The sequence below is a fragment of the Nesoenas mayeri genome (assembly GCF_963082525.1).
Source record: "Nesoenas mayeri genome assembly, chromosome: 2".
Lineage (NCBI taxonomy): Eukaryota > Metazoa > Chordata > Aves > Columbiformes > Columbidae > Nesoenas > Nesoenas mayeri.
Window position 1 is genome coordinate 52675868 of NC_137543.1, and position 288358 is coordinate 52964225.

A 288358-nucleotide genomic window follows, 5' to 3' on the forward strand; every position below is an offset into this window, starting at 1 on the left:
GTCTTATAATTGTAGGTGTAGTTGCAATATCAGGCAGTGAAACGGAGGATGATGACACTATGGATGTCCCACTGGATCTTTCCTCATCTGCTGGTTCAGGCAAACGGAGGAGACGTGGCAACCTGCCCAAGGAATCCGTGCAGATTCTTCGTGACTGGCTATATGAGCACCGATACAATGCTTATCCTTCAGAGCAAGAAAAGGCGCTGTTATCCCGACAGACACACCTTTCCACACTACAGGTATTCAAAAAAGTAGTTTTCCTTCAAAATAAACTGGTTTCTATTTTCTTCTTTATTTACCTGGGGTTTAGTCACTGACACAAATGTTTATTCTGCATGTGAGTTTTCCTTTTTTATTGTTACTCTCCTTCTGATGACACTTGTAAGGAGAAATACAAATGAATTGTGTGTTATGTTGATCTTTTTTTTTATTGGGAATAAAATTACTTCTCTGGGAGAACAGACAGTCATGAATTTGAGCATGCATACTAATTTTTGTGGCATAGAGGCCCAAAAGACATAAAGTGTCTGTATAAGGTAATTTATTGTGAGAAGAAGGTATTTATTTGTCAATGGAGATTTTATGGTGATAGATACGCAGGTTAACATATAACTCTTTACTTCTAAAACTGCAACTTGAGGCTCGTTCTTGTAGAACATGCATGTATATAATTATATGTATCATCACTTCCATCAAGATCAGTGAAGAATCTGTATGGGATAGAGCTACTCAAGTGTGTTGGTATAGTTACGATCAGGCTTTTGTGTAGGTAGTTTGGATTCCTATCCCAGGATAGCACTGGCAGCTTTGAGGTCCCTTGGACGCATCATTCTCATCTTCTGTGCATATCTTTGCTGGAATAGTTGTTGACAGTTGTTCTTTTCCACCTCATGGGAAGGTGGCTGCATGAGAACTGGGGTAAACCCTGGTTTGATTTTGAGAGATGCTGAATATAGAGCGTTCCTGTTGACTTCTGGGCTTAATTTTTCCAGGTGAATTTGTTAGTACAAGTTTTGTAATTCACTATAAAGTAAAATTTCCTTAATGTTACATCAGACAGAAAACCTCCTTGATGTAGTAAACAGAAAAACAAACAAACAAACAAACAAACAACAAAAACGTTAAGCTATAAACTATCCTGTATCACCCAGGAAACTGGTTTGATATTTAAACAAGGACAACCTTAAATGAGGTAATTCATGTTATGTCTGTCGACACAGTCAGTTGAACAAGGAAAATCAGTAACTATTTGTGGGAGGAGTGGCTCTCTTCAGAGAGAAAAGGTTTTCCTGTTGTTAATTAACCTAAATGTAGGGAACAATAGCTAATAGGTTAATGTGTGTGCACAGAGTTAAAAGCTAAACCCCTCTGCTGGGGCTAGCAGTCTTCAGATGTCCCGGGGCTTTCTGTAACAGGAGTGGGGAGCTGGGGGTAGAGCCAGGAGAAGGGAAGGGCCTTTGCCAGGCATGTCAGAACTTGCCAGTAGGTCTCTCTTTTGTTCTGCAGTTAAGGAAACTGCTTGGAGGGATTAATTAATCTAACCCAACGACTGTAATGGCACATAGTTGGAAATGAATGAAGGTAGAAATTAAGTTGTCATTATATTTGCAGGTCTGCAACTGGTTTATCAATGCACGCCGCAGGCTTTTACCTGACATGCTGAGGAAGGATGGCAAAGACCCAAACCAATTCACTATCTCGCGGCGAGGGACCAAGCTTCCCGAGAGCAGCCTGATGGAGTCTTCCCTCAACACAAAGAACTACATTCCTCTGCTGGAGGAGACTGCCTTCCTTCCCGCGGCCGCACCGATTGGCAAGACTCTGTCCTCTTCCAAGCCGGCTTCCCCGGGATCGGTCCTGGCTCGGCCATCGGTGATTTGCCACACGACTGTGACTGCGTTGAAAGATGCCCCTTTCCACTTTTGCCAGCCAGCTGATGTAGGTCAGACCACAGACGTGCAGCAGTCCCCAGCCAGCGGCTTCACAGACAACTCCCTCTCCTACCATGAGGATGCATCTAAACTGGGACCTGGTGCAAACACACAGAGCGGGCTCTTCAACACTCCTCCTCCAACCCCACCAGACCTTAACCAGGATTTTAGTGGATTTCAGCTACTGGTGGATGTTGCACTCAAAAGGGCGGCAGAGATGGAGTTGCAGGCAAAACTTATGGCCTAAAATCCCTTTCCTTCTCGTTCCCCATTTTGTTTTTCCAGGCAGGGATCTAACAGCTGTGTGGTTATTGCCACCCACACGATATCAAAAGACTTCACTGCATTATTATTATTTTTTTTATTAATCTTATTTGCACAAGGGATTGCTGAAATGAAGCTTCCTGTCACTGAGATGGTCTTCAGTGGAATATGGTCATTCCAAGAATTATAAACTTAAAGCTACTGTAGAAAGAAAGGATTGTGTTTTTGGTTTTGTTGTGTTTTTTTTTTCTTTTCTTTTTTTTTTTTTTAATGTTTTCATTGTAGGTTTTTTCATAATGTGAGATGGTTCCCAAGATCATGTGATTTGTTTTTGTTTCTTTCAGACTGTGCAATATCTAGTAATGATACAGAGTCTTCTTATCATTCCCATGTGGAACAGAATATACCGACACGCTGTCTAAAATAAGTTTTCAATTTTTTTAGCAATACAAACTTTGGATGATTATGCTTTTTTTCCCATAATGTAATAAAATATTTTCTTTAAAAATGGATGCATACAGAGTATTTTGTTGAATACAAGCTTTTCAGCAAACACAGCTTTACTCTTAAAATAAATGGAAGTGAGAAATGTTTTTGAGCTCATACTGGCTTTGTTTGGTTTAGAGAGCTATGCTAGTAGTTGTTAACCAGATGTTTGAAGGAATGCTGAAAAGTGGGCCAGAAGTACCTGTGTTCTGCTGTGTTGACATTTTGTAAGAGGGCCAAAGGGAGCTATGTGGGCAACTCTCATTAAATTTCAAGGGGATATCTTGGGGCCCCTCTAAGAGTTCCAGCTTTTGTCTCTTAGATATACTGCAGGGCTGGGTAATGTGACAGCGCCTGGGTAAGTTCTCCTGAGGATGAAATGAGAAGGCCAGAGCAGGAGTTGGGACAAGTGTTCTTTGCAGGTCTTTGTGATACAGCCTGTAGACATCACTGGTGACAAAGTTCAAGGGAGGAGGACAAGGGCTCCCACTCTTGGCCTAGCACTGACATGATTTTGACTCAGTAATTCTAGCAGACTGAAATAGAAGAGACTGTATTGGCTTGAAATCTGAGTTCTGGGAGCCAGGTCTTGGTGAGATACTTAAACAGGTGGTTGACAAAGATGTCCAAGAGATCCCTGTTGTATTGGGGTGTATTCTGGCCAACAGCATCTAAGTTACCTTTCAGAAAAGGACTTTGCTATCAATATGACTTGTTACTGAAAAAGGTGAAGACTTGCAGCTTGGATGTTGGTCACACACCCTCATCCTTCCAACAACAGTGAAGTAAGAGACCTCTTGGGGCAAAAATCAGTTCCAGCTAATCCTTATGAACAAACCAATTGTCTGTTTGGAAGGCTGGGGGTGGGATTTGAAGAGCAGGAGAGCTGGTGAATTTGAGGATAATATTATGAGCAGAAGACTGCAATATTCAGACTGCAGTGTGTATGTATTTTGTTCTGCTGTGGCCTTTTTTTTAGTGGCAAAAATACTCATTATTCTCTAGAGTATTCTTTGGAATTCTAGCAAACTTAGGCTTTTCTTCGACCTTCAAGTTTCAAATCAATGATTATGTATATATTTTTAAAAGGCAAATAGTAAATACGGTTTCTTATGTCTGCATCAGCTTCAGTAACACAAAGTTATCCTATTATACTGTATAAATATAGGATTGTTTTTCAAAATACTTTCTATTGAAATGAAGCTAGAAAAAATAATTTTGAACATAGGCAGAGATGGCTGTATACTTGTTCTTCAAGGAACACTATGCAGGTCCAGAAAGAGCCTTGTGTCTTGTCTCTTTGGACACACTGTGCTTTATACTTATAAGCTATTTTTTGAGGGAGTTTTTTTTGTTCATGTTTGGTTTTTTTTAAATGGCTAATTATAAAATGGAAGTACAGTTTTGTGGAACTGTGAGGTTAATGTCGAGGGAAAAGTTGGTCAATAGCCATCCTTTTGTGCTATGGATGATTGTTCTGAAAGGGTGCTAGACACCCAAAAAGGAGTGTCATCTTTGGTAAAGGTTTTGAAGATGCTTCTTTGTCCACAAGCATGAGGGAGCTTTATTACAACACTGTTTGCACCTACACCTTAAGCACTGATGAAGGAAAAAACTCTAATGCAAATTTGTTTGCATTGTTTGATTTGTGTTGACTATTTCCTCCTTTTTTTTCTTTTCAAAGCACGTTGCTAGTGTGCTGGGGGGGTAGAGAAAAGGTGGGGGACTCAGATCATTAAAGGGCATTCTCAGATATCTTCACTCTTGATTATTCTGCCCTTTTAAAATAAAAAATGAAGTCAGCAAGTTTAGAAAAAAAGCCCTGAGCTTTGCTTGCTGAGCTGACCAGTTCTGTAATTCTGCTAGAACAGCTGCAGTAATGAAAATGAAAATAGAGTGAGGAAGAAAGCTGTTGCCATTCAGGTTAACAGTTTTCATTGAAAGTAAAAGCCTGTGGTCTCTGCGCTGTTTTCATTTACCATTATGCCACACAAAATGGCATTAGTGTAACTGAGCACCAAAGTCCTGCTTGTGTGATGAGCACTGCATTTCCATTTTGCTGACTGACCCCGGGGACTTCACTGGTGACCAGTTCTGCTTGAGGCCTTTTTCTTTTTTTCTTTTTTTCTTTTTTTCTTTTTTTCTTTTTTTCTTTTTTAAGTAATTACTTGTGTCAAGGTTGCACCTAGAAGTAGAAGCTCAGCTGTAGTCATCAGCCAAACCCCTTTGACTGAGTAGCGCCTGGCACACTGTGTAAAAACTTTTCCTTACCCGGAGGTGTTATTTAACTTGGAGGAAGAAAATAACTTGTATTGAGTACCCAATAAAATAATGTCAAAAGGGACTTTCTGCTTCCTTGTAATCTAGCACTGATAGTTTTGGTGCAGGCTATTGGAAGTTTGCCTGAACTTACTCCTTCAGAGCAGAAACTTGAAGTAATTCCAGATAGAATTATCCAGGGTAGGCAGATGAGGATCCACAACTGAGCAGGGGTCCTAGAAGCAATCTAAAGACTTCATGCGCTGGCTTGATGTAGAGCAAAGGAAAAGTTTATTTCTGGAAAATTGTTTTACTATGGAAAACAAAAAAAAATTAGAAACAATGAGACAACATGGGCAATTTTGCTGTTTGTGCTGCAGCGATAAACCTAATTACAGGGCAGCTGTGTCAAAACCCGACCTCTGCCTGAAAACACACACTTTGGCTGGCTCTGAAGATGAAGGGAAGGCATGGCTGAGCATTTCTGGAGACTGCGCGGCCAGCCAGGGTGTAAGCGAGCGACGAGGTATGACAAATCCACCCCAGAGAAAACAGCTCACACGCAGACTTTGTCAACCTTGTTTTCATGGCTTTTGTGTCTTGTAAACAACTTGTGGCAGCTGCATGTGATAAATCTCTGCGCGGAGCAAAAATAATTACAATGGGGAGGGAATCTTGAGACTGCCGTCGACGCCTGTGTGTGCGGGGGGGTGGTGTCTCGCGGCCTGCTTGAAGGGGGGGCTTGTGGTATCCCACACGTCTCCTGGCTTCTGCCATGAGGTCAATGTACACGTTTATGAAACCGTTGAAGCTGTAACAGCTGGCCTCGTGTGCTATGGGGGAGGGAAGGGGTGCAAGGAGAGCACAAAACTGGGATAACTTGCTATGGGAGGGCAGCGCAGCTGGTTTGCAGCACTGGCGTGGCAGCCAGGGGGATGCTGCTGCCTGCGGTGCAGGCGATCAACCCCCTGGAAAAGGGGTGGCAGGAGAAAGTAAGCAGAAAATGGGGAGAGAGAGCGCAGGGGGGTGGTGAGGGATGCTCATGGTTTCCCCCTTGGAGAGCAAGGAAGCCCAGCCAGCAGAAGGTGCGGTGCAGCTGGAAGCTCAGGTGCACCGTGACCCTGTTAAGTGTCACTCTTGTACCTGTGCTGTTTAAGCCATTTGCAGTTAACTGTGTGCTGCCTGTCAAATCCTGTTTTCATTTGTCATTTCTCTCACAGTTCTTCATGCAATTTTCTTCTTAATGCTTTAAATCTTTTTCCTGGAGTACTTCGTAGTTCTTTTAAAGTTCATTTGGGTTTTCTTTTTTTTTTTTTTTTTTCCTTCCTCTTCTTGGCATCTTGCAGTTGTCAACTTCCCTCCTGGCTTTTGCCAAAGAGGTATTACTGGCACGAATACAGCACATGTTCACTTTTAAGGACATTACTTGTTTTAAGTCTCTTGTTCACCAATTGCCGGAGTTGTTACGTCTCTATCCTGTTTCACTGGTTCAGCGGGCTCTTCTCCCATGAGCTCCAGTGTTCAGACTGAAGGAAAAGAGATTAGATTAGCCACTCTCTCTAGTAAAACGTCACTTAAAGCTGTTCCAGACATAATAATTGCATCCACGTGTTCTGTATGTGATTCAGTGTCTATTCCAGTCCCTATCATGACAATGAGTGCCTGCAGTTGTGCACACACAGAAAAAACCCCCACACACAGAAAGTGCTGCTAGCTGTACTGCAAGGAAAAAACTCAGATTACCTTCTCTGTCTAAATTGTGTATGCATTCTTGCTCTCAGCTCGAAGCCATGGCATTTAGCCATTTTGCTCACCTTTCCCTTTGAAACTGGCTTGCCCTATAACTCCCTTTTCTTTCTGAAGCTTTCTAACACCTTCAGCTTTGAGAAATTTGGTCTGGGACTAGAACTGGAAAGTATCGCAAGTCTTGCTGCACAGGCTTCCAGACGATGGTAGCTTCCAACAGCACAGCCCTTTGTAGTGCTGCAATGCTGCCTTGCTGTGTAACGTGAATCACAGTTCCTGAAGCTGATGCAGACATGAATAAGTCACATCTGCCTCCCAGCTAATCCCTGTTCCACTGGGTAGAAGGGTTTCTGTCAAACATCATGTGCTTCCACTGACAAAGTGTTGATCTTTCAGCTGCTTTCTCTAATTGCAGCCTGGGCAGTGCCTGCCCGGGGCAATGAGCCCTGTCTGCAGGTGTGTAACAACGTGACCCTCTAGCAGCAAAGAACCCTTGTCTGGGCATATAGAAACCCTGCATGTGTTTTTTGTTGTCATTGAATCATTCAGCTGACAATGAAGAGGCTCAGCCTGACTGCGGCAAGAGCAGGTCGGTCGCGGCGCTGTGAGTTTTTCAGTAGGTATATACGTTTGTGTGGGTTTTCTGAATCTCTCTCTGCATCACTGCCACGCTGCTGAGGAAATACTGTCCTGGCAGTGTTCCTGGAACTCCTGTGTCAGTCACATTTCACAGGTTGGCAGGGCTCAGCTTCTTGTTGAGAATATTCATTTTTATCAATAGTAAGGAAATTATTCCCCATTTTGAGGCTTCTAAGTGTTACCAGTACAGTATTTAATGAATATACAGAAAATGTCTGGTCCTGCCTCTGAAGTCCCTGCAGTCTGATAGCGCTTTGGGAAATGATGTATCATGCACTTCAAGTTTCCTGTTGCTTCTGCTGCAAACAAACGCTTTGGGCCAGAGTGGCTTATGTTAGGGACAAACCCTTCAGTTTCATTAACTGATGTGTCGTATCTAGTTTCAGCACAAAATTGAGTGTTCTTTCCTATCTCAACTTTGCCTCTAGTGTCCTAGGTCTTTCGCAGGAATCAAATTGTTTTCTGTTGATTGCTGAATAGATTTTAGCACTTGGCTGGGGGCTTTCGGCCTTTTGACCTCTCCTTTAGAAGCTGTTGATGGAAAAGACAATTTTGATCATAATTTCCCACCAGCTTGTAGATTTTACCAGGACACTATGTATATCTCCTAGTAAAGACGCCATGTATACATATAGCTCCTGGTATTTATATTGAAGGGAAAAAAAATCACTTGACTGTGAGAAGAGTGTGATGTCCTCTAGCTTACTTTTACGAATTTACGTAGTTTGTCTTGGAAGTTGTTCTGGATAGCAGACACAGAACTGATGGTAAGGATCACAACAGTTTTGTAATTTTCCTGAGTAAGTGTTCAGCTGTTTTGCCTGAGCCTGTAATTTCACTTCCTTTTCCAGCCTGCAATGTTCTGAATGCCTGACCTTGTGCTGTCTTACTTTGTTTTCTTTTGTACTCCTAGTCTCATTCCTTGTTTGAACTCTCCCTCTATCATCTCTCTCCCCGTTTGACTCGAGAGTGCTTACATAATATCACGCATAGTCCGTTTAACTAGGTTAGAGATTATTTTGACTAGTTTAGTACTGTTTTGAAAATCAGCTGATCCTTGCTAGCCCACTAAACTAACCACAACAGCAAATCTTGCTCTGATGCAAACAAATCAACTTCTGTTCAGGAGAGAAAGCACATCTTCCCTATGTAGATAGCTTGGCTTTTTTTTTAACTTCTGCTTTCTGTGCTGTGACAGCGGTGAGCCAAAGAGAGAAGTAATTAGTAATAGACTCCATCAGGCATTTTTAAAAACTGGAGACATTGTTTTGGGGTTTGAGTTCGTGGTGTTTCTGGTTTCAGCATGCAGACCTGGATCTGCTGCTATGAGCCTTCCCCAGGTGGCCATCCAACCTGGTGAGGTGTGAAGCAGACATTCCTCTGCCAACCTTGACTGAAAGGTTAGTTCAGGTTATTGTATTAAATGCTACTTAGGCAGTTGCTGCTGTAACTCATTCTTCATGTTAAAATCAGCTGGCTTGTGTTCAGCCGAGGTATTTCCAGTGATGTGCTGCCAACTTTCTGCAAGGGCTTCCTCAAAAGTCTTTCTTCCTTAGCTGGTGATACATGGAAGAAAACTCTTGTAAATATCTCTGTTTAATTCATAGGTTTACATCTCCAAAGCACATACTGTCTGTTGTAAGGATATACCTTCCTTCCTCTACCAAACCAGGCCTTCTTGACCCCCTGCTCCCTCTGACCTGCCACAAGCAACTTCAGCCAACTTCACCTTCTTGCCTGATGAGACTTGTCACCATATCAGCTGCCCTGGCAGCTGTCCCCAAATTTCTGGAGGCTGTGGATGGCTGCTCAGATGCAGAAGGCCCCCTTCATTGCCTAGTCAGTAAAATAATAGATGTGCTCAGTGTCTTTGAGAGACACCTGGTCTTATTTCTCACCTGCTGTGCCCATGACACTTGGGGACAGGGGTGAATGTCCCAGTCACCCTCTGAAGGGAGAGTGGCACACCCTACTATCTTTTTGGACCCTAGGAGGAGGTGGTGGGAACAGGTCTCTCCATGGGAGAGTTTCCACTCAGTCCTGCAACATCTTACTCCATCACCTGGATACGAGCATGGCCACAGTGGAAGCGGTGAAGGTCCCCAGGCCAGATAGGTGTTGGTGGTCTCATGGAGGGTGGCATGTGAAGCCAGGCTGGGGATGTGTCAGTAACCAGCACCACTCTCTGAGCCTCCTCTGACGTGACCAACTTGAATTCAAATAAGCAGCACACATGGGGGTTTGGGTGGGGGCTAATTTTCCCCTCTTGTTTACACTGATAAGCAATAGGTATTTCCACTGTGAGAAACTTCATTTTCTTTCCTTTCAAAAGCAGTGATACAGCAGCTCAAGTTTGTTGGAGGAGCGAGGAGGGGAGCATGGACCACCTGATGCCTGCATTAACCAGACTCTCACCATCTGGCAAAGCAACTCATCAGTGGCATGACCATGATGCTTGTTGAACTCAGAGGGAGCTTGATTTCAGATTTTCTACTTCCCTGAAGATTTGCCTTTAATCCTTACCTGACCACAGCTCTCTTATGTCCCATCTCAGAACATTCTATGATTCTATCTGAGGGAATGGCAGGAAGATGTGCCAGGGGAGGTTCAGGTTGGACATTAGGAAAAGGTTCTTCCCCCAGAGGGTGGTGGAGCACTGAAACAGGCTCCACAAGGAGGTGTCACGGCCCCAAGCCTGACTGTTCAAGAAGAGACTGGACAACATCCTCAGACACATGGTGTGAACTGTGGCGTTGTCATATGCAGGGACAGGAGATGGACTCGATGATCCTTGTGGGTTCCTTCCAACTCAGGGCATTCTATGATTCTATAATTCTGCGTTTTCTAGCCGGTCTGGTCTGAAATGGGCTGGCCGGGAGGCCTTCCCCGGCGCCCGTGAGCTCCCTTGGCAGGGAGCGTGGATGTGTCATTGCAGAGCTGGAGCTGCTCCCTCCACCTGGGGATAATTACGCGCTGCTTCCTCTCCAGCTGCCGGGGGCCTGGACGGAGAGCGGGGAAATCTCATGTGAGGAGCTTGTAAAAGCCACAGCCCGGCCCTCGCTGCCTTGGCCCTTTTTGCCATTGAGGGAAGAGCTGGCTGAGCCTCCCTCCCCGCAGGACGCACCCCCTGTCCTCTGAAATCCCCTGCTGCGAGGCAGCCCGGGAGACCCGCCGTGGGGATTTCAAACTGCGGACAGTCAGCACTGTCTGGGCACAGGACGAGAGCTATGAGTTTTGAGAAAACTCTATTAAAGCTTTCGATTATGTGTAAGAAAAAAAAAATAATCCTTTCCATTCCTCAGCTATGTGTTTGGCTAAACTTACTTCCCTGGGATACATCGGAGTTTGATCTTTAAGAAATTATATCTAAAAAGTCCACGTGTAAAAACTTAACTGTTCCGGCAACAGGATCGTGAGCTGCCTTTGATCCCTTGAACAGCTGAACCACAATGCTATCTGTTGCCCAAGGACTGCAGGAAATATTCACAGGCTTATGCAAATTTCTAGAAGAGGGAACATTTTTCAGGGCTGGAAGCTGGGGGGGAAGATGGTTCTTGGTGCAACTCTCAGTTTCTGGACTGCAGCTGAATAGCTGGGCAGTCCTGCCGCTCTCCTGTGTCTCCCCGCTGCCAGTTCCCACGGCTTCTACCCCTCGCTGCTCGCAGCCCAGTTGTGCAAGCCTGGAGCAGCAAGATTTTTCCGGAGCTCTTCTCGTGTACGCTGGTGGCATTTACAAGCAGAGTCTGTGAGCTGGGTCCTTTGGCTGAGTTTTTCTCCAAACACCCACAGCGACTGCAGTGTTCATGTTTTGCCTCTAAATCCCCATGACTTTTGATGGTTGAGGGATATTTGCATAGGGGTGGATGAATCTGACAGTAAGAGACAAAACAATTTCTTTGAGAACCTTGAGGGGAGCCAAGGCTGCGCCAGTGCCCAACCAAGGCAGGACACAGCAACAACACAGCAGAGTTACAGCCTGCAGCTGGGGAGCTGTCATACAGGACTTCAGTTTTGTATAAAATGTGAATTTTCCTCTTTCCCAGACTTGTAGAAGAATATTCAAACCCTTGTAAAGGGACAGGTTTGGTGTAGTGTGGGAGTACATCCATCACTGCATTTGAAACAACTCTGCTTTACATTCAAATGCTGGCTCAGGGTAGCAGATACTGCTAAAAAAATGAAAATAGAGAGCCTTTGATCCCCTCCCCATTCTTTTTTTTTTTCTGGTGTGCAAGCCGAGTGACATGACACTGGACTTTGGTATGTCACCTGATTTACTTTAATTTGCACGTTGAAGAAATCTGTCAAAAGGGCAGGATGAGCCCTCCACTACCCAGCCATCCTGGCCAGGCTCCCCTGGCAGCTGTGCCATGCCAAGGGAGACCGCGCTGCATCCAAACCACAGCCCGGCATCTTTCGTAAGCCACGTGTGTGGAGCTGTGCGCGCACCAGAACGTGGGGCAGCCCTGCCTCAGCTGGGAACGGGTTTGTTTTGCTGTTTCTGTTTGTTTTTTTCACCTCGGTGATAATTCTTAGCCAATGCGTGATCTCTGCTCTGTGTACTTTACTACTCCTTGTGATAATCCAAATCCGGCCCTGAACTTTTTCACTACAAAGGAAACAAGAACTTTGCCCTGTCGGCTGTTCACAGGGTGTCTGGCAGTGCCGCAGCCTTTTGTCACGTGCAAAAAAGCCTCAAAGCCTGTGGAAATCAATGTTATGCTGATGGCAGAGCGCTTATTAGTTTTTCACCAGTGTGGATGGAGATCGGGTACTTTGACCTGACAAGAGATTTCTGATGTCAACCTCCTCTTAAAAAAGAGAAGGTGCCCAACCAACGGAAACAAACCTATTCATGCCAGGATCTCCAATAACATGCTGTATACGGCTCAAAGTGCAACCTGTGATGGGCAAGTGCTGAAACATTAACCAGACCTTGGGACACCGTCTGTACTCGCCGCTCGGTGCCCATGCCATTGATCCCAGGAGCGGGAAACAAGGGCTGCACTGAGTGTTGTGTGCAGGGTGGTGGAGGAGCAATAAAAAGGTACGAGCTTCCTCATATGGGGCAGTGTGAGAGCTGGGAGAGGCTGAGAGCTTAAATCTTGGTGTCTAGCTCTTGTTGAATTGTTGTGGCAAACAACGCGGTCGTGGTGGTGTGAGGCCATCCTTCATGTGCTCTCCCGCATTAGCAGGTTTAACCTCGCCTGCAGGTGAAACTCCTAAGCCTCCCCCTGCCCCAAAATGAGGTGAGGCTTGTGGGAAGAACAGATATTATTTATGAAATTGAGGGCTGCAGTGGCAAGGCAAAAGAGGAATGCTAGAGATGCTTCTGGACTCACCCCTCAGATGGTTTGGATCTGGGTGGTGGTTTGGTTTGGTTTGTTTTTTAACACTGGTGAGCTGTCCTGGAGATCAGGCGAGGAGATATGAGGATCCACAAAGCATCTCTGAGCACATGAATGTTGTAACCACATCACTGCTCCCTGAGCTCAGCTGACACGGGAGACCAGTAAACATCTCCCGCTGCCTGGGTAGGTGACAGCACATAAATCTTCAGAGCACTCTGAGGAATAACAAGTCTTTTGCAACTTTTCCTTTGAACTCTGAAGGAGTTATGCTTGCATGATGGATAATGGCGGTGCCTGGCTGTACTCCGAGGGCAGCACAGCTCCTGAGTCCCTTGCAGAGGTTTTATCCTCACCTGAAGGAAGGGCAGAGCCAAGCTGCATTCCAGTGCTGATGCTCACAGCTCTACAAGCTGTCGTTTCCAAACACCAGCACGCTCAGCAAGGCGCTTGTATCCATCTTGCATGCTTGGCATCAGGTCAAAAGCCATTCCTATAGCGTCTGCTCGTACAATACACATGTATAATGTTAACTTGCCTGATTCCTGCTGGGGGTTTCTCCAAGCCACTACTGCATATTTGTGTCTTGTCAGTGGGTCAGCTTTGGGAGCTGCTTCTTCCATTAGTGCTCAGAGTGACTTTACCTGGCAATGTATCCTCATTCAAGGGCACCAAAGTGACACCTTGCCCTGCTCATCCTGAATCATTGCTACCTGGCAAGGGTTTGGGAACTGTGAGATCGTATTTTAGCTGCAGAAAAAGCATCAAATTTGGGGTTTATATGAAAAGACTAATTCTTGGTCAGGGTGATCAAGTCTTTAGGTATAGGACTTTACCTTCACAGCTCTTTGTAAAGTAATTGCTCTCCTAGTAGTGGTAAACAAAAGGACATGCTCATTTATGATGCTTTAAATCATACAATTCATTTTCAAAGACAAATGAAAACATAGCAGAGGGCTCTGGAGTGGGGCTCCTTCCTGGATTGTAAACACTGCAAGACAGAAACCATCAACATTTGCATAGCGTTCAGCCCAGTGCAGAGCAGCTTCCCTAGCTGGGGCTTTGGAAGCACACTAATAGGGATGTTTAGTCACGCTGAATACCTTCTTACGATATTTACAATATAACAATAACCATGCATGTGTGTGCCCAGGACTGTGTGCCCAGGACTGTGTGCCCAGGGTGAGGCCAAGCATTGCAATACAGCCCCCCTGCTCATCACGTGTGCACTGCGGTGGCTGGAACCTTTTCAGGTGCTGTCGATATTCATCAGAAGCAACTTCTCAGAAGGAGCGATGTGAGAGTGTGTTACTGTGTGAGCTGTCACTGGATGTGCCAAGGACTGTGTACTGAAACGGCAGGGGGAAAAAAAAGGCATTAAAAATACCGTTGCCATGTTGCCCTCTGGGCTTACACCAATGTGACACAAAGAACTAGACTTCTGCAGTTTCATGTTTCCTTGACCTTTTGAGAAAGGAAGAAAAAAATGTATCCAACTTCTGCTCCCAGTTTATAATACTGGAAGTCCAGAGCAAATATAAGACACTGGCTCCTGAGATGTGAGAGCAGAATTTCATGTTGTCTGTTGAAAAACTCAGAGAGAGAGAGAGCGCTGAGGTGTAAAGATAACTGAAAAAAAAGATGGATGAGTTAAAAGCTAAACTTCTGTCCCAGTTGAGTGTAATTATTGGTGTTTCAGGAGATTCATCCACCCTGCTCTGGTGGGATTTCTGACTTGGCATCAGTGCAAGGTAAGGCAGAAAACAAGTGGCTCCTACAAAACAAGGGCTCTCTTACCGCGTGAGTGGGGGATGCACCATGAGGAGAAGCTCTCAGACAGCGACGCTTCTGCTGTGACTTGGCTGACAGATCCTGGCAGTGGGGCTGTGGTAAATGCATGTGGCAGGGACGCTGTGACAGCACCTGCATCGCGCTTGCTTAACACTTGGGACGGCCTTGGACCATCGGTGTTAAGCTGACACATACTACTTGACATGAAAACATTTCCAGTTAAAATAATTTCAGAATATAGTTATATTGGCTCATGCAACTATTGACAAACAAAATCTGCTTGGATTACGTGTTAATGACAAACTCTGCATGCTCCGAATGGTTTCCTTTGTTTTGGCTGAGTTTCCTGATTTTATTCCCCACCTTCTACTAAGAAATACTTTACCTTGGAGAGGACAAACACGGAGGGTGGGCTGCTTCCACCTGAAATCTCAGCATTGCCTGGGAGAAGCTGAATGATGCAAATCATTGCAATGAATGTGGTACATCACATAAGTAGCTTTTTTTCATCTTTTGTATACAAGCACAAGGCTATTAAGCAAAGGATGAGAAACGCGTGGAGTGCAGCGTGGTTAGCTAACGTATGGCTGGGTTCCCAGGTCCATGTGCATTCTTGCAGGCAGGCTGCAGTTGTCGTGACGCTATTGCCAGGAGAGATGTAAACAAAAGGAAACTTCTCCTTGTCAGTTGAAGCACTAGGTTAGTAACACAAAAGAGTACTTCATGCTCTTTCAGATTGATACACGCTATCTGTTTATCAAAGATGCTATTTGCTATGTGTAGTCATACGGCTTCATTGACGTAAGTCACCAGTTTTTACATTTCTTTAAATCACATCAGTATTTACTGTAGTGAGTCAAAGCAGTGAGCAAGGTCATAAGATCCTCTCATATAGGATCATGACTGAAAATTCAGGTGTTTTAGGCATAGCTCTTCTGGGTTCACTCAGAGAATGACGAACAGGCATGTTTCCATTGAAGTTGCTAAAGGTTCACCTTTATGCCTCAACCAAATTTCACAGCTGGCAATTAGCCTGGAGTGAAGTCTTCTTTTTCTCCCAACACCACAAATTCAACTATATCACTTCTCTGAAACACTGATGTTTATGCTGAATTAAAACAGTTGCTAGCAAGATGAAAACAAGACTCACCCTTTCAAACTCTTCTTTCTCACCATGACGACTTACTTCATGGACGTAACAGCCATGAACTGACCTGGATTACTTTTGGGTCACGTTATTTGTGTTAAATCCCTGCCACGTTCCTCTAGAGTTGGCATCATCTCAGTAGCGTGCGACAAAGCCCTGCACTGTCCAAGCCACAGTGTCGCCCAGGGACTTGCATCTCCCCTGCCCTCAGCTGGGGACCCAGGGGCTCCTTGGGAGCATAATGCTGCCCCAGCACATCAGGTACATTGTGGTTATCCTGGCACTGATGCACTGAGAAGGGATGTCAGATATTTAGAAACTATTTAAGGAAATGTTGCTCCAAGATGGGAAGGAATCTCCTCCTTCAGCTGTTGCTACGGATTGCGACAGCAAACACTTTGGTCATGGATGAATTTGTTGCAGCTCTAATGGTGGTGTCCAGGCTCTTCTGCCAAGTTGCTTTCATTCTCCTTGCTTTCCTCCTTCCCTAGGGCCACCAGTGGTACTCCCTATTTTGGCTTCTGGTACCATGGCCCGTGTTCGCAGGGCTCATTTCACCCAGGTACCACAGCACGCAAAAAATTGACCTAAAGGTTTTGGTGCATCACCTGTGAGCTGCCTGACCGGCACAGTTTTTTTCCTTTTCACTGTGAATTATTGTGTGGCGAGATGAGGTATGACACAAGCTAAAGTGCATCAGTTATCTCCATTTCTTCCCCTTAGGCGTAGCATAGCCGTGATTTGCCAGAAACATCTACCAACTGAAGAAGTTTCAGTATTGGTTTATTTTCAGGTGGTAGAAAAGTTTTCTTCCTAAGAGTGGCAAAATGACCGGAGCACAGTGAGTTATTATTACAAACACTTATTTAAAAAAAAAAGAAAAACCAACTTGCTGTAAGATGACAAGCAAGAGCCCAGCTCATGCAATGCATTAACTTCTCAGTGCTATGTACTTTGTGGAGCACACAGCACAGTTGAAGAGCAGGGACGATCACAGTCCTGGTGCCATGGCTGCCACAATTCAGCGTTGAACACATACTCACCGAGTGATTCCAGGCGGCAGTTTTGAGTTCCGATAGCCAGTATAGTAGGAAAAAACAAGCCATACTATTTTAAGGACATGACTTTGATAATTCTCTAGTTAAAAACCTGGGAAAAGTGATAGGTTGGCCATTCCCACGGGGAAAGTAGGTTAGTTACATTGGAAGGGGTTACCTTTTGCTATTTAACGTCTCGGCTCCCTAGTTACCATCTCCAAACTAAGATGTTTGCCTCAGCACACGTGTGTTTACCCAAATGACTTATCTTACCTCCGTGAGACATTTGATACCCATAAAATATCCGTCACGCTCTGTTCTGCTTTTCTTTAACTCCAGGTGGGGCCTGTCCCTTTCCCCAAATTTTTGACAGCTCTGAAACGTGGTGGTGCAGGTTGGGGGCCAGGCACTGTTTGCCTTCTCTGTGGGCTCCGCAATACTCCTGTATTTCTCCTCTTAGAAAAGAAATAGCAAAATCCATAATTGCTTGTGTTCTCTTTGGCTAAAAGCGAGGAAAAGCCTGGCACCCCACCATGGGGATTGTTCAGCACAACATTGATATGAGGAAAGCCTCTACACCAGGAGTTGCCCATAATAGGTGACAGCAATGTCACAGCTCAGCTTGTTTTTTAATATATCTCCTTCTTTTTTTTTATTTTCTCCTTTCATGTTTTTTTGTCTTTTATTTTTCCCCCTGGGTGGAGCGCAACCAGGGAGGTGATGACTTACCTGCCACAGCTTGGTAGATCACAATCTGGAACTGTCAGAGTGTTAACACAATGCCCCAGCAGAGCTTTTCTGTCTCTAATTTCTATGATTATGTTGTTACCGGATCAGTGAAGAGAACCATGAAAAACACAATTACCAGGAAGCCGTGTTCCTTTCCTTGTCCCTTTGTCTCGCTGCGGATCGGCTGCGTGACTCACAGAGCAATAGAGGACCCGCTGTATTTGCCCGCGCTACCGAAAAGGGTGCTGCCCGCCAATGGGACCCGAGCGTGGGAAAGCCTGACCGTCAGTCACGTCATGTTTTGCAGCTGACATCCAAATGCATCCTGATGAATCGAGTGACAGCATCTACCTGCTCCTGCTCCAACAGCAACTGAGCAGCAGCGCAGAAGAGGGGCTGTAAAAACCTTCCCGCCACGTACAAAAACACGGGGAAGGGAAGATGAGTGAACGAGCTTGCCATGGCAGGACAGCAGTTTTTCTTTTTTAGGTCACTGGCATAGGATCAGACTAAAGCGAAAGAGAATGAGTATGTTTTGACTGCGGGCGCTGGTCCCAGGTTTGCCCAGTGCATCACAGGCTGGTGGGGCTGACCCGACCCCCTTATGTGACGCATGGCGGGAAAGGAGAACTTGGCTTCTTGACTGCATTCCAAATCATGTACAAACCTGAGACTCCAATGACAAATGCCAATAGCAGCAAAGCAGTCATTATTTTTATTATTACTTGGTATAAAAACATGTCAGCTGAAAGTCAACACCAACTCTCAACAGATCTGATAGGCGAGCAAGCTCCGAACTGATGGCTGAAATGCGTTATTTGCCTATTGCGTGCTGCAAAAATAAATGTCTAGCAGGAGAGAACAGACTTTGGCAAACAAACTGACAACAAACCATGATTGTGGGGAAGGCTCATGATTTCACCTGGAAGAGAACATTCAGTCTAAATAGGGATAAAGTTTACCTTAAGCATGCACGAAAGGCAGGGCCATGGTTTGGACTTCTTCATTCTTCTGCCGGAGAACAACTTGAAACGTATCTGTTATTTTACACCCTCTGATCTGTTTTCATTACAAAAAAGAAACCATCCACCTCAGAAAGGTTTTTAAATAATAAAACTTACTTTCTTTTTTTTCTTTTTTTTTCCATCCCTGATGTATCAGTTTATCAGTGGCCCACGAGAACGTAAATTCCAGCAGATGAAGAGTAATCCCTTCATCTTGGTGGTAATAAACCTTTAAGTAGAAGTTTCCCTCCCTATAGATCCCTGGCACAAATCTTTCCGATCTTCCTGCGCTAAGGGCCTAAATATGGGTAAAAGGTATGTGGTGCAGCACTGGCATGCTATTAGGCTCTATAGACTGAATCAGGATCTGATTAAATGCTGGTACAGCCATGAACCTCATCTTTTGGGACATATGGGATCTGGTCACCATCTTTATTTCATGCACTGGAAAAAACCCAGTCTGGAAGCAGGAGCCAGCTATCCCTGTCAGGGATCTCTTTCACCAACCATGTTTCAGCCATCACCAGAGATAAGTGCAAGATGAAGGGAATGAGCAAGGGGAAAAGAGAAAAAACAGGCTGGGGTTTCTCACTGCTGCTTTTTTGAAGCCACCAGCGGAACTCCAGACATCTTCAGCAAGGCCTGGCCAGGCTCTCTGCAGAAGCGCCTTTGAAGATGTTGCTAAGGCTCAAGGCCTTGATCATGGCAACATTTACGCCTGTGAGTAACTGACTCGGTGCAGATGAGCACTTGCAGGGCGCTCAGCGGGACCTTTCGTACGAGACCGCGCAGGATCGGTCCTAAGCAATGAGCGCTTGAAGAGAAACATTCTGCTTCTTGTGCTTTTATCCTTCACCACATCAAATGAAACGCCTTGGCAGCTCTGGGAGGACGAATTTGCATTGAAAACCCACAGCTCTTACAAGCAGTGCATTAATTATTTTATTAATTTGCTCTTTTTTACATTATGGGAAACATTCATCTATTTACATTTTCCTGTCCACACACAAACTAGATAGATAATCCTAAGGAAACTCGAATCGTTAAGCCATAAAAACACTATCCTCTGTCTAAAGGCTTTCAAATTTGTGTCTTCTGTTTCAAATCAAAAACATGTTTAAAATCACATTTGGGAATGCAGGTAGGCCAGTGATTTACATTCCACTTACTTAAAATATGCATTTGCCCATTTTCCTTAAAAAAAACACCCCAAACCAAAAAGACAATAAGTCCACAAAGATATAGGTTAAATTAAAGTTATAGTGCACATCAAAGCATTAAGGGAACACAAATAAATAAACTGAAATATATTACAAATAAATTATTTCTATTTACCTTTTCAAGTATTAAAAATCTTTAATCCATTTCTTCATCTTTCTTTACAAAAAGGTTATGATAATTTTACGGAAACATCTGCAAAAAATATAATAAATATTTTTTTTTTTTTTTTTTAAACTTTAAAGCAGGAGACAAAACCAACCTTTTCTAAAATTTCTCCCAAGGAAAAAAAGAAGCAATACTTTAGTACCAAAGTGAAACAGAATATAGGCATGTTTAATATACACTGGGCAGGTTAGACTAAAACCAAAGAGTTACAAATTATACTGAAACAGATGATAGAGCAAATATACTAGCATTAGTGTCAGTAAATGAGTCAAGTGGTTAACTAGTGGCATTCTAGGGGCAGAAATATTCTATTTTATATTTCCCAGTCTTTGCTGGTTTTTTTTAAATGTTGCTAAAAAACTAACGAAATGTTATAATACCCTCTCCAGTGCCAAATGAACTAGCAGGCATTCAGCTAGGAATATATTCATTTAAAACAGATATGAAAAATATTCTATGATATACAAATACAATACTTTGTGATGTACAAGACTAGATAATCTTCATTTTTCTGCTGTTTTAAGGGGGAACTTGCTGGATATAAATTTCTGTAGCCACTTGTCAACCAAAGTCTTAACTCATCTTTCATCAAACGTTCACAAAACTAAATAAGTCTGCAACACAGTAGTGAATGTGGACTCTCACCTGGCTACTGCTTTGAACATTTCAGTACAAATGAGTTCCAAATAATTAATACTCCTTATGACTATATATGCTCAAAAGTGGCAGTTGGCACTATTAAATACTGCAAACACGGTGATGTTTCGTTGCTGCTAAAAGTTAAACGCAGTGTTTCAAAACTAGCAAACACACTGGTATTCAAACGCTTAGAGGGTCAAACCTTTCGAAGCTCCTGTGACATAAAGCACTCTAGGGTTACACTGGATTTCTGATTACTCTAGTTAAAAGTCTTTTATATATTAAATTATTAGCCCTTATCTTGTAAACCACAGCAGTAAATATTTGTGCCCTGTTTATAAAGACATAGCTCAGATATCAATGGCTTTGAGAGGTAGCAAATTCTCTAGTGGTTTTAGTATGCTCTCATGAAAATACCTGGTGCCAGAACCTATTACCTCTCCTGTTTTCTTGAATAAAATTAAATTAGCACCTGGCTATGATGTCACAGGAAAAGAAGCTGTCTGGCATGACCTCTATGGAGAGTTTTAGCAAGAGTTTAACGTTTTGATGACGACTTTAAATGCTTTCTTTTTAAGCACAAGCTGCAGAACTGCTCCACCCGTGCGGCGGGGTGCTTCACAGGCCAGACCGTCCGCATGCTGGCGTGTGGCAATGGATGGACCCTGTGCCCCTCCGCGGGAGCAGAAAGCAGCCCGCCTTCCCCATCGCACACCCACGCAGCCGGGGTGAAGAGCGCTTGGGGACCAGCGGAAGGATCCATAAAGCATCACCATGGAGCTGGGCAGACCCTGGGGGGCCACGCAGTGCTACCCCTGTCCCGCACCAACCCCAGCATCCCAACCAGCCGATGCGAATTCTGTTTCCAGCAGCACACAGCAGCGCAGGACGCCTGGGCGCACGCAACACGCACACGCTCGGAAACAGCTCTTGGCAACATGCCTTGACGTAGCTTTCCTAACGTTGGCACAAAGGGTGTCCGCGGCGGTGTGGTCAGCGTCGTTCCCTGTCACGGAGGTTTGGGTACAAGCTCCTGCCTCAGCTGGGGGTGGACAGACAGGCAGGGGCTGACCTCTCATACTCCTCTCCAGCCCTGCTGCCTGACATTCCGCCCCCGGGTATTAATGAGCTACTTGGGATGCATATTTTTCATGACTGCAAAACAATGACAGAAGCCAGAGCTGGAAGGCTCATCATGAAAAAAAAAAAAAAAAAAATTAAGTTAATATTGATCCCATAACTTGTGAAAAATGCTTTATTGTTCTTCTTCAAATGGGTGTTTCACACTATTAAGAGGAGGCTGAATTAGAAACTTACTCCTAGATATGGCCCGTTTGGTGATAAGCGGTCTGAACTGTAGCATACAACTGGCTGTGGATCGAGCAAAGCAAGCCTGGCCTTGAAAAGCAGCAGAGGCTTCATGTACAGCAATTCGCCTACAGGTGTCCATGTGTGGCTGCGTGGACGTGTGAGATCAGATGGTCCCACCGAGATTAAGACATCAACAAAACCAAGCTTTTTTCTTTTTTTTTCTTTTTTTTTTTTTTTAACCAATATAATCCATACAATACAATACAAGAGGAATTGACAATACAGTACAATTTTAAAAATTCTTAATACTTGGACAAGAAAATCCTTCTTTTATATTATCTCTTCAACTTTCATTGCTTCTTATCTCCTTCCTTTTCACTCTTTTATTGCCTTTCAAAATAGATTATTTCCCTGGAAGATCAAATTTACAATCTTCTGCTGATTGAAATGTTTAAGTAGTGATTGATGAAATAAAAATGAGGCAGTTTGTGCAGCTGTGAGTGTGCAGGTATCTTTCCACAGGGTTTTTTCTATCCCTTGCCATCTCACCTGTGGCACACGCTTCCACTTTTTCACCCCTCAGAGCTGTGTTATTTCTCCCCCACCCCGCAACTCCCGCCCCCGCCCCCTCCCCTTGTGTGACTCCTTAAATTCAGGTGAAAATGTGTGATTCGGAGGTTTAGAATAAAGTGCGCCATCTGCTTTAAAAAAAACAGTAATAAAAAGAAGGGAATCTGAGTCATAGCTCCTTTCATCTTTTGTGAGGAAGACGGCAGAGTCCAAAAGGATCACCCTGCATGACTGAAATTTCCAAAGTCCCCTACAGTTTGATATTGCTGTACACCGGGTAACAGACTAGCTTTAGGTCAACTAAAGATGAGTAAGTTAAACGGAGCATCTACTGTACAGGTGCGCAGGTGTGTGGAAGTCTGAGCGCCGCGTTTTATTTGTTTAGAACAGAAAAAGAAATAAAAAGGATCGTACTCGTTTACATGAGGCAAAGTGGCAGCATCAGTACATGTGACAAAGCATCGTGATGACATGGGCGAACCTTCAGAAAGCAAGGGTGGTTAGAGGACATCTCTCGAAGGACCGACAACTACGCCACGGCAGTGGAGTTCACTGGGAACATCGGGGTGGCTGTGTACAGAGAGAGGGAAGGGGGAAGAGGGGGGGAGAGAGGAGGAGGAGGAGGTACAAATACTTTGTGGTGACCTTGAGCAGGAGCCTAGAGGGGCAGATTATACATGAGGCTTGTCTTGCCAGAGAGTCCTCCTGGTTGGATCCCTTCATAGCCTGGTCTGGGCTTCGGGGATGTATATCTCAATGCTTTCGGCGCTCTCGGTAGCTGAGTTCTGGCGGACCGATGCAGCGCGCTTGGCAGCCATCAGCCGTTTCCGGGCCTCTTGACGCTGCGAGCTTTCCAGAGAGCGTTCTCGTATGAGTGGCACCTGACCTTTCGATGGCTTCTTTGGCACTGGAGGAGGGACCCTTCTCTCCTGATCAAAGCAGAAGGTTAATGGCATTATACAGCTTCTCAGGGAAAGGGGGGAAAAACTAGGATACGTCAGTAGTTAGAACACACATTTTACCTATGGTTTGTTAGCTCTTATCTGCCTTTCTGTCTTCAGTCAACTGTGCTCAGGGGTTCATAAACATGGGGCAAGGGCAAAGGGGAGGGGAGGGCTGGCCGCAGTGCCACTTCTCCTCGGGGACACTGCCAGGGCCAAGGCCCCCCCACCGCTAACCCCAGAGTGCGGCTCCCTGGGGCCGGGGGGTGGATCCAGGCATCTCCTGCCGGTGACAGGGACTGGAAGGAGAACATCTCGGAGGCCGCCTCCCGCCGCCAGCCCCGTCTCCTGCGGCAGGGCAGCGAGCGCCGCTCTGGGCAGGGCCCCTCCGGACAGCCCCAGCTCCCGGGACACCCTCTTCTCTAGGTGCCCTCGCCACACGGACATACCGTGGCTTTGGCGTTCCCAAGTGCAGGTGGGAACTAGCTGCCTGCAGCTGGTGCAGCAGAATAAATGTTTTTCTTAAAAAAAAAATCTGTTTCGTAGCAGCTTAATGACTGCTGAAAAATCCCACACTTTGGGTCTCACTGTGCAAGCTCATAAACTTCAGCCTCCTGCTAAATAGGCATGACAAGAAACAATCAGCTAGAAATAGAAAAAAACTGGTAGGAAAAAAGTAAAAACCATTAAGAGAACATACATTAATCATCACAGTGGCAGCTAGCTCCAGATATGTGATCAACGAGGAGGACTTTTATGTATATCCTGGTGCACGTAGACACACACACACACACACACATATACACAAAAAAAACCCCAACGACAAAAAAACCCTCAGAGAGGCATCTCTCCCGAAAAAGAAAAGTGTATTCAGGTCTGAATTTCAGGCGGCTACAAAGACTTTGTCAAGTTAATTAGATTGTCTTTTAAGTTACATCCCCTTCCAACTGTGAACATGGTCTCTGAGTGAAGGGATTTTATCGCACTACAAAGGTCCCATTCTGGCCTTTCGTTTCCTCCCATGCTGCTCACAACAGCTTCCATGGCTCGAAATATAAAGGTGCTTAGTTACACTTATTCATACTTGGCTTTTTCTCTCCGTCCAAGGATTAATCTATGCTGCTTAAAAAGGGTCCGGTGGCAAAGGCCAAAGGCAACTGCAATTATCAATTCCACAGAAAGTTTTTTCTTCTTTTTTTTTTTTTAATACTTTTTAAGGAAGGAGATAATCTGTTTCATCTAGAATCATGGACAAATGCTGTTGAAACAGGAACGCAGTCAGTGTAACTCTTTAAAATCTTCACCTTCCTATTGTAGGTCCCTCTCCTCAGTACTACTTAACTTCTTTTAACCTGTTACAGTTTTCTTTTTATTGGAATCTCTCTGAAATGTTTTTCAGAAGCAAAGAAAAGGCACATTTTTTTAAGGAAAGGTCTTGTTTCTTACTGCTGCAATTGCAACCACTCAGCCTACCCACTTTACTGTAAAAGCTAATGAAAAACCATATAGCAGCCTTTCTGTGCATGCATGTTTGAGAGATTTAACTTCCTTTTCTGATAGATACTGAAAAAAAAAAAAAGAAGATAAGAAAATGACTTGCCTTCAGTACCTTGGGCTGGGAAAACACATTAATTCCCCTACAAAATACACTAGGTATGCATAAATAGTGTGAACATGGCACTCCCGAGTCAAGAATGAGTATTTAGTCTTGAATTGGAGGAGAAGGGAGAGTGCCACCAGCACAGCCTTTGCAAGCTTCCTGCTGCAAGATTAATGAGGTTTGATATTATTGTGGTTATTTGTCCAAAAGAAAACACAGCTTGGGTCATCAGCAGCCAGCTGACCATAAATAAGCAGCCTGAACTCCTGTCTGAGCCGCTGTACCTGTAAGTCACGTTCCCCCTCCTTCTGGTGACCCTACCTGTTGGATCTATTCACTGGTATCACACCAGCCACAGTGGAAATTCAGCCATCCAATTACATACCTATAGGAGCGCGATATTAGACCGTTGATTCCTCTAGGAATGGGTCTGTCTTTCTAGGGATTTTCTGAAACATTTGTGTATTTTGGTTCACCCAAGTGCTATTTGTCTCGATGCGAACAGTGAGGAGAAAAATAAAGCAATGGTCCCAAATGAGAATGGAAAGTGAATTGTGGCTCACACTTGGAGATGTGGTAGTTTTTCATGGTGACAGAAGAAGACTACATTTAAAAAAAAAAAAGACAAAAACTCCAGATGATTTTTATGCTACTTTGGGTAAACAACACTACCAGCAAAGTGAACCTGCTTATGAAATCGCTCATTTAAAAAAACCCAAAAGGAACAAAAAACCCAAACAAACAAATGCAAGAAAGAAAGAAAGAAAGAAAGAAAGAAAGAAAGAGAAAGAAAGAAAGAAAGAAGATGTAGAAGTTCTTTCATGTAACATTTTGGAAGGCATATTTTTGATATCGCTCTGTTTGTAATCTGTTACCAAAATCAGTGATGGTTACAGTGCTTCCCTAGTTTTTTAAGTAACACAACCTAGAACTCTTGCTATATGCAATAATATGAACCGCAAATGTGATTTATTTAATTTTAAGAATCAATATATAAGGCAGTTCCTTCCAACGACTGATCGTCTAATATGATTAAATGTAAAGCTTAACAAAGTACCACATTCCCATTATCCGATTCACAAAGACAGATTTGGTTTAAAAATATGCCTGAAACATATTACAGATAATATCTCAGATGATTATTATGTAAACATTGTTAATACAATGAAATTAGTTTGATATGAGCTTCATTTCACATTTTAACGTCAACGCTGTAACACAGAGGCCTATTTAATCTGTCCGGCATTTGTGCAGGGTTTTAAATGAAGCATACAAAATCTACAATGTTCTACCTTCTTGTCATGAGGATCCATCTGTTTCCAATTATTGGCCTTTAACTGATGAAGTTCATCAAATTTCATACTAATATTTTCTATGGACAACTGCAGCATATCCCAAAACCCTGCTAAATCCTGGGAGGTCGGCCGTGGATGTGCATTAGGATTCTGTACAACAGAAGGAAAAAAAAAAACACAACACATGTGGTTTAGTACATCTTAATGTGAAGCATTTGTGCAAGTGGTTACAAATCTCGCTAGCAAAGCAGTTTCAGCAGATCCAAGCGATGGGCGAGACATGGAGGGAGAAACAAAGCAGAGCGCTACTTACCGGGGGGCTTTGCGAGGTGTCTGGCTCGGTCTTGAGCCGCGGTGCCCCCGCAAGCCCCTGCTCACCGAAGGCAGCGGCTGCCCGCCACGGGTCACAGGGAAATGGCAGGTGGCAGGTCCCCTGGGGCGGGATCTGCCTAGGGATGCTCTTGGTCACAAGTGGTGCTGTCCTAACCACACTGAAATTAATCGCCGGCCTCATCTTCACTTTCATGAGGAAGGATTCCCCGCCATGTTCATGCTTGTTAAAAGACAGATACCTGTGCAAATGCACATTTGCTGCTTGTGCATATAGTGATATACCAGTATGTGAATGCTTTTTTCACACTCCGAGAGTCTAAAAGCTATAAAAATACATCATTTCAAGTAAAATTGCCTCTCATAAACCTCAGGCCAATTTCTTCATGTCTTTTTCTTTACAAGAATTACCACTGCAGGGTGAAAAGCTCAGAAGGGAACACGCAGAAGCACAGTAATACTATTTCTACAGGCGTATTTTTGGCAAGAGTGAGACTGGGACACAGGCGGGGAGCATTGCTTTGCATGTGCCTAACTCAGTCCCATTCATTGACTGAATGGGACAAACAGGACAGAGGTTGGTGACCCAAGAGCTCCTGTGCTGCCTTCTGTCCCCTCTGTGCAGCCCAGCTCTGAGCATTTTGTGTGTGCAGCGGACATACATGAACTTGTCCCTGGTCTGCTGGCAAAGTTTGTATGAGGGAAAGCTTTCTACAGCATGTATATCTGTAAGCTGGTTCCCAACTGAAATGCTGCAAATGAAATGAAGTGTTGCACAGACTCACTTGAAACATGCTTTTTCATAAATGCTGAGCAGTCCCTATAGCAATCTGAGTCAGAAAAGCTCCATGGATCCTGTGGCCTCATAAGATTATATTGATACGTTGTTATTAATAAATAAATAATTACTAGGCCCCTGCAAGTTGTTTTACATGGCTCAAGTTTTACTCTAGGTTTTCTCCCTCACCAGAAGCAATACACTCAAGAGAGTTCATTTATTGCCTTCAGAAATTTCTAAGCATTTGTGCTTTTTGCAGCAACACCGGCAAATGATTTTGATAGGATGATTATACCTGGATTCCTAGTTTTTCAGTGCTTGACACTAGCAGGTTGGCCGGTTGTAGGCCTTTATTTATAAAGATGTACAACCAGAATGCTTTTTCAATTTTTACATTAAGAATTGGAAGGCTTATTCAGACACAGGCAATTTCTGTTGCATTTGTCCACACAGGCAGATTTTAGTTTGGGGCTTGATTTTCAGAGCTGCATTAACTCAAGTGGACGATGGTCACACCACTCCAGTTTGCCTTCCACCCCCTATTCTATGCTGACAGACAATATTGCTCTATTTTTTCTGGGCTTCTACCAATTTATGCTAAAATGGGGCAAGAAATGTATTGTATCTACTATGCAAGGATGATTGTTAACTAAGAAGCTTGAAAATTTTTATAACTGCTGGCATTATAACTGCTTTTGATACACAGTGTGAAATTTATTTTTACTTATCAACAGGAACATCACTCTGATTCTACTGCTACTAAAAGCATAAAAATACCAAATAATAATAATAGTGGTAGCATATATAAATTACATACGGTAGTAACAGTGGTAAAATACTGGCTCTTTGCTTCTTTAGCCTTTTAGTGCTCTGGAAAATGACCTACACTGTTGGCGTTGTGGAACATGAGGCACCAACTTTCAGTGTCTTATTTCCTGGTATTTCTGTCTTGCTGAATGCAAGCAGCATTGGGATTATGTGGGAAAGCCCCAATCGTGAGACTTCTGATCCCCCATGAAAGAGCCCAAGGAAGCACCCACACATCTCTGTGCCCATGTGAACTGAACTCAGAGGTCAAGGGACAGATCCTTGCTGCTCTGAACTCAGTAGCAGTCTCAGTGATATTTCACCCAAAGCTTTCTGCCTGACTTTGTTTTAAGGATCTCAAGCTATTGTGAACCTCATGCTGACTCCACCAAGCTTGACAGTTACTCCCAAATTAATATCAAGGCCTTTACTGGAAAAATTACAGTGTTACTCAGGAAAGCTGTTCTAGATTAGGTATGATTATTCACAAGGTTAGTAAAAAGCACACAACAGTGTCTAGAAGAAAAGTTACATACCAGGTTTTCTTCGCACAGTTCTCTGAACTGGTAAAATTTCTGGGCCATGAGAAGCTGGGCACTGCCCACTGCAGTTCGAATTTTCCCTAGAACTGAGAGAAAAAGACACGTAAGTCACGATGCTTTATTTGCTGCCGGCAACTGGAAGCCTATAAAAAGAGAGGAGAAAGCTGTGCAGTAGTCAGCTCTGGCTTTCAAAAAGCACATTATCTTTCAGGCATGGATTAGAGAGAAACTGATATATCTGAGGCCAGATCTGCACCAGGCAAAGGTAAACTGCAAGGTCTCCCAGGGCAGCTTGCATCGGCAAAAATACTCATCTGTTGCTGCAGTGTACTCCCATCCCTCCAGTACGACCAGTTCCAACCAACAAAGAGCACTTCTGTGGTAGTATAAATACAGCTAATCAAAAGCTTTTCCAGCCTTTATAGAAAGGTCTCCAGAAATTACACCTCTTATCAACACTGTGACCCTGGCTCAGGCTTCGAATGCAAACCCAGCTCCCTGTACAAGGACATGTCAGGAAAGCAGCTACCAATTTGATCGAGACTTTCAATGCTCAGGATAAACCCCCCACAACTATGCTTTATGCACTGTCTTTAAATAAACAGGTTGGTGTCATTGATGTATCTGGCTCATCATTAATTTTCCTTCCCAGCTGAAGCAACTTGCTATCCCCCAATTCTATGGTTAAACATTGATTTTAAGTTTAATTTCATTTAAGAAAAGAAACAATTACCACTTCATTAATGAAAAACATGAATGGCAGCCACCGTGTCACAGTTTTCACTATCATTTCTACTTGTAGATATTTGCATTGTTGCACCCCTCATATAAACACAGCAACTATTCCATGCCAAATTTATGGTCTGGATAGATGAGGCAGGTGAGCGAGGAACAGGAAAAACAAAGAGATGAAGTGATCTGCTCAAGGTGAGCGGATTGTTGGCAGAGCCTAGAAGAGATGCTAGTTGCAAGCTGCCGTCCTCTGTACCATCCCTGGGGCACAGTCACTTTTTGCATAAAACCTAACACAATGTTAGCAGAGCTCCATTGGGAAAATACTGCTAAGTGTTTTGACTTACCACAATGAAAAAGAAATAAATAGATAAATAAATAAAGGCAACTTCGCTATAACCCCTTCTGACAACATTTTCAGGGTCTCACGGTCCTGTGACCGGCTGCAGGGCACGTCAGCAGCTTGCGACCAGAATGCCACCACGTGGTGTTTGGTAAGAGAAAGGCCCCTCCAAGGGATTCACTTGCGTAGCCACATGTTAAGCAGACACAAACACTCGTGGTGAACTGAAACCAGACACACAGTAGTATAAAATCTGCATTCTGCTGCTTCAAGGCTTTTCCTCCAGCAGCCTTAAAGCTCTCTCCTTAAGCCTGCTAAGGGAAAAGTGGGATGCGGAGTTCACTTATACTTTAGACATACACAAGGAAAAAAAAGGGAGAGGGAGAGGGAGAGAGTAGTTTCAGATTTTTTTCAGAAACTATAGGAAGGGGCTCTGTGAACACACACACAGAGCCCAGACTTTCATTTTGTTCCGAGAACTCGTCTCAGCACTGCCAGGAAATAGTCGTGAGCTGGAAGATTCACTAAGCAGAATATTTTCAGCATATTGCGCAGGGAGTTTTGCACACAACTCTCATTATTGTTAGCAAGGCTTGCGTGTCTAATTCTATGCGCACAGTGCTGAAAATGGACCCCTTGGTGTGTCTAGTCATTTATGCAACCCAATATGCAAACCACTCAACTGAAAGGACTCTTCAATAGTAGGAGGAGCTACTCCCGGAGCTTTCATGTGGTTCCCATTGTTATGAAAACTCTTCCCACTGAGTATATTTGGGAATAGCTGCCTCATCTGGAGCTTGGCCACTCTGACGCTTCCCAAGACTTGAGAAGGGAAGAAAAAATTATTTCTTGACTTCTTGGGACAAAAAAAAAAAGACAAGGTGGGCTCTTCCTGGAAACCTGCACCACCCCCGTTGGAAATCACATCCCAAGCAGGAAGAAATGTAAATACACCTTGTCGGTGATGGATGGGAAATGTGCCCCTTTCTTTGAGGGAAGAAGAGCTTAACATTCAGAGATCTCAGCAGAGGGAAAAGGAAGTCCTTGTCCCTGGCTGCCTAGCGACTGGCGATTTGCCTGAAAACCATCATCCCAGCTGACTGTGGGATGCATGCTGATGCTGGGCTCCATTGTTGCCACTTCTGCTGCAGCCCCGGCTGACTCGCCCCTCAAAAGCAAGCGGTCTGTTAATGAGCAACCAGTCAACAACCAACTCAGTCAGGGAAGTTAGAAAAAACAAAACAAAACAAAACAGACAAGCATGTAAAAGACTAGAAAAGAATCTCTCCAGAAGGCACAAAGTCTTATCAATAGTTTTGTTTTCAAACGCACACGTTGCTTTTAGTGTTTCAAGGCAGAGTGCTTGTTTCGCTTACTCAGTTAAAACCTCCCGTGCCAAAGAGAAAGGCCAAGATGTATTAAAAAACTTCAGAAAGCAAAAATAGACCAATACTTTCTGAGGAGAAAATCTTGTGAGGTTTGAAGCCCAAGACCAAGAAAATAAGTGGAACTGCACAGATAATGCTCAAAGAATTAGAGAAATCTTTAACAGCTAGGGAGATGGAGTACAGAAAGAAAACATAAACATTCAAATTGATGTGTTCAGCTAATACGATACGAACAAAATGTATAAAATCAAGCAACAACAAAAAATACCAACCCATCAAGATGCAATCATAGCAGACTTAAACACCTATATAATGTTATTCATGTCTGCTTTCTATTCCACACAGGGTTATACAGCACACTCAGCACTGTTGGATCTGAATGCCTTCCAGTAATGCATTAAGCAACGTTATTAACATCCATCATATGCTCTGCTGTCACCCTTTCCCCAGGGGGAGAGGTGTGTCTACTGCAGTGTTTTGACTTTATAGTTTGAATTTTTTCCTTCCCGCCCCCCCTTCCCCCGTTTTAACCTCTCTTCCTTGTAAATCCAGTTCACTCCTGTGATGACAGTTATGTCTGTTCTCCAAGAACTGCTTCAGTATAGCTATTTGATATAATTCATCTATTGTGGAGTGCCTCCTCATTATTATTGTTCATGACTAGGGGCTGCAGCATGTTATTCTAGGATAGACACATGCCAGTGAATTTCCTTGTGTCTCTAACCTTGCAACCTGTTCTCCCTTTAAAAAATTATTAAATAATAAACTTAGACTACATGTTGTTCAGGCAATGAGTTCTTGCTTCTCTTGGTTCTGAGAATCACACAGGACCTACTAAGGGATTGTTGAGCTCTATATATCTCCTTCCTCTCCCCCTATTTTTGTGAGAAAATAAATGAAACAACAACAACAACATTATTCAAACACAAGCAAAGGATTGGTAATATTGTTGTCTGCTCTACCTTGGAAGGAGACTGTGTGTGAAACACGGATAACAAAATATAAGAAAACAACAACAAAATCACCTGAAGTGCTGTGAAAAGTCATCACATAGAAGCCACGGGAATTTTGAGGCACAGGCAGCATTATTTGGCCTTAAAATCACTAACAGATCTCTTTGCATTTGAGCTTTGACAGGCGCCAGGGTCTAACAAGTGACAAAGGAGGCACTTCAGGACTGAGACTATCAAATGCCCTTAATGTGAAAACACCTGGCTGGGAGGCAGGGGCAAGCAAGGGAACAGAAAACCAGCGACTTGCTTATTGCCCGAGGAGCAAGTGGCAGGAACAATAGCCGAAATTACAGGGACACAGCCTGACATTTGCGTTGCAGATGTTGGCTGGGCACTGTGCATATGAAGCAATCCTGCCATAGAGCTGTCACAACCCATTTCCAAACCAGGATGGACCAGCGTTTTAGCCTATTCATGTTGACAGACCTACATTTAAATAACGCTAAGCATGACAAAAGCCAGGAAATTCAAAGTTAAAGCTACTGCTCATGTCTTAAGCTCGGCTATTAAGGAGAAAATAGCCAAATAGAGCAAGCTATGGCAGGGGCAGTCCTTGCTTTGAGTCATATTTACTTACAGGAGTGATCTCATTGAAATTAATAGGGCTGTCTGCTGAGTAAATGCTGTTCACCGGGAGCAAAGCAGTTTCCATGTGTTCTCTGACTTACTCGCCTTTTATTAGAACACTTCATGTTTTTTTCCCTAACGATATCGTTTTGTTGCATGCTGATTTCTCTTCTTGCCTTGCTAGCCTTTGGATGCTGACAGGGCTTCCAGCCTGGAGCTGGCTTTCCTTGGAGAAACCCTCACAGACAGAGAAAAGTCCCTTCTGGGGAGAAAAGAAAACCAGAACAAGAAGAGGACGAGTCGGGCATGCGGCCAGAGGCACCTCGCCAGGGGGATTCCAGCAGGACTCGGCCACACGTCAGGCTGGGGACGGTCCCTCTGCATGGCCTCCAAGTGGCAGGGACCAGAACAGGGACCAGGACAGCTTGAGGAAGCTCTGCCGAGGACTGGAAAAAGATTTCCTTGCTCATATCTGAGTGTGAACTCAAGAGTCTCCTTTTTCCATGCACAACTGTCTCAAAAAGCATATATTTTCCTTAGCTTTCTTCTCTTGTGCCTAGCCTTCGCCCTTTTAAGTTTTCCTTTGAAACAACCAAACCAAAACAAACCAGCAGAAAGTGTGCAAACATTGCATAATTCGCCAGAACTGGCTGAACTTGCAGAGACTCTGGTCCTAAGCAGCGAGGTTACTGCAGATTTGAGGTCAACCTTTGTTCGCAGACTGGCCCACAGGAGTATAATATACACAGCAAGACAGTTATAATGACAAGTCTTGTCAGAGCCTTGGTTTTCTATTTTAGTTTTTACTTGATTGGCCTGACTTGTCTCGCCACTAAACCCACACTACACCTGACTTGTGGTGAATCAGGCCCACTGTTTGCTTCCGGTGGTTACCTTCTTATCGAAGCCACATTACAACCCCAGGTGAAAGAGAAATCGTTCTGAAGGGAGGCAAAATGAAGCCTTCTAGTTCTTCCAGAAAGGTTAATGCCCCACATGAAGTAAAAACAACAGCAAAAAAAATCCAGCAAAAGCCAGGCCAAGGTGGTGGGTGTGTGCGCCTGTGCCCACCGCTGCCATGAAAGGGACAAGCCAGAGGCTGCTCACAAACAGCTCCCTGCAGGCAGCCGGACCTGTTGTTGCTGGTTCTGCATTGTAAATAGTCACTCCAAAGGCCTGAGCCAGAGGTCACCAATCTCAGCAGCGAAGCTCTGGATATATGAAATTTCATAGGGGAGAGGTGGCAGGAAAGAGCACACAGGAAGGAGAAAAAGAAAAAAAAAATAAAAATAGGTAAGCAATTGATTTCACTTGAGGCCTGATCCAAAGCGTCAATCAATTCTCACAAGGTGTTTAGCCTCATATCTCTAACTTTTTTCTTTATTTTTTTTATGAGAGCCCTAGAGTTTGTAGCCACTGTCAGTGTAACAGCAAAATACACAAAATCCATACCAAGTATCCTAGCTTAAAGTGTGAGTGGTTTTCATCTGCCTGTTACACACGGCACGGCTTTATCAGAAAATGATTTCAGAGAAAACCAGAATATACTATACAATAAATAATTCATGGCGGAAGAGGAGCCACATTTCTCTCTATATTGGCATTTCATTGTGCAGCCACTGAACCACAGCTTGTTTTTATACACAGCGGCAGACTCCATTTCCCAGCTAGAAACATTCAATCCCATCTGGTAGATTCATTCCCAGCTAGATAATACCCAACGTATCTATGTTCCATACAAGCTACTGTCAAACAGCAGCGAGCCGTCTCCCCCAGACAGCTGTTCCGCACAAGGGCCGCATTGTCTGAAGGAACCGTGGATCGTTTTACGCGGAGCGCCGGGGAGACCAGCCCTCTGTCAGCTGCCACGGCATCGAGAAAACCTCGCTCATCACACCTTCTCCTTATTTTGTTATCTGGCCCAACACGCGCTGGGGATGTCAGGTCGGAACAAAGGATGCGTTCCCTGCTCTGGTTATATTTCATTAGGGAAAACACAGCAAACACACCTCTTCTGCTCCTTTCCTCCCTCTCTTAAAAGTTTATAGACGTATGAAAAAGGCGTATTTTGGGGCAGGGTTTGTAACAGCCAGGCTTTTGTTTCTGGCGCTGCTGAGTGGGCACAGTGGCCCTGGCCATATGCTTTTCCTTGGCACCAGGCAGCGTGGGGCATGTGGAGCCGCAGCAGAAAGCGCTGTGGAGCCTCCGCGGGAGGCAGCTGCCACATGCCGGAGTGGACGACGGCGTCACACTGAAATCGGCACCATGTCAGTGACCACGAAACATGGCTGACCCCATCCCTCCTCCCCTTTCCTGCAATCACGAGAAGTGCCGGTCAGAAAAAGGAAGAGGAATAATCGGCAGGACATGTCACATGTGCTGTTTGGAACAGCCAGACTAACCACTCCTTTATCTCCCCCACAACTGACTTCTCCCCCTGATTGTTCAAAAAAGAGCCTTTTAGAACTACCATACATATGAAAGACACCAACACACTGAGAGAAAATTCTGTACAAAGCTATACATGTTCTGCATGTATCTGCCTTGTAAAATGATTCTTTTCCCAAGGTGAATAAGTACTTTGGTGCACAAAGAAAATACCTGTAGGTTTTCCCATTATTATCAGTTCATAGAATCATAGAGTCACAGAACAGTTTGGGTCAGAAGTAACCTCTGAAGATCATCCAGTCCAACCACCTGCCATGGGCAGGGACACCTTCCAGAAGATCAGGTTGCTCAAAGTCCTGCCCAGCCTGGCCTTGGACACTTCCAGGGATGGGGCATCCACAAGTCCTCTGGGCAACCTGTTCCAGTGCCTCACCACCCTCATTCTAGAAAATTTCTTCCTTATGTTCAATCTAAGTTTTTTGAGGCAAAGAGCAAGCAAGTGGGTTTTGTGGCTTGGATTTGCAAATGTTGTGTATTTCCTATTTGTTGTGTGCTCACACTTCTTTCTCAATCTAAAATCTCTTCATTATGCAGTTTATTTCTTGTATACGAACAAAAGAAAACCGTTGTATTCTGATACATGTTCAAAGAGATTTTTGAATGTACTGATGATACAAACTAAAAATGAGGTCTAAATACTCTCAAACTCTCAATGCTCTCAAACTTGGGGAATATGGATCTACTTTGAAGGCTAATCCTTACATATTTTTCCCTTAGAAGAACTTGTTAGCCTGTTAGATAACAGGAATTTTGTAGAAATAGAAAACCTTAACACACCTTCATGTTATCTTATACTTTCAATTAGAAGTCAATCTCCACTTGCTTACAATAGCATCTATCTAGATCAAACTTCTATCGTTATTTCTTTCATTGGGTTGAAGGTAAAGTTCCAGCAGAAACAGCTTATGCATTTCTAAGAATTGAAAATAATATATTTTTTGCCAGTGTTCACTCCTTTCTTTCTATAAATCAAAACCTTCATATCTCAAAAGACTGCTAGTGCCTCCCTCCTTGAGAGGAAGGTTTAGAAATTTGGAAGAGGCAATCCTGGAGCTGAAGTAGTAGTCCTTGCTCAGTAGGAGCTAATTTGCCAGTTGGAAAAGTGTTATTAGTATATCTAGGAAAATATGCCTAGGTGTGCCTAAATTATACAATATTGAACTCTCTATATGTAGCTGCTCCTTAGTGTTTTATAGAAGCTCTCTGCTACAATTTGAAAAAGCTTAATTGACAAGGAGCATGCTCCCAAGCTCACAGGTTTATCTATGTCTGAAAGGTGACAGGTATCAATAGTAGGGCTCCTTGTAATCAAAGTAAACGGAAAAAAACCCAGTTTTTACTGGAAGAAAAAATTCTGGACAGGAAGGCACATGTTCAGCTCTTCTTCCCTAATTAAAGTGAATTAATAAGATGTGAGCTACCCACCCCTTCTTATTAACAAAGCCTTACTAGGCATTCCCATTACAAGTGGGGTAATACTTCTGGCAGTGGTGACAACTGACATGTAGTTTGCATGTGTGTGTTTTTTATCACAGAATATGGAGAGCTTGTTTTACCAGGAAGATCAAAGAGGAATGAGAACTGCAAGGGAGATGAAGGAGGCTGGATAGTGGAAGACAGGGAGAACAACCTGGAAGCACAACTGAAATCTCTTTCAGTTGGGAGAAACATCTGAAGACTCTGATGCCAATCACCATCTAAAAAGGCATCTAAAATACATATTTAATGAAAAGGAACTCGAATCTGTCAAATTATATTCTAAGGTTAGGAGATTTTATTTCAAATGGAAGTTAAGAAACATTAATACTACAAGATCTCTAACCATCATCTCCTAATTATCCATTGAACTATGCAATCCCAGAAGCTAATACCTTTGGAGTTTCAGAAGTGCTGAGCATTTATGTTCCCTGTCAGCTTTAATAAGGATTATTAGATACATACATAAAGTCCTTTTGAGAATCACAACCAAAGCTTCATTAGCTAAATAAGAAAGGGCATGATACAGAATTCACTGGAGTAAATTTGACCTATATTAAATACTTTTCTGTAGTTGCAGTATTATCGTATGTAGTTACTTACTGTCCTCAGGTAAGTTGTTTTCCCGTTCTTCTCTCTCCATCTGTTGGCACCAGCCCTCCATTCGATCTCTCTCTGCCTGAAGTAGCTTCAGAAACCAGTGGCCATCTCGTGGGCACACTGACCTTTGAACAGCTTCCAGAGGATCTTCAGTGATAGAGTCAATCCAGGGGTCAGGAGGAGGTAAAATTGAAGGATCAAAATCTGTCTCAAAGTCATCATCCACTGCACATGCATGGTAATGGTTTCCTGACCCTTGTATGCTAACGGTAGAGGTACTTGCATCTCGGGAAAATTGTCTTGATATTTGTCCAGAACATGTATTGTCCTCTTGAGGGTCGATTATTTCAAAGTTCTCATGGAAATCCAGGTCTGCTTGCACGGCTGTTGTTACACTATTAGAGCGTGTAAACCTGCGAAAGCTTTGGAGAGCACAAACAGAAAATGTTTAGAAAGCTTCTTCTCGGTAACTTGGCAAGAAGGACTTATTAAGATTCTGCTACTTCTCCTAAGACTGGTAGTCATGGCTCTCAGTGCTACACTCAGGTGCTTATTCTTGAAATGATCAGCATAAACTTCATTTCTCATTGCAAGCCAACAAACATCTCTTTTTTTTCCATGCAAGATCACTGTTTATTGAGGCACATACCCATAATTGTTGTGTGGTTTACATAGCCAGAAGCTAGCCCAAGGGACAGCTAATAGCATCAGTAGCTCAAGATTTTAGGTTACCAAACAATGAAAAGCTAACGAGGCCCAATTTTAAGAAATGGTTTATCTTTCAACTTTTAACACTCACACCCCTCTGAAATTACACACCCAAACTCATAAGCCACATTTAAAAATCATACATGTAAGCCTGATAAGACAGTAATATCAGTAAGTCCACTTTCTACACAGCATTATACATTCCATTTATAAAGAAGTGTCTTTTTAACCCCAATAAGCATTTTGTATTGCTTCTTCATAATTACTATTCATAATTATGTACCTGCTAATACCACTGCCATCTCCCACACTTTTAGTGCCCATTCCCAGTGCTCAGACATTTTGTTTTTCACGTTCAAGGTTTATTTTCAGAATGGTCTCCTCTTTTTCAACACAGCTTGTGTTCTCAGTCTCTGCCTGTGTTACCCTCATCGTGACGGCTGCTACCCTATAGGTGTAGGCAGCTTCTTTTCACCCCCCGTAGTTTCCCTGCATTGGAGCCTCTGAGGGTAGAGAGCAAACCCTTAGGGAAAAGGCAAAAGCAGGGGAGAGAGGAGGTTTGGGGCTTTGGGTTGGTTTTCTTTACGTAAAGAGCACTCCAGATTTTGCAGTCCAAGTGACCTGAGGTGAACACTGATGCATGGAGGAACACAGGAGCAATACAAGAGGCAGACACATCTCTCACACCGTGATAAAAGGAGACAAAGAAGGTAGAATCATAAAGTTATAAATGTAGATGTTACTTAAATTAGTAGTTTTTAGGCTTCAGAATGGCCATAGTTTTGAACTGTATAGGGACAGATTCTCACTCCTTCTTACTAATCCAGGATGCTTGCATGCTCATGCAGCTGGTCCTTCACTTCTAATTTGTTTACAGTCTCACATTTAGTCTTGAAACCAGTGCTAGGACCTGTTTCCCTGTGATATTTTGGCTGTTTTGCCCTTACCAGTTCTATTCTCAGTTTGAGCTCAAGCAGCAATGAAAATGCTGAGGAGGCAGCGAAGCTGGATGCTGGTCACCAATTTACTCCCTTTCATTTGTATTCCACCTTCCACTGAAGAGCAATAGCTCATTAGATGAGGACAAATGCCAGCAAAACTTCATCAAGTATGTTTAGTCTGCAGCTGAGGAGGAAGCAGATGGAAGGATCCTGAGGGAGAATTTGGTGTCCTATAGACCTGATGCATCCAGGCACCTGAGGAGGAGTGCAGCAAACTTCAGGGAGGACAGTGTCAGGTCCTGCTGATAGAGGAAATTAGCGGCTGTTGATCTAAGGCTTTGAGAGGATGAGAGCAAAGCAAGACAGGAATTGAGAAAGGTTCTTCAATTAATAAAAGACACCAGTTCCTCTGCAGAAGAAAGCTACAGGTAGCTTCTCAGACATGCCAATCCCTGGGAAAATTTACTAATAGATTCTGTGTAGGGTTTGTTTGTTTGTTTGTTTTTTACAATGGCCTAGAATACAAACATTTTAATGTAGCCCCTGTTGCTTACAGTTCTTTTGAAACAGGTGTTGTTAAATGATCCAAAAGTCACGGTTATGCCACCCTAGTTTTGCACGATATGCACCAGCAAACTGAAAAATACGGAGTGAGCAGAACTACTTCAGCTCGGTAGTATTTTTCCTTTGATAAGCAGAGCAAAACATTTTGCTATGGACTCATACAGCAGAAAAAGTTCAAAAGGGGACAAGGAACATTGGAGATATGGTATGGCTTCTATGGGAGGAAAGAGATTTCTTGGTTTAGAAAACAAATGGCTGAGGAGGGATGTAAGAGCCCTATGAAACCCCGACTGGTTGATGTTTCACCATTTCTCAGAGTGCAAAAACTGTGGGGAGGAAGGCAGCCAGTTGCAAGGCTTAGAGGTCTAAAGATTTGAATCCAGCAAAAGGAAGCACTTCTTCACACAATGTGTAATTAAATTGCTGCAGGATCCTGGGAAGACCAAAGGTAAAAATAAGTTCAAAGAAAACCTGATCAAATTCACAGGAGATAGGTCCAGGAAGAGCTGTTACACAGATGTCATATCTGGTTTAGGAAGTTCCTGAACAACAGCTGCTAAATTGGGAAGGTCTACTGGGAGAAGTAGTGCTTTATATACACCCTTTATACTCTTCCTTTACACATGCCCCTTCCTTCTTTTCCTAACTATCTGCTACTGGCCCCTGGCAAAGAAAAGCTGTTAGACTGGTATTAGTGGTTAGAAAGACTTTAGCTTTAGGCTGACATTACAATGAAAATATTTTGGTCCAGCTTGTGCTAGTTTTTTAAAAATTGCTTTAATTTGCCCACCAACCTGACAAATCCCTTATCTGCACTGGAGTGCATGCATAGGCACACACACACGGACACATGCACACAAACACGTGCCCACGCAGGAACAGGCTCACACAGGGTTTCTTTTCAGCCATTTAGTCAGGGTTCACTGACAGCCAAGGCATTAGGACACAGTGTACTCTTCCACACCTTCCAGGGTACTGGAGAGAAAAGCAAATCCCTTAATCCAGCCTTGTTCTTCTCTGTGCCTCTACCTCTACATCACAGCCGTCTTTTACTCTCCCAACTCCCCTCAACTCTGCTATCCTTCTATCTTAGATGACCATTTGTATTTTCAGTTAACACCCTGGCTTTGTAGTGTACACCAAATCCCAAATGTGAAAACATAAAGGTTTGTTTGCCAAAAGGATGTATTGCTGGAGGCACTGCATTTCAAAGCTTTCAGGAGTGTGCTCTTACCGGGTTCCATATGAGTTAGTACCACCAAACCCAGACGGTGTTCAACAAATAGAATGACCTACTTTTTTTGGCCTTTATCTATATACTAGTATGCTACTGGCTTCCTTGACAGATCCTTGGCACTGGATTGTGTAACTTATCTGTCTTCAAAACAAAAACAATTTGGCAATAGAATATAGCATCAGTTCAGATTTTGAAAAAAACTTCCAAGGAAATGTATGTTGAATGAAATAGAAATGCAGGAAAGCACCCACTATCCCACTCACCCACCTCCAGCACATCTATATAAACTGACTAATAGATGGTAATTTTAGTCTCTGACATAGCTTCCTCACTTACTTCCAGGATGTTTTACTATTACAAAATACCATTTGTGTCCCACATGAACCTTTTTTTTTGTTTTGCTCTCACTTAAAACTCTGTACTACAGGAGAGGTGCTGAAGCTAATGTCTTGGTCTTCATTGTTTCTACACATACACAACATTCATAGGTTGACAAAAAAAAAATCATAAATTGCTGGTAATTGTTAAAAACAGAGATTAGCTTTTTCCTCTGCTTTCAGGCTTGGCTCTTTTGTACTTGGTTGTGCCCCGCAGGCACAAGGTGTAATAATTACAGCTTCAGAGAACTGCAAAAGATATCTGGCCTAAGGTGCAGAAAGGCATGAAACCTCAGACTGGATAAACCAGTATGGAGAACAACAGCAGGATGTGTTTTGAACAGCAACAACAGGGTCACTTGCTAGCATTTGACTCTCTGTTTCTAAGTCTTCTTTTGCTTTCTTTTGAAAAACATGTTTACATTTAAACTGCAAGAATTTCTTTATTTCATAAAAAAAATCCCAACCCCCCAAAAAAGATCTAGGTTTCAAACCAACTGAAGCATGGTGAGCCTCAGAGGCACTTACATTAAATTCAGCCTGCCTCACTTTACCCATTGGCTGTTTTCTTTCTTCTTTGGGCCTCCCTGCTAAGGTTGCAGCCACTGTCAGCAGAACAAAACAAACTGCAGAAGGAGTTAGCAGATATGGTACCATGTCTTCTAATGGCAGGATCTACAGCCATACATCTTCAAGCTACATAATCTGGTGTGCTTTGCTCTGTCCCTCCTTCTTCTCCCATTCATATAGTCCTTTTTCATCACTAAGAGTCTTAATCAGGGAAACTCTAATCCCTTATGGCAATGTTAGAATAGACTATTTCAGTTGGAAGTAACCTACAATGATCATCTAGTCCAACTGCCTGACCAATCCAGGGCTGACCAAAAGGTAAAGCATGTTATTAAGGGCATTGTCCAAATGCCTTTTAAACACTGACAGGCTTGGGGCACGGACCCCCTCTCTAGGAAGCCTGTTCCAGTGTTTGACCACGCTCCCAGTAAAGAAATGCTTCCTCATGTCCAGTCTAAACCTCCCTTGATGCAGGTTTGAACCATTCCCATGCATCCTGTCACTGGATAACAGGAAGAAGAGCTCAGCACCTCCCTCTCCATCTCCCCTCCTCAGGAAGATGTAGAGAGCAATGTGGTTGCCCCTCAGCCTCCTTTTCTCCAAACTAGACAAGCCCGAAGTCCCCAGCCACTCCTCAGAGGACATTCCTTCCAGGTCTTGCACCAGCTTTGTTGTCTTCCTCTGAATGCATTCAAGGACCTTCACATCCTTCTTAAATGGCAGGGCACAGAAGTGCACCCAGTACTGCAGGTGAGGCCGCACCAACATTGAATACAGCAGGATAATCACCTTTTCTGACCAGCTGGTGATGCCGTGTTTGATGCACCCCAGGATGGGGTTTGCCCTCCTGGCTGCCAGGACACACACTGGTGGCTCATGTTGAGCAGCACCCCCAGGTCCCTTTCTGCAGGGCAGATCTCCAGCCACTCCTCTCCCAGTTTATACCTGTGCTGGACATTACTCCATCCCAGGTGCAAGAATCCAGCATTTGGACTTGTTAAATTTCATGCTATTGATAACTGCCCGATGCTGCAATCTATCCAGATCGCTCTGCAAGGCCTCTTGGCCCTCAAGAGAGTCCACACCACCTCTCAGTTTGGTATAATCAGCAAACTTGCTCCTGGTGCATCCAGATTGCTGATAAATATGTTGAACAAAACTGTCCCAAGAACTGCACCCAGAGGAACACCGCTGGTGACTGGTCGCTAGCCATACGTAGCCCCAGTCACCACAGCCCTTTGAGCCCTGTTCAACCCGTTCTTCACCCTGCCCTTCAGGGTGCGAGGGGCAAAGAGGTGCAGGGACCAGGTCATGCTACAGAGACCATCCTCAGCAAATACACACCCTGTGCTGGGCACGTCCCTCACCAGCAGGGTTTGCAGAAGACACAGGATAAAAGCATTCCTGCAATCTTTTGTCCTCAAACAAACCTGTTCCAAACTTTGCCTTGCGACTCTTTCTGGGCAGCACTGGGGGAAATACCTGGAGCAAGAGGGGGCAACACTTTGTCAAGGCCTAGCCCACAAGACCAGGTCAGGGCCCTTAGCTTTAAACAGATAACATTATCAGGCCTTGCTTTTGAAACTGCCTCTCTCTTCTTCTGAGTATCAGCTCAGTCGCTCACACCCAGGTTAGAACCATGAAATCATATAATATTTTGGGTTGGAAAGGACCTTCAAAGGTCACCCAGTCCCACCCCTCTGCAATGAGCAGAGACATCTTCAACTAGGATCAGGTTGCTCAGAGCCCCGTCCAGCCTGGCCTGGAATGTTTCCAGGGATGGGGCATCTATCACTTTGAGAATTTAGTGTAATGGCTTCTACTGTGGAGAACACAGATAGCCAGACAATGCTGCTGAATAAAGCCAAGGAAATATCAGTCCCACATCATCTTAGTCAAAATGCAGATTTGAAGGTTCTGTCCTAAAGACTGGAGAGTTAAGAAGTTGGAGTGAGAGCGCAGGGGACTGGGCTGCTTTGCAGGAAAGACTCTAAACCATAAGTATTTTTTGTCAGGACAGTAAGTGACCCAACCCAAAAACCTAAATGAAAAAAAAAAAAGATAAATATATGGTTTTATATAGTAACAAAAGCAAAAGATTTTTTCTGTGTTTTATTTTTTTTCTTGAAGAGGCAGATTATTATTAATTTTAAAAAATGTTATCCCACCACCATTTCAAATAATTTCACTTTATACCATACTGAGATGAATGGTGTGGTAAACCACACTTTATACCACAGCAAGTAGTAGGGGCATGTTCCCTGGCCCCACAGAAGCCAGAAAAAATGGAGAAGGAGCATATGTCTACGGTCTTAGTCACCCATGGCAGTGCTTCTGCTTCAGAAACTACCATTGTTTCAGCATCCATAAATTCTTGTGATGGCAAACAAAGTACAATTACTAGGTGATGGCATGACTAGGAGCAATGAGCAAGAGAATTCTGGGGGTGAGGATGTAATAGGAGGAGTTCTGGGGGCAGACAAGGTAAAATGCAAGAGAGACTAAAAGCGATTACGGAGCTGTGGGACTGAGAGACCCTTGTTCAATAAGGATGTGTGCTAACTGGCCTGGCACAACATACAACTTCTTTTCTGGTTCAGTAGAACTGGTTGACTTCCAACAACTCAATTATGTTCTTCTGTAAGTGAGGAATGGAAGGTGGTCCCTTGAGGACAAAATGAAGCCACAGGTACAGAGAAAAGACAAACAGAAATGGACAGAAATGGCAGTGCCCCGAGATTCCACTGAGCAGCTTCATTAGAATCACATTTCAAATTGCCCTGGAAGGGGTGGGTAGTGTGAGGAAAAGGGGAGGAACATTTTGGTTCTGGTTTCGTTAGCATCATGGGGGAGATCAGATGAGAGATAAGAAAGGAACAGCAGGAAGATCTTGAGGTTATCACTGAAAGAAATGCATACCAGATTTTTTCCACAAGGAGGACTGGGCAGAGTTACCTTATAAACGCTAGAAATCATAGAGCTGCACTTAGAGAATGGGTATGAAAAAGATTATCAAGAGCAGGCAGCATTAAGGACTAAGGACAAAATGAATAGCGGTGTGGATCCAGATGTAATACAGTCAGGTAGTGGTAGGCACATTTATCCTTTGAGCAGTACAAGAGGAGAAGGACTCAGAGTCATTTGTCTTGGCAGGAAGCCCAGGTTACAGAGAGTGAAGGGTTAAAGAAAGGTCTGAGTGGAGATGGAAGATGGAAGAGATAGAGCTGTCCTCCTAAGATGCTCTGTTTCTAAGCTAATTAAATCAAGAAACGGAGGCAAAATCTTTTGCTTACTTGGTCCCAGCAAAGAAGCAGGAATATCTGAAAGGACATGAGGAGGTAAGACTCTTTAATGTGAGAATGACAGTCATATGAGGTGAGGGAAAGAGGGACAAAAGAGCAGGAAGCAAAGAAGAGGAGTGAAACAGATTTTGTATGGTAGGTTTCTGGTGCATTAAGCAAAGAGCTTTCTTGTTTTATAACGGTGCACTTAATAGCTTAGACTGGCACAGAAACATGATCAATTTACTGTATTTATCTGGTTTGCTGTGTCATTCTTCTCTTCTTATTTTATATTTATGTAATATTTTTGAAGCCTGGAAGATTTTTAAAAACATTAATTTGTCAAAGATTCAACTCAAAAGGGCTTTTCTGAGGCTCTGCAGATGTTACGGTGCAAGAGCAGGGAAGAATGCACTGTATTTACACTTCTATTCCTGTAACAGATAATCAATACATTGTACTGTGCTCCGTTAAAAAAAAAAAAAAAAAAGGAGGAATATGAGTGCCAAACTGTGATGATAAGCCCTTTGTGTCTTGAGTGCACTCATTTTCTAAGGATTAGGGGCTGTCCTTTATCAGCCAGTTCACTTCTGAAGTCCGTGATAGATTGCTGCTTGCCTGTCTGCTCCAAACAGCAGCAACCTGAACTTTATCAGCAAGGAAAACCCCAAACACAGCTGTCAGGAGGTAATGCAGAAATATTGCTTTCTCAGGGCAGACCCTCACGGGCAAATCTTACCTTTTTCTCTGGAGTAATAAAAACTGCAATAGAAAGAGGACTTTGGAAGTAAGGTATTTACAAACAACCTTTCTGGTTTGGTGTTTTTTTTTGAGGGAAGGGGGAGGGTTGGGCTTTTGGGGTAGTTATTTCCTTTGTGCTCAGGCTGAAGGGAAATAGTCCTTCAGGATCTATTCTAATGTGCTCATTTATCTAGTGCTGGAAGAGTTGTGGGTAAATGGGGCTAAGGTCTAACACATAAAGAAATGTCTGCCAGCAAGAGATGTTTTAGCAGGTTAATGAGGAACTCGGTAACAGCCTCGCAGGGTCATTGCAAAATCACATTTCTTTTTGCTGAAATCACTCTAGCCTTTTTAAAACCACAGGAAAATACTCTTGCTACTTCACGGGGAGATTTCGCTGAATCGAAAATTGCGTTGATAATGTTGGTTTTGAGTATTTTTAGCAGACGTAGGAAAACAAAAAAACAACCGTGTGAAGATGGACATCTCTACCCACTGCTGCAGTCGGTGGGCCAAAGGAGGGCAGAGGGCCCTAATTTTGCCAGCTCAGATTTGCTGCACGCAGGTTTTTCCTGGTGGGACCGCAAGGTGGACAAGCGGTACCGCCCCGTGGCTGCTCCTGTGCGACTCATCAACAAAATGGCTCCAGGCTCCCAAAGTTCGGCTGCGCCCCAGGGGCTTCCAAAAAGGAACAAAGGCTTGGGTGGGTGCTCGCAGCCGCAGCAGCGCTGGGCGGGTCTGCAGGCTCAGGGGAAAGGGGAGACTCCGGCTTTTCTTCAGCCACTGAGTCCAGTTTTGGGGCAGGAATCAGGATTTTCAGCTGTAGTCGAGCGCTCAGAACCTTTATGTGTCTGGGAAGCGCTACACACAGTTGTGCTGCCCTGCAGTGTAACTGCGATTTGTCATCAAAAATAACCATTACAGACAAAAACTACGCTATTCCACCCCCCCCCCCCCCCCTTTTATTGGAGCATGTTTGTTTACTAATTCAGGTTACACCGCAGATGGGAGAGAGAACTGAGTTTTACAGGCTTGCTTTTTTATCTCAATATTTTTTTTTCTTTTGCAAGGGAGCAGTTGTAATGCAGAGATGTCTGGGTGAGATACCTGAGCAAAAGGAACCAGTTTGGCTCTGCCACTGCGCTGCTCCACGTGCCTGAAATTATTCTGCTGGAAAACAAGGTGAAACTTCCCCATCAACTCTATGCTGCTGCAGCCACCCCTAGACTGCCACCCACCCCTCCAGCTGCATCACCTTTTACTGTTTAGGTAGACTTTCTGGGGAAAAAGAGCTTATTAAAAGCATATTGACTTTCAAAATACGTGGCACTTTTCTTCCAGTTCTCCCACTGGTCCTGAAAAATCCGCTCTGAGAAATAAGAGCTACAGCATTTATAATTCTCAGCTTTTCAGTTGGGTGATCTAACAATTAATCCAGGAAGCAGATTTATATGGTCCTGCGTGCAGGAACTAGGGCTCTTAAAAATCAGTTACGGCATAACTATTTACTTAGAAAAACAGTATTAACTTTTACTTACCACTTTTCCTCCTCTACTTGAACTCCTATGGACTGGAACTTACTGGTCGCTTTATTTTCACCTGATTTGGTGGATTCTTCAGCACCATCAACCTTAAAAGAATTAAGCAGCTAATTAGAATGTATTTTAGCAGAGCTATCACCCAGCTACTTGTAATTTCTGCATATGATAACTACAAAGTGTCTGCACATGTAGCTTGTACCATGAGCACCTTCATCTAGTCAGGTAGTTTGTCTATGGCGTGCCCATGTCTGATGTTATTAGTAAATATTCATCATTCCTGTTAAACTATAAAACATTTCTGGTAAGACAACATTCGACCCGCAGATTGCAGATGGAGTTTATCCAGTATTTTATGGAGGCTGGATGCTCACATTTGCCAGAGAAAAATCTCTGAGCAGCTGTAACTCCACCTACTGTGCTCCAACATTTGTTTGATTTTACCTGCTAGTTTGTATGTGCATATGTAAACATGTCAAAATTATGTGTTGTTTAAATGTTAGTGCCCTGAGTCTGAGCACTGTACAGATAAGATTTAAAGAAAGCCGACACATCTCTTGGATGCATTTTCTTTCCTGCTTCCTCATGCAAACAGGTGGACCCCAGGGGCACAGGCAGGAACTTTATACCACCTCTCCATCTCTGTGAGGAGATGTATACCAGTGGTATAAAGTTAAAATTTAATGACGGATGTGTCTTTGAGCAAAATTGCAAACTTCTGGGTCCAATCAGTGTAGTTGTTAATTCCCAATGCTATATATGACATTATTAGTCATCCAGGAAAAAATAATTCTGGACCTCAGCAGTGTTACGAAGTGATCTGTAGATCCATTCTGACCCTGGCTGTACAAAATCTCCAACTCCAGTTCGTGTATGTTCCACCAGTAAAGAAGCTTCTTGTTGGAAGCCAGCTCAACAGCCTGTGCAGGGAAAGTGCTCATGGAGGATGGGAGTTAGACCTGCTTAGTGACAGGAGGTACCTACCTGATACTGAGGCTTTTGGGGAGACAACCACGCCTTAAAAACCACAACAGACAGACAGAAGCAACCTTTTGATTGAGGGGTTTTTCTTTGTTTTACTTTGCTTTGTTTGCTAAACAGATTTACAGCAAAGGCTTGCGATGGCCTAAGAGTGACTGAGGAGTGCGGAGGACATGCGTGGAGGTTCATCACAAGTGCACATTAGGTTTACTTATGAGAGGAGGAAGCAAACCAAGAATATGCCTCTGGCTAAAGCAGCTTGCCCTGCTCTGCCGAGATGGGCGAGATTATAGATAAGGTGTATACCTGCTCCGAGTTCAGTCTAAGCCTAAACTCGGCTCCCTTTACAGTCAGTGGAGGGAGACTGATTCATATTGCCAGTCAGACGGCTGACAGGCTGCTTACCTATTTTAGGGCAGTTGTTTCTAAGAGAAGTTGTCATTTCTGGCAGCATCAACTATCTTACGGTATTTCCACTCCCACACTACCCCTTCAGCTGTACCAGCACAACTGCTTGTGCAGTGATGCTGCAAAATGGACCAGGCAGAGGACTGGCAAAGTAGTTTCCTTTTATTTTTGAAGCCTGTCTGACTCTAAAAATCTCATTGATGGCCACAAGTGGCAGGGTGGTATGGTGCATGGGCAGCGATCCTGTAAGGATGTATCACTGCTGAAGGTTTTGCTTCATGTAATCCCAGCTTTAGGCATCTCCATTGGTTTGTACACAAAAACTGTCCTGGCAGCCCCTGATGTACCATCCTCTGGCAGCTTTCACACATGATTATGCTGGTCATCTGTAAATTTCAAAGTTTTAAAGGGAGATTTTCAAAGGTCTGAGCAGCATTTGGGGCTCTGTTTTCCTCAGATCTCAGGAAACCAAGGCCCCTATACCTCTCAAAAGCAGCATTTGTTACTTGCAGCAACACTACCTTAAGAAGAGACAGTAGGGAGATGGTGTCTCAAGACCCATGATTCACATTACTGTTGTTCATGCTGGCTTCTCCAAATGTGGAAATTATTTCTTTCTACCCATTATTTCGTTAAGCATTTGCCTGCTAAGGAGTCTTTGCTGCTTTGCTCAGTGAAATGAGGGATTACAGGAATAAAATGGCACTTTAGGCTTGGCTGGGAATTGGAATAAGTAATAGAAGAGCTTTTCCCTAACCCTCTCCCACCTGGATCTTGCTCCTGTGTTTAACACTGAACATCAGCCCTTCTTTCAGAATATACTTGAAATAAACACCTGTGAAGCAGAAAAAGGCTACAACAAAGGCAGCGAACTGAACCCACAGGCAATAGTAATAACTGCCCTTCCAAGAAGAAGTAAGGGAAAAGTCACAGCTTCTCCAGGAGCTGCCCCTGGGATGGCATACATCTACACAGCACCTCTCCTCTCATCGGGCTGATGCGAAGATTTCATGGTAAATTCTTAGGCTTTGCTAATCAGATAAGCCTGTCCAGGCACATAGTGCTGTGCTTACAACCTCCACCTGCAACAGAAAAAAATGTCTTGTTTTGATGGCTGATAAGCTGTGGATTGCTATTCTGTTTGCTTGGGATTCATCTCCCATCAAAACCTGTGCTGATTCTCATTTGATTGTAAATTCAAGTACTTTGTTGCAAAAGCTAATCCTGCAAGAAGAGGGTTGGAGTCCTATGCATATTCTATTTTTTTTTTTTTTCGAGGGGGGGGCTGTGTGGTGGTATGGGAAAGATTAATTAAGAAAGCGGATTAAACTGGTCTAGTTTATTTGCTCCTCTCCTTTCTGTAAATAGGACTGATCTTTGGCAGGGTTAGTTTTCTTGTTTCATTCCACTAGAGGTAACAAAATGTAATTTTCTTTAACAAGGGCAAATCAGAAGGAACTTATCCTCTGCTCTTGAGGCTGAGGTAGGAACAATGCTGCCTCATTCAAGCGGCTACCAGTCATTATGAAATGCATGAATAAGCAGTGACAATTAATTCAGTGAAGCTGGACGAAAATATTTTTGGGTGATAGCGTAATGTAAATCGTTGTTTTACACATTCCCTTTGAATGATTTAATTCATGCCTTTCTGACCCCCACTGTGTTATGATTCATAGATTAGTGCTCATGTGTGTAATTTAACAGAGCTGAATAACAAGCAGCAAGGAGACTTAAACAAATCCTCCCATCTGATGTTTTTATGATAAATTAGGAAAACATCATTAGTACCATGCAGAATGATTATGCTGCCTCAATTTCTACATAAGTACCTGTCAGGAAAAGAAGAAAAATACAGACAACGTTGCATAACGAGCAGTACAATGAACATAGAAATCCAAAACAATGGTAGGCATATAATCCATAGCTACCTGTATTCCAATAGATAAGCATCTGTTTTTCTTGAAGTGGTCCTTCTTTCTGTCTTCTACTGCAACGGTGGCGATGGTTGTGGTGGTGGTGACAGTGGCAGTGTTGTTCCCTACATGTTGACTTGCAGGGCCGTGGATCTGCGCATTGGCAGCTTCGATAGCGGCTGTTAGCGCCTTCATGCTGTCCAAGCTCTCCGTGGAGTTGCTAAGTCCAGACTGACTGATGATATCTCCCCTCTGTCCATGCCCGTCCATATATGCATCTTGGGCAGACTCTGTGCTGCTCTGAGCCGTGATGGAAATAAACGGTTTGGTGGTAGTTCTTGGTGGGACTGGAGGTGGTGTCTTCTTATAGGTGGTAATGCAGGATGACACTAGAAAAAAAAAAAGAAAAAAAAAAAGAAAAAAGAGAGTTATTGGTTTATTGACGCTGCAGGGAAAAATGGATACAAACATGATCTCAAAGTGTCAGTGAACATGGAGAGAGCAGACGTAAGGAGGACGCTGTTAGCCACAGAGCTCCCAAAAACTCCAATGCATGTGCCATGGAAATACCTCGCTTATCAGTGCCCTCTGTTCCTACTGATGTAAATAGCAGAATTGGCAGTAGAGGAAAAACATCATCTATTTGTCAAGGTCCTCCTTACTCTTTTTAGGGTTGTTTTCTCCAGTATCTTTTCAACTCACTGTTCAGAGTCCTGTGGGAACAAGTCCTTCAACCAAAACATTTGTTCTGTTCATGACTTCCAAACAAGACTCACAAGGATGATGCGTCTCCAGCCGTTTATCCTAGCTAAACTGTATTTCATGTGGTTTTTTAGCAATTGTTTTCTGTCTCTCTACCCTGTCCTACTGTATTCACCAGGCTTATGTAGAATTTTAAACTACATTTTTCTGATCAGAAAGTGATCCCCAAACCATCCTAGGTCAAAGTCTGTTTATGCTCACCATACTGAGAGTTGTGTATTTTTAAAAATGTCTTACTTGGTTGCACAGACTTCCCAGATACTTTGAAATGCTTTGTAAGCTGCAGAAAACTTATTTAAAACATTTTGTCACCCAAACGTCTCATCATATATCTATCTGTTCTGGGAAAAAAATGCTTAATTTTACACACATGTAATGAAGTCAGTGGCTGAAGTCAGTCAGTCAGCAGGAGTACTTAAAGGAAAGTGTACGTATAAATGTTTGCAACAACAGAGACTAAAAAAAAGTTTTAAGGACTCCTCTTTTAATATTTTGAAGGCCGTGCTCTCTTTGTAAGTGCTACTATATGGATTTAGAAACTTCGCTTGAGCTTCCTGGGTTAAAAACTATTGTCCTGTGTATACAGAATTACATGGGGATAAAAAGCCTCTTCCTTTAAGGGATAGTTGGCAGCTCTGCATTACTGAAGTCCTGGAATGCTTTCAAATGAGGAAAGAAAGTCCATTAAGAACAAAAAACAATCACGATATGCTCTATTTTATAAGAAAATAAATGCAGGCATGAACCTGTGCAAAGTTCAGACACAACATGTTAACATAAATTCTTATTAACAGTAATCATATGGCAAGAAATTATTCATCGGATCATTTTAATTGGCAGACGTCTATGCCACCCACATAAAAGGTAACTCTACTACAGCTGTTCTGCTCTCTGTTTGCGCTGTACGTGCTTGTCGAGCCAGAAGCCATTATGGTATTAATTTGACTAGCTCAGATCCATATGCCTCACATCTCCCGATAGCTGTAGGAATAGTTATAGCGTAAAAGGTGTTTCCAGGGCATGAAATCACATGGGATTTTTTTTTTTTTAAGGACTCTAAGTTGCTGATAACATGTCTGAACCCATGTTAAACACGTTGAATGCTAAATGGAAAAAGTGTTTCAGTAAGGTAGTGAGCGTTTTGAAACTATGATTCACTTCTGAAGAAGCAGACTGAAAACAGAGCATCTTTGAGAGAAAAGATGGCTAATAATGAACTTGTCAAATTTTAACTCTGGGGAAGTGAATAGTTGATAGGGTTTAAGGGTGTTTTTTAAAGTCCTTATGACAAGTATCTGGAAAGAAAAGAAAGGATGAAAATTTTTCAAAGGGGGTTGTGAATGTTTTATTGTTCTTCCCTGTTTTTGATGCTGCCAAAATGCATTTGTTGCATGTCCACATTCAGGTGAATCAGCTGCCGTTGCTCCAGCGCAACTTTTTACTGCAGGAGTTTCAGAGAACTGTGCAGGCTGCTGCTTGGGTGATGACGTCCCAGAAACCACCCAGGTGGTTCGTGGTCTGGAGAATGTTCTCTGACTGTGGAAATGCAAGCTGGAATTCACCGCTGAAGGATTCAAAGCACATACACACGCGTATATCCAGGTAACACTTTGGGAAGCCTGTGCCAAAGTTGTCTAACAGAGATTTGTGTGCAATGCTACTTTGCAATTCAGCAAAGCATAAATTGCTCCATTTAAAATATGCTAGGCAAGGTCACTGTGGAGCTCCTGGGGAGATGCCAGCGCCTTCAGGACATCCCAGCAAGTATCATTTTTCCGACACAGCAGAAATAGGGAAACGATAATGAAACACACTGGAAAAGTGCTCTTAGGTAGGAGAAAGCACTTCAAAAATAAAAAGCAGGCCTTAACAAGACTGATCCCTGCATCACTGGCCATCCCTTACCAGAAAGAGAGTCAATAGCAACTGGTTGTGTGATTTTGTCTTATTGACAGCTACCGAGCACTCTGGACACAGCAGTACAAATACAGAACTGCCTGATTAAGATGTCTTTTATTCTGTTGGTAAATGTACTCAATGAGGAGTCTAATCCGCACTGCAATGAAAGATGTTTGCGTTCAGCTAATTAAATCTGAAGTTATTCTTAAGAGAGGGAGAGAATTGACAAGTCATACGGTGAAATTGTAAAGAGAAACAGCAAACGTTCTTTTAACAAGTCAAAACAAATCCTCAGTTTCCTGGAGTCACGCAGCACATACTGTACAGCTCCGGAGAAGCAGAGTGTGCAAGTCATAAAAGAACCCCAGGCACTTCATTACTGGCAATGATGTCAGCTCCCGCCGCTCCTCTGCAGAAACGACAACAAAACAATGCTCGGGCCGCCGCCGCTGTCGGAGGCAGCTGCTCTCTAAATGTCGTAGCTGGCTGAGCCTCCAAAAGGCTGAAGCACAACAAGGAAAGGGATTCGGTGCATTGGTTTTCCTCCAGGCGCTTTCAAGAACCTGGCAACTTGTGGCATGGCAACCTGAAGGACCTGCCGGCGTTTCAAGTGGCTACGGTATTTTACATGCTGAGCTGCTTGAAAACAAAAGCAGAGCTCCCCAAGGAAAATGACAAAACCTTGGCGCTTTCCTTGTGCAGTCAAGAGAGCCTGAGCGTTCAGTCAGTGCGGGAAGAGCACATCACATCTTCCCTTTCTGTCCCCGTGGGCAAAGGGGAAGCTCATCCATCCAGATGTCCCGCAGCACAGATGGACTGCCTGGCGGGAGGACTCAGAGGGAGAAGATTACAGGATCATGGGACGCGTGAAAAAGATGAAGAAGTCCTCACTTCACACACGAGGGACTTTCAAAGGCCTTTGCACATGAAAGTTAAATTCACATCAGGAAGTAAATTGAAAGGCCCGTATAAATTCTCTTATAAATATGTTCTTGGACGTGGATCAAGGAGCAAAGTTCTGTACAGAAACCGATCTGACTGGAGAGTCAAGTTGAAGTAGACTCGTTTTTCATTAAAATTGTTTAGACGTGGATTTAATCAGAAATAACTTTTTCTGAATAGCAAATGTGTATATAAACCCTCTGTTTGGCAGAAGCTTTTCATGGAGAAGTTTTTCATATTTTCCAGAGCACACATGCTACTGGAGCAGGTATACATTCCTCTCCTAGGGCATATGCAAGGTTTAATCCTGAAACTAGTTAAGTCGTGCAAAAATCCTCCGACTCTCAAAGCACCTTGAATCAGGCCCCCCATTTCCAGCTGTATCAACCCACTAGGAAGTGCTCTCCTTTTCGTTTTGATCTTTATTCTATTTCTGTGGCCTGCCTTTGGGTTACAGTTTAATCCCAAATACCTAGTAAAAAAGCACTTTCTCCAGATCAATTAAAAAAATAAAAAGAAGTCATGGTGTTTGTCCTCCTGGCCAGTATTTCCAAACAACTAGCTCATGGGACAGGAATTTGGAACAGGGAGTGTCAACCACCCAGTTCAGAAGGAAGTCTAATGATAAAAAAAATAATCCCAGATTGCATAATAATAAAGGCTTGAATTTGAATGTTTCATTGTAAGAGCACTTCAGTTGTTTAAACATGCTCACTAGGGAGATGAGCCCTCGGGAACAAACATCAGCACGCAAGCACAGATTTTTAGCTCAGTGAATGGGTGCTCAGGAGAACCCCAAGGCAGATTAATATTTGTGAAGAGATCAAATTCATGCAGTACTTTGAACAGTTCAAGTGATGAGATATGTAAGCAATATCTTTCTAATTTGGCAATCTCACATAAGCTTGGTTAGCAAACACGAGAATAAATGAAAGTGCAAATTTAAATTTAATTAAAATAACAGTGGTTCTTTTGAGAAAAAGGACTAACTCCACAGTTTGAAATGAGCAGCAAAGGGCACAACTGGTGCAGAACTAAGCATTAAGGTACAAGGCAGGAGTTCCTCCACCCTGTACAGATGGACCTCAGTCTTCTGATTTACTGCCAACAGGTGTGTTAACAGCAGTGCCCTTGCATCTCACACGGCTGCAACACAAAGCACAGATGTGGGCACGTCCAAGCAGACCTGAGCCTCACAACTGCAGCCCCTGAGCTCCCCACACAGAGGGGCAGTGCTTGATTTGGCTTGTTAGACTCGCAGAGCTATTATTCACTTTACTATGCACTTATATCCTTGCTTTGGTGAGGTTTGGGGAGGAATGCTTGGAAATGGAGTTTCGGATCCTGCATTGTTATTTTTTACATGAAAAAATATTGGTATGAAAATGGAGCGTGCATTCTCTTAAACTATTTTCGGATAGCAGATGGCTTCTGAGGATGCAGAGATTTACTATTAAAAGCAAATTGAAATAAAGATTTTCATAAGAAGTTCTAAAATACCCAAAGGAATAATACCAGAGTGAGTTATAGATGTAATTATCCCAAATGAGAACTACTGAAATCTCTGTACCACTCCATCAGGAGTTCTGCCAAGGCCATGCTTTTTCGGTATCCCCACCACTGCCAAAACAGTTATCCAACAAAAGCCTAAGGTAGACTGAATTTGGAAACGTGCATAACTGATAACTAAAATCCTGCAGAAATCTAAACAAAGTATCTAAACTACCTTTACTGCACACAATAGCACCACTCGGAAGTTTAAAAGCTGGTGCTGATGATCTTTTCATAAATCTGGACATACTGTTTGCAAGTAGGGTGCCTCCAGTTTCCCAGGGGGTATATAGTAAGGGACCTCCTGAATCCTAAGAAAAGGGTGAGACTAAATAGGGCTCATCCTCCCTCTCAAATGGATCAAGTTAGAAAATCTGCATGTGCATAGTCAGTGGATGACTGGTGACTATTTCTCTAGTAGATTTTTTTTCCTTTTAATATCTGCTGCTGGAAGCTGCTGATGCCAGTCAAAAGTTTAATTGCTATCCCAGGGAAGCTGAATTAGTGTACAGAGAACAAGTGAGACATCCAAAGGTGTCTGCTAAATGCAGTTTATCACTAGGCTATTGCCACAAATTATGGATGCACAGACAAAATTCAGTGTCTGTAGGCTTCCTATGAGACCCACTTCATTCCTTGTACTCTATAGCCACAGCTGAACTTCTCTATACATAAAAATTATCAGTATGTTAACAGGACACAACTTAAGCAATTCAACTCATTTGGCCTCAAAGCCAAGAAGTTTGTAAACAACTGAAGCTCTGGAAAAAAGATTTCACATAAGTTAAAAGTCATTACCCAAAGTGGATCATTGCTAGGATGGCTTATAATACTTTACTCCTCAAACTTGTGATCTTTGCTGCTGTCAAGCCATTAGAACTCAGCTAAAATCAAACATGGTAAGGAATTCATAAGCTCTGTGAATATCAGTACATTCATCTTATGAAAGGCATTTATGGAAAACAGAGGAAACCTTGTGAAATATGGTAGTTTATTCCACTTAGACCAAGAAAGTGCAACAGTAAATAAATGTAATAATATGCAGTTTGATGAAATCAGATCCTTTTCCCATCTATTTTCCAGGAAGCAACTTCACTGGCACTTTGATATAACACTTTGTTATGTGTTACTGCAGCACTCTCACATTCCAGAATTTGCATCTCTTTCCCTCTGGCAATACTGCTAACAAAACAAAATGGGCATTTTTTTTTTTAAATGTGGAGTTGTACTAACCCAATACAGACACGTATATTTAAGTAGCTGTTTAAGTAAAATTGCAGTGCAAGAACCAAAACCTGGATTTCCAGAAACACAGGGGATTTAACTTTCTGTAAGTATCTAGTCAACCTAGCTAGGAAGTTGTATTTTAAAAGTTTAAAATCCAAGCACACTCTGAAAAACTAATAATTTTTTTTGACCACTGAGAAGTGGTTGGATGTAAAGACTTGGGCTGCAAGTGCACATTGCAAGCTTTTAGAGCTAATAACTTGAAAACCTGCCTCTTGTTTACATTTCTGAACTGAATCTGGGTTCCTGAAAACCTGATGTGAACTGTGAATACACAACCTAATTTCCAGACTACACCAATAGCTCTTTCCACATACAGTTGCACAGCAAGCGTGCCATAGTGAAGCCACTTGGTTTAGGCATATTACCATAGGTGCTATTTCTTGAAATGATAATTCAATATTTGTAACTATTGGTGCTGGACATATTAATATATTCTTGTATATATGGTTTCTCTTCAGTTACAGACGGGATATTTAATATCTGAGCAGCCAATACATAGGAGACTTGAATCCTATCGAACCTGGAGATGTATCAGGGCAGATGTGTGGTCAGAACTGAGCCCACATGTTACTCATGAATCAAGTTCTGTGCGTTGTGCCCTCCATTGCTGTTCATTAGTAAGCCCTGCATTTTGTCCTTCCTGATCCTCTGCTGCCAGTCTCTCATCCTTCCTCCCACGCTGGCAATGGAGATGACTGACGAGTTTATCGGTCAATCATTTTAGGATGAGCTTGTGATGAATTTGATGGAGAAATTGCAGGCTGACATTGTACAGCTTTTGTCATGTAGGAGGTTGGACTAGAGAGTAATCAGGATTCTCCTCTTTTAAATCTGTGAATCCCAGAAACTAACCTGTGAACCTGGAGGAGACTTAAGCAAGCCAATTATCCCTGAGTAATCTGATCATGTAGCATTTAAGCTATCTAGATATTAACATGGTTGGACATAACTGTTTTCAGCATTACTGCAAGGATTTTCTTTTTAAACTCTTCACTGCAACTTTCAAAAAGCAGTATTTGGCTGGGGTATTGACACTTCAAAGTGTGATTCCTGTATAAGGAAGAAATGACTGTGAAAGTTGTTCCGTCTTCCTCAATCTGGAAATGTACATCTTTTGTTTGCTGTGGTTAGCAAACAAAGCAAGCTTCTACTGTTTTTTTATTCCCAGTGGTTTTATGAATACTTAATAAACTTACAGTGAGGCAAGCAGAATTCTGTATCATTGCACACATTGGCATCAAGCTGGTCTCACAGAATTTGATTACTGATGCATCTAAATTGGCTTAGAAATCAATTAGTTTAAATTGCTGCAAACCCACCCCTGATGTGGACACATTTAGAAGAGGATATGACTGATAAGGTTTGGGTTGTTTTTTTTTTTAAATTAATGAAAATGCAGTGGAAATAAGAGTGGCTCAAAGAGTTTATCCCAATTAACTGCATCAGTTCACTGCTTTTAAACCGATTTCCTTTCATGCCATGGTATGCAAACAAGCTGTACAATGTTATCAGTTACATCCAGTTGAATCCACTGAAAACTGTACAGGTATACTTTGACCTGATGACCATTTGTGAAGTTTAAGAGCCTTCTTCAGTTTTCTGAGTCAAAGTCAGTTCTCAGGGTTGCTCTATTTGAATTCATTTGTGCCTGCATGGTTTGGTTACTTTTATGGCTAGGATTTTTTAAAAGGTACAATAAAACACAGAACACAATGAACAGTTGTTACTAATGAACTTTTCAAAGTTGACCCACACTGGGGAAGTTCTGCACTATGAGACAGGTGTGTGTGTGTATATATATATACATATATATGTATATGTATATATATGTATGTATATATGTATATGTATATATATACACACACACACACATATGGGACAGTTATATTCTCCAGTTATTAGGGTACTGCTATAAACAGCAAGTACAGAAATGCAGGTACACCAGTTTTGCATGTTACTCAACCCTAAGGCTGTTCAGAATCTTTTAATCAATCAGGAGAGTCACTGCTCTGACATAGACTGTTCAAATGTATTTAATACAACCTGTATGAGATGGAATTTACTATTTTTGGTATAGTAGCTGCCTACTTCATTAAGCAAACTACTTTGTGATGCTGATGAGTATAGGTTGTGATTCCTCACAGTGGAAAGCACTTTGTCACCTGATCCAGCAAAGGACTCCAATATCTTTACACTCCCATCTTAAAAGGAAGTCTGTGCTTAAGCTTCTTTTTTTATTCAGTCCCCAATGGCATCAAGGCTTCACTGCTCTCACATTGTCTCAAAGGTCTACCTTTCAATTTGTTTTGAGAAACTTATGCTACTTGATATCTAAGATTGTATTAAATAGTTTGGCTAAGGGTTAAAAGTTATTCAAATGACAGCAATGATGAAGGGTTGCTGTGTTTTAATCAGATATACATTGGGAAGAAACTGTACAAATGCCAAAGACAAGAAAATAAAAGCCAATGCAAGCTGAAAGAAGAATGTGATTGATAAAAGCAACATGAACAACTTTTTAGCTACTGTAAATTGCAATGAAGCACCACAAGAATTGATTTATATAATTTCAGTATCGGTTTCAATGTGGTTCGCTATAACTCAAAAGATCTATGCAGGTATATCAACACACTATGTTATTCTCATAGGGAATTACAAATAAACATAAATGTAGAAAACCAGCATTCAGGAAGAAAAGCATCATGTGGGTATTGAGCAAGAACATCTGTTCAGCCAGGGAAGTACTGACGTATTTTTACCCAGCCGGTACTGCATTTTTCAGTGCACTTATTCAGTGCTTTTGGGGTGTTCCAGTCCAAGCAGGAATAGCTAAAACAAGCAAGTTATGCTTGTGTATTTCCTAAAAAAACACCCAAGCCAAAAGCAAGAGCTGCTTGTAGCAGGAGGAAGGAAGGGAAGAGGGAAAATGATGACTAAATTTGTCCTCCGGGCTGAACAGTAACTTGGTCACCTGAGAGAGAGAATTATGACCTAACTCAAAAGTCCTGCCTCCCTTGTGGTCCTGATAAGGTTATCAGATGACCTGCTGAAAGTCACCTGTCAGGGCAGATCTTCTAGCGCCATGGGGGAAAATACAATCCCTTCTCAAATGAAGGAAATGCAGACAAAGGGTTTACACAAGAAACTATACTTATCTTTGGCCAAATTTCAGGTAAAATAGCAAAACTGACTCAATTCCAAGGACATTAACATTTTTCATAACCTAGAAAATATCAAATTGTTTGATGAGCAAGGCATATAGAAAATGTGTATGAGACACATATTCTGTTTTGAGAGGAATTAAAATCTCCACCAAAACCTGATTTCTATCTTCCCATTTTACATTCAAATTAACAAATTATGCCCTTGCTCAGTGACAGGTTTAAGGTCACTGAGTGACCTCATCCTTTTATCTATTTGCTTGCTTTTATGACAAGAGTCTTAGTTAATAATGCAACAAATCAGCTGAAAATACTGACTTGGCTTGAGAATTCCTAATGATCAGCCTGCGTATCCTGAGCACAAAAAATCTTGACATGTCATTTACCTTCACCACAGTGTACAGATAAGAGCACTTCAATAAATCCAAGCCCCAAAATCAGTTCTTGTTGGGAGTCCTAAACTAGCAAGAGGACACCACCAATTCCCAGAATACCTTTAGACAAAGAAAGAGATGGGGGTCCTGGCACACATGAAAGAGGACAGACCAGCCTTGTGTTACTTTTAAACAAGATCTGAGTGAAAGACATTCTTGTTTATTTCCATATATTTATCCATTTATTGAAGAAATGCTTGTAAAACAGGCCTTGAAGAAATTCAGCTTCAGTTTGTAGATGTCAGACACAAACTTGCATAACTTCCTTGTAGACATCAGCTGTATGTCTCATGATAGTCCAAGTTTTGGTGGTTTTATTTTTTTTCCCCTGCTATTTCTTTGTTTCTTTTTTATTTTTTTAAAAAACAATCAGTTCAAGTAGAGGTAGAAATTTTAAAACTTGCCAACACAATTGTGAAACCCTGATGGCTGAATTCATGTCATATCATTCTACTGGCAAAAGTGCGGGGTTTATTTTGCACAATTTCCATAAGGATGAGAAGCATTGTCACATCAAAGTAGAAATGTGAGTAAACTTTTCTCTCCCCAAACCACATAGTATTTATTTTGTAGTTACAATTTCCTTTAACCAGAGATTTTTGAATTAGTACTTATGGTCTCAGCCTAGGGTAAACCTCCCTTTCCCTAACTCCCAGACGGCAAAATAATATTAGCATTGCTTACATTTACATAATTGTAAAAAATGAATAATGCATTTTGTACTGTCTTAGTTAAAAGGTAAACCCCGATGTTTTGAGGATAAGTTGAAAGGTAAACCAGGCCATCTATTTAATGTGTAAAAAGAGAAAGCAAACGCCCAAATGAATTTTGACACTTCAAAGTATTTAGACCTTTTGCATCTCTAGACTACAGAAGTGCTTTCTGAAGATCACAAGCCCAATACAAAATTTTTGTGAATACCAGCAAAGTGAATCCTACAAATCCATGCAATTTCACACACATGTAACAATCGTTCATCCCTGAGTGCATGAGATGCAGGACAGGGTCTAGATCATATGTTAACCAAAGTTTTTGACTTCTCTCTCTCTGATTTTCTGTCCCAGCCTGAAATGTCCTCTTCTTTAATAATTTCTCTAACATGACCTATTTATTGCATACAGCTATTCCTCCTACAAATTTGATGTTTCTTTTGGAATAAAAAAGTCTCAGTGGGTGGCATTCACCAGTTCGCTGTGAATCAGAGGGTAACCCAAATCTCTGAGTGAAGATGCACCCACAGGCTTATGGGACATGAAACAAAGAGGAACAATCAGGTCCGGATCCCCTTGTCCAAATCAGTCAGTTAAAAAGAAATCAATCAATAAACAAATACAAATATCTGTGAATGTTCAACAAAAACAGGGTGCTCAGCAGAGCAACCTGCAGCCTGGTTCAACTTGGGCTACTCAGTTTTGCTCTGTTTTGCCCGAAAACTTTTATATGACCTCAGTTTCTGTTTGCATGGATGTCTGAAGAATGTCTGTCAATACCAGCACCTTTATCTGCCTGGTTAACATTGCTGAGAACATGCGGTTATTCATTATTTGTTATTCTCATCAAATGAATGCACAGTCTGAGCAGTATCGTTGTCAAATGCCAATCACTCGGCACGAAAAGCAAATAATTAAAATGGACAGATGATAAATAACCCACAGTCCAGGGTCTGCTTTTAATAAATTGTCTGTTAATAAATGATAAAGAAATACGTGTGTAATAATGAGGACTGTTCTCAAACAACTTGGGAACTGTGAAAAATTACAAATTCAAGATTAAAATCAGTTCCAGTGAGTAAATCAGTCAGCTCTTGTTCTTGACAATATTAATATCATTTACTTTTTATCACAGGAGATCTAGGAGGATAATACAGAGTGCGTGTAGCTGTAGGTCACAGCAGCATCACCCATGGCTGCACTGCATCCAGCTGAGAGGAGGGTTTGAGGCTAGCTGGACATTTTCCAGAAGAGCTATTATTCTGGAGTAATTATGTGTTTTGGAAATGGTTTAAGCTAAATCACTACACCCCCACTCTTTATGTGGGATTAAGCATATCCAGAGAAAGAGTTACTCTGGAATAACCATGGTACTTCTGGAGAATTTCCAGAGTTAGGGAGACTTTGCTGCAGAGAGGAGCGCGGCACCCTGAGTCAGCAGCCTCCTCCCATGACCTTTGTTTTATTCAGAGTCTGTCAAAGCACTGGCAGGTCTGATTCCCTTCAGGCTTTAAAGACTAAAAAGGACAATATTCAAGGCATTTTGGCTGAATGACTTGGGTGAAGAAAACAGCAATAAAATGTGTGCACAAACTCGCCTCTTTCTAAAGTTTCTGAGAGCACAGATTTCGCTATCTTCAGAATGATTAGAAAAAGCATAAACAATGAGGTTTTGAGAACTTCAAAGGCAGCTTATTAAATCCACAATGTCAGTCTTTTGTGTATGAAATTGCTGTTTAATCCATGTGTACTGCGAGTGAAAGCTACTCATAAAATAAAAAGGAACTTTCTTACAATTTTCCTGAATTTAGTGCTTAGGACTGTGGATGAGTCATATTTTCCCCATTCAGTTGACTTTTCTATAGATGTCTTGAATGTGCTATGTATTAACGGCCAAGTAGGCCACCACAGCAGTTTTCTTTGAGATTGGGAACCTGCTGATTTGACCTGTTTATCAAGAGAAAAGTGTCATCTCAACAGGCCAAATTGTTTCATATTTTTCCTCCCTATTTTCCGCTTGTGAGCAATTTCTGTTTAACCTCCTAGAGCCAAGTAAAAAGTGACTGGTTTTTTTTTCTTCTTTTCTAATATTTGTACATAATTCAGGAAGAAGCGCAGAAACATTTTTCTTTCTATAAAAGTTTAAATTGTCAAGTTGGAAAAACATACTCTTTATGTTCTTTATATATGTCTGTGTAGAATCTCTTTGCTTTTAAGTACATGCAGTGGAATTTAGACTCTTAACAAGGAAAATAAATATCTTTCTATGAACAATGTTAAAATGATAAATGGAAAAGTGCAAAACCCATCATGACAGAAATGAGAAGACAATCATTGCCATGCTCACACGAGAGAATGGACTTGAGCTCTGTTGAGTGTGATAGAGTCCTTCAGGATGGAAGGCACTATTCACTGTAATTTAAGTTAGTATTACTGTTAAAGAGCTTTTGGGTTTAAAATTTGCCTAAGCTGCTCTGAAATGTTCGAGAGATTTGCTTTCCTCACTTCTACTGGGACAAGTTAAAAGTAAGACCTCCTAGACCATTGCAGTAGCCTCATTAAGGAGAACTGAGCCAGCAATACTTCCCCCTCTCCCATAAATTAGATGTTGTCAAAAGAAAAAAAAAAAGGGTTAAAAAGGCTACTTTTCACATTCTTCAGACTGCTGCATGCCACTTGGTCAAGAACTGAACTTCTCATGAGCTCCACAGCCTCCCACGTGTGAAATTCACCCTACGTGACAATTTTAACATCAGTTGCATCATTAACACATGTTCTGTCTGCACAATGTTTTTTTTTGCACTTTGCCAGATGAGGCGGAGGCTAAATTAATTGTTACTGTGCACAGGCAATTTTCTAATGAAAACAATATGGGCATTATTATTCTTGGAAATGCATTAGGAAAATCTTACTCCACATTGTATAATACACATTAGGGTGACAGGTAGGTGAGATGCTGGAAGAAGCAAGAAAGAAGAGTCCACAATGACAGTAAATACCTATGTGCATATACTTGTCTGAACACACAAATACAGCCACTCATGCATACACATACAAAACTCCGTTCATTTTGAACTCTTGCCTTTGAGTTTGGCTTTTGTTCTCATTTTATACACTGCGACAATTCTCAAGGCTTGCTTTTCTCCTGAGCTTTGTTGTATATCTTTGATTTCTTACAGGGTGCTCCTTTTAGGTAGCATTCTCATCTTCATCATCATATGACACTGGGAGGGATTATTTGGTCTATCCACAGCTTCCACACAAAAGTAAAGTCCTGAAGTTATCTTTTAACATTAATTTGTCTCAAACAAGAAAACACCCAAAACTAAATTAAAAAACATAGAACTCAAAAGTGAAATGCTATGGTAAGAGAGCAGAAGAGCTTCAAGAGCTCAGCCAGTATCATGGACCTTTGTAGACATGGGTGGAGCTGTCCAGGTGATCCTTTCTTACAGGAAAACTCGTTTATTTGACACCACAGATTGGAGTTAAGAGGCCAGTGTCCCCAGCATTAACTGATTTGGATCCAAATACAACTTAGTTCCCTGCCAGTTCTTCACTTCACGGAAGAACATATGAAGAGATACTAAGAAATCGTTTCACTGGAAACAGTTTTCTTCAGCTTTAAGGGAAGTGTGCAGGGGTGTGCATATATTTGTATAAAGGTATTACTGGGACATGGAGGGAATTCTAGTTAATAGCACCAGATGTCCTACGGCTTTGTGTCAAACACAAAAAACCTGCAGCTTGGGTGCCCACACAACCTGCTTGCTATGGGCTAAAAAAATTCTCTGCTTATAAGCAAAATAATACACATTATTTCACGGCTCATTCTAGCACCAGCACTATAATTATTGCATTCTCAACTATCTTCCACATTCCTCCTGAGCTGTGAATTACAAGCTTTCAGCATATTGGATACTAGTACTGTGGCATGATTAGATTACCATTTCCACAGGTTGCCAAAGCAGAAGAATAGCTCATCTAAGTATGAATAGATTCATTTACTTGAAGAGAATTTTCTTTACCTTTCAGACTAATCATCTGTGTCTAACACAGGCTAAAAAGAACAGACATTCTTTGCAGGTTAGCTTCTCTCAGAAAATAAAATGAACCCCCTTAGTTTTTATACGCAAGCAATTGAAGGAATGCAGATTTTGGGGTTTTGTCTGGCTGCTCAGAAGAGAGCTGTTGTTTGCAGAATACAGATACAGACCTGCTTTTTGTTGTAGACTGAACGCATTAGTCACTGAGGAGGCCAGAGCATAATGGGAAGTAGCCATTTTGTGTTCATTTTAGTGCACAGCCTTCGAGAGGAGAAACACACATAACTGTGTCATTTTTGATGTGCTGTTGAATTGAATATAAAGATTATAAATATTTTATTAGTCATTTATGGGTTAAAAAGGTAATTTGCACAGAGTAAATATTTCCCTTTGGAATTCACAAAAAATATAACAGGTTTGAATTTGAAATAAGAACCAGCATTTGAGGATATTTGTTATTTGCAAGCTACTTATAGTGTGAAAATTTAACTCTGTATGTTCAGAAATACTCAAATCACCAGTGTGCCAGTAACACCTGTTCCAGAACTACCAAGCAGCTGTAACCCCAGCCTAAGGTGCAGCACGTCTCAGATTCACAGCTCTCCCGTATTGCCCAAATGCATTCACATCCTTGCCCTACATAATGGCATACAGTAGACCGCCCCACATGTTCCCTCCCCAGCTGTTTACGTCTTACAGAAGGTTTTTGGTGTATGCGAAGGCTGACCCATGCCAAACACTAGAGAAGTCAGTGAAAGTCCGTAGGTCCTTCCATCTGTGAGCAACCTTTGTGGTGCATCCCTTACGTTTGTAAATTAAATTTCTGCCACACATTTGTGGCCTGCTCAGCACTCTTATCGCCCATGTTTTAACTCCGGCATATGATTTTAAGTACTGTGGCCTTTCAGTACTTAAAAGGGGCCTATTAGAAAGATGAGGACAGACATTTAAGCAGGGCCTGTTACGATAGGACATAGTAATGATATTAAACTAAATGAGGGGAGGTTCAGGCTAGATATTAGGAAGAAATATTTTACAATGAGGGTGGTGAAACACTGGCACATGTTGCCTAGAGAGGTGGTAGATGCCCCATCCCTGGAGATGTTCAAGGCCAGGCTGGACAGGGCTCTGAGCAACCTGATCTAGTTGAAGATGTCCCTGCTCATTGCAGGGGGGTAGGACTGGGTGACCTTTTAAGGTCCTTTCTAATCCAAACTATGCTATGATTCTATGATTATTTTAATACGGTCTCCAGACCATCTGCAAACCACCTACAGGGCCTGGCAGCTCACACAGTTTAGGAAACATTGCCTTATGATAATCTTCTGTAGTTATTACATTAAAAGCTTGTTAAAAAGGCAAATCTAAACAACTTTGGAGATGTTCAAGGAGAGCCACAGATTTCTTCTTGACATGCATCATTATGTAGTAAATGAACATTCAGTGAAACACAAGGATATTTATTATTCAACAGATTACACTCGTTACAGCTTAAGCTAGTCTGGAAAAAAAAAAAGGACAGCATTATTTAATTAATGATGGTTTGCAAATTACATCCGGAGAGGGAATTGCTGCCTTTTCCATTTTTGTTAGCCCACATGTGGCCATGTGAGCACTGCTCACAGAAATACTACTCCCTTCTCTGTTACTCACACACAGACACCCACACAGTTCTCCTGACTTTGTCCTGACCATTCCTGAATGGTTTTCCATTCAAACAAGCATCTAGGCAAACAAAAACATGCCTCCTGCAGGAAAAAGGAGCCCTTTACCTGAGAGTGTCCATGTCTCTCTGCAGGGCAAACACTCACTGTATTGTCTGCCTGACATTACGGCCTTTTGGATGTTCCTCTTGAGTCTCACTGCCTCTGAAAACCGGTTATGATTACAGCTGAATTCCTCCTTCCTTACAGACTCTCAGGACACCGTATTTCTGCTTGGCAGCTCAATGGATCACACTATCACGAGTCCCTTGTGCATCTGCTGTTTTGCTTTCTTTAACAACGTAGTAAATGTCACACTCTTTGCCCAAAAGGATAAAGCCCCCCTGTAAGTGCCTACTCACTGCATAGCATATACACAAATGATTGAAGTTTTCCAACAAACTGTTTATGCACTCCTGCAGTACCATCTTTCTGAGAATCCCAGTGATGACCTGACCCCTGTTTGCTGGGTAATTTCAGCCTAAGTTCAGTTCCTTGCTGTGAAAGGAAATCTGAAACAAATACAAAGCACACTCACAATCCACTTAGTAAATATTTCCAGAAAATAAAAAGAGGAAAAATCTGCAAGAACCTGTATAAATGGCTATAAATGCCTAGAAAACACAGGCACTTTGGACAAGTAGCTTATCCCACCCTCCTTACAACAGCTATATTTGGAGGGGATGAACTGTCCTTTGGTGGTGTCTGTTTCCCACCCTGTAGTAAATGGCAGTACCAGATGCCTAATTTTGGATGGCCAGTTGGGCATGAGGAATCCCAACTCCAGCATGTTGCTGCACAAAGTTGCCCCTGTTTTTATTTGATCCCTTTTCTCCATTTTTTACAAGCTCTGAGATGAAACTCTGGAGACAGAGAGATACTATTCTAGGTGCAGAGTTTATCTATCTCAGACACAGTGCTTGTAAATGTGCAGAAGGGCTCCGCTTTGCTGTTTGTGTAGTTCTGCACAATGGAGATCAGCAGTTTGTAGACAGCTCTTCCAAAGACCAGTGAGAACAAACATTCCCTTCTTTCCTCTCTGATTTCCTCCAAGTTAACAACAGATATTGACCTTATGGAATCACTGTAGCACATTGTAAATTATGTATGAAATCCAATTTTCCTCTCTGCTGTGGACAAGTTTAACTGTGCTATTTGCAGTACACATTGTCAGAGGGCTTGCAGAATTCTCAGAGACACAGCCAAGGCAACCCAACTCACAAAAACCCCCCCATTCATTTTCAGTTAAAAACCCCACCTTTTACATTTCTTAAAATACTCTCAGCTTGTCCTAGCTGCTGTCCTACCTCCTAACACACTTTAAGACCTTTAAAAAGCAAGTTTTATATTCTCCCAAGGGTTCAACATGTGCTTACAGGTGAAGTGTAATGTTAAGTAGAATAGAATAGAACAGAATAGAACAGAATAGAATTAGAATTAGAATTAGAATTAGAATTAGAATAGCATAGCATAGCATAGCATAGCATAGCATAGCATAGCATAGCATAGAATAGAATAGAATTAGAATAGAATAATATTTAAGTTGGAAGGGGCCTACAACTATAATTTCATCCAACTGCCTGACCAGTTCAGGACTGGCCAAAAGTTAAAACGTGGTCTTAAGCGCATTGTCCAAATGCCTCTTAAACACTGACAGGAATGGGGCATTGACCACCTCTGGAGGAAGCCTGTTCAAAAAAAATATGACACCAAAGGAGATTCAAATTATGGGCAAGAAATCTGGAGTCAAGACATCAATAATTTTAGCCTACCTCTTCTTTTTTTTCCAGCTGGCAAAACTCATTTCTGTAAAGATTTCACAGATTGCATCAAATGAGTGATTTCAGATAACAGGTCCCATACAGAGAAAACCTTTCACATGTAACCTGGCTTGTGCTTGTTCCCTGCTCAGCACATTTCTTGTGCCCTCCGACTGGATCATCAGAGACCTTCTGTGAGGTTTATCTGTGTGACCAGTCTCGGGAACTAAGGTGGAATTTGTGCTTTCTTAATATGGCTGTAGAAATTTTGCAGCCCACTAGCAAATCAGTGGGAAAACGTAATTTTTAAATTCTAATCAGAACATTTCTCCATAGTTGCATTTGGAACATGAGCACATTTTCATGGCATTATTCAATTTTCCTTCCTTTTGTAACATTTGGTTTTAAAGCTTCTAATCAGTATTTTCCCCTCATCCTCTTTTTATTCTCATCCTAGAAACAAAATGTCAACATAACAATGAAAAATAAATGGAAACACTTATCAGCACTTACTAAAACTATATAAAAGCCATAGAAGAGGGCTGCATTACTGAAGTTATAAGGAAATTTCAGTTAAATGTTTTTTTCTCTCTCCTCTTGTGCAAGCCCCATTAACAATGTATGCATGGTCCTGGATGTGTATTAGGATAGGAGACCAACAGAAGCTCCCCAACAACATGGGGACTGCATCCAGTCCCACTACTGTTTTTCTGAGACTAAGAGATTTTTTTGGAGGGCACAAACTACAGTCACACTTGAGCTAGTAACATAAGCAGAGGCAGAAAGTGTGCGCAATCTGCCTTTAGATGCTGACTGCATGAGCAAATCCGAAAGATAGTCCAGTACAGCAAGTAGTTTTGTATCAACAGTTCATTCTGCTGATGCAAGGGTTGTCCTGTAAGCTGCACCCAAAAGCAAGCAGAGCTGGCTTGGAAGGTTTGCTTCTGAAAATGAATCATAAAATGCGTTATTTAGAATGCACCGAATCTTCATTTCCTTATGGGCATATATAATTTTCAGTTGTGGAAACTGTAGAAGCCTTCTTTTCTTCTGCTCTCAAGCAATTGAAAGTCAAACTGTTCAGCTATTTCCATGCAATGAATTAGCTGTTCCCTCACTTATGTTGCTATGTCCTGTTACACATTACACACCCAGGGATTATATATTTTATACACGTAACTGCTTTTGATCCTGTGGTGGAAATAAGTTTTATAAGCCAGCCAAACTTCTCTTAACCACGTATACATCTGCTGTCTCCCTGAAGTTAATTCCCTTCACATCTCCCGTAGCTGCACAAGAGGTACTGTTCCCCATGCCCTTGCGAGGTTACAGCTTGCTCTCACCCCACATGACTAAATCAAAGCATTCCAAAAAACCAAAGGGACAGTCAAGACTCTGGAATTTCAAAGCAAACATTTTTCTGTATGTCTGGTGCTTCAACTCCTGCCAAGTCGTTTCTCCTGGTAATCATGTGTTTTGTTTAGCACACCAGTCCAGCTCCTGACTTCCATTTCACTGTCAGAGCAGAGACTTTGATTCTGGTCTGACATACACCTGGGTAAAACCACCAAGGACAACAGAACTACACAGGTATAAACTGAAAATAAATAGATCCATATCTGGCTTTGTGTGTATGGATATTGTGTAGTAAGAATGCGCCATAATTTTGTAGTAAAACTCTTCAGCCAGTTCAAGAGCACATGTCTGTAGGGACCAGCAGCCACAGCAAGCCACAGGTGTTCTGCTGGGGATGGGAGGTCACTGTGGCAGGACAAGACCCCTATCTGCACTGAGGACAACTCAAATGCAGAGTTTTCAATCCAACAGGCAGCCTGCCCAAAGGTTGCTAGAGCTCTAGGAGAATGACAGTCCCATATAACATCACTTGAATCAACACTGGATTTCCAAACAGCAGAAAGTGTTGCCCTGTATGTAGGGCAATCTAACACGGGACAGGGCTGCACTGTGAGGCAGAGCTGCTACCTTGTGCCGCTCCACTGACTCACAGCCCTGCTGGCAGGAGCAGAAGGTCAGACCTGAAGCTGCAAGGGTTAAACACTAAGGTTTGCCCAGCCATGCCTAAGGGTGAGCTGGGCTGGGCGGAGGTTGTTAGCAGTAAAGAAGAGTAAATGGACTGACAGTATTCAGTAGCAGGTGCTTGTGAATCACTTGCACACTCTCCTGGGCCACCCCTGGGATGGCACAGCCTGTGACGGGCATGGGATGGAGAAGCATCATCATGCAGTTCTCCTTTCAGGTGTGATAATATGGTCTCCTTCTGTGGACAACTGCCAGTACCTAGAGAGAACTAGCAAGAGCTGGCAGCTCTTGATCAGCCTGCTCTGGGTGGATTCTCAAGGCAATGGCTCTCTGGCACCTCCCTTGAGTTCCCAGGAGAAGGAGCCATCCACCACTCCCCTGGCTCAACCCAGATTAACAACAGTCTTATTATCAGCTGCCACTGCCCCAAACAGAGCCTTTCAGTTAAGAGTCCCTTTTTGTTAACGAATGTAAAGCTAACAAGCCTCCATAAGAAACAATGCAACTTTTTTGTCTAAATTTGGAGTCTCTGCACCACAGGAGAGAAAAGTAGAAGAAAAGAAGAAAGGAAAGGAGGGAAAGCAGACAGGTCCAGGCCTGACACTGGGATCCACTCACCACAAAACCTAAGGTCAGGTATAATTCTCCCAGCTTTACTCATATGAGAAACTGAAGTTTCCTCTCTCACACACTTCTCCCTCACACTCTTTATTTCTCTTTTCCTAATGCTCTCAGAGGCTTCTGTCTTTACTCAGTCATCCTTGCTCTAAGTTTCTTTAAACTGCAATTGGATAATCTCCCAGGATTTGGGGGAACCCCTTGTCTGAGGGATTCCTGGGGACATCACCTCTATCTGCAGAAATGGAGGGTAGCTAAATTGACAAAGGACTGACTAAAAATATGGTTCTTTCTTTGTAGTAGTTTTACCGGAAACTATTTTAAGGAGCCCTGTTATTCAACATGGATGTTTGGACACTCATGCTCTGGTATTTTATTTTCTGTCAAATAAGACCCTGAATTTCTGAATATTGTGATCCCTGTTTGTGTCTCATTGGGAATTTGGACTTCAGCCAAGTGCACTTGCACTTGCTACCCTCAACCTTACAGATCCCAAATGTATAGGTACCATTTGAACTAATTTCTCCAAACCTGTTTAATTTTTTCACTCTCTCTGTGCATATGACTCTTAGTCACTTGCAAAAGTCCTGCACACAACACACAGACAACCCTGCAGTAAATGTAAACAGAGGATTTGTCCCTTTAGGTTCATGGTGTCTTCTCTTTCTGCCCTGAGCCATGTCCCACACTTTACTTGCTTTAAAGAATAACTCTCAAAATACTCTTCAGGAACTTGGTTAATCTGTTATTACTTATGCTTCTAAAATTTCAAGGAAGACCTTGAATGACATTTAGCCAACAGGCAGTGTGTAGCTATGGACATAATTATTTCTGAGGTGAAGACCTTGAGCTGACTGTGTATTTGGTTTACATTTGTTTTTTAAGAGAATTCCCTAATGAAGCACATCCCCCATCCCACAAGGCATAATAGTCTGTAAAAATGGTGAAGTCTTCCCATTAATAATTAATTTTTTGTTGCTACCACAGTGGTGAGCATTAGGCAATTACCTTTTGTCTTTGGAGCTATTTGTTCAGATAGACTTACAAATAAATCCCTGCTTTCATGGGCCTGATACATTAAAAATAAAAAAGAAAAATATTAATAGCAAGCTATGTGCTGTGCCAGAAGATGCCAAGGACTTTTGCAAATATAGCGGGTTCTGCCTCAATCACCAGATGCATTTTGTCTGCATTTTGTTCATGATCTTTGATACATATATCAATAAGCAATGAGCAGAAAGCAATATCTGCTACTTTTTACCCATTTCAAAATTAATAAGAGAATATTTTGGAGGAAGTACAGAAACTCTGAGTCAATGCAAGGAGTGATTAAGGCCACTGCTGTCAAATACATGAAGCTCCTGTGCTTGACAAGTGTGGTTTGTGTCCCAGCCTGGGTGTACGCTGTACCTGTAACAACAGCCTTTCCAACAACCACCTGCACAGCTCAGCGTTGACACCCCACGCATGAGAGATCCAGACGGAAGAGGCAAGAGCTCAGGCACAGGTATTTTTGGGTTGTTCTTCCTATTGCCACCAAAGGCGAGACAATGGATGGGACTCGGTGACTGCTGCTGGCCAAGTGTCCTCAAAAAATGGGGCTATCTGCCTGCTGATGCTGCCTCTTCCTTCAGTGGCAGCATCCCCAGCAAGTCTTGCTCCCCAGGATTACAGGCAAGCTGGGGCTCACCAGCTTCCATACAGACACTTGGAGCACATTCAACTCAGACTCTCACCTTTCTCAAGGCCCTCCCTCCACCTCCATGTCAAAATCCAACTATGAGAACTTGCAGTTGGAAGGTGCGCTTTTTTTTTTTGCTGCAAGTTTTCAGACATCAGTAACAAGTTCAGAGTGCCGCCGCTTTTTCTTTCCTTTTTGCTTGCTCTTAAAAACACATTTTTGTGGTAAGGAAGAATGAGGATGGCTCTGTATTTTGAAATGCAGAAGGCTGTGATTGTGCCAGTGGAACTAAATTAAGAAGCAGCCTGGGCTAAAGTGTTTATAACCAATAACCAATGTAGATACCCCTTTTTCTATTTACAAAGCTTGCAAAAAGTTTTTTGACATTTTTTTGCTATGCAACATGATTCTATAACACCTCTTATGGAGCTAGGTCATGTTTTAGCACTTGTTTAGAAACAGCTCACTTCAACTATAGCTTGGTATATTTGGTGTTTATGTTGTGTGGCTGAGCAATTTTCATCACACCCGACTGTTCCTGTTCTCTGTTTGTTAATGGAAACTTTTGTAAAGGGCAGAGAGACCAGCAACTTCAAAATGCCTGCAAAAACAATCTGAGTAGCTGAGAAATGAAAAGTGCTCTTTGAACTTTCCGTGAGAAATACCTGGAAAGAGCAAAGAATACCATTCAAAGAGACTTTATGTTACTTTTCAGACAATAATTATGTAGGGGAGTGGGGCTAAAAGTCCCTATCACCCAGGCAGATTTAAAAAAATGGAGTGCTGTGGTAGTTATTCCCAACCCAAACATTATCCAAGGTGGAATTCAGTGGCAAAGTTAAGTATGAAATAAATCTCAGAAGATTACAGAAGGGCACCATAACCCTGTCCCTGCAGTGACCCATGTAACAGCCCTGTGCTGGTGCTTGTGATGACATGTCAGCAATCCCACGTTAAATGTACTTTCAAGGCACATTAGCATCTCCTTTGTGCTTCCAGAGGTTTCCTTCACTCCTTTATGAACAAATTCCACTGTCTTTTGCCTTCTACCCTTTACTCCCGTGTTATCTGCAAACAGTGCTACACTGTTCTCTCCTGACCTTCCTCCTCAGCTGATTCCTGCAGTGAGGAAAGTATTTTGAGATACCAGCTATTTTTTTTAAACTTCTTTTTTTCTGTTTCCAGCAGAAATTCCTTCACAGCAGCTTGTTCAAAATATCTGCCGTGTGCAAACGCTTTTGCAGCCACATTTGCTTTGACACTGGCAAACAGTTAACACTGTCTTCGTGAGATACGGAGGTAAAAGAGGCAGATGCAACCCTAGAGCAGCCGTGGGCAGGAGCAGAGATGAGTGAGGGAGCAAGGAACAGGTCTGTGTACCAGTTAAATACTATCTGGGGCAAGGGGAATAAAACTTTCTTGATGAACTGGGGGGCACATAGGTTTCCAATCAAAATGATTCTATGATTCTGTATGAGGGGATATTTATTATCACATTTTACACCTGTGAGGTTACAGGTTAGACAGCATTTAATATAGGTTATTGTCACTTGATTTCAATTAGCTGTTTGAGAAGGTTAGCCCTGAATTGTAAGTTTGAGAGAGCTTAAAACACTATAGCTGCTCCACAGATGTTGTGGGTAAGCAAGGGGAGATCATCTTGATGAAAAAACCACAAACTTCTTATTCTGAGGCCACAATTACGACCTCCAAGTTTGAAGGCTGGCAATGGCGAGAACATTTTTTCCATGAGAAAAAGCAGACAAAGTCTGTTATTCCCTGGATAACTTCTTTCTCACTTCAGCCCCTCCTCTCTCTGTATCTCCATCTCCCCTTTGCCAAGTGCCCTGTTGATTCACCCCTTTTTGGTATCTCTGGGACCCCAGTGCCACCAGCTCCCGGGGGTCTGGCAGAGCCAGCATCACCCACTCGCTCTCACGTTTTGGGGCTGCCAGGGTGGGAGCTGCTGGGCTTTTCAGTGGGGATGCAAAACCCAGCTGCACTTTCCTACACCCAGCACTGATTTTCATAAAACCCAGCAGAATGTAAGTACTCCTAAGAGCTTTTCCTCACTTAAATTGGGTTGAAATGGATCAACAGGTTAAAAAATTATTCAAGGGAACAGCCTGCAAGCAATGGGATAATACAGGTTTAGGAAACCAGGCTAAAATGCTAAAATCAGCTGCTTTTTTTTTTTTTTCTTTTTTTCAAAAAAAAAAAAAGAAAAAAGGAAGAACTTTATTCAGAAGTCGCTGGTGCATAATTTTGCTGTGAGATGACAATGATGGGAATCTTGAAACATCTGTAGCAGTCTGTCATTAATGCTGCTTGTCATAGAAATGCCAGACATGGAGAATTCTGGAAGTACTGGCTCCTAATGAACTGTCATCCCTGGACTCCTGTGCTGTCTTTGCTTCTGCTTTGGCAGAAACTCCTTCTTTATTCAAGCTGTAAGTTTTGTGATAGCAGTCAGGACACACACCTTTTAATTAATGAGAGAACGAGGATGTATTCCTCTTCACAGAATCACAGAATGTTTGGGGTTGGAAGGGACCTCTGGAGATCACGTAGTCCAACCCACCTGCTAAAGCAGGGTCACCTAGAGCAGATCACACAGGAAGGTGTCCAGGTGGGTTTTGAATGTCTCCAGAGAAGGAGACTCCACAACCTCTCTGGGCAGCCTGTTCCAGTGCTCTGGCACCCTCAAAGTAAAGAAGCTTTTTCTCATATTCAGATGGGACCTCCTATGCGCTATTTTGCACTATTCTTAGTGCAAAACTCAGTGTTAGGAGCTACTGTGAGGAACTGCATCTATCACCTGAGGCTTACATTTTAACAAATGACATCAAATGACACCATTTGCTTCTGCTTGGATCTTGCAGCAAAACTTGGCTGCTTATACACGTTGGATGTAGGAGCTTTGTTAAAATCCATCAGTTTGTACTATGTGCAAATAAAAAAAAAGGTATATTCCACTTGCATGTATAGCAAGTTTCTCTGTGCATATATTGTAATTTACACAAAACCCTTTCAACACTTGTTTTTTCTTTTTCTTGCTGAAAAACAGTACAAAGTTATTCCTTGTGCTTCTTACACTGTTCCCTTTCAGCACGTGCTGACACATATGATGAGACAATGGTCATGGCCTTGTAGAAAGTAATAATTGAAATTACCCAAGTTTCTAAGAAGCCCCATTTCTAGTAAGTATTGACAAATCTTTACATTTTATCAGAAGGTATTTTGTTAAAATACCTTTCTGAAGCTCTTGTCCTCAAATTAGGTTAATATTCCTGTAATGAAGCAAACGCATCTGAACGGTTTGAAAATCAGCATGTATATAAGTAGAAAGACATTCCTTTTTTCATCTCATTATTTTTAGGTACTCATTGTATTTCAGGATTTGGAGTTGCTGCTGCATACAAATTGCAGTAGACAGTTTTGTATATTTTAAATCAGGGAAAACCTCATAACTGATGAATATATTTTAAAATGTAACATTCCAGAAGTCATGTATGGTGATCCCAGATTTTCTGGGAGCCTCTTATGGGCATGGAGAATCGAACTCACACAATTCCCTCTTTCCTCTCTTCTTTTACCCTTAATGTTAATATTTTTAAATCTGAACTTTTCAAGCCACACATCTGCTCTAAACCAGCAAAGTCAACCAGAACAATTTACAGGAAAAAAAAAAAAGTCTTGTATTTTATTTTACTAATTCAAAAGATGAAAGATATGAGATTTATGATCTTGCACTCTGGTAGTACTTGAAATTGTTATGTTGGGTATCATAGAAATAAAATACATAAAAGCAAGGTTAAATAAGAAATAAACAGTCTTATACACCCAAACAATTCACAAAGTATTTTTTCAGAGAAAGGAAGATTTCAGGCCCCCAGATGATCAGCCAGGGGCCTGTACCACTCTGGTATTAAAACCTGTTACTTTTTTTAGGTCTGGAAAACATAAACAGAGACTAATATTACTTTTGGGAGACTCTGCCTCACATACTTTGTGTGGGAGTTTTCTGAAAGTTTGCCCCAGTAAATGATTTACCAGGACAGCAAAAAGATCATGAAAATGCTGAGCTTGTCTCTTAAGGCAAATTACTTTCTTCACCCACACTTTGAAATCCTTTAAAAACTTCTTGTAATGATTAATTTTCTAGAATTCTAAAATCTGTTCAAGATCAGGGCCTGTAACTACTGCATATCTCTCCTGGGATAAAGACATGGAGTGGTCTTGGATTGACTCCCATCTGGTCCATCCACACCTTTGCTTTGGGGATCCATTTGTTTTGCTTTTTACCTGCATTTTCCTACAGAGCCACCAGGGTTTTGATATTTTTTAATGTCTTGCATTTTTCTACTAAACAAAACACAGCAGAGTGTTTTGCCCTCCATTTTTTATATTTGTTTTGTCAAAATAATTTGTTTTAGGCGTAGTAAAGACAAAACCAGACTTGCAGGGAGGAAGGAAGAGGCAAATGGGAAGATGCCAATAAAGGCAGAGAATAGAGATAAGGGAGATAGAAAAAAATGACTGCACATACTCAGGGGGCTCCCCTGCCTTTCCTTGATACTGGTGCCTGCTGGGACCCCTGGAGAGTTTTGCAATACACATAACAAAGAAATGGTGGCAGGAGACACATAGAGAAGAGCAATTAAGAACAGCAATAAGAAAAAAAATTAGAGGCATAATTGTGCCTCGTTAGAGGTACTTTATGATAATAAACAATGATATGTATTTCTGGTGATAATGATCCTGCAGTTCACTCTCTCCACTTATTCTAACTCCCCCTACAGTGCCACTTCTGTCTAATATAGGATATTTATGCGAAAAATGAGTTAGAAAATTAGATTCCATTACAACAGCATCAGGTATAACAGGCAAAGCTGTGGAAAATAACCTCTGTCTTCCTTTACTGCTTCTGCACCTGTCATTTCCAGTGGTTTCCACCAACCACCTATAGACATTAAACATTTTACAAGCATCACTAACTCTCATATTCTCTTCATTTTGCTGAAGGAGAAACTGAGGCATAGAATAATGTGCCTGCAGATACGGACCTACCAAACAGCTGGGCTGGGCACCAGTCCAGTCCACAGGTGCATGCTTTAACTGTTTCTAGTGCTTCTGTATAGAATATTATTAATTACTGGCAATTTGTAGTAGGCAAACCATATGAAGGCCTTATTAGCAGTGTGCGAACACAGCGAGAAGAGCTTCTGCTCCCCAGAGAAGCTCCCAAAAGGCTCGCAGCTTTAATAGCCCATAGAAGCTCACATTGGGAACAAAGATCTTTTAAAACATTGCTCCCATAGTAATTTTAATTATGGCAGATCATTAGTCAGCAAACCCATGCTTGGGGACTGCTTATTGAGTGAGGAAAACCTTGCACCCACAGCAGCAGCTGCGATTGCGAGCTGGAGTGCCTCACAGTGCTAACAAAAGCAATTACAGAAATATTTTCCAGACCCTTAGCAGACCCAGGAAGGACAGTTTATTCACCTACCACTATGGGTCTGATCGACTCACAAAACCAGGGAGGAGAAAAGGTGCTGGTGAAGCAGACACTGCTTGTGGGGCAGCCAAGGGTCAGGTGTCCTCCCCCTTTTTGGCAGCAATTTGGTACCTAAGGGCTGCATGTTCCTTTGAAGCGCCATGCAGTTATTTTTAAAGGCTCTCATCAACTAGCCCATTGTGTAACTTAAGCAGAAACAGCACTGTAATAGCAAACATAATATTCTTCTTGCAGACTCTGCAGTTCCCTGGCACGTCTGCTTGACTTTCCTGTCACAGCAGACAAGACTTGTGGCAGGAACCAGTTAACTGAGATGGCAACAAGCAGCAGTGACAAGCAGCAGCTCTGGAGAATGGCAGCCATGTATTTAAAAAGGAAAAACCACCACCAAGAAGCCCACAAAAAAGCCACACTATTTTTTTTTCTTCTGGGAGGTGAGTGGGAAGGCTTTCAAAGCGTGGCTGTTACGCTGCTTTGGCACAAAAAGTACTTTTCCAAATTGAAATCATCCATCGGGCTGGCTTGGAAAATGGCATGTGGTTTATGACCACGGCTTGTTCTTTTCGGTTTTGCCTCATCTTCCAGGTTAAGGTCAACAGCTGGGAGCATTTCTGGGAGGAGGGAGGAGCGTGTAGCAGCATGCACAGCACAGTTCCACTGTCTGGCCCTGGGATCTGCAGGTAGTAAACACCAGTGTTCTCCCTAAAAGGACCTTGCTTGGCAGGATACCGAGGGAATAAAAATGAGACTCTTGCCACGGTGGGGAGAGAAAAGAAGTTGTTATTTGCTGGCATGGGGGAAAGGAATGAAGGATGCTGAAAGGGTACTGGGCAGCTGCTTTTCCGGCTGCTCTGGGAGCCAAGGGAAGAGCCTTTGATCTGCTGAGCAGGCCTGGGCTCGCCGCCAGGACCTATATCCTTTCTCCAGCAGTGACAGTAGCCTTCCTCGCTGGGTCCTCTCCGATTACCGAGTCAAAAAACAAGTGACGTAACTCATATAGGGACCCCAGCAAAATGTTTCTATTATCACCGGCTCTGCACAAAACATATGCTACAGATACCTCAATCTGAAAGTATCTTCTCGTCCAAGGCAGGGAAAAGGAAAAAAAACTGAAACAGAAACCCTGAGGTCCTCTGGATTACATATTGCAATTCCTCATAAAAACCGCTCTAGCATGCTGGTGAATGAAACAGACCCACTGATTACACAGTTGAATTACCATGTCTGGGTAGCACCTTGGCCAAGCAAGCCCCCCTCAAATTTTAATGTGCTCTTGCCTGTTGTGACTGGGAGATTAAAATAAGAATATGGCTTCCAGACCTACACCTCAAATGATGTAATCAAGATAGTACCTACTAAAGAATGAGCTGTTTCAAAATAATTGCCAACAATTTTTAGTATAGGGTGATGTGAAGAACAGCCTTCTTGATTTGTGGTGTTGCCCAAGAAAGGGAAATATGAAGGCACCTGTGTTCCTCAGCTCTCAGACCAGAACAACCAGAGTACACCGCATTTCCTCCAGCACCAGCATGCCTTTAGTACTTACCAGCATAACATACTACCACCATCACTGCAGGTAAATTCTGCTTGGATGTGACCCAGGCTTACATCTTACCCCAGAACTAGCCAGGATTTCAAAGTCTCTTCACTTGAAGCACAGAAACCTGCTACATTATATTTCTAATGAATCTGAATAATACATTTTTTGCATGACACAACCAAAAATGCATTTTACCTGATTTGCAGCACAGCAGCTTTTGAACCATTCCCTCCCCTTCCTTTCGATGCTCACCATCACTACTGAGAATGCAATCTTGCAAGATGCTGGGAGTACTGGCTCAGGAGTTTGGATGGGCCCACCAAGTTAACTCAACCAAGCACTTATATTCTTTCAATAACGCTTTCATCTTGCTATCAGCTACTTGCTGCTCTGTATTAAGGTTCCTTGCACAGCAGTGGCAGCTTCTCCTCAGGCAGGGTCCCCTGCAAGATGCACTGGCTGGTTCTCTTTCCCAGGTCACAGCTTAACACTGTGGGATGCAATAACCATTGCACCAAGTGTTTTCACCATGTTCAGCTTGCTGAACTCAGCTGGAGCCTTGGTATTTGGGTCAGGTTCTGTCTTCAGCCATTGTCATACTGCCTTCAACTTGCTCTTGATGAAAGCCCAAGTCCCTGGTGCCACTTGAGGCACCAGTTTCAATTTGTGATGCTGCCTGATGCTTTTCACATGGACAGAACAAGCAAAGATTTTGTGCTCTTTCCCCTCCGCCACCAGCTGCTACATTTTACTGAACCTATCAGACATTGCTACACATGAGAAGACATCTTAAACACAAACTCACTTATTGAAGTTAGTGTACTGAGAAAAGAACAAACCACAGAATACGAGCAATGAGTTTAGAAATCATTGGTTAAGTTTTGCCTTCTAGCACACACAATCAACTTTTGTAGAGTTCTTTTTGAACCTTTGCACCTGAAACCTGTTTTTATTTCACTTGAGACACTGTCTCAATTGTGTGCAATTACTTGAAAACAAGGCAACACACATTGGTGGAACTCTTAGCTAGAGTAAACCTGTGCTGGCAATTAGGATTTCTATCAATTTTAAGAAGCTGTTTTGCTCACTGCAACACTGCAAGAGCAGCCAAACCTCCACCTTGTTATAGCCATCACGGACAGTGGGCAAGAAAGGCTGCTCAAGACAAGAACAAGGCAAAGGGTTTTCTCTGTCCCAGCTGCTCTCCCAGCTCCAGTGACTTGCAGTTCAGCAATTTCCCTGGTTTGATGTAGTATCCTATGCAACTATAGCCCTTAGTGGATTTTATTTATTTGTATGGTTGCTTCCTGAACCCATATAGTAACAACAAAAGATCTAAATAGCTTGGCACATTTCATAAAAACAATGAGTTTTCTTCCCTACCTGTGTGCAATTCAATTTCAACTTTTTTTAGCACACTCATATAAATACACCATTTGTGCGACTGCTTCATTGCTTTTTTCTACCTGTAATTGTTCACCTTACTGCTGATGACATTGACTGGTGCAAAGACAGAGGTGGAAACAGAAAGGGGACATCTGCAGATACAAAACCACTTCAAAATAAAACATCTGTCAAATGGAAAAGAACAGCACTGATCAGGAAAAAAACTATTTTTTTCATCTTCCAACTGTATACGTTGCACAAGATGGAAAGTTTGTTAAAATACACAGCTTTGAAAAAGTAGTTGACACTTTAAGAAAACTGAACAATGGGATTTTCTGCTGCTTAAATGTTTGAAGCTTCCTTTTTTATTTGTCATCAGTAATAAACAAATAAGCTGTAGAAATGTCAGTCAGGTTTAGAGGAACTTAACACTAGTATAACTAGAGGTAACTTTGTAGAGCAATTGGAAGCATACAGCAGAAAAGCCCTCTCCACCCTCTGTCCACAGCTGTATAGAGGGTTAAGCTGTGACAAGTCAGCTGAAGGACTTGTCTGAATTATTATATGGCAACATATTAATAAGCTGGAATTTGGACCAGTGAGATGAGACAAAAACCATTTTGCTGTGACAGATTTTGCCTGCTATTGGCTTTTTGGAGCTGAAGGCCCATGATGACTTATTTTTTCCTATGGCTGGGAAGCAGGTGCCCATGGCCTCCAACAGCCCCACTCACTTACCATCTTCATCCAGCATCAGCAAGAACTATTAGGACCTTCCTTCTGGAATTCAACGCCAAAAAGACCAAATTTAGAGATCAGGAGGGAGAACTAATGCCAGTAGTTCTTCTGCTAGTAACTCTTCTTCCCATTGTCTTCCCATGCCCGTGACTTTGGCAAATTGCTCAGTCACTTAAAGGGCATCACATACTTAGAGAGCTTCCTAAATTGGTACCAGTCAGATCTTACTTAGCTTAGCAGGCTCCTGGGACGTAGAGCTGGGACTCAGCCTGCTGGAAAACCAGTTCAGGCTATATGCTTTTGCAATCTGGTGGTAATAAAAACCAGCAGTACATCTCCTAAGCTGCCTCTTCAGACTGCTGACAGTTCTATGTGTCTAGTACGCAACTGGCATCAGACAAAGGGAGGCAAGCCTATAGAGTCAGAAATAAAAAACACTCGCTAAACCAGAAGTATCACAGCTCTCATAGTTTCCACTTATTTTTGCACATCTTTAATAATTGCCAATCTGAAATGGGATCAGCTGATTGGCTGTAAGATATAACAAATATGTTCATGTTTATATGTCTCTAGTTTCCTTCCCCACATGTAGACGTTTGAAAAGCCCTGTGTTTTGCAGCTCTCACCCAAACATCTGCAGTCATTTACGGAATAAAACAGTCTGCCATCTCAGCCTAGGTTTTTTGGTGCACACTACAACTGATGTCATTTCGGTATTCGGTATTTTCAAAAGAAACAAATAGGTTTCCAGGCAAACCACATCACAGAACATGCCACGGTTATCAGTTCAAAGAGCCTCACTGGCTCAGCAGCTAGCGCTGTGTTTCATCACGTCTTCCTGAGGTCAGGCAGGGAAATGCTAGCCCAAGAATACACATCTGTGTGTATACAAATAGCTTCAGTCTTGGGTTGTTTTCTCCCTGGCTGCCCCCTGAGATAATCCTCTGCAGAGCAGAAGAACTGTCAAGTACAGGCTTGGCCAAGGACAGACTTTAATATGAATCACGCTATGCTTTGGAGCGTGGGTGTTTTCTATGTCATTTTAGGGATGAAGGAAAACAGACTGTCTGAAACTGAGATTGTTACTGCACTATCCCATCACTTTACTATGAAAAGGTCTCTCAAACTTATTTACAAAAGTGTACTCCGCTTACATTTTGTCTTTCCTCTAGTCCACACCAGAGTCAGGGTGAGAAATAAAATCCTTAACAATCCCAGATTGTGGAAGTAAGACTGGATTCAGGATAGACTGCTTAGGATGATCGCTTCTCCAATTTGGCCAAAGAGACTGGATGTATTTTCAGTTCCCCAAGAGGAAGCCCTGGAGAGGGCTTCAGCACGGATCCAGGCTCCAGTGAGTGACTGGTTAGACTGGACACAGCAGAGGCAAAGCAGAAGTTCCTCTGGGGCTGTTCCCAGCTAACCTGAACATGTTTTCAGCTAGCAGCCTCAGGCAGATCCTGGGCTGATGCCTATTGCAACTTTCTGAAGCAAATTCTGCTGCATAAATGAAATGAAGGTGTTGTAGGAAGGGGGATGAGTATATGCTAACAGCTCAGCATTGGCAGGTAATGGTTAAACACTTTGCTGACGAATCCTGACAGGCTACCATGGATAAAATAACATCAGAGTCTAAAACCATCAGGTAAACTTTCTAAACAAACATCCTTTATTAAAAGTAGAGGAATAAACTGGTTGAGGGACTCAAAGGAGTATTGAATATTTATTAATATAAAAACCTTTTTGAAAAAGACATTACACTAACTTGGTAAATGGGTGTGAACCTAGCTGAGCTGGGGAAAATATGGTGTAGGAGACACTGTATTTTAGGTGGATGAAGTATATTTCTGGAAGGGCTACAGTTTCAGAAGACCACAAACATCCAATTAAGTGTCCCAATACCTTGATGTAAAAACATAAGCTAGAAATTAAGGAAATGTGAAAGTTCACTGTAGAGAAAGACATGTGATTCAAGAGTTTCACCCTTGGAAATGATTTGCTGTGTTGTCACTGGGACTTCTGTCCAGCACTTCTCTTCCCTCTTTGCAGTCTGACATACGCAGGCACACACTGCTGTGACTAAGATTCATTTGTTGTGTGTTCTAAGTCCTCATGAAAGGGCTCCAAAGGGTGGGTGTTGTTCAAAGTAGGCATTCAAAAGCACCGGCTTCTAAAAAAGTATTATTAAAGAAGAAATATATGAGCTTTGCAAGCCACTTTTTCCCAAGGGCAAGCTGACCTTTTTTTCTTTGTTCTTATTCCTGAGGTGTGGGATTCTCTTCGCAGACACAGATCCTGAAAGATCCTAGTGAGAAATGATTCTTCATATTACAAATGCCTGCTTTGCTGTCTGTACATGCTATCTGGCAAAGCCTTCTGAGCTTTAAGGTAACATAACAGTGATTACTTTTGAATGTAAGTCATGCTTGGCATTGCAAATTTTAACTGTTAGTAGTGCCCTGGTTTTACACAAATGCTCCAACAGTTTAGAGGACTTGTCCTTTCCAGAGGCATTCTTATCTGATGAGTAAATTTAACATTCATAAGCATGTGACCTTGCTATTCCTTTTTTGAGTTGAGATGCTAGTCAGTTTTGGATTAGATGGTTGCTACTGCTGGGAAAGGACTGTGGTGATAGTGTAATCATTAATCTTTGAATCTTTGTTAACAAAGGATAAAGGGAGTCTGACTTCCTTCAACTCTGGAAGAATCAAAGAAGCAAAGGTTTCTGTCTTGCAAATCTAAGCGGCCATCAGCACATACTTTAACCAAAAATAGTCACACCATATTCCCACCCACTCTCAGCATCATGCCCTGAGGTTTTCTGTTCTATATCTAGCATTTTTGATGTATGCATATGAGTTTCTGTTGTTTCTGTCATGCACTGACAGGTATAGCTCAATGAATCAATGCCCCAGCTCCTGTGTTTGCCATTTCACTTGAGTCTTAAGAGATATTCACCATGCTTTTCTGTTTTGGGTGATGACAACATATTGCTTCAGGTCTATAAACCAGCTTGTTTTGGGTATCTTACTCAATGGATGACAGTTGCTAGACCCAGAAGCTCCGGTGCCAATTCTCCCCATTCCTCAGCAAGGCAGTGTTCTACAGACTAACCAGCAGAATTCATCATAAAAGTTACTTTACAAAAAGATTATTTCCGTTTACCACAGTGCTACAATACTGGTGCAGAAGAAACACCTGCACTACTCAGGAATTGTGGGCAAGTCGCATAGAAATGTTTTAGCCTCATGCAGAAATCTTGCATGGACATGTGTAAAAGTCCATAATGACAACATCCCCAGTGAACAGGCTGTTCACAAAGGATCATTTCAGCTCCTTTTGGAGCATGTATTAAGGACAAGGTTTGATGGCAGACACCTTTAGCGGTAGTAGTGATGCAGATACTTTAGCCGCTTCCTGACACTTCTGCATCACTACATCCCCACTTGGACAAAAACACATCAATTGGATGGTGCTGGCAACAAAGTCAGGTACATGATGCACATCACTGCTTTTACACTCATTTCTCCCTGCCTTTTTTTTTTTTTTTATTTTTTTTTTTATAGCCAGATTCACAGCACAGCTCCAGAAAATAGCCACATCAGCAGAGCTGGAGGGAGCAATAAACTGTGAAGTAGGGACAGAGATACTGTATGACAGTATCACTTCTGAAGACAGCACACTGTCACTACAGCCTAACTTTAAGTGCAAGAAGGAGCCCCTTTCTTTACACTGACCATAAGAGCAGGTCAGGGAGATTGATTTGCCTTGGCTGAAGTTGGTGTTTACATATATACTTTACTTCTCTCTGTGTTGTAGGAAGATTCAAATCTGTATGCTGATTTATACCTTCAAAAGCAGGAGCAATGTATTACCTTGCAACCAAGGAATCAGACCTGAAGTCACAGAGGTAATGATACTTAAACAAACTTACAAAACTAAACCTGCTTAAACATCTGGTCTGCAGAGGCGTTTCTGTGAATTCTACCAGGCACCTATCCACATAATTAAATACCTAAATAGATTTTTTCCTCTTCTACATTTATGTTGGTGTAATTAAGATGAGAGTTTGGTTCTAGTTCTCTCAGGGTTCTTTTTTACCTATCAGAAGAAAAAGATTTACTGTCTGGATAATTTGTGTATGGTTCTGATTTAATGAATCAACAATTAAACACCCACCTCTAGTAATGCCAAGATATTTTAAAAGGAAGATCTCTACAATGCAAGTCATCCACCTGAATGTATGAAGCATCTTCTGTACTCGTCATTATAAAAATGTCAAGATCCTCTTTTTATGATGGTGAGCTCTGTAAGGCTGACACACCTAGGAAGAGAATAGGCTCATCCCCATTAGATCTTACACACCTGCAACAAAACTATTAAAAAAAAAAATAAAAAAAGAAAGATCATTGCAGAATCCTTCACCTTGGCAGCATTGTGAAAGCCATGGGTATACAATTCAATATTGGGCTCGGCCTGGATTTACTTTGATATTCGTCTAATGAAAGGGTGATCTTTACAGAATACCCTTTTGAGAACAGAACTTTGAAGTCTTCTGCTAAAAAGACAGCTGCATTGTGTTATGAGTAAATCTTCTCTTCATATTCCACAGGTGAACCTCAGTGTAGTGGCTCTGGAAAGTTAAGCACCATGTAAATAATAGAAACTAAAAGCAGTCAGTACAGAAGCATTAATTATATGCGGTGAAAAAGCAGAGAGTGAGTCTCAGCTTTAGCCCTTTGTCTTGGAAGTTCAGCAGCGAACTGGAGAAGCTTCCCACCTGCCCCAGCTTTGTGTGAACTGTAATGGAGCTGGGTCAGCTTGTTCGTTGAAATGTTTTCCTAAAAGATACTGCCATAGATTTACCCTGGGGCTGTCCACGTGTTTTCTTTCAGTCACTGAAAATTGAGCAGTTGCAAGAGCCTCTGTATGGGGAGTGGATCTGTTGGATTCACTTTTCCTGGTACAGGCCAGCTGAGACTTCATGGGCAGAAGGACAGACTTTTAGCAGGAAGAAAATACGGGTATAAGCTGCTGAAAGGGCAGAGCTGAATTACAGGGCACTGACAATAGCCTGGAGGCTCAAAGAGCTGTATTTGTTGGCACTGTGCCTTTTGGGTCAAGAATATGTGGTGTGTGTAAGTAAGGATCCTTTTTACTTATGGGGCAAAGATACAGAAGCAGAACAGTCATTTTGAGATCTAATTGTGAAATCCAGACCTGTGATATATTATTGCAGGGAAGAGTTCTGCAGCTTTTTATCATCTGGGTTTCTCTGGGTAGAAATAGATAGGATCCTGGACAGAAATATAAAGGACCCTATGAAAGTTGCCAAAAGCTTAAATTTTCAGTGAGTAGATAACCCACTTACTTCTTTCCTATCTGTGTTACCAGATTTGCTCCGATGGAAAAGCAGGGCACCTGGGGACATAGTTGCATCCTGGTCCCTTTCCAGCATGCAGCATACCTGGGCACCAGGACTTTGGAGGTTGAAGGACTTAACCAGCTCAGATACAGATGCAGGACACTTGTGGATGGACCAGGAGGAAAGACTCGTGTAATAAAAAAATGAAAATGGCTATTTCTTATTTTCTGCTCATCTGGCTCTGGACACTGAACTATAAACTCCTAATAGTGCAAACAGATCTTCAAAAGTTATTGGACTGTATGTGGGTGTTATGTAGCCCCTCCTTGGTACAAAGAATCAGTACATTGGAGTCAGCACTGAAAAACGATGAAGAACGCACATTCTTTCAACTATCACTAGAATGAATGGTTTCAACATTTACATTTTTGTAGAGTCATGTCATCTGAACTTTTTTCTTTGTTTAGAAAACTCAGTCACGCTATTTACATGCAGCGTATCCCGAAGCTTCCCTTTCCTAGATCTCCAGTAGAACAATAACTCCCTCTGGTGTTTGCCTGCTATTGTTACTGCCTCCACCACAGCCCTGGGAAACCCTGCCAGATGATGAACGTACAATAAACCGTCTTCTCTTGGTCGATGGTATTTTACGCTTTGGGCAGGAGGGACAGTGTGTGTCTGTCAGGCTCAGAGACCTTCTGTCTGCAGGTGGACATCAGCACCACATGGCAAGTACATCCCTGAGCTCCACTGCTGCTGAGTGGCTCACGATGCCGAAGACTCGTTAACATGGTCCCTCCATTTATTTAATTTACACAAGTGGTAGGCTTATTGCAATGTGTCTGGATTCTTTATTTGATGAATACTGGAACTTACCACCCCAGTCCCGAGAGGGTCAGGATACATACAGGGATATGTCAAGTGGCTGGATGATAGTTCAGGGTTAATGAATTGCTGTGCTCTGCTCTTGGGACAAACCATGTGGAACATGCAGCTGCAAATTCATACACAGGAATGCTGTCACAGCTTCAAGGCTAAAATCTGACCTACAAGTGAGTTTCAAGCTATACCTGCAGGCAGAGAAAGCAAAACGGGATGCAAGAGAATTAAGCTCTTCTTCACCTTATCTCCCTATTGCCATAGTAGTGCTGATTGTCAATTGTTTTAATGAAAAATTTACAAGAATATATACACTTTTTTTTTTGTTAAAAATGTATCACATGATAATTTATAAGTAAACACCCATTATTATTTTCATTTTCCAGATTTTTGCTGTAATCAGTTGAGGAAAACAAACCTGCAAGACAAGATGAAGGAAACTAAATATTTGAGATATGCCTTTTGCCAAAGAGAAGAGGCTATTTTGCTGTGAATTTTAATAGACATTCCTTCCAAAGAATCATGTGATCATTCAGCTGGATGCTCTCTCCAACCAGCCCACAGGCTTTTTATATTTGACCTAAATGTCTGGAGTGGTGGTTTTTTTTCCTCTACAGCATATCACAGACCAGGAGTCTGTAAGCTGATTATCGTTGCTGTTAATTCACTTCTGAATGCAAACATCTTTGTGTATTTCAAACACTGGTGTATAGAGCTGAAAAAGGAAAAGTTAAAAGACCTCAAAAACTCATACTAAATCCTGGCTTTCTGGCTCCCTCATCCTTGTTACAAGTAGCTCTGTGGCAGAAGGCTCCCTGGCCAATGCCTTATGTTATGGAGTGTGTAACCATACCACACCTTTCATGTAAAACAACTCCCTTTAATGTGCTGTAATCTCTTATCCCCTTTGTCTCTCAGATAATCCTCTTGCACGCGGTAATCCTCAAAATCACATATGCTCTTGAAAGCTTTTCTTTTGGAAATTATTCGTATCCATTTTCCAGGCACTGGCAACCAAATATTACAGAAAACTTGATCATTCTGTCTTTGACAGTCTGATTTTTTCACATTTCAGATTCACCACTTGGCTGGAACTGGGTCAACAAAATGACTAAACAGTTTCTAGTTGTCCAGCAGAGTGGTAGCGTGCCTTCTTTTTGTTTGGTCAAGGCAGAGGCACAACATTTTGGGGAGAGTTAACAGGAAACAAGTGAAACAATATTTTCTATTTGGGTTGTAGAACAGAGAATTAGGAAAGAAAGATCTGCTTGTCTAGAATGATTTAAAAATATCTCCTCCTGGGCTACTAAAACAAGCCGGTAAAATTAAAGTTCCTGCCTCAGTAGTAATAACCAAGCCCCTAGCACTGGCACCTGGACATTTAGAAGCATGCTACTGGCTACTCAAAGTTTCATTATTGCAAGATTAAATGATTTTAGATATTGCCACCTTAAATTCAGAGGTAGAAATTCAGACTAGAAGGGATTAATCTGTTCATCATGTTTATTTAAATGATCTAATCATGACAATAGGTAATGACTATAATGTGAGTCTCATTAGGTCAAATGTAACATCCTAAATGACTTAAACTGCATTAACTGCAGGACACGGTGATTATTACCCTAAGAGTTCAAAAACATCTTTTTATTCACTGACAAATGTGCACATTGCCATAAGGAATCTGTAGGAAGCTTGCTTGATCCCCAAAACACCAAGCACAGAAGTTTCTCCATGTTTGCTTTTTACAGAGGTCAGGGTCTGCTACCAGCAGCACAGATCCTGGTTGTACTGCTGAGGTCTGGGGGCATTTTATTCCTTTTACCCTTGTTGCGAGATGGTCCCCACTATCTCTGGGCACGGGGATCACCTGTCCTTAACCTCTCTGCTTTGGTCTGTCCTCCACAGCCACGTTGTCCTCCCCTCTCCTGGGCCACCAGGCAGAATGGGGATCAGCTGTGGGTTCTGTACCAGCTGCCCTGGGGATGACGGATAAACTCGCCTGAGTTAAAACAGCACAGAGCTCTGGCACCCCCAGTTAAGGTCTCAAAGTATTCATCATTTAAGCCTCTTGTAGGCACAAGATTAAAGTTTCTCCTGAACTTCTGCGAAACCCTCATAGTACAAAATCAAAACTACCTTGCCCTTAACTTCATTCACATTCTAACCTATTCTTTGTGAATCACAAACCCCAATGCAAACTCCCCAGTTTCAAGAGTTTAAGGGACGTGGTCTTGGCTGTCTCTCAACTGAGGCATCTTTGAACTTCGTTGGAGGTTTAGGGATGTCCCACAGACCTGCAGGTCCCTCTTTGCAGTGAACTGTGTTAGCCCATATGTCGTAGCTCCTAGATTGCCACCCAGGCACAACAAGAACAATAAATAGTACTGATAAACACTCCAAGCTGGAGTGGGCTGCACGTGGGAATCAGGCAGTACTATTGCTAAAAGAAAGGCAGGAAATTAGGCTCTCTTATGCCATTTCAAATGTTTACAGTAAATCAGCAAAATTAATGGTTTTAGCAGAGAGGAACTCTACTCCAACTGAGAAATTCACTGTACTCCAAGCAAAATAGCCAAATATTAATTTCCTTACAGCTGTTTTTGCCATTTATTTCCTTGATTTGCCAAAATGAACTCAGCTGAATTTCCTCATGAGTGCAAACAGTTGTGTTGCAAAAAATAAGAAACTCAAGGATTTAATCCATTTTTAGGAAATGAAGTTAACTTATCAACTGTAAGTGCTAATCTTCCCATCTCATATGGAAGTCCAGAAACTCGAGATAGATATAAAACACTTGGGTAACTTGACTGTTTGCATGAAGTTTTAGATTCTAAACATCAAAAGCAAACACTTGTCAAAAGAAACTAGTTTTAATTTGGTGAGCAGGAAAAAAGTGAAGTAAACCACCAAGGTTACAATCAAGACTCCTAGGAGGAAGCTAAACAAATTTTTTCATGCAGATGCATCAATGTTTATAGAAAAGAAGTAACCTCATCTCCTCTATTCCTCTCTCTAAGAAGCATTAGAAGTTCAGCTGTCATGGAGAGCATGCTTGCTTTGTAGTCTTCATCTAGGTGATGACAAGTAACTCTAGTTTGCCAAAGCTTAATGAAGTAATCACTTTGCCTAACTTTGTTAGCAGTGTATTGATTGGAAAAGCACAACTTTTCAGTCATGAAATATCTTACCCTCTTCAGTTTCTGAACTTTTAAAACCAGCATAAACACTCCTAAAAGACTGCTTTAATGTTTGTTGATTGATCAAGGTAAGAGCTAATAGTTATAATTAATACTATTTTTTTTCATCTCAATTCTGAATTGAAATGAGATTAAATGAACAGGAATTAAATTAGAAGCCAGTGTAAACCCACTGCATATATGTTGTTACTATGAGGAGAAGAAAACTTCAGTATTCAGATGAGAAGCTTAATGTTATCAGCACTTACAAGACTGGAATCAGAATGTCCAGATTAAAATTCATGCTCTAATTCCCTTTTTATTTCAGCTTTCTCATCAGTGATACAGGGCTAATAAATCTTACTTTTCTCATTCATGGATTGTTTTCAGAATGAAAAATACAATGTCAGTGTTGAGTATTTTCATAATTAGTTTTAAAAATGTGAATGATATCATAGAGATATATCACAAAAATAAAGAAATACAGCATCTGAAACCACACATGCACAACACTGAATTCAGCAGGAAATAATAACGGTCTGATAAGGAAAAGAATTAAGCTTCTTTTCTTCAGCGGCAATGAAACAAAATTTCAGAAATCATCAGATGACTTTTTTACACATATTTCCCACTAAAGAGGTCCATTTTGAAAATGTTTATGGAGTACTTTTTGAGAGTTAAGCCTACTGTAGGTGCAACTGCCTTTTGATGTATGTATGGGTAGAGTCGAAAATTTTCACTTTATAGAAGAGCGCTTGTACAAAGAACAGGAGTAGGGAACTAGTAAAATGTTGTAGTTAAGTGGGTTCTGAAAGACCTAGTGATACATAAAAAAAGAAACTACAAAGCTCTATTTAATTACCTAAATGTATTAAAAAAAATTAACTCCTCTCACTTAGACAATTAAGAGGGAACATGAATGGCATAATGGCATGACTAACTACAGAAGGAAAAAAATCTCCTTAAAATATCAAAACTAATGCCAGCAAAAGTCATCCCTCACAGTGTAAGGTAACACATGACAAGCATAATCGGCTTATTATTTTTTCAGACAGTCACTAGAACAAGATAAATGACACACGTTACAAATTATAGCAATTTATCAGTTACTTGTAAACTAGTTTAGCTATATTGCATTAAAAAGTGCGTTGATGTACATCAGGTAATGGTCTGACTCCCTTTTTCACATCCTGGACATGATCTGGTCACCTCTTCTCTACAGCGGATTCGCAGGATTCACTCCGCTGATAAACATGGAAGTGAAATTATTTGGAAAACTTGGCCCTTGAACTTCTTTACTCCTAATCTCAGCAAAACCTCACATCAACAAGCACCTGCTCATCATTCAAAACAATGTTACTTAGTGGACATGGGCATGTTTCCTTTCAGAAGAGGCAGACAAAACCCAAGTCTTACATTTACATTTCTGACTGAAACACAGAAATTCCAACCCACTTCACACTTCCAGGCGTTTCTAAAACAATACAAAGGCTTAAGCTCCAATGTGATTTTTGGTATAAATTATTTTGTTTGTGTTGCAGGACCAGGAACTGATTTAGTTAATCTTTCAAAAACAAACTCAAAGTCATTTTATACACCTTTCTAAAAAAACTTCAGGAGCAATTAAGCGATACAACATGGTTAACTTATAGCAAGGCATATGCAAGGGTCTGTCTTTGCATATTGTTATTTGCTACAGAGAAGTGTCAATGCTTTTTATGACCTGAGGATCCATCTGTATACTATGCAACGTGAGGATGAGACCAAAAGGACAGAATTTTAAAAGCAACTGTAAAACTCTCAGATTTTGCCTGCTGACATATTCACCTGCATGGTGCTACACCAGCTACACCATTCTGTCCTGACTGATTAAAATCAGGAATAATTTTAAAGTTAACCAACATGACATAAAAAGTACAACACTATGATACCATAAGTTGCTTTGTTTTTCTGCAGAAAATGAATCCTTCACTAATGGCATTCATGGTTAATATGGCAGTTATCTGAAGAAAAATAGTTTAATGATAGGCATTGGTCTACTCAATTTCCACAGAAAAACAAGGAAGAACATATGATACTGTTTGTCTGTCATAAAATCCATGAAGATGTCATCCTTCGTTGTTTCAAAGAAGCTTTAAAACCTTCAGTTAAGACATGCGGGTCTATCATTATGTCAAACCCCAAGCTTTTAACACCAAACATATGATTAATGCTGTCAGATCTGTCAAAACTCTACAACTTCGGCAGATATCAAATGCAGTAGGACCGACTTGGTTGTCGGCAGCTGGGTGACTCTAGCAGGGCCCACTGCAGGACCCAGTTGGGATGCTCCTGGCAGCCCTATGGGGTGACCTTTTGGGCTCTCACCTTCTCTGAAAGACCCTGGGCAAGCCTGAGAACAGGGTGAGCTTTCTTCATGATGGAGGGACAGTGAAGGGGTTTAACAGGTGGTTGGTTGCTTGACTTTCTGTTTATTTGACCATCTTCACGCTGAGATCAGATTACATTGTTTACAGTGTGTTATGAAATGCTGCTTTGGACAGGGTATTTTTCATTATTATGAATGCAAAGGGCAGCTGTGCAAGAAACATATTTTGTAGCCAACATTGTATTGTATTTCATTACACTACACTACCAAAAGCTCACAATGAACGTCAGAGGGTGTAAGTTTCCACCAGCTCAAGTCTTCTGTAGCTGCATCTTGCCTGAATGAAGACATAATATGAGAACAACTAAAAAAATTTTAGAGTTTCAGTTTTCAAAGAATAATTTATTGTGTATTTGTTATGTGCCCAACTCTATATGGCTCAAGCTTTGAAAGCATACAACCAAATATATGTATAAAACTTTTCATGCCAGAAATTGATAATTTCAACTTTGATACATCAAGTCCTTACAGGATTTGAAAGAAGCAGCTGCACAGAACAATTAGGCAGCTGGAGATCAACCCTCTGCAGTGATATAAAGCTCCGGTTTCTGAGCCTGCGGGGATATGAGATATCAGATATTAAGTAGTGACGTCTTAACATGCAGAAGAGCTGTCACTGCTGTTTCCAGTTTCAAGAAGGGAAATTATTTCTGGGGGCAAAGCCAAATTTAAAGAGCAAACATTTTGGGGGTGTATTAAGGCTAAAGATGAAAACTCTTTGAAATGGAACACATGTTTGAAGCAGCACAGTGTTAAGTCTTCCTTTCAAACATTAATTATTGCTACACTTACCTTTTCTGAAATACTTGATTTTTAGCTTTGTTTACAATGTGTTCTAGTGCATTTGCGTGTGATAACTCTCACAACCCAGAGGCAAAATTGTAACAGCCTGTAGGATCACTTTGTTCCTGCATTTTTCAGTCTCTGCAAATTTATTTTTAATAACAGCTTTTTTATATTTGTTAATTTATTAAGATGATTAATTTGATCTGCAGACCCTTAAATACTGCACAGACAGCATAGAAAAGTGCTCAGCAACACTGAATTCTGCAAAACTGGAGGACCTCTTTCAAAGCTAGGCAGGTACTACAGGGTCCCCAGCTCCATTTACATATTCTGCCTATGAAATAACTCCATATGACAGCTGAAATGACTTAGAGTCTCCTTATGAAAACGAATGGTTAGAAAAACCACATATGGCAGACCACAGGACGAAACACTCACACAGCGTCATAAGCTACAGTTTAAACTAAATTCAAGTTGGGGAGAAATCAGGGAACGGAAGATAAGGTATGAAGTTTATATTATATATTTTTTGAAATAATCAATATAGCCATATATCTGCACATCACACATAAGCCTTCCTAGATGATGCTTGAAGAACAACAAATGCCTTGTACTCAAAATGTAAAAAATTACAGCCCTTATAAGCCTTAACTTAGCTCTCTTGTCTATTTCCTTGCAAAATAGCTACTAATTCAGTACACAGAAAAAGCAGTGCTCATCTGATCAGCAACTTAGACATACACAGGGTTTTCTTTCTTGTTGAATGTGCTGTCTCACCACAGATCTACTAAACACAGCTCACACTACACCCAGAAGACAAAATTACTATATTCCTTGGTGGCTAACCTTTTTCTTTCAGAGAAATTACTGTATTTTAAAATTACCCTTCTGAGGAAAAGGAAGGTTAATTGCTCCCTTTTCAGGGGTGGGGAAATGAGAAGCAGAACAGTCAAATTTAAGATCACCTATGGTTTTTAGTGCCCAGTCTGAGATGCTATCCAATTTTTCCAGATTACATCACCTCCCACATGCAAGGAAGAGCTCCCTGTGACTTCAGTTTTACCTCAGCCCTTCCACAAATCAAGTGTGCATCTCCAGCCAGGGACCACTAAAACAAGGAACTTAAAGCAGGCAGACATGTCCCTGCCCATAGCAGAAGGGCTGGGAACTACTAGCTGATCTTTAAAGGTCCCTTCCAACACAAACCATTCTGTGACATTGTGATTCTATGACATCTGCAGGCAATGACTTGTTTAACATCACACAGGAGCTTTGTGTTGGAAGTGGGGCAGAATCCAGCTCTCCAGTGCAGCTTTCCATGGATTTAACTTTTTATCCTTTCTATTGCTGCAGTTCACTGGTCTCATTTGGTACACACCTTGCTTCTGCAACAAATTAATCTTGGATTTAGAAGACAACAGATTCCTACTCCTATTTTCTTATTCCTAGACAACCCCAGATCATCTCCTGAGCAGAGTCCAGTCTGTTCCACCCTGAAGTCAGGCAGACACCTTCAGGAAAACATAGTAATCCTTGTAATTAAGGATTGTGACATACAATAGATGCCCAATGGAGCCAAAATAAGACTGTTCATGTAAGTTTAAGTCCAGAGTTTTCTACTTTATGAATGCTTCACTTGATGACTTTAAGCATGTTCTTTTAATGTAATATTATGTGTGTCATTTTCTGTGTTTAAAGAAAAGCAATGAGAAAACAGAGTAACAGAGAAATTTCCACTGTGAAGCATTATATTGAAAATCATGAGTATCATTAATTGAGATTTAAAATCATAACCATCATCAATTAAGACTGAAATCTTCTTCACTGCTGGGTGAAGCATGGGTGGTGACAGCAGGGGCTGCCATGCTCCAGGTGGACCTGGAGGGAAGACACACGTGCTTGTGGGCATTTACAGATGAAGAGGGGAAACCTCAGGAACCTGGGCTCTGTAGGGGAGTGTGGTGTGCAGGAATACACGTTTCCATCGCTTCTCACCCAGCCTGCACCTTTCTCTGCCCTTTCCTGCAGTTTGTCCCCATTTCTCTCTCTTCAGCCATCCCATGCAATCCTAGCTTGCTCTCCTCTTCCAGCACTCATTCCTCTGGCATCTTTCCTCACTTTGAACACTCTCTGGCCCTCCAAGGCAGAGTGTTCCCTCCAATGGTCCCAGCCATCACCTTTTGCCTCTGGTTTCAGGCTTCTTAGAAGTTCAATATTCCCAGCTTCTTCATCAAAATGTTCATCAGCCTTTTTTATTTCTACTCTGTCTTGTTGAGTCACATTGAGTTTCCTGTACTTTAAAACCCAACTACTCCAGGTTAAACTCCAGTAGAACTTATATTTTCAAGTTTAAAAGCTTTTCTGTGTCTTTTTGGGAAACTCATGTTAAGGAATAGGCTGAATGTTATCCACCTCAAAACATCAACAGACTTTATGTCCTGTCCCAGCTGAAACTCTCTCTGATCATGGTGTGTCCTCTTAGAGACCCAGTTTAACACTTTTCCTCCTGTGGCTTACCACCTAAGTCACCACCCTCCTGACTTTCAGTCCCAGGCTTACCACAGTGCCATTCTGGCTCTTCATCCATCTCAGAGTCATCAGTAGTTTATAGGTATCCTATGAGATGTCTGCTTTGTCTTCTTGACATTTGCTCTTGCAGCTCCCTAAGAGAGTTTGCTTAGACAAAAACTCCGCCCTGAGGTTGAACATCTGACTTCCAAGGTTTCATGCAAAAATATCAACACTTTTTTTTAAACAAAGGACATCACCATGGTGTGGTGCTTGAGGGTTTTTCCCTCCACTCAGCATGTGAGCAAGTTTTAGCTTTGGAAGGAAATTATCTTGTTGAACATGTTATGCATTATCTTTATGTTTTAAAGATGACCATGGAATACAATAAGTGTTTGCATTCTGCTTTAGTCTCTTTACTAAGAACCAATGCTTGCTACAAAATGACTTTAAGGGAACCAGCCATCCATGCACTAACTGATGATCTCTGAAAGAAATCATTAACTATTTGCTTTATGTGATTCCCTTTGTTCCAACATGAGCATATATGCATAGGTAAAACCAGTTGTTCTCAGGTCTTGGAAAACTGATCTCTGTCTCTGTCAATGCGGAAGGCCAGAGAGTTGCAGCACTGCTTAGTGTGGCTTACTGCTGATGCTAATGAAGAACAATCACATCGGAGGAAGAAGCAGCCTACATCTCATTTTTTTCATTGAGCTGTTGGAAAGCTATGACCCATATTTGAAGCTACCTCCAAGAAAGTCCTCATTTAGTAATTTTGAGATTATCCCTTGTCAAAAGCACAAGCAGGTATCCTTCAGGGGAATGTGTATTTGTATTGCGACTTTCTGCCTGGGACCAATTTGTACCCTAAATTAGGAGTAGAAACAATGTAACTTATTGATGCAAGTAATGTAAAAAGGAAAAGCCATTAAAAAAATCTTCTAGGATTGAAAAGAATTGACACCCTAAAAATTAATAAAACTGAGGCACAATAGTAGCTTTCAGGAAAACAAGCACTGTTTAGTAATAAATTTGCAAACTTCCACAATAAGATGGGCACAATTCAAGTAGAGCACCGGTTGAAGTATTTTATTAGCCTTTCGAATCAAAACCAGCATTTCTTGTTCCCAGGATCAGATGTCAGTCTCCTTGGAAGCAGGAGGTGCAGCAGATAATGACCTCTGTTACGCTTTGAACAGTGCTCGCTAACTGTTACTTTCCAAGCATGTCTTTCTGTTTCTCTCAGTGTTGCAGGAATGGTTTTCATATTTGCAAATGAGGGGAGTGATGGTATCATGGCAGGGGCACGACTTAGAGAAAAGTGGAAGACAAAGGAGACACTGACTGGGTTCCTGCTGTGCTGCGATTCACACTCAGGTGAACTTTACTCCTTGGAAACATCTGTCCTCGACACTTGCTGCAGCTGTGAAACTCGGAGCTGCACTCTGGCTGCTGCTGGTGACAGCACGGCACGGTCACACATCGCAGCCTGTCAGGCACTCGGGCTATCAAGGAACCTGTGCTAAGCACACCTGCACGATTTGGTTATGATTCCACAGATAGCTGCTCACTTCAAAAGACACAGAATAGTGGATTTACCTCTGGTAATGCAGGATGTATTTATTTCAGGGCAAAATTCCCTTTGGCTACTGCAACGGTGTTACCCTCTGTGTTCAAGAAGAATTTTTAACGTTTCAGTTAGGATACATAAATAGAAAAAAAGTGGTAACGCCTAACTTTTCAGATATCCATACTAGGCTTAAGTCATACTACTGCTGTTATTATCAACCTAATTTTCATAAGGTTAATTGTATTTAGTTTAAACCTAGTTAACAATTTTGTACCTTGTGCTGAAGTAGATTCTTATGGTCGGTTCTGACCCATTAATGAGATAAGGGCTCCCTGAAAGTATCAAATCAGTTAAATCAGTGCATGCATATGCAGTTATCAAAAAACTTGACCCCGTGACACAGTCTATGCTTCTGAATGAAATACAGGCCTTACTTTTGCCCATAAATGTTACATTTTTTAATCTATAAATTGAAAGAACACAATACTCTGTGATTGTACTGTATTTTTAACAACTTGTTCAAATAGAGACTTTGGAAAAGAACAATCATGAAGTGCAATTGAGCCAGTCACATTACTGGCAAAGCTTCCTGCTGAATATGATTAGATAAAGGGAAAACGGAGACTAGAGAAATTTGATCCTCTCAGCAGAATTGGCCATAATTATATGCAGGATGAGGAATTAGATATTATTCTGCTGTTAAATTCCTCAAGTGGCCAGAAGGAATACTCTTGCATAATCTGCTTTTACAATCTAATATATGTAAAAATGAAGATCCTGTTAAGAAAAATGGAGATGTGGCTACTCAGGTTCTATAAACCCAGTAATTTTTCTCACTAAAGGTTAGACAGACTAAAGAAGTATTGGGATTTCCTTGCCAGCACCTCTTCAATAGCTCGGTAGCTTCTATTTAACAGAAGTCTTATTTTCAAGAAGTAAAATCATTGAATTTCACACATGCTTTCATCCCTGGCAAGCTGCAAAACAAAGAGCCTCTAAATCTATTCCTGCCTCTAAATGCTATTCCTGCAAGGCAACCTCTTTGCAATGGTTCAGTGCTGGCGTGACCTGAGCTCTGCCCCATCACAAGAGCAATCACATTGTGAACAAAACAGGAGTTACCTGGTTGCGAGCTTCTGTTTATGCAAGGAACTCATGGCTTGGAGTACAGCGTTCTCATTGCTACCTAATTCAAGTGGAGAAAGTACTAATAAAATGAAATAATAATTCTGAGAGGGTATAAATGACTCATTAGCACAAACAGGGAATAGACTGTGTAGCCTAATAAGAACAAGGGCTTGCCCTTAATGTGACGGAGTGCAGTGAAATAGCAGCAATGAAGTTGTGGTAGGTTGGCATTGCTGGCCTGTGGGCCAACAGCTGAGGTGGGAGACAGAGGAACTCTGAGCACAGCTCTGTGAGTTTCTCAGTGGAAAACTTCTCAGGGCTTTTCCTTTCCAAAAATCAGAAACTGTTACATAATTATTCAAACTAGCAACATGAAACGGAATCAAAGGAAAAGGAAACAAAAGCAAGAAGCTATGAAAAGGGACAGCCTGTCTGAAAGATAATTATATACAGTTAAAAAGAGAAAGACAAAACCCACCGTGTTTAATATGCATCTAGATTAGTAATGCTCCTTCCTTAAGCGCAGTCTGCTCTGCTAATTCTCCCCATTTCCTTCATTATTGATGTTGCACACATGATGGTTTTATAGTTCATGACTGGGTGGGTGATCTTAGCTGCAGTTATTATTACAAGCCACCCACGTCCAGTCTGCTCAGATGGCCTCACTGTAATTCTAACTGCTCAAATAATCACTAATGAAAACATAAAAAGGAAAAGAAGGAAAAAAGAAAACCTAGTTCACTAGTGGGGGCCCAGGAAAATCTCTCAAGCTGTCAGAGCTGTAACACTGTCATCTCTGATTCCTTTCTTTAGCTGGGAGTGACACTTGTCTGCTGGAGCTGCCCAGTTTGTCCAACAGCAAATTTGACTGTGAATGCACAGAGTCCCCCTTCACACTGACCACAAGGGCGCAACTGGGAGAAACCAGAAAATTTGCATATAGGCAAAACTGAGAGGAAATGACTGTTACAGCCATGATTGATTAATATGTATGTGCACAGCAAGGAGAGTTGCAGACTAGACACATTATGATACAATAATGCATTTAGCAAATATAAAATATTACTTTGATGGATATGATTCCAGAGAAAGCAGCTGTATTTAAGAGGTGGCTGTAGAGGTGGAAATTCAATTAAAGGCATTCAGACAACAACAGCTCTAACTATCTGTATGCCATAATCGATGGGCAAAGGGCACCTGGGACACTGTCTGGGAGTTAGTCCCTCGAAAACCCTTTATTTATTCCGTACATACCACTGGCCCAGATGCAGCAGATACTTTTATGTCGTATAATTTTTAGATAATCTAATTTGCATCTTTAAGACAGAGGCAGATTATCAGCACATCTTCAGAGTTTGTCTCAGAACACATAGTTATGCACTCCTGGATGGTAGTGCCTCAATTTTTGTGAAAATGTCAATTGCATAGTGTTGGTTCAAGAAAAAGTCTGTTGTTTGAGTGTTTGCTGGAGGTGTTGCTGGCTGACAAACTAAGACATCTGCATTTTTCAGAGGCAGGAAAAGGTGAAAGATAAGAATTTGTGTGATAAAAATAAGTGTAGATACCTCATTAGCTTTCTCCAAAGCAATATTATAGAATGTTTGGAGAGCCATTATGAGAATAAATGGCCTAGGAAAAGTGGTGACTGACATGAATATCATGAGGTCATCAGATAAAGTTTACTAAATAGCAGTTTTTATTGAGTAAATGAACTATCCCACTAGCATCAGTTTGTCCCCAAACAAATCTTCATTAACTAGCCACTTCTGCCAAGCATGGCAAACAGCTCAGGCTTGATTATTGCGGTGAAATATCAGATTCTGATCCAGAGAAATCAGAGTGTAAATACAAGTCTAGGATAAGACATGCCAGTTGCCTTCAACATGAGCCAAGTATTAAAATATGGATTTAATTGAGATAGAATTGGAAACCTGCAATGGGAGTAAAGATGATTCAAAGTGCATGAAATTCAAAGCTCTTTACAAAAAAACCCCAAAAATCCCCCAAAACCAAACAACATTTTAAGCCATGAAATGGATAAGAATAGGCAAAGCAGCTAAAGTGAATAATGGAAATCTGATTGGCAGGTGACTTGTGCATCGACAGCTCATGAAGCATTGCAGGCCTCATCCTACAAAATTATTTAAGGATATTACCACTTTTGCAATGTGAGCTTCTTTTCACTTAAGTGAGTTTGAGAAATGCAACACTCTCCCCTATTTGATGAAAAACCATGAATTCGTAACTTACTGCACTTTTTTAATGTTAATTTGGATTTTGCAAAACCTCTGCAAACTACCCCAGTAGAAAGATACCCCGTTCATCCTGCTACATTATCAAAAAGCAAACATGCACCAGTTTTATTTTACAAGTGAAATGTTTTTCATAACAATATGAATGAGCTAGATATCACTGACAGCTTGAATTAATAATTTCCCTGGGTTTCTTTCTCTCTCCTAAGAAGCATAAAGTCATGCTCCAATAAAAGTAATAGATTTTTCAGGATAAAAAAGTTAGACGTAAAAGATGATGCCAGATGACGCCAATGCAGCCAGTGCACTTCAGTATCAGAAGCTGCTAATTCCTCAAGCCACAGAGAAGTTAATATCACATTGAAAGTGAGAAAAATAAAAGTGTTTTTTGAAATGGAAAGCCTAGACCAGGTGAGTATGCCTCATCCTGTACACATGATTAATGTCACATGTCCCAAATTACTACACTGCTGTTGTAGTACACTGTCCCAAATTACCACACTGTTTACTTTTGTCCAGTTCTGGGCCCCTCAGTTCAAGAAGGACAGGGAACTGCTGGAGAGGGTCCAGCGTAGGGCAACAAAGATGATTAAGGGAGTGGAGCATCTCCCTTATGAGGAAAGGCTGAGGGAGCTGGGTCTCTTTAGTTTGGAGGAGACTGAGGGGTGACCTTTTTAATATTTATAAATATATAAAGGGTCAGTGCCACGAGGATAGAGCCAGGCTCTTCTCGGTGGCAAACAATGATAGGACAAGGGGTAATGGGATCAAGCTGGAACACAAGAGGTTCCACTTAAATTTGAGAAGAAACTTCTTCTCAGTGAGGGTGACAGAACACTGGAACAGGCTGCCCAGGGAGGTTGTGGAGTCTCCTTCTCTGGAGACATTCAAAACCCACCTGGACATGTTCCTGTGAGACCTCATCTAGGTGTTCCTGCTCCAGCAGGGGGATTGGACTAGATGATCTTTTGAAATCCCTTCCAATCCCAAACATACTGTGATACTGCGATGAGTGACAGTAATTGACAACATTTTGCAATTACACAGGTTCTGGATTGGGATAAAAAGATCTTCTTCCATGTGCTTTTGCATAGGCTTTGGCCAGAATGCCAACCTAAAGGAGTCCCTGACTCTTCTCCATGTGTGCTGGAGAGGCAGCAGGCTAAAGATGGAGTAAGGCTTCCTCTCCTCATCATCATCAGCTCGCAAAATTAGTTTCTTGTCAGTTCTTCAAAGGTGACAGAAAGGACATGCATGTACCAAACGTAATGTGTTGAGGAGGAGAAAACACAGATGGTTTGCAGGAAGTGCACATAATTGCAGTGCAAATAGAAATAATGTCTTTAATGGAGACATGCTAGTTTTGGACTGGGTAGTCTTTTTGCATGGTTTAGAACTTGTTTATGAAATATGGTGGCAGCAGTCAGTTCACAATATGATGTTATGGACAATAGATGCAAGGCAGCCAGAATTGCTTCACCTCATTCTGCTGAGCATGATCTCCTTGCTAATTGTGGTGGTGGAAAGAAAGATACAGCCACCCTTTCTGTCTCTTCCATTTATGAATGGGATAGAAACAATCTTGACATTGGGTAAAAACCAGTTTTTCTTGTCCTGCAAATTTGTCTGCTATTATAGCACAGGGAAAGTGTAAATATTTACTTCACTGACATTTCCCAGGATCTCATATTTTCTAGCAGCATAATGGAAAAAGATCCCAGCATTTTAAAAAGATTCCACAGAAATTATGTTTTGCAAGCCATTTCTGTAGCCATTTCTGCATTATTCTCTAGGACCTGGTTGTACGATTTAAGCTTCTGACAGAAAAAAGACTAGAAACGCTTACATTTGCATCTTCTAAAAATATAATAAACTGGATTCCAACAGATTCATGCTCCTGACCCAGACTCTTCTGGTTGTAAAGGCACCTGCAGTGAAATAGAGGAGCCAGATGTTTCCGTGACACCAGGCATATGGAAATTATGAGCTGATTCTACAATGCTGGCAGCTGAGGACACTCAGCACCTTTTGCAATTAGACCCTCAATGAGCAAAGTTTGCAGGAAAAGGAAGATCTGTGTCACTTTTGCAGCTTAACAGGCTGCTTTGATCTGCAATATTGTACTTAAAATATTAAAAAAAGTATCTGCAAAACAGATGGGGGAAAGAGTTACCCTTCACTTGATGAAATTCCAACACTGCTGCTGCAGTTCCACAAATTCCCACAGCAATTTAAACTTTCTACCCAGTGCGTACTCTTATCTGTCATATTCATTATTTTCCATTCACTAGTTTTGCCAGCCTTTTGAATGCAATAAAGGGATTCTGGATGCCATTAATTTGATGATCATCTCATATTCCTCTATATCGCTTGCCTGCAGGGGAGCTGTAGACTCATCACAACCAGAAAATGTGTTCTAAAATACGTGTCAAAAAAACTGGCTACACAGGGGATTAAACAGTGTCAATAAAATGTGTTAGATAGCACACCATCTCCATTTAGTCTACACAACAAGTCACACGTGATGAAGGAATAAAGAGAAAACAAAGCATTTTGGAAAAACTCAGGTTAAAAGCTTTATGCATCTATTTCTCATAATCAACTATTCACACAGGTAAAAGTGCTACCGATTCTATGTGTTGTTGAAATGAATGATTTTTGAAGTGCAGGACACATTTCTGTTTTGCAAAACTATTCTGCACCTGCTTTGCTGCTCAAAATCAGTTTTTTCCTTGTCCTTTTGTCAACTTCTCACTTTTTTTTCTTTTTTTCTTTTTTTATCTTAACCATCAAACTTGTTGCCCTTCAATGAAAGGAGGTATGTTGAACTAGGAAAAAAAAGTGTAATATTCCAGTAAAAACTGCTTTGACTCCTACTTGTTTACAGATACATGTTTTTTCCATTGGTGCATGTCACCTGTAGGGTGGGCTATTATATTTTATTATATTAAAAAAACCCCACGCACATGCTTTCAGGCTCAGTACCCCTTCAGCCCACAGCTATTACTTAATCATCCCACCCAAGCTCACAGGACATAAAACCAATCTTGGTACTCAGCTCGAGTCTTCTCAACCAACTTAGTCATAAGCACATAAGGGGAATATACACTTACATTCTCAGTAACCATTGACAGAAACAGGAGGAGTCTTTCAGGACTGCCACACATATTTGAAGTCCAGAACAGTGGATGGTAGGGAAAGTAAATCAGATTATGGGAGGGTGTTCTCATTCATAATGCCGTGTGTAATCTGTGGAAGTATGTGACACCAGAACAGATGTTGATGTGTTGCAGGCTGCAGAGTCCATGTGGACAAGGACTGTTCAAGACTAGACAAGAACCACCTGTTCAAGCATTAGCCCCACAGGTAGCTGATGTGAGGTTAAGCACAACCGCCCATTTACACAAAATGGCGCTGTACACTTTTAGTCGAACTTAATGCAGTTTGATAAAGCCCTAGAGGAAGATTTGGAAAGGGTAAATGTTGGTATTGGGAATCTTGACTAGCAACTTCTTGCCTTTATTTATATCTCTTTATTTTCTGAAAAGAGAATAAGCATTTTGGCCTTAGCTAACATGATCTGACTTCCTCATAGCATCATCCCAAAGAGAGAAAGAGATGGTGTAAAGTGATGAATATAAGGACAGAGCCAGATCCCTTGGAAGTAAATAACATGAATAACTGAATTCGCCTAGATCAGAGCATGCAGCCTTGCAAAACACACCATCAGATCTTCCCGCACAAGTGCAAAACTACCCCTCACCTCACCTCTGAATACCTTCTTCCCCTGTTTCGATGCCCCCGCCCTGCTTTTGTTTGTTTTTAAGGAGGCAAATGGTAAAATGTCACATAAGAGTTCAGGGAACTGTGTGAGATACGACAGCATAAGGCCAAGGCACCAGGTGACAGCTAATTCTGTCACATGGGTGTAAATTAACCTTCAGGCAAAACAGAAAGCAGTAGATTTTCTCAGGACTTCCTGAAGCAGTTAAGATTGGGGCTAGTAGTTCATGGATAGATTTGGTTTTATTTATAGCTTGTTTATTTTTCGTCTGTTAAGATCCTGGCTTTTTTCCACCACAGATGTACATAATTTTATTTGACTCTTAGCAAAGTTCAGGAGAAGAGAGTTAAAAGACATTGAGAGTAAGGAATTTCAAAACAGAAACAGCCTGCTTCATTTAAACGAAGAGTTTGCCAGCATTTATCTTGTTATACTATTACAATGTTCTGACTTCCATCTAAACCTTCCCAGAGGGATACAGATCTACATTTCACTTCAGCTAAAGATAGAATTTACTTGAAAAGTCATTACAGCAAAAAGAATGGTTATCAAGCCACCATCGTCTTCCTTTTTCTATGTGCAGAGACTAAAAGTAGGTATCTTTCTCAACAGAACAAGCAAGAGATTTGTCACAGTAGAGGGTTCTGTGATATTATTTATTTAATGAATTTATTTTTTTTTTCCTACTCTGATAGCTTAGCTCAAATCCTTGATAAGAGCAACTAGGAATTGTTCTGCTCAGATGGCTTACTGCATTTTAAGTGGAATGCAATTTAGCACTCTCCCATCTGACCAAAGCCAAATTCAGTAAGGGAAAACAATTTCCAAAGACCAACACATCCATTTCCCCCTTGAGAGGCCAGACAGAGGTTGCGGCATTAGAACAGATTACCAGCATCTGCCTAGAGTGTGCCTTTGATAAAAGAGACTATTAGGCTGTAATGGCAGCTAGACTGTCCCTCTTTGCAAAATAACATCAGGCATTTTTCAGATCCCAGTATTTGAATTGCATTGTGCTTTGTTATTGGGCATTGTAAGAAGCAGTCCAGTAAGATCAGTGTAACAGCAAGAAATAAAAAGAGTAAATCACATCTCTTTGTATAGCTCAGAGCTTCTGTATTTTTTTTAATGTACAGATTTCTTTGCTGCCACGTATCCTTTGGGTTTATCTGTGGTATTACTAAAGAAACTGTTTCAAAAACTGATTAATAATATACGCACCCCATAGTCCACCATAGCTTCAAAGAGTCAATTACCGTTAGACTGTTGCATAAACACATAGTTAGGAAGCATGAAAATGTGTAATTATTTACTGGATTTACAGTACTTAATGCATCGTATCTGAGCTCTGAAATGGGAATTACTGACACGATGAAATATAACAGCTCCAAACAAAATGCTGTAGTACAAGAGGGGCCCTGCAGAGTTGTACTAATTAAACCCAGTTATTAAAAATCCTTATGTAGTTTTTTGAAAATCCAAAATCACTCTGTCACTTTAAAAAGCCCATCATCTTCAAATATCTCATCTGTAACTTCTTGGAATATGCTATGGCTCAAGAGAGCTTTTTAATTATTATATCTGAGGATATATTCAGGTTTGTCTTTAATGAATGACATCGAACTTACTGCAGGTCGGTAGCAACAAACACATTGCTGAAGACTGGACAGTAGCACACACTCAGAAGAACAACCTAAATTATTGTTACACACTGGATCTATTAAATGAGCATAGCCCCTTCAGGAAAGAGGCCGAAGTCTTGCTTCCCAAAAGACAACTGTAGTTAAAAGCATACACATTACTCTATTTTAGGAAAATGGCAGGAAAGATTACTGAAAATGTGATTTCATTATATAAATTGGGGCATGTCTTCAGCTTACTGATTCAACTCATTTCTGTCACCACCATCACAAAAATATTGCATTGGAAATAAGCCAGAAGAATGAAAATATTCAGTTCTTTGTTGTATTTCTCCATAAAGTAAAAATTGAATTATTTGCCCTTCATTTGTTATCAGCATCTCAGCTAAGGAATAATGTATGCTTGAAGGTAAAATGCTTTAGAGCAATGACCAGCCCCTGAGAAAAACATTTTGGATAAGGGCTATACTGTCCTTCCACAATATGCAAGAGGAAATGGACTGTAGGTTTATTTTATATTCTGCTGTACATTCTCCTCATTAGTTTGTGATTGAGCTGACACTGCTGTGGGAAACCTGCTTCCTTGCAATGTAATTTCAGACGTATTTCAAAGGGGGTTGGTTCCTACTTCTGCTTGCAAGCCAAAAAACATCGTCCCACAAAGCACAGATATAAAAGGCTGCCAAGTCAGTGTTGTTGAGATTACATCAGACTGGCCTTGCACCTGAGCTCAGTTAGGGCACCAGAGCTAAACTTCTCCCTCTGCCTGAGGTAGACCTGTCAGCCAGCCTGAGCTTCATGGTACAGGGTAGACTTGCCTTGCAGTAATCAGCAGGAGAGACGGCTGGTCTAGCCATCGCTTCTAGGATTGTGGCCAAATCACTGAGGTTTCATGTTTGTTTACAGGCTTAAAAAACAGTTAATTCGCAGCTAATGAGATTTTAGGCATGCAGTGCTCAGTCAACATAGCAAGCTTCAAATTACTGTTTTGCTTGTAATACCCTCCTATACATTTGTTACAGTAAACCAAGTGGTATTTTGTCTCAGCTAGGTGCTGGACATTGAGGTGCTTTAGTACACTCAGAATCATTGCTACAGGCTCCATCAAGGGTACTCATACAACGGATGTGCACACCAGCAGGAGTGGGGTGCACAACCATGGGACCAAGGGTGTCTCACTGCATTAGTACAACAGGGTCATCTCCATTTAACTGGGGCACTGGACACTCCTACAACAATCTCCAGATAGTGGTACATTTGATGGCACACAAGCTGAGACTGCAGCAAAAGTGTAGCTCAAATCCAAATGTGATCTGTACTGCTTTTGCGAGAACTATGTAAGTCTGATCACCTGAAATGCCTATCACTTCAGTGTGTGTGATAAAATCAAAGGAAATGAATTAGTGGCAGAATACATTTAGGCAGATTCTATATATACATATGCAAAGGGCTTCCACACAATTTTTCATCACTCTAAAGAAAATAGGAAGAGACTAACAAATAATAGAACATTACATTTAATGTAACTAATTACTGCTTTATTTATGCTGCCACTAGATGAACAATCTTCTTAAAAGTTCTTTTTGTAGAATAATACAGATTTCTGTTAAAGATCTCATTCTCCCATAAAAATAATGTATTTTCCTGTTTCATTTGAAACTGTTGAAATGAGATGTCTGATGGCTGTGTTGTTCCCAGCGCCAGAAAAGGCCTGCACAGCAGGCTGAATGGCAGACAGCAGCATGTCCTTGAGCTGAGGATGGCTGACTGCAAGCCAGGTGGTCTTTGCCAAAGCACAGCCAGCAGTCTGAGGGAAGTGGAGTGCTATGAGACCACGTCTGGAGCCTGTGCCCAGTGTGGCACTCTCCAGCATGAGAAAGACATGGGAAAAAGTCAGTGAGGCTGGAGTGAGATGTACCCATTTTCAGCCTTGGAGAGGTCCAAGTCCTTTGGGCAACTGAAGAATTCAACCACACAAGTGTTATTTGAAGAAAATAGAGTTGTTTGGTGCTTCTGGCAATGTCCACAAAGTAAGACCAACATATTCCTTCAATACTTTTTAAGATCACAGTTTTGAGTGATTAAGATATTTCTCACATTCTTGCCTCACTACGAGCCTTAGCCCAAAAGTTTAGAAATGTTTTAAGCAAATGAAGAGTAAGAATAGTAAGCAAAGACTGAATAGCAAAGGGTATTACAAGTCTTTAATTTCCTACATTTGAAACACATTTATAACTTTGGAGACCACTCTTAACTCCTCTAAACTTTATGTTTTCAGAGGTGGAAAAAATGCATATGCCATACTCTACAATACAAAATCCTTCTCTCATTCTTTCTCTTTAGGAAGTGCCCTTATGCTCAGCAAGTCTCCTCCAGCCTTACCTGAAACTGCAAGGACTGAACACTTTCCTGAAGTGCTGTGAAGGAAAGTGGAGCTGTCATAAAGAAACCAAAATCACTAAGCTCCAGGGTAGATGTCACAGGTTGTCTTTCTCTGTATCTGGGCAATGTATTAGATAGGACCAGAGAGTTTAAATTCAATATTCATAATCACACAGAGAAAAGAGGCAGAACTGGAGAGAATGACAAATAATTGATGCAATACATTCCACTGCCTGACATCACTTCAATTGCCAATCAGCTGTAACTACCAAGTGTTCTGATAGTAGGGGTCTGTGTAATATGTATTCCAGTAATCCCTGTCTTTCAGGCCACAAAGTTCCATGTGTCTTTGGGTTATACAGACTTTACATCCAAAAGGTAAAATGGAATTTATGAAACTTATTTCAGTTGCTGTTCTCAATTGGCATAAAACTACATCATATGTAAGCTGACCTGGTGCAACCTGCCAAATGTTTGGGCAGCCTCTTTCTCACAGCTCAGTTTTCCTCCTTCCCAGGCACTTACTATCAGAGCAATTTCCATGAGTGCCTTGCATCATGCTTTAAGCCAGTTAGAAGTGTTCCAGCAAGAGCTCTGTTCTGAGTTTTTCTCATTAAAAACTTCTAATGGCACCATAAACATGGCGGAGTTTTTTGGTGTGATATGGAGCATAACATTCATAAAGCTGACTTCTGGGATAGACAAGATGAAACTTGCTCTAGCTACAGTCAGATGCCTCTCAAATTGGAAACAGTGTTCTCCTCCAAGGTCAGCTCCTCATTAGTAAAGGAAAACATATTTAAGTGCTGTTTTAAGCAATTTGATAGCAGATCCAAACGCAGACTGCATTTCAGGATTACTCAAGGAAAGAGAGGAAATGAACCATGTCAATTCTTCGGCAAACAGTTTTCTGCACTCTTCAGTTCTATTTTAAGGTTCAACATCTGCATGAAGGCCTTCGAAGTTATATTTCTTCAGACCTTCTGTGGAAATATCTTAATTTTGGTACAGATCCAGAAACCAATCCTCGCTTCAATTGGAAATCAAATTTGAAATCCTAATTCTGCATTTCTTTTTGGACAGAGCAGTCTCTGAAAGGACAGCTCTGAGGAGTCCAAGAGAGCTTGGACACAGCTGGCATACAGTCAATTACAGCTTTCTTCTCCACAGGATTTGATTTTATTTTTGAACTCTGCCTGGCTCAAGTCTATTTTTAATGTCGTTTGCTTTTTTTTTGTTGTTGTTTAAATTGGCTAGGCAGCCCCTTAGAGCTTTTCCACAAAATGCCTGACCCCTCTTGGTCAGATGTTCCAATGAACGGAAGGAAAACAGCTTGCTCAGCTGAAGCACTGTAATTAGCATACACTGCGATAACTCTCAGTCTTTCTCTAACCTGCTGGCTACACAGTATGACTTCCTTGGAATTTTTGTTTGTTTTTCTTTTAAGCAGAAGTGTAATATTTCTGAGAATCACCAGATGGCAATGCTGCAGATAACTTGGATATTCCTCTTTCCCTAACTCTACAGAGGTTAGACAGAGAGAAAATACTTAGTGTGATCTAGCACAGTTTTTGCTGATGTTACTGCTCCAGCTCCATTATAGAGGGGACATTTTCAAATGAAAAATATCCAGTCTCTATTATGTATTTGTATCCATATATGCTAATGCCCAAGCTCTCACAATGTCATAAGGTTTGTTTGCAGCAAAGGAATGTGCACAGCTTCACAGGAATGGTTTAAAAACATAGACACAAGAAATGTGGGTGAAAGATGTTCTTTAACCTTCTTTAAAATTTCTTTGCTCCTTAATTACTGTATTATTTAAGCTCATTTAAATGATTTACAGACTTTTTAAACTGTTAAAAGGCTACGTATTTAGTGACTAAATCAGTTGGCTGATGAGTTTCAGCTAGAATGGTTGCATCTGCAAATAACCTGGGATCAAATTATATAATAACTCACACCTCATTAAGTTCTGCTGAAGAGACCAAATGACATGGGTGGTAATTTTTAGTGCAGGCTACAGTGTATAACATATGCCAGCACTTAGAGCTGTTGTACTGCCAGCCTGCGTAGCCCCATTCCTACGGACGCGCCCCGGCTGGTGCTGCTGCCTCCGTAGGTCTGACTGATGCTGAGTGAACAAGTACGAGGCTGAATGGACCTTTTCAACTTTTCAAGGCACAGAATCATCAAACTGTAGAATCAGTTGGGTTGAAAAAGAATTTTAAGATCATCACGTCCAGCTGTTAACCCAGTATTGCCACCACTAAACCATGTCCCTAAGCACCACATTTATGTGTCTGTTAAACACCTCTAGGGGTGGTGACTCAACCACTTCCCTGGGCAACGCCCAGCAACCCTTTCAATTTTCCCTAATATCCAATCTAAACCTCCAGTGGTGCAACGTGAGGCCATTTCCTTCTTCATTTCAAAATTCTTCATTTAAAAACAAAGATTAAAATTCATTTCACATACAAGACTGCCTCATGAACAAAGTACTCACCTTTCCATACACAAGCAGAAACTTCACTCTGATGAGTTTAGGGTTTTTTTTCACCACTCACAGGATAACATTCAATGCCATTGATGACAATAGGTTTGTGGCTACAGCATCATTTTCACACTTGGGCTCAGTTTTGGCCAGGTGCAGTCACCACACAGCATTGCTGTGACAGCATTGCTGTGACAGCACCAAGACCAGGGAAGGCTGAAGAGGCCACCAGCTGCACAGTCACCTGTAGCTGAGCTCTGTGCCACAGCCAGTGCATTAGTGCTGGATTTATAGTTATACTGAGCACATCCTCAGGAACTGAACAGCTACACCATTAGAGATGTATTCCTAATTTCAGAACTAAGCCTACAACACTATGTGGCAAAAGGAAATTTAAACCTAAGGCTGCAACACACTGCAACACAGGCTAACAGGCAGAGGTGTGATTTTTTTTTTTGTCCATAGATTTTGCTTAATATTTTCATCTGGATGCCCTGGAAAGCTGTGGGTCAGTGCTCTGGAGGAATAGTTTTGAATCCAATAGACAGGCAGCTCTCTTGTCTTTTCCATCGTCATCAAGTTGGCATTTTCCTGGGCTTCCAGCAGCCAGAGAAGTTCCCAATATCAGTGTATGATCACAGCTTTGTGCATTAGTGAATGAAAAGCCAGGTCCCTAAAAGAATTGCTGATGTTGATGAAAGAAACCTTGCTTGCTTGAACAGGTGCAGGTGTTTATGGGGCAAGAGGACAGTTCTCTCATTTGGGGATGTTAAATTCTTAGCTTAGATCATAACTGCCCTTATATCTACCACAAAAGCATTTGAAACATCACCACAGTGGAGCTAAGTTTGAGATATCATTCTCTTTTCTTCGCATCTGCCTTGCTCTTGTGTCTTTTCCCATTTTATTGAAGCAGATATTGATAGGAACCATCAACAATACCTTTCATGTTATTTCTCTTCTGTGAGTCAGTGACGGGCAACAGCAAGGCAGTCAAAGTAGATGCTTTTGGATGGAATTAATTCAGCTCTAATCCCCATTAAACAGATATTACGTCAGGTAGCAAAAGAGACAAGTTGTCTGAAATGCAACCAGTGCAAGGCATGAGCCATTGGGAGCCCAAGAATTAAAAAATGAGAAAGATAACTCAGTAGAATTCCCACAGCAGAAAATAGATACCTACAATGGTCTTCAAATGCATCTATGTTGTCCGAAGAGAGAGCTGCAAATCATTCCTCTCTCTGGATTTTAAGAGGCTGACTACAGAAGTAGTAACCCAAGACAGACCCACTGGGTTACATTTTTCAATAACATAGCTTTGTTCACATGATTTTTTAATAAAGCCAGATATCAAAAGAAGAAACCAGGCCTCTGTCTGTGGTTGTACAACAAAAAAAGGACCACAAACAAGAAACAGTTTACAGTAATGATTTCCTTGTTTCGTTTTCCAGTGTTTTTGGCTGATACATACAGCCAACTTTCTCCATTTATACACCATCATCCCCAAATACAGGCACCATTTTTCTGTGTCAGAAGCAACTACTTATATAAAGATAATTAAAAATATTTTTTCTCTTCTGGATTAATGATTAAAGTTATTTTTAAAAGGAAAAGTGTTAACAAAGCCATTCTTGAAGTACTGAAAAACCACTCTGGGATACCCACGGTGATCTAATAAAGGCAAATGCACACTGAAAAAATCCCTGAAAATGCCCATCCTTCAGATTTTACCCCAGAATACATCTAACACAAGCTAATACTGTACCATGAAGTAGCACATACCTTATGTAAATCCTGTCTTTGCAGTGTGGTGCAAACCCTGTGTGCACGCAAGAACTACTTTTATAGCAGAAATGTTGCAATGTGAATACTATTTCTTAAGGGTTAGTGATTTAAATGAGAACTGCTCTGTAGCATTTGTTAAACATGATTTGATGTTTGTGATGTACTGCCAATGTATTTCCAACAGTACTTAAACTTATTACTTTAGAAAAATTATGAATTAAGCTGACCATTTTTGGTAAAAGGATTGAAAGTGTGCTTTGATGACTTAAACCTATTGACAAGCAGCTTTAAGAAAGACTGGAGTGAGAGATAACGAACTTACAAGGTATAAACAACTGCACCTGTGAGATAACACACAAAAAGGCAGACGTTTAAAGTATAGAAAAGAGAAATTAAAGAACCAGGAAAAGAGACAGTAGGTACAGCGAAATACTTGTAATAGTCAATATTAGTCATGACTATGAATAGTGCATGAATAGTAAATGAAGCTTGTATAAAGCAGTGGAATGGATGCAGTGGAGTCAAAAGAAAGAGGGCCTCTCTCATCCTGCCACAGGGAAGAGCACACACATGTGATGGCTCCTGACTCTTGCTTTCCTCAGTGAGAGGGGCGCACTTGGCTTTTGGTTTCTGTCTTGCTTTTTCTTCCCTTTAAGCACTAATTTTAGTGACAGAATCTGGAATTCATAATGGTTATTTCCAAAAGAAAAGCAACCTCAAACATCAAAAGTAAGATTTGTAAGTCTCACATTTAGACTGAAACTTCTCTTGCAAAGCTTAAATAGTTTGAACTGCAGAAGGAGTAACATGCATGTTTCAACCTGCAGACCTCTTCCTCCCTTCTTCATTCCCACCTCTGAGATATGGCCTAGAGAGCTGTAACAGTCTCTCTGAGCCATTAAAAAATACACCAAATAGCTTGTAACTTTTAGTAAAGACAAAGATTACCTCATCTTTGTAGGAAAACTCAGCAGAGATTCTCCTCTCCTATGAAGAGCCAGCATATCTGCTAACCCAGAGCCTTCTTGTTCAGCCTTGCCAAATTGTGATTGCTCTTTTGGGAAGGAGAGTGAGAGGAGACATGACCTTGGACTTCCCTTCTATGTGCTTTTAGCCCAGAATAAATTCGCTTGGACATGGGAGGCACCATGACTGCATCAGCCTTGATCTGCACATAGTTTCAGGCTGATCAGTCTGTCCAGCTCCACGGTGAAACAGACTCTCTTACAGGCATGAAATCTCATCGTTGATCTGACAGAGCTGCACAGAAAGATACCTTCCCTTTCCACCACCCCTGTGGACTTCCCTTTTTGTTACTCACCAGTACTGCTCTGAATGGTCCTCACTGTGGTGGTTGTACGTGGAGGAGACGAGGACCGCAGCGATATACACTCATCATCCTGGGAGCAGCCCTTCTCAATGGCTCTGACGTAGCTGTGGCTTCTCATGCGGAAGCAGCCTGGCATGGGCAGATCCAGCGCCTCCACGGCCTGAGACTCCAGTTCACTGAACACCGACTCACAGACGGATTCAAACTGACCGTTCACTTCCATCTCACTCACCTGCAGGCAAAGACCGGGCAGATTCAGTACATCCCCTACTCCAGATAAACCTGTACAAACACTAACAAGCTACACGGGCACAATGGCCAACATCTATTAGAAGATCCATGAAAAATGGATGAATGGCACATAGACATATCCAATTTTACAAAGCAAGAATAGTTAAGGGAAAAAAATAATGTACAAAAAGGGGGGACAGAAGAACTAGGTAGAGATTCAGCAAAGTCCAGTCTCTTGGTTCCTGCCAAGACTGGTGGGAAGCTGGGAGTCCTCATAGCAGCATCTGGCTTATCTCACTGTGGGTCCACAGCAGAGCTTGAACATCTGGACATTATTATCATTACATTGAAAAACAAAAGTCACACTTCCTCTGGGAGGTAAGGAAAAAAGAAGGCAGCTTAACCCTGCTACCAAATCAATTCAACCCACAGGCAGTCACAGTGATAAACCTGAGCGGCTGGGAAGCTCAAGGGCAGAAGTGGTAACAAACAGTTGTGAGGGAGAGACTGATAAGGAAACTTCTTCCTCCTTTTCTGCAGGGCAAAAATGTTTGTATAACTACATCTCTGGACTAACTCCGTTGTCTGAGAGCAAGAGATGCAAGGGAATCCTTAGACCCTTTGTGGAGCAGACACTAGGTGGTGACAAAGACTTGCACTCACGCGTGTTAAAGAACATTCAAAAGCATGTGGGCCTTGCTGCAAGTCTTACGAACCTGGACACCTTTTACCTCAGCTTAATTAATCATGGAGACTCATGTTTCTAAACTGGGAACAGAGCCCTGGGCTTGGCATTAAAGCACAATAATTATCACTGTAGAAAACATGCACGTGGAAACCACCACTTGGGGATTTTGATAGTTTTCAAGTACGCGAAATGCAAAAGTTGCAAGAGAAGACTGTGTTCGGGTGGCAGAAAAAGAACATTAGAAATTCTTTTCCAGGATGGATTTTACCAAGAAAAATATGATGCCAAGTGTTTGTACACATAAATGAAAAGGAAAATCTCAAAGAGCAGGACATATGTTATCAAAGGGAAACTGCTTAAAAGAGCATGGAAGAGGAGTGGGTAGTACATCATAAAGAACAATCCCACAATGATGGAGAATAGCCATATCCCCGAAGAGACCTGAATTTCAGTGTTGTTTCCTCCTAGATACATCCTGACCCTCTTTCTAGACCATCAGTCCATACTCTACGCAAAGTATCTTACTATAAAATACACAGGTGAATAGTTTGAGGTTGCAATGCTCAAATATAGGATACTACAGAAATTCAACCTACGGCTCCATGCTGAAAGGCACATATATTTGTTACGGGCACAGATGAGGTCCTAGCATCAATGATGTTGCGCTCTTTTTTTCTCTTGGCAGTTCAATGAGTTGATATGCCATTAATAAAGGGCCAGTATCTGGCACCACAAATCCTGCCCTTTCTACTTCTGAACTTGTGTAAGAATTATCCAAGTATAAATTGTGTATAAATTATCCAAGTAATTTATCCAAATGTTCCACTTAAACAAACAAGCAAGAGGTCATACCAAGGAGTTAAAGGATTTAGCAGATGAACTACTGGCCCACTGCCCTGTGGAGTGCTGGCACTTTTGCATTTCTTTCAGATTGGTCCCTGACCAACTCAACTGTACAAGCATGCTGTATGCAAGGACAGGCTATTTTATAATGCTAAAAGCCATAAACTGAATGTTTCATGGCAGCCTTTATTATTTTTTTTTCTAGTTTAGAATGAGCATAAATATATTCTACTGAATTTCTAGGCAATAATATCTTTGCACTTAATATATATACTGCAACATTTGTACTATATGGGTGAAAAGTTCAGAGGTGCACAAGGTTAGGAATGTACATAATAGCATAAAGAAAGCTCTCAAAATTCTGATAAAGTGCTAATAAATTTGTGAAACACAAAATATGATGGAGCTAGACTTCCTTTAGCTTTTTACTCAGCATGTGAATATGTAGGTTTTTTTGGAGGCATTCAAAAAAATTTGATTTCAGAGAGTAAGCACTTAAGAGATCCTTAAGAGAACCCTGTTTAAAGACACTGTTGATGAGCACCTGTTTTTGGAAAAGAAAAATAAAAAATTAGACATGCTCCTTCAAACGAATTGCATGTTGTACCACTTATCCATTTGCAAAGGGCAGGTTAGGGTATTATCAAATGTTACCCTCTCAAAAACAAGATTGTGTGAAAACATTCCTGTTTTCTTTAAAACATTTTGAAAACGTGTGGCATGCAACAGCCTGATTGATTTCACTGGAAGTAAACTCAGCTTTCTTCTCTTGCAGGTGCTCGGCTGGTGTCCAGCATGCTGGCTGCTTTCTGGGTCACTCACCTGACTGATGGTGCTCATGGCTCTCATGTAGCTCTCATTGCGGGAGCGGAACTTGGGGGACGTCAGCAACCCTGCGGGGTCCAGGCTGTCCAGGCTCCTGTTGATGGAGACTTCACTCACTGCCCTCAGGTAACTGTGGCTCCGGATCTGAAGCTTTGGCGAGTGTTCGCTGGATATCCTGGGAGGTTTGGGGAAAAGGGAAAAAAAAGAAGAAGAAGAAGAAAAAAAGGAAAATATTTCATAAATCTAAATGACCTGACCAGGAGTGAGATAAAGACAGGAGAGGCCAAATAGTAAGATTGACTGCATGATCCTAAACACATCAGCTGAACATCCACTTCTCGAAATGCAGTTGGTAGGAACTGTAGGGGCTCTGTTCCTCTAAAGGGTTGTTCCTCTACAATGGGCGAATAGGGTGGGCAGATCATACACAACATGCAAAAGCCCTCATAGTGCATCTTAACCTGGGAAATCATTCAAGAACTTGGGGCACCTGGTAGGGTTTGATGTGCTTTGAATTTTGTTTTATTCCCAGCTTAAGCTCAAAGTTGAGATAACGTAGTCTAGTAACTTTGCATGGCTCTATGTCAAATTAGAAGTTTAAAAAACACAGTTGTATTTTTGAAGTGATAACATTCCCCAGCTTTCCAATACCAGTGACAGATGAGATGCTCAAGTAGTTAGAAACAAACAAACCAACCCCACAGGTAACGTGCACAAACTGCATTACTCTTGCCATATGTGCTTAGAGTCAGCTAGCAAAGGTTATAACGTGTAGCTACAATCCTCCACCTGTGAGATGCTTTATCCCCTGGAAATGCTGGCTAAGTGCTGTCTTCACAACCTGAGGCATCCTATAAAGATGTGAGTCACAAAAGATATCCATGTCATGTCTCTTTTGCAATACAATTTGTTTTGGGCATATTTGTTTTTAAACAATTATTCAATTAATAAAGTGTTGAAAGGGTGATTCTTCAATATTTTATTGGGATATCTTTAATATTCTCCAAGTATTACAAAGTAAACAAATTAAAATATTAGCGACATTTTCAATTTAAAAATGTAAATCTCACATGGATGTTTGCAGGTATAAGAAAGAAAAATCTGTAAACTAATTACAGGCTTAATCTTGGTCCCATAGTCTTTAGAAACACACACACAGCTGACCTGAAAGAAGAGAATCCATTTTATGTCTAATTCTTCATGCAGATATTTTGTGTTCAAGTAGGTAACAATGGTAATTAGCATGAGCAATTCCCAGTGGCATGCACAATTCTAGTAATAGTCAACGTTTTTTAAGAGGACAATTCCATTGTGTAATCGCACACCTAAGTAGTTCAGAAACTGGGTCTGTTTCTGAATGGTACGATATTGTAATAAAAACTAGGTCATCTCTACAACACCATATTCTCTGGTTGCTAATTACCTGGTTAATAAAAATACGTAAACTTATGCTAATTACTCAATATTCCTGTCACAAGATAGAGCCTTTGCTTGCCATTTTCAGTGTGTGTATGCTGCAATACTTACAACAGCCATATTCAAATGCTTTGAGCCCTTACGTTACTTGATTCCAGATGCCAAAAGTAAAAAGCTTTTAGAAATCAAAATCAGTGCTCCAAACTCAAAAAAAAAAGGAAGAGAAAATGATGAAAATTTGAATGATACTAGCACTTAGCTACAACATTTTGATAACTAACACTAACCATGGAACTCTTGGAAAAAAATTTTTGTGTGTTATTTGATAAAGGAATAAAATATAAAAAAGATAAAATAGAATGAATAATTCAACAGATAATTTTTGCACTTCCTGAAATGCGTTTCTTAAATTAACTCAAAATGTATTTTATGAATATGTTGTGAACAGTTTGCTGCCAATGTGTGACATGCAAAATTCAAATATGCTTGATTAGCTGCCAGTTAGTCAAATACGTCACCTGGGGCTGTTGCTGTTCACTGATGAGCTGAACTCACAACAAGACTGCAGCACATCACTAAATACAGTGCACAGATATTGCCAGGCAGAAATCTTCAAGTGCTGAGGCAGGTGCCCTTTAAAGATTGGAACCAGCATGACAGGATGCAGGCACCCATAGCAGCAAGATTTTGCTGTGACAGCTAGAGTACAGATCAGATCAGATGCTCCCAGTGTCACGGGAAGCCACCACAAAAGGTATAGAAATTAGTTTTCTGTATGCATTAGTGTTGCATAACTATGTTTTTCTGACTCTGCTTGAAACAAAGGCATCCATCCATGAGAGTAAATGTTCCTCTGTTGTTTCAAATGTGGGTGGTCAGCACAGCTGCCTTCTTTTTCTGCCTAGTTTTCCTCCTGACTATACAACTGCCCAGTTTAGCACATGTCTAGAACCATATTTTACAGGTGGCCACTCATCTTAGCCTGCACGTACCTCCCATCTGTTGTATAAAACAGACCAGGATATTGGCAGCTGTTGGAGGACGTGGCTCCTTGCTTACTGTTTGCTACCATCACTGTTTCACTAGCAATGAGTGAGAAGAAAGTATTTAAAATGTAGACGCAGAAATATCTGAAGGTTTGCATTTTTGATGATTACTAGTGCTTTTATAGCTGTGTAATAAATCATCGCTATATTCTACAGTACACTTTAATGAACAGCTGAAATGCCACTGGAAATTCTGAAAACATTCCATTTAAAAATAAATCTGGCTGTGTATGACAGGGGAAGATCTGAATGTCTAATTTATTTTCTTAGAGTTGCTATTACCAGTGACCTGTAATGAAAATATTATTTTCTTCCTTAAGAGTTCAACTCCATCTTCTGTTTCATCGTCTACATTACCTAAACTTCTGTTTGTGACATCATAATTTCCACAACTAAGTAGGACAGACAAGAGACTGAGAGTTTGCGACAACTCTTTGGCCAATACAAAACAGTCTGTTATCTCAGCTCACTGCACTGGATATGTTAAGTGGCGGAAGAGGGATGTGAATTATTAAAAACCTTGAACGAGCTCCTCAAGCATGCCCCATCACCTCTGTGCTGCAGTGCCTGCTGCTGTGTCACTGGGCAAGCGCTGAAGGGTGGCCCTGAGCTCAGTGCCAGAACATTTTCAGAGGGGATTATACACAGCTCGCCCTCACTGCTATGGTGAAAGAGACATTTTGAGTGGGAGGCTTCTAGTCCCTTGTGGATACACGATGTGATGTTGTTGGTTGAAGCAGCATTCAGGGAGCTTGCAGCGCATGGAGAGCCAGTTGTGCTTTGGGGCCGGGCCGTCCCCTAAGGCATCATGCTGCATTCACAGGTGTCAGGTCCCCAAACTGGCTGCACCATCCTTTTTTGCCCACACTGCTGCCCTTGCCCCAGGCCTCACCCCAGGGAACAGGAGAGCAGCCACAACAGGAGGAGTAGTGCTGCTAGACACGCTTCTCGAGAACCATGGCAAGAGACATCAGGAGAAGATCATAGAATCATAGAATAGTTTAAGTTGGAAAGGACCTTTGAAGGTCACCTAGTCCAACCCCCCTGCCATGAGCAGGGACATCTTCAACTAGATCAGATTGCTCAGAGCCCCGTCCAGCTTGGACTTTAATGTTTCCAGGGACTAGGTTTCTGCCACTCTGTTGGCTGCTGTTGCAAGTGTCCCAAGGGGACTGACCAGAAAAGGAACCAGTTCTGTACTGAGGTGGGTGGAAATGGAGTTTGCTGAGTCCTGGTGGAGAAATTGGCATTCTGTGATTCTGTGAAACAAAGGTCCCCCTGGGTAAGGGAAGGCGAAGGCCTCTGATCCACACTGAGCCTCAGAGAAGATTGAGATACTCTGCCTCTGAGGGTAAAACACTAGTGAAAGCCTGTGAAGGGCTCTGAGTGGCAGGACAGTGTTCATTTAACCAGAAAAATCATTTTAGCAAAGCAACTAAAACAGATGATCGTGTAGGTGTGTAAAGGAAATCTTTAAGCTACCTTTCCATACTGCCCTTTGGTTTCTGCTCTGTACCGTTCACTCATACCGAGGCTGATTCTCCTGTTTTTGTTCAAATACGGAAATGAAAAGGTTTAAAAAGCACACACCTAACCACCCCTACCACTGTTGCAACATGCATGTTCATAAATACATTTAACCAACTGTTACAGATGTGTTTATTTATACAGTCTTAATTCAGATGGAAACATGTTTTGGCCCCTAATTTGCCTAATTGACTATTTGCAGAATAAGGAGCTGGTCAGCATTAGTAAGTATGGGAGAAGCTAAGCTTAGCTCATTTGCTGTGCTTTGTACAGGGAAGTCTGAGACAGAGGCAGGAAAGTCTGAGCCCAGTGCTTGACTCAGGTGATGGTCCAGGAGGAATGAAGGGGAAAGAAAACTATACACTGTCTTCACATACTGCCTTGTCATTTCTGACTTCTATATTCTGGCCATAATTTTGCTCATTCAAGTATATATCAGAGGCTCTAAAGCACAGTGTTAGCAGATTAAAAGCGAAACAGCTTTGAATATATTCCCAGGAGCATTCCTTTGCCTTCAAAATGGCTTTCAAATGCCAAAGAGAAGGTAGACAACAGGGATTTACAAGAACAGGAAAGTTTAGTTTCAAACATCTCTTTTTAGTTTCAAACATCTCATCCTAAATTATTAGGAAAGCAAAATGCACTCCGTCTTATATGCACTCTTTATGAAAAACACTTTCATTTATTACATTTCATTTCTGAATGAAAAAAGGGAGAGACAAAACTGACGATGGCCACTTTTTTTCCCCCTTTGGGCCAGACATTAATATAAAAAAGTGTTACAATGAAATACAGTCCTAAGACTGTATTGTCTTCTGAAAGTTCAGCATTCAGATTCATAGCACAAAGTGCGGTGTTGTGCCAGATGGGTGCTGTGCTATGCCAACAAAAAATGACGAAGCAAAATAATGTGAAAGTCCAGAAACATGTCCTGAATACTTCTATAAGCCAGCAGAGAAGTGTGCTAAAATTTGCCTTCAAACAAGCAGAAAGCCCCCAATAACATGCACACCCAACCCAAAACCTAGAAAAAAAAACACCCCAAAGCATCCCTATTGCTAAATGTCCCAGATGTCATTTTTGTAGCCTACAATGGACAGCTTAGTTCTCCAGGGCTTAGTTACCCCAGACTGAATGCCCCACCCCTGGTGTGGCTGATGAGAATATCCAATGTACATCTGTGTGCTTAATTTTCTTTGCATTTCAGTGTTGCTGGAAGGTAGAATAATACAGTGCAGTCTGACACAAGGTAAACACTGAAGGACATCAGGGAAGAATATGTACAGAACAAAGTCATTCAAGTACATCCGTCTGATCCAGGTCATGATAGGGGTCACCAGCCTAGGGTAATTTGATCATGTTGACACCTATGTTCTGCTGCTTTTTCAGTGCAGTGAACACAAATCTGTCATGCTACCAATGGAGACAAGGGCAGCAAATAAACAGTTTTGAGCATTCTTCCTCCTCACCTGGGATTTTTCTGGGTTTTGAAGATCTCATTTTCTGGTTTTGTTTGTAATCAAGTGAACCTCCTCATGGGGATTTCCTACCTCGAAGCTAAAAAAAAATAATAAAACCTGTCTTCAAGTCCTTGGTGTGTTGCTAAAGAGCCAAGTGTGAGAAAGAAAAATATAAAACTTTAAGACAACCAGAAAAAGTTCATCTGCTGAAGAGCGGTTCAATGTTATCAGTACAAAATAGGCATCTGCCTCCTTTTGTGTTATAAAAGATTGCGCTGATGACACTGCATATCATCCTCACTGCATGGACCAGCAAACACATACCACAAAGCTGCATGGGACATGCCAGTGTCACAAGGTTTACACAGGGTGAGAAGAGGCAGAAACTGCAGTATGGTGTATCTGTCTCTCTGCTTGATTTTACAGATTCTGGTAGGGCTGCAGAGGAAAGCACTTTAAAAAAAAATCCAGAAGTCCATGCAGTTTGGTGTCACACAGCTCTCTAATGTGTCTATCTCCAGCTGCTGTTTTTTTGAGTGAGCACATGGTGTCCTGCCAGAGAGCTCCTGTTTGTTTGATAGAGGGCAGCAGGAACGGGGTCAACATTTTTTAGTAGCAAATGCTTCTAGAAAGCCCAGTCCCTTTTAAACCTCTCCACATCTGGCTACTTCAAAATCAGCCATGAAACCACTTTGTTGTGATTTTATTACAAACCTTCTTCCCTTTCAAAGGACATGGGATCATTGGGTTGTTTTATTTCTTTTTGGAACGTGGGAGTGCTGAGGTTGTATGACTATGTTTCAAGAGCACCCTTAGCCCTGAAAAAGTGTTAAAATGTTAGCAGACAAAGCTGACTACTGCATAAAAATTCACATATACATTGAAACAAACCTTCCCTTTTAAGTCAAAGACTGTCTCAGATGCTGTGTACAAAAAAAAAATAGTCTAATGAATTGAAGGAACCTTGCCACTGACATGCTGTGTCTTCTCCCTGCTTTCTAGGCACGGTGAAAAAACAGAGCACAGCATGGAAAGGGCACATAATGCCATATGCAATTGAGTTGGTAAAAGAAGCAGATGGAAGATAATGCAGTCAGACATTATACAATTATCTCTAACCAGAAATCTGGTTTACATGTGGGAGCTGATTTCCAGCTTTAGAAGAGTGGCTTTCCTCTCAGAAGACCCTTGGAGGAAAGCTATGGCCTTCACATTCTTGGTTATTTCAGTGGTTAGTGACATGCTACACCACTTAGACACCCACAGGTCTATGGGGATGGATGGGATCCACCCAAGGGTACTGAGGGAGCTGGCAGAGGTGCTCATTAAGCCACATTGCATCACTTATCAGCAGTCCTGGCTAACCAGGGAGGTCCCAGTTGACTGGAAGTTGACAAATGTGACACTCATCTACAAGAAGGGCCAGAAGGACGATCTGGGAAACTACGCGCCTGTCAGTCTGACCTCGGTGCTGGGGAAGGTTATGGAGCAGATAATCCTGAGTGCCACCACATGACATGTAGAGGACAAGCAGATCCAGGATCAGACCCAGTCAGCACAGGTTTATGAAAGGCAAGTCCTGCTTGACCAGCCTGATCTCCTTCTGTGATGAGGTAACCTGCTCAGTGGATACGGGAAAAGCTGTGGATATTGTCTACCTAGACTTCTGTAAAGCCTTTGACACTGTTTTCCACAGCATTCTCGTGGAGAAACTGGCTGCTCATGGCTTGGAGTGGCATACTCTGATGGATAAAGAACTGACTGGAAGGCTGGGCCCAAAAAGTTGTGGTGAATTGTGTCAAATTCAGTTGGTGACTGGTCATGAGTGGTGTTCCCCGGGGCTCAGTACTGAGACCAGTTCTGTTCAATCTCTTTATCAATGATCTGGATGAGGGGGTCGAGTGTATCCTCATTAAGTTTGCATATGACACCAAACTGGGTGGGAGTGTTGATCTGCTGGAGGGTAGGGAGGTCATACAAAGGGATCTGGACAGGCTGGATCATTGAGCTGAGGCCAACTGTATGAGGTTCAACTAGGCCAAGAAGTGCTGGATCCTGCATTTGGGTCACAACAATCCCAGGTAGTGCTACAAGCTTGGGGAAGAGTGGCTGGAAAGCTGCCTGGCAGAAAGAGATATGGGGGTGTTGATTGACAGCTGGCTAAGCCAGCAGTGTGCCCAGGTGGCCAAAAAGGCCACCAGCATCCTGGCTTGTATCAGGAATAGTGTGGGCAGCAGGACTAGAGTAGTGATTGTCTCTGTGTACTTGGCAGTGGTGAGGCCCCACCTTGAACCCTGTGTTGAGTTTTGGGTCCCTCACTACAAGAAAGACATTGAGGTGCTGGAGAGAGTTCAGAGAAGAACAATGAGGCTGGTGAAGGGTCTGGAGCACAAGTCTGATGAGAAGTGGTTGAGGGAACTGGGGCTGTTTGGCCTGGAGAAAAGGAGGCTGAGGGGAGACCTTATCACTGTCTACAACTACCTGAAAGGAGGTTGTAGCATGGAGGGTGTTGGTCTCTTCTCCCAAGAAGCAAGTGATAGGACAACAGGGAATGACCTCAAGTTGTACCAGGGGAGGTTTAGATTGGGTATTAGGAAAAACTTCTTCATGGAACGGGTTGTCAGGCATTGGAACAGGCTGCCCAGGGACATGGTTGAGTCATCATTCCTGGAGGCATTTATAAGACATGTAGATGTAGAACTTAGGGACATGACTTAGTGGTGGACTTGGTAGTGTTAGGTTGACAGTTAGATTTGATGTTCTTAAAGGTCCTTTCCAAGCTAAATAATTCTCTAGTGAGGCTCAAAAGTCATCCACAGTCTGCTCAGATTAAAATCTTATTTTAGTTATTTACTTATTTCAGTCTGCTAGCCAGCCACCTGAGAGTACGTGTTTGAGGGCAAGCCCTCCAAGAAGGAGGGAAGGAGATGGCTCCATGCCTGATGAGACGTAGCTTTTGGCATTGGACGTAGACTGCTTCACCATCATTTCTGTAACTGCTGCTATTATCGTAAGTGAATCAAATAATACTGCCATTTTTCTCCTCTTGGGTGTCTGGTAACACACTCAACACATCCTCTCTGCACACCTGCAGATCTGCACTTCTGATACATCGTGGCAACAACTGAAGTTTGAGACTCAGTCTATGTTAATATTAAGCTTACGTCTACTCAGAATGCTGAGAGACAGCTTTTTTATTTAATTTTTTTTTAACCTCAGAGTATCTGAGATCAAGTTTCCCCATTGCAGTCCTTGTGCTATTCTACAAAAATCACAGTGTCCACAAACTCAGACCTCACCTGCTTAAGTTAATTTTCAGGTCTCCCTAATTCATGTGTTAAAAGTTTGACTAATTCTGCCAGTAGGAAAACCCAAGAACTACAGCTCTCTGCCAAACCGCGGAGGGAAAGCAGTTACGTTTCAGGAATGTCACCCGGCTGCGTGCTGAGCTGGCTGAAGAATCAGCCCTCCCTGCTCAGTGGTTTGTAAGGGAGCCATGGCTGGCTCCCGGGAGTGGGAGGAAAGCACTCCAGCTCAGCTAAAAGGCATCTTCTGGGCAGACTTCCCATAACTGAAAGTCCTCCTGTGTTACTCCAAGTTACAATATTGGGCAGTATTTATCTAGAAATAATGTTTTCCAGTAAATACTAAAAAAGTATTTGCTGTTGAATGCCACTGCAGTGTTTAAGAACATTTTTTCCCTGACAAATTGCAATGCATTTTCAGTGTTCAGTGACCTCAGTTCCACATGGACCTGAAACCAGGTGACTGTCACCCACATGCTGCATGGCCATGAGCCTGCACGCCCTGCCACGTGCCTGCTTCTGAGTCACCTAGCTCAGAAAGACATTTTCAAACACCCTGTCTAGATCTGTATAAACATCTTCCAGTGAGATTAGTAACTCATCTTAGTTTTGCAAGTCAACACCGTTACTCCAAAACCTTCTCATAAGTAATCAGCCACCTGCATTTTCCAAAAATGCATTTTATATATGCAGCATTTTTTCCACTTCCTATTCAGTCTTCTGCCATTTCAAAAGTTTCAGATACCTATTAAAAAAAAAAAAAGTACATTCAAAACCAGCTGTACAGATGTGTAACACAAATCAAACTATTAGAGAACTCTGAAAAGCAAGTACATTTTAAAGCAATGAGAAGGGTAGGCTAGTAATTCTATAAGGGAGAAGGGAAGAATCCCAAGTCCATCTGAGCTAAGGCACTGAGCTCACCTTCTTCTCTGAGTAACAGTACTAACTCCAAATGAATGCTTGAAAAAACAAGATTCAATACAGGGCCAAGCACACCATGGACAAATACTTTAAGTATCTCACCCACTGCGGGCACACATTATGTCTTGATAACACCTGCAAATTGTTCACCTGTGCTGGTGGTGACTCTGGATTTTCTCTCCTCTCTTGATGAGTTCATTTTGAAAGATCATACGTGTGCTCTTACTAAGTGGCTATTTCAGTATTCTCTCTTTTAGCTGGTTTGTATTTGAAGAACACTCAGTAGCTTAAAGTGCCTGAAGAGAGACTCCTTTTTCTTCTTTTTTTCTAAGCAAGTACTTCTAACTTATTACATTTTTGTTTCTCTGCAGACATCAGGGATGTGGTGACTTGAAATCCAATCTACTCCTGACAGCACAGGGAGGGATGAGAAGACAGAGCAGTGACCTCCTGGATAACTCTACAGCCATTTTCTCAAGCTGGATAAGTATAGCTTGGAGCTCAGATATGACTTGCAGCCATCCCTTCCTGATAAAGAAAAATAAATGATTTTTGGGGAAACTGTTCAAATAGAGTTATCACTGAGTAAGATAAAACCGTTCAACTTCTCTTGTTGTGTCAAAGAAGCTGGCAATACTAATGTTTCTTCTATAATTTTATTTAATGTCTAGAATATAAGTAAATGAAAAAGAATGGTGTGCAGTAGAGTTTCTGGCAAATTCTCCACTGATTCTCTGGGCAGCAGTCTCTGCTGCTATAGGAGATTTTCCCTTTTATCACTGATATTGAACAGCAAAAGCGATACCTCAAGATCAGGGAGTCTTTCCCTCTATGCAACTTTACCCATTCCTCAGAAACAAAAGCAGCTGATACAACTTTCCTATCAGGTGCTTTTACACCAAATGAAATCCCTCAAAAGAAACTCAGATAATAATAATAAAAAAACCCCAGCTGTCCATGTGTATTTTATAACTCCATCTTTCCATTGCAAAGACTTTTCAGTTTTGCTTTGCTGTGATTACAAAAACACTTGTCCGCTGTGCTGAGATACAACATGAAGTGATAAGCTGTTAATTCAGATATGTGTGAAATATATTGTGTCTTGGCCAATTGGCTTGTCACTGATTTTATGAATGGGGCCAAAGCACTGAATACCTTGAGGTAGAAGTCTGCTGTTGATTTCCATTATGAAAACTTTTCCAATAAATAGAAGTTTGCTCAAAAGATGCAAAATTACACTTAAAACACAGTAAAAAAATAAAAAAACCCACACAACAAAAACCAGATGCCTTCTGTGTCATAAGTTATCATTGGGTCAAACGTGTATAGAATGAGTCCTGATTAAGTAGAACTAATTATATTTTGGACTATGAGAAAGCAAAAGAAAAAGATGTCTTGAGAGACCTGCATAATGGTGCCAAATCCAGACAGGGAATGAAAGGGATTTTTTTTTTTTAATTATTTAAAATAGTTATCTTTTAATCCCATGAAAAAGAAATGCCCTGAAACATTTCTTTGGGTCTCGCAGTAGAGGAATGGCGAACAAGTTCTCATGCCATTCATCATGCTGTTAGTGTCAAGTGCAATGATTCAGATAGACAATAAAGATGTAAAAAACATTTCCAAAGAGTGGATGTTCTTCAGGTTTGAGAATTTTAAAAGGGATTTTGCACCTCATTTTAAAGGAAGAAAGCATTTAAAACCATGGGCAATGGGCTGTGGCTCATGAGTTCAGATTTCAGTGTTGACAGAAATTTGCTCTGTGACCTGGAGGAAAAGTCATATAAACGGTCAGGCTCAGTAAACAGGTATTCCCTCTAGTACTTCTCAGGTGGCTCTGTGATGCTGAATTAAAGTCAGCAAATAGGACTGAGGTTCTTTGATGGTAGAGAATAGCATCACCATATTTTTGTTATATTACTGGAGGCAAGATGAACAGAATGACTGAAGTAATAAACTTTAGCCCCAGAGACAGATATCATTCATAAAGCAGAACAACTGGTTAATAAAGAGTAAAGAGTGTTTGGTGTGATGGTCAAAAGGTACTTTAGAAGAAATGCATTTTTCGATTAAAGCCATTTATTGACTATGGATGGTGATTTACGATATCATCTCAAGTCAATGGTTTTGCTGAACTCCAGCCTAATAAAACTTCAGTGACCTATGGAAATGCTTAATGCCTAAAATGTTAATTTCAAGTAAAGCCTACTGAAACCTGTATTAGTTTCTCAAGCCTCACAACTCTTATGAGAGGTGTTGCAATTATGCCCTGAAGTTGAATAACTTAATAGAGCCATAGGAGTTAATACCCTCTTCCTTAGATGACCTCTTCCTTAAATGGCTGTTGTATTTATAGCAGCCACTTTTACTGCTTGGATTTTTTGTCACCTTGATTAAGAAACTAGCAACATTATGATAATATATTAATCCATTTCTTATTGCTGGGAGCAACAGAACGGAGACTTGTTTGATGGTGTTTGTACACCAGCAGGTCTTTGAGTGCAGGTGGGATGCACAGGGCCACCTTCAAAGGTCTGCTCAGCCTCCTGGGACTCTGGCTTCTCCTGTGATGGGCCAGGTAAGGGCCAATTTGTCAACCCTCCAACTAAGTAGGTGTGGGTTGCTGCTAGGCAAAATTAAGTGGAGCATTCCAGCTCTGCAACACCTTTACATTTTCCTGAGCTATCTACAAAGGGATGTGTTTAGTGTCAATGACATGAACATACCTGAGCTGTCCACTGGTTTATGGGCATGTGCTGACGCATCCAGGTAGATGGAGGAAGCACTAATATCCTGCTCATTGTCCCCAGTATTGCACCATGAATAGACAATCTAAGCTGCCTCAAATTAATCACTTTTTTTCTTTTTTTTTTTTTTTTCAGTTCAGCATGTATCAGAGATCAGGTGGGACAAATTGCCTTGATTTGGTGTAATGTACTGTGTGGAATCACAGAAATGCAATACAAGTGGGGCAATCTTTATGTGACTGCTACCGGGAATCACGTAATATAATGTACAGAAGGGACTGGGAAAGATTGAGAACACAGTAGAGGCCACCTTGAAAAACTGAAAGGCTGGTCACGTAACATAGTCACGGATGTGTGCACAGAGGCACCACAGATTACCAAGCAGGCAGGGAGCTGGAGGATGCTGGCCTGAAAAAAGTAAGTCTCTAGTAGCTAAGCTAATGGAATAATTCCTCGAGATGTTAATAAAGAGCTCCATTTATTCCCACTGGATGCAGCCAGCCACTAGAGGGAGGAATAATCTAGTGCTGCCAATAATTGCTATTCATTACGCTTCTGCAATGCATTATGTTTTTCTTAAAGCTCATCTCATAAGGCTTGCAAACCTTTCCAGTTAAAGGACAAAAACCTTTGAGTTTTCACAGTTGGTGAAGAAAGCATAAAACTACAAAGTTCAAGGACTCAAGAAACCAAAAGCATATAAAAAAATGCTGCACATCTGTTATTTCTTAGCATATATTCTGATTTTTACAGTCCAAATGAATTGTGGACCTGATTTCCAACTAATTAGGATTCATAGGGCAATTTGATTTCAGCATATCATTACAAAAATGGCAGGATATAAAACTTTTTTATGTGCTTTTCATGAATGAAGGTATTTTTCTTTGTGACTAGAAAGGGCAGATCAGCACTGGGGTTGAAAAGGGAATTTTTCTTCTGTACAGAAACTGGCAACTTGCTAAAAATGTTACTTTCACATTCTTTAAGAATAAAGCTATTTGAAAGCAGAAATCAAAGAAAAGCTCAACACAATAAAACACACTCAATGACTGTATTACCAGTCTTGCTCCTTTCACTACAGATAGCTATGCTAAATATCCATTTATAGCAGGAAGGAAGCAATTTGGATAAGTGAAGGCAGGCTTTTGTGTGTACAGCTATTCACTACTCACTAATGAGAAGATATTTAGTAACAGGAAATTGCTAAATAAAAATTAAAAGTTGTTTTTATCTAAAGATAAACAGGTAATTAATTAGCTAGGTAATTGCTAGACGTTTAGCAGTTCAAATCTCAGAGTTTTGCTGAAGGTCTGTTATTGGGTAAGTTTGAGTCACATTTTTTTTCTCAGCTTAGACAAATTCCGCTTAAGATAACAGGCCTTTCCAAGCAGGGAAAAAAAGCTCAAATTTAAACTCAGCAGGAAAAAAATGGATCAATATTCCTTATAAGACTGTGGCAAGCTCATGGATAATGTGTTGTGAGAGCACTAAGATCTTGGGATGTAGGTAGAAAACTGCTCCTCCACTAGCTCACGTGGATTTTACTGTCCCTGCCTGCACCATGCGCTTAGTGGGCGATTAGGCTGCCATCAGTATGAGACCATCAATGCTGCGGTCTACCCTCTTCAAAGAAGAGAAATAAGGAGACAGTAACAGAGACAAATGTTTTTCACAGCCTTCCAAATGGTTTGTCCTCTGAGAATTCACATGTTTTCCAGGAATAGACATGCACAAAGCATACAGTGGGAACTCCTTTCACTCAGCAAAACTGTGATTTTCAGCCTGTGTGCTGTATTTGCTTCTCTGTGCAGCACATACCATGGCAGCTCAGGCTCTGAGATATATTAAAATATCTTTTCCCAGTTCTGAAGTCCTTCCCCATGGGGAAAAAAACCAAAACAATCAACCCCAAACCATTTTAAGATTCCCTTCTGCTGTAGTGTGAAAGGTAACAAATATAAAGAAAATTTATAGAGATGTGAGTGGGAAGTTCTGCATTAGGGTATGCAGGCAGGGCACAGAGGGAAGAGGAGAGGCAGGACTAGCTGAAGAGAAGCATGACTGTCTATCATTTATCCCCTGTGAAAGTATATGAATCACCTCTGGGACATATGTCAGCAATGGGCGTGGGCTGCATGGTGGTAAGAGAGGGGGAGATGTGTCAAGTTATGAGAAAACCGTACCTGTGCATTTCCACAGACAAAGCAAAATGCAACACGAGCTACTGTTACTCCTAGGAGTAGTGAATTCCCCTTTGGACTTTCACATAGCATGAGGAGACCGAATATGTACAGCAGGTGGAAAGAGAGAAAAGAGCATCCTGGCAGCAGAATGCACATGGGAAGCACAGTTGAAGAGGAACTACAAGAACTAACCCTTTCATCCCTGCCTGAGGTCTTGCCAGCCTCTGCAGCTCTTCCTCCAGCAGGGAAGTATGAGGATGACTTAACTTCTTCCCTATGCTGTGCCTCGCTGCTCGTGCAATATGGTGGGGCTCTTCCCAGGGATCTTGGTGAGCATGAATCATAGATCATAGAATGTCTTGAGTTGGAAGGATCATGAAGTCCAACCCCTGTCCCTGCATATGACAACCACAAAATTCATATCATGTGTCTGAGGGCATTGTCCAATCACTTCTTGAATGCTGTCAGCCTTGGGACCATGACTACGTCTCTGAGGACCTTTTTCCAGTGCTCCACCACACTTTGGGTGAAGAACCTTTCCCTAATGTCCAACCTGAACCTCCCCTGGCACATCTTCCTGCCATTCCCTTGGGTCCTATCATTGGTCACCAGAGAGAAGAGATCAGTGCCTAAAGGCACTTATTATCCCTTTTTACCCCAAACTGAAGATCCAGCTGGGAAGAGGCCTGGCAGGGAGCAGCAGTGGTGGGGTGCCCAGAACTTATCCCTTGGTCCCTGCTACTGAGGCCATTGCCTACCTTCCATGGAGGAACAGCACATAGGTGTGGGGGCCAGAGTCTGCCACCACACCTAAGAGTCTGGCAATTTCAGTCCTTCATTTTAATCGCTCGACTGATTTTCCCCTTCCCTACAGGAACAACACGAGCCAGATGCTTGTTCCAGGTGCACCCCTCATGCTCTTTTTAGACCTGAGGAACATTGAGCAGCCAAATCATACCTTAGAGTGCTCCTGAACTATAATTAACCTTAGTGTGTCATTTTATGGACGAGAAAGCTGTTAATTTTGCCTGAATTCAAAAGAACTTCGAAGAACAGTGGCAAGATAATATTTTTAACAAGCAGTTTGATTAATTCATGGCAGAGGTTATCATCCCATTGTGTTGGGTAGGAGGCTGACATTTAAAATTCTGTATATACTTTGCCAGGGGGGAGAAAAAAACCTCTGTAGCTCAGATTTTAAACACTGCACTTGAGACATGTAAACAACGCACTGCAGAATCCAGTGCTGAGGACCCAGATCCCAATTTCACAGTATTCCTAAAGACTTTCAGAGAAACAGCCAACAATAATTTTTCTGTGCCTTGTTCCCATTAAGTCTCATGCTTTATGGAAAAAAATCAGTGTTGATTTTGAGTATGGCACATACCCCGCCATGGAGCAGAACGACCTCCCAGTGGGTATCTCAGGGCCACACTGGGGGCAGTGGGTGGCCCAGGGAGCAGAGCAGGGGGGTTACATTCACCTTAGCCCTACGCTGGATAATATCTAACCTTCTCATTCTGGCTGGCTTCAGTGCTGCCCGATAGAAGGACTCAGGGAGTAATTGTGAAACATTGGATAGTACAATAAAAACTAAGACTCAACTCAGAAGCAAGCATTTACCTGTTTTTGACTACAAAAAGACTAATTTTACATTTTCTTTCTAGAAATATAAATATTGTATTTGTGAGAAGGGATTAGATTAAACAAATATTTATAATTAAAAAATATTTTAAAACAGGCTTGTAAATAAGCATCAAGTAGTTCTAAAATCAGTTTTAAATATTACTTTACATGACAATTTTATTTCATCCTCTTCTTTAAAAAAGATGTTCCTTAAAAATAAAGATTCTTCCTCTATGTATTATTTATTGTTGTCTATTATGGACATGATTTGAAAGAGGTATATAAAATGAAGCACATAATCTGAAAACATATTCAAAATATGAAGAATCTCTGCAACAGCAATGTCAAACTACAGCCTTGTTTTTAAAGAGGCATCTGTTCAGGTGATTCATTGTTTGTATGAACTTCAAATGGATTACTTTGTTATTCTTTGGGCTGTCGCCCTTAAGGGAACTAGATACATTAAATAACAAGCTACCATTATGTGGACATACTGATTTGGAGAACAGGGGAAGGAAATATAGTCATAACATACAATTTCAATAGAAAATGAGGGCTTGTCAGTCTGCCAGAGGCAAAACACTCAGGCAGATACCGCAGTCATCACAGAGATATAACAAATCTGATTAACTCGTCTGGAGAAGGAACAATTAGAGATGATAGGATGAGGCCTCCTTGGCATTCACGTGTGTTTGCACAGGGATCAGTGCACAAGGGCTGCCTGACCACTGGTCGATGGCGAGGGCACCTCAGCTGCCAGGCTGTGGTCATGAGCTACCGTGACAACTTCTGTCTTGAGAACTGGAGCACGGAGCAAGCCCACTTGCTGAGGAAATCACTCCAATCGTAGCCTGAAGCGTGACTGAGTGCAACTAGCCACTGTGTGGATGCTGCAGCCCAGAAGAACAATCATATCCTGGGCTGTGTCAAATAGAACGTGGCCAGCAGTTTGAGGGAGGTGATTCTGCCCCTCTACTCCGATCTGGTGAGACCCCATCTGGAGTCCTGTGTCCAGCTCTGGAGCCCTCAGCACAGGAAAGACATGGACCTGTTGGAGAGGGGCCAGAGGAGGCCACAAAAATTATCAGAGGGCTGGAACACCTCTCCTGTGAGAACAGGCTGAGAGAGTTGGGGTTGTTCAGCCTGGAGAAGAGCAGGCTGCGGGCAGACCTTATTGAGGTCTTTCAGTACTTAAAGGGAGCTCATAAGAGAGATGGGGACAGAAGTTTTAGCAGGGCCTGTTATAACAGGACAAGGGGTAATGATTTCAAACTAAAGGAGCGGAGATTCAGTCTAGACATGAGGAAGAAATTTTTTACAATGAGGGTGGTGAAACACTGGTCCAGGTTGCCCAGAGAGGTGGTAGATGCTGCATCCCTGAAGACATTCAAGGTCAGATTGGATGGGGCTCTGAGCAACTGGATCCAGTTGAAGATGTCCCTGCTCACTGCAGGAGGTTGGACTAGATGACCTTTGAAGGTCTCTTCTAACCCAAACTATTACATGATTTTGTGGTACCAGCAATGGAGCACCGAAATGAAGGAAGACATAGCTGTTTTCCATCACAAGCTGCATGCCTCTCTGCTGAGAAGAGGATGCCATATGAAGGACGCCGGAGCACTAGCAACAGACCAGCTCTAGTCAGGACTAGAAACGGGATAAAAGAACTATGAAAGACTCAAAGTGATGGTATGAGTAACACAACTACTGAAAAAGTTAATAATTGAATCCCCACTGATGAAAGTCTTAGCAGGAGGGTGTGTTAGGATCAGGGATATAATAAATGAAAGCAGCAGAGAATGCAACATACTCATTATTTTCAATAGTGTGAAATTCAATTAAAAAGGAAATAAAGCAGTGGAGAGGTGGAAATATAGAGATAGTGGGTAGTCAGAAGGTCATTCTGTCACTGTGTGAAGGGACAGTGAGTCTACATGTGATATTCTTCATGTAAATCTTGGCTCTTGTAACGGAGAAAAGATGCTTAGCTAATTACTGAGGATTACTACTTAAGAATATTAAGGAATCACTTAAAAAAGAAAAAGAGAGAGAAGAGAGAAAGGGACAACAGAAATTGTGACATAGTGCTGACATTCATTCCAACCACTGTCAACCTAACATCTGATTTGAATAAGACATCATCTACTCCCTCTCAATTCAAATCTGTTCACCACAGGCAAACAGCAATTAATTTGTGCCCAAAGTCAAATGATCTCTAAATGGGGGGGAGGAAGCAATAGACAGAGAGTTACTGCTATGCCAGAAATGACATTCTACCCAACAGTAAATGACTGAACAACTGCGATGTCACAGCCTGACTCACCAGCATTTCAAACAAGTCTGAGCAACAAATCTCTGCCAAAGCCCTGTTGTCTCACAACTCTTACAGTCACATGACTGACATGAGTCCAACGCATCCTGCACCAGCCTGAAATCCATGCCTAGACATTTAGGTTGGACCCTTCTGACTAGACAGTGCCAACATTTCTGAGTTATCTAACATTTTTGACTGCAACTTCGGGATGGCTGAATGACATGTTGGCTACATCCTACTAGGATAAGGAAAAAAGACCTTTAGAAATTCAGGAATTGCCCCCCTCCTGAAAGGCCAGCTTTTATACATATAATTTTAATTACTTCTACAAACATAAATATTATGAGATGAAGTCGTGACTCAGTGGATGTCGTCATTGACACTATTTCACCCAGAGTGGTTGTCAGCTTTCTGCTTTATGTGTGTACCCTTGGTTTTGAGATTTATGCAAAGTTCAGACCATCTATTTCTCTAAATGTGATAAAAGCAAAGTTGCAGTTTTAAGTTTTGTAAAACAAAGAGTAAAAGTAATAAATGAAGTAAGAACCTTGTATTATAGAATCATAGAAACATAGAATCATTTTGGTTGAAAGAGACCCTCAGGATCATCGAGTCCAACCTAAATCTAGCACTAAACCATGTCCCTAAGAACTTCATTTAAATGCCTTTTACACACCTCCAGGGTTGCTGACTCTACCACTTTGCATTCTCATAAATTTTCCAATTTTGTTATGCAGACAGTAATAAAGATTATTTATTAAAAGAGAAAGTTTTAAGAAACTTCTACATTATGCCTACTTTGGTGTGGTAAAGTCATACATAATAACTGTAAACATTTTTAGGACTAGTCCAATGAGTATTACCTTGCAAAAGAAGTTTTTCAAGTTTCCTTTCAAGTGTAGAGCAACGAAGGCTGACTGAGGACAGATATGCAATAATAATTTTCAGATGTAAACCAGGAGAGATTTATATACTAGATTTGAAAGATCCTGAGCTTGTCTTCAGGATGATACATCACTGTCATACAGCAGAGCCACACAGACACAACCCAAGCATGGCTGCCACCCTGACATCACTTAAATAAGGGGAAGGATTTTGGTGCTCTGGATGTGGCTGCTGCTATTTGGGGATGACAAAGTGCTTTCTATGGTCCCTGGGCTTGCTGCAGGCAAAGCTGTCAGGCAGCTGGGGTGCAGGCTGGTCAGGTAGCATGGTGTTTCTGGAGGGAAATGGGAAATCACCATGCAACTCAGCTACAGGTGCAACCACAGAAATCTCTCACAGAAACTCAGTAGCTGCTGCAAAGGTGCTTTCAGCAAAAATATTGTTGTCGCACCAGCAAATAATGCAAGCTGTGATCGCATGATAGTTCTCTATCTTCGTGGTGTACAATGAAGAAAGCAAGAACAATGTATGAAAGCCTTCACGGATTTTCCCTAATTTCTCCCCTTTGGAAAAGATTTATAACTTTGTTAGGTGGAGAAGAAACTTCAAAAAGTCAAGTCTCTTCAGATGAACTTTCATTCACGTGTGTCACTGGGAGCAGAGCGGTATTTGATGCTCCCCTCCTTCAGTGCCCCAGCTACCAGGGGCCACACACTTTCTTTGCTGCCTCCTGCCTCTGACCTGCCCCCCACACTGCACCCAAACCAGCAGAGAATTACTAATATAAGCTGAAAGTTACTCCATTTTAGCAGTAACATAAAACCAAGAAAACAAAAGAAACAAATGACTGGGCATCAACGTGACTTGGATATTAATAGTATCTTTTATTTGTAAGGGCAGAACAATTACTCACTTTCATGACTCTCTCACCCTAACATGATGCAAATTAACAGAAGATCCCAAAGCATCTTTGCAGAAACACTGTCTTGTGATTTCATGTTAAAACTAAAGCAAAATACACTATTTTAACTTGACCCGCTTTTAATATAAAAGGGCCCCAACATTTCACAGTGACAGAATATTACACTTCTAGTTGATAAGAACAGAAAATTATTATGAATAATTAACTTCATTATTGTTGCCTTTTTGCTTGTGTTGTTATGTTTGACATTAAGGACTTCAGACTGAATTTTGTGCAAACATGCATCTCTTTTTATGCCTGTGAATTTTCTGCATTTAATACAGATTTAATACATCAGCTGAGGTCCCCTTAGCAAGCCGTACAAGACCACATACAGAGAGTCAAGCACAGTATAGTTGGCAGCAGTCAGAACATAATTTCAAAACACTAGCAGTGAAATAACACTCAAAATACATGAAAAAATCATGCAGCACTGCTGCAGATGGCATATCTATATTTACTATCCAATAGCAAGGCTTCAGGAATAATTTGGTCCTGATGAGAGTTTTATATTTAAAAAAATAAGTTACGAAAAGGAAGTAAGAACAGTGATAGTAGGTGTATTAAATATCCTGAGAAAGATAGGCAGAGATTCATAAGATAGGTCTTTATGGGTCTTCATGAGGTCATTTGGTCTCTCTTCCTACCCTAAAGCAGGATCAGCAATACTTAAATTGGTCCCGACAGATATTTTCTACCCTTTTCTTGCAAACGTCCAGTGAAGTGATTTCTCTTGGCAATCCACTCCCACGCTTAACTATCATTACCATTAAGAAAATTTTCCTAACGTATATCTTGTGTACATCCTTGCAGTCTAAGGCTGTATTTCTTCTCCTGTCCCCACTGGACATTATTAACTCCCTTTTTGAGGCAGCCTTTTAAGTAGGTGGGTAGAAGTAGGGCTAAAAATAAACAAGACCAGTTTTGTACACAAACATGCAGGTTAGTTGCATAAAAAGTATACCCTGAAAGAGATAGCTGAAAAACACATCTTGGTTCAGTGCTCATAGTTGCGTCTCTTAAAGAAAGTCCTAGAAATGCCCTTTTTACAAATAAAGTGTAGTGATAGACCTTGCTTTTTAAAACAGACAACAGGATGAACCTGAATTCACCAAAATAGTTTGTTCTAAAATGAGTGAGGATTTAACTGAGAAAACCTAATAATTTGGCAGTCCTCACTTTGATCTCTAGCTATGTCTAAAATAAAGTTAAATCTTGTGTAAAGTTGAGCCAATAGACTAGATACAGGATGAGGATTTTCATTTCTGCAAGTAAGGCAATCATCTAAATGAAGTTGCAGCTTTTCTTTAACAAATTATTGACTTCCAAAACTCTACTCCAGTCTTGCCAAAAGATCATACTTTGCTTAAGCTACATGGGCCTCTTTCAAAGCTGTGATGCAGAAGTCTGTGAGGAAGAGGCACTTTTCAATGACTCACAATACCCAAAAAAGCTTTCTGGTGAATGACAACAGGGAGCTGATGTTAGGCATCAGAGCCCTGAAGAAGGTGAAACCCAGACCTTGCCAACTCTTTCCCACATGGTCAGCTTGAAGATGTTTAGCGCCTATGATTTTGGAAGGGACAGAAGCAGAATATTTTTCCTGATATACTACCCTGAAATTATTTCCTGCAATGCCCTTGAGCTAAGGATGAGAAAGACCAAATGAAAAAGTGAACAGCATCACAGAATAGTGAAAAAACTGAGTGTAATAGCTGGACCAAGTACTGTTGCAAACCCAAGAGTTCACAGATGGGATTTTAATGACTCCACACTAACCTCACAAAAAATGCCTCATCCAAAGATCCATGGTCCAGAGTATATGGCTGAAATAGGAGGGTCAATTTTTTTGTAGTACTGAACAAAGAAAACCAGTAACCAGAAAAATAAACACCTCAGATTATAGCGAGATATGTATTCTGCACAAATAGAGAAGGTAGGGAAGAAGTGTCACTAAATAATGGCATAATCTTGACAAATGTTACAGGCTTGGAAAAACCCAGCTTCATATGTTTGGTTTTCTCATGAGATTGAGACGTACAGCTAACATCAAGTTCATGTCGAATTTTCACATAGTATCACTGAATGACCAATTTATTTTATTTATTTTTTTTTTCATAACAGTATATTTCCTCAAAGGAAATTTCACAAATAGGTGAACATTTTGTCAACATCTTAGTAAAACTTTGGAAAAATACTTAAAAAAAAAAAAAAAAAGAAAACCAGGTCTATTTTAACTCTTTACAAGAGAAATGTGAAAGTGTCTGTTTTTTAAAATCAAACACTTTTCCCCATATTTTAAATTACTCTATTTTAACTGTAATTTACTTTATTACTCATTTAATTTCTTATTATGGTGGCAGCGGATAGCTGTTATTTTGTAAGATTATGGTTGGAACAAATTAAACAGCTGGTCAAGAAAGAACATGAGAAGAGGACTAGAAATGGAACAGAAGAAAAGACAATGGTGTCTCTCAAGGTTGACATATCATTCTTATGAAAAAGGCTGAATGGGAAAGCCAGAGATAACACTTCAGGAAAAGCACTTCATCTACCAGCTTCTGGAGCAGGAGATGTGGTTCATATTTGTTATAGTTATCATTAAATATCTGTAACATTTTCCCTGAGCACTTGGCTTAGAAAAGCAGGCTACAAAACTTGAATGGGAATCTGGACTTGAGAAAGAGCTTGAGAGCACTTCACTCTTATTTCAGCTGCTCTTCAGGCAGGTTGGACTGTTACAGGTGGTCCCAGGAGAGGTTATGCATGCCATTTCTCTACAACTAAAAGAACAGCATAAAAATGGTTATCCAATATTTGCTGGGATTTACTTTAATGTATTCATTATTTAAATTTGTTGGAGAACAGTTTTCTTTTTATCACATGGATTATAATAATCACATGCAAAATATTCTATACTAGCATTGAAACTGAAGTGCTTGGTATTAATTTTTCAGGTAAGTCACACACTATGTGTTACATTGCCAGATTTGAACAAATGTTTGTATTGTAAACAGTTGCACACAAATCTTTCATATGCATGCACAAACATGCTCTTCAAACTTTCTGGTAGCTTGTTTGAATATTCCCTGGAAGGAAATTCAAATCTATCAGGAGAAAGGTGAATTTTATTCATTAAAAAAAGCCCACCTGATATTCACACGAATTACTTGACAGTATTTCCCCAGTATTCCCTACAGCCTGGAGAGTCATGATGATGGTAAAAAAGTGACTGCATCAAACTCCTGACAGGAAATAGTTGAGGCAGCAGTTAAATAAACTCTATGTATCTCTTTACAGGAGATGTAGCTCTGACTTTTAAAAATCATTGCCAAAATTCCTATTTGGCAGATGCACTAAAAGTGTAAGTGAAAATTAACGGCCACTGCGACTTATGAAAGCACACCTCTGTAAGTCCAGGATTGGGGCATGGGGAGAAAGTGCAGGTGAGGACCCTTTATCTGGGCACTACCTGGTGTGATGTGAAGAAGCAACTGCAGATTCCACAACTACTGGACTATAACTTTCATAAATCCTAAAAAATTGCTAGCAAAGTTATAGTTGTGTTTTTTTATTTTTTATTTTGCTTTTTTTTTTTCTTATGATGTTTATTCCTAGGTTAGTTTATTGTAACTGTTTCATGAGCTCTAATTTCACTTAAGTAAAGGTAAAAGTACAGGTAACAACTGTAGTATATGTCACAAATTAGGATACAATAAAATTCTGACTTCTTATCTTGGAGAAACAAGAAATAACAGTATTTATACAAACATGATAATCATGATGTCACATGGCAAATGGACTTAGCTGTGGGTTGACATGAGGGTAGGTTTTAAAATGGGATAAGGAATGTCTGCTAGCAGTGAGATTCTAATGGCTTACTGGTGACGGGACATCTCAATTTCTTTGCAGGATAAACTGGGGATGATCATCACAGATGCAGAGAGGAGGAGGAATGCCCATCCTAACTGGAGAAAAGGAGGCTGAGGGGAGACCTTCTCATTGTCTACAACTACCTGAAAGGAGGTTGTAGCATGGAGGGTGTTGGTCTCTTCTCCCAAGTAGCAAGTGATGGGACAAGAGGGAATGGCCTCAAGTTGCACCAGGGAAGGTTCAGATTGGATATTAGGAAAAAATTATTCATGGAAAGGGTTGTGAAGCACTGGAACAGGCTGCCCATGGAAGTGGTTGAGTCACCATCGCTGGAGGTTTTTAAAAGATATATAGATGAGGTTCTTAGGGACACGGTTTAGTGCTAGAGTTAGGTAATGCTTGGACTTGATGATCTTAAGGGTCTCTTCCAACCAAAATGATTCTGTAATTCTACCTACACTCTATGCAGTGAACTGTTGGAATGCCCTGTCTCCACAGAGAATGCTACAGTGAGATGAGTGGGCTCATTTCTGTGCGGTAAAAGCATACATGCTTTTGTGTGACAGGACACAAAGATCAAAAGGGCAGCTGCCATGGGACACAAGCTTTTTCATATGCCCATCAGTACATCCACTGAGCAAACATGCTTTATATACCCATCAGCGGAAAGTTACAACTGTTCGTTAAAAGCTTCAGACTTTAAGTTCCTTAAATAAATCAATATCCTGTATCATGTACAACAAACAGGTGTCAGCTGCCATAAAGAAACCATTGGCTCCAGAGGTATTCCCACCTACTACCTCAAAATAAATATATTTTTCATTGTTTTGGCATTCAAATTTTCTTTTGACTTACAAATTATTCACTGAACTTAATAATACCTGACACATGAACCTGAAAAGTGAGAAACCCATCCAACAGTTTCTCCATAGCTTTCAGAGAAAAGATTGCAATAATATGAATAAAAAGCTAAATAATTTACCATGCCTCAATGACTGCAGTTTGGGAAAGTTACTACCTAGGCCAACAATAGTTCCAAAATATTATTCCTTTGGCTGTCCAGAGCTTATGGAGATGCTCCAGTTTCTTTCATGGGAAATCCAAAAAACTCCCTCTTCAAGCAAACAAACAAAACAAAACAAAACACACCTTAAGGAAGATGGAAGCAATTATTTCAGCAACTAAAGGTTTGATGAAAATGAAAGAGATTGCAACAAGAAACAATGAAACACACTGTATTGGAAACATACTGTAAAACACTAATAAAAGATTAATCAGACTTATTCCTTTTGTACTAATGAGGAAAGTCATTGTTTCCTAATTGGAAGTCACTCAACGAGAAAGAAAATGAACAAGCTTTCCTGCATGTGTCTAAAAATATTCACCATAAGAAAGACAAGATATTGCATCACCTCACATTTTCCCCCTCTCCCTTCACCCCGTCTGTGATCTGGGTCAGGGAAGTTAATGGGACATTTTCATTAATTTTAGCAGAATGAGGACACTGTTTTTTTTAAAAAAAAAAAAAAAAGAAAAAAGCATGCTTTTGTTTATATGACAACTTTTTCCTTTTCCTGAGGATATTATGGAGCATGTTATAGTAATAAAGAAACACCTTAAAGTAAATAGGACCTCATTCCTAAGACCAAGATGGTTTTCATACCTAAGGATGTAGGCTACGCTGCATGCCGAAGTGCAGTGCAAGCACATCAGCTTCAGTTTGTTTAAATTCCAGGACAGCCCAGTCAGTGTGTCAGGCTACACTTATCCTTACACCCCTTATAATTTCCCTCAGTACAGACACTTCCCCAGAGCAGCATTTTAGAAAAGCTGAGAAACTGGGAGAACCATGTTCAGAGTTCATATTGTTCCATAGTTTTCTGAGAGATGCATATTTCAGTCTGAGAAGCCGTGAAGATATCTATGTACACAAATGCATATCTTGCATCACTATAGGAAAATCAAAGTTATAAAGACCTCCAGCTTTGCATATAACAACATCCTTGCCATGTGACATTTGATTTGCTGTGTCGTCAGTATAAAAAGCTTATGGATCTTTGCTCATCCTTTCATTCACACCAGTCCTAGCATCATGTGTGAAAACAGACATTGAGAAGTATGCTCATGTGAACCTCATGAGGTTGAGCAAGGCCAAGTGCAAGGTCCTGCACCTTGGTCAGGGCAATCCCTGGTACCAATACAGGCTGGGGGGATGAAAGGGTTGAGAGCAGCCCTGCCAAGAAGGACTTGGGGATAAAAAGCTGGGCATGACCCAGCAATCTGTGCTCACAGCTGAGAAGGCGAACAGTATCCTGGGCTGCACCAAAAGCAGCGTGGCCAGCAGGTTAAGGGAGGTGATTCTGCCCCTCTGCTCTGGGGAGAATCCTCCAGGAGTACTGCATCCAGCTCTGGGGTCCCCTACGTAAGAAGGACATGGACCTGTTGGAGAGAGTCCAGAGGAGCAGGTCTTTCAGTACTTAAAGGGAGCTTATAAGAGAGATGGGGACAGACATTTCAGCAGGGTTTGTTATAACAGGAGAAGGGGCAGTGGTTTTAAACTCAAAGAGAGGAGATTCAGACCAGACATGAGGAAGAAATTTTTTACAATGAGGGTGGTGAGACACTGGCACAGGTTGCCCAGAGAGGTGGTAGATGCCCCATCCCTGGAGACATTCCAGGCCAGGCTGGACAGGGCTCTGAGCAACCTGATCTAGTTGAAGATGACCCTGATCATTGCAGGGGGGTTAGACTAGATGAAATTTGAAGATCCTTTCCAACTCAGGCTATTCTGTGATTCTATGATTATGTAATTTCACCATTAATTCACTCTGTGCAGACGATGCACTTTACCTTTCCCTCAGTCTATATGAATGTGCCAATGGTGTGCATATCAGCTTCCTCCTGATAATCACAAATCACCACCAGACAAAACTATTTGGGAACTTGGCAGATTATAAAACAATTGTGATTATAATTTCCTTGACAAGGATTAGGGGCTTTTTGATCTGAAACATCTTATACTATGTAACAGTATGGTGGTTGGATTTTTTTGCAAATCATCCTAGCAGACCTGGTCCTGCAACTCTGTCAAGGTTTGATTTGTAATATAGGTTGACCCCAAATTGAAAGCTTGTATTCCAGAAACTGGCCTGATCAATTCTAAGACAGGCGATGAAAAAGCTGGAATTCAGGATGTGTAAATCAGATCTATCTCTTTTTTCTTGCTTTTGTCAGTCTTATTAAGTTTGCATCAGATTCTGCCTCTTAATTAAGCTTGATCATTTACTGTGATTTTACAGGACATTACAAAAAATAGCACAGAGGTTTTCAAAACAATTGTGTCTTGGTTTGACACTATGTCCTAAATCAGATTCCTGTAAACATACAAGCAGAAAGTACTTAGGCTTTTTGTATTAGCACATAAAATATATAAGCCTGGGTATACACAAATATATATGCATGTATTTTGAAATATTATTTTTGGAATGTCTCTGATAAGCCTTGAAGTTGGGAATTGTTTCAGTTATTCTAAGTGTCACTCATCTATGCAGTAAGTCATAGGAACAGATGCAACTATGATGGAAGTTACACAGATAAATTCTGCACCATTGGGGAAAAAAAAGAGACAAGCCTAATGCTGTTTGCTTATATGCTTACATACCCTTTCCATCATCAGTGGTGTAACTTGGTGGCCATTAAACAGTGTTTGTGGTGTTTAGAACTGTGTTTCTCGAAGTCACAGCTGACTGGAAAAACACGATATGTTCATTAAAATACCTTGTAAATAAAGATTTGTTAAGAAAAAAACCCTTTTGTCCTCTTCTTTCTCTCCTTCTTGCATGTGTTCTGTAAAAACATCTCCAAAGTATCATGATCATTGAAATAGTCAATACACTGGTGATCAGCAGGTACAACTTCTTTCAGAAAAATTCGTATGATCAAATGACAGGTTCAAAAGAACAATTCTGCAAAGGTAAATAACCCCAAATCCATGCAAAATACCCACAAATGGATTTCCATTAATCACTGTGAGATTTTAGAAAAACTTAAAAGAGGAGTGCAGAATACTCAAGTGGGTGAAGATCCCACAGTAGCAGCAATGTTGAGTTAGGAAGCAGAATCTGAACCCATATTTTAAGTAGTGAGTGTGCATGCAATGGAGAAGAGGAAAGTGTTAGGATGAAGTAGAAAAACTGTGTTAACAGGATCCATCTCTCAGGTCTCTTGTCCTCAACAGAGTTTTCCAGTCCCTTCCATGTTCCTCACCTTTTAGGCTTGGAAAGTGCTGCCATCAAGTTATACCTTGTGCTGACTCACGAGCTACTTTGCCCATAGTCCTTCAAGTGATCCTAAGGGATGGCTGCAGATCGTTCTCTGCCTTATCCAAATACAGATCTTCATAAAGTTTTCTGGAACTTTACATCTTTCAGACTTTGGTCTCTCTAGAAAACTTGGTTAAAGCTGGCCAACAGATTCAAAAGTTACTGGGAGGTGGAGGTGACAGGTTGGCATGTGGACAGCCTACATAATTGCATACCCTTTTTCCAATGAAAGCCAGGCTAAGCGTAACCAAGGTACATATAGATAGTGAAGGAATAAGTCCCGAAGCAAGCTCAGCTGTAATAGAAATGTCAGTTATCTGTTGTCTGCACCTTCTTTAGAAGTTAGCTAACCACTCCATTTTCCATCCGCTTACAAGTACAAGATAAACTTTTGCCACTTTTCAGGAATGAGCAAGAAAAAATAGCTTTTTTTTTTCCTCCCCCCCTGCCAGCTGAATCAGTTTATCTAGACTGTGAAAGATTAACCACCAAGAGGATACTGCCAGCAAAGACAGAGAGAAAAAGCTGCTTACTTCCTGGTAGGATAATGAGAGTGCAGCAGCGGAGGTGTGCATTTCAAGAGCACAGCAAGCTGTGCTTTATTCAGAATGGTACCACAGCATTTGACACATGTGCTGTAACCACATGGAAACCATGGCATGGGAGGAATATCGTAGGAGGGAGATTGCAATGTATAGTAAGAAAAAAAAACCTCAGCAAAAACAGGAAAAAAAATTGTATTACGTAAAGAAGACATGACACAGTTATGTTGTTCAACAGTTGTTCCTTATATAAAAAGAAACATTGGTAATAATGAAAACCCTTTCTTAGAAGAGTAGGTGCATGAGCAAAAAAAGTAGGAAGGTAGGTGGGAGGAACAGTGTGGGTTTGAGACCAATATTAGACTTAAAGTACTCAAAGATGAAAAGTCCCACAATATTAAAAATCCCTTCAAAAACAACAGTGAAAGCAAAAGGGAAAATGTTTTTAAGTTATTAGCTCTGCTAAAGATGAAAGTGAAGCCAACTAGAGACTGCATACAAAAAACAGAGGAAGAGAGTAGCAGAGAGAAGTGCAGAAGATCCCTGACAATTACTACTGTAGAAACACCACTTTTACAAGGAGCCTTGTTCTTCACTGACAGAAGAAAACTCTATAATTAAAGGAATGAAATACCACTCAGCTTTAAGGTGTTAATAATGTCCTGCAAGGTCAGCTAGAAAGTCAACCAGTGTCAGCAAAAGGCTGCCTGCTGACTAGATTGGCTTTTGGCCAATTTCCATAAAGCTCAAATTCAGGTGCAAATTGAACTCAAGTCAACAGTAAGCCAAGGAAATAACTCGTTATCACACATTACGGAATTGCTTGATGACCTACATTCGCTGTATTAGGGGCCCTAATTTAGTCTCTGGCTGACAGGCCAGCAAAACTCTATCACACCTCTCGAAGTAATCAGGGTAGCCCTGGGATGAACAAGCAACGTCATGGTCAAGGTCAAGTCATGCTACTAAAAAAGTATGAAGACGTCTGCAAAAAAGGCCTAGCTTAACAGCAGACTTCAATTCCCAGAGCAAGCATTTGGTTAGTTCTCACAAAAAACCCTACTCAAACTATCATGTTCAGCAGAAAAGAATAAGAACAACACATAATTATGTATTATACAGTTCGTCTCTGAAAGTGGAAAGGTTTCCCAGAAAATTTCTATGAAGTATCATCATAGACTAAAGAAATAATTCTACTTCATCCCAATTTATGCTGAAAGTCATTGAAAAATACGTTATTTCATACTTTGTCCTCTTTTTTTTTGTTTTTCCACCATTTACCACTTTCCTCTTCCCTCTTCTACCCTGTGATTTACATCCTACTTCTGCATAGCTCCTAAACTGACATGAATTTTACAGAGTGCAGCTTAAAATTAAGCACATTCCTAAAAGCTTCTGCAAATAAGAAGGGTATAAAAATCATATGTGAAATGAAGTATTTTGTACAAGCACTTTTCTGAATTACAATGACTTCAAAGTTAAACACAAAAGGTTCTGCTACCTGGCCCTTCTGATATAACATCCTCTGTGGGTGACATACAGGACTTTTTACTTTTAATAATTCCATGTTCTTTCGCAAATCTCATACCTACAGAGAATAGAAATGACCAAGAGCAAATACACCCACTGTGATGCATTGTACTTCACAAATATATGATGAAACTATGGAACATATGTTTCTAAAGTCTCAAAAAAGAATGAGCTCAATGCCTGATAGTGTGCTACCTAAAGCATGGTTTTATGGAGTTTGTGGTGGTACATAACTTTTATGTTCACTTTTCCAGGTGACTCTGCACAGGTTGTCATATGTGATCTCAGAGGAGTTTTGGCTCAGGATAGTGTGCGGTAGAGTCTGGTGGATGATGAGAGGAATCACTGAGTCCCCTGAGCAAGTGCCAGCTTATGGAAATCCCCACAGAAAATGAGACAGCTTTCTCCTTTGGACACTGATCGGAAGACAGAGCTTCCCACAAGACAAAGTCAGGCAGGCTGCTATGGGAAGCTGCAATAAGCATGTTTTTATCTTCTGCTCTGTTCATCACTAATGTCAAGAGCATGACATTCTTAACAAGGAGCAAATATTTTTTCCTAAAATCTATTTTGCAGATAAGGTCTCTGGGAAAAAATGGGATAGAGAAGGACAAGGAAGAAGAGAAATTAATGAGGGAAATGCAGAAGGAGTCTTTTGTCACTAATTGTGGATATAGCTCTTATTTTTTTTTTTTTTCTTTCCCATTTTAAAGCGGCAGCCTTAGGCAAGTTATACTGAAATTAGGTTATTTTTGGTTCAGTGAACTATGATTCACTATTATAGCTACAAATTTTGCAGAAGAGAGCCAGAAACAATTGTTGATTTAAATCCGCACTATTTTCTTTTAAGGATAGAATTTATTTTCTTGCTTTAGGGGAGTTGTCAATTTTGGAATAATTTAAAACAAAACATTAATACCATAATTGTCCATTTGTGCAATTTTTTATGAGAATTTGTGAGGCCCAAATAAAAGAACAACACAAAGTGACATTAAAACCCCATAAATTCATCATTCCTCTTGACTAAAACTTTCATAAATGATTTAAAAAATAGTTTTGGGTATATTTCTCCACAAAATACAGTGCAATTCTGAGTAAACTAAAGAGTGGAAACCATGGATTTGTCTATTTTCAGTCATTGTTCTTTTTAATTAAATGTCAGATACTCTCTGATGAGTTGCAAAGACCACCTTAAGGCTAATTTCACATGTTGAGGATATATAAATATGCAATTATGTAAAGCTTTCACAGGCCAAAGCTATAACTCAGCAAAGTATTTAAAGAACAGACCTGTTGTATAATACACACCTGAATACTCACTTAACAGTAACAGGTTGAAACACTTTGCAAATTCAAAGTGTGGAAAGTACAGTCCCTTTTCAGAATAGCATTGAAACACATTCCCAAATCTACTCTTGTTCAGACAAAAAAAAATGAACACACTTGTTTAAAAACTTTCCTTAACAGATACACAGAAGCAAAGAGTAGAAACAAAAAGGAACAGAAACAATATGTCTCAATGGAGAGCTCTATATGATGAAGTAAAACATGGACTTACTTGAGTGTGGTGAGCTCAGTAAGGGATGGCTGGGTGGCCTTGAGATAGCTCTCTCTCCGTGCAGCAATCTTTGGAGATGGCTTCGGACTTGTGTCTGAGTCTCCACTATCATCATCCCCCATGGCTTTGATGTAACTGCCACTACGCATTCGTCGACACGGAATCTCATCATCTTTGCCTCGTGGTGTGTACCCAGTCCATTCATCTTGAGGAACCTGAAGTGATAAATACAATTCTCATATTAGTACACTCTTCCCTGATGTAATTGCAAAGCAAGATTTGACTGTGCTAATCCACAACAGAGCCACAGCAAAACTTCTCATGGCCAAGAGCCCGCCCTCAATCCCATTTGACCACGGGTCGCTGTTTACAGTGGAGGCCCACTTCTCACCCCATATTGTCACAAGCACTTCTGGGGTTGCTTGTTATTTTCCAATACTTATCTGTGAAGTTTCTAGCAAACATGCTGACATAGGAACCTCAGTTAGGTCTCATACTGGGCTGGATAATTTATTTTTTTATTTTTTTTTTTTAGTTTTCATTCAAAGCATTTATGAACAAGATCAGGGTATTTTTGGTTCAGCCCCACACATTGAATACCTTTGGGGAGGCACAAAAGATGAAATACGAATCCCTGTATCACAATCTTTTCAGACCGAGTGCACATAGCTACACTCACCAGGATGATTTTGGTTCAAGATACATTTCAAATTAGTGGAGCTATGTATTAATCATCACAAAAGTAGGTTTGCAAGTGTGAAATTATACAGCTATTGCTTCTATAGCATAATTAGTGTGACTGAACACCTGTCAGCTTGCAGGGATCCTCCTTTTGAATTATGTTAGCCTGAGTCATACAACTCTATTTCTTTTCCTTTTCCTCCTATTAACGTGCATAATTTCTCTTGATCTTAAGCAAGTGCTGTCCATTCTTTGCACTGGAAACATGAAACACAGGGAATGGGAATTCACAAGATTTTGGGACACATCAGAGGACAGTCTAAGACCACAGTCCTCTTGCCCACTCATCCTCTCCTCTTCTCTCTTCTGCTCTTGGGGCTTAAATGTATTTTGTGTTAGATTTAAAAGTAGTTGTGAATTTCTGGTTTTCTACTTTTCTTATTATTCTTAGTGAATCAACTGTATAAAGCAAGATATAGCTACAATGCTCAGAAAACCTTACAAGCCATATTAAATAAAGGAGTGTCAAATCTGGGTTGCTAAAATTTGTCCTGCAGCTTACTAATACTAGCATCTACCAGGATAATCACTGAGTGTTTCTTCTACAGGAAGTTTGTTCTTCAACAACAGTTCACTTCTGCTGAGTATCTTGTATATCCATTGCTTCCCGAACTCCAGCCAGACCATTTACATGCCAGCTTGTTTAGACAACTAAAACTGGAACACTGGACTGTTTGCTAACAGATTAGCTCTTGATTCCCACTACAAATATAAGCCTAAGTCCAGAAGCTGAGAGGTTTTTCAAATGTTACTGTTGATGTATGTCAAATTTTTGTGGTACTTTATCAATCTATGCTGCTGTAAAGTGCAATTCAAAGCCCACTGTGCTACACAAAGGAACAATGATATTTAATGGTCCTCAGCATTCATGGGCTTATTATTAATTAAAATTAAATAACCCAACTCTTCATAAGTCATGCCATTGCTTTGTTTTCCCTCTGATTCCAAACCCAAGACCTTGCCAACTTTATTCCTTCCTTGACTTCTTTTTCTGCTACTGACATCATGATTTGGGGCCTTCCTTAAACTTCCAGGCTCAAACAAGTCCTTTCCTATTGTGCTCAGGCTGAGCTCTCTTTTCTCGCAGATGTCTCTTGGTCAAGTCTGGCCTTGATAAACTCACTTAGAGCTTTGATATTTTCCTCAGAGGACTCATGATTTAATCCTGAAAGTGTACTCGAGTTTGTATCTTTATCAACATATCTTCTTTGGCTCACTCTTCTTTCTAAGTACTGAGCATGCACAGTTAGTTTTTGTTTGTTTGGTTGGTTGGTTTTATTTTGTTTTTGTTATTTGTCTGAGCTTCGGGAATATAAGTTCCTTAAGGCAGGAACATATTTCAAAGTCCAGTTTTCTCACTGAGCAATGGCATGCAGAGTTGTGTATCTATAGGAAGTTATCGAATAAATACACTTAAAAACATTTAAAATATTACTCTAGAAAAGGGTAAGACCGTAACTAAGAACTGGACTAATACAGACAGAGAGTACTAAGTACTAAAAGAACCCACTAGAGGAAGAGGATTGAGTATAAAGCTCTTGTATGTTTCCACATCAAATAAAAATAAACAACAACAACAAAACAAAACAAAAACAAACAAACAAAAACAAAAAAGAAAAAGAAAAAGCAATGTTTCAATTCTGGGGCTTCTAAGTTTATGCCTTGACCCCAGATCTGGAAAGCTGATGTTTTCCTGGTGTGTATACCTTAGTAAAGGGCAAATGAAGGTAATACTTGGTAGTAGTTTTGATTCTGATTTTTGACATACAAGAGTATGGAGCATTTTAAACTTCTCCAGCTACTTATGACAGACAGAAGATAGTATTTTTTCAGGTCTTATTCCTTCATTGGTTCTAGGCCTATAACATCATCAAACAGCAAAAATATAATCTATATTCCTACCACCCCTCCCATACATACAGCTCCTGCCTGCAAACTGTAAAATCGTGACTTTTCAATCACACTTGTACAGAAATAAATTAACACAAGTTTAGTAAAATCAAGCTCTGCTGATATTTTGATTACATGCTCAGACTTATGTCAGAAGCTTGAAACCTTAAACAGTGTATTTCCAATCAGTTTTCAGGCAGATATTAGATATCTAAGTCAGAGTATGTAGACAATCTGTGAATTCTCAGAGGACAGGCACTTTAAGCTGTTTGTTTAATATTTTATTCATTATGCTTTAGTTAAAGAAAAAATAAATTAGTGAATTAATCTTTAATGTGCTTAATAAAATATGTTAGTATAATGTTAAGTTTGGTGTCTTTAACTGAGAAAAAGTCAGAGGAGTTAAAGTTACAAAGCCCATAAGACATTCATAATTCAGGCAAGCTGAACACTTTAGTTTTATTAAATAATAGACACACTGTTAAATTTAATACTGCAGTTTATAGCTGCAATACTAGTGATGAGATACAGTTGCTGTGGGCACCACAAGTCTGAAATTCTTGAGTTCTATTGTCAATAATCCCAGACATAAGCACAATAGCTTTCATCCTAAAGCTGCTTAAAATGATTTACATATGACAAACCAAGTTTTGAAGGTTGGTTGCAATACATTTGCCACAAAACTTTCTATTTACACATCCAAACACTGTGTAACGTCCTGAGCTTGATGGGGTGATCTGGAGGAAGTTTCCAGTTTGAACTCTGCTTGCTTAACGAAGTAGGGCAGCTTATGAAAAAGAGCACAGTATGTTTTTAGTAGCTCTTCCACCTTTTAGACACTCCATTTGCAGAAAAAAAAAAAAAAGAAAAAAAGCTGTGTTTTTCACACAGAGACCAGGGACAAGGCAGTTTCAGGGAGTGCCACGAACCCACTGCCCAGCTGGTGTGTTGGAGGTTACTTGTCTGGACAAAACCAAAGAAAATGATACAAATGCAACCCAAGTCCCATTATCATATTATGTTTTTAAGGGTAAACCCTGTATCTGCCAAAGACAAAATGATGACTATGGTTAGAGAATCACCCAGATTTATAGAATAGTCTAAAATAAGAAACCAGATATTCTACTAATTTCAGTTTACATGTTGAGGAAGTCGGAGTGTCTGTACAAACTGTCTTACCTGCCTAGACCTGCAGTAGAAGAATGTAATTGATATTTGATTTCATAGAGTCAGGAACCCTGATTTAGGAGTAGAAGAAACCAGTAAGACATCATGTAACTTGTAAAAAGTACTTGTAATGTAAAGAAACGCTTCAGAAGTAGAAGATCTTTTCTTTGGCTCTTAACAGTTGTAATACTTCTGAAAGGATCTCAGAGCACTGTCTGTGTATTACTAGGGTAGGACAAACAACCCTTAAAGATCAGAATTTCATTTTATTGTACCTATTTTGCTCTTCAGAAAATAGAGGCAGATAAAATATCAACATTTTAATACTTCTGTGCCAGTAGTGAAATACCTCAAGGAATACTTAGTAAAAGAAGTGACCTGATTTTCAATGTGCTTCTTTTGGTGCCTAAAAGGAATGGCTGTAACAGCTCAGAGCAAACAATCCAATCTACTGTCACAGTAAAGTGTTTCACATCATGGGAAAGAAGTAAAACATAAAGCCCTCTCAAAGCTACAGATTAGGAAAATAAAATTGATCACGCTATTTCCTGTATTCTGTTTCTATACATATAGTATTAAACATACTGTAGTGTGCTCCCTTCTGTTGATCTGGAAAAATGCTGGGAAAAGCATCTATGTTAACCTCCGACTCTTTTATTTATTTATTTTTTTCCAGTCAGGAGGTCTGCACAAATTTTCCCACAGGCTCTTACTTCCTTTGAATGGCCAATATTCTATCTTGCAAGGCCACATACTATACTGCACACAAGTGCCTATGTATGGTATCTTCTGCCTTAGAGGATTAATCGCATTAAAACTGACATACCTGAGATAAAGCTGTTTCATGTTTTTAAGAAAGTCATATTACCCTGGCAACACGATTTTTTCAGGATGAAAATATCAAGCAGGAACATCACTTGCATTATTGTTTTTAGTCTCATGAAAAAGGAGGAAGAGCTAAACTCAGATCTAACAACGAACATCATTGCTTTTATTAAAATAGAACTATTATTATTCTCACTATTGCAGTAATAGCAATCCTGAAAACATTTCATTCTGCAAATGATCTGTAAGACCATGTACAATTCTTCCTTTCTAAGCCTAAAAATCAAGAGTGCACTTACAGAAAAAGTGCAGTGAAACAGAACACCCTTATTACTTGAAAATGCATAGAAAATATTCAGCAAAGGCCCCTGAGCCAGGCAACTCACTGAAACTTAAGACTTCAGTATACACCTAGAAATAAAATATTTGTTACAAGTATGAAAGCTAAGCCTGATTATAGTTTCTTTCTTCTCATTTAATGGCAGAGATAAGCTTATTTTGTAAACAGAACAGATTGTACATATTATGTATTGCCACTAGCCAAGATCTTAGTTGGATTCAGCTTCATTTAATGTATAGATCACCTGTCTTGATATTTTACTAAATTTATGTTGCTCTGGAAGTGTTCGTACTTTGTTACTAGTCAAGCTGCATTGACTGGTCAATTCCTTTAATGCATTTTTTTATATAAAGAAACTGGATTTTTATAATAGATAGTCTAGGTCCCCAAGTAAAGAAACTAAACAAACAAGTATACTGCCCCCCCCAGTTTTCAAACATTTATTTCAAAAGTTCACACAGAAATAAAAACAGCATGTAAGGACAAAGGTAAAGAAAATACTTTTAATGCAATTTCTATAGAATAAAATCAGACTCTCTAATTCCCTTATTCCCTTTTTTTTTTCTTTCTCTTTATAATTTTTGTTTTGTTTTCTCCCCCCCTGCCTCCCCCAAACTGTAATTAGCTTACCTTATTGGATGAAATAGCAAACAGACTGTTTCTATAGCAAATTAAGTTCATTATTGATCTCTAGTTTGATTTGGTTTACTGCAGCTGAAATCATTAAAGCTTCTCCCTGTGCCTTGCCAAAGCAATGTGGATGACTATGGAAGTAAACACTAGGACTGGAAGGAGTGGCTAACCATCGCTCACAGCAGTAGATTTGTAACTTTAGCTCTCTATTAGTATGCAAATACTTAATGAAATGAAATCACACAACTGAAGAACAATGCTTAATGAATGCTCAGTGCAGATTTTCAAACCCATGCAATTTGGTTTTCTTAGCCGTTATTATGCCTCTTCTGCGTGCTGTTAAGGAAGTTTCAATTGCCATCTTCCTCTTACTAAGCCTATTCCTAGCACTCATGAATATTGAATTAATCAGAACAATAAAGATGAGTAGCATTTCATTCTATCAATGTGCATGCGTTAAGAATCAATCAAGTATGCAAAAAAAAAAAAAAAAGAAGCCTTAGAAACCTTCAAGAAAAATATATGTTTAATAAGCTTCAAGAGTTTTCAAGAAGGCAGATAGGAAGGTTGCTTCCATTTATGGCAATCTTAATATTATCACTATCTGCAGCAATGCAGTTATTATTTCAGGAATCAGATTCTACTATGAATTCATTTAATTTAGCCTACTTATCTCCATATTATTTTACACAAAGAGCATTAACAGCCAAGACAAAGACCCTGTCTGATATAGAATACCACTTACTCAATCCTAAGTGCCCATACCTTGCAGCAAACCTGCAAAAGCAGTGTGAAGAACTGCAGTCTTCACATAGCAGTAGTTTGGGAAGCCTTCTATACCAGTATGAATCCTCATAGAGTAAGTCAATACACAAAATTCTTCAAGCACTGCTCCCATTTATAATTTTCATTGATCAAAAGGTGCCTTGACCACTGGCTTATCAATCTGATTCACATCTTGTTTTATGAAGAGGAATGTATGTCTCCTTGCACAAAACAACCAGGTCTTGATTCCAGATAATTTTTTTCCTTCTGCTTTACACACAAAAATCCAACCAACCATGAAGAAGGCCACGTGAAATATGACAGTTCCAACCAAGGGCCTTGCAGCTTCACAGCCCCAAACACATTCTGCAGAAAGGAAGCCAAACAGCAACAACCGTATCTATTAGCTGAAGGAAACATAACTGAAGGTCATACGGCAGGACCTTCAGCCAGGACCTCAAATTGAGACTGCTTCAGTGATACTCATGGATGATATTTTCTCTGTGGCAGAGGGCAGACATTGATTCTCATTTCTCTCAATACCCTTGAAGCTTTCAGTGCAGGTGGCTATAGTGACATATGTCTCCTCACCTACATAGGGATGACTGTCAACATGAATACCAATCCTTGAAAGGATACTTTCAATTAATAGTAATGGAGAAATATTCCTTCACTTCTAGACAGGTTCTTTTGGGGTGAATCAGTTCTCTCCCTAATCACTTCACCACCTGCATACAGTGACCAATTGGCATCAAGTGCCAATGCTGTTAAAAGAGATGTCATTTTACCTTTCACTACACATGACCATAAGACCACTGTCAAGCAGCCAGCAGGAAATTGGCTCATGGATGGAGAACATGTAGCTGATTCTGAATCCTTGGAAGAAAACAGATGTGGTGGGGAGAGCACTTTGAGAAACAGCCCTTATGCTGTTTCTGTTGGCTGACTGTAACTGGATAATCTCTGGTGCTTTGCTAATGTTGTGCTCTTGCAGGCAGCAACCGTAAGTAATGTTAAGCTTTCATCTCCAGCTGGCTATTAGTTTCTGTCACATTTTAGTGTACAGTGGCCAGACTTTGCTGAAACTTCCACCACACTTTCTTTTGGATTACAGCAATGAAATATACCCACCTAAGAAGCCTTCACTCAGCTTTAAGGAAACCCTTCTAGTTTCAGAACATCATAGTGCATCTTCTCAGTGACTCCAAACTGCCACCTCTGCACTACAGTAGTGTACCACTGGATATCAAATCAAGGTCATAGTCTTGACTCTCATCTGCTGGGAACTGAATTGTTACACACCAGGAAATCTCAAAGACTTCCTAATAAACTGATTAGCAGGCTGGTGTTATGTCACTAAAGCAAACTTAGACACAAATTTATTTGCATAAAAGACTCTTAGAGACAATTCAAAGTCTCTGGAAGCCCTGGCCTATCGGAATCATCACAGTGCCTTATCCAACTGCATCACTTAGCCTTTGGTGAGAGAAATACAGAAGTCATATCATCTCTTTGCCCTTTGTCCAAACAAGACAGTCCATGGCACAGACTCAGGTTAAGAGGATGAAAGGACAAAGAATATTCAACAGCTTCATGTTCTTGTTGCTTAGTTCACTAGTGGCAGAAGCTCAGCTATGCAACAAGCAGAGTGCCAGAGCATTTGTAGGGCAGAACAGAACCTGGGGACAGCTGAACCCAGCTCAAACCACTCTTCTGGTACTCTGGTACTCTGGTACTCTGGTATTCCCCACTCCAGACCTGTACTACAGCTTCCATTTTTGAAACAAAAAACCAATAACAGGATGTAGGAGAAATGTTCCTTACTACTTTGCGCTGACTGAGAAAAACATATTGCCACTCAGTGTTTTTTTCCCATCTACTTTGCAGGTCTCCACCAGAAAAGTTAGTGATCTCAAGCTCAGATCCAGATATAAATGATCCTCTTTGCTAGATTTGGCTTATCTTGAAGGTGTTGGGTTTTTTTTTTTTTTTTTAAATTGAAAATAATATTAGAATTCAGACATATATGGCTACAGAAACGGGTCAGATCCAGGACTGAGTCATATCTTATTGATGTTTATCTGAAAATGAAGTGAAATAGATACCAAATGCCAGCTATCATATGCAGCCATAATTTTATAAATGCTTCTGACATAACAGTATGTGTAACATAGTGTCACACAAGTATGTTGCTAAATCCTATGTATGGTATGCTAGCAACACAAAATAGAGATCCAGCTGCCAGAATTATATCCATTAACAGATGTGCTATTAGAATGTAGGGATGTTAATATAATAGAGTGAACCAACAGTAACTCTTCAAGTTATCTAAAAATATAATTAGTGCCAGTATATTCAATACGAAGAAGTTACAAAATGGCGATAAAACTGAAGGACAGAAAATTGCTACCTAAGGCACATGGGCAGGTAAAATGGCAGCTAAACGTGAAGTACTGACATTGTTGTAGAATAGCTTTCTTAGTACTTACGTGGCCCCATTACTGCATTATGCAGACACCAAAGGTCAGTCCAGGTTTTAATTAAAAGAATGAGAAAATAGCAGTTGTTAAGGTGAAATATGAGGTAAGATCATTCTCACCAATTCAGCCGACAATTTCTTTCTTTTTTTTTTTTTTTTCTTCTTAAGGTAAATTAAAAAACTGCAAAAATGAGGAGGACGGCTTCACTGAAATACTCTCCTATGTACTTGTCTTGGGTAAGTTTGCATGTAGGCTAAATAACCAATATGTAGCTTCAATGAAATTGTTATTAATGTATTTTTTTGTAAATTAACTATTTCTGATTTTATTTATATTTTCCAAGTGCCTACAAATTCTCTAACTTCATTCAATATTCATATTGCCCATATTACAGCAACTTATAATCTGAAATAAATTATATTTCCATGAATTATATTTTTTCAGTTTTAATGTTCTTAGATACTAATTTATTTTAAAATTCAAGGACATTTAAGAATTTTCAACTGTTTTCATGATTATTCCACTACCTGGAAGCTGGCCTAGAATACATTATAACATTTGACATTTCATTTAACAATTGTTCAAATTGTTTTACTAGCTTTACTGAGAAGTATGTTTCATATGAGCTCAGTAAAAATTTGAAACTTATGCCTCATACGCTTTGTAGTTATGACTGGAAAATTGAAAGTGAAATTACATATGCTTCATTCATTTTTATTTTATAATGGAATAAGAGACAAAAAGGCAGGTCTTCATATATATGACAAATGGAAGATCAATATTAATGGATTTTAAAATACAGCTTCCACGTAAATAAAAAAGCATACTGAAAGATTGATTTGAATATGGTAGTTGCGACAGAAACAAATGAGGAAAAAGTAGAGAACAGCTGAAAATGCAAATAATTGCTATGAAAAGCCCAGTATAACTGACCCAACATATGTTGCTGTGTCATAAGGATAAACACTTAGCAACTTAACATACCGCATTAACAAATTGTAGATACTGGTCCTTATTAGCACCCTGACCAAGGGCGATGCCCTGCATCTGGCCATCCATGGACACAGGCACAGTAAGAGGCTGGGATCAAGCAGTATCTCCTAAGAAACTGTGGAACTGACTTGTACTGAGACTGGAAAGAAAGTCAATCTAATGATACAAGTTTCTTAACACTACTCATTATATAATCATGCACATTATAGACAACTTTCACACAGGAAACTGAGCACATTATGAATCAGAGCACTTTGCCACCAGAAAATTCCTATTGCACTCAGAGACTTGGCTTTTTTATTTTATACTATAAAGACTGGGGAACAAGATGCTGGAGAGCAGGTCTGTGGAGAGGGATCTGGGATTTCTGGTCAATGGCAAGTTGAACTTGAGCCAACAGTGTGCCCTGGCAGCCAAGAGGGCCAACCATGTCCTGAGGTGCATAAAGCACAGCATTGCCAGCCGGGCAAGGGAGGTGATCGTCCCACTCTGCTCTGCACTGGTGTGGCCTCACCTGGAGCACTGTGTGCAGTTCTGGGCAACACAGGATAAAAACAGATATAAAGCTACTGGAGAGTGTCCAGAAGAGGACTGCGAAGTTGGTGAGGAGTTTGGAGAGGAAGCTGTATGAGGAACAGCTAAAGTCACTTGGTTTGTTCAGTCTGGAGGAGAAGAGACTGAGGGGAGACCTCATTGTCGTATACAGCTTCCTCACAAGGGATGGAGGAGGAGTAGGTGCTGATCTCTTCTCTCTGGTGACCAGTGACAGAATCTGAGGGATTGGCAGGAAGATGTTCCAGGGGAGATTTAGGTTGGACATCTTTTTCACCCAGAGGGTGGTGGAGCACTGGAACAGGTTTCCTAGGGAGGTGATCAAGGCCCCAAGCCTGCCAGTATTCAAAAAGAGACTGGATAATGCCCTCAGACACAGGATGTGAATTTCGTGGTTGTCCTATGCAGGGACAGGAGTTGGACTCAACAGTCCTTGTGGGTCCCTTCCAACTCAGGACATGGTATGATTCTATGATTCTATGACAGTCCCCCACCAAGGGACAAGCGGTGCAAATGCAGAGCTCAGATGACCGCATCATTGTCTGCATGTACTGCACTTTGGTTTTCAGAAGTAAAATTTCCATCCTCAGCCCCAAGTGACACAACTGACTTCAGTTTCATCAAATGGGTTCAAAAGAAAACATATGGCTGACCCACATAAGCAGAAGAAAGGAAAAATAAGAAAAATGTTATCCTTTATATTTTTCTGTGTTTCTTAATGAATGGACCAAGGACAATGGGCATAGTAATTACAGGGAATACTGAAAAACAAAACTATAATCATAGACAAACTCTGAAGTGTATTTGATACTCTGTCAGCTTCAATAATAATGAATTCATAGAAAACAAGAGTGTAAAAAATATCTACTTGTGTATTTAGACCCTATTGTTCACAGAAAATGCCCACTGCTTACATTTCATCTTCAATAGTTTTGCTTAATTTTAATTTTTCCAGAGGAGAAGCTACCAGAGAAGTGGAGGCTGTCCACTGTTTTATATATTATTCTCTTAAGGGAGGGAGACCATTTTGAAGAACAATTTTGAGAAAAAACAAACAGTTCCTTCTCACTCTCCTTCAAATTTGCCTGACTGTAAACCTGAACCAAATAAAATCACATTTCTGAAGTCAGAAGCAGCTCAAAAGAAAGACCTTATCTTTCTGTTATCCAGCTCCTCATTCTTGAAAGGAGAAATCAGGAGAAAAATACAATTTCATTCCCGTAAAGCAGGTGAGGTTAAAAAAGTTTGCTTGACAGTCTTTAGACTAGTCCAGGAGCTAAAATCTCTGTCTGAAGACATAGAGCATTGAGCCAAACCTCCTCTAGACCTCCAAGGATGGATACTGCATGTCAGCACCTGGGTTGGAAGCAGAGTCTGCCTGGGTAAGGAAAGACTGTGCAAAGCAGGAGGACTCTGCACTCAATTCAAGTTCCAAATTATGAGAAATAAGCCCATCTGTAACATAAACTACTGCCAACTCCTTCCACAGAACACTTATGTGGCAAATATCACACCAAGTGAGATAATTGTTTGTTATTTCCATGTCTTTACACTGTGAATTTATCCAGATACTTTTGTGATAAAAGTCCTTACCAGCAAATGTGAAGTCAATGTCATCTGTGATCTCCAATATACTCAGATCTACCAGGATAAAGAAAATAACCCTGGGTAGGCTGAGTTGAAAGAAAGTCACTCCTTCATTGTATTCAGATACTATCACAAGAAGAGGTTGCAAGAAGAAAACAGTTGCCTCTTTCAAGGATCAGAGTTTGTCCTGGACCATAAACTGCAGCTTATATTACAAGTGAGTTGATAAAAGCATCTATTTAATGTTTAATGAGTTAAAGCAATAAATAAGTCTCATAATAATTTAAATAGTCATCAGAGTTGTCCAGTATTGTAATGAATTTGCTGTTTTCATCTAACTTAGTGCATTTCTAATTGATCTAACATGGGGCACCAGCCTTTCGGTACAATGATGAGAAGGTCATCAGGAAGATAACAGATATACAGAATACCTCTGCAGCCCACTAATGGAGTAATACTATGCTGCTGTTAAAATATACTTATATTGCAAGACAGCCAAAAGGCCTAAAGTAGATTCTGCACCCCATTGTGCTGGGCACTGTGGAAACACAAAACAAGCCCCAAAGGGCTTGTAGTGTAAAAAGATAAATGATATAGCAAAGAGAAAAGCAATGGAATGCATTTGAAATAGACTGACTTTTTAATATCTATATCCATTTGTCATCCTTTTAAGCTGCCAAGAGAGGAGAATAACCCTGACCTGCTTCCTCAAATCTAGCCTATTCTGTTTGAATCCTATTTCTAATGCTAATTGAAGCCTGGTTAAGATTTTCTTTTTTTTTTTTTTTTTTTAAAATAACAATTTAAAACCAATTACATTTCCCTGGCTTTTACAAACAAGCATACAATTAGAAAAAATGAAATGAAATGAAATGAAATGAAATGAAATGAAATGAAAACCAAAATAAAACTACCAGTAAGGACGGGAAACAGAATGAGAATTTAGTTATTCTAAGTGAGAATTTAGTTATTCTAATTCCTGCCCTTGACAATTGTTGGACATATTTTCATACAGGCACAGATAATGTCCTCTAATTCCACTTCAAGGGTCTATTCCTGTCAGTTAAACATTATCGAAAAGTCCCTAAGGAGGTGTTCATTTAAAGCTGATGCTGGCACAGTTTTTTGCTCTTTTTTAGCCATCTGGTCACATACTGAATTGTCAGCTATTTTATCTAAACCTAAGAGGAAGATTGAAGAAGTAAACAAAAACATCAACAAAAGAAATCTCAGGGTCCAAAGTAACCACAGCAATCAAGCCTAAAGTTATGCTTTCTTCTCACTCACAAAATTCAGACAAAAGAGGCTTAATTTAAAAAAAAAACTTGAGGCTATTTTGAAACCCCTCTCCCTCTCCAGTCCATACGTAGAGCTGTAAACACACACTGAGCATACATATTGTGTGCCCCCTGCCCCCCCCCACCACCCCCCCCCCCCCCCCCCCCCGCCTCTCCTAACAGTTAATAGAAAACACACAGATCCATTTCTTTATGTTTAAAACTTAGAATCTCAGAGGCTGGCATTAAATATTATTTTGCATGCCATTCAATAAAACCTTTTAAGATCAATTTTTAAATGTGGATGCCTCAGTCCTACGCTTTCTCTACGTACTGACTTAAACAACAGAATGTGGAAGCTGACTGTCTCATTAAAGCACCCATATGAGAAAACTTGCTACAGTTTTTATACAAATAGACAAGAGTCCCACTACATTAAAATGAAACCAAATTGTTTTAGCAAACCTCTTTTTTCCTCATGGTCTTCTCTCTTCTCTGTGCAACGTTGTTCCATCTTACACATACACTTAGATGTGCCATCAGTGCTTCGTTTAAAGTGCATAAAAGCTATCCACAGCTCTCCTAAGGCTGAAACACTTTTAATATTTTCTGATCTATGTTCCTGCCACAAACATTCACCAGCAGTATGATAGCTCCAAGAGCAGACATCTGATTCTTGACATTTAAAGATACAATACTGGTGAAAAATAGTGACGCTGTATTAACTGCAAACAGCTTGTGAGGGAGTAGGTGATGTACTCCTAAAATGTATAATCAGAACAAGCAATAATTGCAACCTTTTGATTTTTTATTTTTGACTCAAAGCCATGTGAAAGAGGAATAGCCAAATAAACAAATCTGGACATGTTACAATAACTATTTTATGAGAATTTGTATTCTATGGCAAAAAGGAAAGAAGGTTGTTTTCCTGCTGGAGAAAGTATTAAGGTACCCCAAAGTTTCTCAAAAGGGTCTCAAAAGCTTTCATAATAAAATAAGCAGTAAATGAAGGCAAATCTTGAAATTATAGAAATCAGAGAATTTGTATCCTGGTAACATTCGGTTAATTTACATTGTAATGCTAACTGCAAGTGCTACAACATCAAATTCTCTACACTCCTACTGTGATTGCCTTATAAATTCAAAAAGTACACAGAAAGGTCTTATTTTTCCCACATGAAAAAATTAAGGCTGTTCCTACACGAACTGTTTCTTTCAAATACTGAATGCTGGGGGAAAAAAAAGAAAAGAAAAAACCAGATTTATTTTTAATTTCAGCAGCATTACCCCTTGCTTGGTGGTCAGTGACCTCTCAGGAAAGGTGAAATATCAGGGCAAATCTCCATCCCCCACAAACAAGTGAAACAAGGCAGAGCACAGTTAACAGCAATCAGCTCTCCACACTGTACCTGGAGGTACTGACATGACCGTTCCTGCTGACACGTCTCTGCCTTCACCACTGTCTGGTCCATGTTAACTGACGCTTTCTGGTAAACTTCACGGGCTCTGCTCACAGTTAATGTAGAGGACCAAGAGCTTTTCTTCATTAACTGGGAGTCCAGATTCACAGGCAGGTTTGCACAGGTAGAGCATTTGACATCATTATTGCTTCTGGATGACTTCACAGTATGTTCGCTAATAGTATTATAGGCTTCCATAAAGTATTGGGAAGAAGAACGATCAGGACATCTTCCCATGGTCATGACCCCACTGGGACCGTGATAAATGCAAACGTCATTGTCCAAGTTGTCATCTGAACTCCACCATCCTGATGCATTGGATCTGGGCTTACCTTCTGATCGCCTTTCTTTACTCTTGCTGCGCTTCCCATACCTCATAGTCTGTGACTCCTCCGGGCTCGCTTTGCCCCCATTGACGCTCCCCTTGGATGGTCCCTCCAGTGAATGGGACTTGGTAAAGAGCTTTTGGACAGAATGAACCAGATGCCGGATCCTCCCTGGGCTGTCACTGCGGTGCTCCATGGCAGTCCGCTTGTACTGCAGAGTGTGGTATCCATCCCGATTGAGAGGCAGCTGCCGCTCAAACTGGTCCAAAAGGTTGGCAGGAATGCGGTTGGTCTTGTTGGCAGTTCCGTGGGGCACCAGAGCACACTCATCCTTGAGTTCGTGGTGGGAATTGTAGTGCCTCCGGGGAAACGTGCTGCTGGCAATTTGGTCGTTGTAGGGCACCATGCACTCTGCCTGAAAGGAGTTCCTTTGAGTGTAGTAAGGGTGGTCTGCAGGATGGGGATCCACTGGGTTTAACAAATATGGCTTCCTGTCCGGGTGGTGTGGCAGACTATCACATGGAGGGTCACAGGCAACTCCATGATGATGACTACGGCTGCTAGATAATCCCTTCATCATTGATGTAAAGCGAGTCCCAAAGTCATCTAATATGTATGGCTATGTAATGCGCAGATCTCAGAGAAAGACCTAAAAGAACAAAATACAACAGAAGTCATAAGATATCCAAGCTATGAGAAAAAACCAGCTTGTACACTTTGAGTATTCATTGTTTCTTATTGTAAAAATAATTGGAATAAATATTCTCTGATTCTTTTTATTGCTTCATCTCTCTCATGCCCAAACATAGTAATAGGGAATAGATAAATAACATACAAGAAACATTATCTTTTTCCACCACCTGGAAAACAGATGCAAGAAATTTTTTTCTGATATTAATTTCACCATTGCCACCATTCCCCAGCAAAATAAGGATCACCATCTACCCTCTTAAAACGTCAGTCCTGAAAACATTTGTGGACAGGGGCCTCCCAGGAGCCCTTAATTGCTCATCTGTATGTTTTCTGAACCAAATAAATGCATTAAAAATGCATTAAAAATATCATGTCCTTGAGGGCTTTTCTGGGTTACTTTTGGCCAAATAACAAGCGTGGTACAATTAATCAGAAACTTTTCTCTGGCTTCAATGTCCATCTGTTCATGGCTCAAGTTGACCTCCATGTTGTCTGCCTAGACTTTAAGCATCTCGAGACAATATCAGAACATTATTTCTGTAAACTCTTATCAGATGAAGAATAAAATTGTAATATATTTCACTAACACTATCAGAATGAAGCCAAACCACTTAATAAGCTATATATTTGGGCTTGTTGCATTCACTGTTTACTTCCTGCTGTTCATAAAAAAAAAACCCAAACCAAAACAAACCAAAGAATCTTACTCTGGTAATACACGGTTTGGTTTTATTTTCCATAATTTTTCAGAGGACTAAGCAGTGTTTAAATATCTCTGCCTACTCCCTCTACCATCAGGGGAATTGGAATAGCCAAAACATGCACATTGCTATAACAGTGTAAGGGATTTCAACACTTAATACATGATTGCAGTTATTTGGCCCTGAAGTGACTCACAATGTTATAGACTATTGAATACTACAAGTTGAAAATGAAAATCTTCATCACAAGTGATATATTTACCACTCTGTTTGAAGCCAGATCTCCTCATTTCAGCTCCTGCCACTCGCAAAAGACTGAATGTGACTGCTACTGCAACCTCTGAGCTACTACTATATAAACCGTGGGGTTTCAGATGTGGCAAAACATTCTTTTGGTGCTGTCTCAGCTCCTGATGGGCAGAGGATACCCTCTTATACCACACACAACTGAAAATGGGAGTCACTCAGATACTTCATTCCTTTCCAGTATGGCTAATTATGTCTTACTTTTGGAAATGTCACCCTTGAGATCTTTCTTGGAGTATGGATAGACATGCATAGCAAACAGTTTTCCACTATGTTCCTCCAGTGTTCTCTCAGATAAAGTTCATGTTTTAACAGGTTGTAGACGTACCTACTGGCAAACTGGCAATAATGAAGTTTTCTAGAATAGAATTAAATTAATGTCAGTCTGGAAAAGCTTATTCTGCTTTTCATCAGAACATATTTTATATTTCCTTCTGAATCTGTGGTGAGCTAAAGAGGATTTTTTTTCAATATGCTTCAAAGCTAGTGTGGATGTCCTGCATTTTACTCCCCCTCACAAAAAGCTCTTGAAATTTTCGAAAGGGATGAGCTCACTGGCTTATCTAAAGAGGAGCATGGCTGAAGGTACTTTCAAAAGCACAAAAATCAGGCCTTGTCAATTATACTGTAGTGGCAATCCTTGGCACTTCTAAAGAGCATTTTATATCCTTACCAGCTCCTTTAAAATGTGATCTATTAGACTGTGTAATAGAAAAACAACCAAAGGGATGTAACAATAAAGCCATTACTTGGATCACTGAAAATTTGACTTAACCAAAAATATCTTGTCAAGAAGAATACCATTAAAGGATATAACCAGATAGAAACGACCTAGTCTCTGGTATCTATGAATGCCTTTCACAGTTGAAGTTTTGTGAAAGCAAGACTTCAGTCAGTTAATTTTCATCTAAATCTATTTACAATCATGCAACAGTCCTCAAGATGACTGATAAATTATCTTAGGGCTTACAAAAGGCTAGTGTGTCATGAGATTAAAAACAATAAAACCTTGCCCCAAAGATATGAGAAAGACAGAGAGACGTAAAGTGGGACATGTCCAGAACCAGTGATGTATTTTCATTTTTAATTATCTGAATGGTTATGAGTTTTTCATTTTTGTATACTGTGGAAAATAATACATGTAGACAAAGAACAGAAAAGACCAATAATTTTCAGAATAGTGAAGTCATGACAGGCACAGGGGATATAATGGAATTATTAAGAATATGTAGTCTTAATATATTGATGAAGTAGAATGGCTGGGATGAGGAAACACTTAGTCTGATTTATAGGCTGGGACAGAACAGTGTGGAACATCTTGAAGATAAAGATGAGCTTAAAAATGTAAGTATGGTTTGACAGATGAGAGCAGCAGTGTTACCAGCTGTGTTTTAGAGAGACTGCCAATATGGATGCTGAGGAGGATGCGCAAGAAGTCCTGAAAAGTGAAAAAGCTTATGAAAAGTGACATTTGTCAGTACAGAGAGAAAGGGACAGGTTTTCCATAAATTGTGGAGGAAGATATAAAGCTTGGCTAAGCACTGATATATGAGCTTGGATGGCAAGTAGGATGGTGGAAATGTTTAGGAGAAAAGATAACATTTAGTTCTACACCCATTTTGAGTCTGAGCTGCCAATGAATCTTCCATGAGGAAGTACTGGAAAGAAAAAGCAGAAAATAGGATGATCTACCCAAGAGGAATCAGATGAACAGATATAGAGAATAACAGAGAAAATATGCTCATGGAAGCAAAAGATCACAGAGTTACAAAAAAAGAAAAAAAAAAAAAAGAACAAAGATGATAAATCTTTGTAGGAGCAGCAGATTTAAAAGAAGAGGAAAAAAGAAGTAGCAAAGACCAGAGTGACAGAAAAAACAACGTGAAAACAAAATGGAGCAACCAACCTGTACGACAAAAAGGAGTGATGGTAAAGGCTCCAAAACCCTGGGAGAAATTGAAATTCAGAGTAAAAACTGTTTATTCTCAACTCTTAGACTGCTGTATGCATTATGGAGGGCTTTTTTTTTTTCACTGCAACATCATTGAATATATTTATTTTATCATGTATCAATTGTGATAAACACCCATGAGTATTAACTAGAATGTAGCTATACTTTACCTTAACTATATTACTGCTGCTACAGTGTTGAAAGCCTAATGAATTAGAAAACAAATCAAGAATGTACCATAGTGTACTTTCCAGGAAGGAAAGAATAAGTACAGTATGTACCATACTGAAGAAAGGAGTGGTGCTTTTTGTAAATATTTAGTGGACAGATTTTCTGCACATAAAAAACTCCAACACAATTCCTAAATCACTCTCACACCTCAATCCCTCTTTCGTATGTTAATACACATTTAGAAAAAATACCCACAACACTCAACAGCAGGGGTGCCAAACTCGTTTTCACTGGGGGACACATCAGCCCTGTGGTTGCCTTCAAAGGGCCAAATGTAGTTTCAGACTACTCCTACATTTGTACTGTCCGAAAACTACATTTGGCCCTTTGAAGGCAACCACGAGGCTGATGTGGCCACCGGTGAAAATGGGTTTGACACCCCTGCTTAACAGACTCTGATTCCATCAGTATTTTTCGAAAAATATGCAACATTTTCCATAATTGTGTTAGCTGCACCAATCAATCAATGTTTAGTGCAATTAACAGCTGGAGAAAGGGCTATCTGATTGTGCCATGAATGGCTGAGAGGGAACAAATTAAGATTTTTATTGTATTGTTATTTCTTGGCCAACCTAGGAACTTTTCATCACTTATGAAATAAGGCAAAATAATTTATGAACATACTCCACATTAATAAACAGTGGAAACAGCAATTCTATGGACAGCAGGCAAAAAACTCTTGATGGTATAGGAATAAATGAGACGCTAAATAGATACAGCATTGTAAGGCTGAAGAATGCTTATTACTCTCCACATTCATGTTACATTTGCTTTTGTTTTCTTGAGGATGCCCTGGATAAGAAAGATACGAATATGCTCATCCTTGCTGCTATCATGGTGTCCCTAATACACAACAATTTGTTAGAATAACTTCGTTGCTAGAAAAATGTGTACTTATTTCTTATGTAATTCACGTGAAAATGCATGCAAAATAACAAAATCTGAATGCATAAATTATGCACACTTTTATATATTTTATTTAACTATATTGTCTACTCATGTATTCAAAATTTATTCATAAAACACATATCCAAGAAACATATTACTTCCCTTGGATTTAAGTGAAAACTTCTCTCATATAAAACATTCACTGATATGCCACATAGCCCCTCCAATTTTATGTCACAAGACTGTGAAATTATTTCTCCTGCATTTTTATAGGAAGCTGTGAAAAACAATCAGGTAACAAATGTTTTCATTAAAGGAAAGCATACACAGGTATACAGAGAGTAAGTAGACAGTACAGAAGAATGTAGCAGGTAGTATGAAATGGATAATTCATAACTCAAAATGACTAATATAATAAAAATGGTTTATGGCCATTAGCGACTTTCAAACCTTCATAACTGAAATGTATTTAATAGGATGGATATGAAGAGACAAGATTAATAACTTTATCTTTTTTCAGTCATCTGATTATGTTGTATCAGTTCAAGATTCAGAGCAAGGCAAACAGCCATAGGCTGCATGCATAAAGTGTAAGGTCAATAACTGCTAAGATAGCTGACAGAATTGCAGCAATATCTACACCAAGTTATGTAGCTTAAGTATAAAAACACGTAAGTGAGATATAGATGAGAAATTGACAAAGATGCTCTTGCAATTTGTATTAGCAATATATAGAAGAAAGGTGATACAACTTTGTTCCATGTAGTTACCAACAGCCAACCCCAACCTTGATACCAGTATCGATACCCTAATTAAGCATCATCGGGACCACAGCATCTTAAGTCTAATATCCTTGTCTGTTCAGAAACTAAGGACTAAGAGATGTTGAAATTTTTTTTTGTTTGGTGAACATGGTTCTTCTAGGATACCATTCAGCAAGTTAGAGGACACTTCTGAATCCTCAGTTATGTGACAGATCCAGAAACCAAAGGGCTTGTACACAGGTGTAAACATAATGTCAGGTATGTATAGCTCTGAGTCATGTGCACAAACTGAAATACACATCTGGGCCATATTGGTACTTAGACTTCAGATAGTAGCAGCCTTTTGAAAGAAATGCTGTGTTACTGTCTGAAGTTAGAGGACATAAATTATGCTTTTTAGCAGTAGTATTTGTAGTTATGCTCCCATTTTATGCACAAAGAGAGATTTGTATTCCATATTGAACAGCATTTGCTTATTTATTTACTCACAGATTATGGGACGTATGCAAACACATGGAAGATATGTTTATGCTGAGAATCCAACTTCCACATGCTCCTCAGGCAGCACATTGCTTTATCCCAAACGTCTTGACATTTTGCAGCCACTCTTTGTGGCCTTCTTGTGTTACATCAAATTAATGAAAATCTAGACATCAATAAAAGGATACATATTCTAAAATACATTTATCCACATGTTTTATTAAAGGTGCTCAGATGAAAATGAGGTCTTGAATAATTTTCCTAATCCATTTTGGCATGTAATATGAAAGGTACTGTGCCTTGGGTAAAACTCTCAAGAGGATGACTAAATTTTGCTAGGTGAGTGATACTTACATAATTTAATTTTGAACAGTGTATGGGGAGTCATAAAGAGAAATGTTTTGGCCAGTAACATAAACTCATTCCAAGTTTATGGGCAGATCAATAAGTGGGAGTAAGCAGGGAAAAATGTAATTAAACTCTAGCTGATCTCTGAGGAGTCCCTAGTGAATGGTATGCATGCAGAAAAAAACAAGAAGAGAGGCATCCCTCCACCAATGTCATAAAAATAAATTGTTACTTTTTCTGTCTGCATCCAACACTCTTCAGCTTGTATATACTTGTGGTGATAAGTTTCATGTTTACATTTGATGACTGTTTTCATCCATGTGCTTTTGATGGGCAACTATGGTGGTCAGGATCAGGGTAATATGTGCCTTGAAGGTTTGGGTATGGGCATCTTCATCTCTGTGGCTAACAGCAAGTTGATTCTTCACTAGCAGTATCACTAAAACAGTAGTCACTAAAGGAACCTAACAGATAATTAATTTCTGAGTCATATCTAAATACATTACAAGATCTGCAAGAATTCTAGCAGCAATATGTCAGCAAAAGTTTGACACACAGAGTATGACTTTTCCAGTCCTATTAGGAGCACAACTGGCAATAGGCAGGATTGCATATAAAAATCTTGGCTCTTCAAACAGAAATACTAAACCGTGATCATCTGCTCTTCCACCCTCCTCATCTGCATACACAATTAACAGTCAACGTTTAAAAAATTCTGATCTGCTCCAGTAATAATCTACTGTGTAATCAGACTGCTCATACCTTTTCTGTGGTATACGACACAAAGTCTTTCTGACATGCTAAGCGTATTGGTTGGAGAGTCTGCTGTGAATTCCACTGCAAATTCAGAACTGGCAATCGACATTTTATTTTCCCAGAAAGCAAATGACCAGGAGATTATGCCTTTATAATATGCATGTAAGATAATCAAATCATTTGATAAATGTCACAGAGGCAGTATTGAAGAATAGACCTCATATACAAGTTTAGATGTCACATTTTATACTTCTCAGTCTGTAGGATGGTGAACTTTATGACCTTTTTTTTTTTAAGCAGTGCTTACACTGAGTTTCCAGAATGCTGTTTGGGCTGGGGGAACAGCAAAAGGGGATGAAAAGGAAGATAGTCCAAAATTTGGAATGAAGTTAACACATACGTATCTGGGTTGCTTTCTTTTGGGTACCTTACTGTCACACCTATGATTGCGATTCTAGAGATCTTTTACTTGCTTTCCTCACAGAGAATTTCATAAAATGAAAGGATTACAGCCACTACTTTCTAGCAATTACAGATAACCAATGTGATTTAGACTGCTTATGTTATATGAGGATTACAAAAGGAGGCGAATATCAGAAACAGGCCACATGTTTCTACAGCACTGACATCCTATAAAAATAAATGGGTTATCACATTGCCATAAACTACACAGTATTAAATGGCTAATACATAGATGGAGATTTCAGGAGTGTATATAGACTCCTGCAAATTAGTCACTTATGAATGTCAAAGGCTCATTTTTCTGATTGGAATGGGATGACCAGCAGATAAAATCTACATTCAATGCATGCAATGTACTTTTCCTGTGAAAGACAAGTAATTTAATGCTCTGCAATGCAGTCACATAGTGAAAATGGACACACTTCAGAGAATCACAGAATTTAAGGGATTGGAAGGGACTTTGAAAGATCATCTAGTCCAATCTCCCCACTGGAGCAGGAACACCTAGATGAGGTTACACAGGAAGGTGTCCAGGTGGGTTTTGAATGTCTCCAGAGAAGGAGACTCCACAACCTCCTTGAGCAGTCTGTTCCAGTGCTCTGTTACTCTCACTGAGAAGTTTCTTCTCAAATTTAAGTGGAACCTCTTGTGTTTCAGTTTGAACCCATTACCCTTTGTCTTATCATTGGTTGTCACCAAGAAGAGCCTGGCTCCATCCTCATGACACTCACCCTTTACGTATTTGTAAACATTAATAAAGTCACCCCTCAGTCTCCTCTTCTCCAAACTAAAGAGACCCAGCTCCCTCAGCCTTTCCTCATACCGGAGATGCTCCATTTCCTTCATCATCTTTGTTGCCCTGCGCTGGACTCTCTCCAGCAGTTCCCTGTCCTTCTTGAACTGAGGGGCCCAGAACTGGACACACTATTCCAGGTGTGGTCTCTCCAGGGCAGAGTAGAGTGGAAGGAGAACCTCTCTCGACCTACTAACCACCCCACTTCTAATACACTCCAGGATGCCATTGACCTTCCTCGCCACAAGGGCACAGTGCTGGCTCATGGTCATCCTGCTGTCCACCAGGACCCCCAGGTCCTTTTCCCCTACAGTGCTCTCTAATAAGTCGTTCCCCAAGTTATATTGGAACCTGGGGTTGTTCCTGCCCAGATGCAAGACTCTACACTTGTCCTTGTTATATTTCATCAAATTTTTCCTTGCCCAGCCTGTCCAGGTCTCACTGGATGGCAGCACAGCCTTCTGGCATGTCAGCCACTCCTCTCGGAGTGTACTAAAAGAAGCACTTAATCCTCATGGCAAGGACACTAATGTGACCAAGCAAAGGAGCCATTATCTCATCTAGTCACTGACAGTGATCTAATGAAAGCTGCTAGTCTAAGTTAGACCTTGCATCAAAATTACAGAGTCCTTGGCCACATGGCTCGCTAATTCATTTTCTACCAGTTTTTTAACTGGTCTGCAATTCTGTATCATGGCACTTTAGCATCAGGAATCACAGCCAAATTATTGCCTGAGCTATGGGTTTTAATCATCTCAAGAGTTTTTCTACATGCATCTACACATGACAACATTCACTGTAACTCAGGCAATTGGCTTTTCTTGGTTCGATGTGCTACAGTCCACCTGAGGCACACAATGCTGGAGGATCCATACTTTTATTTGTATGATGGCAGCGACAGCATGATTGTGTGACTTTGCTGGTCTTGACCAGCAATGATAATGAGTCAAACTGGCTTTAACCTTTGTATTCCTTACTATTTAAATACTAAGCTAAACATTATGTTAGATATTGCTTTCTTCACAAAAAAAAAAATCACCCAACTCATTTTAATTTAATGAAACACAGTTTTAGGAGACTCTTTCTACAGCTCCAGTCTTATTCACAGACCTTGACCTCACTTAGCAGAAACAGAGATTGATTTCCTTGAAGAATGTTCTTCCAAGTACACTGTGATCTTTTAAGTCCAAGCAAAAGTGAATGCTACAAAAACATATAAGCATCAGAGCCTCTATGCTTGCAGATGGTGTCCCATCTTAGCTTTCAATTGGTAGCTCTATTTGAATGGTGTCATCCCTCAAAATCTGTTGTCAGCTCTAGAAACTAATGAAAATGGAGAAAGAAATTTACAAGTGTCTTACAGGAGAAACTTCATGGAAGCCTTACAGGAACTCTGTGAAGATCAAGGGTAAGAGTTGTGAAGACTATAGTTTTAACAGAATGACACTACAGGGCTTATCGATCTTCATAGCTGGACAATCCATATGCTACCCCTACTAGCCCATCAGAAGGAAAAAAAAAACCTGTAACGCATCAGTGAAAATGTCTCATATTGTAACCACCAGTAAGAATTTCTTGAAAAATCTACTTCATAGTCACATTGTTACTATGGAGCTTTGGCTGTATCAACAAATGTCACCACTATGATCACCTTGCTCTGTCAGGGCAGACTCTCCAAAGTGACTCTTGGAAGAAACCAAAGCCCTCTCTGAAGGTATGAAATAAAAGAGAGCAAGAGAGGTGGAAAGTTCATTGGGTTGGAAGAAAACAATCATGCTTAGATCAAAACTTAATCTTACTTATTTTAACCTGTTCCTTTCAGCTCAATCTAAAAATTAAAAAAAGCAAATATAAGCTTAGTTTGGCATTGAATATGAAACCTCTGACTAAAAAGCAAAGAATAACAAATGCATTGAACTATTGTAACTGGTCCTTAAAACAGGGCTGTACCACTGAACTTCCTGAGTTTAAGGAACAAAACCAAACCAAACCAACTAAGAACTGAACCAAACTCTCATATATACTGTGGTATATAAATGCAGTTAATGAAGCTTAACCATCTTTTATGGCTATAGTAACTGGTTGATATTTGTTACCATGTACTAGATGGAATGTAAATAATTTCTGTTTTTATAGTAATGCTATGAAATTGGTGGAAGTCTTAAACCACTTGCTTAAATCAACTTTTGTTTCACCTCTACTGGCTTAAAAAATAGTAAGAAATGGAAAAATCTTTTCAGAGGAAAATATTACTACAAATATTTTTCATGCAGCTCTAGTTATGAAGAAGGTGAAACGGCAACCATTTTGAAAGTGGACTATTTTTTCACAGAATTCTGTGAAAAATGTTTGTGAGCTATGGCAAACTGGGAAATCAATTTTAATTTATGAAGAAAATCAGTAGTACTTTCAAAAAGTTACTAAAGTTTATCAAGTGCCTCATAGAGTACCATGTCACAGCAAAAATGGGTGCAGAAGAGAAGGTCTGTGGGCACACTGCTCTCCCCCAAGCATGGCACAGGAGCGCAGTTGCAGCCCCTCAAGCAGAGGACACAACTTCTGAACTTCTGCTTTGAGGTTTCATTCAATTCCACCTAAACCACAGAACAACTAGTTGCATTTAATCTATAAATTTACAATGGTAATAATGTAAAAGCTTTTACAAACCCCCTATAACAGAAACTTTTGTTATATTAAGACATCGTTCTGATTGAAAACATAAAAAAATGAAAAAAATATTATCTCAACTTTTTCTGCTATGATTTATACATGTGTAATTTGTTTCCACTGTGCTGATGACTCTTCTGTTTCACGTATTTCTCTTTTCTTCCCTGCCCCCCCCGCTTTTATTTCAGTAAATAAATGCAGTGGTTTGCATATACCTAGGAAGAAGTAAATTTAAAGATTAAAAAATGCTTCTGCAAAGTATATTTTGAACTTTGTTCATGTGTGTTGAGGTATGCAGATAAATGAGAAATGACAAGTATCTGATTGTGGGAATTACACTTATCCAATTCAGAATCAGAAAAGAATTGTATTAATATGCAGGTAAAAATCAAAACAGAACTTAGTTACTGAATACAGAACACTTCTAATGAACTCCTGCAAACATGCTAGAAACTATTCAGAGAAATAAATTTTTCACAACAGTGAACATGCCTTAAACATTTCAGAAATTGCTTTCAGAATAACTTTTAAATCAGGAAGAGGCAAAAATAACTGAAAAAAAAAGTGATTAAATGATTCATTGTGAATAGTAGTCTGTCTGATGTTCGATAGCTGGAAAGGGAAAATGAATAAATATGCTGATAGCTTGAATTGCACAGGTCAGCTTTTAATAGTGTGGAATTTAACTGTGACTTGTGCTTGACTGACTGATTGATCTTTACTTAAAGAGTTCGTGACTGATATTTTATCAATTTGGTGAGGTCACACAGGATTCACTCTGAGGCTTCAACACTGGGAGGAGTATGGCGATGGTACCCTCCAGTTAGGTGCCACCTAAAATGCTTCTGCATGTACTTCACATACATGTTTGTAAGAAACACAGATCTGAAGATGATTTCTTCTTGCCTATATGCACTCTGTCCAGAAGCTCACCACAAAACACTGTGCTAAGATATACAAAATAGTAAATTAACATATTACTGTTGAAGGATGCCTGATTTCATCAGCACATTAGACACTTACACACCGTACTTTTCACTCTTGGGGGCTGAGAGGGAATATCAATGCACCAGACTGTTACTTTATACTAGCCTTGACAGAACCTCACACATTGCTGACACCAAACATAATAATAGACTTAAACCTTTTATTTATATACAGGCTGAGTCAAGAAGTCATAGTCAAGTAATATATAGTCAAGAATATTTCCACTTCACTTGAACTTCACTGTATAAAGGAGTATTCATTGAAATAGGAAAATCAAAGCGAGGGAGGGAAAGAGTGGAAGAGAAAGCACTAGATGATGTAACTTCATAGATCTCAGCAGAATTACTCCTGAATGAGACATGCATGAATATAATGAGAATGAAAGTGAACAGAATGAACTTAATCTCTGCTTTTAATACTTGCTAGGTAAAAACAATAACAAAGAAAAAGATATTTTTCATAATATTTAGTAGGTGCAGTTTCAAACCCATTAATAATACACTTTAAAAGAGAATGGTATTAGTAACTCATTGTTTGGTCACACAGAACTACTATAAATGAAATACACTTCCAGGAGCTACTGAAATTTATTTTACACCTCATGGCAAATGATAAAGTGTACATATACTGGAATAACATACATTTTAAGATTAAATGCTTTATTTCTAGGTTCTACTTAAAAGCATCTTGTCACTAGTATTTTAAAAAATTACTTAAGTAACGTATTTAGAAGTATTTTTACTTAAATTAAGCTCTAATGTTCTGTAAAAGCTGCCTGCAGAGTAATACTTAAATGTGCATCAAATATTTCCATAGCATTGAAAACCCTTTAGGAAAATGGTTCTTTAAAAGAGAAACACCGTTAGAAAACTATTATAAATATATATGTGTATGTGTATATATATATAAATATATATATACACACATACATAAATACACACACACACACATATATATATAAAACTGCTGATTGATGCAAAACACCCTGATAATTCTTTGTCACTTCCTCTTTTTAATTTCATTTCAGGGTGAAGGTCAAGTGGATTCCTACAGTCAAATTTGTGTACTAAAAAGCCATACTCTGTTAAACCTGAAAGAAAAATACACAGCCTTTTCATTTTATTACATCTTAGTTATTGAACAGAAATCTCATATTTGCTTTCAAAACATGAGGTTCATCACATGTTAAATATCAGGACTATTGTGTAAGTTTAAGAGGAGCCATGGTTGCTACACTGTTTGTCCATATGCGTACTATGAGGGTAATAAAAACCATCCATAACTGCTGCTGTGGAGCTGCAATTTTTAGTTGACACTCAGCACACCTTGTAGAAAGGTAGTCATTCCTGTTTTAAAGATATGATGTGGCAGAATCTGCCTCATTTCCAAGCAAATTCTTCTGGCAATTAGCCACTGAAACATGGCTGCATCTAAATGCGTCTGGTGTCCACTTGCCGCTAATAGTTCTGAAGTTTTTTGTAAAGCCTTTTTCTGGAAACCTTACCACAAGACACTTTCCCTCATGCTGCTATAACGCAAAACTATTTCATGCCTTTCTCTGTCATAAAATAAATTGAATGTTTTTTTTCAGTCACATTTGAAGGCAGGTTTTCAAGCTTTTAGCAATTTCTGAAGCTGCTTCCCTACTAGCCTTTGACTACTTTTCTTACCAGATATGCAATAATATTATGCTATATCAGTAAATACAGATTTGTTCTTATGAATTTCTCTGTCTACAAAGAACTTGACTGAAAATGTCCAGAAAACTTGTCCTAGCAGGGCTTGGGTCTTTCCCTACTTTTCCCCATTAAAATCCTAGTTTGGACTATAAACACAGTACAACATATAAAATACAAGATACATGTTCACAGCTCTTGTTACTTTACATAATAGATCTTTTTGTTTTGTTTTGTTTTTGATTAGAGTGCTAATTTGAAACAACAATTTTCAAATTCTTGAAGTCATGCTCACACAGATGGATTTGGATCCTCCCAATAATTAGATAAATCCAAAGTGTTTCTCCTGAGACCAGTCATGTTAGTCTGCATTTTCACAAATGTAACTCAGAATCATAGCCAATGTTTGATTAAACTAATTTTATTTTTCATTTATATTTTCAGCCATTACTGTTTACCAATGTTAAATCTGTACTGAATGGAGAAAAGAAAACAAAAGGACATAACCAATTATAACATCTCTGCATCAATATTCTATACCTATTTAAAGAACCACTAGCTGATGAATAGGGTAGAGTTGAGTTCTGCAAGTGATTGCAAAATCCCTCATTATTATCTGAGATGATAGTTAAGTTAAAACATGGTAAGATATGGGTTGAATCTTGTGTTGTAAGCAGAGATCCTTACAGGGTCCTGGGATCTACAATACTGTACAGTCAGAGTGTTTGGCCGTTCGCACTTTGAATTCTTATATTGCCGTCACAGGATGGGTGTATGGAATAAGGTGGGCCCTAGTAATATTTGGATATAGTTTTCTTTTATGCAGCTTCTTCCTTCCTTTTTATTTCAGGTTTAAGAACAAATGTGGTTGAGGCTAGATGACAGGAAGGCCCGTCATTTTATTTCACCATCTTCAATAACAGGTTTTTGTAAAACCAGGTGAAACAGAAGACAAAACAAAACAACACAAAGTCACTGAAAACACATCAAATAAGTGCACACAAGTAGATCTGACAAATACTGGTATTCTTTACATGAGTGAATATTTAGAATGTGAAAAAGTGGTGATCCTAATATTTTTCTTCAGGATAAGTACTTTATTGGCCGACTAGAAAGCTGTGTTCAGAAAAGCCTTGCATACTTTGAAAAAGTAATTCCTCTCTTTTCCTATATGGAAAGACACTGCCTGGTCAAGGACATACATAGAGAAAGTTCAGAATAAAACCCTGGCAACAGCATGAAGAGGTCTGTGATCTCTCCCGCCCTAAGTGAAGAGGGAAAAAGTGCCAAGCTTGCTAAGGGTTTTAACATTGGTTTAGTTCAATAAAATTGCGATTTAAAGGGAACTTTTTATTGTCTTAACAGAGCTTTTAAGGGTATGATCTCAGACAGCTACAGTACATCTTTGAAGTCTACGGGAGAAATGGTGGACAGCAATAAAAATGATATGTTAAGCATTACTTGCCAGGTTTTCTGTGGTAATGAGGTTTATAAAAACCCCATATCTGTTCACTTGTGTTCATTCTTCCACCCACTGTCCTGCCTCCCTACTTCAAATTTAAATGGATAGGGGTTGAAATACAAGATTTGTACAACCCCTGAAAATTTTGGTAAAGAGAGGTAAATCTCACCCATTTCTTGATTTTTTTTTTAATTTTTTTTATTTTTTTTTTAAGATATGTTTTTATTTTTCATCATCCTACACTGATTTGGTTGGTAATAAATTAAAGTAACTGCCCCAAGTTGAGTCTTTTTGCCCATGGCAGTAATTGGTGAGTGATCTCCCTGTCCTTATCTTGACTCAGACCCTTTTGTTATATTTTGTCTCCCTTATCCAGCTGAGGAGTAGAGTGATAGAGCGGATTTCATGGGCACCTGGTATCCTGTCAGGGTGGCATCTGAAGATGAAAGAATAAGTGCAAAAGACACAGAGGTAATCATGCATCCTCCAAGCTCTCCCTTCTTTTTCCTTTAAAAAATGCTGGCCTCCCAACTACACTGCTTGGGAACCTGGGAAAGCCAAGAAGCCTACGGATCAATCCCTTCTCAGGTTTGTCGCAATCAGCCCTCAAGGTTTGCCTGATGCAGGAACTGCCATCAGGTTCAGATGTGGCCAGCTAATTTATTTTATTTTGTCCTGCAGTTTGAATCCTCTGAGCTGACCCAGCATTGTACTGCTCACCCTTACAGCAGACATGGGAAGTTTCCTCCATGTGCTCAGGTTGACCTGCCTTCTGTTAGTTCTGACATCACACTGGGAACCATGCAAAAGAACATTTTTTTCCCTTTAGTTTTGAGGGCTTCTGTGACTCTTCAGACTGAATCCGCATAAAAAAAAGGAACTCACATCACGTCTGAACGTTTCCAGGTTCACTTCTCACAACTATTTATTCCCACATCCGATTACTCCAGTTGAGGTAAACAGCCTGACTGCTGCTGCCAAAAAAAATTATGTGGGAAAAGACTAAAGATACATACACACAAAGCCATGGAAAGTCCCATTTCCCAGTCAAGACAGCCAGGCTTTACTCACATAGCTACTTGGTTTAAGTTATAATAATTAACATACTAGTATCAGCACATTTAATGTTTTTATCTTCTAGACTTCTGAAAGGCTTAAAACTTATCATAGACAGGTAAAAAGCTATTCCCATTTTTACACAACTTCCATGCAAGTAAAAAACCAAAAAACCCCAAACTTTGAGGAAAACGTACATTTCCCAGGTACTTTTACAGTATTTTAAAGTTTGGATTGGGAAAAATAATAAAAAAGGAAGTGTGTAAGACTTAATATTTTTTTACACGCAATTAGGGTGACATATGAGGATTCCAATACCTACTGGTCCAAAAGATGAAGCAGTCAATTTAATATGAATTTGTTCTGCTGCTTCACATGTAACTTGGACACCTAGGGCATTCTTGTAAAAGTAATTAGACAGAATGATAAATGGGGTATTTGAGTTTAATTATGTCTACTGTAAAAAGCACTATGTCTGTCTCATTTCTTGTTGTTTTTTTTTCATAGATAGAAACTCAAGAAAGTTGCATGTGCTGTAGTAGGAAGTTTTTTTGATTAGAATTCAGCAGTAAACATTTTTAACAGATGCTCTAAATCTGAAATGGTACTAATAGAAAAACTTCTATTGACCTGAGAAGAGCATAATTATTATAACAAATCTGGCTGTCCCACAGTCCTGCAGGCAACAAACCAAAACTGCCCTTTATACCTTATTATACCTTATATTATATTATTATACCTTATTCCAGCTCAGCCATATTCCCATAAGTAGCTAAAACAATCCATGGAATCTGAAAAAGCTAACCGTCAAAATTTATCAGTCCTTGCTCCATGCATTTTAAACTTTAGTCAAGGTAAGAAGTTCTGAAGGTTGCAATATTGTCCTGCTGGGATCACACTCAAGTGATTGTGTCCTGGGTGATGCTTGTGTTTCACAAGCACAACCCCAGTCCTCCTTCTGGAGGACATGCCATCCCCTCACCAAGGGGACAGGTTTGCTGCAGTGTCCTGCTGTGGGTAGGTGGGGCTGCACTCACTCTCAACAGGCAACCTATGGAAAACTCAGAGTAGATAACCACAGGCCTATTCCTTCTCACACTGCCAATAAACCTCTGGTGTTACCAGACTTTGTGGTCACCATTCTCTCTCATGAAGTCCTCAGCAATTGCTCTTGCTGTTTTTCCTCAACAGTAGTTGTGATTCATAAACAGGATGAGGGCAAGAATACAAAGCAGTTTTGTTAAAAATGCTCCTAATAACAACCTGAGCTGCCAGTTTTCATGCCACTGGTCATGAATAGTATGGCTAAAACCAAAATGTAATGAGTGAAATTTACCTAGAATACAACAACACTGCAGGAACATTCAGTGATGAATTTAACCTAAGGCCCCTGTTTCAAAGCTCTTCTAATGACCTAGTGGATGCCCTTTGTAATGCTAGAATGATTGGTAAATGAGTTCCTAATTATAATTGAATACTTTTTTGTTCAACACTTAATGATATGACTTCTTTTCAAGCTAGTTTCAGTCCTAAAACTCCACAGTCAGTAATTTTTTTTCCTTTATGACACAAGTGATATTTTTCTTCCCTTTGCTTCCATGAAAAATTTGAGTTAACTTCCCTTTGCTTTAAGGTGATTTGCCCTCAGAAGTACAAGCTCAGGGACACACAAGCAGCATTATAATCCTGAAGTGTAATGTTCTGGTTGAAAGAGAAGACATAATGAAGTATGATAAGAAACACGAATAGGAGCAAGAGGAATATGAAATGCTTCATGGCTAAGAGAGCTGCCTTAGAGGCAGAGGAGACAATAATGAGCAAACAAATTGGTTTGCGGTATTAAACTACTAGCCTCAGAAAACCTTTTCTGTTTCACCTCCTGGTCAGTTACATCTCGTGGTACATATTTCTTAACTTCTTGGAGTTCAGGATATGTAACGGCCTTCTCTGTGAGGCATGAAGAAACAGAATGTACATAGCTTCTCAGAACATCATATGATACCAAGGAGCTGAAGCGAAACAGGAATGTCTCAGTGACGCCCACAGGAACAGTCACCATCGCCAAATTGTCAGCATGCCTCTGCAATTCCAGACCACAGCAAGCATATGGATAGTTTAGGCTTTCTGCCATTAGACTAGATGAGTGAAGCACATGGTTCATGCATATCTAGTAGAGCTTTGTGCCAGTGGAAAAAATATTTCCATTACAAGTAGCCTCTGGGACTCAGGGAAGAAGGGCTGGCTCTTGGGCAACTTCCATGAAAAAGCCTTCTGCTGCCTTCCGCACCCGCCAGGTTCTGTGGTAACTCCCTGGAGAAACCCTTCATGTGATCTGTGATTACGCATCTGAGACCATGAACCGAGGTGTGAAACAGAATACCCTTTCCTTCTGTCAAGCGAACGTGACTGACAGTTCTGCAAAATCCCTCCAACAGATGACACTACCGGGGATTTTCATTCTACTACAACACATGCGGGTTGTACGGCAGCAATTTGTGCACAGCCTGCTCTCCGTGACCTCCCCAGGCGAGAGTGCTTTAGCAAAACGTATACACTGCCCAGAACCCTTTGTGAAAAAATGTTCCACATCATTTGGAAGAGAAAACTTGAAGCCTGGTGGAATTGGATATTTCAAATTTCATCTTCTTTCAGAAAACATTAAGCCCAAGTTATAATAAACTCTCAGGGTGAATAGCACAACATATGACCTAATTATTGTCCCTCTAGAAACAGATTCTATTACAGTCTGCAGTGCCACCATCCATGTTGCAAAATGACCAAGCCATTTAGTACATTTTCATGTATTTTCCTTCTGGAAGATTATTCCAGAATAAACTTAGTGTTTGAATTTGCAGTCTATCGACAAAACTAAGAAAACCAGAATATACTATCCCTTATTGCGGTTGACAAAGTAATTAACTTTTGTCAGCCCTGAATGAACTAAAAATGCGGTTACATAAATGTTTCTGCTTTTGAAGCTGACCTGGTTATTTATATCCCAGTACATAACCCGTATTGCAACTCTGAGATCTAGGAGGGTTTCCAGCTAATATGCTATGGATATAACAGTGGGAATAACGTACATGTGTGTTTGTTCTACTTCAAATAAGAAGCAGAATACAAAGTGGGACAAAAGATAAATACTAGTTAACATAACACATTCATCATTCTGCAAACACACATGATTAATTATACTAACTTGAATAATCCTATGCAAATTAATCTATTTGCAAATAAAAATTCGTAACATTAAATATTTGTGAAATAGAGGGCAAAAAGGCCATGCCAAACTCACAATTGAATACAGCGCTTAAAATATTCTTTTAGTGTTTGCTTTCCATTTTTTTCCATATTAATTGCACTGGCAGCATACAGGAAACTATTTAAATATTAAAAATGAGCCAGAAGAGTCTCAGAGGAAAGAATTTTGTTAGTTGAAATGTAAATGTGAACATATGCAATGTATATTTCTGGCATACCACTATTGTGGTCTGCCTTGTAGGCCAGATTATCCAACATACTTAGATGTCTTTTCAATTAATATAGAGAAATGTCTTTTTAAAGCCAATTAGTCTTCACATCAATTATCAATGTATTTTTTCTTAATACCTAAATGTTCTGTAAACCTGAAAATAACAATTAACTATGGAAGATTTCAATAAAGGAATACTTCTACCTACCTCCTCCCTTATTAACTTTAGCATACAACTTCAGACAAGAGTTGAGAAAGAAGCTACACATCGCTCTATAGGCTCGCTTTTCAGCAAAAAATGCCATATACACCATTTCACAAGACTGATCACATTCTTTGCTGAAATTATCATTCAGTGCTGACACTATTAATACTTTTATATAATACAAATTATTCCAAGTAAAATATCCTTAAAATATAAGCTGTAAACCTACTCTTTATTACTTACAAATCAGAAAATAAACATTCAGGATTTAACATGTTAATTATAGGAAAATAACTGTTCTGGCAAGTCTTCACACCCCTCCTGTTTGTTCCTTCATGCGAAAGTTAGTCACTGCTTGCAGAATGAAATATTGGAAAGAAGATCACTCCAGACTGGGTAAACAAAACCAGGTATGTTTAAATAGGTCATAGCAAGATGCTGTTGGTAGAGGCTGAGCAACCACTTTAAAAAATTCTGACTTTGTAGACAGATGTTTTCTTAGCAGCTCTTAGCTATGCTGAGCATTGTGTGGTCAAGCATAATTTTATCATTTATAACAAAGGTACTTCCATGCCGCTCCAATGCTGAAACAAGACTTTAAAATGAACATGAATTAGGCTGCCAACTTCTTCAAGGTTCATTTAGACTAATTTTCAGGTGTACTGGATGAAGTTGTAAGTCTATGGAAGAACATGTCACTGATGCTACTGTGACTTTAATGAGGGTTTCAGGTGTTATGACCATGCACGACAAATTGCAAAACACTGGAAGTTTTAAAGATCTTGCAGTTTCTAAGAACTACGAAAATATTCTTGAACATTTTCTAACACTTTGACAATTATTAATCTAAGAACGTACACATGTACTGTATTGCCATGAGGCAGAGATATTTGTGGCTTATGCATTACATCATCTTGAAAAAAATCTGTTTGCCATATTCATGACAATGCAAACACATTCACACATGTTCTTACTCATTCTTTTCATGAATATTCATTTACCCAGCAGATTTGGAAGTACTGGTCTTCTAAGTATTAGATAATCCTTTGGGGAATTTTGCATTCTGAAATGGAAATATTCTTTTTCACCCTGAGAGTTGACAGTGACCAGAATAAAGGTGAAACTCGAAACCTTATCCTTCATTAATCATAATTTACTCAGAAAAATAAAGAAATGAAACATGCACTCAGCATTTTCTTACTGCTATTAATTATTCATTACGGTATGCTATTCTTTGTTTATGGAAGATTATTATTATTATTTTTTTTTTAATTAGAAATAGCTTATTGCTCAACTTCTGTCCTGATTCCAGAATTATCTACAGAACACCAAACTCTTTCACTGGCTTAGGAGATATCAAAGGGACTCCTGTGTATTTACAGATAGGATGCAGACCAAAAGTGATGATTCACAGTTTCTCACACACTGTTCATTGCACTCCTCGCTGCCCATCTGTCCTCCTCCTAACCTTGACGTAGCAACCAGCAAACAGCAGTGGTGTAACACAGCCATGAGGAACTCCATACGGCCTCCTGTGAATCAAATCTTGACACAGGGAAACATCCCCGTTAGTAGGAGGCTAATAGGAACTGGCAGCTTTTGAAAGACTGCTTTAACATTCCCATTCCTTGCACAGTAACGAAAAAAACCCCACCTTTAAAAAAAAAGATATTCATTGTTGGATTATGACTACTTGTTCAGTGAAATGTGCCATTGCCTGTAATTTACTATTGCTTTTCAATAGTTGGAATGTGTAATAAGAATGAATTTGCAATATAATAAGTCAGATGTAAAATAAGAGGGGAAAAAAGAATGGATTTCTGCACTATACCACTTCTGGAGATTACATTTAATGTGATTTTGGGAAGGAATTCACTGAAAAAAAAATTGTCTATGCAGAAGAAAAAAAAAAAGCCTTTCTATCAAGTGAGACAATAAAACATTTTTGCTGCAGAACACTTATATCACTAAAATATTTGTATCATTGTTATGTGATTAGGCTAAAAATAAATCTATTCATCATCTTAGAATACTGTAGAAAACTATGTTTGCATGCAAATTACTACAACACCCACACCAGCTTACGTTTTCACCCTACAGAAAAATGTTAGACTTCCATAAGGATATTTAGAATGCTTATAACTAGGTTAGTGTTTTATACAAAACCAAGGGCCAAATCAGCATAGATACTCTACATACAACGTGGGGTTTTTTTTAATGTATTTCCGTGAATTCCATGGATTCAAATCGAAAGGTCCAGCAGACCCAAACCCTCTGTTTTACCATCTCGCGCTGCAGCTCCATGTTCTCATTTTAGCCAGATTAAAGTAAGGTCCAAAGAAGAACTCCTGCAAGCCCTTGATGCCCTTTAGGTTTTATATCCAAATCAGCAACACTCATATCTGGTCTTTGAATGCATCGAGCTTCCCTTTTTACTTTCTCCTATAAGTATAGTCATCAACAAGCTCCCTTTCCAAGAAGAGGATAATTTATTTTTATAAAAACCTAAGCACTCACTTATAAATCAGAATTTGAAAACCAGCAAAGCAGATGAGGGCAGGATTCATAGCTACCACAGAACAACCTATGAGTTACCACCAGCACAAGCCGTGCCACAGGAAAAGATCTTAATGCATTATCAACTAAAACTGAGGAATAAATAGAAAGGAAAGAGAACCGAACTGTGACAGATGATAACAGCAGGTTGCTGAATTTTTAAGTTACTTGCAGACTGCTTGTGGGAAGAGTTCGAATCAATGCGCTGCACCTCGTTTGCACAGTGGTGACATTCACGAAGCACTCCAGTATTCACAGCGGTAAAGACACATATTCAAGTTCAGGCTTCACATCATGTTATTTTTGTCAGGTCTCACAGATATAGGTAGGTAACATGAGGGAAACTACTTGATATTTAATATGGTATGAGACAAATATGCAAATGTTTCTATAAATACACATCCAAACCTCCAGATACATTGAAAAATTATTTTGATTTTTTTTTCTAAATCACTATCAGACTGTTTCAGGTTCCTTATTGTGACAATATACATTAATAACATTTTTCTGGTATTGCAAAGATGATCACCAGAATACACAACCCACTTCCAGTTCCACATTGTCAACTTCAGCACATAGTAGGTTCCCACAGCATTCAAAATCTTGCCAGAGCTGCCACTTTCACTTCACTCCTTGTCTATGCTCAAACGTGTCCTTAAAAACTAAAATAAACTTGCAATATGGTAGCTTAAATGCAGCATTTTTCACAAAGGTGAAACCAATATGGCAGTACATTTTTCTGCAGCAAATATTTGTCACTTTTACAAGATACGTGAATGCTAATCCTCCAAAGTATATTTAAAAATGATAAATTCAGGAAATCTTTCAGATTTAAGCTCCATTTTTGTGAAAGGCACTGTAAGCAGAGGGTTTGTTTTTCACCTCTCATTCATCCATTTATTGCCCTAGTCCTAGGGGCATCTGACCAGGTAAGCATTGAGCTGAGAGAACAATAGAACTTCAGGGAATTATTTGCGGGTACAACTTGCCCTGGCTTGCACACATTTATAGAACTTACTTGGAAATACTGGCAAAAAATGCAGTATGAAGCTGACTTGACTGAGTGTGCCATCACGTCAAACAGGTGGCACTAAAGCTCTATGTGTGATAACTGTTTTTTTAATAAATGAAACTAGTGGCATCACTTATTATGAAGACTTCTGAATACCTTATAACACTTCCTTTGCAGCTGCTTGTAAATTTAACACACCTCTGTGCATATGGGCTGACCTCTTCCATTATTGGGAGTTTCCCCTTTGTTCCAAACATTTTTTGAAAACTTCAGCCAGAATAATCCCACTATTTCTGCAAACAAAGCTAGTGAAAGTATGTTGTTTTGCTTATTTAAAAATAAAAGTGCTGATGTTTGAAAATTATGTACATTAGCTCCTTTGTACTTTAAAACAGAGATATAAAATTTACCTGTCACTTCTTATTCATTCTTGTGAGTAGTTACCAAGACTGAAGATTTAAAAAATAACACAGTGAGACTTTGGTTTTAGCAACTACATTTCCACTGTTTCTCAACCTCAGGGCTTACTTACGTTTGCAGATGCAATGTAAATATTTTGAATGCACAAATCTATGGAATTCTAGTTCTGAAAAACTATGTCTTGAATATATGGATGTGATGTATATGGTAGAACTTTCTCACATGCACAATTTGTCTGATTCTATGTTTCAAAAACGGACTATTTATAATACACAGAAATACATCTAAGGTAGGCTATACTGTATTACTAGGAGAAAGAATTATTTGGATAACCGTTTCTTAAAAAAGATGCCGTATAAAGAACTTCAGAAACGATCAATGATCCCCATCTTGACCTAGTATATTACTATGTAACAGCTTCTGGGAATTATTTGGAAGCCAGTCAGACCTGTTAATTCTGTAAATACCTCAATGAGTCCATTAAGCATTAGCAATGCAAGCATAAAATGAAATGTCTATAATACAACTGACGGAAAGGCACCGAACGAGTGTGCTACTTATCACACAGTGGAGAGGGCAATGAGTAAATGTGGTGGGTTAATCTCAGCTGGCTGTTAGGTGCCCACCAAGCTGCTCCCTCACTTCCCTTCCTCAACAGGACAGGACACCCACCAATTACCATCACTGGCAAAACAGACTCAACTTGAGGAAACCAGTTTAATATGTTGCTAATTAATAAAAGAGTAGGACAGTGAGAAATGAAACCAAAACTAAAAACACCTTCTCACCACCCACCTTCTTCCCAGGCTCAACTACATTGCTTCATTCCCAGCTCTTCTTCTTGCCCATCAGCAGCTCAGGGGGAAGAGGAACTGAGGATGTTTTCAGTTTGTAATGGATTTTTGGCCACTCCTTCCTCCTCACACTCTTCTCTTGCTACAGCATGGGTCATTCCCACAGGCTGCAGTTCTATAAGAACTGCTCCAGCATAGGTCCTTCCCACAGAGTATAGTCCCTCAGGAACAGACTGCTCCAGAAAGCCTGCTCTTGCATGGGCATCTCTCCTAGGACCACAGATCCTGCCAGGAGCCTGCTCTGATGTGGGCTTTCTAGGGGCTGCAGCTTCTGTTGGGGTATGTATGTCTGCTCCACCATGGTCCTCATGGGCTGTGGAGGGCAACCTGCTTCACTGTGGTCTTTCACCATGAGCCACAGGGGAATCTCTGCTCTGGCACCTGGAGAACCTCATCTCCCTCCTTTGCTGACCTTGGTATCTTCAGGGCTGTTTCTCTCACATTTTTCTCACTTGCTACTACTAAAATTCTAACTTAATTTTTGGGGGGAATTGGGAAGGAAAGAGGAGCGTGCTTGTGCTTGATCTTCATCTTTCTTAGTCAATACACTCTCAGCCATGATCTAATCAAGAGATGTTTCTAGAGGGCAAAGCAGTCTACTCTCTTATTGGGTTACTTTGATCATTGACAGAAAATGCAGATACAAGATATTGCCCTGGTTTCTCTCCAGCTTGTTCTTTCTTTATGCAGCTGACTAATTTAACATGCATGTTTTGCAGAACACAGCTTTCATCCCCACAAATACCAGATACTCCCATATTTGCTATTTTTTGAAAGATTAAGACTAAATGAAATAATCAGGCAAAACCTTGCTGTCGCAGTACCTAAGAAATTTTTTGTGCTACATACTGACAACTCACATCCCTTGTTTCTCAGACCTTGCAGCCAGATAATCTGATGCATTTTGCAGAGTCAATTGAGTTTGAGTTTGATTTCAGTTGTACTGGCAACTGTACCTAAATTGTGGAGTAATTTGGCCTAGGCTGGAAGCAGAACTTTTTTGTATTCAACCTCTGTAATATCCTTTGAAGAAGGAGGTTTTATATAGCACCTCTAGGTTTTGTAATTATATATCACAAGAACCTGAAATTACCTAATGGGAGAAGGATTTTGGTCTGCCCCTCCCCTTCTTTGCAATAGGACCACATTTTTAACACAGTACCAATAACTGTCTGTCCTCTGTTACAATGAAGATGGGCTGTCCTGTGATCAAAAGGGCTGTGCAGTGTTATCTTTCTTCATTTATATAACTGAATAGATTGTAAAGCTGATCAATTCACTAAAAAGGGAACTGAACTACCATTACAATTGTTCTCTTTTAAATTCTAGCTTGTTTCTCAGCATTTCCCACATAATAACACCCTACACTCTGTTAGAAATGTCACTCTCATTTCTTAGCCACTCCACTGATGCACTGAGAGATTATTTTAATTACTAGAGGTGAAAAGGTCCAACTGGACTTGGATTTACACAATACATTTACACACTTATTTATTTCAGCTCACTCTAATCAAGCTTAGATATTCTTTAAGTTTTCACTTTTTGCACACATGTAATTGATGGAATTTTCTTTCTTTTGTTAACAGTCAAAAAAGCAATGTAAAACATGAATATTTCTAGAGCACAAATTTTTAGACTGTGAATATATTTTATTTAGTATTTAAGGGACATAAACACCTGAAACCTCAGCTTATTTTTACCTAAAGGCAAATAAAAGACATCACAAGTCTAAGAAGTTGGCCCAAGCCTCCTTTTCTCTTTTCTTTAAAAGCTAAATGAAACACATGATAACAATTCATCTCAGTGGTTGCTCTTGGTTGTTCTTGCCGTTTCATGCAAAGGAGTGGGCTGTAATGGGCTGTAAAATTTGCTTTGGGGATGCATGGTAATGGATATATTGAATAGAATTACACTGTTGGCGCTGATCACTTCTAATTTGGCCAGGCACTGATAGTGCTAAATGCATTATTGCGGTAGTCTTGGCATGGTGAGGGGTGAGGAGGAAAGAAGTGTAAATCAAAGAATCATGGAAGTTAGAAATAAAACTTTTGTTTCTCATTTTCTAATGTACAGCACTGTTCCCGCAGCCCCACACAGAGCATTGCTCTTCCCCCGCCCCCCCAAGTGAATGAGCACTCCTCTTGCATTCAGACTTCTAACAAAAATGGTCATAAAAAGCTAATGTGAACTGGCAGAGAAACTCGAGGACAGGCACAGAACCTGAAAATAATTTAGTGGTGTGGGTTTTTTTCCCAAACTGACTAGATTTTAAATGCCCTTTTATGTCCTTTATTTTGTTGCCAAAGCATTTCTGCAAGGCTACCAATGGACAATGTTGCTTTTTTGCACAATTTCCAAGTTAATTCTTTGTTCTCAAAAAGAAATGCCGCTATTTGCTTTCCTCTAGGGGAGAAGAATCACAATATGAGGGGTGAGATGATAGGGATAATTGGACTAAATGGGGGTATAGAACACAATGGGAAAAATATCTTTTATGAAGACCACCTGTCTACTCATTTTTGTAGCCTGGATGATATTTTGCTTTGTTCAAGGAAACAAATTCACTTAATAAAATCGAAAACACAGATGGCAGCTGCTAGAAAAAAAACAATACAAGAATTTGTTGCAAAGGGTATAGAAGTGATCTGAGCTCTGAATGGAAGAAGGAAAAATTTCCTCTCTCAATGGTGCTGTTTTCCAAGATCTATCTCTTATGCAGCCTGGGATTTAGTTAGAGCAGCAGTTCGAATCCTTAATGTTAGAAATAAGGCTTTCTTTCACTTCAATCTAAGCTGTTTCTTATGCATACTCTTTTAATGCATCTTCATTATTTTATTGGAAATGATTTGCAAAATACTACGTGAATTGACATAGGATTTTTTTCAGGCTAGTTTAAAATGGATGAGGAGAAAATTTGTAAATTTCCATTCGTCTTACAGGTTCAAAAGCATATTTTAATGCAAAAATAGATAATAGTTTAGGAAAGTTACCAGATTCCCCATTTTTAGACACTAATGTCCATAATTAGAATAAGTCTGTAACTCAGTTTAAACTCAAATCTACAGCAAATGTTGATATCTTAATTTGGCCAAAAATATACCATGAGCTATCTACAAATAATTGTAAAAGTAAGAGTTACTCAGAGAACTATTTAAGAAAAAAAATATTTTCACATATTCACAGTCTCTCTTTGGGAAGTCCACAGAACCAGAAAAACAGATTTGTTATGAACTCAGTCTTGTTCTGTTTAGGAGTTTAGGAAGGCAGGGGCTTGACTGAGGACATTTCTAGATGGCAGCTCAGAAGCACATGAGGTATCTCAGTCTAGTTTCACTCTGGCTTAAGTCCTTCAAACATATTTATTTAAATACGCAGCTTAACTGGGAGGATAAAACAAAGACTCTGAACAGTCAACGAATTTTATGGTTTAGATACCAAAATAAGCTTCTCCTAAAGAGGATTATCTTTCAAGGAATTAAAATTTAAGTAATGTTGAGGGGGGCTACTTGATCATTGTCCCTTAGAAAGGCAACCTGTCCCATGGGAATGCTACCTGTGCTTAGAGAGGACGGGAGATGCTTATAGCACTGCTATTCCACCAGAAAAGAAGAACCCCACCTAGAGGGATCAAATAGCATGAAGACCAGTGTAGACATCTGGTGTCATGCAGTGAAGTTCTCCAGTAAAAAAATGATGGTAAAACAGTGTCTGAATAGATTAGCTTTTCTGTAGCCAGTCTTTTGACAAGACCAGTGTCTGGCAGATAGATCCTGTCTTAGTGTCAGAAAGGTCAGTGCTGATACAGCTTGTGGAAGTGGTTGGTCTGGAAAATAAGGTGGATTAGAAAATTTCCTATTTGCTCCCCTATCACACATATATATATGTAAAAGAAAAACATTTTCCTCTTACAAGATCTTTCCCAGGAAGATTTGCACTGAGTTTCTTACCACATCACCAAATGAGAATAGTGTTAACAAGTTGCAGATTCATTAAGTTCTTGGTTAACAGATTCTGAGGCAATCCTTCTAAGGGCTGGTAACAACAATAAAACATAACATCATTTGGAACTGAAGAAAAAAAAGGTGGAAATCACACAGGGAACATGATGGAATCTCACCACTGAAATCACATAAACAACCAACATTTTTCTCACAACTCAGGACAACTGGATTGAAAACCACTTCTTAACAGGAGTAAAACAGGGTGGGTAATAAGCAACTTTTAATTTGGAATAAATGGACATGCATAATACAAAGCTCAATTCCCATCTGCTTGAAAACCTTTATGCTACTCTGACAGCAGATTCATTGCGGAAGCATAAAATAATGTAGCCTTAGTGGATACAGACTTGCTGGACATCATTGCCATTGTGTGGTCTAGTCTAATCTGTTACATGCATTCAGAGCCTTACCAGTTTGTTTCCAGGAGAATGAAAACAGGTTATAGAGACTGGTATTTCTTTGGAAAAGTCTAGCAGACACATGGTACAACGTATTTTGTCTTTCATAAATAACAAGTCTCAACAAATTAAGCAAGAATTTTGAAAATAACCTCAACAGAAACCTGAATGACAGCTCAACATAATATTAAATGGTGAATTTTTACCTTCTTTCAAATAATTTACTGAAAAGCAGGAGTGGACTTTGACCAACTACTTGAGCTGTGAGTTTTTATTATAACCAGGAGAGCACTAATTTTGAATCTTCTTTTGAAGCATTCATTTACAGCTTTTGAGCATGGGAATTTTCAGTGCCTAGAACATCAATATTATGAACTTGCAGTCTCTCAGACAACCAAAGAATGGTACTGAGGTGATTTCCTCATAATATATACTGCTTACAAGTTCTTGTAATTGCCACATTCCCTTGTGCTATTAAGACTAAGTCTGTTAAATTCAGATTTGCAGGTGGTATGTTAATACTAGACTTCCTCCTGTCTTACAGGCAAGGGCCAATAGAGTCAGTTCCCTCCAGCTTCAGGGTTCTGAAGTTACAGTTTTTCTTCCTGTCAGCGCTCTGAAGATTGAAGAAAACCTGAATACAAAACTGCTTACATTAGCAGCATCTGTATGAGAAAATATTACCTCCCTTGAGGTAACAGCAGTAGTTATCTTCTTGTTTGACATCTTCACTGAGATTTTTATTACTGAGTGTCTCTGATACCACAGCACATCGGTCCCTTGTCTTGCACTTTATTCTTTGTCTTGGCAAACAAAAATACAATGCATTTGACCAGGTAAAATCTGAGGTTTGCAATTAGAAAATGACTGACTTAATTGAATATGTGTTTTTAAGAAGCAGACCCCTTGTGCTTCACACAAAGTAATGTATTGGGCTGCAGGCCATTTAATAAAATGAAAGCTCAGTTAGAATGGCATTGCACAGAAGATAACTTGGTTGTTCGATACTTTAACAATGGATCCTTTTGTCCAATATGATGAGTCCACTAGAATCTGTCATAAAGACAGAAACACTTTCAGTAGCATGGCTATGTATTAGGGCATCAATAAAACAGATGCATTTCAGAAGGATTATTTAGCTGTTTAAACTTAGTATAATTTGTTTTTTTTTAAAAAGGCAATTGTAACACCAGACTCCTAAAATAAAGGAGGCACAACGCTCTAAATGACAACAGAGCAAAAGTACTTTCTTAATACTTTAATAAAGAGTCTTAAGGGAGTTTTAAGGCAAAAACAATGTGGAATTTAAATATCTTCAGAATTTTCTTCCTAGACTGACAATTTTTGTTGCCATAGATTATTCATGAGCCTATCACCTGTACTCTCCCTCTTTATATACATACGTGTGTCTGCATGTACATACCTGAACATATGCAGTGTCTCCAGGATTACGCCTCATGCACATGTTGTTATGGACAAGCAGTGAACTGAACAGATGGACCACAAGATGGGTGGAAAACCAGCTAACCTGCTGGACTTAAAGGGTGCTGAGTAATGCCTTGGAGTTCAACTGGCATCTGGTCATCACTGGAGTTTGCCAGGGTGGATTCTGGGTTTAATACTATTCAATATCTTTAGAAAGGATCTTGGTGACAAGAATGATTGCACCCTTGCCAAGTTTGTGGGTGACACTAAAGTGGAAGGAGAGATAAATAAGCCAGAAAGAAGAGCCACCACATAGAAATATGTCAGCTGGTAGGAGACTGGGACAAGAAGATTTGTACGATGTTTAACAATGATAAATGTCAACTCCTGCACCCTGAATAATTGTGCACAACAGTATGGGCTGAAGTCTGACAGTGGGGTGAGCAGCTCTGCAGAAAAGTCCCTGGGGGTGCTGATGCACAGCAAGCTGAACATGAACCACAAGGCCAGTGTGTCCTAGGCTGCATGAACAGGAGTATAGCCAGCAGATGGAGAGATGTGGGATTGTCCCATCTGCCCTGCACTTGTTAGGCCAAACCTGAATCAAACATTGTATCCTGTTCTGCTCTACCAAGCCCTCCCCAGTTCAGGAGAGACTTTCAAGGGAGGCCAGCGGAGAGCTGCCAAAATGATCAGAGGGTTGCAGAAGCTGATGTAAGAAGAAGGATTGCTGCTGGAATTGGCTGTGTTCAGCCTAGAGAAGAAAAGGATCAGGGGGATTTAACCAGTCTTGCAATATCTAAAAAATAGTCATAGAGCAGAGAGAGGCACTCTCTTTACAGGGTGCCCAGTGATAAGAAAAGTGGCAAAGGGCACAAGTTGCTGCAGGGTAAATCCCATCTGAAGATAAGAAAATAAATTCTTCACTGTGAGAACAATAAATCACTTGAACAGGTTGCCCAGTAAGCGGTGGATTCTCCTTATCTGGAAACATGCTAGACAGCTTTACTGGGTCATGGATAGTCTAATCTAAGCCTTGCTCTGGGTCCAACCCAGTCAGTTGGACCAGATGTCTCCATAGGTTCTATCCAATCTTGACTTTTCTGTGATTCTGTATGTGAAGAAAGTAACAGTGATACACAAATTACAAATGCACAATGGCTATGGTGGGGTTTTCACTCTGTATGAAAAACTTACTTAAATTTACTCATAAGCAACCAAGCCATGTCTGAGATATGCTATATATTCCAAACAACTGTGGACAAAGTCTCCCAAATCACATCTCAAATGCACAAGTTTGGTGTCATAGTTACTGTGAAAGGAGAAAAACTTTGAAATGTTTATGGTATTTTCTAGCTTAAAAAAATCTTTACTGGGCTATTCCTCTATGCATATTTGTATGCTCTGTATCTTCTTTTAAACATAATACTGTAGGATTGAGACAGAGGGTGAAGTAGGAATACATAATTTACAAAACAGTCTAAACCCATCATTATCTAAAGTGAAATATCACGTACTTTATGCAGTAATGCAAATGCTTTGGAGTCTGTACTTACCAACCTTGTTGTTACAAAGAAGACTAATAAACTACAAGATATTGTCCATTGGACTGAGGCTGAATACTGACCATTTGGAATCCTAGATTGTAGCAAACTTAGGGAACAAAATGAAGCAAATCCAGATGTCTAAGAACTGAAAATAAGAAACAGTTGATACCTGACCATGCTCAGAATCTTGGAAATATGTAAACAACTGGAGTAAAGCAGCATCACACAGTTTCCTCCATATAGTGTTGCAGTAGATATAATGTGTTATATGAAGGATAGGGCTTTCTGTATTAAAATATCCTCACTTGAAGAATATATCACACGTTAAGTTAACTGAGCTACTCAACACTTCCACTTTGTCTTTTTCCAGTAGGGTTTTGTGTTGTTTTTTTTTTTCCCAGGCAGACTTGACTTAATCAAACACAGCTATAGCCGTAGCCTAGATTCTTCTCTGGTGAACCATCATACCTCCTTTCTGTCTGAGTAACATAAGTCCATGTCCTATCAGGTCGATGGTACCAATCTACTTTTTTCCTCTGAGAATCAACACCTACTGACAGGCTGAAATGACAAATGCAATCCTGTCACACTGTTACAGATAGACTACAGCACTATGCTGTGTGTTCATCTTTTAAAGGCCTACGAGAGAGAAGGAATTCTTTGTATTTCAAGTCACAAGACAGCACACACATATTTCTGCTACTATAGGGAACAGGTAATTTCATCAAAACCCAAAAAGCATTTGCATGTGTACTTTCCTAAAAGGGTGCACAGAGGTTTTACTTATGCAAAACAAAATGAAAATCAAGCACTATGAATAAGTCAGTACAAACACATAGATGGTACTTGAAAATTTTTAATGAAGTTGTACGTTCCATAAAACTTACTCTCCTGAAATAGTGCTGGCTCCTTCATATTTGCAAGAAGCATGCAAAGAGGCTGCTTGAAGCTATAGATAAATAATAGATGATGCTCTTCCCAATGGAAAAGCAGTAAGTGCTTTAAAAGTACAGCAAAATGAAGGAAATCTGTGCTAAGAAGTTGAATGGAACTAGGATTTCACATGAAAACGAAGTGCTAGTCTGTTTAAATTTGTAAATGACCACTGAATTTCTGGGTCAGTGCCCATTCCTGAGTTAGAATAACTTTTGACACATTTTAAAGTGTTATTTACACTACCTGAAAGAGAATACAGGAAAAATAAAGCTTTCAGTACAAAAAACCTAATCACTTTCTCTAGTTGTCCTGGTTTTGGCTGTGATAGAGTTAATTTTCTTCCAAGTAGCTGATACAGTGCTGTGTTTTGGACTTAGGGTGAGAATAATGTTGATAACACACTGATGTTTTGGTTGTTCCTAAGTAGCCAAAAACTTTTCAACTTCTCACACTGTGCCAAGTGCACAAGAAGCTGGGAGGGGACACAGCCAGGACAGCTAATCCAAACTGACCAAAGGAATATTCCATACCATACAACATCATGCTCAGTATATAACCTGAAGGAAGAAGAAGTAATGGGAGGATGTTTGGAATGATGGTGTTTGTTTGCTCCAGTCACTGTTACACGTGCTGGAGCCTGGCTTTCCTGGAGGTGGCTGAACACCTGCCTGCTGATGGAAAGTGGTGAATAAACTCTTTGTTTTGCTTTGCTTGTGTGTGCAGCTTTGGTTTACTTATTAAACTGTCTTTATCTCAGCCTACGAGTTTCCTCACTTTTATTCTCCTAATTCACTCCTCCATTCCACTGGGAGGAAGTGAGTGAGCAGCTGCATGGTGCTTAGTTGCTGGTGGGGTTAAACCAGGACACTAGTGTTAAATAAGAGAAAAGTCCCTGCACATTTGGAATTGTAAAAGGCATGGCAACTTTATATTAATAGTTTAGAATTTACTCAGTTACCGAGGAAAGTATTTTATTTCTTGGTTCATTTTTAAATAAAGTCACAAAATGCAGTAGCTATTCTCCTGAGTCCAGGCAAGGATTTCCTTTCCAAGCATGAGAGAAACAAACCTGAATTGCATTCAGCCTAGCGAGGCCATAAATGAGGTCCTGAAACACAGAGATTTTATGAATAAAAGTAATTTTCTTAAGCATCTCTTCGCATTCAAGAATCAAAAGCTAAGAAACATAGGCATTAGTCAAGAAAGAAATGACAAAAAAGATCCCAGTTACTTGGCACCTCCTGAAGTATGAGCCAGAAAGTTGTTTCAGTTTCCATCATAGCACTGTTGTGAAAAGCCCAAGTCAGAACATTGCTGAAAAACCCTAACTGGAAAGGGAACATTTTGTAAGAAATCCTCTTTTCTCTTGAGGGCAGAGGATGCTCTCTCATCACCAAGAATGATAACACTAAGCCAAGAGAGAACACACAGCCCTGAATGAGTAAAATCCAGAAAGAGTCATGGGCAGATCTTTCTAAACTTCTCTTCAGACAGCTTTCCAACTGGAAGCCTGTTGTCTGCTTCCAGAGGCTGTATGCATCATATTTCACATCTTTTAAGAAGTTTTCTATGCTTTTGAGAAGTTCTGTCCCAGTCTGACACTTCACTTAATTTTTTTTTTTCCCTCTAAGTCACATCAAGGATATAACTAAGGGAATTTTAGGGTAAACTAGTCAGATCCCCATGAGAAACTTCATGATTACACACACATGCGCACACACACACTCTTTATGCTTTTATGTTCCATGAGGATGTGTGTGCACAACAAAACAACAGGAATAAGAAGTAATTTCCCGACTTTTATTCTACACATACACAAACCTTGTTCCTATTCCTATCACACAGCCTTCGTTGTCTTTACGAGAAGGTACATCATCTGGCAGATTTGAATAGTTTCCACAGTTCAAGCATGTCAGAGTCCACCTGGACTGTTGCCACAATATGCCACAGCCACGATTCTCCATGAAGCAATATCACTGAATCTCTGCAGCACAACATCTAGTTTAACTCCTGGCAGTGCTCACCTAGGCCAGTTTTGGTGGTTTGTTGCTGTTTGTTCATGTCACTTTTAACACTTAATTAACCAGTTTTATTATTTTCTTCAGAGACTATTTTGACCTTGAATGGTATTCAGATAACTGTAATTTAGACAATCAAACCTGAACTGTGTTTAAAAGTAGTCAAAACCAATGCTTTCATTGTAAGTGCTGAAGAAAACTGGGATGCAAACCTCAGAACCTAGATCTGCCCTTTTCAACAAATATCTCGGCTGGTCCCCTAAACCGTGTCTTCTCTGCTCCCTTCCTCAAAATTTGCATTCTTGATTGCACAGTGACCCTGTAAGCTCAGTAGAGGGAATGGAAAGTGCTGGGCAGGTGCGGTACTCAACACACACAGTGGGGCTGAGGGAACTCCACAATCCAGGTGTCATACCTCCTAGGTGAGTACTCTAGTGAGGCTACTGGGCAAATACTTGTATCATCACCCAAAACATAATCATCATGTTCTTCTCCAGGCATATATGTTATTTTTCAGCATAGCCAAGCATATTCCAAGCATGCTCTGAGTCTATGTAGCAAATCAGGACCTTCAGGAGACGCTTAGTTTGTGGATCCCATTGTTGGTCCAGCCAAGACACTTACTGGGTAAAAACATGCAGTAACACAGGTTTGTATGTTTAAAAAACTTTAAGTGGGAAACTCAGACACTTGTGGTGTTGCAGCATTTTACTGCTCAGGTGTGCTCTTGTTTTCTAGAGCTTGGACTGCTTTTGCTTCAGTTGTATTTTAAGTGTCTGAGGACTATTTTGCATCTTACATTTTGTCTAGAATTTTTTCTATAACACAAAATGAAGTAATATTGAGGCTCCTCACTGACAGCAAACACCAAGAAACTGTCCTGTCATTAAGCAAGTACTGAAATATATGGAGACAACTTATTTTCATCTGAGTGCCACGGTAGTTGTCACATATTGATTTTTGTAATTCACTTTCATCTCACTTAGAGTAAGCTCTATATGTCTGCTACTGTTTTCATGTGCATCTGAATGTATGCATCATTGGAAACAGGTAACATCAATTGAACTTATTAGAAAATGGAAAACATTTGTAATTTTACCTACATACTGAAATGTATCATTTAAAGACAAGATTTCCAACAATTCATGTGACAGATACAGATTTTTCATCATGTAATTAGTAATAAAGGTGCAGTTACAATTAACAGTACACAGGTAACGACATACAAACCTTAGACTTTATGCACTCTGTTTTACATCAAGTACCTACACTTTTACTACTAACAAACTGGAAAATACAATCTTGAGCCTGAATATCGAACTGAGAAGTGCAAAGACATTACTAGGAAATGAGTCTTTTGCCCCCTGGACAATTTCAATGACAGCATCAAATTGCTAACAGTTTGTACTAAAATAAAAATCTTTTGGTGAAAAAGTACTTTGGCCAAACCCTCAAATAAGTTCATGCTGAAATATTGCTGCAACAGGACTCTGCACTGGAAAACATATTCCTAAAAAGGGTATGACAAGTTCTCCTCATCAAAGAATTAAATCATAATTAAATCTATGTGCAAGTGAATCAGATATATTTTAATGTGCAATCGGGAGAATAATCACAGCTGGAAAGATTAAAATTTGCTATTTCGGTGTGAAAGCCCTATCTTGCTATTTTCAATGTTCCATTAGGGGATTTTTTTAAAGCAGAAAGACTATTCTTAAAGATGTAGAAGAAATGTAATTGTAATATTCCTCTTCCTCAGGCACATGAAAAGCCATACGTTGCAAAACTGCCTACTCAGAAATCAGATTGTGTTGTCCACTAAACTGAAAGAAAGTATAATTGAGGAGTTAAGATGATGTGGAGCTTTTCTGGAGAATTTAGAAGGTTTTCACTTCTTCCAAAGACTGATCTAACCCTTACACTTGTACTGCTAGGATGTCTTTGGAAGCTCACCTAACACTAACAACATTGTTTTGAATGTGGAAAAAATGCACACGACAGAGTGAATAGATCTGTGAAGGACCAGAGCAACCACACCAAAAGAATAATGTAACCACAGAAGCTTTGGTATGCCTGCACCTCCTGTGCCAGGCATGTTACTGCTCCAGCAAGTTTTGGTGCTGAAATACTGTGTACAGAGGGAAATCCTGATGTCATTTTCTAGTTTCCTATCAGCTGCTAAACTGTCTTAATCTCTTTAAATTAGAGACATAACAGAACAAGCCATTTGCCTGAAAGAAAATGGCAATTAAGTGTATATTCAATGTCCAGAGCATACAATTAGTACATTTGGCTCAATGCTTGCAGTTGAGTTAGTCCTCAAATAAGCTTTTCATGTGCTCTAATAAGATATCTAGAGGAAGATACTGCAATTTGTTATGGATTAGAAATTAAAGCACTAGTATAGGCAACAACCTTGAGTGACATTATTTTTGTCACAATGATGTTACCAATGACTTAAGAGTTTGGATCTCCATTGAGACAGTGCCTGCTGCAGGCAGGATGAGCCTTCAGCTGAACTGTCTTCATGCTGCAAGGAAGCAAACAGCTACAAAAGGAGCTGCTTCACTGTCTCCATTAAAGCCATAACTGTAGAAGTGGCCAGATACACTCTGCTACATTTGCAATCCCAGCAAGGCCACCTCTCTTATGTACAGCTTTCACTACTGCACCCTCTCCAGTTCCCACTATGGATGTGCTCAAATGATGCCTTCAAATGATGAATATTATTTCAGTTTTTGCAAGAAAGGGGCCCTTCCTTTGAATCAAGAACGAAAGTCATTCAAACAAAAAATGTTGCATAGGTGGTACTAGCCCTCAGTATCCCCCTGTACTGCTACTTTTTGCAGCTATTCATTGTACTCCTGCAAGGTCTGCAGTTTTGATAAGATGGCTGAAAAATACTTATGAAGAAAGATGTATCCTGAGAAGTCATTTGCTGTTATGAACCCAACAGATGTTAGTATTCTATATTCCATGAAGCTAAAGAAATTATTTACTTATAGAATGTAAGACGTAAATTGACAAGAATGTAAATTTGATACTCTGAAAAATCCCAGGTCTTGTTTACCACTGTAAGCACTGTGCTAAGAAAAGGGCAAACCTGTTTAGATTGAAATGCAGGTGGAAGTTTCACTTTTCATTTGAAACTAGCCCTTCCTGATGGCGCATATAAAGAATCAAAATCTGGCCTTATGATCAGCTCCATGTAAGCCTGAGGAGTTTCCAGCTGAATTGGTCATCGTAACAGGAGAAATGAGATGGCTTGGATCTACCTTATTTTGTTGATGTAACTCAAGTTATACTTGAAACCCCACCAGATTGATTATCCTGTTTTGCCTCTTGAAGTCGAAGGACATTTTGCTGGCAACTTCAATGGAGCCAGACACTCTGTCAAGTATTTATCTTGATGATATATTGCACGATTAAAATGGGTTTTGAAAAAAATTTAAGTGGAGTTGGAGAAAGACACCTGTTAACACTTAGGAGATGCAAAACACCTTAAGGAATAACAAAACAATGCCCTGTTTATTCCAAAAATGCAATTTTCTTATCTTGGCAGAAGAGATCTCATAAATAATTTAAGCAAAAATATGTGCAAGAAGATAAACATCTCGTACTCTAAATTCATATTTCTTTGCATAACAAGTGACCACTGAGAAAGATACCACACGTGAGTTTGACTAATGCTTTTAACACTGTTCATTGCATTCAAAAAGCATAAAGAAAGGCATCCTTTGCATATTTAGAATTTTTGTTATAGATTCAGGAAAAGTCAAGATGCTTGGGCTAAAGTATTTAATCTCTCTCTGCTTTATAAATGGCAGATTTGTATTAAAGATGCATTTTATTTGGAAACAATGTATCTTCTTTCTTGGCAGGAACTTCTGAGCATATCATCTGGAGTTCTGTGTAAGACCAGAATGTGATATAAAGTCCTAGTTGTTTTCCCCATGAGATATGGTTGGTTGGAATCACACATTTAGAAACATTGTAAAATTAAATTTCAGTGGAGAATTACAATTTTTTTCCCCAACTATTTTTTAGGCCAGATACAAAGAATAAAATTAAACCCCTTTCCAAAACCAGGCTGAGCCCAACCCATTATGAACAGAAAATTGGACATTAGAGACTTCCCTACACTTTTATATATAACATAAGTTGTATAGGAATAACAGGTTCAAGGTGCACTGGGTGAAGAATTGGCTGAAGGGCAGAGCTCAAAGGGTTGTGGTGAATGGGGCTACATCTGGCTGGTGACCAGTCACTAGTGGCATTCTTCAGGGCTCAATTCTATAGCCAGTTCTGTTAAGTATATTTTCTCAGCTATCTAGATGAGGAGGAATTGAATGTACCATTAGTAAGATTACTGATGTTATCAAACGGGGACGTGGTGTTTACTCTCTTGAGACACATGAGGCCTTGCAGACGGGTCTGGATAGATTGAAACATCAGGCAGTTATCAATGGCATGGAATTTAACAAGTCCAAATGCTGGATGCTGCACCTGGGATGGAGTAATGCCCTGCACAAGTATAAACTGAGAGAAGAGTGGCTGGAGATCTGCCCTGCAGAAAGGGACCTGGGGGTGCTGCTCAACATGAGCCACCAGTGTGTGCCCTGGCAGGCAGGAGGGCAAACCCCATCCTGGGGTGCATCAAACACGGCATCACCAGTTGGTCAGAAAAGGTGATTATCCTGCTGTATTGAGCGTTGGTGTGGCCTCACCTGCAGTACTGTGTTCTGGGACCCACAATTTAAGAAGCATGTGAAAGTCCTTGAACATATCCAGAGGAGAACAAAGCTGGTGCAAGGGCTGGAAGGAATGTCCTCTGAGGAGCGGCTAAGGACACTAGCATCAAAACAGAGACTGTTCTCGCTTAAAGAAACATACAGAACTATTTACAGAATTAAAAAAAAAAAGTCTCTTGTTGAAACTACTAATACCTGCATTAATTTGACACCAGTTAATTTACTAAAATACAAACAGCAGCAATAATTGAATACATATTATCTGTGTAAATAAACACACCTCCATATAGAAAGAAGCACCATAGGAAAAGATAACTGCAGCAAAACTGGCCAGTGTTCATTTTAAAAGGCCAAATGATTATTGATACATTGGAATGTTTTGCAGCTAACTGAAAAAAAATTGGCTTGCTGAAGCAACAGGGAGTACAGCACCAAGAAAGAGAAATTATGTCCTGGCCAGACTGAGGTAACAGAGTTGGCTTCTCTGAGATGTGCTCACGTTGTAAGGAGGTGGCAGCTGTCCCATTCCACCAAAAATGGTTTAAAAGATCCTTCTGGATATAGGGCATAAGAAAGGACACTAGTGTTTGTTTTTATTCCATTGAGACTAAGTTTTACTCTATCAAGATTTAGCATTTTCACTGCTGTGGGACTACTTCCATGCTGCCCAATCTAACAGCTATATTTCAGGGACTAAGGAAAAAAAAAATATATTTCTTGTCAAAATTGTGGCCTCATAGGTGTAAGTTTTAGCTTTACGAACAAGACACAACTAGACTGATTTGGGGAGAATTTATCTCTTTTATTTTCCTGTGTCTCTCAGATAGGTAAGGACTTTGCTGGGTTTAAGGAGATTATCCTGTGTTTGACTAGGATTTGCACTCAACTTGCTCTTCTGAGTCAAGAGCATGGGGAGTCACCTCACAGCACCTCTTAAACTCTGCGTGCATTACGGATTCATATAAATGGTGTTTCGCTCCAATTGTGTAAGCTGTGTTTTACCCTCAGTAGTACTTGTGCTATTTCTAGCGTTCACTCCTATGAGAGATCTGACTAAAATGAAACTTCTGCTCCTTTCACTTGGGAAAAAAAACAACAACCTTTTCCTTAATGGCAAACAGAAATTCTCAGGTAATACTAATGTTACTGTGGAAAAACAAGTGGATGTTAAAAAGATTTACCAGCCACAATGTTCTAGTCCACCGAGCATCCCAGCTATATGGGAACTTGACATTCTCCCTTTAGAAACAACCGTTAACCTTTCTGACATGTATTAAACATTGACATATGGTGACAAAAGTATAGCCGGCAAGAGCAGTACCTGAATAATTCAACAGTGGAGTCAAGGCCATAGAAGCTGAAACAACTCATATTTGAAGTAGACTTAAGGATGTGTTCTTGGAGTTTTTCCTACAGTGATGTCATGTAACATTGTGCCACCTGCTTTCTGCCAATGTGAAAAAAAATAAACAAGGTACACTTCTGCTTTGAGTTTAGTGATAAATAAGATTACTTCTCTGTTCATTTCTTCTGAAGTGAGTTTGTGACTTTACCCAATACTTCTGGTGAGACTGATTGGGCAAAAACCTCCAAGAGGTAAGAGTTGCTAATTTGACAAGATTCGATTTCTGATGGAGGACACAGTTTTTGATGGTTAGTTTGTATATTAATTAAGATTTTCTGAGAAAAATACAGGAATATTTGAATGTTTGCAGTATGTGCCTGTAGCATTCGACAAGTGATCAATACAGTGATAAAACTAACTTATTAAAGTTAAAATGAAATATAACAGTTGAATAAGGACACAAATTGTATACCAATAAATATCTAAATTCTCTACAAATTAGGGATTTTCTACATGCCAAGTGGAGTTAGGTGTGTCCTAAGTTACTTTGTAAGTTTGTTCTAACAACGTTTACTATATTAAAAACAGTATTTAAAACAACATATCTGATTTAAAGTCCTGGTTTAAAACAGTTGAATTCAGCTATGAGTTTTCTGATCGATTTTGAAATACTTTGTATTAACTGCTTGAATATTCCTCTTTTGAAGGCTAAAAGACAGTATTTAAAAATTCAGTTAGAAAGTTACCAACAGGCTCATTTGGCCCAAAAGCAAACTCGAATGTGATTTGTTTTTGTTTCTGTTTCTGTCAGATAATATGCTACACAATAACAAGGTTGTGTTACTTGCTGTACAAGCAGATACTGCTTAAGAAGGAGTAAAAGCAATGTGTTTTGTCACACATGCTTGGGACTTGGTACCTTCAGAAACGCTTACAACTATTACCAAAGGAGCAAATGTGCATATATATATATATATATATATATATATGCTGCATACACACAAAACACATTCTAATCAGATGTTACCCATGTAGATTCCCAGTCAGTATGTGACAGATATCTACAAACTGTCTGTGGAAACCACATGTTCCAGAATTAGCTCTTTTTTGGTGAAGATGCAGGGACTAGTGCAGCTCTTGACTTCCCTGCCATGTCTGGGAAGGATGCTTTCAGATGACAAATATAATTAGGCACTTAACTTACACTGGAATATATTTTTTAATTGTTATTTTAATTTTTAAGGGGATTTAATTTCCAAAATAGAGATTTAGCAGATACAAAAACTTCAAGGATCTCACCTTGAGCCTACAGCTATTAATTTGGAATCATTAAAACAGATTACAGTCACAAAATTCTGGAGGACCTGAATGCTCATGACAAAAGAGCCTTTTGGCCTCTAGCATGATGTCCTAAACACATCTATTTATAGTTTTTAGAGTAAACTGGCAGCTTAGCCATCAAAAGAAACACTTTCCTGTATACAGCCTTTGCATGACACACAAATATTTACACATAGGCTTATACTCCCTCCCACATAAAGTATATTTTTCTTTTGCAAAGCATGAGTGGTAACCATTAAACATACAGTAACATATATTCACAGAAAGAGACAAACACAAAATCCAGGTGTAGCCATGTCCTAAGGTCCCTATTTAGCTGAAAATACTAGTGAACTTTTAGGCTGACAAATCCTGCCTCAGTGTGAATCCAGGCTATTCATCAGAAAGGTCAGCAACTCATTTCTCATCCTCCCCCAAAACCTGGGTTCAAGTCTCTTTTAGTCCTCACTTCCCACTGTTTGCTCTTGAACAAAAAGAAATTGCTCATTTCATAAGGTCTAATGCTTGTTGAAACATTTCTCTTCTGCAGTCCTACATGCATGACTGAGAGAGGTATTGCCTATTACTGACAGTCTGCAAAATAATTTACTTTCTCAGGCTGACACTTCAGTTACTGTAGATGTACAAAGGGAAAAAAAGGAGAAATTAACAGCAGATAAAACTAAGGTTTATTCTGCAAGAGATTGTAAAATTTAGGTTATTTTAAAAGAAGAAAAACAGGTTTATTCATAGAATCATTTAGGTTGGAAAAGACCTGCAGAAGCATACAATGAACACTTGCAGCTGTTTCACAGAACTCATCTGCTTTTCTTATCACAAATGTAAGGGATGGTATAGATAGCAATAGAACCCAATTTTCCATTTGAAGCGTGTGGAGAAGAGTCAAAGAGCAAGAAAATAATCCACTCAGTTACCATTCAAGCTATGGGGATGAAACACATGTATCCCTGCAACACTTCAACAACTCACCAAAAATATGTTTATGGAGATTTACCAAGAAAAACTATCACATATGTAAAGCAAATCATGTGGTTTTCCTGGAATTTTGGGTAATAGCTTGAAATTGTGCTAAATAATTTGTTCTCTAGAATTACTTTGTAGGTCGATCATGGAAAAGCAAAGGAAACTCTTCATATCATGCATTTCCATCAATTTCTCCAAGCAGACAGTAAGAGGCAATATTGCCACTTCTCCAGAAGCTTTCCTTAGGGAAGAGCCATTTCAGGTTATTGCAGACTTTCCAAGTAGGAGAGGTCCTCAAAGCAACCACCAAGTGGCAGCCGCAGCCCCACCGGTACCTGGCAATACAGCAGTTTCTCCACAATATTTAGCTGGTGGCTCCCCAGGCTCTCTCTCTTTTAACGAAGTACAGCTGCAACTGCTTTCCATTGCAAATAACCATGAGAGCAAAGCCTCTCCATCACCAAACCCTTAAACCCGTGCGTGGGTTTTCTAGCTACATGTAGCACAAATGTTCAAGACAATACGAGCAATTCCTGTTGGTAATTAGCACCATTCAAACTGTGTTCTAGAAAATTCTCTCCTATGAGAAACCCTGCCACCTAGGAGCAGAAACTTGAAGCATCTTCTCCACAGATCGTGTGGAGGTGTTACAGCTCTACCTAGAATCTGGACAGGAGTAGCACCTGCCTGTCAGCAGTCTTCTCTCTGTTTTGAGGTGGCCTGATGGAGACTGGTTTCATGCGCATTGAGAAAAACTTTCAGTTCGTTATATTTGGAATCAAGATCAAGGATATCTGTGCACTGAAACAATGCCCTGTATTTTGTACACTGTTTTTGACCCTTTATTACTTTGAACAGCAGATATGTAAAAACAGTTGCCTTCTGCCTGCCTTATACCGGCAATGGTTTATTTAGCAAACCTAGTGTACCAAATGATTAGTATTTAATTAATCTTAGCCCATAAATAAATAAATAAACCCCACAATGTCTTTGCTCCTAGAAGAGCTATTCTGCTAACTTAGTGGTAGAAGACCATGTTTCTTGAAAGCAAATATATTATGTTTGATCTGACACCAAGCCACTCAGCTTTCTCAATTAGGCAATTTCACTGGAAATCGGTAAACTCATGGAACTTTTCTACAAAGCGTGACAGTTATGAAATTGCAGATTTATAAGATGGTTTTAGGATTTGGCTTTCATTTAGTTTTTATATGAAATACAGAAGCGTGACAAAGAAGAATGCAAGCTAGTAGGCTTCTCATACTGTCTCTATATTTTCAATCCGGTCATTTATTTCCTTTTTACTTTGGGTCCTCTTCAGGTATTACGTGCTACTTATTTACGTCAGATGTATTAGAACTCTGAATACCAGGACTATTTTTTCCTTCTCCATCTCGTTCTCATAATCTCTGTACATGTGAAACATCAGATTCTGTCTTTTGTTTGTGTTTGGATGTCAATATGCTTAAATAATTCTCTTACAAAAAATTCTAGGCTCACTTGCTGAGTAGATGTTTTCAGTTCACCTCTTCAATACATGAACAATTCTCATTCTTTTTTTCCTCTCTCAACCTACTATATTTGCAGTTTTCTACTCTTGCACATCATGTTTTGCACATGATCTGCTTGGATTCAAATCCACTTTGACAAATGGCAGTGACGACTTGTGAGCTTAAATTCACCATCTCAAATGTACCTTATATATTGACCAGGGGCTTTTTATTTTGCTTGGATAAGCAAGAGTATATTTCTGGTTAAAAAAAAAAAAACAAAACAAACCAAACCAAACCAGCAATGAAGTCAACTGCAGAGCTGATCAGTAATCGTTATATTTGCCATAAAGAGCCAAATACTGGATGAATTTTTCTCATCTATAAATACACTTCTTTGGTGCTAAACAAACTCCTACCTTGATATTGTTAGACATATATTAATGAAGAAACAGGTGTAAACAGCTGAAAGTGCACTGCTCCCAAAACAGTTCTCAAACATTCTATATGCTGCCAGCTCACTGAATGCATGTCTGGACTGTATAAAGGCAGTAAATTTCAAATAAAATAGAAAAAATATTCCTTCCTTTCTGAAAGTATTACCATTTATCCCTCTAACAAAAAGATTAACACATACCCTTTATTAGAAATTGTTAAGCAAATATTATACCTTTGTCTTCCAATCGAGATGTGGTATTCCATATGAAATCTTAGATAGTTAATAGTTTTCCGTTAATAAATACACAGAAGCGATGTCAACAGAATTCACTGGTGAATATGACAGGAGTTTGCTGTTACCAGTGTTACAGATTGGCCACTACTACAAAGATACTGAGGGACTGAGTCACAACATTTACAACATTAAATATCAGAAAAATAATATAAATTGGGGTGAGCTATTAACTACTCATCTAGTGTGCCTATATAGAGGTTTACCTGAGCGTATATTACCATTATGCTGTGGAGTTGCTTTGTTAGGTACACTGCTGTTTCAGTACTACCATGAAGTCTTTTCTATCCTCCATTCAAATCACTACTGTCTAGATACACTTTTCACACAGGTTTTGAATACTGGTCATTCTGGACAGCATTATAGAGTAGACATCTAGGAAAACATTCTTCTTTCTGCCAAGGATTAAAAAAATATGGTTGGTTATAGTAACTCACCTAAGCATATTACTAATAGAATTTATTTTGCATTTTTCAGTTCAACTACTGCTTAATTTGTGGCAATCTCACAAGTCAATTAACACTCAGAGGAATAAGAAAGTAACTATGTATTTTGCACTTTACAAGAGGCTTCCATGGTTTTAAATGGATTTTTTTAATGAAAAACTGAAATCTTGCTCTATATAGCACACATTTTATGTTTCAAATATATCACAGAAAAACCATTACAACAGCTGTAAATTTTCACTTAGGGAATTGTTCCAAAGCTGTTGAGAGGTGAAGAGTGCTGAAAAGGGAAATCTTAAAATACTCTCAAGCTGGGGAGGTCATTTTGCTTCTGAAGTCTGGTAGTTTAGCTCAGGGTTTTATCTTGACAATAACATGTGCCTCTCCAATCTTTTGTTATCTTTTTCCTTTTTATTTAGGAAATTAGGGTAATCATTTTATATGCTAAGGTAATTAAATGTAACACATTGAGCTATGATTGTGAATTTACAAAATAGGTAGTAAAATGATAAGAGTAAGAAACCTCCAATTCTTCTGTTACATAAATCTAGGTTTTACACGCTTTCCATTCCATCTTGCTACACCTCCTGTTTCCAAAATGTACTGAAATATGTTCTTCCAGATTAGTCATAGAGAGTACAATGACAAAGCATGGTAAGGCAGTTCTAATTTATATAGGGTTGGACAGACTGGTTACAATTCCTTGATAGTTACTACTCACAACCCAGTCAGCACCAAATCTAGCCTAAAATCATTCTTGTTAGATAAAATAAACTACAGATGAATCCTGCTGTCCATTAATCAAGTCACAAAATGTTTATCCACCTCAGCTTCCTCTTTGAAGATGTAATCATTATTTAAGAAAGCACCTATCCTACAATGATTCCATTCTCCTTCTTAAAGAGTATTTCTAAGATTTTGAACTGCATTCTGGTTACATAAAGGAAATGTCCTTTCTCTTTATCTCAGTGAAAACAACAAAAAAACCTAAAACCAGACTTTGTGGTAGAGTGTACATATGCCACTTTCAGAGAGGCAGATTGCCCTCATTTACATGAGAAAGAAGACTAAGTCCTTTCAAAATAACCAAAACCTGTGTATTTTCACCAACAGCTTTTCTAAATCAGCCTCAGAAGATTTGAAAGCAGAGTGCAGGAGTAGAATAAAGGAAAAAAAAAAAAAAAAAAGAATCTATCCACCTGCCTTACCGCTCAGCAATGCTACCGAACTTCATCCTCAGAACTTGGTATGGTCTCAGAAATTTTAAATTCGTGGATGGAACTACCCAGTTTTAAAAGAGGTAGTGTTCTCTTTGTTTAGAACAGAATTTATACTGTACCTGAGCTACGACTGAGTGAGCTGAGCACCTGGGCATGCATGAACGAAAGCAGGCAGAGATGAGAAGAATCATGGAAGGGTACCCGACAGTGGGAGAGACACAGCAGAAAAATGCCATGTAAATTAAAGAGGAGGGAAGTGGGGAGAAAAACCCAACTCATGCCCAAAGCACCAGTATGATGTCTTCAGTTATCTCACAACCAGCTCACGGAGAGAAACCTGGGTACAAGGCAGTCTTTGTGGGGAATGCCCTAAGCATGCAATTCCAAATGCTAAAGTGTCTCACATTATAAACTCCCAAAGCAGACCAAAGGAAACACTGTCAGTATTTTGCTGTAGTAATGCTATTTTAAAATGGAATCTGTACGATGTTTATAGGGATTGATATTTTCCAATCTGTAGTTGAACTACTTTATACATAATTGCTCTGTAATTCAAAGCAAAAAAAGCAAATAGGCTTTAGCAAAATTGCAAATTCCTGTACTCTTAGTGTGAATTGAGCCTATGGATACCATAAACTTTGAGACCTCTTCATGTGATGTGTGATCATTCATATTACATATTCAGCTCACATAAATACTGGAAAGAAAGTATTTGGGATATTTTCTTTACAGTGCTATTTCATTAATTTTGAAAGATATTATTTAAAAGTTGGGGTTACCAGTTTACCACTAAGTGTAGAGAAAAATGTCATGAAATGAAAGCAGCAGTTGGTTTTCACAGCATTTTCCATGGATGTAGAAGCATAAACATCTGCTTTTTTGTCCTTTTTTTTTTTTTTTCAAGTTTCTCCAGGCTTGAAAAATAGTTATGCACCATAAATATCACTCCATGAGTCATTTACTTAAGTGAACAGCTGCTTGCTAATTAGTCAAATGCTCTTCATTTTAAATCATACAGTTAAATGAACACACTGCAACAGGCACAAGAATGAAGTGCAGGAACTTTACTAAAATGATGAAATAGCAAAAACTTGTTATTTCCGTAGCAGCAGATAACAGAGGTCATTTCCTTACTCTTCATCTATGGACCGAGACATGTAATGATCATTTGCAGTAGACAGTGGAACGGAATATAGAAAACAAGGCAAACACCGCAGAATCTTGCTTAAATATATGAAATGATACAGCTTTTAGACCACCACTGTTTCCTACTAATTTAATAATGCTAGGTTTGGTTTTTTTCCCCACAGAACTGCTGAACAGTGCTGACATCTGAAGAGCCAGATTAATAGGCATTAGCAAGGATGGCTGTTCATGCTTACTGGAAAACTTCTGTTCTACAGTGATTTAGAAAGCTAATCAAATCTAGACAAAAGATGAAGTAGGTATGAGTTCCTGGAAGAAGCCAAAACAAAACAATATACCTTTTTCTTATGATCATTTTTGTTCATGACTCAATTTTTTTCAATTTTTATTTTTATTTTTTTATTACTATAATTGTTGGTAATAGGAAAGAACTGTACGAATCAGAACTTCCTTCTGAGCCTCATATCCTGCCTTCCTAAATATAAATTATTTTCATCTTAAAGCCCAACACAGATCCACAGTTCTCTAATGAAACTCAAGTGGCTGAAACGACCCCATGTGTGTAATGAGAACAAAGCATCAGATCTATCTGACTGTAACTAATGCTACACAGGTCCGCCTTTGAAGGTCACCAGGCTTTGAGCATACTTTTGCAAAGTTGCTTCAGGACAGGATTTAGAGGTTTTCATCACCTATTTGAATCTTCAAGCAATCAACAGAAGTCAGTTGACATACGAGCTAAGAAGGTCAAAGCCACTTCTGCTCTAATCTGTGCTTCAACTCAAGAATCAATTATTTTAAGATGCTTTGCAACGTGTTCCTTCCATTCTACTTTCCTCTTTTTTTTTTTTTTTTGTTTTTTGAAAAAGACTGAATACACTTCAGTAGCTAAAAAAGATTTCATCTCATAACAATGAATAGTCGCAAATTGAAAAACTTTGCATAGAACCTCAGTTGTTTTACTAAGGAGGTAGAGGGCAAAATTTGTTATTAAAAGATGCAGATGCCATCTGTTCATTGGGAAAATAAAGTGCATCATTCACCTAATATGTCTCTCATTCTTGCCAATATGCATGATTCAAATAGGAGTCACATATTTTTGCAAAAATTATTCATATTGCACATGGAGTCTGAACACTTACTTTTAAAGCACAGACAACTCCTCTTCTTACCAAGAGCCTTCAGGAAGGCCCCCTGCAACAAAAAGTGACTGAATCCTCATAAACCATATCTTCCCGGACCGAGCTCTCACCCAGCCAGCAATCACCTTCTCGCTCTATTGACAACACCATGTGAAAAATAGGCAATTTTTTTTAGGAGTGGAACAGCCACAGGTGTAGCTGGGGCAGGATTTGAGTACTGTTACGTAAAGATTAACTATCTGAGCTCTATCGTGTGAAGAGATTAAGCCCAACTGTCAGGAGAAGAACAGTAACAAAAAGAGCATAAAGAAAATAAGAAACTTTTCAGGAAAGGGAAGGGAACCATACATTTTGGGTTTCAAAGCTGAAAGTCAGAATGGGGTTGCAGAGGGAATTACAAATGTTCAAGAAACCCACCTGGACTGTGGGTCAAGAAGCTGGACAGAGCCAAATGCCTTTTTAGCTTGAACTACCTGTGACTTCTGTGTGTGAACAGAAAAGACACACCAATGTCCACAGAGGCACACCACAGCCAAAAGACTGCAGTACTTAAAAAAAATAAAAAGGATGCAAGCATAAAATCTGCAGCAATAACAACAAAAAAACCTGCAAACCGTAATCAGTTCTTAGCTTACACAGTCAATATTCTAAATCAACTGCTTCTTACATAATAAATAACAAGACACAGGAAGTAGAAAATTTACTTTAGGTAGATAGCTTTGTTATTTCTACAAAGTAATGACACGTCTCTTTCATCTTGAATATCCTAACAATGCTGAAATTGGTCTGAGCTGGTTCTCTCCACAGGGTTTAGTGATAGTTAGATTTTTCCTCTTTGTTCAGAAGACTAAAACTGAATCAAAGTCACCTTAAACTTCTGTGCACTAGTTACATTTAAGGAAGACATACAGCCCAAAGAAAATGGAAAATCAGCCAATATGTCTGAAAATACAGATTCTGCAGCAGTGAAATGAAATTCACAGATTACGGGCCAGAAAACATCTAGAGTGACTTCTCATGCTATCCTTTTCTCACTTGCCAAAGTTATATATGCATTCTATAGCACAGGACATTTCCATATCTGTATTAAACTTACAGTGCTACTTGCCTGGAATAAGACAGATGTGCATTTTACTGACAGCCTCAGCTGTAGGCCAAAAGTCTATACAGGGCTGAAAGTCCTTCCAGCATGATCAGCAATGACTCTATGCATCGTGTGCCCAGAAACAGAGCAACGCCCACAGACTTTTCATCTGCCTGTGTAACCACAAAAGTGAAGTGCACAAACTCAATAGTCTTCAGATTTTTATTTCTCTGGTGTGGGTGTTTTAATATGCATGCTGGGCTAGGTGTTCCAAAAGGATGCAATTCATTTAAAAGCCTGTATATATAGTCTCACCAATGCAGGTGAATTAAACTGGGATGGCAGATAACAGTTACCATCATCAGCTGTTTGCTCTACTTCTCTTCAGTGGATTACCATCAACATTGCATGGATGGGCAAACCACATTTGAAGCATATCCTGAAACCATCACCGTTAACAGCCTGATACTCTCAGGCAAACGAAAATTGATTCTGGGCTGTAAATTGCAGCAGGAAATGCTTAACAAAAAGAAGCTCAGTCATTTACACAGTGTGAGTAGGGCAGACTGCTCAGGAGAGCTGCTTAATCAAACATCTCACAAAACTATCCCTGCCAAACTGCAATACTCAAAATGGATCTAAGCAGCTTGATGCTTTGAAATTAGGCAAGTGCTAAACAGGTTGCTTTTTCAGCAACATTTTTGCATATTTATTTTTGCAGTTAATTCAGGTATTTCTGTTAATCTTGTTTTGCAAACTTGGAAAAAATAAAAAAGAACACAGGTCTGTCAGGGTGGCTTCTGTAAGAGCCTACTGAGGGTGTGCAGCTCCTCCAGGGAGTGATTTTTCCTTCTCTAAGACTGTTGGATGAGACATGGAACTGCTTTCTGAACTCTCACCATTCCTTGATCACAAAGCAAGACTAAGTGATGCTCTCAGACAATGCACCTAATTCTTAAACATCTAGTTGGATGTCTCCAAGCCCTAGCAAACTTCTGATTCAGTTTTCTCCTTATCATGAATTTCCTATTTTCTCAGACAGGAAAAAGAGAGAAACGCATTTCAGCCACTCTGTACAATAGATTAGTACCTGTCTACTGAATTTTGACATTAGAAAGATTTTTCCAATGTTCAGCCTATATTTTTCCTCCTTTAATGCGATCATATACTTTTAATTACACTCCCACTTTCTTCTATGCTAAATAGATCCACTGTTACTATTCATGGAATTTAGAAGAGATATTTCCAAGTCTATGAACAGTAAAAAGAGCTTGTTGTTGCATTTGATAAATGAGTAGATACCATATCAGAAAAAAAAGAAATAACACGCTTCTGAAGACATGCTTGGCTTTGCCTTGTCAAATTATCCACATGACTCATTTAAATCTCAAGTATTCTCTGGGGGATTGGCAGGATGCCATACACAACTGAGGCTGAGGTAATACTAAAACTTTACAGATAGTCTTTTCAGCCTGGGAGTTCTTACTGCTATGCAAGCATTACTTATTTCCTATGGAAATCAGCATTTGAGGATTGTTATTAATAACAGCAAAAATGTGAGATGAAAATATCAGACGAGATGTCAAAATGCGTTTTCTCAGGTAAATTAGTACTCAAATTCTAGTTTTTTTTTTTTTATTTTTTTTTATTTTTTAAAGTGAAATTATTATCTCTAAAACAGTACCACGGTAGTAAGATGAGGTGAGGACTCCACACCCCCTCTGCCTGGAGTTTGCATTTGAATTTTTTTTCTCACCAAGTAACCTTTTTTTGAAAAGAGGAACAAGAGGAAGCTGCCATTCAGCCTAAATGAGATAATTTCTAAATTCTAGACAGACAAGGTCACCTCCAAATATACTAGGTGCCAGTATCCTATGAACATACCCTGCGTGTTACATATATCTAAGAAACTAAAAGCCCTCCTAAGAAAGTTCAGTTTGGACTAAATAAAAATAAAAGAACTTTTTTTGCTGTTTCTATTCCACAATGTTACTTTCTTTTAAAAATCTTCATGAAGCCATTACCATTTGGAGAAGATATGAAGCAAAGTTTATGTACCACAGAGCAAAAACAATTTTCTCATGAACTTTACTATGGCAAAGAAAATAAATTAGAAATAAAGGTCGATGAAGAAGACACGCTAAGTTTTGATATTTTATGTAAACAGAAGTTCCAAAGTGGTTTGCGAGAATGATAGATGCATAAAGAAAAATCACATAACGTCTTTGAAAGAAAATTAGTTATGATTTCTAAAGGTAACAGAAAACTTTGTCAAGTAAATTAATGAAGGGAGCAAGTTAGTTTTATGTATTCCTTATTACTCTTTGGTTTTGAATTAAGCACGCTGTTAATTTATGCAAACTCCTGTTATTTTTTTATAATGTAAGAATATTGCTTCTAGGCTGATTTATTACTCTTATTTTCTAAACTGTAAGATCTTTGTGATAGAGGCATTTGCATAGTCTGTATTTTTTACAGTAGCTTGTACAACAGACACCTGACCTATTAAGGCATCTGGGTACTCTAAAATAAATGGATAAACAGTTATCAATAAAATATTCTTAGAAAGTTTGAGATCTGTTAATAAAAACATACTGAGACTGGTTTTTCCTTTTTCTTTTTTTTGCAGATAATGCATCTGCCTTTTTTTTTGTGAAGGGAATAAAAGAAGTGTTTTTATATACTTATTATATTTTGTGATATTTACTCAATATGAAGGCAAATAATAGTATGTCGCCTCAGACATACAAACTATTGGCAGTTCCTTCATTAAAATTCATTAGAGTTCTTTAAAGTTGCATGGATTTTTTCATAGCCTTTGAGAAACGAAAGTGAAAAATCCATACAAAGTATACAGAAACACATAATGTGATTTATGAATAGATTTTTAATCTGGAAAACCAGGGGAATAATAAGAGGCAGGGCAAAAAAATGCAATAAGAGAGATTTAATTGCAGTATAAATGTACATTATTATTGTACTTATCAGTTTTAAAGTCAGGAAGAGAACAGTCTACCAGAAAATAGAGCATATACTATAAGGTACACAAGGAAAAAAAAGCATAAAACATGCTTCATTTGTAAGGGTTCCTTCTCTCTTAATCACAGATATTTGATGTGACATTAAATGATTAAGAGGACCAGATTGTCAGTTTTCATCAGCAGATATTTAAACAAGATGACAACAAGTAGCTTTTGAAGAAACCGTTGTGAGAGGGGGCATCTTTACAAGAAATCCCTTGCTACTGCAACACAGAAATTTTTCTCTGAAATCTTCTCTAGGTCAGTGCTGAAGATTAACACTTTAGTGACATGAGACAAAATACCAAGAAAAATGCAAAGGGGGACAGATGAGCACAGAGCAGGCACTGACTCTGGCAGCCCGCAATGACTTGAGAAGGAAATCCATGGATCCCCATTTCTCATGTATCTCACCTTCAGGGAACGCACATGATCAGGTATTTTCAGAAGTATCTATTTTCATGTCTTGATTTTTGATGCCTGATCTGTGACAGTCTGGTATCTAAGGAAACTGGAGGCGGATATTATGAAAAACTAGCATCTAATTTTTTCCCTCTATTTAGGTGTTCTGTACCAATGAAGCACCAACTGCCAAAGGGTTTTATGAGGATCAGAGAGTCAAGTGCTGGTCAAACACCTTGGGCATGTGAAGTGCAATTTAAAAGCTGAAATACTGGCTGGGCTGGGCCCAAGCGGCTTCACTGAGCTGGCTTTACAACACTGGTTAATGTTGGTCTTACATCATCTGAATTCAGACAGGGTTTTCCAAGATGGAAACAGCCTTACAATGTCATCCCTCCCTTCGCCTTGAATCTCGAAGTCTGCATGCTCCGCTGCTGGACACTGCATTTCTTGGTCTTACAATTAGTTCTCGAAGTCGATTAATGACAGGTTCTTTAGTACTTCTCTGATTCACCTACTGAAACAGAAAAATTACCTGCAAAATTTATTCAAATATCTTTGTGTGCATTAAGACTTTGTAACTATGTGCCAGTCCTATAATATATTTTATAATCACTTCATGGATTTTGCTCACTGTCCTTAAACTAGTGATTCAAGATTTGGTTTTGCATTAAATGCTTTTAAATATTATTAATCTAATTTTAAACTTTAGCTTTCTCAATTAAGAAGTTAAGCAATAAAAGGTATTCTACTTCAAGCATTAAATGGCATACGAAATAATGGCTATAGTTAAAAGTTATCATCCTTTGAAGAAACTGCAGCATTTTTGTTCGCCTGCAATATTTTTGTTCGCCTGCAGTGCTTGCTCTAGCTGCTTCAGTTTTCAGAATTAAAATGATCATGCTGTCAGCTTTGATCACTGTGATGCTTTCCAAGTTTTGCTCTTCCCTGGAATACAAACTTTAAAGGTAACTTAGATGAATTGCATTTTGTCATAATAACGCCTTGGCAATTTCTCTACCAGCCAAAACAGACAATTTAGGCAGCATGTAATATTTAAATCCTTTATGTTCACTTCACTTTTTCTAATGGATGCCTAAGGTCTCTCCCTTGTATATTAGAGCAGTCATTTGAAATAGTTCTTCCTAATGAGAAGGCTCCATGGTAGTCATCTCTGCATCTATGAAGAGATGCAGTTTTAAGTGAAAATAAAAGGGATTATTCACTGTAATCTTTTGTCTGAATGACAAAGATGTTTAGACATTCAAGAAAAACAGCACAGTCCTAGCACTGTTATCTTTATATCCCAGATTTTTTTTCTTAAAATTAATTACCTATACATGTTGCAGTTACATAACGTCAATTACATGTTTCAGAGTCTAATAGACTCTGCCAGTCTTAAAAACAAGGTGAAAAAAGGCAACCCCCCCTTCCAAACCCCAAAGCAGGAGCCAAGCAACACATCTCACCCCTTGCTATTGAATTCTGGCAATACATTATTGCCCATGCTGATAGTTCTATGGCCAGCATCAGTCCCCAGAAATACCAATGAGATTAACTTCTAAACAGCAGTTCCTTGAAATAAACTTTCACAGACTGGGAGATTCACCCACTGTCATCCAGGAAATCTTTTGCAGAGCAAGAAAAAAAACCAACAAACTTTCACATAATTTCTGGATGTCATTTTGATAATAAAGTGCCCAAAACTAAACAGGGGGAAATACCGGTTTCTTTAATACCACAACTGGAAGACCCCATGTGCTGGTGGAGCTCTGTGAAGTATGGATTTTATGTGCCCTCTGCTCCTTCAGCTGTGGCTGAGATGTTTTTGATAATGCTGCATGTAAGCAGCCCTGAGCACAGGCTGTCAGAGAGTGGCAGGAGAAAGCTGAGAAACAGCACGGCTTCTCATTTATGTAGTAGCTCCATCTACCCAAGCGGAGTTTCCTTGTAAAGATCCCCTGCCTAGAAAATGTTCTGCACAGTTTTGGAAAACAATATTCAGTGCCTGTGATGAATACTTGTAAACCAGGAGCTTGTCAGAGTCTACGGAAAGAGCACTGCTGAAGGTGAGCTACTGCAGCTTAATGTTATTGTGTGCATCATTATCACCCACACAAACCTTTTGATGGATGGATGAATAATTCCTGTGTGGGGGAAAGTAGCACCAAGTGATGGATTTCACCAGCATAAATATCACCAGCAATTAGTTGGAACCGTTAAAAAAAGAAAAAAAAAAAAAAAAAAGAAAAAGAAAAAAAAGACAGCACAGTTGACACTTCAATTTGGAAATGCATTAATTTTTAGATAAGTAATCCTAATTAAGAGTTTTATATACCATCACATAAGAGAACCTTCAGAATGGGATGAAGTTTCTTATGTCTTTCCTATGATTGCAAAAGGCAGGCATAAGTGATGAAATGTCTTTCAAAAGAAGGTCAGTGAAGAATATTTTCAGCTTAGTTTTCCATCTGTTTTGCTAATACAGAATATTAATATTATTGTGTAATATGATCTCCATATAGACACTGCCTCACCGATTACACAATGAAATTCTCCATATGCAGTATTTAGCAGGCAAATGTTTAACGTTGTTTTGGATAAAATCACTTTAGCTCATAACCAATATAGTATGATGGCTACAATACAGGGCGGCCCAATACCTGACAACTACATGCAGAAGGCCCAGATAGCTCCTATTTCAGAACAGCCACTGACATTCCTGCCTAACAACAAATTATGCCTACTTTTCTTTAAAAAATAAAATATTTTCAAGAGGACTAACACATACACTTCTGCTGTTCTCTGCTAACTCAGGTCACTCACTCCAACTGTCCTTCTTGGTAAGTATCACACTGTAAGAAACATCAAATTCATCTATACAGTGTTTCATAAATTTTGCCAATATGTTCCAGGTTTTTCTGCCTACTGGAGTTCAAAATATGCCTGTAGATCAGTTGTCTCTCTACCAAGAACTGCGTTACTTGCAGATACTAGAAAATGACAAAGTGAGTGCCCAGAAAATGGTAGCAGAAAACTGAAACTGCTGATGGAGCATCTCCATGTCACTGAAACACGAGAGTGATTTGTAAAGACAGGACAGGGAAGGAGTTGGTAAATCATGAACAACACTGGGACAACTCTCCTATGGTGGATGTTAAATAGAGCCTGGAATCAAGGGCTAAATGATAAAGCATCATAGTAGGGCAAGCTGGGTTGAGGAGGACTTTAAAAACTCTTATTGGAAGAATGGAACAGCCTTTAAAGACATGCTGTTCCCTATCTGTATATACACCTATGAGTGACAGAAAGCAGATCTGAGGTTCTTGACAATTTAAAATTAAAATTTTAAATTAAATTTTAAAATGACAATTTAAAATTAAAGAAATATATGCCCGAAGCACAGTTCAGCAGGTTCATGTCTTTTCAAGCTCTTATTTTGGTATGAAATTAGAATACTGGAACAACAAATCAAACCTTAGGAACCTCATGCAGTTTGAGTGATAGATGTTATATGACATACACTTTTAATTGTTAGAAGTTCGTAAATAACTTAATAGGAGCATCATGTCACTGCTTAGATTGTACAAGTCTATTCTATTCTATTCTATTCTATTCTATTCTATTCTATTCTATTCTATTCTATTCTATTCTATTCTATTCTATTCTATTCTCGATTAAACATTCCCCATTGGCTTGCATGCTTCATGCAATCTATGTATCATCAATATCCTTTTTGGAAAACAAACCAACCAACTGACCAACCACCCAACAAAAACCCAAACCAAACCAAAACCACCTCAACAAAACACAAGAAGAACATTTCTGGGGAAGAACCTAGGCTATTTTCAAGCCTGCTACGATGTATATACAACACAGTACATAACCAGATATATGCTTTCTTGGTCTTATACTGAGCACATATATTAACCAGAAGATTAAATGGCATTAGGTTTTACATTTTCTTATAATTCTTGAGAATCTTTTAGGAGATTCACTGAAAGTTATGAACTGCATTTAGCAGAACATAGGGCCATGTAGGAGGGACTGTACATGCAGCTCCTTAGTGTCCAGATGGCTATAACATGCTGTCTTCTTGGAAAAGGTGTTTGAAGGTACTATTTTCATGGGCATTAGGTAGTGACTTCTTCAATTTTTTAACTGAAGGCTGCAATTTTTTTCTCAGTTTGGTTCCTGCAGTTTATATGTCACCTCCAAATTATTTCCATCAAATTTTGGAATAGTGAAACTCCAGCCTTACTTAATATCTCGTTCCTTAGATACTTCTCTTGCACTCATTTGCTGTCCTTAAAACTGTGAAGGCCCTTGCAGTCAAGACAGATGGCAAGGCCTGTTCGGTTACTAAATGTTCTTCTGAGCAGACAAATTCAGCTAGTGAAGAGGGATTAGATACGGCTAGACCCAAATCTTAACAAGTTACTCACTCCATTGAAAACACTATTTCAAATCATACCTTATGGATGCTCGTATTTTCAAAACAATCTTTTATTATGTATATTATAAACATGACAGCTCAAATAATCTGAAAGAAAGTGGATATATTCAAGACTGAGAAATTGTCCTGGTTTTGTGAAAAACAAGTTTCTCTTTTAGTGAATTTGCCTGTCAGCTAAAGCCTTCTTATCAGCTGCATTTTCCTGAAAAGCCAGTTACGTGTTTTGGTTGACATAGCAATGGAATGCGAGATCATTGATAAGGGTGAGTGCGCATCTCATGAAAAGGGCAATGAGAAATAGGTGACCAAAAACTGACCAACTGAGTATAACATCCCATTCACATGATACTTCATATAAAAGTGGGAGATCACGAGGATCTCATCCCTTTTTCCTTATGGCTGACATTAGGAGAGGACTTTGTAAGTCATCCCTGCAAACTGAGGCCTAGTGACAAACGGAATCCAGCTCCGGTTGGCTGCAGAATCCAGTCCAGGACTTCGGGTGACAGCCCTTCATCTGCCAGAGCAGTTGCTGGGACTTTCAAGATTGGTTTTGTATATTTTGTATTATTTTCTCTATTTTTATTAGTAGCATTAGTAAAACATTTTTAATTTTTCCAGCTCTCTTCTCTCTGTCCTTCTTTCCCTCCTGATCGCCTGCCTTTAGTGGGAAGGGGGGAGATAAGAGGAATGAGCAGGGAAGGGGGGGAAGAGGGGGTTAACAATACATCTGTCACGGTTTTATTGTCACCCCACAATCAAACCTCGACAGAAATCAAAATCCCTTTTCTCCATTTTGGATTAGCAGAACAGTGTTTTCTACTGTAATTGTGCTTTTTGATGTTTCATTTATAATCCATATGGAAAATACGTGTAAGCACACACACATGCTCTCTTTATATTATAGACTTACACAGTATGTGGCAAGCAGTAGCAGCAATTCATACAGCATGTGCAAACAACTGAAGCACAGCTGAAGACTCTGACAGCAAACAGTCCTGCCATTTGTTTTGAGATTTGTATTCTTATGATTGCTGTATTCCGTTAATTTCCTTTTGACCATTAGGTGTCTTTCTTTCCATCTTATTAAAGGTTCATTGCATTTGTGTTCTTTCTCTCATAGGTGCAGAAGCACTTTGCTTCCCTTACATCTCTGTTTTAAGTCAGATCCCTACAGGTATATACACTATTTATGCATTTTTAATGATCTTATCCTTACAGTATCTAAGCACCAGAATGAAACATTGCTGTGCAATATCTTATAGATCAGAGTATGAACTCTGTCTTAAATTCACCTTCGTTTCATTACAAAGACAATACGTTAGTACTAAACTAAAAAGAACATGGAGAGCAAAAGTAGATATCCATATAGAGATTCCTCATTAAGTTAATGAAATTGGCTTAAAAACAATGCAAGTTAGGGCAAAAATCTCTTTCCTTTGGAGACAAGATCTAAATCAAGCTCAGCCTTATAGTACATAGTAAAGATAGAAACATCAATCCAGCAGGTCACCACAGATGGTTTCACCTTCATTTTCCACATTCTGCTCCCAAGAGTTCCAGAAAAAAAAATGAAACAAAATATAAGATTATGCATACTTTTGATGGCCGCACACAATTGAAATTCCTGTCCCTTCACTGACCTTCCTTGACTGAAAATGCCCTGAAGGACAGAGAGGAGGATATTCTGGTATTATCTGCCAGCTCGTTCCTGAGAAAGCAGACTGACTGTGTTTCACCCTGGGCTGAGCTGTCAGGTTGCTATGTGACCCCAAGTAAGTTCATCCTCTGTGAAGCCCATGTCTCCATTTATTGAGCTTTTACAAACGGAATGACACTCATCCACCCATTTAAGAATCTCAAAGGAAAATTATTTATTGTTTTTATTATTCTACAGTCTTGCTGAGATTTCTGGTTCCCTTTCTAGCATTTCAGTATCTTAATTTTAGTTTCTAAGAAGCAAACTTGACAGTTAAATTTCACATCACATGTTGACTGAATTGAGTCTTACAAAATAATAAAGATAATAGAATATTATTTAAAGAAGCAGGAAAAATAGAAAAGCAAACTGAGGAAACAATTTGAGTCGTATCTTCAATGAGGTAGTTAATGATTCAAATTAGCTTGGAAAAGGAATTTGAAATAGACAATCAATGCTTTGATGCTGTTTAATTACAGTAAACAGTAATCGTATCTTAAGTTGTACAGTTGAAAGGAAGCCTTGGGGAAATTAGTCTACTGTGCCCGTCAAAAGCACTGGGCAAAAGAACATTTAAAAATCACTTTAAAAGTATAATTTAAACTACTTTAATGGACAGAAGTAATTTATTTGATCTATTTTAAAAATGGAAAGCTTACACTGGCCTAAGTCGGCGATGATGTCTCATCTGAAAATGACAATATATTCTGCTTTACTCCCCTTTTCTAATGCTTTGGAGGTTGATAGGCTGATAAGTTTGGTGTTACTGGCAATTCTGCACAGGGAAATTTCTCTGCAAACAAGTCAAAATTTTTTTCCATATCTCTTCATTCCCGAATAGAGATTTACAACAAATGGGTGGCCTTCCAACACATTTCAGTGGTTTTAATAGTGAAAATCTCAGAGCAAAATACTGAAGTCTTCAAAAAATACTTCAGCAAACATACTTCGGGGAGTTGATCTACTTGAAGTCTCTCTCATTCTTTCAGAGGTTACTTAATTTTTTTTTTTTTTTTTTTTAAGTAATTTGGACCTAAGCATTATCTCTCTTATTCCTTCACTCCTCACAAAAATCCCATCCACTGACTTCCATGACAGCCTCACCTTAGACTCTCTTGAGGTGCTTGCTGAAGGTCAGATGAGATTTTCCCAGTAAGGATGTAAAATAAGCCATATGAGCATAGTGGGTTTCCTGGTGCCTTTCTCTGATTTATTACTCTGTGCCCAGAAGGGCAATAAAGTTCTAGACTTCACTATAAAGAAAAAAGAATACACAGCTGCTCAACTTAACAAAGCACTAAGACCCACGTGTAGTGTGCAGCACACCACATACCTTGGCTCGTACAGTGGCTTAGGTAGGGTTTTTCCAATGCTGCTGACATTAAGTCTGTTATCTCAGTGGCTCATACCCAAATGTAGGTCTTTCAAGCCTGCATTCAGTGAACACACACACACACACACACACATGGTGGCTAAGTTGCTGTTACCTTGAGGCAAAAGAGAACCAAAACCGATCCGTCAAATGTAAGAGCTCTTCACAGGGAAAAACCACAAATCTTGGCTTCACTTCAGAACACATTCTTTAGCTATGTCTCTTGTAAATACTAGGAAAGGTTTTCCAGAACACATTCAGAGAGGAATTCAATGTGTGTCACAGCATAAATACACATAATCTTACAGCTAATTTAATATTTTCTTCTTTAAGCAGAAAGTAATAAAAGATACTTCCTGAAATGAGCACAACCTTTAGAGATGGCAAGTGTTTAAGTGGGAATCCCATATAACGATACACCACAGGAAAATCGAAAGGTGTAGGGTATAGTAACTCCTCTAAAGCTTTTATTTCCATTTTGGGGAAGAAAGACTTATTCTTCCTATTAATGCTCTCTCAGTGACTTACAGTAAGAAGTGAAGCATCATACCCTCTTTTTCTTCATATGCCATTTCACAGCTCATAAGTAAGAAGAGGATATATTAATGGGGACACAAAGGAAAGACAAAGATTTGAGAAGAAATAAAGTTCAGACAAAAGGTGGTAGGTGAAGAGAGGCCAACCAAATGAGGAGTTAGGACAACAAATGGATTGTTGCAAGGGGTTTACAGCATGGTACAAATTGAAAGTAAGTTACTCTATTCTTTATTCTGACTCTTTTGTTGCAGGCATATATTTCTCATTGATGTTACCATCCCTAAATGCTGTTAACACTACAAATCCATATTTTTGTTTGTTTTTTAATTCCCGTATGAAGGCGTTCAGTGGTGATTTGGTGGTCATTGCTGTTAATGAATCTTATACACTGTACAATGATCTTGAGAGGCTGCAAAATCTCAGTGACTAATCATTTATTTATTCATAACTTAAACCAAATATAAATAGCAAGATCCCAAATCAACCTAGTATACATTGTTTTGATGGAGCTCTTTGAACATTAAATTTATCAGCAGCTGTCTAGCCTGCAGTTGCTGAGAGTCAGCTAAAAAATTCTAAACCTATTCTTACTGGAGGCATTTAAAGAAATGTTAACACCCTATCAGGGATTTGACACGCAAGACCAAGTTGCATTGAACTTTTTTGTTTCTGACAAACTGAGCAGCAAGTTCAGAATGAATCTTGTGTCCTCTAATATAACTCCCATGGCACAAAACTGCTTTTCAAGTGTTCTGACCTCCCTAAGGGTGAATATTTTTGGTTGCCTTTCTTGAAGCTCATCAGTTTTCATTTTTTTCAAGCTGAACATCTGATATTTTATCTAGACTGAGAAACATACTTAGGTCTATTTGTTTGTTTCTCCTAGCAGTGCTTGCAACATCTCTCTAATTAATAAAATCTGCATACTTCATCAGCATGCACTTTATTTTCTTTCCTCAACACTCACTTAATTGTTGATGAAACTGATTCTAGCCCTATCTCTAAGTTTTCTCTAAGTTATCTCCTACACATTAATTGTTGCAATTTACCAATTTGGTTTCAGTTTCCAGACAGAGAAGTATTTTATTCAATATACGGTAGGTAATTGCAGTAGATATCATATGGCCTATTCTAAAACAAGAATATTGCACTGAACACCCTGTTGGTTTAGATTCCATTCCTTACCAGCTTCTATGAATTAGAGGAACTGCAGATCACAGCTGAATCACTCAGTGGGGAAACTGTCATGGCTATTTGTATTTAATCCAGAGCATTTTATATCACTGAAAATTGATCCCAAATATGTGAGTGTTGTCAGCTCTGAACATAATTTGATATACACTTATCCTAGTATAGAATATCCTTGGGGATTTGTTTCCACTACTTTACACACTGGAGTTGCAATTACATCCTGCTATTATTACAGCATACAAACCTTCTAAGCAAGAGCCTGTGATTAAAGTGTTGTAAAACTTCTGCTGTTCAGTGGTAGAAATTACCATTGAACATTTTGGTGCACGTTAGTAAACAAAATCATCAGTACACCCAAAGGAGAAATAAAGGTGGCTTTACATCACCTTTACACTTTACCCTCCCTGTGTTGCAGACATCCACTTGCCCTACATTATTATATGATGATGGCTGCAATAAGCCCATGCAGAAATTATGAGCCAGAGCGAGTATGAGGAAGCAATTACATCAATTATTTTTGTGACAAATAGATGTCACACACAGTTTTGTCAATGTTAAGCTTCCTTTGCTGCAAGGTCTCCAAAACAGAGTTCAATGTCTCCCTAACCTAGCAACAGCAAGACAATGATTAATTTTGGTGGTAGCACTTTGCCAGCAGAGAATATACCAGGGAAGTTCCCACAGCTAGAAAAAAAATTAGTGAAGGTACAACACTGAACACACACACACACACACACACACACACACACACAATCACCCCAATAAACAGAGAAGCTGTGGGTGGACAAAGCAAAGAACAAAACCATGCTGCTGTAGCCAAACCTAGACTTGCTTAAGCTCCAGACAATAGCTCCAAAATGGGGATACAGATCAGGCATTGTATCAAAAGCTGATTACAGTTGACCTGAACCTAATTCAAAGAATATCTCAACTGGAAAAGAAACTGGCTGCAGACACAAGACTTTCATGGTGGGCAGAGCCCTGCCTTCCTAACCAAATACACAATTTGTATCTTTCAATCCTGAAAAAGTTGCAAGTGCAAGCTGAGCTTAAAGAGGGTATTACTAGTTGATGTTTTAATTGAAAGTGACAGTATGTTTAGAACTGTCTTCTCAGTGTTCCCCAACCAGAGAACATGTAGATTCAACGAAATTTCAGAAAAGTCAGAAGAGGCAACACTGCACTGATTCTAGATGGGTGACAGAGTTTCATATCCCCGTGCAAACATTTTACAAATCTTTCCATAGTGTGCTCTCTTCCTTGTGAATGCCATGGAAGTAGAACGGCATAGACATAAATTTCATGGATTGAAATCACACGTAGATTTCCCAGTGCTAATAGAATCTTCAGTGTGCTCTGTTAGGTAGTGCATGCTTTCAGCTACTGGGATGTAGTCCAAATTATTTGTGGAAGACATAGGAAAATGTGGTGAGTTTAACCTTGGCTGACTGCCAAGTGCCAACCCAGCCACTCTCTCACTTCCTCCTTCAACAGGAAAGAGGAATAAAATAAGATTTAAAAGCTTGAGATAAAGGCAGGGAGATTTCTCACCAATTACCTCCATAGGCAAAACAGACTCGACTTTGGAAATTAACTTAATTTATAACCTATTAAAAATAGAGCAGGGTGGTGATAAACAAAGACAAAATTAAAAGTACTCCCCTCATACCCTTTTTCCCAGACTCAACTTCACTCCTTCATTCCTGACCCTTCCACCTGCCTGCCAGTAGTGCAGGGGGGATGGGGAATGGGGGTTATGGACAGTCCATAATGTTTCATCTGTGCTGCTCCTTCCCTCTCATGCTGTTCCCCACTCAAGTGTAAAGGCTCTCTACTAGGATGCTGTCCTTCCTGAACTCCTCAAATGTGGTTCCTTTCCATGGGGCACAGTCATCCAGGAATGGACTGCTTCAGCATGGGCTACAGGTTGTGCAAGAAAACCTGCTCCTATGTGGCTCCCCACCACGGGCAACAGCTCCTGCCAGGTGCCTGCTCCAGCATGGGCTCTCCATGGGATGCCGCTTCCTTCAGTGCATGTCCACCTGCTCTATTGTGGGGTCCTCCACAGGCTGCCATGTGGATATCTGCTCTGTCATGTTCCTCTATAGGCTGCAGGGGGACAACCTGTGTCACAATGGTCTTGGGTTGCAGGGGAATCTCTGCACCAGCACCTGGATCACCTCCTCCCCCTCCTTCTCTGACCTTGGTTCCTGCAGGGCAAATTTTTTTTTTTTTTTTCATTTTTCTCACTACTCTCACACCTGCGGTGCAGCTTTTCTTACCCTTTCTTGAATCAGTTACTATAGAGGCACCACCCGTATCACTGCTGTGCTCAGCTGTGTCCTGTGGTAGGGCTGTTGGAGCTGGCTGGAATCACCACAGGGCATGCCCAGGCTCTCCTCACAGAGGCCACCCCAGCAGCCCCCCAGGCCATTTCCTGGGCATGGACACCCAATACAGAAACAAAAAAAGCAAAGGTAATAAGCTATGATATAGAGAAGTTGTGTGGTTTTTTTTGTTTTGTTTTGTTTTGTTTTTGTTTGTTTGTTTTTAATAGTATATTTTGTTAAAACAATAGTGTGAGAGTTCAGATCAAGAACATTCATGGTGACTCAACTGGCTGCTTTACCTACCTCATTTAAAAAGTCATTTCACTTGAACAGAAAACAGAAACAAATTGGGATACTCCGTGATTCCAAAAAAATAAATAAAACAGAATTTTGGGGAAACCAGACAGGCTTAATAACGTGCACAGTTCACAATATTTACATTCACCGCTATATGACAAATGGTATGTTATGATGTCATCCCATTAAGTGGTCCCATAAGCTCAGAATTTCACTTGAATGTCAGAGAAAAAAAATGGATCAAGAATTAGGGCATGTAGGTAGAAAATCTCACAAAGTATTTAAAAATCTCCTAAGCATACACTCGAGTATGAAATTAACTTCATTAGACCTTGTCTTTCAAAATAAGTTGAAAATATTCCTTTCCACCTAAGAGTCATTTCATTTATTTTCCCTACTGCAGTCTGTGCCAAATGACTAAAATCAACAGGTATTGAAACTTTTGGACAGAACAGAATAATAAAACAGTGTACATAGTGCAACTGGAACATAATCCCAGAAAGTAAAATTGACTTTCCAGTAAGATTACAAGAGTTTTAAGAGAGACTGATTTATCTAGGGCAAGAGCATCCTCCTCATGTAGAACAGGTCTACTTTTGCTTACTTTGTATGCTATAAAAATATTATTTTCTTCCTCAGTCTTGGTTTTACCACCAGAAATTCTGTTTTGTGATCGTTAGCCTTTCTTACAGTGATGCCGAGATAAATCTTAAAATCCTGTTTAAAATGAACAAAATCTTTTTTGATGTTCTAAAGATTTCTGATGTTGTGACAAGCGATACTAATTTATCCACACTTAATTTTTATTCTGAGTAGTTTTATGGATAAATTTCAGTACTGTATTCGTTGTTAATTTATAACTCAAGAATGTTGCATACAAGACTAAACTACCTGGGGCAAAAAGAAAGTTCCATTAATTATCTCATGCTATTTGAAAGGTATTGATGCTCTTTCTAGACACATGTAGAGATTATTTACAAAATACATAAACAATTTGCTTTATTTCAAGAAGGATACTCCCTGAGGTCTAAGCAACAAGAGCCTGATAAGTACTGTTCAGAGCAATGCAGTGATTGTATAGATTGGTTAAGCAAAAGTTCATTTATCAGATATAAATAGGGGTTTTTTTACCACAACCAGGCCTGTTTGAGCTACAAAAGAGCAAACTGTTTGATTGGAACTTACTGTAATCCTTGACCCACAGCTGATGAGCCAGTCCATGATGGTACAGCATAAGAATTAAAGGAAATGTTATTCCAAAATGCAGGGTGTATGTTGCATTTGCACATGAAAGACTCCTGTACCTATGATCACCAGAATCTGACTATATATTATGTTACTGTACAAGAAAAATAAACACAGAGGCCAACAACAGCTCTCAGGTAACAATTTCATTTCCTTCTCCCTCTTCTGTAAAACCCCAGGTTATAATGCACAAAATTTAAAGTAACTCTGAGTTCTCTCTATGCTGAGTGCTACCTTGACCATAGAACCACAGCATGGTTTGGGTCAGAAGATCATCTAGTCCCACCTCCCCATCCTCTGCCATGGGGAGGGACATCTTTCACTAGACCAGGTTGCTCAAAAGCCCGTCCAACCTGACATTGAACACTCCCAATGATGTGGCGTCCACTCTTCTGGGTAAACTGTTCCAGAGTTTCACTGCCCTCATTGTGAAATATTTCTTCCTTGTATGCAATCTAAACATACCTTCTTTCAGTTTAAAATCACTGCCCCTTGCCCTGTGACTACAGGCCTTGGTAAAAAGTATTTGCCATCTTTCTTATAAGCTCACTAAATACACAGAAAGGCTGTGATAAGGTTTCCCTGAAGCTATCTCTCCTCCAGGTTGAACAACCCCAACTCAGCTTTTCTTCATAGGAGAAGTGTCCCAGCCTTCTGATCAACTTCATGGCCCACCTCTGGATCCTCTCTAACAGGCCCGTGTCTGTTTGATGCTGGAAGCCCAAGAAGTGGATGCAGTACTCCAGATGGGGTTTCACGTTAAATGTAACTTGGAACAAATTTGAAAGAAATCCAGCAAAACAACTCCAACCAAAAAACTCTCTGAGAGAAACAAAAAAATTATATGGTAGATTTTTGAAAGTACATCTGTGCAGAGAGAGATTCTATCTCTTTATTAGATCAACTGACAGAGTTGAAGGAAGCTTTCAAGCACAGAAGGTCTTTTTCAGGTCTAAATTGTTAAATGCCTTTGTGCACCTATCCTAGTCAAAACTCACTTTTTCTTTTCCCAAGCCAAAAAAACTAACATAAACCCTCTGAATTACTCTTCTCCAGTACTACTACAGTACTGCACACGGTCACGAGAGACCAAAAGGTCTAAGTATGTGAGTCTGAATTAGTTATGGTTTCCAACTGTGCAGTTTTCAAACACTTTCGTCAAGACTGATTTATGTAAATATTATAATTACTTCAGCAGCTCCAGGGCAATAAGTGGAATCGTCACAAAATATTCAACATATTTGTACCTAAGTGCGTCTAAGTCTACACTCTACAAAAACGTGTTTGGGGTGAGATGGGTGAAGGAGGCTGCACAGCAAACTCTGTCTGCACTGGACTTTGCCCTCCAGAGACTCTCTGTCAGTGATGCAAACAATGAAAATAATACATAGCAGGACTTTGGCCTCAGCCAACATCTAGAGAGGTTAAAAAAAACCCAACTCATTTTAAGATATTTCTGTGGGTTTTGACCTAGGTATAATTTTGGAGAAAAGAAATTGAAGGTCTAAACAAATTAGCTTGTTTGGATATCACTGACAGTACAAATGTGAAGAAAATACCAATGAGTAAGAAGGCAACAGCCCAACTTTCCACCTAGCAGAGCTGACAGAACTGGAATTTGAAATGCATAATTTTATGAAAAAGATGAAGGACGCAAGGAACATGAATGGTGAAATGCTTACATGGGTTTCCTTAGAGAACTATTTTACATTACTGAAATATCTTTGAAAAAACCAACAAGCCATTTCCAAATTCGACTTTTTAAAGACAGAATAAGTCCAAACAGTGAGGATGACATACTGTATTTTATAAAATATTGTATAGCTGTAAGCAATTTTATGCTTTCAATTCTATTTTAATAATATTTCATTATACATAATTACTATGCAGAGTTCCATTGTATATTTCAGAAAAAGAGAAAAAAAAAGAAAGAACAATGGTCACTAGAAAGAAAAGCACAATCCTTTTCCATAGTTGGTTACTATCAGAAGTAATAACTTGATCCAATTCCTAAGAAGTTCTGAGGTGCTATCTTACTAGGTATCAGGCTAGTTATTCCTCTGCCTTAAAAATGGAAGAACAATCCTTGAAAAGCCAGAGCATTTATTGAGATGCATCAGAAATGCCTCCAGATCTGGAAGGCCCAGATCATTATATTCATCATTTGTATTGCTATAGAAAATGACATCTGAAGGATGTACGCTTCTACTAATCAAGAGAACTGCAACATGATTCTTTGTTGTCTTCAGGTATGAGAACCAGGTCCTTGCAGGTCCCATTGTGCAAAGTTTAGTGGACTCCTAAATATCCCTTTCCTAGTCCCGCCCATGATGCCAAGTACAATATCAGTATCCCATTCATACGTTACTGTCTGCTTGTGCTGAATGATGTCTTATCTCATTTCATTTGCAACTTTCCAATATGCTGTTCTTGCTTAGGCAGACAGAGAAGGCTGTAGATATTTAATTTGAAAAAGCTACTGTCATAACAAAATTACTCTTTTGACAAGTTTTAGCTGGGGAAAAAAAAAAAAAAGATCAAATGTAGGATCACATTGCTTTCTTTCAGCTGCATATCTGGGCTTTTGAAACTGAATTTCATCCATTCAATGGAATTCATTTTGAAACATAAAAATAACACTTACTGCAAAAGGGCTGAAAACTTTCCTTATTTATCTTGTTTTAGCATTTATCAGTCTTTGCGATAAGAGTAATGAGATTCCTCTGAATTAAAAATGTAAATTTGCCCACTCAAGAAAGATGGAAACTGTATCTGTGAGTGCTGTTATTGGGTTACTGATAGTTTACGATAATCTGGACAGCTCAAGAACCACTTATCATCCACACCAGCTAGGATGAAATTCTCTACCGAACACTATGTTCCACCATTCATGCATTACTCTTAATTCCAGTGCTCCCACGTACCATCCTATCGCACTGTGGGCTGAAGACATTTTCACAGCTTGTCACATTGCCATCACACCACTGACTTACTTGACACTATAAAAGATGCTAACGGCTCTGTCTAGGACTTTTATGTTTTTGCCCCTTAATTATCAAAGGACTAGTTAAGTTCATCTCTCAGCTCTCTGGAAAGCTGAGACAAACAGATGCTTCTCTCTTGGTCATGGGGTAGCAGCCACAATTACAGTGTTCACACTGTAGACACTGGATGCCTGCCTGAGAGACGCTGCAGCAGGTCCTGCACAACTAATGTGTCTTCATCCATACCTTCCTTTGCTCCTCAGATAACATTGTCTTCATTCTCACTTTCCTTTGCTCATCTCAACCTATGTGCAGCTCCAGACACAATGAGCACTGAGAAAAGAACTCTTTAATGATGCAAGTAGGGTGTCTGACCTACTAGAAAGCCTTACAGTAACACAGGCTCCTTTGGGAAGCCATAGCACATTATTATGAACACTCCCAGCAGTTTCTGCCTCCTGTTACATACACTTAAAACAACAGGAGTGTTTGTACTGCCCCATTATGTGGTACAGGAATGGACTGTACACTCATTTTAGGTGTGGGAAGAAGACTGGTTTTAATCCATGTTTCTGTGGGCTGAATTCTGGTTGGGATCTGTTCCATAAGCCTGAAATGGTCTCCAGCCTGTGCTGAGCATATACCTGATTTACAGTACCTCTAGGCTGTCCCATTCTGCATGGTCCCCTAACGATGCTCTTGTCTCACATCAGATCTCTTCCCTGTTGCTCAAATACTGCCCGAGACATCCTCAACACCAGGTCTTACAAAGATATCTGCAGAGGAGAACACCGTGGCTGTGTTTCCTACCAGAGGGATAAGCTGCAGCGCCAATTGGTTTAACTAATTGGTCAGTCAGTTCTGGATGGGAATTCAACACTGATCTCTACTTAGTAAACAAGCAAATGCTAATTTGCAAATGAGAAGTTGAAATTAAGGAAATGCCTAAGTATTCAGTTGAATTTGGATTTAGGAAATATCTTACATAACAAACCTTTTTCAAAGGAAATAAGAATGTCTACATTAGCAAAAAGAAAAAAAAACAAACCAACTTTAAAAAAATCTAGAACATTATTTTAGGAGTAAATACTACTTTAAATGGCATTTCATATGTAAATAAAGTCTGAGTTTATATTTTATATTAATGAAATACTATCAAATGTAATCTAAACAATTTAATGGTTGGCTGGGTTAATTAACATTTTCAAAGACTGATAATTAGTATTTTTTTTAACCTCAAGGTCACAGCTCAGATCTGAGATCTTACTAGTCGGAGCACTGACAATAATTAGGAGGACAAATATGACATTTTCATCTGAAGATCTTAACATGTTTTAACTCTGCATGTATTTCCTCAAAACACCTACAAGTTAAGTGACAATTTTTAGGGCTTGTGTTACAAAGAAGTAGGCTGAGACACTGACAGAAAACAATGTTTTCTTCAATCATCATAGTAGAATGAAGGAAAAAGATTTTGCACACAGGCTGGTAAACTGTCTTGACAACTTTGCAAGGCTGATAAAAATATATGTCCCTTTTTATCCTCTTCCAAAATGGAAGTATCACTGTTGAGCTGACACAGTGTCATACAAATACATAAAAGTGTTTTCAGTGAAGATAGTGTCAAAATGCACAGAATCCCTAAGACCACTGCACATTTCCTTAATTCAATTAAAACTTTCCTTCACTAGAAATTAATGTATTAATTAATTCTATACAAGACTGCTTGTATAATACTCAGCAATATGAAACCACTTTCCATACAAAAATAATGAATTTACTGTTTCTAACACCATTAATTAACATGCACAACTCTTACATAGGGTGTATTGACATTTATAGTTTAGGGTAGTTTAAGTCCCAAGAGCTTCATCTGCAAATATCAGAAGAAAGATCTCCTTTCCCAAATGGTTTATCAGCTTTTCACTCATTTACTTCTATTTGTACTACTTAGGCACAAGAGATGCCCACTTGAAATCACAGCTAAGCAGTGGTGCATGCTAGCCCAAGATCTTCTCACAGGGACCTTCCAGTTGATCTAGTCAAGACATATGAACAGCAGGAATAAGGAAATATATTAGGTCCTTTCATGGAACTGCAGCAAACCCACCAATATACAGGAACAAATTTGCCGATAGATAAGCAGAAAGCTTGCAGTGAAAACTCAGTTTGGTGCCTTAGCAACAAGACTCTCTAAGTACAATAAGAGGCAGCATTCAGATAACTAAACATAGGCAGCTTGTGCCATTTTGGATGCCCTAAGCATCTGCAATTTCTGAGACATTTTTGTCAGGCTGACAAGTACAAACTAGGAGGGAAACCTGAGCTGTGGCTTATGGGGCAACAGCTTGAAGTCAGGCAGGATAACTTAAAGTGGCAACAGATGCTCAGTTCCTTAAACCTGAGTCCAACCCCTGTTTGGTTCATTCTTGCAAGAGAAAAGCGTCTCCACTATTTTAAACAGGGAGAGCTAAGGAATCTGTATATTTTAGTTTTAGTTTTGTTTGATTTTGTGCTCCACTTCCAAAAAGTGGTGGAAATCTGGTATGCTGCAAGAATCAGGTCATCACTAGAAAATTCTTTCGTACAAAGAGCTGTAAACAGATCCAGTTCCAGCTTTCCTGAGTTTCTCCCACCGATTGGTGATCTGTGCAAACACCCCTCAAGTTCTTATTATTTTACAAGCAAATTGTAATTAATAAAATAAAATCTGGAAAATTGATGCAAAAAAGTAAGCTTCTCTTTGTAATTACATGCTTTCATAGAAACAATGGTGCACTGTGCCATACACTAGATATTTCAGGTTTATGTCTTTTCTATGAAACCAATTTAAAAAAATCTATGAAAGAAAAGCATCATGTAAATGAGGCTTAAACTGATAATATCCCTAGGTACTGACTACTTTTGTGCATGCTTCTCTTCTAAATTCCCTTAAACATATTGTGCTCCATAGCACATGAGAAATATAACTCTTACACTAATTTTCACCCCTTTTTCAGCAGGTTTCAGGGCATCTAGAAAAGTTTGTTTTCTGCTACAAAGTCTAGGAGGCTCCTTTATTTTCTGATCATAAGGAACTTACATGAACACTCTACAACATTAAAAAAAATAATTGATTGCAGTTATAGGACTAAAAAGAACAAAAATCCATCTTGTCACAGTTGCAAAACACTAAAAAATGCAGCCAGTGCAATTTTGTAAATATATACATGCAGGCACGTATATTTGTCCATGTCAGTTTCAGCACTGTTTGGATCTGACAAAATATTTGTAGCCGAGCTCAAATCCAAACCTACCTCTTTGACACTGCAATATATTTTGAATGGAAAACAAAAAAAGACTGCACTGCTTTAGAAAGCAGAGGTACCCTGTGATGTGTCAAGCACATGGGTTCTGCTTTTCTGGGCAAAGGCCTTAAATCATCCTTCTGCTGACAGGTGTGCTTGGTGAAAAAGAATGGTTGTTTCTCTTAATGTCTTTATTTATTTTCTGCAGCCTATTCACACTAAATGCAACAAAGCGTCTGGCAAAACATGCTACTGACGTAATTCTGTGCTGTGGCTGAATAACATTAAACAAAATTTATCTAGCCTTTGAAGTGCCATCTTTTTATTCTCTGTTCTAAATAGTAAAATAAGTAAAATTGAGGTTTTCATGTTATCTGTCCCATCCTTATCTTCCTTTTCTCCAGAAAACACAAAGTAAACACAATGAAAGCTGGACTGGCAAGTAGGGAGTAATGTATCACATGGAACTAAGCATCACTTGCAAAGTTTGGTGGCATAATAGAGAAAGAATTCAGAACTTCACACAGCTGTTTATGTAAGAGGTTTTACCTACACGTGCATTTTATTTTTTTCCTGAAGACTATGGGCCAAATTTTGTAGCTGTTTACACTCAGCCTATGAGAGTCCAGAACACAGAGTCCTGTTTTTCAATGCAATTAATTGTTCGACACCAGATGGCCATGCCTGAACACTGGAAGCATATTCACTTTTCCCCAATTTTTTTAAGCCCTTATCTGTGTTGACATAAGTATGTCATATTTGAACACAGTGAAGCATTCCTCATAAACATGTTGAATATTCCTGGTTAATATCTCTGCAACACAGTACAAAACAGATCTGAAATAACCTAATGCAGATTAACACAATGACTCATTTTTTATTAATATATGCATTCAAAAACTGCCTAAACACCTGCTGGCTTCCAGACTGAGCTATTTTTGTCAGGTGCTTTAAAAGAAATTGTCAAAGTACTTTCAATCAGAAAGATCAAAGTTTTAATGCTGAATTCAAAGGCATTGACCCTCCATATTCGGTTCTCTGATGCACAGGGAGCCAAATAATAATGCCTGTACCACAGAGCTGACCAAATCATGGGAGCAGCAGACAGGTGCTATGGCTCAGCTGACATGTGCTCTTCCCAGTCACATTTCACAAAAACAGCCTGGAGAGCCCAGCACGAGGCAGCGGCCCAGGGTCAGCAAGGCAGGGATGTGGCACACAACAGCAGCTCCTTTTTGGCTGCTGTGCAGCTGTGCTCTGCCAAGTCAGGCAGCTTCAGGGGACAGTCATAAAATAATCTAGGCTGGCAGGGACCTCTGAAAGTCATCTGGTCCAACCCTTTGGTCAAAGCAAGGACAACTTCAAAGTTAAAGCTAACTTCAAAGTAAGATAGGTTGCTCAGGGCCATGTACAGTCAAGTTCTGAGTATCTCATATGCCATAGCCTCTCTCAGAGATCTGCTCCAGTGCTTGATCACCCTACCTGTAAATTGTTTTCCCTAATATCAAACTGGAATTTGTTTGTCAACTGGTAGATTTGAAAACAGCAAGATATTCCCACTCTTTTCTGAGCAGCACTGAGCAAACTCAACTCTCAGCCTCCCCATGTTGCGACCCCCTCATCATCTTGATGACCTGCCTCACTGTGTGGTGCCAATTTTACTCCTCTCATTTTGTGGCTTCCTACCTGCAGTAGTGAAGGGCTCTTGTGAAAGAGGAAGCATTATTTTGTAATGAGCAATGGCCTGGGCCTCAGGGTATTTAAGCTCTGCCTCTCTTCCGTGTATTTTTCTTGTGTTAATATGGAAAAGTGACCTCCTTGAGTTTGGTTTTAGTAAGGACTGTTGAGCTCTACAACTTGGATTAAACCTACATAAATTTAGTTACCTAGTATACAAAAACTGTCCTTCTCTATATTGATTACATGAGAAACAGAGAGCAGTTTGGTCTCTGAAACAGACACTTCTGTTAATTGCCAAAGGCAATATGAAAGATGGATTAGGGCCTAATGTAATACAAAAAGGGAACAATATGAGACTGAGTAAATCTGGCTAATGGTGGTATAACAAATGTCTATATTATCAATAGCATCAACTTTGAACTTGATCAGTTTTTGTGTGTGCTTTTTTCACAGAAGAGAACGGCCAAGGCAGAGTTATTAAAATATAAGTCAGACTCAAAAATCAAGAGCTAGAGCAAAAAAATTATGAGGGCTTTAAAGAAAGTCAAGCCAGATTTCTTTTATCTGTCTTCTAATTCTCTACCTAATTTCGTATATAAGCATAGTAATAATCACTTTGCCACTCCTTACAAATGTGCAGTCAGTTTAATATGACTCCAGGGGCATGAGGTCTTGCTGGGGAATCAGGATCTCATTGTGCTGGGCCAGGAACTCAGCAAATGCTGTGGGATGCTGCTGCATGGAAGAGTTGAGAAAGCTCCTTGGACAGTGAAGTGGAACAGAAATTCAACATGGCTTTATGCATGACTAAAAACATTAATAGCTTGAGACATCCCATGTCTTTAAAGAATTTAGTTTACATCTTTCAGAATGAGCTGAAGGGCAATGTTTTAACTCAAATTTTAACATTTATGTATCTTACATCAGCAGATGTCTTGCTTATAAGAAATGAGCAAAATATCCTATAAAAGGCTCTGAGTATACATATTTAGATGAATACAAAACTGTTTTCAAAGACATAGTTTTTCTTAGCTGAAAACATAAAAATTAACTTCATCACACCATCCAAATTCACTGGTGAGTGCAAATGTTTTGGAATATAAAAATTATTTTCCATAATCCTGTTGAAAGACTGGCAAAGCAGATGAGTCTTGATGCCAATGTAACAGAAATCTGAGGTCTGTTCCCAGCTCTACTTAAAATGACCTTGAAGAAGATGCCCAATATTTTATTTGTAAAAACAAACCAATGAAAGATACTGTCAAAGTTAGAAATATGAACCATGTGTATGAGGAAGGAAACAGAAATATTAACAGCAATTAGGAGGACAGCTGGAACTGAAATTTATGGTTTCTGGGCTTCGTAACAAATGTATCTTTGTATATAATAACAGGAATAATAAAAAGGACTGTCCGTGTCTCTTCCACAGTTGCTCTGGTTCAGATAATATCACATGCTCTGGCTGTTGTGTTTATCTTAATGGTGTATATGAAATAAATACCAGCAACTGAGAATATTAAATGATAGAAATCTGAAGGTCTAACACAGAATCATTGGCACATAGATTACTTCTCTCTAAAGCAGGGCGCTTTGATTTTCCCTTTCACAATTATAAAATGCTTTCAAGAAGGGAGACTCAAAACACATTTGTTCAGTATAAATCACATTATAATTTCACTGAAGATACTTTTCTAATCTTCCCAATAATCAAAATCACATAAAGAAAAATATATAATGTTTTCCACAGCAATACAACTTTCTCATTTCTTCTAGAAGTGGTCCCACCAGAAAAAGGATAAATAGCAGGCTTGCATTGCCTAAATGAGCCATTATTTGTGTTGCGAAACTCAACCATTAATGATAATAACTGGAAATAAAATCAATCCACTTGGTTATCAGGAAAAAAAAATTAAGTTGCCACACTATTTTTTTTTTTTTACTTGCAAATTGAAGACTTGAGACATTTTGACACAGATCACCAGAAAGCTACCTTTACTACTATATTGAGGGCAAAGCTAGACCTGAAAATACCATTGTAGACTTTTCATGGTATTAGAATAATGACAGATAAAAAGTGTTCAGATTTTGTTTCCACTAGAATATGGAAATATTACAATTGTCAAGTCATCTGCAGTTTCTTCAGACATCTAAAATATACACCTTATATCAGGATAATATTTCATTACATGATGTGACTTCCAGTCTTATGATGCTGAAATGGTTTAAAATTTGTATATGGAAGTAAACTTATTAATAGTGAATTTTATGTTAGTATCATTCTGATTCTATAATCGTCAATAAATGTCTTTATCAGCATGTTCTACAAGACTCAAGAAGAATGTTTAGTTAAAAGGAACAACAAGCACTGAGATTATTATATCGAACTTTGAGTCATCATTTTCTGAGCATATTTTAAAGGAAACTAATATACATCAAAGTGATCAATCATGTCAGCTCTTGAGTGCAATTCTCCAGGCTTCTTTTTTCTGTCAACTTCGTGTACCTTAAGAGTATTATCAGACATGATGGCCTGTTCTCTCACTTGTATGGAGTTAGGTCAGAAGCAGCTTGTAGGACTGACAGGAGCAACTCTGACACAAACAGAAGAAGAAAACCAGATCTCATGTTAGTAAAATCCCCCAGCAGTGTAATTATTTCTTTGCTTATATTGCCAGAGAAGTAGAGAGATCGTTAACACTGGACTAATATTTTCAAAGAGAAACCGAAAAAAATGGATGACTGTTTGTAATTATTAGAGATGGCAGCTCTGTTTTTCAGACTCTTCTCCTGCTTTTAAGTCAGGAGTCCTATTTTTTCAATTTTCCTTTTCATCAATAACTATTTTCTTCCTGTGACATGAAAGGTTCATGCTATTGTTTGGTGACATATCAAGTCCCTCATTTCTGCCTGCAGAAATGTACTACATATGCATCTCTCGATCAAAATATTGCATCTGCTGTCTACATAGATGTGGCCCAGAGTGAAGAAACTTCTCCCCATGTAATTTGTAAATTTTAAGCTTTTTTCTTCCCTGGAGAAAAGGGGAATATATATGTTTGTCTGGATTTCTACTATGACCTGCTTTTTAATTAGAGAAGGTGGACTTGTAAAAATTCTCAAAGCAAATTTATTTAGAATTTTTTGAGGTTAGAAATATAAGATATGTTATCTATCAATTTTATGAAGGACTTTTTTTTTCCTAAGAAGCTTTACAGAAAATCTCTATAAAGGGAAGTAACTAATTTACCTTTTTTAAGAGAAACATCACCCTACACTTACTGCTATTGCATTTGTCATCCCCTTTCATGAATCAAGGCATTAGCTCCAAGACATCTTAGGATGAACTAGAAATCAACTGTACTTCAGGATCACATTTCATTTACTGTACATATATAGCTTCTTCAAGCAGTATCACCTCAGGACAGGCAGAAAATCTCCAGTTTGCATTAGCAGTACAGTTATACTTTATGGTATGTGACAAAGAATGTGAGAAACTCACTCTTTGCATTAAAAATAAAGTAAGTTGCTAATCCTCAGTTGTGTGAAAACAAGATCCAAGGGAGTCCTAAAACCTTAGGAACCAGTATATGAATAAAAAGAAACATAAGTCAAGGAGCTTGACAGATGTGTTTGAACATCTGGAATTGACATTCCTGACTTTATTACACATTTAAACTATGATATGTCCACTGTGACTATCTTATGTTGTATCTAAAGCTTACTTAGTTGCCTGGAAAAATCCTGTGTTATGCCCAGGAGTTACCAGTGATAACACAGAATTCAAGATTTAGTGGGCAAATATGGAAGATATATTTTATTTCCTCAGTTCTTTTGAAAGTAAAAGAACTGATGTTTTTTCCTGTTTAAATGCACTGAAATGACTTCTACATTTACAATTTTTTTCTTAATGTTTCTAGTATTTTAAACACTGTATATTCAGAATATACAAAACAGTGCAATTGTTGCCAGTAACCAGTAAGTAGCTGTAGTGTTAGTGTGCTGTTTTGTTTGTTTGTTTGTTTTGTTTTTTTGTTTTTAATAGCGTTACTTTGCTGTATTATGCATTCATAATTACCATGATGCAACAGAAATTAAGGAGCAAATCAGGTGAATTCAGGGGACTGGTGACTTCCTACTATTTACACCCATATTCCCCTCTGTGACTTAGTTTCAAGCATCCCATGCAGGCTTGAGATGAATCCATGGGATTCAAAATGGTGCATGGGAAATTAATTTTGTACTTGTCCTCAGATTCTAGGGTCTTATCAAAGGGTGCAAAATTATGCAAATACTTGCCTTTGTCATTTCTTGCTTTCTTTACAGGAGATCCAGAATGGCAGTTACTATGAAACTAAGGCACCATTCAGGTTCACTGGAGAAAATCATATGGAGAGTCTCAAGGAGTGTCCTTTGGTCACCCAAAAGGATGGCCAAAACTTCAGATTATTTTTTTTGTGTTCTGTAAAAGAAGCACACACACCCTCACCCCCAAATGTAGGATCATGGAAGCTACAAATATCAGCACAGACAGAAAAGATTGCAAGTTACCCATTTTTACAGATAGGGGTGAGCTACTTCTGTATCACTAAGCACTTATTTTTAAAAATATTACAAGTATAAATAAAAATGTCTATAAAATCGTATGGCCACTAAAAGAAAGTTATACTAAATGTTATAATTTCTTAATGCATGGTGTTGAGAGATGCTTGTAACACTTAGTTCTACTGCCATAAATACACACAAACAATAACATTGAAATATTTCATATCTAAGTGTGCACAAAAATTTTGTCTAAATTAGAATATGATTACTCTTACTGAAAGCAGTTTCATTACTGTTAGCACTCAGTAGGTCGCACCTCTTTCCCCCTGGAGAGAACACCAACAGCTGGAGAACATATCTAGTGTAGCATCTTTCTATAATTATCACAGAGATTTCTAATATTAGGTGCATTTATTTCCTAACTTTGTGGGAAGAAAGTAAACAACATCCATTTTCGAAAACCCTGCTGTGCCAGCATTATTGGTGTTCAAATATTTTCTAACAGCCTTTCCCAGGTATAAATGAGATGTCAAACCTAAATTAACACTGAAAACATGACCTGCCCTGCTCTTTTGCTGCAAACTGACAACTTAGATGCGTATGTCAAATGTGAATTGCCCTCCCAGCTAACTAGAGACTCAGGATTGGCATATTGCTGAACTGCAAAATTTACTAACAAAACATCACCATAAAGAATAAGGAATCCCAAACAAATCCATAAGCTCTATTTTTCACTCCTTATTTATTTATTTTTTTTAAAATGGGACAGTGTTATTTCTTAAAAATTATATTTACAGGACCACACAAAGCCTTTCTGCTTAGTAAAAATATAGCTTTCAAATAAACCTCCTCCCTCCAAAATTAGCTGCTTTTCCCATACTCAGTTCTTAAACTCTGTCATAGGGATTCTGCTTTGCCCTTTCCTTCCTCATGATAGCAGAAAAAAGACCAAAACCAACCTGGGATAAACTGCAGACAGTCGTTTTATCAACCCTCCTACCAAACTGAATATACCCATACACTTTTGAATCTTCCTTTCTGAAAAGCAAGCCTGTTAGCTTTTGTCATATTCTATATAGAATGGAAACATAAATTGCCTTCCTCTTTGTAACAGCCTCCTGGTTAAGTTATGGTATCTTCTCTTCATTTTTTTTTTTTTCCTAAGCATCCTATCGATAATCAGTTTCCTGGACTTCTATAATTCCAGTTGCTCTCTCCTGAACTTTACACTACAGGTCCCAATCTTTCCTGAAGCACAAGGCCTAGAAGCAGAAACAGTACTTCAGCTGAAACCCTCCAATGCCAACTCTTTCCCTCCTGTTAAAAGTTCTATGAAATATCCTTCCAAAACAGCAAATAAATCAAAAGAATTAATATAAAAACAGATAATACAAGCAGAAGAAAGACATGGTGAAACCTGTGTGTCTTTATTTACCAAACTTCACTTATTTTCAGATCACCAAAAAAGAGGTTTCTAGTTCACAAGGACTTAAAAAGAACTGAGAAACTTGGGAAACCTGTAAAAGCTTAACATTTAGTGTCAGATAAAAGTAGAGATGAAAAACTCATATTCCTTTTTATGCAAATGATAAAACCATATTTTCCGCAGACTCCAAAAAGAACAGGATTAAGGAAAGTACTTCAGAAAATGATGCCAACAAATCCATCGAAAAATAGAGCATGATCAAAAACATTGAAGACTGGCAAGAAAGTAAGATGTACTATTTTATCATGTTGATTTTTATTACTACATCTTCCAATATCAACTCATTAGTCATGGCTAAACATAGTTTATGTAGCTGTACTGAAATAATACCTTTTAGCTCTTAAGCATGAGAGACTCATCCTCAGTCTTTCTCACTCGGCAAGTTAATACTTTCTCAACATCTCAGATTTCGGTACCTTTCCAGCTTGGTGGCCAGCCTCACATTTTCCTCTGCCATTTTATCTTACCTCCCTCTCTACTTTTCAAAATCAGACTTCTGCCTATCCATGTCAGAGCAATTCTCTGCTGATTCGCTTTATAAACAGCATCCTTATTCCATACAGGCAGGTTAATGCCATTATTGATTCTTATCCCAAACCGATCTATTTTTCAGGGCACTGGTGTTGGTCCCTGAACTAAAATTGAGGGCAAGACACAGGAGTGGAAAGGGTGGATGGAAATATTCCTGATTCACAGCACAAGAGAATTCCAGTCTGGTCCTTCCTTCCACAGCACTTTTAAAGGCTGCTCTAGGAGTTGCCAGAGCCTGGTGGCAGCAGGAGTAACAATACATCAGCATATGATTACCCAACAGGTATCTATAGGAGTCAACGCTATTTCCAGGTGAAGTGAAGGATTCAGTATTAAATCAACTGCATCCTATCTCAGAAATTAATGTAGGTGGCAGCTAGGTAGGAAGTAGCCTTTTCCTGAGCAGCTAATGAGAATACTCCTCAGAATAAACAAGAATAACAAGCAGTCATTATTGTAATTATTCATTTCTGTGCCAGTCACTTTGCCTTCTCAGGGTACATTAATGTACTTTAGAGATGGCAAGCACTGCTGAACACACATCAAATTGCACCTGAAATTACTGAAGCACAAAAAATGAAGACAGTATATTGATGGCTGTGGGAGAGCAATATGAAATCATTACTGAAAGACAACAAACTAGATGCTGTCATATGTCAAAGTTTAAGTAATCCTCTGGAAAGATATGCATACTGGGTATACAAATTGCAGTTAAACATCTAGATAATAAGTGTATCAGCCATACAGGTTCCAACATTTGGCCCATGCGAAAATATGTGAATGCCAAACAACTAATTACATATATATTCTTGCCAGAACAGAGGTATACGCATTTGAGCTCTTTCAAGTAATTGGTATTTCATGTTTCTGATATGTGTAAGTTTTATTAACAAATACAGAGATGGAAGTTATTGCCTTGTTTGGAGTTCTAGAATTTAGCAACTCGGTGGTATGGGAAACCTATTCACCGCACTACACAGCCATTGCACTACTCCAGAAATAGCTCCTGAATATCAGAGTGACCACATATTTTTACAACAACTGTCTATTGCTCTATGGAAATCTAATCTTGTTTTAACTCCCCACAGTCAAGTACCATTCATGAAGTGAATTCCATCAACAAGCTTTCTATCACAAATTTTTGTATTTTTGTGTATGAAATGTCAACATTACAAATGAAACATCTCTTAGCATCGCAATGTTGAAGATCTTACAGCCATTGCCATTACAAGTGTAAGCATACACTGTGTGACCTGTGAAAACTGGCTGTTGATAAGCATTAACTTCAAGCCTCAATTACCCTAGTAGTTAAACAAAGCGATACAGGCAAAAAACCACCTGCATTCTAGGATGCAAAATGTGATACGATTCCAGAAAATCAAAATCATTGCAGAGTAAGGAAGAAAAGCAACAGAAATATTTTTTTTACGATAAACAAAGGGTCATAATAAACATTCTCACAAGTCTTTTATCACTTCTCCTTTGACAATTTAACTGCCAAGAAGTTGCATAACATCAGCAGACCCATATAAAACAAACATGTCAGATCAACAAATGACAGCCACCCACCAGCAAACACTGTGATAGATCAGAAATAATACAAGAGTAGGATGAATCCCTATGGCATTCCCAAATTAAAATCACAAAATATTGTCTGGGAGGAACCACCTGGCCTCATTACATTAAGATTTAAAAATCTGATCATAACTGATGTGGATCAGTGCAATATATGTTTTACAGGCATAGCCATATTCCACAATTAAATTTGAAAATATATTTATAATTCTTAATAGGAAGTTTTGTGGCATTTGGAAAAATGGCAGTAGAACAGCAAACATATTTGAAATCCTTTCCCCCCTTCTTTTCTGATAAGACTTTTAATATATTCTTATTTTTCATATAAGATGACAATTTACTGTCTAATATGTCATGACAGGGTATAGGTTTTAACATCAGACAGAAGATATTAGAGTATGAGTTCAATGCGACTTCAGTTTCTAAAATCTCTTAGACTCATCTGAAAATGTCTCCTGTAAATTAATTAACTGAAACCTGTTCAACATAATTGTACCAAAGCCAGTGCATGCAATTTGATCCAAATAATAATGAATATGAGAGAAGAAGGAAGGAAGTAACGTTTTCTACTTAAAACTACTACACACTATTTGTTGATCCTTAATCAGACAACTAAAAGTAGAGGATCATCTTTTACTTGAAGAACTGAAGTCCTAATTCAGCCTGTCTTGAAAGCCACTTCAGCTTCCTAGGTCCCGTGCAGGAAATTGACTCAACATCTCTACCTGTACAAGGCACTTGCTGAAAAGCCTGACATTCTCTTTAAACAAGGCATACATTGCCTTTACCCACACCAAGACCCAGGGGCAGTCCTCTGAGATGTTGTGACAAGTGGACAGAAAAGCACTCTGGTCATCTTTTTATTCTCACATGGATAGGAAGGTCACTCTATTAAGCCCTCCAGCCACCACGAAGCCCATTTCCAACAAACAGGCCAGCTATAAGATGAGGAGGTTGGCCCCCACCAGAAATGACTATTTTTCACAGGGCATTTAGGGCATAAGGGAACAAATTTCTGATGGCAGGAAACTGGGAGAACAAAACAGCATTCAGCCTCCCCGTCCATGTTAGCCTGGTGCTTTCACAGCCTGGGAGGAGGAGAAAGGGACACAGGGCAGACAAGAGGTTCACTGGCTCTCTCTGGCCAGGCTAAAAGAGGTGACAATGTCAATAATACTGCACCTCAAAAGCAGCGTGCCACATGGTTTCACTGCACAGAAGAAAGACACAAAAGCATTCTTGAGGATGCAGTTGGTTAAACTGTTAGTTAATATTTTTCTGAAGTTCTTATTTAGTTACTTAAAATAAACTCCTTCACATATCCTGCCCAAGCTGCTCTATCAGTGAGGAACGAGTATGCTGTCAGGTTTTCTATGCCAGTCATGAAATTGCTCTGTTAAACCCCCACACTGATGTAGAAAGAAGAGCATGCTCCCAAGTCTCTGAGAGCAGGCTCTCTGCTCTCTCCGCACTGTCACGAGCCTTTAAGCTGACACCAGTTTTCCCTTTGGAGGTGACAGCATTCCTGCACCATGTGACAGGCTACCAAGCTCGCCTGGGGTGCTGCAAGGAGCTGACAGAAAGAGCCAAGTTTATCAACTGGTTGTGTTTCCTCTTTCCCACTAAATTTGCTGGGAGTTCACACATCAAAGCCTGGCTGAAAAGCAGGGTATGTGCAAATCTGCAAAATTTCACAGGAAAGAGATCCGAACCCTAGAGATCAACGCAGAGACAGATACAAGACGCATTTTTAACAATACAAAATCTCACAACCCTATGTCAAGTCCTCCCATTAGCAATCCAGCAAACAGTTATAACAGCTATTCCACTTAATCAATATTAATACCTAATTCCATAAATTTGCAGTTTAGACATTTTAAAGTACAGAAGATAGAGGCATTTCATGTGTGGGTGTGCCTTTTGACACTGACACTTCTGCTTCATCTCTCCAAAACAGCACTCTGCAGCCTGTACTGTTTCTCATCCTTTTTTATCTCCCAATGCCAGTTTCTAGCCCATCAACCATATTTTATGATGAGCCATTGCATCTTCTGCTTGAATCAACATTAATTTACGTCTCTCCATTCTTCTTCTTTTGCTAAGCATTGCCAACGCCAAAATGGAGTATTCAGAAGCATTTTTTATACAGTTAGCTATTTATGTTGATTGCAACATGGCCAAACCATATAATGTGTACTGTATTTATCACTACACATTGCTAAACTAATTGAATTTCATTGTTTTTTCTTTCATTTGGACTAAACTTTGATGTCATGAATGTATATGTCATGAATGCACATCTTCGAGGCATTAAAATAATTCTTAGGGTTTTGAAACAGAAATTCTGCAAATGTTTTTGTTATGCCTGTTTTATGCTTCCATTTTTATTTCTGGTGACCAATAGAGTATCTTTGTCATTTGGTTGGCCATCAAATTCTGTATCTTGGAAAAGAAAACAGGTAGTACTTCTTAAGTATATTAGTATCAAATCATAAAATTACAAGGTGTGCAATGACCTCAGTATAAACTGTGTGAAAACCTAGTTGCTTATTTTATTATTTTATTTTCTTATTTTTAGACCTGTGTAATATAAGCTACAGAACTGGGACTCCAGAAATATCTCAATTTTCTGATAAAATAGTTTAACAAATAGTCACAAAAAAACCCTGAGCTACCACTTGCTGGAAGATCTATAAACAATATATTGAATGAAGAAACTACTGAAAAACAGTCAGGATATGTGCAGCCTTTAATTCCCCCGAGGATGTAGTTCTGAGAAATAACTGTAGCTCAGCTACAGTTTGTTGTTGATTTTTTTTTCCTTACAATGGAATCAGGGTCTGATCATCTCCAAGCTAGATATATCTTTTAATCCAAATTCGATGACTGATGCTGATCCCTCCCCAGCCCAGGGATAGGTATATCTACACAAGAAGGTTTTTTAATCCTTTTCTATAACACTTTTTGTCCTGTTCTCCATCCTGTCACACCATAGCACTGCACTCTCAGAGACCTTTTCTTTCAAAACAACCACTTTGAATGTCTGTGCTTTCTTGATTGTCCACCTCAGAAGGTAACTTGAAAACACCAGGTTTTTGCCTTGCTCACTGGAACAAATGAACAGCAATCTCTCAATAGCTCACACTTGATATATAGTAGAATTATTGCCAATATTTCCCACAGAAAGGGCCAGCACAGGTTATCTTAGTATTTATAAAACCCTACCCTAATGAATTACTTCTAGACAGAATGAAAATGGCAAGTATTGTGAATACAAAATGCAAGCTAAAGTGAAAGCTACTTCTAGGCTGACATCTCTAACCAGGACATTTAAAAAAAAACAACAGTGGAATGGAGTAAAAATCCATCAACCTTAAGAGTAGAGAAGTTTACTGGAGAATATAAATGTTGAAAGACTGCTGCAGAAAAATAAGCTGGGAGCTAACAACAAAGTAAAATGGCTACAACTGGAAAAGCAGGTGGACAAACCTTTCTACAGGGGCACCATGGTGTCTTACAAAGCATGTTATTAGGCCAGGTACAAAGATTCCTGCAATAGTACAATAATGCTGAAGGCTGCAAAGATGGTTTAAGAATACTACTAAATACTAGCTAAATATCTTGTTCATTAGATGTCTTGTCCATCAAAAGCAACTAGAGCAAAGCTTCTGGACACCAAGATGCTGAAATCTTGGCTGAACTGTAAGTCATAATTCATTAAGTTTGCTTAAATTGTGTTTGCTTGTGATCGTTACATAAAAGTTTGGATTGATAATCAGCTAATATTGTAAAGAAATTTGGTCATAACCATGCATTTTTTTTAAACATGAGATACCAGTAGGTAATCTTAAAAAGGTTAGTCCAGTCTTCAAAGAGCAGAAATTAAATTCAGTTCTAAATTGTAAACTGCTTTAGTTCTTCACAGTAAGACAAAACCATTCTTAAATCAACTTACCCTAAATGTCGACAGCTGCTAAAAATGCATCTCTGGAATTTGTTTTGATCACAGATACTTTCTAACTGCCTAAATGCAGTGACTCTTTGTAAGGATAAGCTCAATTCTGTATACTGCATAAGAATTATAAAAAATACTGTACAATTTCTCTCCTGATTTCAACTTTAGATGCACAGAAAATACCAGACAGCCATTTTGTTCATCAGAATATAACATGGGATTGAAAAATGGTTGTCATCTGTTTAAGACAGAAAAAGCCAATCTGAGGCTACTTGCTAGGGACTACTTATTCAAGATTATCCTAGACTTCCTTGTAAACATTGTTTACATCTTTTGTGTAGTGAGCTATATATGATTTGTACTTTTTAATTACTGAAATTTCCTTCTCTCCAATGAACTTCTTTATTTCAGTCATTGTTTCTATAGTACTACAAAACATGAAATGCCAGTTCAACAAACAAACTCTATAATTTTAGTATGATAAATCTCCAAAGACTTAGTTTTAACCTCATGGTATCCTATTAAAATACTTATCATGCTAAATTTCGTTACTTAATTTAAAAAGTTTTGTAGCTTCTAGTCAAATAAAATAATACATTACTTATCAGAAATGTGATATCAGTTAATAAGCTTTGTTAAGCTCGATTCAAGGCTCTGTTCTAAGCCTTGAAAATAACCAAAATATTGTACTATCTCATCTGGCTAAATTCAAAACCAATAATTTATAAGACTGAATTCTAAGATCTTGTTGATATTCTGTATCATTATCCTGGGCAGTACAAGGCTTTAAAACAACACTGAGAACTGACTACAGATTTTATTATCTAAGATCATATTTTGTAAACCTGAAATGGAAGATTCTTTTGATTTGTGAGGCAATTCACTTACTGCATCCAGATATTTATCAAGCCATTGCCTGTAAGTTGGTGAAAAAACAGTGTGTTCTGAGAACATTTTGACCTCTGGTTTGTATCAACTGCTATTATAAACACATTTCTAAAATCCAGGGCTGGTCTACTTACTACCTTACAATCAAGAAAATCTCTATTAAAAATGTATGGGGTGAGAAGGAAACAGCTTCCTGCATGAAATCCACTTTGGCTTCAGTCACTTGATATTTATTTGTTCTCTGTGTGCTGTACAAAATTACTGAAGCACACAGAAATGACACTTTGCCCTTGGGTGCAATGGAATGATAGATTAAAATGAATAAATGGAAGACTTGGAGCTTCCTCCAAAGGGAAAAAATAAGCTACTTAAATTCTTTCAAAGCCTTTTCAACTGTTAGGCTTTTTTTTTTTTTTTTTTCCATCAAGAAAGTGATTATTTAGTGAATCAACTTGACTCTCTTAAAAAAGTAGGGAGAATGAGAACTTGATTAGTTCACCCACAGGTGTGACTGCCTTCATAAATACCTGATTTTAATTGAAAGCTACATGTCTTCCGCTTGTGTAAGGAAAGACAAGTTGCACCAGCATCAGCTGATGCATCAGAATGCTTCTTTCTGTTGCATCAGGGATGAAACCACTAACTGTGCTTCACCCCCAGAAACCAAATTTATTTCATAATATATTTTGACCTTTTACCATAATTTAAGGTACCCTTACAAAGCACAGTAAAACAAGAGCAAATTTCAGTTAAATCAGACTGCAGGCTCACACCAATTTTACAAAGTCTATAGGAACTAAAGACACAACTGATGTCCCACACTTAAAGAAAATGGGAGCTTCCCTAGAAATATTAACATGAAGCAATATTCCCAGAGCACTTACGAAATAACAATAACAGCTTAGTCTTCCCAGACAAAAGCAAGGGCTGTGAGGACAGCTAAGGGTGTATGTTTGGATATACTTTTAACTCCCAGGCACTGAAAAATGCTGATGTGTTAAGAATAACCTACAGGTAACTAAAGACTTGCCTGAAGCAGGCAGGTTTGACATCCCCTAAGAAGAAAGGTTGAGAGTTGGGCCTGTAGTGATAGGAAAACGGGCAACGGTTTTAAACCAGGGTAGATTTAGCTTGGACATAAGGAAGAAATTTTTGGTGATAAGGGAGGTGAGATTGTGGATGCCTCATCCCTTTAAATGTCCAAGGTCAGGTTGGGCAGGGCTTTGATATAGTGAAAGATGTCCCTGCCCGTGGCAGAGAAGGTTGGATTAGATGACCTTTAAAGGTTCTTTCCAACTCAAACCATTCTAGACGTCAATGATTGTATGATAGTTCTCCTGTCTTGAGAATAAATGGATGCCTCATTGAAGGTCTGGTGTGGAGCTGCAGATGTGAAGTCAACAGATGCGGGTTGCTGAGATACCAACACAACTACTAGGTTCCTGGGGGCTGAGGGGGTTTTTTTGGGGTGGTGATGATACAGGCTACATTGCTAAACTGTGTGCAGCATGGATGTAATGGATGGCTATCAAATGTCAAACGGGATAAAGAGGATCAACAGATAATGATTGATTATTATTTTTTCTGAATAATATGGGGCATCAGAAAAATCTATCATAGGCTAGTCAACACAAATATGAAACTTTGTTCTCACTAAGTCCCTAATCTTTAAACTATTAGAGGATAGGAGAAGATTTTTGAGCAGAATGTCTCATTGTATGCTTTGTCCTAGTCCTTTATTTTTCCCTGTGGTAGTTGCTGTTCCTCATGGCTGAAGACAAGATACAGTATACAAAGCTAAATGGACTTCTAAGCTGGTAAGATATGGTTGTCATTATATTAGCAATGTCAAGCCACAGTTCCACCAGATTGAACTGTTCACTGTCAAACCCAACTTAAACGCTTTCCAACCATACCCACCCCCTTCCTCTTGGGCACTCATCCCAGTGCTGTGTCACAATGAAGTCAACTTCTTGTTGCAACAAAACAACTGGGTCTGCATGATGGAGTAGGCAAAAATTCCTTTAACTACTCCATTATAGAACACCTTATATTATGAAACTGTAGCTTCAGAATTCACCAGCAAGCAAAAGCCAAGGGTCAGGCAGCAGGAATCTAGAGAAGTTGTGAATATGTGTCCTCATACAGACGTTAAAAAATAAACCCATGATACACACAGAGCAGGCTGAAAAGGCAGCGATGGCATTTCAGACAAGGAAATTGCTTGCTGTTTGTTATTCTTGCATTCAGAAAAAATAAACTTTCTGTATCCTCTTTGTTAATAAACAGATGATCATTAAAGAGACAGTTGACTGCCATAATTCATTTCACCTGCAAGGAGAAGCAGCTTGGCAAGGGTCCAAATATTGGCCTGAGTAATTTTGCCATAAGGTAGCAGAACTTTCCAGGACATGAACAATGATTCAGATATGGACTTCCATTAGAAACAAGGCATGAAAAAAACCAGTTAAAAATAATACTACAGTGATGCAAAGAAATAAAAATAAACAATCCACATATTTTTCTATTTTTCCTCCTCATTTTCAGACCTGTGGTTTTCAATGTTTCTCAGTGCTTCAAAGCTTTATTGGAAGAGTACAGTCCTTCATATACTAAACAAAAGCCTGCTGAGAAGAAGTTTATTTTTCTTAGTGTTCTTTCCTAGACCTACTTGGAGTTGTCTATTGACTGTGAGTATCCAAGCACCATAGGTTAAAAAGGCTTGGAAAACAGAAGACTAGCTGACTGACTTCCATCAGGCAGTGAATTATCAGGCATAGAAAAACAGCTAATAGTACACAATTCATCTCAACTTATTTTACTGAGATTTGATTCTGTCACTTTTCAGATTTGTTGTTCAACTGCTAATGTAGAAGCCCACAGGCAAAGAAGACGGCACAGTTCTGGCAGTCTTGTTTCATCACAATTATCTAATTCTTTGTTCATTTATAGATATTTTTCAACTTGTAATGAAGACTGCTAAAATAGTCCACCCAGAAACTTCCTCAGCCTACCTGCTATAAAAACAAAACAAAACAAACATAAAATTATTGGTTTGAACTTTGGGTGTCATACTGAAAAATACAGTAGAGGCAGTGCAATGTAAGATTTATGGTTCTTCACATAAGATTGACTAACTAGTCTATAAAGTATCTATTTTTAGAAAAGAATTCCTATTAAAGATTTCAAGCTTCAAGATATTGGTATTTTTGGTCTGATATGCAAAACATATCCTGAGTACAAACACAATTTTGGCACATTAGAATACCCTTAGAAATAATAAACTCATGCACTTCCATCCATAACAGGAGTTTATAATACTCATGAGCCTATATATTGTTACAAGCATTCTGGAAGACACTTGCAGGTTCAGAACTATTACATGGGTGAAAAATTAAGAACATTTTCCATCTTCAAGTACTAAACTCTAAGTTGGACACTGAACTCAGGGTTTCGAAATGACAAAAAAAAACCCCAAAACTGTGGGAGGATTATGATGCACTACTTGAAGAAGATAAAGCCCACAGTATCTACTGCAAGAAAAAGAAAAATCAAGATTACAAGATAGTGGCTTGTTTTTGACAATCTTTTTAAAATTTTCTGTAATGAGCTTGCTATGAATTTGTAACTACATAAATATGTCTGTTCAGCATGAAAATGACACTAACACAGGTAAAACAGAACTTGCTCCTGTTCACATCAACATCAACTTGTGGGATAAGGTACAATTCAGCAGAAGTGATAACAGGATCGATCAGACTCTCAGAAACTTATTGCATCAATAAGAACAAAAGCTTTGATTTTCCCACAGGTCAGAATAAGTAACACAGACACGTGCATTCTGGGATGTTAATTTTTGGAAAAAGCTTAAGTCTAATATCATGGAGGATCCTTCCAGTGAATATACAAGTCTCCCAATCCTAAATTACAGTAGGTAACTTGAGAGGCTTTGCTATACAAAAATCGTATGTGTTTTGGTGGAATTTGGTAGTGTCTTTACTGTACTCCTTATTTTGCAAATTGTTGCAGCTTTCAATATCTATGACTGTCTTAAAGATCCTCAAATTTATCAACATAAAGTATTTTGCATTTATTTCTTGTATTTAGTATCATACAGAGATAAAAAGGGAAAACCAGAGCCAGCATAAAGAGTAAAGAAATGAAAGATACAGATCGAAGTGGTGATGTTGGGCATATGCTCAAGGAAAAGTGACTGAATAGTAGACTGATCCCCCCAAAATTGGTTACTTAACAGTAGAAACAGAAGAAATGAAGATGTAAAAGAGTTTAAGAATGGGGAGGCAAGAAATCCAGGTCATCATCAGATCATACTCTTACGGTACCAGTATTTTTCTAAACTAAAGGAAATTTGTCTACAGCTTCATGTTCATAGACCTTGATGGAAAGAAATCCAGCTTGATTTCATAACGAGAACCAGGGGAAATAAAAAGAGATGAGCCCTTTATTAAAACTTACAGTTACAGACAGGACCTCTGTCACACTACCTGCACTGCTGATTAATAGAACTGCACCCTGGGCCAAAGCAAAATGCCTCAGGAAATATTTGCACCACAGTGTGTGACAGAAAAATCTTGCAAAGATCCTATGGAGATTTTATTTTTTTTGTTTCCCTGAATCAAATGCCTTGAAATTCATAGGTTTCCAGATCAAGCCTGGAAGTTAATGCATGTACACTAATTTTACTTGATTCTCATATAAGAAAAAAAACCATTTAATGATGGTAAATTCTATAAACTATTTCTTTCATTTTCTTCCTTACCTTTCTAGCTCTCACTCAGAAACAAATCCAATATTTGCACTGTGGGATTCATGTATCCTACTGTCACAAGGACCCTTTTTAAAAAACAATGCAAAAACATTAAGATTTCTAAGATGGCCAGGATTTCTTACATGTTTAGTGCCCCTCCTCTCTCTTTCTGGAACACACTTATTTTCCTCCCAAGAAATATCAAAGATGCACTAAATTTATCATGGCCTTCACTTACTCTGATTTTAAACCATCCAAGTGTAGAAAAAAGAAAATGACATAGAATGACGTTCATGCCTTAGCAGAATGTCAGCACGTGGCTTCTATAATGCCTAAGAAAGAGGGATTGCTACTTAAGAACAAACTTACTTCATTCAGTAGCAACAAAAGTACTAAACCATGGAGACTGATTATTTTAATAAATGGTCCTGACGAGGGCTTGTGATCCTGCCATCATCCTTTCACTTAAGGATCTGGGATTGTTTTTTTATTATTTTAGATATTAGGATCCTATAACCTCTGATTTTCTTCAGGAAATTGGCTCTCCCAGTCTGTTCAGTTTGCAAAGATGAGTTACTATGGAACAAGTACTCTGTTGAATAATTGCTACCTAAGTTGTATTGACATGACCATTTAAACTAACCTTACTTTTTTCTTCCCTACACATTTACTGACTCCAGTTTGCTCTGTGCATATGTTACTATGGTCCACCTATCACGCTTGTTGAATAAGACACTTCTCACAAAAATGGAAGTTGAGTGCCTACTGAGGACAAAAAGTTGTTTTACGATTTGTTAATGAAGCAAGAAAATATCTTTTCTAGCTTTCCTACCTCTGGAGAGCTTTCCCAGTTTTCAGTCTACGGCAGCGCAGCATCACTCCCTCAACTTTATTTTCACAGATTGTGTGTTCCAGATTGTTTTCCTATGCACAGTAATTTGAAGTCGCAGAATAACATTATTAATTACTAATTACCCATCTTAGAAGTTATTATCTAATAGTTTAATAATTGATTAATTACAACATAAGTTCTACTGTGAAGTGGAAACAAAGTAGCTATGCTTTGAAAAAGCTCTCTGATTAGATCTGTATATAACAAGACACTCTTTGCTCGTTTAAACTGCTTTCCTTATTAACTTGCATGATGCATGCACATTCTTGCTCTGCATGATTCAGTGACTCTGAATTTTAATAGTCCCTTTAAGTAGAACCACTGTAGAGAAACCGATTTTAGAAGCAAGATAAAAGTCAGTGAACAGTGGTAGAACTCGAGGAATTAGAGCTGATGCTTCGATTGAAGGATTTTCTCAGAAATATGCAAAGAATTGAGACTGCATGCATTCAGTCAAGAATGTATTCTCGATATGAAGACTACAAAACATCTCCCCCGTATTGAAATAGTAGCTACAAAATAACCTTTAAAGTATTTGTGACTTTTGAAGAACACTGACAAAACAATAGCAATTCACTCAGAATTTACGTTTTCAGTTGTTAGAAGACTTTACCCTGCAAGTAAATGTTATCTAGCTGTCCAATTAATCCCTTATAGACCATCCAAGAGTATCATTAATTGCATGAAACAGTTAAAAGTAGATTATTATCTTCACTGGAAATGGAGCAGCCAAACAATAAAGGTCATATGTATTCTCCCTAACCTGATGGAAAGTCAATTTGAAAAAGCTCTGTGCGACTCTTACTCCTCATTCACTTTATTCACAGTAGTTATCCAGCAATTATTTTCACTTGAGGGTTTTGGGTTTTTTAAAATATATAAACACATTCCATAATTATCCATTTAACTTACAACTTGTGAAAGGGCTAAATATAGTAGCAGGGATGTTGCCTGGTTGCACATTGCAGAAGTGTGACATTTGGTACCCAAACTGCGATAATATGGAAAACTGGAAGGACACAATGAATTACAAATGATTAGGCACTGCAACCTATACAGAATATACCTGTATACATTATATACAAGTGTACATTATATAACATCTGTAAGTCCTTTTTCCTTGCCTTTCTGCCAGTTAGGAATTTACCAAAAAAAATCTGTGCTTGAGTTGTTCTTAGAAAATAGATACAAACAAAATAAATACCAAGTTAAAAAATGAAAAAGTAGGATACTTTTACCTATGTACAAATTATTATTTTGGAGTAGTTGGTCAAGAATTATAGTAGTTATTAAGTGTGGACACAAACTGCTAAGTTGTCCTGGTTTTGGGCCTAAATTATAAATTCTCTATTGAGTATCGATACATGACAGCTTTAGTATGTTATCACATAGGTTTTGCTCTATAATGGAAATAGAAAAAGCACCAGTAAGAAAAATCCCAGTATAAAAATATTAATAATGAAATCCTATCTCTACAGAATGTATTTTCCAAGACAGAGGTCTGTGATGTCTGTGACAATGGTATAACCCCATGCATGAACACTCACATGCTTCATTTTTTTCTAGTATGAAAGTCCAGAAATAAAGGAATCTGCTAAGCGCAAGCAGAGCAAACTTCACACCCCACCACAGCCTCCTGCCCAGCACCCTGCCGATCCATCCCAAGGCCTATGAAGCACTACATCCCACTGCAGCTATAATTTGAATAACACATTCTGTCAAATTATGCAAATTTCAGAACAAATCATACATGATGTATTTGGTAGTAATATTTCCTACTGGAAGGTAAAGTGGTCTGCAAAATCACAGTTAGTTACATAAATATTGTGAGAAATGTATATAACAGTTTTTCAGTCTGAGATTACATATGAGTAATGTAAGAGGTGAAATTAGTAATTATCTCATTTTCATAATTAAAAGAGGGATGATTACAGACAACCAGAAGAGCAAGCCTTGCCTTGTAGGTCCTTAGGCCTGTTTATATTCTGGGTTAAGAAACAGCTGACTGCACTTTTGTACAGGAAGTTGTATTTTATGAAGAAGGATATTTAAAAATACACCTGGGAGTCTTTTTGCCCCCTGAAGTCCACCTATTCTTCTATTATAACCAGACTTTCTCTTGCTAAACAGGAAACATATATTTCCATTTAAAATCTGGTGAGATTTTTCTGTTGTTGTTGTTGGTTTTTGTTTGTTTGTGGTTTTTGTTATTGTTGTTGTTTTGTTTTGCATAAAAAGGCAACCCTGAATTATTTTATGTAACAGGCTGAAGCAATGGCAAATGCTCTAGTCCTCTGCAAACCCATTTCTCCTGTCGTCGTAATTCAGGCCAGGTGACTTCTTTGCTGTTAGAACTGGCTACAGGACAAATTTCATAACCCAGACAATCCTTTTCTAGGGGAAGAATCATCCCTACTGGGATGAAGTACGAAGCGAGTAGAAAACAGCCTTTGCTGCCAGACACAAGCAGTTCAAGGAGACTATTGCAAACAGAAAAGACTGGGGTAACTGGTAGCACTTAGCCCGTACTCCTTAAATTCTGAACAGGCAGGAGGACGGAAAGGAGAAAGAATGCAGAGCAGGTAAATATTTTAGAGACTTTCAGGCCAAGGGGAAAGAATATAAATAAAATGCCTAACAAACACGTTCCTATTCTCAAAATCAGAAAAAACACACTGGGGAGATAACTCTTTGGAGAAAAACCCTTTTGCTTAAACCACATGGAGGCCAAAGATGACATTTGAAGAATGCTGGCATTTTATGTTACAAACCAATGTACACCAGATACATATGTTCACCAATGTACATTAGATACTACAGTACAAGCCTTCTTGCACTTCACATGGACTAAAGACAGTTTTGAGAAATATGACCGACTGTTGAAAAAAATAAATACATTCATAATAAAACTTCTATTCTAAAGAACAGTCAGGTTATAAAAAATAGATGCCGCAGGTCTGATTGGGTTTTTGTTTGGTTGGTTGGTTTTTGTTTGGGTTTTTGTGTGTTTTATATGTATATAAACAGTATATATATAAAATATTTATATATAAGTATAAATATATAGAAAAGTATAAATATATATATAAAAGTATAAATATATATAAATAAAAGTATAAATATATATATATAAAAACAGTATGGGGACAGTAATCTGTCCTCATCATTTAGGGATTTGGTCAAAACCATTATTTGCTGGTGCTATTTCCACCACCTAAAGACAGACCCTAAACAACTTAGATTAAACCAGTAACCTGGTCCTGGTCACCTCGGGTGAGATGTACTCAGTCATAGCACCCAGATTAACACCACTCGTGGGAAGCATTTGAGAACTGAGAATGAAAAGTAAAATATGAAACTTATTAGAGCATTCATAATGCAGCAAAATAAACTTGTGTCTGATATCAAATGGTCATTTCAGAATTGTTGGAACAGGTAGTAACATCACATTTTAACAAAAAAATAATTCATTTATAGGAAAAGTTAAACATCATATGCATTGAAAAAAGAATATTTATAGATGTTATTATTTTATTTCAATCAACTACAGTCTCTGCATAGATGTACATAATTTAAATAATGAAAGAAATAACACTATGCTATGCTAAGCAATAACATTCATCAATTACATTGCTGATTTTTCTAGTCCAATTTAACACTCATTCAAGCTTAGATTAACAGATGATCCTTGGCTGACCAAAGAATAAAAGTTTCTGAGCTAACAGCCTTCCCAGTGAGCACACATCTCTACCAGCCTTCACATTATACACCCAAGCAGAAGTTCAGCTATAAAATTTGAAAACAAAAATTACAACATCATTGTTGACACGAGCTATTTGTGGGTTAAGTGATGATGACAGGTGGGAATTAACAGTGCTCAGCAACAGATTTATTTCCTGGAGAAATTCGCGCGCTGTAGAACACGTCCACTTTGGCTCTATCAAATAAAAGATTTCCTCAGCCGTGAGCCCACAGTGATAGCATGTGAGACAAGTGTGCCAACAGAAATCAACAGCAGTAGAAACACTGTATTACCTGCGTCTTGTCTAAGACCTGGATTTAATGGCATCAGTGGGAATAATCAAAGGCTGTTAGAAGCCCACTAAGTTTTCCCCAGTGCAAATCCAAGTCCATTTCCCATAAGTGTTTCAAACACCGCGGATTTTCATCTTCCCACGTAGCAAGGGGACATGGATCACTCAAACACCAGCTCTGCTGTCCACAACAAAATTGCTGTCCTGAGACACCTACCCACCCTCTAAAATTGCCATAAACAATATGTTTCCTCTTGGAGATGCCTCCACTTTCAGGATCCTCAGATCTAGGATTCCTCACACTAGAGGAATATGGAGAAAACTAATTGCTTAATGTGTGTCAGGGTATCAAGTATTATTATTACGACCAGAACAGCAAAGTATAATTAACAAATTAAATAGGTTCTGCACAGAAATGTTGCCATCTTTTCCTAGATATAAGCAAGTAGATTTTTTTAGACTAAAAAAGTAATATATATATCAATATAGATAGAGAGATTTTGGGATCTAAGTAATATTTATTCAGAACAGGATATGAAAGTCCCAGCTTTCACAGATTTTTTTTTTAGGGGTAAGTAGGATTACTAAAAAACTGCAGGGAAAATTGTTGAAATGATTAAGAGAATTCATATAAATTTAATCAGGATTTTCCAGAGTAATGTTTGATGTATAAATCAAGTCTGAAAAAATATGCCACAAATTTGCATTCTGTTTCCCCGAAAGAAGGCAACATAGCATTTGTGCCTCATGCATTTTCCCTTGGTTTAGTACCACTGTAGCTATGAATAAAAATATAGCAAATATTATGCACTTAGAAGGATAACCAAAACTAGCAATTTTTCAAAGTCAGATTTTTTTCCTTCTTTTGCACAGAGGTCCAACTCCTCTCTGGAAGACATTTCAGTTCATGAGGTTAAAAAGAACACTATATCAAGATTTCCTCACAGAAAACAAATAGGTTTTCGTTTCTCAAACATAGAGAAAATGAACAAACTCTGATAGACTCTGTAGCAGTATAAACTCTCAGTAACTATAAAAATACAAATTACTCCACCAGTCCTTTTCAATCATTCTAATGAAGAAGGACCTCTGACAAAGTACCAAAATTATTATGAAGAACCACAACATAACAATATTGTGTATATAATTAGTAAATCAAATGAAACAGCATTGGAGACAGAACAGCTGTAACACAGGAAAACAGTGACATACTGATTCAATAAACTATATTTGTCATTCTCAATTTGTTTTACCATTTGGATTTTAATTACAAATCAAGTACCTAATCTAAGATGAAACCAGATAATTAACTTTATGCTAGGTATGTGTTTCCAGAAAGTAATCAATCTAACATTTTAGAAAGAGGGAAGAAAAGGTTTTCTTTTAGTTCATTATGATTAATTTGTTTAAATATTAGGAAACCACTGAGTAAATAAATATAATGAAAATACAATAGCATTACAGAGCTGTACATATGAGAGCTACTTAATATAAGAAACATTTAATGTAGTATTTACAAGCTAACAAGTATTGGTATTATTGATTTTCTCTTGTTCTCTGACAGCTAAACAATTACTCGGAGAAGACATTCTACAAGCACACAATCTTACCATAATATCAAGTGTAGTAAAGATTAGTAAATGAAAATAAAAAACCCACCACGTTGTTGAAGGCTACAACAGTCCAGCAGCGCAGCATGAACAAATTCTTGTAGTAGAAGGATAGTAGGATACAGCAATTATTTTCTGTTTTGTCAGATCCTCAGGATATTGATATCTCAACAACAGATCAATTCATTACCCAAACAGTCTCAAGGTAGTAATTTGTCTAAACCTAAACCAGATGCTCTGTCAAATCAGGTAATTGCTAAAACTATGCTGTGTTCTGTCTGGTTCTGTCATGCTTTCCCCACAGCGTGTTCTCCTTTGCTTATTGTTGCTCTAAGACACTAACTCTTGTCATGATACTTCAAGAAACCCGACTGGTGTCACCAAGTATCAAAGGATCAAAGCCAGATCAGAAATCTTGCTGCAGGACAAAGTTCATCCTTGTTAAAAATTTCCACTGGAAGAAGAACAATCCTACAAGAGTTCAAAAGCATCTGCATGGAGGTGCTGGTTTTAGTATCATAGCTTGCTTATTGCTGGTGAATTAGAACAGCTGTACCTCCTACAAAGTTGCTTAGATGTCTCTCTCATGTCAGATTGCTCCTGATCTTTAATCCAAGAATCTCCATAGTTACTTAAAGTCATATTTCAAACCAGTGGTGTTATTTATTTCTTGAATTCATACTGAGTGCCTTCAGTCTTGCCAGTATTATTTTGCTTTTGGACAGATTCCACATCACATATCAAAGAAAATATGTTTTGATCTAATCAGTCCAGTTTGTACCTCCTGGGACAGCTAGGTTGACTCATCTCCTTGAATACACTTTCTGAGTTACATTTTAAAATCAGATAGAAAGACAAAAATTACATTTATTTGGTATTTTCACAAAATGCTTTAGGAAACTAGATATAGACATACGCATAACCACACATATATAATGTAATATAAAGAAATGTGATATAATAGTTACATGACTTACTCTGTGTAAGCATTTCTCAGACTCATTTGGCTAAATCAATAAGTGAACTTAGTTTATCATAAAACAGCACAATTCAATTTTTACTGTGTTTAAAATCTAATTTTAACAAGGTCTATCCACGAGGAAGCCAAGTACCCTCCAGACCAGAGGGCATTTTCATGCAGTGCTCTGAAGCCAAAATCACAATAGTGTTACAGGAAAACGTGACACTTCTCTGAGACACGGGGAAACATTAGAGTATATAATTTGAACTGATGTATTATAAAGCTATTGAAATTAACAAAGATATATATTACTTTTTGGCTCACATTATTACTTGTTTACTTACACAAACCAAACCCCTCAAACTGCTAACATTCTGCACTTTCAGTTCCTCAGTCACTAACAAGAAATAATCAACTGCTTCGACAAGGGGTACCTTCAACTGAAGTACCTTGCTGAAATGTCCTGACTTTAAAAATATAAGATATTTTAAAATTGCCTTACAATTAATTTTCCAGCACTGGACATCACAACAGCTGCTATTTAGTTTGAACTTTTATAAGATGTGTGAAGAAAACACACAGCAGTTCTTATCAATAATTTGTCTGAAATACACATTGCTTCATCTCTTTGTTGGACTTGATAGACCACATGAAAGATCTACATGATAACAATGAGAAATTCCACAATCAGTATCATTTTATTCTGATAATGATATATAGTTCATAAAGATGACAAATAGCTTTTATACACTGATACAGTCCCAACAAACTAATATTATAACCTTCTTGTCACAATGACATCTTGGATAAACAAATTTCCAAAATATCTATGATACATCAACAACTACATAAGCACTTATTTATCTTTGCACTTTACAATCAACTCAATTAACTTTTATGTAAATTACAATCATTTATACCCTGACTTTTTAACACTGGGCCGACATGTCTGTTTTCTTATACAATAAAAGGTAAGTTTAAAAACCTGTTGAGTCAAGAAAAAGCCCTAAAACCTCAATATTCTAGGTTACTGCTCTATAGTAAGTGTTCATGAGGCAGAATGGGGATTTCTAGAGCCTTACAAAACTCAGCTTTGTGAGTACAAAACACTCAGGAAAGAACCCAGCTCTGATTCAAGGGATACAGTGATCATCCTCACGCATAGATGAGCTTTACTTTATTCTCCATGACCATCCTATGTCAGATGCATATCTCTGAAAAATAATACTAGGAAACGGGTTTGTAAATAGTATTTGTACTGATTACAGATCTGGTTTACAGGATGGGTGGCTCTTAGCCATGCAGACCCTAGGCAGTGATGTGTAAAAGGAAAGAAAATAGATAATTTCTACATTAAGGCTGTAGTGTCCAGCGACAGTGAAATTACTGCTTGTACTGGTGCATGACTGGATGTTTAATATGTCTACATAGACCCTAATTCAATATAATTCTCATGGAAGTAAAATCAAGCCAGCCAGACTCACTCATTTAAGATCAAAGTTTTCCTAGTGAGAGACAACGGTCTGAAGCAAATTATTTATATAGACAATATGACAGAAACCCAAGAAATAATACATCTATCTTGTCAACACACTCAGACCACAGAGGAGATCCTGAAACGTGCCTCACAATTCCTGTTCGGGCAATCAAATCAGCTGCTGAAAGACAATCAGAAAGAACAACTGTTGCTCAGCTGCTCCGTGCCACCCATGCACACGAGCCTGATCTTTTGGTCTTTTCCCTACCAGCAGCAGAAGAATGGAGGTGGAATAGCATCCCATTACTGCAACATGAGTGAATCTTATTAAACAGATGGGGTATAAGTACTTCAACAGCAATCTCAAGTAGCTCCTATTAGGTCACAACATTTTTTAGCTGTTCTCACATACAAATAAATAAACAAGCTGACTCTGTGAACAAAAGAGGCCACTGGAACAACACAGTCTGACCTGTTGTGTAACACATCAGGGACCATCTCACAGTGCTCTGCAACACCTTGTACCAAGCTCCATTTGTAAATCAAAAGCAGAATATTGCTTTTAGCTTTGCTATATTTCTAGAGGAACCCAAGAGATCTTGGTAAATTTAATGAGTACATTTCAAGGATGTTTGAGCATCTAATTCCCTAAATTGCTTCAGCAATCCTAGCCTTAATGCCAAATGATATTTTTTAAGTTACAAGAATCCACAGCACTGCTTGGTAAATTGTTCCAATGTGTATTTACTCCTGCTTAAAAATATGCACTTTGCTTCCATTTCTAGGTTTAACTTACATATACGGGATATTTTTGTCATTGCTTGTGAGTCTCAGAAGATCAGTATTTTGTTGCCTTCCACAGTAAGAAGATATTTCTCCAACTTCACCCCTATTCACTCTCCAAAGACTGAATCAAACCAGCTATTATTTTTAGTCTCGTTTGAACCAATCTTGTGGCTTCTTCCAAAATCTCTTCAGTTTTCAACACCTTTGTCAAATGTGAGTGCCTTAATGAAGTATGCCCTAGAGTGGCCATATTTGGAATAGAAAGGTGACCCTCTCATATTTGTAAGCCCAAGTAGTGCATTAAGCTGCCACCTGCAGAATCCTGTTACAGTTGGTAACATACCATGCTGTGGAAAACCTTTTCAGAATTTTGATTTACGGGATGATGGCATGGGAAGAAGGACCACAACTTCTCCTACAATTCAGTCAATAAATAACTGGGTGACACCAGCTGTCAAAAGGCAGGACATGAAAGGTGCATTTCTGAAACATTTATATTGAAAAAATTATTATAGCTGTGAGGAATTGTTATCTATTTCTGCTAGCTGTGATGAAGTGAAATTTTGTTCAGACTGATAAAGACAAAATGATGGCCTTAGTTATATTGAATATCAACCTTCCTCTTTATTTTGTTCTTTTTTTCCCCAATTAAATATTTAACCTGCCTAAGCAAATCCATTGCAATTTTTATTACTCAAAGATAAGTCTTTATTGTTTCTGCTTATTAAAGTCTCTGTAGTTTTTAGTTATTAATGATTGTTTCCCTATTTATGAATAGAAATGAAAGTTTTGATACAATACTTTATATCTCGGCACTTCTCTATCTGCAGTTTTTGATATTTTCTCTACCTGTATACTATAACAACATTTCCCTTATACCTGCACAGATCATGATTTTTCAGAGTTATGACATTATTGTTGTCACTACAGCATTCAAATCTAAGGAGTGGTTAGGAATAATTTCAGTATGAAGCTAATCCCAAAACATTACGTATATTCCCTGGACTCCACCTTGCCATGGATGCAAAAACGCATTTGGGTCTTTACATTTCATCATGTCTTTCTTGGTGTCTACATACTACTGTTGCTTCGCATAATTATCCCTATCTTTTATTTTGATGTTTGGTTCTCCCATAAGTAGCCAAGGAAGTATATAAAATGCATTTTAATTTGAAATTTCCCATTTTATATAATAGACAAGACAATTCACCTGTCTATCTCATTGTCCTTTAAGTTTATTTTCTCTAATTCATAAGCTTTGTATATCCAATCAGGGAATTACCATTCAAGTTATAATAAGAAGTCTTGTCTTAGTTTTTCTTCAAAAAACCCCAAGCAATTCATGATCAGGTTTCAATTAGCATCCGAAAGCTGTTTTTGTTTTATATTTGATTATACTAACCTTTGCCTCATCTAAGTTTTTGTGCCTTCTCACTGTACTTTACCTGAGGCAACACTTCTAATTTTTCTCATTACAGCTGTTACCTTCACAAGAACATTAGTAAAATACCTTACACTTCCTCTTGTACTGCATCAAAGATCATCATATCTTTTAATTGTTAATTTGTTCTCTGTGTCTTGTGTCCTTTTCCCCTAAGGAAGAATATTTTGAAGAGCCTGAGCCTGCTGCATAATTAGATCATACAAAACATCCATTACTCTATCTCCCAATAAGACAGGCAGACCTTAAGATTTACATTTCTTTCATACGTTCTCCCTGAAGAGGATTAATTATATTCCTTTTGTTTGCCCTCATTAAAGTTCAATTTCTTCTGTGTCCATAACACTTTTCATATAGATTCTCCTTATCTGAATTTTTCAAAGCCTAGTCATCTCCCTGCTGATAAATATAAATATGTCTTGATTTAATGGCATATTTAAACTCCATCTGCATCTCTCTCAAACAAAATTCACAATAGACCAACATACATTGATTCCTTAAGAAAATAAATGGACCACACCCCATTATTTCTAATAAACGTATCAGTAGTCAAAATACCTTCTTCAATGACATAATGTTTTCTTTTGCATTCCTTTGTTAAGAGATTGCTTATGCCCCTACCTCACATCCTTTTGCCCCAAGCAAAATGTCCACTTCACAGAAGAGCAATAAATGGGTAGGAAGCCTCATAGAAACTGGTGTTTCTTCTGAGAAGCATCTGTATCCTCACAGGACTAGTTAGCTTCTGTTGTTTTGTCCATTCAGATTATTCTAAAATGAATGGTATTTTTTTGTGTAGTTCTAACACTGTTTTGGTCACATTCGTGTTGATGTATCCCCCAGCATTTCCCTCATTTTATAAGCAATCGATTAGTTTTCAGAAAACCCTAATGTATTTACAATAAAAAAACCACTCCCTCCTGCAGTCTCCAAACAATCATCTGTATTGAAATAATTACCTTTTACACCTCCCAATACTCAGTGAAAAAAGTTTCTACTCTGCCCCCCAAGTGGTGGTACCTTTGCTGCTTCTGAGTAAGCAGAGGGTTGCTATATAAGGAGGAGCGTGTGTGTCGGTATACACCTACAAATACCCTATTCAAAATCTTAAATACCCTATCTGGAACTGGGTGGATCAACTGAATAGGCAGGGTCTATAAAATGTCATGTAATAATATAAAATTTAATGATATAACTAAATCACAAGTTTACTTAATAATTATAAAAGGAAACCACCAATACTCAGGTGAACTTCAAGTAAAAATACAAACAAAATTGGATATGAGATTGTTGCTGGAAAACATCTGTCATGATGCATGTGAACTGACAATACGTATTTCCTAATTTTTGCAGAGGTGAACACACAGTCTTAATAATGTTCTTACTGCATCATTCTTAACATCCTTGGTCCTTCAAAAAGACACATGCCCAAATCCAGGTGCACAAAACAGGCAAAGTTGAGCACCGTTGTAAGAAACTGAACATTGGGAATTCTGGAGATAGTAATTTTATCCAGACCACAGGGAACTGTGGGGATAGATCTTTTTTTTCTTGGTGTATGAAAATGCATAGTGATTGATATAAATACATATAAGTAATAAGTAAATGTATTACTGTGAAAAACAAAATCCTAAGCTAAAAATCCAGTTTTTACTTGAGAAAATCATCCATTTCAATCAAGTTTTAGATTTTTACAGATGGCCAAACTGAAGCAAAGGTAGTTGAACTGACCTTATCAGTTTACATTGTCAGAAAATACATGCTAATTCCAAGTCCTATTCTGCAAAAAAAATGCACCACTTTTTCTAATATATACGTAACCTTAGAAATATTTACTTGCAACCTATAAATACATATATGCATGCTATATATGTAACATACAGGATCAAATAAGCATATCTATTATGTATAAGAAGTCATCATGGATACAGTTTTACGGCTATGGAAATGTCGCAGCAGCAATGGTATTTTCTCCTCTTATAGTAAGTTTACTAAAATACAAAGCTCTTTCTACTGCTGGGTAATTAGATAACACTCTAACTGCAAGAACTTAGATGCTTTTTAAGTGAGATATCCATTGAAATTTTTTACATAGAGGGAAAACAATAAGTAAAGATCACTCTGGAGTGATATAAAGAGTATTCCAAAGATGTAAGACATTTTATTCAATATCTTAAACTTACACTCCATGGAAATTTGCAAATTGAAGTATAGTATCATACCTAACTCATCCCAATATACCCATAGCCAATTATATAATTAATATATTAATATATTAATATAACATTATACTTATATTGCTTGTTACTGACCTGTAAACAGTAGAATTATCATAGTTCTAAGAGTTACTTTTAAAATCATATCAAATCATAAGCAGCATGACCATCATTTTAAAAAGAAATATAAATTAAAAATACTCTCCCTAGTGCATGCATGTTTAAGTCTGTCATATGGTAATAAAGAAACAGCATAGGGAACTGTTGATTTTAATGTCTCAATATGATTAGCTTTGTGAAATACCTAAAGTTCACTACATGTAGACATTTCACCATTATTCACTTCGTGTTCAAGAGGCCAGAGATGCCAGAGGTTGGCTTATCTTCAGTATGTCTACCAGGACAGTAAGGTCCTGTCTTTGTGTTAAGAAAAAATGCTGCGGAACTGTGTAAAGGGAAGTCCTTTGCTACCAAAGCTTCTCTGGGCCACTTTAATGTTGAATCCAAGATGCTGCAACCACTCCTTCATGTTGTCTTCTGTACTTAATTTTTGGCTCTGATCCCTCTCTTTCCTTATACTGCTCCAGGCCAAATCAATCCTTTCCTCTCATACTCTCTATGCTCTCTCCACAGCTGTGGCAAATCTAGTCCTATGGGGCTCTACTCAACACTGAAGTTTAATGCTTCATTTTTATCTTCACGTCAGACACATGAAAATCGTTCACGACAACTTTGAAAGACACCTGATATTAATGCTGCAGCCTGCACATTTAGATAAGTACAAAGATGGGTTATCATAGAAATCATTTTCTAAGCCAAAATAGCAAGCTAAAAGCTACCTTCATTTCCACTAAAGCAGTTCAGAATTTGCAATCATTTGGCCTCCTGGCTTTTACAAGAAAATCTGGAGAAAAACGAATAAAAGTGATGCAGAGACAGATCAAGGAGAATGATCAAAGAACAAGAAAAAAGGACTTACCTCCTTTAGTCAGTTTTCCATTTTAGTTTGTTTCAATAGTTGAAGAAGGAAGAGATTTTTAGCACACTCTTTAATTCAGGTGTCAGTTCCAATATTTGACGCTTGACTGTTCTGAAACACAATCAAAGAGTAGCAGTTAAAACTACTAGCCTGAACCAAGATAAAATTATTAACATGCCAAGAAGCTATGTATTCATTTAAAATCACAGCAATATTGAGAGGCTTTGTATCAATGATCCGTAGCAAAATTTTCACATGGTACCACACTGTCCTCCTTGCAAGAAAAAGGCACCAAAAAATTATATTTAGATTGCATAATGCTGCATTTGTGGTGCCATCCCACATATATTACTCTCCCTGCGCAAGGGATGAAGACTTTGGCAGTTGTTTTACAGAAAGATACAAAGACTAGTTGTATGCAATTGCCTCAGTAAATCTACTGAGTCTCTGCAAGCTCATCTCCCTCCCAGTCTCATCCTACAACCTTTTCTCACACTACAGAAGCACCATGGAGTCCTGCTGCCTCTGTCTGGAAAAGCAGAGAATGGTGAGAAAACTTGACCAACCACCCAGCTGTTTCACGGTGCTTCCCCACCAGCATCCAAAATTGCAATGGCAATGGCAAATCACTGCACATTAAAATATATGAATTTTTTAAATTATATAAACTGAAAATACTTATTTCCAAGCCATTTTCTTCCTCTGGCAAGGAAAATGATATATATGCTTTTTGGTTCTTAGTTTTCCAGTACTACATACTGAGAATAACAGAAATAAATGGCTTTCCTCTGTGCTCTATATATGAGCTGTATGAGTCATCTCACTATTTCCAGTTTTGTTTCTCATCACTTAAAGGTCTAACCTATTTTATTCTAGGCTTTTTGTTGTTGTTGTAATGTGAACAATTCCTACGTACAAGACAGAAGAAGCATTTTTTTTTTTTTTCTGCAATAGCAATTAACAGCTCCTATCAAACTTTTACTGTAAAGCATATTAAAAGAAAGAAAAAAAAATGTATGGCTAGGTCTGCTTTGATACTAGCCTCAGACTATAATGAAGTATATTCAGTAAAACAACTTGTTTGATGTGTTGAAAACTTCAAAGTCATACTACTCTCTTGATGATCATTCAGAGAAACACCTTTACACAGACCACAGTTGGGCACTAGTTGCCAGAAAAAGCAAGTAAAAATTTTCAGAGCAAAAATAACCTGCAAATATTAGAAACTCACATTTATAAAGCCAGAAGAAACCAACCCAATCAAACAATCTTATGTCCCATTTCCCATAGCCAAGAAAACTTTCTTAAATGAACTCCTTTGAAAATGGGATGCACATCTTCATAAAGCAACAAGCTTTGGGTTGAAGTTCTTCCAAATAACTGCTAAGAGGACAGGAACAGCCTCTGTACACAGGACAAGTTTAATTCTGGGAATTCCTTAAATTCAAAAGCAGCTAAATTGATAAAGGCTGCAGCCTGTCTTTTGTTACTTTTTATTTACTATGAGATCCCTTTCCAAGATGAACTAAATTCTGACACTCGTTCAAAGTCTCTGAATAGGAACACATTCCAGCAGTGCTCCAATGACAGCACTTTGTGCATAGCTGGCTTTGAGGGCCTGCCTCTCCCCTGAGGTATATTTCCATCTTCAGTGTATTTCTTTTTAAGTCTAAAACTAACTTTACAGTTCTTTCTGTACAGTTGATCTTTAATTCACTTTTCTTTTTCTTTTTTGGTTGTGTAGGTTTTTGTGTCAGAAGGGGTAGAAATATATGTTTAAAGCAGGAAAATATGATGGTAAAACCAAGTTGGGATATCAAGAGAGAGGTACAGAACCAGAAATTACTTTTAAATCATTTCAGACATGCATAGATTTCCAGTTGACAGGATCTCTTTTGAGAGAGGCTTTAATTTGACTACAATATTGACTACAACATAATCATTTCAGATTTTCCTTGAGAGTATAAAATTGACAGAGTATATTTAATTGCAACAAGTACACTGGAATGATTTTTCCACAAAAGATCCCCTTAGGGAGATTTCAAAGATAAATCTCTAAAGGATCAAATCATTCAGGTCCTGCAGAGCCTTCCATTTTAAGGACTTCTCTGAACCCATTGAAACTCCGATATTTGAAGATTTGCTTGAGAACCACTCTGAAGCTGGGCTCAACTGGGTTTCTCTTAGCTGGCAGCATTCACTTGGATAAGAGAAATTAAACTTGTCAGATATGTTTAGTGACGACAGAGAGCCTGAAGCCAGGCAACATGAAGGTATCACCTGTATCACACGGGTGTTAAGCACACTGTAAGCCACTGCCTAAAATGAAAAAGAGATGAAATTTGAGAGCAACTTTCTGCAAACATGTAAGTATTTCTGATACAGTTTTGAGAGATGGTCACAGATTAGTGTGCTTGAGGCTCTGTACTACATACAGTAGTATCCAAGTCAACAGTCCAATTAAATAGTTTTAATAGTTTAAAAATTGTTTTAATTCTTCATGCCTTTTGCTTTTGATCTTTCTTAGTTGTGTATGTCCATGCATGCCAGTCTTCTCTGCCCACTATCCCTATTTTTTAGTTTTTTAAACTTTTTATTTAATCAGAGAGATACAGCCATAGAAGGTTCACAGAAGAGCAAGATGATGATGGAAGGTACACAATGACTTCTGCACAAGGAACAAATGAATAGGGTAAGACTCTTTAGTCTCAGAGAGTGAACTGAATCACGGAAGATTATTAAAACATGACTAGCATGGAGAGGGTTAGTAAAGCTACCTTTTTTAATGGCCTAATTCTGACCAGTGCAAGAACTAGAAGGCATTGAATTAATCTGTTTAAGAATGACATTCATAAAAATGAAGAAAGGAGAACAAATGAACAAAGGAAGGTCGCTCTTTCTTCAACATGCAGTTGTACTGTGGAAATCGCTGTCACAGGAGGTCATGAACATCAAATCGTGCCCTCAAGAGGTCAGGACAGGTGTTGGAAAATTAAATTGCCCAAATTTAGCTAACTATAAATGTTCAGGAACATCCAGTTCAGAAAAACCCAAAGTTCGAGATGGCTGAAGGCTAAGAGAGTATGTTTGCCACATTCTTGTAATTTTTCTTTTGGTCTCTGATGCATGAAACAGGAAATGGACAACAGAGTTTTGACCTTGACATTGTAGCCTTCCAATCCCTAATATTCTGTGATTTCATGATTAGGAATTGAATTTTCACTCAATGGACTGACCTGAGACTGCTTCATTGCCTGTACTCATCACCATAGCAGGGATCAGTTTTATCCTGAATCCCCACAGTTTCTGGTTCACTTTCAGCATACAACAATGACTCAGATTACACAGATATTGTATGGCAGATCATTTACAAAAAGCAGAGCCTCTAAAACCAACTTTTAGGTGGCAAATAATAACTTAATCCCCACCATGTGGTTCTAGCCAGATCCGGTCAGAATGACACCTGGTAAAAGTGCAGTGAAGAACAGGAACAAATAATAAACTGTAACAGGTGCTCAGGGAGGATGTGGCCTCTCTGTCCTTGGAGATGCTGGACACTCAGTTGAACAAGACACTCAGAAACTTGATGTAATTTTGACATTAGCCCTGCTTGAGCCAGGGCTTCAACTAGATGACTGCCTATAATTCCTTTCTACGGAAACTATTCTGTGATTCTGTAATTCTAAGAAATAGACTCTAATCACGTCTGTACCATTCCTGTGTGGAACACCAATTCACAGTGTGAGCAATATCTCTAAACTAAATTTCAATGCAAAAATGAAGGACAAGTCTTCAAGTGTTTTATTACCTAGTAAGCCACTTGATTTCTCTTCTACATGACACATCTTTACATTTCTGGGGCTCTGCTGTCATGTCATTTTTACCTGTTGTGGGGTTTTTTTGTTTGTGGGGTTTTTTTGTTTGTTTATTTGTTTTGTTTGTTTTTAAATTATTATTATTATTTCCCACCTTTTTTTTTTTCCTAATTTCTCATATTTTTACTAAGTAACTTGTAGTAAAAGTGCATGACTATCCATTTTTCTGCAAGCAAAATCAGGATACCAGCCTAATTTAACAGCCCAAATATGTTCCATTACAAGTATGCACTTAGAGGGGCTTTATATATGGTGCACCCTTTCAATGAGGGTACACAAGGTCGCAAATAGAAGATAACCTCAGATATTCAGAATATTCAGAAGAGGCCTCTTTCAGAACATGATTTAGTGCATATTAAACCACTTTTTTTTTTTTTTTTTTTTTTTTAACATTTTAAGCACTAGTCAGGAACATCACATATTTGCTATCCAAATTATAGCAAAGTAGTAATAATTACAGAAATGAGGAGTGCCTAGTAACTGGCAGTCTACTGGCAAATGAACTTCTAAAAATTTAATTAGAACCATACTAGTGTAGTAGTAATGGGAATACTATAAAGCTTAGCAATGAGCACAAAACTCAACCTTTTTCCTATAAAGCCAAGACTGCAATATTACACACACTTATTCCACCTCATTTGTAAAATTAACAGTCACCCTCAGACAATTAAAAATCATGCTGAGTACTGAGCCACAGTAAATTACAAATATAATTAAGTAAATAATAAGAAAGCCCAAGTCTCTACTTAAATATGCTGCCAATTCAGCTAATCTAAGCACAGCAAATATTAATACAATACTTCAACGTCTACAGCTCAGCTCCTGATCTATGGTAATAACATAATAACACATTAAGATTTTGTCCGTAATCAGAGCAAACCACTTATTTCCCCCAAGACAACTGGAGCACTAAGTTACCAATAATAAGCTGCTCATATCTTCCATCACCCTACTGGGCAAGGTAGGCAATGAAGATGAGCACTTCTAGCCTGATTGTATTTGTCACCAGGAACACAGACACAGTCTTCTGACTATACTTTACTCTAAACTGAACAGAAGCCAACCCGAAGCTATTTAACAGTAAAGGATTAAAATCAATGCCAATTAAAGGGCACTGCAATAGTGATTTTTAATTATGCTACTTTAGGAAGGCACTAGACAATCACTACTGGTATTTCCTGGTTTCTGCATACAAAGCAGAAATAATTCACGCCTTGAGAAAACCTCATTTCAGTAGCTAGCACACCAATGAGAAAAAAAAATTAAATTCTGAATCAGTGGTAACTTCAGATAAGTACTATGCAAGAAATGAAATGTGTCTAAAATTATGCTGACCACACATGTCAGCTGTCAACAATGTACACTAGTGCTGATACACATTGGTATACGTTTACAAGCACACAGAGAAAGGTTTAAATACAATTTAATTAATTCAAACTTAAATATATATTTATACCACTATATATCAGCCTGTGAATGGCAGGCATTTCATTGTCTCACAGCAGTTGTATTTTTATCAGCCCAACCTCATAAATATTAATTGATTTTGAAACTGTGTTATAAGTCTGCACCTGACATAAAGGAAAAATCCCAAGCACAGGCTTTCCCTCAACATCAATCCACAGGAGGAATATAATATTCTCTATGAAATGTTCCTGCATCAGCACCAGTGGGAAATTCTGCAATCTCTTCTAGTTGGAGGTAAATGGTTTTAATTTGCTCCTCATTGTAAATGAAAGAATCAGTTGTATAAAGCCTTAATATTTCCAAACCTGTTTCACAATAAGGAGAGGCTTTCACAGCTCCTCACCCCAGACTGTGCCACTGTGAGATTTTTCATGGTATGTGTATATAGGACTTGGCTCAAAAGCAGGCAAAAAACTAAAACAGAGACAAATTAAAAAAAAAAAGTCATAAGCCCACCATCTTCTCTATCCACCACCATCTTGAGAAGTCTATATATTTTAAACAGGAATACTTATAAAACAGCTGTACTAAAGGGATGAGAGAAAGTAAAAAATCTGAGCACAACAAGCGAGAGAGCAAGGGAAGAAAGGCCAGAGGCAACACCTGTGGTCATGCTCACTCCGAACAGCTGCTGTGCTATTCCTTTCCATCACTCCTCACCCTGTCTTGCTCCTGTCTGGCCTCACAAGTACTTCCAGCAAGGTGAAACTCTCACCCTGCACTGACTTCAGAGGAAGAGCCCAGCAGCGAACCCAAACAGCATTGTGGCTGCCGTGCAAAAAGGTCAGCAAAAGATGAGAGGTGTCCAGACCTAGCAACCAGGCATCTGGCACACGTACAATATCATCCCAGTTTCAATGAGCAATGAAAAAAAATACATAAAATAGCCTCATGAAATTTCTAGAACACAATAACAGTCAAGGTCAGTCAGCTTGTCTCTTGCTCCTAAGGAAGTGAATAAGAAATAAAAATTTTAGCACACCATTATTTTATACAAAATAATTCCATAATGAACTGGCCAGTCCATTTGATACTTATATATCTAGAGACATATTTCTTCACACCATATATGTGGTGGAAGTCTCTACATTGTACCTGCAGGGTCAAGCTAAATGTTATAAAAAACAACTACAATTTTTTTCTTCCCATAGTGTTGTGCATCTATATGCGATTTCTGACTGTATCTGACTGTAATCTGTACATTGTAGAAATGGTTCTAATACAAATCTGCCAATTTTTAAAAACTAGTGTACCTCAAATGATGTCTCCCCAAACATGTGATGCTGCTTCTTGCATTATACTGGTCTTCATATTCCTCACAATGTCTTTACATTTTACCACTTCACCCTCACTTCTGAGAACATGTGTAGATGCAAATATGTCAGTGCAACACAAGAATTATTGCATTTTTAAACACAATATAAATTTTAATCCCTCTCTACCTCAAAATAGTATGACAGGCAGTAAAAAATAGGAAACAAAAAAGCAAGGTGTATTTTTTTCACAGTATACAGTAAAAAGTAGACAGCTTCTAAGTACATCTTCCAGAATCTGTACATACATTTTAAACATGTCCAGCTCATGTTTCTATTGTATGAAGTCTTACTCCTGCAATCATCAAAATTCCCTTTGCTTTGAAATGCCAAAAATCTGTTTTCAGCCAAAATAGCAATCACGAGACATTTGAGCAGTTTTTGTTACTGAACCTGTTAAAAAACTGCATCCAGCTGTTGCAGAGAGAAATTCTCAGTTACACAGTTAGTTGAAAATACGCCATGTAATAAACTTGACTTGTGCAGCACAATTAGAAATCTGCAAATAGGAAGATACTTTGATAATCTAATCACAACTTTCATAAAGGTCACAATTCTTATAACACAAATCAGTCAATGTAGCAGACCATCTTCGAAATATTTAAGAGCACATTTATTTCTCTTTATCATTTCCCGGTGAAAAACTGTCCTATTTATTTTTTCTTTTTTATTTTTTTTTTTTTTTTTCCCCTCTGCATTTAGTCAATCTCATTCCACACTTGCTTTGGAGCCAAAGCAAAACATCACTGTGGATATATGACAGAGGCTATCCCTGCAAATTGTCATGGTTAAAACATCTGGCTAGGTAATGGTTTTCCCATACAGTGCGCAATTTGTTTTGTTCAGTTTTGTTCATCATCCATTGGCTGTACTTAAACTCAAGCCTTCAAATCTGCCAAACAGGGCTCTGGATACTACACTGAACGTGGAAAAAAAGCTGTCAACATTGTCTTTCAACATGCTACACTGGCTGGGAAAATGGAGAAAGTTTACTCCTGCATGAATTCCCACAAAACTGGACTGTCTTAGTTAAGGCACAGGAGGGACTGTGTGTTATGTCCTGCACAATTCAACATTCCTTTCTTTAGCAGAAAAATTGGCACTGTTTTTTTTTTTTTTTTTTTTTGTCAAGGGGAGCCATGTATTTTTCCACCTTGGCAAGCTGAGAACAAAAAACTTATGCTAGTTCAAGCTGCCTTATCAATAGAGCTGATTCACAACACTACAAAATAACCTCACTCATACGTCACTGGCATAAATTATGGCAAGTGGTCATATGCAACTTCCTGGTGCACATACAAACTAATGAAAAATTACAGTATACCAGGTTTATCTTTATTAACTAAATATTAGTTACAATGGTCTTCCTTAAAAAACAAACAAACAAACCCCCAGACACTGCTTCCAGGTTGACCCTAACCAAGACTTTTATCTTTATTTTGCACTAATAAGGAAGACCCATCAAGTCAATCTTACAGAGTTGTGAGTGTAGTACATTAGTCGTAGGAGTTTGCTGCTGGCCTATCTCTGCTCACACTGGCTGCCAACATTGCTGTAGATTTGAATGGGAACACAGGTTGCAGTAGAAAGCTTTTTAAAACCCCCACACAGTGTAATCAGGTTTATTATATCTAGCTACACAAGCACTGGTTTTCAATTATATTTTACTGTGAGAAAAATTGAAGAAATCGCCTAATCAGGAGAACTTTTAATACATATTTTTGATTAAAGACTTCAGCATACGTGTATGCAAAAGGATTGTACAAGAACGAAGAGAGAAAACAACTCCTGTCACTGCATGTTGTTTATGCTTAATTAGTTTATTAACTGCTTGATTAGCTAGTTTGTGCAGTACTTAGGAAATGTAAAGCAGTAATAAGTGCTAATTAATCATATTATTTATGTAACATTCAACTACAGCTGCAAATTGTACACACGTAACAAAAAAATACAAACTGTCTGATGGTGAAGAAACAAGCCTACATTGATGATGAACTTCCTTCATCAGGAAAAACTGAACTGGAAAGCAGTCACAGGCAGCAAACAGTAGGCTGGAGCTGCAGAAAGCCTGTTTCATGGCGAGTGACAGAAGCTTATATTAAGGAGAACATATGGTGGAAAAGAAGAGGAACTGCAAGGAAAAATGATTGTTTCATTGAATTGCCAATGAGAGGTAATAATTTCAACATCCATCGAGACAGAATACTTCTATGTGTTATTATAAGCTCTGGTGGACACTTAGACCAATTCATGAACTGGATCATTTGGTGGCACAGCATTTAGTGCAGTAAGTTTGGAGGTGGCAAGGTGTTCCTGCTAGCACTTTCTGATGACCTAATGAACCTTGGCAAATTGGAACACCAGTTTCTGCTGTCAGAATGACTTAAGAGCTGAGTGATAAACGGGAGACAGCATTTATCACTTCTTCTGAGTTCAAAATCATGCATAAATGGATGAAACAAATGGAACAGAGTACCTAGTGATGGTAAAAAAGAAGAAGAAAGGGTTTAGTGGTATGAAACATGAAGAACGATATATCTGCTGCTCTAAGAATAAAATTAGAGTTCTATGAAAACACCCACAAAGGATGAGAATAAACTTCACATCATTTATGCCAGAAGTCAAGCACTTGATAGTGAACTTCCAAAGAAAAAAAAAGAGAGAAAGAAAGAGAGAAAGTGAGAAAGAAAGAGAGGAAGAAAAGGCTAAAGTATTCTGGAAGTGAAAAATAAAACCTTTCCAAAATACTTCTGCTGTAACTTTCAGTGGTAAAGTTACACAAAAAATAATGAGAGTTTAAATGTACAGCTAGATAGTCAAAGGCAAAACAAAGTAATGGAACAAGAGATGAAAAATCAAATTAACATATTAATCATCATAAGTAAGAATATTAGAAATAATAGTATTTAAGACTATTATGACATCAAAAGTTCTCCATGTAATACTAAAGAAAGTTTTAGTACAACTTTACAATGATGTGGATTTCTGTTCTTTTTTTTTTTCTTCAGCCTGATAGTACATGTAAAACAGCCTGCAGACATAATTTACTAATGTAACATATAAATCAAGGGTGTCCAACTCATTTACACTGGGGTCCACATCAGCCTCGTGGTTGCCTGCAAAGGGCCACATGTAATGTAATAAATGTAGAAGTAGTTATATTTATACAGTCCTAAAATTACATTCAGCCCTGATGCATGCATGTCTTAAGAGACATAGAAGAGACATAGAAGCCAAAAACATTTTGCAATACCATTGTTAAGCTTAATAATGCAAAAAGAGCCCATCAGAGTTCATTTGCAATTTTCAATTAATTTGCTCTGACACATTATTAACCCTTTCTATATTTTGTTTTTGTGATCATGTCCTACTAAGTCTTCCTTTTATTAGCTTGAGGAATTAGCATTGTTTTCATTATTTATTATGTATGAAATTCTCTTTAAGGTCTAGTGCTAAGGCAAACAAGGATGAACCTTGTTAGATATTTTATATTGTTTACCCTAATAAGGGGCAAGTACCCAGGAATCAATGTTTAGTATTCTGGAAGCCATTATGAGCATCCTTTTTCATAAAGTGAGATGTAGATCAGAGTTTTATCTTAATGGTCATAGACTGTAGGAAAGATCAGTTAATATGACAAAACTCCTCAGTTGAAGTGCCAGGTCCTCAGCCCCGACTGCTTCAGTGCATCAATCCCACCCTCTTGTGCTGCAGTAGTTTCTGAACAGACACAGGTGCTGAACAGACACAGATGCTCACTATCACTCCAATTTTGGTACTTGCACTTTTTTACTGACAAAAGCTACATGCTCTCCACGTGATTAAAACAATCAAGTCATATTTAGTAAGCCAAGAACATGAAAGTCTCCAAGTCTATCAAGCCATGTTGGAGAAATAGAGGCCCACTATTTTCTGTCCTAGTTTCAGCTATGATAGAGTTAATTGTCTTCCTACCAGCTGGTACAGTGCTGTATTTTGGATTTAGAGGAGAATAATGTTGTTAACTCTCTGATGTTTCAGTTGTTGCTGAGCGGTGCTTATACTATGCCTAGGAATTTTGCAGCTTTTCATATTGCCCTGCCAGTGAGGAGGCTGGTGGTGCATAAAAACCTGGGAGGGGACACAACTGGGACAGTTGACCCCAACTGACCAAAGGGATATTCCATACCATATGACATCACGCACAGTAAATGAACTCAGGGGAAGATAAGTCAGGGAACTGGCTGGGCATCAGTTGGCAGGTGGTGAGCAATTGCATTGTGCATCACTTGCTTTGTACGTTCTTTTATAATAATAATTATTATTATTTCCCCTTTCCTTTTCTTTCCTATTAAATTGTCTTTACCTCAACCCACGAGTTTTAACTTTTTTTCTGATTCTCTCCACCATCCCACTCGGGAGGAGTGAGCAAAGAGCTGTGTAGTGTTTAGCTGCCTGTTGGATTAAACCACAACAAGTCTCAGGTTGCTAATGGGGGCCTGGCAATTAATTCATGGTCATGGGTGTTCCTCCTTTCTCTCTCAGATGTTGCCTCCAGACTTGGGATATATCACAACCTGCATTATGTTCAGATCATGGGTTTCTGCTGAAATGATGAGGTCAGAAACCATTTTCTTTCACGAAAGCTGAAGTTATAACTCCCAGAGCCATTCCTCATCTGGTGCACCCAAGCCTCGCTGAAGAAAATGGAATGTGTGAGGCTTAGCAGACCCTACATGATCATATTTTGAGCATAAGGAAAATATACTTTGAATGGTAGCTCATTCTAGCCTTTAAGGAAATGCAGCTGAGCATTACTTCTAAAAGCTTTGGGGCTTTTTTTTTTTTTTAATTTCACTATCCTTCCAGAAGACAACACTGCACAGCAAAATGTGCATCTTCAGTCTCTTCACGCTTTAAAGCTCCATTTTATTTGAGTTAGCACCTTTTTTCCAGTTATAGGAAGTTTTGTAAATAGTTTGCAATTGCACATGTACATGTCTTAGTGAAAGACTTTTTTTTTAAATAATTTTTTTGCTAACATCTGGAGAAAGTCCACAGTCAACAGATCTTGTGTTTTGTTAGCTGAACACAGCCACCTACAGGTACTAAAACTTGACCACATGGGGCATGAACTGATCACCTATGTCCAAAGCGGCATACAAATTACTCAGCTCCGCACCTTGTGCAGTTATGTGTCCCTACACAGAGAACAAAATTACCTGGGGAAGCTTTTTCATGAAGTTTGCACAGAAACAGGTGATTTTTAGTGTCTTTGGCCTACCAAATCTCACAGAAATCTCATAGAATTCAGAAAACACTCTCAACAGAGTGATATCTCATGATATGCTACAGAAAATGGTTTTATTGTTAAAGCTTGTAATGACATGCTAGATGTTACATGGTGCATCACCAACAGTCCTAACAAAGACTTTATAACAGAATTAACAGTATCCTAAGTATATTCATCTCTGTTTTGACAGTTTACTTGGTAAATTTTGCACTAATGGCGAATGACTACCCTAGGAATGAAACCATCTTTCGAAACATTTTTCAAGAATACTAGTTGGTTGCTCAGATCACTGTTCCCTTTTTGCAGTTTTTAAATAGTTTTTAATAGTTAAACGAGTCCCGATATGAGCAAATTCCTTTCAAAAATTTGCTTTAAATGAATACAGGAAATTTTGCATTTTAATTTTCCCAACCCATGTAAACATACTCCCTACCTGAAATTCTTTTTCTCCTATTTGAAACTTTCTTGCTACTAACTTTTCAGGTTCTTCTTTTGCTAAACACATTTCTCTAAAATCCTACTGTTTAAAATCTAGTAATATTTATGCAATGACACATTCAGAGATGGATAATTCAGAGATTTTTTTTTTTAACAGAAGACTTTGAGGAAGTGATTAATAAATGCACTAGGAAAACACATAATAAATGCCTCTGGCACAGTCTCTATTTAATGTTGGCTGAATGTCTGAATATGGTCACTTTGTTCTTTTGCAGTCTGAACTGTTGATTCGTAACACTGGCTTCTGTCTACTAGATTACAGAAGAGATAGGGTGAGAGATGTTTTCCTTCCAGGTTAGTGAATACAGAATACCAGAACAATACAATGCTTAAGTGCTCCAGTACCTTAATAATTCCCTGTTGTAGCAGCCACATGTAATGCAAACATCAGATGCACGTATTTGCTTGGTTTTGGTAAATAGATTTTGTATTCTGGACTTCCTTGACAAACCGTGACTGTCTAGGTATTTAGTAGCTGTCTGTCACATAGAATCCATTACCGAATATAGCTTTCACTTAAATATGCCGACCCTCAAACCTTCTCACACTATGGCACATTATAGAAAAGGCCTGAGTGATAAGACTGTCCATCCATAAAACCTAGCCTGTGATTAGCAAAGAAATCTTCAGATTGGAGGAAGCCCCATTTAAACTGATGGGGCTGCTCCACTGATGTTCCTCTTATCAGAAAGTTGAAAACAAACTGATGAGTCAAGTGTAAAGACTTGAAGTAACAAAAAGTTGTTGTGAAAATTCAAATAACTACCTTGAATGTTGAATGAATCATATGAATATGTTGTGAATTAGATTTCTGGCCCAAAGAGATTGAACTACTTCATTCAGTACTTAAAAATGTTATGAACGCATTATAAATAGTATAAATAGATAAGGCTTCCTAAAAATAAGACACAGTAGTTGTTGGAGGGTGGGGTGTGTGGGGGGTGTGTTTGTTTGTTTGTTTGTTTGTTTTTAAATAATGCTAGCAGGAAAACAAAACAACTTTAAGGAAAAAAAGCCTTGATTTGCATGCAGCTGCAATGACTACTGGCTTTCTGTCCAAGAAACAAGTATGATTTGAAGTTTTGCAGTTTTCCTAGCATTCTTCTGAGTAGCCTGTAGCACTGAAGTTGTGAGCCTGATTTCGCATTTGCAACCAGAATTAGTCAGAGCTAAGGATTTCTAACACACACCTTGTGTAAGACACAGTAACATGACATCACTGCATATAATTTGCATTCATTATAGATCACTTTTATAAAGAAATAGCTACTACAATTGCCTGAAACTTGGTAAAATAGAATTTCACCAAATTACTTCAGCATAATTTTTTTTTCATTATTGAATTAATAAAAATTAGATTTGTTACTTGGCTGTTTGTTTTCTGGCTTTCTGTAGAGGCAGTTCTTTCAGTCAAAATTCTCGAATTCAGGATGAACAATCTAGTTAAACCTCTAAACCAGTGTTTAAAAGTCTGACTGTAATCTGTATCTACTGTTCTGCTGAGTACAGCCCCCACCAAAACATTCAAAACAAACACATCAGGGCAAGATATGTTATTAATATACTTGACAATATCCTGCTTTTTTAACTCAAACAGGAGTTTTACTATACATTACTCAGAATTAATATTGTGCAGTACCTTTCCTGATTCCCAGTTAGCCAAGCCAAGAAAAAAATTATACAAGAAGCCAGGTGGTTTACCCAACCTCACTGCAACAATAATCAAACTCCCTTTCCATAGAACCCCACTATCCACAGTTACATCCCAATAACACTATTTTATTTTTATTTGGGAAGAATTTATTATCAAGAATAATTCTCAGGATAAATATTCTGTAGCAATTTCTGTGCTAGATTTAACCAGTAGTCTATATACCCTGCACCAGATGTCAAAGTCAAGAAAGTCAAAGAAGATCCAAGTCCTTCGATTGCTGCCATGTGCCTTGCAGTAGGAGGGCTGATCTACTTCAGTTCCCTAAGGTCCAGTTAGGAAACTACTCAGCTACAGCAAATCTACCCCGTCTATGTGAGTTATCTTTCCTACCTCTTCTTTGCTCACTATCAAAACTAAAATCTCCTAGAGTTCCATTTTCCCCCCAATACTTTCTTCCATTTTGAAGGCAAAGAAGATATAGTTCACAAGTTCCAGCTTGGGATGGTCAGAAAACCACTGACAACCACTCAGTATCTTGAGGTCATACAATGTACATATACAGAAATCCAGATGGATAAGAATTTTGCATGTAAAATATTGAAGTGGTATCATATCTATTTTCAAACCAATTCAATAATGTGTCACTCTATACATAGAGAGGAACTGAAGTGCTCTAATTGGCAATTTCATCTGCAATACTGAAGTGGAAGCTATTAAGACTGTAATCAAAAGCTGAGGGAATTAAGTACAGTAAGAGGAGGATGGCGTTTGTAAGGCTCATGTCACAAGTTGCTTCCCAGCATAGCAAGCAAGCGTATCCTTTTTGCAACAAATCTGGCAGAGATATTCTGTGCTTTTGTGGGTCAGGTCTCTCGTGCAAAAAGGAAGCTATAAGAATAATTTCTGCTGTGCACTTGTCCAGCCTTATCTTGGAGCTCTGCTATGTGTAACCATTGCATACAAGCATAATGACAGGGCTAAAACAGTTTTCAGACAAAATAAAACATATTAGTAGATACAGAAGAAATTATAAATGTCCCATCCCAAATACCAGCACACTTCTATTTTTTTAAAAACTTCTATTATGCAAAATAGTATTTGCTTAAATTTTTCTGAAGCACAAAAATAATAGCAGTTTGTATCTTTTTCATGAACCAGTTAAACACTGATTCTCTGAAGCCTAATGACAACTGCAGGGCTTTCATGTCCTCTATATCCTACAGAGCATCTACACAATCTATATTTCTCCACAACACAGCTATTTCAATTCTATAAAGCATTCCTTTTCACCCCATTTTAAGTGTCCTTTTAGTATTTTAAGTTAGCTACATATCTATGTTACATGAATTCATGATGCCTCTGAATTTAA

At 39.2% G+C, this 288358-nt stretch overlaps 2 protein-coding genes across 2 annotated transcripts in view; one reads left to right on the forward strand and one right to left on the reverse strand.

The window, feature by feature from the left end:
* The window catches only part of TGIF1 (TGFB induced factor homeobox 1), a 9508-nt gene extending 6695 nt beyond the window's left edge, over nt 1–2813 (forward strand). Inside the window, exons 2-3 of the mRNA XM_080340586.1 lie at nt 16–242; nt 1615–2813. Of these exons, the coding sequence (XP_080196712.1) occupies nt 60–242; nt 1615–2181 (750 nt within the window). The 5' untranslated portion in view covers nt 16–59 and the 3' untranslated portion in view covers nt 2182–2813. The remainder of the gene's footprint in view (nt 1–15; nt 243–1614) is intronic.
* A 20196-nt stretch (nt 2814–23009) lies between these two features.
* DLGAP1 (DLG associated protein 1) lies at nt 23010–166126 on the reverse strand (the record flags this gene model as incomplete). Its single annotated transcript, XM_080338618.1, has 10 exons — nt 23010–23219; nt 26124–26276; nt 28578–28669; nt 37154–37572; nt 47108–47199; nt 50425–50798; nt 115696–115936; nt 118289–118466; nt 150511–150725; nt 165170–166126. 10 exons carry the CDS (start codon nt 166124–166126, stop codon nt 23010–23012), a joined length of 2931 nt encoding a protein of 976 aa, XP_080194744.1.
* Between the last annotated feature and the right edge of the window lie 122232 nt (nt 166127–288358).